The 243793-nt window shown below is 47.1% G+C and overlaps 2 protein-coding genes and 2 pseudogenes across 12 annotated transcripts; 2 read left to right on the top strand and 2 right to left on the bottom strand.

Annotated features, from left to right (window-relative positions):
* Window positions 1-3017: 3017 nt before the first annotated feature.
* Window positions 3018-85485, bottom strand: CLCN4 (chloride voltage-gated channel 4). Of its 5 annotated transcripts, XM_033420204.2 has the most exons (14): window positions 61844-61873; window positions 61284-61362; window positions 60925-61073; window positions 50133-50287; window positions 45985-46084; window positions 41388-41575; window positions 32717-32839; window positions 26112-26318; window positions 25925-26005; window positions 24407-24952; window positions 22397-22583; window positions 21477-21875; window positions 14592-14808; window positions 3018-7543 (listed from the first exon to the last, which is right to left on the bottom strand). In XM_033420204.2, the coding sequence occupies exons 3-14, from the start codon at window positions 60983-60985 to the stop codon at window positions 7453-7455; spliced, it is 2355 nt and encodes a 784-aa protein (XP_033276095.1). In that variant the 5' UTR covers window positions 60986-61073; window positions 61284-61362; window positions 61844-61873; the 3' UTR covers window positions 3018-7452. The 5 variants fall into 5 exon arrangements, with proteins under 5 accessions (XP_033276095.1, XP_033276099.1, XP_049560874.1 ...); XM_033420208.2 differs by lacking the exons at window positions 60925-61073; window positions 61284-61362; window positions 61844-61873 and adding an exon at window positions 81931-85485; XM_049704917.1 differs by lacking the exons at window positions 60925-61073; window positions 61284-61362; window positions 61844-61873 and adding an exon at window positions 80512-81924.
* On the top strand, window positions 47679-47801 carry LOC117199787 (uncharacterized; annotated as a pseudogene).
* A 2927-nt stretch (window positions 85486-88412) lies between the features above and the next one.
* Window positions 88413-210783, bottom strand: WWC3 (WWC family member 3). 7 transcript variants are annotated; one of them, XM_012531488.3, is made up of 23 exons: window positions 210483-210783; window positions 168245-168354; window positions 164455-164658; window positions 153492-153568; window positions 152262-152341; window positions 139297-139426; window positions 136095-136241; window positions 132369-132442; window positions 119941-120183; window positions 117001-117090; window positions 115613-116178; window positions 110280-110400; window positions 109337-109411; window positions 108546-108632; window positions 107256-107448; window positions 106145-106309; window positions 105570-105721; window positions 104245-104410; window positions 97045-97209; window positions 94883-94975; window positions 92860-93087; window positions 92586-92713; window positions 88413-91144 (listed from the first exon to the last, which is right to left on the bottom strand). In XM_012531488.3, the coding sequence occupies exons 1-23, from the start codon at window positions 210764-210766 to the stop codon at window positions 91078-91080; spliced, it is 3645 nt and encodes a 1214-aa protein (XP_012386942.2). In that variant the 5' UTR covers window positions 210767-210783; the 3' UTR covers window positions 88413-91077. The 7 variants fall into 7 exon arrangements, with proteins under 7 accessions (XP_012386942.2, XP_049560869.1, XP_033276105.2 ...); XM_049704912.1 differs by lacking the exon at window positions 210483-210783 and adding an exon at window positions 180664-180814; XM_033420214.2 differs by lacking the exon at window positions 92586-92713.
* LOC125963089 (V-type proton ATPase subunit G 1-like) lies at window positions 147576-149336 on the top strand (annotated as a pseudogene).
* Window positions 210784-243793: the final 33010 nt, after the last annotated feature.

Genomic DNA, 243793 nt, shown 5'->3' with positions numbered 1-243793 from the left:
AATCCTGTTAGTTCATCCTCCCCCTTTGGCTTTTAACTATTGTACATCATGTTGAAGGGAAATATCGAAGGCCTATGAAAGGCTGGTCTTCATGAGTTTGACTAATGAGACTTATTTCTACATTAACACCATGCCAGAGAGAGTTTTCTCTGTCTGCAAGTGCAGTGGGTATTGGGTTTTACATTGTCTGAAAACAAGCAAGTTACACACAGTCTTGTTTCAGGAATTCTTGCTCCAAAGATGAAGCTAATCAATAGCTTAGCATCATGTGTATTTATGCTTTTCTGCTCAAAAGTCAATATAAAAAAGAATATCTATGTATACGCGCGCGCGCGCGTGTGTGTGTATATATATATATACATATAAAACAATCACTTTGCTGTATGCCTGAAACTATTAAATCAACTATACTACAATTTTTTTTAAAGTCAATATAAAGCCACAGAGAAATGGAATTTCCTACCAAGTGGTTTCTTTCCTAAGAATTTCCCATGAATTTGGAGTCAGTGAGGTTTGTTTGTTTTTTGACATCCCTTAAGAGATCTGAGATTTTGTTTATTTTGTTTGCTTGGTTTCATTTTGTTTTGTGGGGGGGAATGACTGCAGGAAGAGTTGGAGAGAAAGGCAACTGGTTAGCTCAACCTCTGTTTACTTTTAGCAGTCTTATAATTAAAGTGTAATATGTCCTTTAACAACACAAAATTAATTAAAGTAACTTCCAGTTAAAGCTACTGGGAGGGCATCATAATGTGAGAAGGTGATAATATCTACCATTTGCATGGTCTATTCCATGCCAAGTGCTTTACAGTGAGTAACTCTCACAGCCATGCCTCTGGTCAAGGGCACTGGCATGCTATACAGTAATGGGGAAACCCAGGCTCTGAAAAGTGCGATCCTTTGACAATGTCACACAGCCAAGAGGCAATGAAGCTGGAATTCAAGGACAGTCCTACAGGCATCTAAGTCAGTGTGAATCCCTAGAAACTCAATGTTGAAATTCTGTCAGCATGTTGGTTCTTTCTGCTCCTCGGACACCACTAGGCCACAGAAATTTCCAGGTATGTCTTTAGTACCACGGATATGCCTATGGCTTGATCTCCATCGCCAACCCTAACAATTCCCCTGAACTCTGGACTTGAATGTCCAACAGATATCTCCAACGTAGTACTTCCACCTCAGTAAATGGCGACCTAGCTGTACCATTTCATATCCATCCCATGACAAATCTATTGGTTCTGCCTTGGAAATACACCCAGAATTCAAGAACTTCTCTGGGCAAGCCTCCATCAGAGCTCACCTATTTGCAATAGCCTCCCAGCCAGACTCCTGGTCTTGCTATACAACAGCCAAAATGGTTCGTGTACCATGCAAATCAAATCATGTCCTTCCTATGAATTCTGTATCTGTACCTGGCCCTCCATGACCCAAAGCGCCTCCTTGTGTCTCCCCTTCCCGAACAGGAAAAAGGAAACCAACTTCAAAACCCCCACTCCTTCCCCAGACACCACACAGCCTGCAGGCACTCACCCCTGGTGGCCTCCAGCTTCACCCCAAGCCTGCTTCCCCACAGGACAGTTGCTCTTGCGGGTCCCGGGGCTGGCTCCCTCCCCTGTCGGAGGGGACTCCCCTCACTGCCTCTTCTAGGTCAAAGATACGTGAGCATTCTTTGTGCTGTTTTTTTTTTTCAAATTTTCTGTAAAGTTGACAATTTCAAAATACAAAACTGGTGAGGAAGGACATAATTCAAACCCACCAGGCTAAGAACAAGGGATTTAAAAGCTGAGCCAGGGCTTCCCTGGTGGTGCAGTGGTTAAGAATCCGCCTGCCAATGCAGGGGACACGGGTTCGAGCCCTGGTTCGGGAGGATCCCACATGTCGCGGAGCAACTAAGCCCGTGCCCCACAACTACTGAGCCTGCACTCCAGAGCCCACAAGCCACAACTCCTGAAGCCTGGGCACCTAGAGCCCGTGCTCTGCAACGGGAGAAGCCGCTGCAATGAGAAGCCCGTGCACCGCAATGAAGAGTAGCCCCTGCTCGCCGCAACTAGAGAAAGCCCGCGTGCAGCAACGAAGACCCAACGTGGCCAAAAAATAAATTAATTAAATTAAAAAAAAAAAAAAAAAGGTGAGCCAAACAGAAGCCCCAATCTCACATGACAAGTACCTCCCAGTCACAAGAATCAGGTTTCAAAGGTTCCACGGGGTAGCAACAGGCTGGGAAATCGATCTCTCTTCCAATTTACAACATGCTTCTTAAGGACTCTGTGCTTGTTTCATTTTTAAAAATAGAGTTCTGGGACTTCCCTGGTGGCGCAGTGTTTAAGAATCCACCTGCCAATGCCGGGGACATGGGTTCGAGTCCTGGTCCGGAAAGATCCCACATGCTGCAGAGCAACTAAGCCCGTGTGCCACAACTACTGAGCCTGTGCTCTAGAGCCCGCGAGCCACGACTACTGAAGCCCACGCACCTAGAGCCTGTGCTCTGCAACAAGAGAAGCCACCGCAATGAGAAGCCCGCACACCGCAACAAAGAGTAGCCCCCGCTCACCGCAACTAGAGAAAAGCCCGCATGCAGCAACGAAGACCCAATGCAGCCAAAGATAAAAAATAAATAAAATAAATTTATAAAAGAAAAATAGAGTTCAAACCCTCCTACACTGTTAGTGGGAATGTAAATTGGTACAACCGCTATGGAGAACAGTATGGAGGTTCCTTAAAAAACGAAAAATAGAGCTACCATATGATCCAGCAATCCCACTCCTGGGCATATACCCTGAGAACACCATACTTTGAAAATATACATGCACCCCAATGTTCACTGAAGCACTATTTACAATAGCCAGGGCGTGGAAGCAACCTAAATGTCCATTGACAGAGGAACGGATAAAGAAGATGTGGCACATATATACAATGGAATATTAGCCATAAAAAAGAAGAAAATAATGCCATTTGCAGCAACATGGACGGACCTAGAAACGATCATACTAAGTGAAGTAAGTCAGACAAAGACAAATATGTGATATCATGCATACGTGGAATCTAATTTTAAAAAATGATACAAACGAACATATCTACAAAACAGAAACAGACTCACAGATTTCGAAAACAAACTTACAGTTACCAAAGGGGAACGGTGGGGGGAGGGATAAATTAGGAGTTTGGGATTAACATACACACACTACTATATATAAAACAGATAACCAACAAGCACCTACTGTATAGCACAGGGAACTCTTCTACTCAGTATTCTGTAATAACCTATATGGGTAAAGAATCTGAAAAAGTGAATATATGTATTACTGAATCACTTTGCTGTACACCTGAAACTAACACATTATAAATCAATTATGCTCCAATAAAATAAATAGTTCCTTTAAAAAAAACAGAGTTCGAACATGTAATGTTTAGAAAGGTGCCAACGTTTACACAGAGTGTTACAATAAATTAAAAAAAAAACCCGCATTGGGCTTCCCTGGTGGCGCAGTGGTTGAGAGTCCGCCTGCCGATGCGGAGGACACGGGTTTGTGCCCCGGTCCGGGAGGATCCCACATGCCACGGAGCCGCTGGGCCCGTGAGCCATGGCCGCTGAGCCTGCGCGTCCGGAGCCTGTGCTCCGCAACGGGAGAGGCCACAGAAGTGAGAGGCCCGCGTACCGCCAAAAAAACAAAACAAAAACAAACCGCATTGCTATGTCATCATTCCAACACCAAAAGCGAATATATCTTTTTCCCAGCACAACTAGGATGGCAAATAAATAGTTAGGACTGCGCCGGTGAAAATGGAGTCTGGTTCATGCTTCCCAACTTAGATAGACAGGCTCCCCGCTCAGGTCAACCATATTTCAAAGGTTAGAAGCTGAGTCTGATAAAACACTGCCCACGCGAAATGAAAATGAAGACATAATATAATTACTTGAAATTCAATAGTTCTCCTCCTTGGGTTTCTCACCTGTTCCAGCTCAGCATCTGAATAATAAATACAATGAATACTGAACAGATTTCGCATGTGTTGATAATTTAAAGGAACCAATTCTCACCTAAGTGAAACAAACTGCTGGAAATTTTTCAGTTTCTGTGACTTATTAGGGCCAAAAAAATATGTATTGACATGTCTTCTCCTTTATCAAGTCGTCAGGAAATGTCAAATAGAGAACTTTAAGATTGACTGGTTCTAAGGAACAGCAAACACTGAATACAGATTTGCTCCTAGCACACTTGCTTTTCCGTAAAAGCCACATGCACATCTGCATTCCCAGGGGATGCGCTGAAAAACACAAGAAATCCACATGTCACATTCGGGATGCTTTTTATTTGCCATCTGTCCTTCTGTAACACATTCCCTTAGTGATAGAAAAAGAGCAAGAAGTAGGTTGATGTACCTCATTACAGAACTCCTTTTCCATTATGTACTTATATTTATTTACATTAAAAAAACAATTCAGAAAGAATCCAGAAAGTTCAACGAATGTCTACAGCCTTTGGTTCTGGAAAATGAAACAAAAACAGTATTCTAAGAAATGTTGGTTTCACGTCCACATTCCAGATCTACTTATCTCGTTCAACAGATCACCAGGTAAAGTGGATGAAGTTCTACATTTGAATACAGCCAACACCTTCAGAATCCCCATCCACGTACTTCTATGAGAAAGTGTCACAAAGGGCCCAGCAGTGCTTTCCCCGTGAGTGTGTCTGAGGCCCGGGCCGGTGGCTACAGGTCAGGGCTCCAGGGAAGGCAGGCAATTGGCTCTGGCAGTGACGCCGCAAGCCCCCGATCCCGGCCTCAACCTGCCTGTCTGATGCTGGCCCTCTGAATCCCACGGACGTCTCCATGCTAAGCAATGGGGAGAGGACACAAGCCCCATCGGTGACCTCGGCCCAGAGTCAACTCTCCCCTCCCCTTCCCAGGCCTCAGCTGGAGGAGGGGGAATTCTGTGGTTTTACTGACCTTTGGCTGTCTGTTCACTGTTGCGTGTTCCCTTCTGAAGCTCCTTGTTTCGGCTAACAGGGTGTCCTGGATTATAAAAATCGAGGCTACGACTAAGACTCTTTCGAGAGCCTACATGGGAGTTAAGAAGGGAAGTACATTAAGACTTTTTAGGATTGAAAGTCCAGGAGAATCCAGCTTCACTCGCACTGTTCCGTGGAAACCTCAATAGCAACAAAATGTTAGGATCCGTTACTCAGTACTTAGGTGCTGTGAGTGAGACAACAAATTTCATTCTCTTATAGGACCAAAGATTACATTCTCTAGTATAGACTGACCTTTCCACACCGAAGTGCCTATCTGATATTATTTGGGAGGAGGCCAGTTAATTACAGAAACATATTTTCCATAATTTGTCAGCGTGATCTGACTTAAAACTCCTTTAAGTTTTCAGTCAGGTTAAACATATCCGTATATTTTCTTGTATCCACTAGAAGTTTCACGGAAGCCCTCTTATAGATAGGTTTTTATCCAGAATGAACATTTTTATTAGGGCTAAGAAACGATGGCATCTGACTGGGAGTTCTACGTCAAAGCCAAGAGGAGGGGTGGGGGACTATAAGGTCACAGGAGAGTGTTTGGAGGGGGTCAGTGAGAAAGAGAAGGACAATGACAGGGACACGATGACAGCGTCCAACAGAGCAGACAACACCCCCTCCCAAGGAGCAATCCCCCTTCCTTACTCAGAGAGTCTCAATCTCATTCAGCGTAATATGCCTACGTAGCTAAATATTTTCCTTCCCAGACTCACACACAGCTGGGGGCGCCATGCGACAGAAGGCTAGCCAGTGGAGGAAAGCCGAGCATCTCGGGGAAAGCTTTGCCTTCCCGACGCGGACACTGCGCCTTGTCATTTGCCTCTTCCTCCCTCTTTCTGCTTAGAAAGCAGATACCGGACCTGGCGGTTCAGTGAGCATCTTGTGACTACAAGGCAGTGACCCAAAGGAGAAAGGGTAAGGATGGTAGGAAAAAACTACCAAAGACTGTGAGTCGTCGACGATACTACGGAGACAGACAGTCCTGAGTGCCCACCTCCAGGTTTCTTATGCAGCTCTTCGTTGTGTGTTCCGTTTTCTATTACTTGCAGCCAAATGCACACCTGACACATCAATATCCAATGATGAGAATGAAAAGGATGAGGTTGACTCGGTGAAAAGGGAAGAACAAAGACGAAAGTGAACGGGCAAGGGGGATCAGTCTTACAGAGATCACCCAGTGGACCTAAGAAACACAACTTCCTTCCCACGGACAAGACAGAAGTCCTGACTAAAAGAATAAATGTATTATAACGTTCAGTTCAAAGACACCCAGTGCTCAAATTGGCTGTCTCGAATTTTACTCTGTCCTTCTGCGCTTTGATTGTTAATATGAAAGTACATGCTTACACTTTAAAGCTGAATGTTTTGCACTCTACAGAGAAGAGAATGGAACAGATTTAGAATCAACTTAGCATTTCTCTTGCAACCCATTTGGAGGAGTTCCCACAGAGAACTCGTCTGCCTCACCCTCTCGGCAGCCACATTTAATAGGATCTGAGAGGAAAAAAAAGTAGTAACACTGGGTAGCCTGTTTTGACTCTTGTATATGCTATTTGGAAATTCAGCCACTACGGCAAGCTGGCAGAATATAGGACATGGCCCTTGGAAAGCGCTAGACTGATCAATATTTAAGAATGCACAGGCAACAGCAACAAATAAATGAAGCAAATGCGATGGGGATGCAAATCAATGAGGGGTATGTATACCCTCAAAATAAGCACGAATCCCTTTTCGTGGCAGGAAACAGTGCAGCACTAAATGCTCGACAGTTCATCGCGCAGTCCCAAGATGCTGGTCTTGCATAGAGAAATGATTTCTTCATACTCAACATGGCAGGTGACCCAATGTTGGTTCAGAAAGCAATGGATAAGCAAAATAACAGGCTGAATACAGGAGCCAGCAACGGCTGGTCACGAGTGAACCCACTAGCATACTTGCAGCTTTCACTACGTTCACATTTAATTTTTCTTTTCCAACAAAGTAAGTGCAAATATCTTTAATCTGATTCAGTAACATAACAGCCAAACCTCAGGAACCAATAAATAAGGACGCTGACACGCCAATACCCCTTGGCCTTTCAGACTCAAAGCTTCACCAACACCAGCCTTCAACAGGAGGGGCAAATGTTTCTTGACTCAGCAATTGTGTTCCATGTCCTTGTACAAACCGTATCATTTACACCCACCCACGGGCCCCCACAGTAGTTACTAAACTCATAACACAGCTTGAAACTCATAAGGGGTTAAAGCTATAAAATGCCTACTCGCCAATGTATTTTTTCTAAGTTTCATTCTTCTTCCCTTCCTTTTAAACAAAGCTTTTGTTTCCGCTGCCCCCAGTGCATGACCGTTCATTAGGATGACATATCATTTGTTTATTTCTTTTCAAATGACACAGTTGTATTTTTCTCAAAGAAACTGCCATCTTGTTTCTAATTAAACATGATGGATTCAGGGTCCTGGTTTGCCATCTGGGCCATATGTCTCAGAACATCCTTTTTCGTGATGATGCCAAGAAGTCTCCTGGAGAAGAAACAAAATAGAGAAAAGAGGTCAGCCTCGCAATACCGGCTCATGCCTGTCCCTAATCCCCAGCGCCCTTTCCACCCGGGCACACGGAGAGACATTTCCCAGCCTCCCTTGCGGATGGGTGGGTCTAACTGAGTGAGCTCTGGCCAATGGCGTGTGGGTGGAGGTGAGAGATACCCCTCCCGAGTCTCCTGCACATTTCCTCTCTCCTCATCTGCCAGCCCAAGACAGAGGAGCCAGTGAAGGACTCTGAGGTCACAGAGGACTGAATCAGGAGTCACCAGATTCAAAGACCTGGGTTCTGGAATGGCTGTGTGGTGCAAAGCCCACATCTGCTGCAACTCACACTGGATGTGAGTGACGTGGGAGAAAAATTAACCTTTATTGTGTTCGGCCACTGAGATTGCAGGCTTGTTCATTACAGCAGTAAGCCTATGATGACTAATATGCTCCCCTAAATTCCAAGACTATAATCAATTAAAAAGGGCTTACAGAAGCCATTGTCAAAACGTGACCACACCGCAGAAATTCCAAGCGTGGGGCATTTTAAGCATAAGGAATTTTAAGTATAAGATAACAATTGGTTCTATTTTTATTTATTTATTTAATTTTTTGCAGTACGCGGGCCTCACACTGCTGTGGCCTCTCCCGCTGTGGAGCACAGGCTCCACACGCGCAGGCTCAGCGGCCATGGCTCACGGGCCCAGCCGCTCCGCAGCACGCGGGATCCTCCCGGACCGGGGCACGAACCCGCGTCCCCTGCATCGGCAGGCGGACTCTCAACCACTGCACCACCAGGGAAGCCCGGTTCTATTTTTAAATCTATCTTACTGGAAGGGTAAAGTTTCATCTCTGCCCATATATGTAAATTACCTGCTCTTTCATAATTCCATGGTTTTCAACTTATAAAAACGATGCCACTTCTCAGGGATCCTGGTATAGAGACACCTATACTGTATACTGCCCAACTCCAGGGAGCACCACTGACAAACTCGACAACGTAAACAGTGCCCCTGGATCATGCCTCACTCTCGATTTTATTAAATACTTAAATAACCACCTGCTGGGGTCAAATCATGCCCCCTGGGGAAAGTGAAAGGTTTGAAAGAAGGGGATGTTTGCAAGTTCTTCAGAGAAAAGAAGTTCCATTGCCAAATTAGTTTGCAAAACGCTGCTCACCATGTCTCCATCATCCCCAGGAAGAGGAGAATAGAGAAGTAAAGGACGGCAGTCTCACCCTGGAATACTGTACGGCTATTGAAATGACAGGTTTCTACTCTGTATCTGGGTAAAATGATGATACACCAAAAAAATCAGAAAACACAACTGTAATACACTGTCATTTATTTAATTGAAGCCAAACTATGAAACTCATCTCTTACTAACAGGAAGTGAACATGAAGAGGGGCCGCAAGTACCTGGAGCAGTACTCCAGTCAGTGACAGCTGGTGAAAGGGACACTGGTTAGTGAAACTGTCAGCTAGAATTCTCACTTCCTTGTCCCTGACCACACTGGACCTTAACCTTGAAAAAGCGATCGATTTCTTGTGTTAGTTTCCCCATCTATCACACCGGGGGAGACAGCAGATACTACCTCTGCCCCTCCATCTTATAGGAACATCTTCAGGTGATAGGAAAATAGCAAAAAGGGCCTTTAAAAGCATGCTAAACAAAAAGAATAATGACAATACAGATGACAAAACACTGAAAGAAAGCACCATGACTAACATGATAATCAAAAAAAAAAAAAAAAAAAGATGGGGAAAAAATGTAGCAAGCACAAAAGAATTAGAAAATCAACATTTTGCAACCCCCAATGTAATCATTAGTTTAGCCAATAATTATCGATGGATTCCAAAACCATCAGGTAAATGGTTGCTGGAAAACAGAAAATTCACATGGTCTCAAAGTATCCCTCCACAGATTACGTACAAAGAGAAAAATGTCCCCTTACTACAGAGGGCTCTGGCCATCCCCACCTCATCCCAGTGATGGAGCTTATCACCAACAAAGTCAGAAAAGCTGACATTATGACATCATCTACACTGGAACACTGCCCGAAACTCGAAACTACTTAAACCAAATCAAACCATGAGGAAGCAATCAATCAAATTCAGAATGTGGGACTACTGGTCTGGATTCTTAAAAAAAAAAAAAAAATCTATGTCATAAATATCAAACAAAAAAGGCAGGGAGCCGTTCTAGATAAAAAACAAAAGAGAAAAAACAACCAAATGCGATGTCTGAACCTTGAAGGAACTCTGGATTGAAATTTGATATGAACTAGGTATTGAGTGACATATTGAGTTACCATTAATTTTGTGTAATTATGGCTCAGTGGTTATGTAAAAGAATGTCCTTAGTCTTAGAAGATGTATGTGTCATACATAATTGGCAAAACTTGGAAGCAACCAAGATGTCCTTCAGTAGGTGAGTGAATATACAAACTGGTCCATCCAGACAATGGAATATTACTCGGCTCTAAAAAGAAATGAGCCATCAGGCCAGGAAAAGGTGTGGAGGAGCCATCTGAGAAGGCTACACACTGTGTGATTCCAACTCTAAGACATTCTGGAAAAGGCAAAATGATGGAGACAGTAAGAGGATCAGTGGTTGCCAGGAGGTGACGGGAGGGAGGGATGAAAAGGCAGAGCACAGAGGACTCTAAGGGCTGTGAAACTATTCCTGATGATACTACAATGGTGGATACATGTCATTATACATTTGTCCAAACCCACAGGACGTACAACACCAAGAGCGAATCCTAATGTAAACAATGGATCGTAGTTAATAATAACATCTCAATACTGGCTCATCAACGGCAACAAATATAACACACAAATGCAAGACTTGACAGTAAGGGCAACAGAGAGAGGACCAGAGAGGGAACTCTGTACATTCTGCTCAATTATGCTGTAAGCCTTAAACTGCTTGAAAAATAAAGTCTATTAATTCAAGAACACAAAATTCTTAGGGGGAAGAAAGCGGTTGCCTGAAAGGGGGTGGGTGGCGAAGGAGGACAGAGCCAGGAATTGTTCCTTCCAGCTGTTTAGAGCTACTTGACTTTAACAGTGCTCATAGATCACTTCAAACACATTTCTAAAATTTATAAAAATACAGTAAAATCGAAGATGCCCCATAAAACAAGATGCTATTATACTAAACCTGCCAAGCTGAGTCTGTGTCCTGACAGAGTTAGCTTGGTCTGCTGTAACAAGGCACCATACACTAGGTAGGTGGCTTAACAACAGAAATGTATGTTCTCCCAGTTCTGGAGGCTGGAAGGCCAAGATCAAGGTGCTGGCAGGTTTGGTTTCTCCAGAGTCCTCTCTCCTGGGCTTGCAGACACCACCCTTTTGCTGTGTCCTCACATGGCCTTTTTCTCTGTGCAAGCATCCCTGGTGTCTCCTCTTTTTCTTCCTTTTTTTTTTTGCGGTACGCGGGCCTCTCGCTGTTGCGGCCTCTCCCGCTGCGGAGCACAGGCTCCGGACACGCAGGCTCAGTGGCCATGGCTCACGGGCCCAGCCACTCCGCGGCATGTGGGACCTTCCCAGACCGGGGCATGAACCCGTGTCCCCTGCATCGGCAGGCGGACTCTCAACCACTGCACCACCAGGGAAGCCCCTCCTCTTCATTTAAGGACACCAGTCCTATCAGATTAGGGCCCCACTTTTATGACCTCATTTAACCTTAACTATCTCCTTAAAGACCCCATCTCCAAAGACAGTCATATTGGAGGCTGGAGCTTCAACATATGAATTCGGGGATGGGGCGGGGGGCACACAGTTCAGTCCATAACGGTCCTTCAACTCCCTTTAAAATCAAAAAGGAATAGTTAGAAGGCAAGCAGCTTACGCTTGTAATACACCACTAAGAAAGCTGCGATCATCAGAGAAGTGGCAGCACGTGAAAAGGTGAAGCACCTTCTCATCCGCGGTGGGAGGAGTTCCGTGGCTGGCGGCCACCAACTGGCAGACACTCCCTCAGCGTAAAAGGCTCTTTTGTTCTTGCGGACATTTCTTTTCTACTTGAAAGCCTGGCTGAGGACACTGCCCTCCAGAACACCTGGGGAACACCACTCAAATTGGATGACGTCCATGTTCCTTGGTAGATGACAAGCTCCTTGATTTTTTTTTGAAAGCCTTTTTGAGCTTCCTCCAGTTCTCCCCTCACATAGACGCTCAGTAAGATGCTGATGAAACCAATGCCGCTTTGAGAAAAAACGACTTGTTAACACACACAGACACCCTCCCATATCTATAAAGCCTGGGTTTTGTTCCCTTACAGTCATCCTGGACATAATAGCAAAAGGTCAGGCACATGCAGTCCTGACAACCCCGTCTTAAAGCTTGGTAACTATGTCTGAAAGTCAAGCTGGTTATAATGGCTCTGGGGAAACATGAATTCAGGAGCTGCCTTGGGTTCTGGCATAAATTGTGCCTGGCCTGCGACAATAAGTATCAGAAAAGAAGAAAGTTGAACATCCTCCCAAAAGGAGGCAGCATTAAATCCAGCGGGGTTTGTTAGTGGTATGAGATGTCCTACTTGATATAAATCAAGTGTTTAAACTTCCAGCCCCTTTGGGTAGCAGTTCAAGTGAACCTGTGGAATGATAAACAGTCCACCTATGACCATGAACATAATTCACATTAGAGCAGCTGGGCTCCTGTGAGAAGGCCACGCCCCAAGGCCCACCTAGCAGGGCTTGGTGGAAGCTGACACCATCTCCCCTGCTCGCCTTTTCTGTCTAGATCCTCTGTGGAGAAAATCCCAAATTCACTCTTGGCCACTGGAGGCTTCCTAGACTCTGGCCTTAGGGAGACAAAGACTTCCCTGGCTCCTGGTCTGCTTTTAGGATCACCTGGGAGCCCAGGCCCTGAGAAATCCTGCAGACAACGCGAGTCAAGGGTACGAGCTCAAGTGCTCGGCCTAGAGCAGGGAAGGCACATGGCGACGGAATACATCAAAAACGCGAGCTGGCTTGAGCCGTGCCTGCCCTGGCTCAAAGCCCGAGAAGATGAAAGGCCCCGCAAACAAGGATCTCTTGCCAGCACTAATGTATCAGCATCTGTGTTTGTTTAAAATACGTAGAGCGAGAGAGAGGGTGCGATTGTTTTCTCGCAGAACATTCGGAGCCAATTTCGACACCCAGATCTTCACAGGAAAACCTCACGGGGCTCCGTGAGGTGTGAGCGGGCGTTGAGGGCAGCATTTCCTGCCAGAACTGGAGATTCCAATGATAACTGACATTGGATTATTATTTTAAAGGAAAAGAGAAACTGCTATACACTTGAGACGACACGGCTGATCACGGTGGTATTTCTGCCGAGCGCTGGAAATTCAGGTTCATCGGTGGGCTTCAGCAGTTTGCAAAGTGGGGACCCCAACCAGCAGCAACCTCCGGGAGCTGGTTAGAAATACACATTCTCGGGCCCCCTCCCAGGTCGGAGGGGTCAGTAGCTGCAGGGGGGCCCGGCACTCTGGGTTTAACCTAGAGGTTTACTCCTCCGGGGGATTCTGACGCCTGCTCAAGTTTGAGAACCACTGACTTCCTTTAAAAACCACCAGCAGAGGGCTTCCCTGGTGGCGCAGTGGTTGAGAGTCCGCCTGCCGATGCAGGGGACACGGGTTCGTGCCCCGGTCCGGGAAGATCCCACCTGCCGTGGAGTGGCTGGGCCCATGAGCCATGGCCGCTGAGCCTGTGCGTCCAGAGCCTGTGCTCCGCAACGGGAGAGGTCACAGCAGTGAGAGGCCTGTATACCGCAAAAAAAAAAAAAAAAAAACCACCAGCAGAAATGACCTCTAGCCTCAAACACTTATTTATTTGTTCCTTATTGATTGCCCCTCTCCATGTGCAAGACACACCCCAGCTGCAGTCAGAGCTAAGAAGGACACTCGTCCCATCGGCCGAGATTTCTCTGGGTCAAATGCAAATTCAGCTCCTTGCAGAGCCATGAGCAGGGCGGCAGGAGGAAAGCCTGGCACCGATGTCTCCACAGCCCATACCCCACCTCCCAGCCCCCAGCCCATAAAGGAATCAACTGGGCAGAGAATCCTAGGTTCCGCGCTACCTGGACCCAGCCAATCTCTCGCTCCACCCAAGCTTCTGAGGCCCTGGAATTTAGGGAGAGCCCCTGAGCCCAAGCACAGCCCACGGAGCACTGCACCTCTTACATCATCACGAACCTTTGCTCTCTGCAGTGCTGGTTTCCTGGTTCGTGATAACACAGAGCGAAAGCAATATGGCTGCGGCGGAGACGATGCCATGGGCCACCAAATCTCTCGGCTCTGCGATAACGTTTGAACACGTGAAGTTGTTTCGAACCGACCGATGTATTAGGGAGTAATTTGAGCATACTGTGAACCTCACGTTTGCTTATGGGTGATTTCATCCACAGGAAAGTCCAGGAGGACAGAGAAAGATGCCCCGGCCGGGAGCACCCAGGGGCATGGGAATACTCAGCCGCAGCCCTCGCGATGCCCGCTTCCACAAGCCAACTGCGGGGCCTTCTCAAGGTGAAGGGACAATAAACGGCCTTTCTGATACACTTCTCAACCATTTAATGTGTGTAAATGTCTGACCGCTTTTATGAGATTGCCATCTCTGTTTTTTTTGATCTGTCACTGACGAAGTGTTCGAGCGTCGTGCGCCTAACCCTATTTTTCTCATCAGCCCTGAGATCCTTGTTGCTCGTTTCTGCAGAGCACCGTGATGTGGAGGAAAGTGTCGTCACATCGCAACGTCACAGCAGGACAGACCGAACCTTCTCCCAGAGCCAGGACCACTGCGGGTGGCGGGGGAGCCACAGCCCCTCCCCGTGGGCTTCTCCCCTCGGACTCCACCTTCAACCTCAGGGCAGAGACAGGAGCCCCACCTGGAAGCCTGAGTCCCAAGCTCGCTGGCAACTCCTCCTCCTGGGCTCACCTACGGACATCTCTTCCGAGCACTGCCACCCACCCCCCTGCCCCGGTCCCCGCCACTCCCCCAAGGGCTGAGCCCGCGTCCCCTTCATCTTGTTCCCCCCAGGGTCCCGCCACTCACCCGCTCCGCGTCACCAGGCACTGGCGGAGCCCCAGCTTCCGGAAGATGTCCACCACCGTCTCCATGGGGGTGTGGTCCGTGACGGTGAAAGGGCTGAGGTTCAGGACGCGCCGCAGCTTCAGGGGCTGCGGGCTGTTGGCTGGCAGCTCAGGGGGCTCCTCGGTGAAGTACATGACCGAGTCGCTCACGATGCCCTCCTGCCTCTGTCTGGCGTTCTCTGCAATGGGCGAGCAGGACGGTGAGCCTCACGAGACTCCCTTGCGGAGTCCCTTCCCCCACCCCATCCCACCCCATCCCACCCCATCCCACAGCAACACGCGACTTCCCTCCCCCAGCAGCCTAGAATCCCACAGAGGAGGGGCGCGGAAGGCAGACTCTACATTCTTAACGAGGAGCTTCAGCCAAACATCTGTGAAACTGGCATCTCTCTCTCTCAAGCTAATGCTGCGCGAGACCCCCCTGCTGTGACCTGATCATTCACTGCCAAAGTCTTGCAACGCGGGCCTGACCAGGCTACTTCCTTTAGCGAATGCACTGCTTCTGCCTGGAGGCCAGGGCGCCCAGCTGGCCCAGGGCCTGCCACCCTTGCTTTCCTGACACACCTTCACCTCATCAGGGGCTGAGGTTTGACGTGAAAAGAAACCTCACTTAGCTGCCCAATGACCTTAATACATGGTTTGCTTTTTTTTTTTTAAACAAACTAACGTATAACTGGCCCAGATGGCATTATAAATCCTGAAAGGAACAAGAAACCAAGAGGACCATCCTAGGCTCACAGCCCAGAAACGCAGTTCAGTCTAACTATGACCCTTGGGACCAAAGAAATAACCCTAGAAAAGCTGCATTCCCCCCACCCCTTGGATCGCCTCTCTTAAATATGGGCCATTTGGTGGATTTCTCAAAGAAAGATAGTAAAACTGTTATGGTAACAATTAGCCTATTTCTATCTGTAGGCGGGCCCACGTGAAAGAAAGCTGAAGAAAAGTAGGGTAACAGGAACTCATTAGAAATACAGCTTTATGCGGTACTAGAAACCTAGGCTATTTTAAGTCACACATGAAATAAATCCATCGGTCTCAAGATATTTCTCCAAGGCGATTTTCCTTCTGTTGGAATTTTAATCTTTCTTTTGCTTCATGGGAAAAGGTTAGGGAAAATGTACAGCAAGGCTTGCCTTAAAATGGATCCTGCTTTCTATAATACTTTTTTTTTTTTTTGCCTTCTCAAAGACTACTATTCACCTATATTGTTCTTTGAAAAATAAAATTCTAACTGCTGGCTCTAAAGCTATTTATTACAACAGAGTACTCTAATGGAAAACTGGCAGCATTCGGGGTCAGACTGAGTTTGAAAAAGGGTCTCTGTTTAAAAGGGGAACAGAGGGCCCGCTGGGCAAATGCCTGCACAGTATGTGGGTCAGGTTCAATCGAGTTACATCAGATGGAGTACAATTCAACCACAAATACCAGATGACACTGATGCACAACATGCTTTCAGCCGTAGGTGCCACACAGTACACACTGTGCATTTCTCTCCTAAATCGAGATGGCTCTGTCCTGAAATGCTAAGGTGGGCGGCAAACAGTCAACACACACTTATCGCCCATTTTCATAGACCGACTGATTCTCTAAAAGTCCCATGTAACAGGAATCCCATCTATTTCAACAATCCAGTTGAACATCAGGATTGGATCAAGCCACAAAACCCAATCAAGAACTGATGACATGGATTTGCTGAGCCCCCTCATAAAACCAACTACAACCTAGCCAACTGTCAATTCACTTGGTGAAATGAATAACAAGCTTCTATTGCCTCTGAATCTACCGATTGAGTTAGAAGCCCTGATGCGAACAGCACCTAGCTCCGTGAATTCTTGATCAGCACTGCAATCCCAGTGCCTGCACAATGCCGAGAATACAGCAGGCACAAAACAGGTATTTGCCAAGTGCACACATGCGTCAGTCACAACAAGTGGATGAACGAGTGGGTAGGTCTACTGAACGTCGGTGTCCTTGGCTCTGCCTGTCATGTAGAACAGAACCTATCTCACAAAGGAGGCATTAGGAAGGAAAGCCCTGAGCTATCCACTGCCAAACAAGAATCAAAGGCAACAGCTGGGGTCAGAGCCGGAGACCTGAGCAGCGCTCCTTGGTACTCCAAGAGTAGCAGCTGTGGGTCTCTCCAGAAGGGCTCTCTGTGAGGCCACTTTGGAGCTCTATTATAAAGACCTATCTTAAAGCCTTGATTGAACTTTGGGCATGGAGGTACGACGCACAGCCAAAAGCTGGTGAATGGAAGAATCAGCAAGAAAGCTCTCCTCATCTCTCTACTGGGGGAACCATCTACTCCCACTTTGGACAAGAAATCATCTGTCACCAAAATGTCTGCAACAAACTCCAGCATGAAAGTTCACAGAGGGCAGAGCCTGGCTGCTGTCATCGCTGTGCTCCCAGCTCCCGGGACAGCACCAGCACATGGTGGATGCTACACGAAATATTTCCTGTACGAAAGGGTAAACCAAGCCCTCACCCAGCACATGATCCAGTGCTATGAGAGTATAGGCTCCCAGACCCCAGGGACTCATGGGAACCTGTGTTAGAAAAGAAGCCAAAAAAAAAAAAAAAAAAAAAGATAGCCCAACATTACATGTGTAAAAGGCCTAAAAGATAAGAAAAGCGCTAAATATTAACCAGAGCCTTCTACGGTGTTGAAAATGTGGGCACCTTGTTAATTTTCCCTTTGCTTCTGATTTCCCCAACATTCTGAGTATTACTTTTACTTTAAAAAATGTAATAAACTTCATTTTTGTTGTAAAGATCGTTTTTGTTACGTCTAAACTTTTGTTAGCCCCTAGACTTTTTAAAATTGTTGTTAGTATTGGTGGTCTGCTGTTCTATTCTACCACAACTACTATCAGTGGCTGCGGCTCCTGAAAAATGATGCATCTTTTACGAGCGCCTGTTAAGGTCATTCAACCTGACATTCCACTTGCTAGCAGCAGTAAGATCATAATGCCAGGTGCAGGGAGGGTAATGAGGAAAGTGTTGATAAAGTGAATTCCACAAACTATGATAGGCCAAGAAATTTTAAAAGACTGGAAATAATCGCATATCCAGTAAGTGATTACAATGGCTTTAGAGCAATGGTTCTCAACTGGGAGTAATTCTGCCTCCACCCTCAGGGGACATTTGGCAATATCCGGAGACATTTTGGGGTCTCATAACTGGGGGGATGGGGTTGCTACTGGCCTCTAGTGGGTAGAGACCAGAGATGATCCCACAGTGCACACGACAGCCTCTATCAACAAAGAATGATCCAGCCCCAATGTTAATGGCTTTAAGGTTGAGAAACTCTAATCATGTTTTTAGGGAGGTAATACGCTATCATCCTGTTCGTTAAAAATGCTTCCATAGGGACTTCCCTGGTGGCGCAGTGGTTAAGAATCTACCTGCCAATGCAGGGTACACGGGTTCGAGCCCTGGTCCGGGAACATCCCACATGCCGTGGAGCAACTGAGCCCGTGCACCACACAGCTGAGCCTGCGCTCTAGAGCCCGCGAGCCACAACTACTGAGCCCACGTGCCACAACTACTGAGCCTGCGTGCCTAGAGCCCGTGCTCCACAACGAGAGAAACCACCTCAATGAGAAGCCAGCGCACCGCAACAAAGAGTAGCCCCCTCTCATTGCAACCAGAGAAAGCCCGTGTGCAGCAACGAAGACCCAACACAGCCAAAAATAAATTAATTCAAAAAAAAAAATAAGAAAAAAATGTTTCCATAGATAAACAACACGGTCCTACTGTATAGCACAGGGAACTATATTCAATATCCTGTGATAAACCATAACGGAAAAGAATATAAAAAAGTATGAATATATCTATAGGCATAACTGAATCACTTTGCTGTACAGCAGAAATTAACACAACATTGTAAATCCACTCTACTTCAGTAAAAAAGTCAAAATAAAAAAAATCTTTTTTAATTTTAAAAAAGTTTAGGCAGATGCCAGACATCAAAGGTGAAAAACATGCTTCCATAAAACAGACATAATTGACAAGAAAGGTTAAAATGGAAAATTAGAAGCAACTATAGTGGTGGTCAGTACAAAGGTGATGTGGTAAAAAAGTAAAAACTATTTAGAAGAAAAGGCAGATGATTTTCTGACAAGTTATAGTTTATAAGGCATGCAGAAGTCCCTCTGCATGTATTTTTTCATCCCCAGCAGAAAGAAGCAGATGCCACCACTGTTCTCCACGGCCTATCCCCATCATTAACAAACAGCTCTCCCAGGAAGAAACCTTTTTATCCCTAAAGAACCCGTCCAACAGATCTGACACGCATCTTGTTGTTCAGTTCTGGACATGGATCCCTTTCTGCAAGTGGGCCTCTTCCACATGCTGGAGAATCACCATCAAATCATCCACCAGGCGAAAAAAATGAGAGTTCCCTTAACTCTGGCCCATGACTCTAACTTTCCATCCCTTTAATCATCTTTGCGGCTTCCCACGGAGTCCTTTCTGGATCCAGCCTCACTTAACTGTGGAACTCAAGACTAGAGGAGCCTGAGCCTGCTGAGCACAGAAAGAGCCTCGTGTTTGCAGAGAGCACCAAGAGGTAAAGTCCCATCTACCAGGAACTTGAACAAGGGCCACATATGGCCCTACGTGTGAGTACGTGACGGTGAAAGGGCCACGTTTCCAAGGTGCTGTGACTAATGGCTCTCCAGCAAAGACAACAGCTATGGTTTGGCATTCCAGAGATAGACTGAAAATAAGACATTTTCAGCTTCACGGGAGCAACTGATACCTTTTTAAACATGACACGTGAGAAAAAAATCTTTGCCTCATTTACTACTTTTTTCTTATCTTGGATCTATGTAAAATCTCTGCTCCTCAGTCCCCTGAAAGGGAAATTGGCATGGGATCGTTACTAGCTAAATGCTTACGTCCTATTTCTATATTCGCAAAAGGGCGTCTAAGTCTGCAAATACAGGTAATGAATTTCTCCACCGGAGTACAGGACTTTTCTATATCCACGGAGCAGGAAAACAGCTTTTCAAACTGCTCACAGCCAAACACTCCTTGCTTTCCTGCAAACCATGTAAATGGCAGCTTCCACACTCTTATCGGTCTGATGGAAAGCATAAAGGTATTATTTACACCCCGTGTTGCCTCTTCAGACATTCCAAACATAGCTTCTAGGAGGGCACTGGGTTGGCAAGCTTAAATTTCTTCTCTAACCGGCTGATGACAATTACTGTTTCCCACTTGATTACAGTAATGGGTTTCAGCAAAATTAGTAAGCTCTCTCTTAGCAGGTGTGCCTGGAGCTACACAATAGGTAATGGATTCCGTGACATTTATTACTAGAGTGTTTAAATTTCAACCTTTGCTTAAAAGATTTTAAGGATTGAATAAATTTTTAAAGCCTGCTGATTACATTAATTTAAAACAAACCCAACCGTACTATACAGCTTTTTTAAAAAAAAATCTCATTATTTATAAGGCAATGGTCATGCCTAAAGGCACCTACCTGTTAAGCAACAGGACGTATAATAAAGAGAAGCATCATGGAGCACTTGAAGCACAAATGTACTTTCATGTCTAAAACATAAAATCAACTGTTGCTTTGGGGGAGGGAAATATGTTTGAGCAACAAGCTAAAATTAGAGGCTATATAGCTCATTTAAACTTATTTTTATAAAGCCTTTGATGAAGATACTTTAAAAACATTTTACAAGCTACTTAACATAGCGAAGAGGTTTTAGAAATTCAAAGGGAGAGCCTAAGAAATAGTTAACAAAGGGCAGGGATAAGCTAAGGTGTGTTCCCGGTGGGGCGTTCTACCATCATACCTGAAAAAGTCCCCCTGGCAAACTTCACAAATGTCGTGGAAGTACAGTCATCAAGGGCACACGTGAGCCACGTCGTGGGCCCCGGTGTACCGTGAGATGCAGGGGTGCTGAGCCGGCGCGCATTAGTGTTTACCATGCGCCGCGGATGCGCTCTGAGGCTCCCTGCCCCCGCTGCATCAGGAAGTCCGGAGGGAACACCCTGGGGGAGCCCCGCTAAGGCCTGCTGCCCCTCCCTCCTGGGCCTCCAAAGACTCACACCGGGCCTCTGCCTGTGGAATCCTCCTACGTCCCGCTCCCCTTCCAAGGCGCTCATCCCTGGGCCACCGGGAGCCCCGGGCTTCTCTGAGCCGCCCGTGTCGGGAACATCCAGCTGGGCATCATCCCCTCTCTGCTCTCCCAACTCAACAGCCTGCCCCTCAGCCCAGCTGATCCAGTTAGCGCACGAGGAGGAAAAGCATCCCACGGAACTGACTGCACCCACGTGGGTCTCTAACTGATGGCACCGGACATCGTGGCGAAGTGACGGGCTTGAGCGGCGCCGAGGGAGGCGTCTGAGGCAAAGGGCTCAGCATCTGAGCCGGTTAGCCTGCCTGGAAGTCTGTCTCTGCGAGCAGCTGGCCCGGCCAGCCCAAGCTCTCCCACCGCTTCCTGCTGAGCTTCGCCCAGCAAGTCCCTAAAAGGCGGAGCGCGTGTGTCCTAGCGGGAGCGGCCCAGGGGGCTGCTTGCAAATGTGGTGCTCGGTGTCCAGCCAAGAATGCCTCCGACAAAACACTGTCCCTCACGGTGTGACTTGGGGGCAGCAGCAGCAGCATTGAGAGGGAGCTCGGGAGAAATGCAGAGTCTCGGGTCCCACCCCAGACCTACGGCATTCTGGCCAGACGCCCAGGTGAAACGGAATAAGCATTAAAGCGTGAGAGACCCTGGGCTGAAGCCCTCCGACCCTCGTGCACTCTGTCGAACCTCTTTGAGAATGTCGGGGCACAGAGCTGCTATTCGTCTCCGTGAAACGTGAGCCTCCCTGCTTTACTCACTTATGGCAGGAATCAGCTCCCTCCTCTGGGCGAACCCGATGAGGCGCTCCGAGTCCCTGGAGACGACCACGGGGAAGCCGTTGTAGTCGGTCTCCTTGATGAGCGTCTCCACGTCCTCGACGGTCATGCTGCCCTGGGTGAGCACGGACAGCGGCGGCTCCCCCCGCCTTGGCCGCATGACGTCAGTGGCCAGCGTGCGGTGGGTGAACTCGTCCTTCACGTCCAGGAACGGGTACCCATTTAAGTGGATGTGGGCCTCGTAGATGCCTTCCTTCCCAAAGGCATCAGCCACCCACTTGCTGGTCACGGCTGCTGCCATCAGGGGCACGATGTACTCGAGACCACCCGTCAATTCAAACATGATAACCACCAATGACACCGTCATCCTGGTAACTCCACCTGCAACCAAAGGGAGGAATGAAATTGCAGGACTCGACTCCACACCCACAAGAAGACATGAACTGTGGAAACCGAGAAGCCGGCTCTACCCTCCCGGCACCTGTTCTACTGAGACAGTCCAACACGGCGCCCAGGCTCGGACCTCTGGGCCAGAGGCCAGACTCGGTAAACACAGCCTTGCATCAGGAGCCGTAAGTCACATCTCCCTGAGGGGCTCTTCTCCCATGAGGGACAGCAAGTTGTCTATTCACCCAGGACCACACGCCTTGCTTTTTGGTGAGTGGAGCCTACTTGGGCTTTGCAGGTTTCTGACTCAGCAAGCATCGCTCTCTACCAGAACCCCTCGAGCTGGAAAATTGCAGAGACTATCCACTATTGTAGATGGTACAGCTGCAAGATGGTGGAGACCCCATCAGCCTGGGTCCCTGGATGACTGAGCAGAGAAAAGCCCTCTGCTACTCACATTACACACACACACACACACACACACACACACACACACACACACACACACACGGTACCTAGGCAGGCGGCAGCTCCCACCATGGCATAGAGCCCTGGGGTGACGCAGTCTGCTCCGGGCCTGCACCAATTCCTAAAGATGATCCAGTCGTGGTGATGGTAAGCCAGTTGCTCCACGCCAATTCCCACCATCCTGCCTGCCATGGCCCCCACAGCCATGCTGGGGATGAAGAGACCGGACGGGATCTGCGGGGAGCGCAGGGGAAAGAAGCATGAGGGAAGGGGGCCCCGTTCCCGCCGCCCCGCCGCCGGGAAACTCAGGCCCCCCTCGACGAGCTTGCATTTTGCTTCGGTCTTCAAAGGAGGGGCAACGCTTCAAAACATGGGTCACCTGGGAAACCATGGGACCAGTGATTTCACCTGCTTGGTCGTATCTACTGTGACCTGGAGAAAATGCAATTTTACACTTTCATTTCCTCGCCTTCAAAAGCTGGCCTAGTTTGTCTGCTGTGGATAAAAGAATGATAAGCCCCACTGCAAATAACATTCAAACTGCACATCTGTCACTTGAGATACTCACCACTTTCTCTCTCCCCTCACGTGCCATTCAGATTAGCTTTTAAAATTAAACGTCAAGCCACAGCATGAAAATGGAAAAGCAAGGCCTCAACTGTTCACAGGTCAAAGAAAGAAGCTAAAAGCATCAGTGTAGCTGCCCTGCATCTTCCAAAAACCTTGGCACGGGCTTACTGCCCTCTTGTATGTACAGTGGCCAAACACCTGTCAGAGAGAGATGGGGGGCAGGTCCGTCTTCCTAACAAAGTCCATTTTCCGAAAAGTATTCTGAATATTTTCAAGCCAGGCTAAATGCAGCAAAGAAACAGACCATGGAAACTGAAAGGCCTTGGTAATAGTGTATTTTATATTTTGCTGTATGAAAAACATGTTCATTTCTCTAGTGATCAGACATGTGCTACGGAACAGACTTGACTCTGTTTGTGGAGACTGCATGTGACTGCCGATCCTGACCGGGAGCTGCATTTATGTCACCCCTACCCCACCCCCGCCCCCCAGCTGTCATCAACCTGAGGATGCAAGTGGATCTTTACCCAAATTCAAGTTAAGTTTGGATTCTCGGGTGTGATTTCCAGAGTGTGAGACATTCCTGAGGAAAGTGTTCCTTTCTCAGCACCACTTATCCCCCCATCATTTAATCCCCTGTACCTTCAAAGCAGGCTTCTCCCAGCAGGCACCAGAAGAAAATAAATCCCTTTGCATCAGAGACAGTCACCTGTTTAATAACGTTCATCCTTCCTTGTTCTTAAGGCAAAAATTCAGGTTTGTGTTTGACCACTGCACCCAAGTGCACAGCTTCTCAGACTTTTTTTAATATTTATTTTTATTTACTTATTTATTTATTTTGGCTGTGTCGGGTCTCAGTTGCGGTACGCAGGATCTTTCGTTGCTGCGCGCAGGCTTCTCTCTAGTTGTGGCATGGGGGCTCCAGATCGCGTGGGCTCTGTAGTCTGTGGCAGGCGGGCTTAGTTGCCCCTCGGCATGTGGAATCTTAGTTACCACTAGAGATTGAACCCATGTCGCCTGCATTGGAAGGCGGATTCTCAACCACTGGACCACCAGGGAAGTCCCTAGACTTTTGTTTTTTTTAATTCGTAAGAATACCACAAAAAGCAACAGTCATGGAATACAAGGGGGTTCTGGGGGGTTCCCAGCGTTCTGCTCCTGGCCCTGGGTGCTGGTCACACAAGTGTGTACGTTTTGTGAGAATTCACCAAGCTGTACATGTCTCCATATGAATGATATACTCCAAGCCTTAGCTTCTTCACTTGTAAAATGGGGTTATAAATCTCTATTCCATAGGCCTGCTGTTTATCATAAGCGTTGTTTCTTGTTGATTAAAAGAATGTCAAGTGCCCTGCGCATGAGAACGTTCAGTAAAGGTCACCTCCCCTTTTCCCCTCGTCACAATCTTATTCTGGGGACTAGGGTGCTATCCCCAGAAGGATAGAGGTTGCCTCCCTCCCCTGACACCTTCCCTCCCCTTCACTTACCTTCATGCCAAAGGTAAATATGGTAATGACGATTTTGAAGATCAGCGCCAGGGCCAGCTGCCACATGGCCGTGTAAACCCCGACCCCGGCCGGGCGGTCGGGGATGTCGTCCACGGGTCGCGTCATGTTGGGGTCATTGATGTAGTCACAGAGCTGGGAGGACTCGAGGGCCCCGCAGTCATTGAAGAGCTCGGATATGAGCTCGCTCGTGCTGCGGCGCGTGTAGGGGTTGGGGTAGGCGACGATGGCGGTGATGGCGGTCACCGCAATGACCTCCAGCACCGGGTACTTCCCCAGCTTGGTGGTTTTGCGCCTCCTGCACCAGGCGATGTTGCAGCGGATGAAGAGGGTTCCCCACAAGCCCCCGAAGACCCCAAGCAGGATGAAGGGGAAGAGCTCGGCCATGTACCAGGGCGTGTGATACTCCACGTAGAAGAGGACGAGGCGGCTGTTCCCAAAGGGATTGATGGATCGCAGCGTGAAGGCTGCCACCAGGGCCGCAAAAAAGGACCGCCACAAGGTCTTTAAGGGAAAGTAGTAGCTGACCTGCGACCAACGAACAGGTGGAAAATCAGAGACTGGCGGAAGAAAGAGCTGCCCAGAGCCCCAGCCCCTGATCAGCAGCCACCTGCTGGCATAGGCCACAAAGTCACACTCAAGACCAAAGATGGGCACTTCCTCAACCTAGGTGTGAGTATGGCCCAAATGCACTAACAAAGATATTTAAAGGACTCTATGTCTAAAATTGGAACGGATACTAGTCAAGGTGTGTTTGAGCTATTTTTTAAGAGAAATGAGAACACTTCATCATAATTCTGTTTATGGCACAGAGACCCTCCTAAAAGAAAAGAAACCTCTGATTTCATTCTCCAGACAACAGATCATGGGTTGAAACCCCTGGCCCAGCAAACGTATCTGGAGGGCACATGAGTTAAGAACGGTTGGTACATTTTTAAATGGGTGGGGGAAGAGAGAATTATTTTGTGACATGTGAAATATTCAAAAGAACAAGACTTACTGACAAGTGGTAATGATATAAAATCCAAACTTCAGCATCCATAGGGAAGGTCTTGTTGGAAGGCAGCCATGCCACGCACGCGCGTGTTGTCTGCGGCGCCTTCCACGCTACAAGGGCAGAGCCCAGTGGTTGCGACCGAGCCCTGAGACCCGCAAAGCCTAAAATATTTGCTACCTGGCCCTTTACAGACAACGTGGGCCAACTGCTGGACTAGACCCATTTGCGTTGCAAAACATAAAAATGCTTCATTGTGTTGTTTATGAAAACGGGAGAGGAGACTGCAAATCTCCCCCAGAAATCACACTGGCAAGTTTTCAACAGGACTCGAAAACACGTATTTCATGGCGAACACTGCGGCTCCTTAATGAGCTGCAGGAATCTCTCAATCCTCCTTCGCATCTAGTCCTCAGAGGGCTAGAGAGGGAAGCCTCCTGCCGCCCCGACCCCCCATGTGTTCCTCGGCGCTCAGAACCACGGGGCCCTCCAGAGCCCACGCTCACCTCTTCCAGACTGAAAAGCACACCCCCGATCGGAGCACCAAAGGCGACAGAGACCCCAGCAGCGGCCGCAGCTGACAGCACCTGCGAAGCAAAGAGCTCCCCGTCAGCCCGAGGCCTTTCCGGCAAATCAGCGGGTACTGGTGAGCCCGGAGAGGGTGGGAGGGCGCTTCATCCTGCACCTGCTCACCTCGCGCCTCTTGCCCTCGTTCTTGCTGTACTTGGAGAAGAGGCTGCTGAAGAAGTTGCCACAGCAGCATGCCACGTGCACCAGCGGCCCTTCCTTGCCAAGGCTCAGGCCCGAGGACACCACCAGCACCAGGGTGACAGTCTTGATCAGCAGGGTCCACTTGCCCAAGTAGCCCCTGATGATGAAGCCACTCAAGATGGTCTTTATCTGAAACACAGGATGGAGAACGATAGGGAGTGAGCCGCTTCAGCGCCACGGCTAGGAAAGTAACCTCTCCCTCCTCTGAGAAGCAGCTTTCAAACTGAGATTCACTAAATCATATGGAGGACAGGCTGCTTTAGTTGTTAATTTAGCTATAATTTTATATTGAGAATTTATATTAACGCCTAATTTTATATATTAATGGAACCCTGAAACAATTTCAATGCATAGTAAATCTTAATAATTCCGAGAGTAATGAGAGATCATAACGAGGACTGAGTAAGTAATTATCAGTCTCATTTTATTTATGGCATTTATCCTGTGCATTTTACCCTCTGTTGTGTTGAAAATTGATTTTAACTGTTCTGTATCTATTGATTTTAACTGTTAATTTTTCACTACTGAAAGATGGCCAAGATAAAGGGACATCTGGCTGGCTATGTGACAAAGCAAATACAACAAAATATCAATTGAACTTTAGATCAGGGCCGGCAAACTATGGCCCATGGGCCAAATCCAGCCCACGGCCTGTTGTGTATGACACACGAGCTAAGAGGGCTTTTAATGCTTTTAAATGTAATATGTAAACAAGACTACCAGTCTTTTAGTGAGAATAGTTCCTCAATTTTGCCTCTTGACTCACAAAGCCCAAAATATTGACTCTCTGCCCTTTATCGGAAAAGTCTGCCAACCCCTGATGCAGGCCAGGGGTATATGGGTGCTCAATTATTTCGACTTTCCTGTATGTTTGAAAATATTCTTAATACAATATTGGAAAAAGAAGATGCTCAACATTCTAATAACGCACCTCTGGGGGATGTAAGGGTATCTGAATCCACGGCAACCCCTTCCCTTCCGTTGAATCTTGCCCCCTTGTACTGAAAAGTACTTTGACTACAGGTGGAGCTGCCTCGTGCTCCACTTTCAGACCTGCAACTGTTTTGTAAATGCCAAATAATGGCTTTCTCCCTAAATGTGCACGTGAATTTGCATAACGCTTTTAGAATTCAACGGGGTGCCAATCTCAGTGATTAACTTCATCTACTGGAGTCCTCTTCCCCCAAAACAGGGTTCTTCTGGATACGGAAGCATCACCAATGGGTAAGAAACATTTTACCTTCAACCTCTCCTGCGACTGGCTGAAATGGAGTGAATGTTTACTGCCCAGCTAGCAATTTACAAGCCTGTAATCAGACATTTATTAGACAGTGAGTGAGTCAGCTAATGAAATTCTTGGTCAGTATCCGTTTTCCCATTGTATAATACATAATGGGACAGTCTCAGCTCTTGTCACCGTCAGGATGTTTACATAACGTCAAAGAGCCTCCTAGTGGGTGCCAAGAAATCGGTTTCTCAAATAGCTATTACTGTCCTCCACCGGCGCTCTGTGGCATCACCTGGAGAATTAGGCACCAGTGAGGACGAGTTATCCCCCCACCCCGAGATCTGATGTAACTCGTCTGAGGTGTATCCTGGGCATAGGAGGTTTACAGCCTCCCCAGGTGATTCTAAAATGCAGTCCAGTAGAGAAGCACTGCTCTCGTCCTGAGAAGAGCAGTACAGGTATTCCTAATTACTCAATATTTAAGGGAGGTCCTGAAACACTCTTTGGCATCATGTCACCTGTGATGATTTGGAGAGGGTCGTGAAGTGAACTAATCCTAGCAATTTTACAGGGGTGTGACTGGACCATTTCCATCTCAGGAATTCTTGATAGAGATCTGTTTCTTAATTCAAGGAGGAAGACCAACAGTGAGTGAGCGTGTGGGCATCCGTTCTAAAGAACTCACTAAGATCCTTCCTAGAGAACACGAGTGAGGTCTTCCAGCTCTACAATCAGATGGTATTTCTTGAACTAGCCTTTACCTAAAGGCAGACAAACTAGCGGTGGTTAAACTGGTCTTTAACTAGTGCTAGTGGGCCTATTTGAGCCTGTGCTCTGGGGATCTCAGATCCCTTTATTTAAGGGACGTTTTAGTATGCCTGCCACAATCCTGCCCTTTTGTGTTGCCTAGAATAAAATTATCTATAATTTTTTGTCAGTTAGTTAATGTGGATTTGGACCCCAGGGTACAGTTGAAGAGCGTAATACCATTTAGAAAATTACAAGCATCTAAATTACCTGAGCCTTTGCCAGCCATGACATGTGGTGAATTGAACAATGTAAGAGGTATTTTGTAATTCTCTAAAATGACTTTATAAAATTGTCATGATCAAATTAGGGACTAAAGAAGGCAAATTCATTCCCAGTAGATGCCAAAATCCAATCGCTTGCTTTAATTTGGATCAACAGAGCCTGAGTCAAGCAGGGCTTTAGGGCGATGTATTGCAGCACATTTGTGACTTGATGGTGGTAACTTTAAAACCTCTCTGGCAAATAAATATTTGTGAGAGAGTTCACATTGTATGGAACTGAAACATCAACTCAAAGTAAGTTCTAGGGGGGCATGATTACTTTTTTTTTTCTTTATTTTATTTATTTGGCTGCGTTGGGTCTTCGTTGCTGCGTGCGGGCTTTCTCTAGTTGCGGCAAGCGGGGGTTACTCTTTGTTGCGGTGCGCGGGCTTCTCATTGCTGTGGCTTCTCTTGTTGCGGAGCATGGGTTCTAGGCGCATGGGCTTCAGTAGTTGTGGCACGCGGGCTCAGTAGTTGTGGCTCGCGGGCTCTAGAGCACAGGCTCAGTAGTTGTGGTGCACGGGCTTAGCTGCTCCGCGGCATGTGGGATCTTCCCGGACCAGGGCTCGAACCCGTGTACCCTGCATTGGCAGGTAGATTCTTAACCACTGCACCAGCAGGCAAGTCCCTAGGAGGACATGATTTCTTATACGGTCCACAGTGGTTCTATGAATGAAGCAGATAGTAGTAGAGTCATCCTTGCCCAGTTCGCTCTAAGTTCTGAAGCCCAAGAACTAGTGTGCACTTTTAAATGTGCTTTGTAGAGCTAATACAAGAGCATTTATTACACAGAAAAGAAATGGTCTCTAAATTTGTATTTTTTTTAATGTTTCAAAGGAGTTTTTGACACTGGCTGGGACCTGGGACCCTTTGCTGCAGTGCTGCAATGCTTGCACCTGGACAAACACCTAGCAACAAAATACAAAGAAAGTATAAGGGACTAAAAGTAACTGCATGCATGCCCAGTTGGGGCAAATTCTGGACAACAAGGTACAAAGAGACCAAAAAGCCCCACTGCCACTTCTGAAGAGCCGGGAGCAAAAGCAGGGCACTGAGCATGCCCCCTGCACTCAACACCACCAAAGGGGTGGGCAGACCCCCTAAGCCTCCCCTCCGGCCGGACCCCTGGACACACCCCTCCCCTCACCGCATATCAGGAACCAGCTCGCCCTGCCCCCCAGCAAGTAGGCCAGCAAGGGCACCTGTACTTGTTCTCCCTCCCCGCCTGCTGCAGCTTGGGCCCCAATAAAGCCTTGCCTGAATTTCTTGCCTGGCCTCTGATCACTTTCTATTGATTAAGGAGGTCAAGAACCCTGGTCAGTAACACTGTCATCCAAAGTAATCTAAATGTTTCAGAAGCAAACATTATAAAGGATGAGTGATTTTTTTTTTTTTTTTTGCAGTACACAGGCCTCTCACTGCTGTGGCCTCTCCCATTGTGGAGCACAGGCTCCGGATGCGCAGGCTCAGCGGCCATGGCTCACGGGCCCAGCTGCTCCCCGGCATGTGGGATCTTCCCGGACCGGGACACGAACCCGCGTCCCCTGCATCGGCAGGCGGACTCTCAACCACTGCGCCACCAGGGAAGCCCAGATGAGTGATTTTTAAACTGTTCAGAAGTGCACTGCATTCAAAGTTTGTTCCGACACTGCCGATCACCTCCTACGATGGGAAGTTTATTTTCTAAAGATCTCATTTAGTATCTTTCCTGAAGTGAAGAATAGCCCTGTATCTCAAACTGAGTAGAGCTGTTTGCATGGTCCGTTGGGTTTTAACTGGAAGGACATCCTTTATATCCAGGAACTACTTATTTGCACTTACTTTTCACTCTGCCCCTCTCCTCCAAGAACTGGGGTAGGTATTGCACCCTTAGGTTAGGAATTTCAAGCTCTACTATAATAATAGGGAAAATTTTCTACTACTGAGTCATAATAACCAAAGCTTAATTATGAAATCTCCATTGGGCTCCTGGTACTTGAAAAGATTATTGTGAACTCTTTTATAAATAGAGACATGAACCTGTTACATATTATATGCGGCTGAAAGCATGTTCATGTACCCACTACCAAGTTTAGGACAGAAGAGCAGGTACCTTTGAAAGCCCTGTTTGCTTCCTCAGTGGAACCTTCCTCCTCCCGCCTCCAATCATTCCCTTGCCTTTCTTTATAGCTTGAGCCCATATGTATATCACTATACAGTATGCTTGTTTCATTTTGGCTGTTTTAGGGACTCTACATAAATAGATTCATACTTTATTTAGATATTCTTCTGCAACTTACTGTTTTCACTTGATACCGCTTTTATGAGTTTTATCCACGTCAGTGTGTTCCTTGTGCTTTGTCACACGGGAAACAATGCTCAACTCAGTAGTTTATTCCTTTTGAGTTCAGCTGTCACAAATAAAGATGCCCGCTTTGGACGAAGACCAGGTCCAGCCAGCCCCTCCCAGATAGAGTTCCCTGTCTGTCTAAGAGCTGAGCCACGCACCTCTGGTTCTTGGAAGGGGAAGATGGGATTGCCCCCACATCTTTTATTGCTGCTTTAAATTCCCCACCAGTTCCCCACTGGCCATCTCCTTATTTTGATAGGCGGCTGGAGTCCAAAAGCGCGTGCTGTTGGGCATTGCGATCAGAAACCGAGATGCCAACAGTAATCTGTTCTTTTTAGTGTCCCGGGTGCCTTCGGTCTTCGATATCCAATAAAACGCAGTCAGTTCTGCCTGAACACTTGTTTGGAAAACCCAAATTTGTTCCAGTGTGATTCATGCAGTCAGGGCAGAACTTGAGCATAATGCCAATTTCGCATCTGTTTCTGCACAATTTCATCTGGGAGAAACACAAGGCGGAAAACTGCAGCTGCGAATCGAGCCGTGCAGGGCTACACAAAATGCACACAGGCACACGTCTCAGACGACTCCCAGCTCACGCATGCACTAGGGGAGTATTCACACATTTCTTAACCATTTAACGTGTGTCTAACTCTGCTACTGCTTTTATGAGGTTCCCGTCTTTTTCATGTGTCACCAGTGAAGTTTCTGAGTGCTGTGCCCCTTGCCCCATCTTCCCCACAAGCTCTGTGGTTTTGATGATGCAGTTTTGTGATTTTTAGGAATGCATATGGTGCCTTAGAGCAGCAGTGGCTGTACCGAGGAAACAGGATGGTATTGCAGCTTATTTTTCAGGCTCCTGCAGCAACACGCTCATATAAACCATCCAAAGTTCAGCATGAAATAGTCTTTTTTTTTTTTAATCTTTTCCTGGATCAAGACAATGTTGAGCTTTCCTTTCGATGATCCTTTAATTACCCCAGCCCTTTGCATGAACTGCCCAGACCAGCGGCGGTGCTGGCGACACCACCAAAGAGTGTGGGTGCACTGCCATGACCGCTCACATCTTTATCAACTCGGCATCTCCACCGTCTATGGGCGCTGCTGAAGCACCGACTTGAAGGAGAATGGAACAGCAATGATTAGAATGATCATCTAAGTGCTTTTAAAATGATTTCTGGCTAAAAGTTTTACTATGTGGGCTTTTTGGGAATTTGCTCAAGCATCGTTATTCTAACCCAGCAGATCTCCTTGGTTTGAAGTTTGGTCTTGGGCATTCCTCCTGGTCGATGAGGTCACTTCCCTCATACTCTGGTTACAAGAAAGTGCTGAAAAATATTTATAAGAACTCTAAACTCACAAGGGTGCATTCACGGCGCATGTACTGAACGTGGAATTCATTTTTTAAAGATTGCTATTACCCTGTCACCAGAAGAGCAAAACGTGGCGAGGGAGTTTACTCATCAGTAAGCTTTCTGAGCAGTAAACCTCCACCGTTGTCCTCTTTCACGTTCCATCATAGACACACTTATGAGTTACTAGAGTGCCACGTTTGTGTGTGTGGTTGATGGACTCTGACTCCACAGGCTTTAAGAGTTATGCCTGGTTTGTAAAGACAAGAATTTAAGCAGCTGAGAAGCAACAGAGCATAAAGCCAGACAGCTGGATTCGACTCCCAGCTCACCGGCTTAGTGACCTTGGGCAAGTTACTTAACCTCTCTGTGCTTCAGTTTCCCCAACCGTCAAATGAAGAATAACAGTACCTACCTCATAGGCTCCCTGTGAGGACTAAATGAGTGAACAGATGTCCAATGCTTGGAACCGTGCTTAGCACAGAAGTACCACGTAAACATTTGCTATTCTTATTATTGGCACAAAAGAAATTCATTCAGCCCCCACTCACCTCGGGTATACCAGAGCCACAGGCGTATGGTGCAAATACTCGTACCAGGGAGACGGCCAAAAACGCAAACAGCAACGCCCACAGGATGTACATTAGGTAATTCAAAATGTAAGCGCTGGCACCCTAAACAAGACACAGAACAAGAAAGAACACGTGAGCCACCGCAGAACCGAGCGACGCACCTGCCCCTCCGCCAGGCAGCTTCTCTCCGGGTCCTGTGTCAGCGAAGAGGCAGGGTTGGCTTTATCAGCTGCTGCTATTGCTACAGTCGGTTCACACACACAGCGCTGGCTGCTTCTCTGGGAGCTGTGTACACACACCTTCTACCAGGTGAGATCTCAGCAGTCATAGAAACTGTGAATGAGGCTTGGTTTTAATGGCTCCGGGCCCTCAAGTTAATGAAAGGTGTAAGAGAAAATTCTGCCTTCGAGCCCCGGGAAGGTTTGTTTGGTCTCGTGTATGGTGGATCAGCCTCTTTGCTTTCATGAAGGCCACATCCGTGCCGCAGCACGCAGCTGCCCTGCCAATGAGGAAGTGTGGGAACTGCATTTCAGAATACTGCTACCCAGATGTGGTCCCTGGACCTGGGCGTGGGCTGGAAATGCAGAGTCTCAGGCCCCGCCCCAATAGTTCAAATTATCTGATGTGTGGGGAACGTTTTCTGAACCAAACACACAGTCTGAGGTCTCTGAGGCTGAGGACCTGGTCTGTGGGCAGAGACCACAATTCTCCAGGCCTCAGCTTCTTGCCACCATCTGGATGCCGCACGTGATGGAGAGGGAAAGTGAGGGCACCTACAAGCCAGGCTGTGGGCACGGCTACACGTGTGCCTGTAAAATGCAAAAACATGCTCCACGAGATGGCTCTAGCCTTAACAATCACAGATATTCACACCCTATGTGGTGAGAAATCAGACAGAGAAATACATTTCACCTAGTGAAAAATGGACTTTTTTGAGACTAAAAATAACGTCTCACCCTTACTAACAGTAATTCTTTGAATCAAAGTATAAATCTTAGAAATGGCTGAAAAGCTAGACGGCCATATTTCCCCCCAAAATAGGAGAGAAGAAATCAAACATGGCGCCCAGCCAATTCTGCCTGCCCACCTCCATCAACTCAAGTAGAGAATTTATTTTTGTATTTTTGGAAGTAATGGAGAACACTGAGAATGTGTGAGATTTCAAGATCCCGGTCTACTTCTGAGATTTGAAGGAATTAATTTTCAACTCCACTGAGAAAGAGGTTTAGCAAATGGCAAAGTGCATTCCAAATGTCTTCAGCTGCATTAAGTCAATCGGGCAAGAGAGCAGGAGAGGGAAGAGGAGAATAAAGGGATCACATCTATCTTCCAAGAACACTTCTAGCTTGAATGGTCCTCACATTGACCCTAATGTGAATCGTTCCAACCTAACTCCCCCTCACCTGGGCTTCTGATCTGTCGATGACCCACAGTCATTGTGGTAACCACTGAATTCGGTTAGAAACTAACCCTTTTCCCCAGCTAAGATGTGTATGTGGATCTGAAGCTTGGAGTGCCATGAAGGCAAGCAACAGGTCTGTGCTTCACTGCTACATCCCCTGGGCCTGGGATATTCCCATCACAGAAGGCCCACAAACATCCTCTGTAACGTGCTCCTAAGATGCACTGGAAGATGGTAACTTAATCCACAATGAGACAGCACTTCACACCTGTTAGGAGGGCTATAATCCAAACCAGATAACAACTGGGGTCGGTGAGGATGTGGGGAAACTGGAACCCACATACACTGCTGCTGGAGTCTCAAGTGGTGCAGCCACTCTGGAAGAGAGTCTGGCAGCTCCTCAAAAGGTTAAATATAGAGTTGCCATGTGACCCAGCAATTCCCCTCCTAGGTATCTACCCAAAAGAAATGAAAACATATGTCCACACAAAAACCTGTAGACAAACGTTCAAAGCAAAATCATTCATAATAGCCCAAAAGTGGAAGCAACCCATGTTACTCAGCTGATGAGTGGAGAAATGAAATGTGCTCTACCCAGACAATGGAATGTTATTTGGCCATGAAAAGGAATAAAGTACCAATCTATGGTATGACACGAACGAATCTGGAAGACATTACGCTAAGTGAATGAAGCCAGACACAAAAGTCCACAGGGGCTTCCCTGGTGGCGCAGTGGTTGAGAGTCCACCTGCCGATATAGGGGATGCGGGTTTGTGCCCCGGTCCAGGAAGATCCCACATGCCGCGGAGCAGCTGGGCCCGTGAGCCCTGGCCGCTGAGCCTGCGCGTCCGGAGCCTGTACTCCCCAACGGGAGAGGCCACAACAGTGAGAGGCCCACGTACAGCAAAAAAAAAAAAAGTCCACGGACTGTATGATTCCATTTACATGAAATGTCCAGAACAGGGAAATCTGCAGACACAAGAAAGTAGATTCGTGGTTGCCTAGGACTGGCAGACTTGGGGGGAAATGGGGAGTGACTGCCGTTCCGTACAAGGATTCTTTGGGGGCGATGAAAATGTTCTAGACATTCACAGAAAGACAGACAAGATGAAAAGGCAGAGGGCTATGTACCAGATGAAGGAACAAAATAAAACCCCAGAAAAACAACTAAATGAAGTGGAGATAGGCAACCTTCCAGAAAAATAATTCAGAATAATGATAGTGAAGATGATCCAGGACTTTGGAAAAAGAATGGAGGCAAAGATCGAGAAGATGCAAGAAATGTTTAACAAAGACTTAGAAGCATTAAAGAACAAACACAGATGAACAATACAATAACTGAAATGAAAAATACACTAGAGGGAATCAATAGCAGAATAACTGAGGCCGGAGAACAGATAAGTGACCTGGAAGACAGAATGGTGGAATTCACTGCTGCAGAACAGAATAAAGAAAAAAGAATGAAAAGAAATGAAGACAGCCTAAGAAACATCTGGGACAACATTAAAGGCAACAACATTCGCATTATAGGGGACCTAGAAGGAGAAGAGAGAGAGAAAGGACCAGAGAAAATATTTGAAGAGATTATAGTTGAAACTTCCCTAACATGGTAAAGGAAATAGCCACCCAAGTCCAGGAAGCGCACCGAGTCCCATATAGGATAAACCCAAGCAGAAACACGCCAAGACACATAGTAATCAAATTGGCAAAAATTAAACACAAAGAAAAATTATTGAAAGCAGTAAGGGAAAAAGGAAAAAATAACATACAAGGGAACTCCCATAAGGTTAACAGCTGATTTCTCAGCAGAAACTCTACAAGCCAGAAGGAAGTGGCATGATAAAGTGACGAAAGGGAAGAACCTACAACCAAGATTACTCTACCCAGCAAGGATCTCATTCAAATTCAACAGAGAAATTAAAAGCCTTACAGACAAGCAAAAGCTAACAGGATTCAGCACCACCAAACCATCTACAAAAAATGCTAAAGAAACTTCTCTAAGTCGGAAACAGAAGAGAAGAAAAGGACCTATGAAAACAAACCAAAACAGTTAAGAAAATGGTAATAGGAACATATATATCAATAATTACCTTAAATTTGAATGGATTAAATGCTTCAACCAAAAGACACAGGCTCGCAGAATGGATACAAAAACAAGACCCATATATTTGCTGTCTACAAGAGACCCACTTCAGACCTAGACTGAAAGTGAGGGGATGGAAAAAGATATTCCATGCCAATGGAAATCAAAAGAAAGCTGGAGTAGGAATACTCATATCAGATAAAATAGACTTTAAAATAAAGAAGGTTACAAGAGACAAGGAAGGACACTACATAATGATCAAGGGATCAATCCAAGAAGAAGATATAACAATTATAAATACATATGCACCCAACATAGGAGCACCTCAATACATAAGGCAACTGCTAACAGCTATAAAAGAGGAAATCGACAGGAACACAATAATAGTGGGGGACTTTAACACCTCACTCACACCAATGGAGATCATCCAGACAGAAAATTAATAAGGAAACAGAAGCTTTAAATGACACAATAGACCAGATAGATTTAATTGATATTTATAGGACAGCAGATTACATCCAAAAACAGCAGATTACACTTTCTTCTCAAGTGCGCACGGAACATTCTCCAGGATAGGTCACATCTTGGGTCACAAATCAAGCTTCAGTAAATTTAAGAAAACTGAAATCATATCAAGCATCTTTTCTGACCACAAGGCTATGAGATTAGAAATGAATTACAGGGAAAAAAACGTAAAAAACACAAACACATGGAGGCTAAACAAGACGTTACTAAATAACCAAGAGATCACTGAAGAAATCAAAGCGGAAATAAAAAAATACCTAGAGACAAATGACAATGAAAACACGATGATCCAAAACCTATGGGATGCAGCAAAAGAAGTTCTAAGAGGGAAGTTTATAGCTATACAAGCCTACCTCAAGAAACAAGAAAAATCTCAAATAAACAATTTAACCTCAGCTAAAGGAACCAGAGAAAGAAGAACAAACAAAACCCAAAGTTAGAAGAAGGAAAGAAATCATAAAGATCAGAGCAGAAATAAATGAAATAGAAACAAAGAAAACAACAGCAAAGATCAATAAAACTAAAAGCTGGTTCTTTGAGAAGATAAACAAAATTGATAAACCATTAGCCAGACTCATCAAGAAAAAGAGGGAGAGGACTCAAATCAATAAATTTAGAAATGAAAAAGGAGAAGTTACAACAGACACCGCAGAAATACAAAGCATCCTAAGAGACTACTAAAAGCAACTCTATGCCAAAAAAATGGAAAACCTGAAAGAAATGGACAAATTCTTAGAAAGGTATAACCTTCCAAGACTGAACCAGGAAGAAACAGAAAATACGAACAGACCAATCACAAGTAATGACATTGAAACTGTGATTAAAAATCTTCCAACAAGACCTTCCCTGGTGGCGCAATGGTTGAGAGTCCGCCTGCCGATGCAGGGGACATGGGTTCGTGCCCCGGTCCGGGAAGATCCCACATGCCGCCGAGTGGCTGGGCCCGTGAGCCATGGCTGCTGAGCCTGCGCGTCCGGAGCCTGTGCTCCGCAACGGGAGAGGCCGCGACAGTGAGAGGCCCGCGTACCGCAAAAAAAAAAAAGAAAAAAAATCTTCCAACAAACAAAAGTCCAGGACCAGATGGCTTCACAGGTGAATTCTGTCAAACACTTAGAGAAGAGCTAACACCCATCCTTCTCAAACTCTTCCAAAAAATTGCAGAGGAAGGAACACTCCCAAACTCATTCTATGAGGCCACCATCACCCTGATACCAAAACCAGACAAAGATACTACAAAAAAAGAAAATTAGAGGCCAATATCACTGATGAATATAGATACAAAAATCGTCAACAAAATACTAGCAAACAGAATCCAACAACACATTAAAAGGATCATACACCATGATCAAGTGGGAGTTATCCCAGGGATGCAAGGATTCTTCAACATATGCAAATCAATCAATGTGATACACCACATTAACAAATTGAAGAATAAAAACCATATGATCATCTCAATAGATGCAGAAAAAGCTTTTGACAAAATTCAACGCCCATTTATGATAAAACTCTCCAGAAAGTGGGCATAGAGGGAACCTACCTCAACATAATAAAGGCCATACACAACAAACCCACAGCAAACATCATTCTCAATGGTGAAACACTGAAAGCATTTCCTCTAAGATCAGGAACGAGACAAGGATGTCCACTCTCACCACTATTATTCAACATAGTTTTGGAAGTCCTAGCCACGGCAATCAGAGAAGAAAAAGAAATAAAAGGAATACAAATTGGAAAAGAAGAAGTAAAACTGTCACTGTTTGCAGATGACACGATACTATACATAGAGAATCCTAAAAATGCCACCAGAAAACTACTAGAGCTAATCAATGAATTTGGTAAAGTTGCAGGATACAAAATTAATGCACAGAAATCTCTTGCATTCCTATACACTAATGATGAAAAATCTGAAAGATAAATTAAGGAAACACTCCCATTTACCACTGCAACAAAAAGAATAAAATACCTAGGAATAAACCTTCCTAGGGAGACAAAAGACCTGTATGCAGGAAACTATAAGACACTGATGAAAGAAATTAAAGATACCAACAGATGGAGAGATATACCATGTTCTTGGATTGGAAGAATCAATACTGTGAACATGACTGTACTATCCAAAGCAATCTACAGATTCAATGCAATCCCTATCAAACTACCAATGGCATTTTTTATGGAACTAGAACAAATCATCTTAAAATTTGTATGGAGACACAAAAGACCCCGAATAGCCAAAGCAGTCTTGAGGGAAAAAAACGGAGCTGGAGGAATCAGACTCCCTGACTTCAGACTATGCTACAGTAATCAAGACAATATGGTACTGGCACAAAAACAGAAACATAGATCAATGGAACAAGATAGAAAGCCCAGAGGTAAACCCGTGCACCTATGGTCAACTAATCTATGACAAAGGAGGCAAGGATATGCAATGGAGAAAAGACAATCTCTTCAATAAGTGGTGCTGGGAAAACTGGACAGCTACATGTAGAAGAATGAAATTAGAACACTCCCTAACACCATACACAAAAATAAACTCAAAATGGATTACAGACCTAAATGTAAGAGTGGACACTATAAAACTCTTAGAGGAAAACATAGGAAGAACACTCTTTGACATAAATCACAGTAAGATCTTTTTTGATCCACCTCCTAGAGTAATGGAAATAAAAACAAAAATAAACAAATGGGACCTAATGAAACTTAAAAGCTTTTGCACAGCAAAGGAAACAAGACAAAAAGACAACCCTCAGAATGGGAGAAAATATTTGCAAACGAATCAATGGACACAGGATTAATCTCCAAAATATATAAACAGCTCATGCAGCTCAATATTAAAGAAACAAACAACCCAATCCAAAAATGGGCAGAAGACCTAAATAGACATTTCTCCAAAGAAGACATACAGGTGGCCAAGAAACACATGAAAAGCTGCTCAACATCACTAATTATTAGAGAAATGCAAATCAAAACTACAATGAGGTATCACATCACACCAGTTAGAATGGGCATCATCAGAAAATCTACAAACAACAAATGCTGGAGAGGGTGTGGAGAAAAGGGAACCCTCTTGCACTGTTGGTGGGAATGTAAATTGATACAGCCAGTATGGAGAACAGTATGGAGGTTCCTTAAAAAACTAAAAATAGAATTACCATATGATCCAGCAATCCAACTACTAGGCATATACCCAGAGAAAACAATAATGCAAAAAGACACATGCACCCCAATGTTCATTGCAGCACTATTTACAACAGCCAGGTCATGGAAGCAACCTAAATGCCCACTGACAGAGGAATAGATAAAGAAGTTGTGGTACATATATACAATGCAATATTACTCAGCCATAAAAAGGAACGAAATTGAATCATTTGTTGAGACGTGGATGGATCTAGAGACTGTCATACAGAGTGAAGTAAGTCAGAAAGAGAAATACAAATATCGTATATTAACGCATGTATGCGGAACCTAGAACAATGGTACAGATGAACCGGTTTGCAGGGCAGAAGTTGAGACACAGATGTAGAGGACAAACGTATGGACATCAGGGGGTAAAACCGCAGTGGGGTGGGGATGGTGGTGTGCTGAATTGGGCGATTGGGATTGACATGTATACACTGATGTCTATAAAACTGATGACTAATAGGAACCTGTTGTATAAAAAGAAAAAAAACAACTAATACTAAACTTTCCTTGGGTTATTTGTATGGAAATATGTTAATATAAATGTTTCAGACATTACATGAAATTCCTAAAAATCTTATATGTTCTGGTATAATGTTATAAGTCATAATTCTAGTTATTACTTTAAAATGTATATCTCAGAAATAACTAAGTTTCCTTGTCAATTGCATTATTATGAACTTTCATCAAATCTTTAACTGTGGTCATTTTTAAGTCTTTTGTCATTTACAGACAGTTCTGGGTGTACTCTGACGCTTTTGCAAAAATGTTCCTATAAAAGGGTTTCAGCTTCAAGGAATTCATGGAAAAGACTCTGACAAGTACAGGTTTCTGGTAACTGACTATACTGCTGAACTGAATGAATAAGCATTTTCAGAACTCTAATGGAAAACTGATGCATTCATAAAAGTGCTAACAAAAGATCAAGATGAAAATAATTACATGGGACTGAGTGAACTGATGAGGATGATTATAATTTTTGCGACTTTCTGTTTGAATGAAAAATAAATGTTAAAAAAAAAAGTTCTAAAATTCGATCGGGGTGATGCGGCACAACTCTGTGAATATCCTAAAAGCCACCGCATTGTACCCGTTAATGGGTACGCCCCACGGAGTATGGATCATGTCTCACTAAAGCTGTTATTAAAAAACAGTAACATCTTTTCTTCTCAATCAGAAGGGATAAAAATCAACCCTATTTCTTCAGCATGATCAAGAGATCACTCTCAGTAAGAAAAATAAAGCCAAACAAAAGGCTTTAAAGAAAATACATACATCGTGCACATGAAATAGTGGGAAAGGATTTTCCAAGTGAAGTTTGAACCCTAGAGCTAGAAAAAGCCAAGTGGCAAGTGGCACTCGTAGTAGCCACGACGACGGTCAGGACAGACCCTGCAAGGTGAGAGCTCGGACATCCCCCAACACCAGCCACGGGGCTCCCAGCCAGGACCCGCCCCTGCACCCACCTCCGACTGTTTCACCAGCAGCTCCGACCACTTCTGCCACAGGGGACACTTGTCCCTGTCCTCAAACGTGGTCTCATTGGAAGTCCAGCAGCACTGCTCGTGGCTGTACCAGAAGGCGGACAGGCAGATGCCCTCCTTCAGGTCTGTCATCCAGTCGACGGCGAGATCGATGACCCCGGCCAGGGTGCCTGGAAGAAGCAGCGAGAGCCACTCAGAAGGACGGCCGGCATGGGCCAGGGTAGCACGTGCGCCCGGAGGGCCAGGCGGAGATGCCTGTGCCCCGGGCTGCCACGCACCCAGGAACCCTCTTTCTTCAGTCTTGAGGTCACCTGAGCGAGTGGCAGGGCACCAGGTGTGGCAAAAGTGGTGCCCAGCCCAGTGAGACACAAAGGCCAATGATACGCTGTCCTCGGGGGGCTTCGATAGGGTGGGAGGGAGAGACCCGCAGCACTGAGCCCACCGCAAGCCCCTGGGGCCGAGCGGCTTTCAGAACCCAGCCCTTCCGAATCTTAGAAACAGGGTACCTACACCCTATAAATCACGTAACCCCCTCAGCGGCTTCTGGGGCAGGATGCTGGGATCACACACATGAATATCCTCCAGGAAACCTGACAATTCAGACAAAATGGAGACAAAACTATTTATAACAGCCTCGTCATTGAAATAAAGTTTTCCCATCAAATGGAATCCAGCTTGAAAAATCTCACTTGTTAGAACTTTCTGGATTTTTAAAAAATTATGGATAAAGGACTGAGGAGCTACGTAAGTAAATACTTGAAAGGCCGATAGGAGTGGGATAAAATCGAGTGTGCAGTGGGTCAGAGAAGGCCATTTTAGGTCTCTTTCTAGAATAACCCATTCCAGTCTTTCACGAAGGCAGGGAATACTTTTGCGCTACCAAACTTTTCACACTTTTACTAGATCCTTATTACAACATCAATTCCCCGAAGGCAGCCATATGCCAGCCTCAGGCGACCTGGCCTTGCCACTCTCCTGGTTCCATCAGCAGTCGCCCACTGTTCTAGCCAGAACACCCGAATCCTCAGCAGCGCACAGGCTCTGACCACCGTTCCCACATTTCTCTCCAGGCTCCTCTCTCTCCATCACGAATCCCACACCCTGCCCACACTGTGTTCCTTGGCACACCAGGCCCTCCTCTCTGCACCACCTCAGATAGCACTGTCCTCCCCCAACCCGCCAAGCTCCTATTTATCTTCCAGATGCTGGCATTTATATCACCTCCTTCAGGAAGCCTTCCCTGATTTCCTAAGTCTGGGCTAAGTATACTTCCCAGGCACTCCCCATCACCATACCTATCACATCCTGATATGATCAGTATTTATATATATGTGTATACACACACACACACACACACCCCTCACATGCACACACACACACTCCAACTAGTCTACAAGGGTGGGGGGAGTCTCTTGTCTGGTTTGTGTGCCACGGTGGGGATCAAGCCAGGTGTCTAGACCCTGTGTCCCCTTTAAGTGGGCAAGGGCCATTGTATTCACGTCAGGTACATAGCTGGAACTATATATCCATGATGAATGAATGAGAGCAACAAACGAATGAAAATCAGGAAACTCAGGTCCATCCATTCACTCAAGGGCTATTTATTGAGCACCTACGTACTACGTGCCACGTACTGTTCCACACCCTGGGGTACAGCAGTGAACAAAGCAAACTCAGGTCCCTGCCTTCGTGGAATCTCAGCTTGTACGAGAAGACACTAGATTGAATAAGTAAGTAAATGAGGGGCTCCAACAGAAGGTGGTAGGTGCTAGAGAGGAGAATACAGCACGTTCCAATGGCAGCCATTTCCTACAATGGTGCAGGAGAACAGTCGGACACGTCCTCAAAAAGTTAAACAAGGGGGTTTCCCTGGTGGCGCAGTGGTTGAGAGTCCGCCTGCCGACACAGGGGACACGGGTTCGCGCCCCGGTCCGGGAAGATCCCACATGCCGCAGAGCGGCTGGGCCCGTGAGCCATGGCCGCTGAGCCTGCGCGTCCGGAGCCTGTTCTCCACAATGGGAGAGGCCACAACAGTGAGAGGCCCGCGTATTACCAAAAAAAAAAAAAAAAAAGTTAAACAAGGAGTCACCACCTGACCAAACACTTCCATTCCTAGGCATCTGCCCACGAGAAATGAAAACATACACCCAACACAAGACATGTACACAAATGTTCACAACTGCATATTCACAGAAGCCAAAGAGTGGAAACAACCCATATGCCCATCAATTGCTGAATGGAGAAACAAAATGTGGTCCACCTACAATGGCAACCAAAAGGAATGAAGCGCTGACACATGCGACAGCATGGATGAACCCTGGAAACGTTATGCTATAAAAGAAGCCAGTCACAAAAGACCATATATTGTATGCTTCCATTTTATGAAATGTCCAGAGTAGGCAAATTTACAGAGACAGCAAGTAGATTAGCGGTTGCCCAGGACTGAGCGGAGGCTAGGGACACTGGGGCTGATAGCTAAAGGGTAGGAAGGTTCTTTGGGAGCTGATGAAAATGTTCTAAAATTGGCCTTGGTGATGTTGCAAAACTCTGTGAATACACTAAAAACCACCAAGTTGTACACTTTAACTAGGTGAACTGTATGGTATGTGAGTTATCTCTCAATAAAGCTGTTACGTACACACACACATACATACATATAGTGGGCGAGGGCGACGAGGCTCAGAGAGGGAGACGTGCTTTTAGAAAAGGTGGTCAGAGAACACCTCAAGCAGATGACATTGGAACAAAAACTGCCTTGTGTGGAACAACAGCGACACCCAGTGGTGGCTCCTGGTTAACGCCCTGCAGAGGAGCCGCAGTTTGGGCGTCGGAATATAATGTCTGGGCTGCCAATACGGAGGTGACTGGCAAGATAGTGGGACCCCTGGGGCTCGCCACTGGGGAACGGGAAGGTGAATGGGGCAGTTTTCTGGCTTTTCCTTCATCCAGATCAAAAGAACACTTTCGCCACCTTCACTGCCAAGATCATCTTTTTCTTGCCTCCCTCCTATATTCATCTGCTGATGTGACCATGGGATCGCCCTTCTCCAGCAGTCCTCACCCCTGGCTGCATATTAAAATCACAGGGGAAAGGGGGCTTTACTCAATGCTAGGGTGTCATCTCCAGGGAGCTACTATTTAATTGAAGCCTGGGCAGCAGCATTTTTTTTTAATTCCCCAGGTGATTCTTCCTGAAAGAACTGATGGAAATCGGATTAACAGTGAAGCCCGATGGTCGGTATCTGACTTGTTAAAAACAGCCCGACAGGGCTCTGAGATCAGTTGATAAATCTATACTGTGTGACTCCAGCAGGAAGCCAAGACATCTACTCTGATTCCTTCATTTCCCGTATTCATCCCTCCTTCCCAGGAGCCAAGAATAACACAGGGTACAGTTTTATAAATCTATTCTAAAGAAAGACATCAAAGTTCGCAGCAAACTACCCTCTCCGCCCTCTCCCCCCCACCTACCTTTAAAGGACTTCATAGAGCCTAATGAATGGGTGGCAAAACGCCGTATGTCCATGAACTCGAATTCCCTCCCAGCACTGCTGCCAATATATACCGGGAGCGCCACTGGGAGGGGAAGGACAGGATGGGCGGAATGGGTGGGTAGCTGCTGTGGCCGGAAGGAGAGGACTGCCCCTTCAGCACTCTCCTGGGCCCTTTAGGACATGCCAGGCAGAGGGAGCCCCTCCCCGGCAACCAGGCCCCTCTTACCATTGTAGATGTAACGAGTGACAGGGCAGCCAGAAATCAAAGTCCTCTAATCACAAAATTTTACCCTATGCCCCGCAGGTGCTCTGCGAGTACGTACTATATTCAACCTGTATCACACAGCCATTCTCTGATCAGTCCTATAAGCAGAACTAGCGTGCTACTACAGGCAGGGGGAGTTTCTTAAGGGAATCTCTTCAGCATGATCAAATTTTTTTCTCCTTAGACATTAACCTTCACAGCCTCCTAAAAGGAAGTAAGTTTCAGGAAACAATTTCCATGGAGGGCTGTGCATTTGCTATTAAAATGGGAGGTGTCCCCTCCAGATACTCATTCATTCATTCTGGAAACAGCAACTGCTCACAAACATGGTGTTGGGATTATAAAAATGAAGGACACGGAGTCGCTGAGGGTCAGAACAACCCATGGGCTGGAGGTACCTCCCCCGGGCCTTCCTCAGACCCTGTGGTGTCTCACGTTACTGTGAGCGTCTCTCGACGTTTACAATTCATCTCAGGGCCTGCCGGTGTTAGTAAAGGCCAGTCTCATATGATGTTTTATTTTTAGAGATCAACATGTTCCCGTCCTTTCTCACCTTCTACGTGGCCAAGTACTATAGAATGTGAAATGTGTGTTTTCAATAAAATCCAGCATGGCGGTAAACCTTTCTACAGTGTGGAAAGGGCCAACCCGCCTTCTCGGTACCGCGCTCCAATGACCATACCTGGGCCTGTCTGTGCCTTGGGGTCTTTTTGCTTTACTGATGATAGATTTATGTTAAGTGTATCGTCATGTATTGTGCCCTTAGGTATTTCAAGTAACAGCCCCTTTGCCTGAAGTACAAGAGAAACACTCCACGTACCTGCCAGCAGGCCGATGAGCAGCATCACCGCCCATCCCGACCAGGCGTCCAGCAAGCTCTTGATGAACTCCCATATGGACTCCTTGCTTTTGCTGGTTATCTAGAAGCAGAAAGACATCGGAGCTGATGTGGATACACTTTCCAATTCAGGCTTCCTTCTCTGAAACTGTTTCCTCAGGAAACACGGTGATTGAGAAAACGAATATAATGAAGCAACTAGACTGCCGCTAACGTGACTCTTTCAGTTACCTAGCACAGTGGTTAAATGGGCTTTCTAGTTCACAGAGCTAGAAAGATGCCACAGTAGTCTCCAAAGAATCCAAAAAAGTTCACTTACTTAAAAAAACCTCACTAAGTGTGATGTGATCTTTGATTATTTCAAAGCCATTCTGAAGGAAGACATCACTTCGGTGTCACCGTTTTGAATACAAATCATTATTTTAGCCTAAATCGTAAGGTCTGTTCACAAAAGACCCTCTTCGACAAAGACTTCAATTCCTTCTTTCATTTTCCAGGCTACATGTTAACAACAAGAACGAACTTAATTTCTTTCTCTTCCTTCCTTCCTCCCTCCCTCCCTCCCTCCCTCCTTTCTTTCCTTCCTTCCTTCCTTTATGGCTGCGTTGGGTCTTCATTGCTGTGCGCAGGCTTTCTCTAGATGTGGCGAGCAGGGGCTACTCTTCGTTGCGGTGCGCGGGCTTCTCATTGCGGTGGCTTCTCTTGTTGCGGAGCACAGGCTCTAGGCGTGCGGGCTTCAGTAGTTGTGGCTCACGGGCTCTAGAGCGCAGGCTCAGTAGCTGTGGCACACGGGCTTAGTTGCTCCGTGGCATGTGGGATCTTCCCAGACCAGGGCTCAAACCCATGTCCCCTGCATTGGCAGGTGGATTCTTAACCACTGCGCCACCAGGGAAGTCCCAAGAACTTACTTTTTTTTTTTTTTTTTGCGGTACGTGGGCCTCTCACTGCTGTGGCCTCTCCCGTTGCAGAGCACAGGCTCTGGACACGCAGGCTCAGCGGCCATGGCTCACGGGCCCAGCCGTTCTGCGGCATGTGCAATCCTCCCGGACCGGGGCACGAACCCGCATCCCCTGCATCGGCAGGCGGACCCCCAACCACTGCGCCACCAGGGAAGCCCCGAACTTTCTTTTTTTAATTGAAGTATAGTTGATTTACAATGTTAATTTCAGGTGTACAGCAAAGTGATTTAGTTATACCTATATATATATATCCTTTTTTAGGTTCTTTTCCATTATAGGTTATTACAAAATATTAAATATAGTTCCCTGTGCTATACAGTAGGACCTTGTTGTTTATCTACTTTATATATAATAGTGTGTATCTGTTAGTCCGAACTCCTAATTTATCCCTCCCCCACCCTCTTTCCCCTTTGGTAACCGTAAATTGGTTTTCTATGTCTGTGAGTGTATTTCTGTTTTGTAAATAAGTCCACTTGTACCACTTTTTTAGATTCCACATATAAGCAATATCATATGATATTTGTCTTTCTCTGACTTACTTCACTCAGTATGATAATCTCTAGGCCCATCCATGTTGCTGCAAATGGCATTATTTCATTCTTTTTTATGGCTGAGTAATATTCCATTGTATATATGTACCACACCTTCTTTATCCATTCATCTGTCGATGGACACTTAGGTTGCTTCCATGTCTTGGCTATTGTGAATGGTGCTGTTAGCTTTGTGCAGTGACAGTATCATAGCCAATGAGGTTTATCTGAGGCGTGATTACTGCTAATTGTAAATAGTGCTGCTATGAACATTGGGGTGCATGTATCTTTTTGAGTTAGAGTTTTCTCTGGATACATACCCAGGAGTGGGATTGCTGGATCACATGAGAACTCTAATTTCAGTTTTTTAAGGAACCACCATACTGGTCTCCATAGTGGCTGTATCAATTTACATTCCCACCAACAGTGTAGGAGGGTTCCCTTTTCTCCACACCCTCTCCAGCATTGCTGTTTGTAGCTTTTTTGATGACAGCCATTCTGACCGGTGTGCGGTGATACCTCATTGTAGTTTTGATTAATAGCAAGAAGGCTGAAGGAGCCAGCCTGGATCACGCTTTCCAGGCAGATGGTTACATCTAAACACATCGTAAGAGCACCCCTTTGCCTCCCTGTGTTAACAGAATCCTACATTCCTGAGACCATCATTCCCCTCATAACCCTTTAGAGCAAGGGTTGGCAAACATTTTCCATAAAGAGACAGAAAGTAAATATTTTCGGTTCGGCAGGTCAGTTGGTCTCCGTGGCAACTACCGGACTCTGCTGTTGTAGCACAGAAGGAGCCATATAGAGCATGGCAGTGCACCTCTCTTGTATCCTGTGGCCATGAAAAGGAAATCCAGGGCTTTCTCAGTGGCGCAGTGGTTGAGAATCCACCTGCCACTGCAGGGGACACGGGTTTGATCCCAGTCCAGGAAGATCCCACATGCTGCAGAGCAGCTAAGCCCGTGTGCCACAACTACTGAGCCTGTGCTCTAGAGCCCGCACGCCACAACTACTGAAGCCCGCACGCCTGGAGCCCGTGCTCTGTAACAAGAGAAGCCACCGCAATGAGAAGCCAGCGCACCACAACAAAGAGTAGCCCCCACCCTCCGCAACTAGAGAAAGCCCACACGCAGCAGTGAAGAACCAACACAGCCAAAACCAAACAAATAAATAAATAAATAAGTAAATAGGAAATCCAGGGACTTCCCTGGTGGTCCAGCAGTGGAGAGTCCACCTTACAGTGCAGGGGCCACAGGTTCGATCCCTGGTCAGGAAACTAAGATACCAAATGCCGCAGGGCAACTAAGCCCACGCACCACAACTACTGAGCTCGTGCGCCTCAACTAGAGAGCCCACGTGCCATAAACTACAGAGCCCACACGCCCTGGAGCCCGTGTGCCACAACTACAGACCACAACTACAGAGCCCACGCACCCTGGAGCCCGTGCGCCACAACTACAGACCACAACTACAGAGCCCACGCGCCCTGGAGCCCGTGCGCCACAACTACAGACCACAACTACAGAGCCCACGCGCCCTGGAGCCTGTGCGCCACAACTACAGACCACAACTACAGAGCCCACGCGCCCTGGAGCCTGTGCGCCACAACTACAGATCACAAGCGCCCTGGAGCCTGTGCGCCACAACTACAGACCACAACTACAGAGCCCACGCACCCTGGAGCCTGTGAGCCACAAGTAGAGAGAGAAAACCCGCCCACCACAACTAGAGAGAAGCCCACGCGCCACAACGAAAAGATCCCGCATGTCTCAACAAAGATCCCGTGTGCTGCTGCTAAGACCCACCGCAGCCAAAAATAAATAAATAAATAAAATTTTAAAATAATAAAATAAATCTTAAAAAAAAAAAAGGAAATCTAAACTCCTCTTCATGGTCTACTCAGTGGTTCCCAATGTGGCCCCATCGCCCACGTGGCCAGACTCATCTCTAGTCCTCCCCTTCCGTGAATCTGCCACCAAACCTTAGAGCTCCTTGAACTGCCTAAATGTGCCACGGTCTTTCATGCCTCTGTGACCTAAAAAAGCCACTCCTGATGAGAATCCTTTCCCCTTCCTCTGCCTGGCAAATTCTTAGTCATCCTTCAAGACCCCGCTGAAATCGCACCCCCTCTAAAAACTCCCTCCCTAACCATCCCTCCTAAATGATCCCACAGCACTTGATACATAACCTTACTGCAGCCCATAAAAATATATATTGACTGCCTACGAGAGGCCAGGCACTGTAATATGTGCTTTCATACACATAGAGCCCCATTTAATCTTCTGGTATAATTAACTCCATCCTTACAGATGAGAAGATGGGGTCCAGAAATGGCACCCCAAAAGTCAGCCAGCCTAAAGATGTCAAAGTCAGGATGTACCCAATCTGTCTGGTTCCAGAGCCCCACTCCTTGCCCTCCACACCACAACTCTGTATGACATAGCCTTCCACCCAAAGCACCTGGTATTAGAATTATCTGTCCACATCTCTGCCTCTCCCACTAGCCCTTCTCTTCTCTAGAACCTAGCTCAGCACATGACACATGAACCCAAGCTCTAGCTCAGTGACTGTCCGATAGAAGCATGGCCCAGCCCTCCGAAGGGATTCCCCTCACAGTGTCCTTATGAACAGCATGTACCTTTCTGTGTCTGTCGGTGTCCCGTGACTTCTCCCTCAGCCAGTCGATGGTGTGGAAGTCCTCATACGTCCCCACATCAGGGAACGGCTCGTCAAGGAAATCCATCAGGTTTCCAGAGCCACTCATCGCTCCTGCATTGACCATGCTACTTACACCTGGGAGAGAAAACCTGTCGTTAAAAACGTGAGCAGAACATCTGCACAGACCTGGCAGAACAATCCACGTGTGCTATTTTTTTGCACAGGAAAGACATTTCAGCATAGGCACCTCTGCTGTGATGAAAGATACATATAGTCTGTCTTAGTGAGCACAGGCTGCTGTAACAAAAATACCACAGACTGGGTGGCTTATCAACAACACACATTTATTTCTCACAGTTCCGGAGGCTTTGAAGTCCAAGATCAAGGCACTTACTTAGAGATTCAGTGTCTGGTGAGAGCCCACTTCCTGTTCACAGATGGCCATCTACTCACTGTGTCCTCATCTGGTGGAGCTCTCTGGGGTCTCTTTTATAAGGTCACTAATCCCATCCATGAGGACTCAGCTTTCATGACCTCATCACCTCCCAAAGGCCCCTCCTCCCAACACCATCACATTGGGGATTAGGTTTCAACATATGAATTTTGGGGAGACACAAACGTTAATTTCTTTTTTTTTTACTTTTTATTTTATATTGGAGTATAGTTGATTAACAATGTTGTGATAGTTTCAGGTGTACGGCAAAATGATTCAGTTATACATATACATGTACCTTTTTCCAATTCTTTTCCCATTTAGGTTGTTACAGAATATTGAGTAGAGTTCCCTGTGCTACACAGTAGGTCCTTGTTGGTTACCTATTTTAAATTCAGCAGGTGTACATGTCAATCCCCAACTCCCTAACTATCCCCTTCTTCCACCCTTCCCCTCAGTAACCGTAAGTTCATTCTCTAAATCTGTGAGTCTGTTTCTGACAAATGTTACTTTCTTATTATTTGTGGTAGTTTTGTGCTATAAAGTCACCATGGCCACCGAATTAGTGAGTACTAAATCACTGTCCCCAAGAGAAATACAGGGTTAGGTTCCTTCGAGCCTCTGGTCACAACATCTTCAGCAACCAATCAATATACAACCTTGTTTTGTGTGTTTCTGTTTAAAGACACCTTATCAAATATATATCGTTGGTTCATCCACTGAACTCACAGCCAACAGCACTGTCACTCACGTTGCAGGAAGTTTGTCTAACAAACATATTTTCTCCATGAGGCCCAGCACAGCCTTCTCGTGCTTAGAAACACTACAGACACTCCTGCCCTGCATTTCAAGGCCACTGGAAACAGCAAAATTACCAATAAAAAAAACACAAAAATGCGAAAAATATGGCACTAAAGAGACTGTGAAAAGAACACTTGTTTCGGGTCTGGGCACTGAAACAAGACGGCAGAGCACCAATTTCTCCAACCTCAGCTGGGATCATGCATTCCTGGCAACTCAAACTTTTTGAGGCTCTGCACGTGCACTGACCAGGCAAGTGCCCCATGTATTGCCCTGGATGTTACAAATACATTTTAGTGAGCAGGCAAATTCACAAATACGGAACCGCTCATAATGAGGGTCAACTATAACCATTTCTAGAAAACCTCACGTTCTGCAAAAGCAGGGCATCAACATGAGAGGCCTGGGGGAAACAGGGTTGAGGCATACCACTCAAAACCAAATCACTGTAGTCAATCCAGTAACCGGTTCTCCTGGGAGATAAAGTGGACCACTGAGGTAGACAACCTCTGCGGATACTCGAGACGTACAGCAACAGCAGAGTGAAAATGCTAAGACTTAACTCACTGGTGGGAGCCAAGGTGATCCACAGAGGGAGTGGTCCTCTGCACTGGGGGCGGGGGGGATGCCATGGGGATGACAAGGAGGCAGGACAACCTGCCACGTGAGCCATGCTATGGTCTGAACGTGTGTGTCTCCCCACCCAAATTCATACATTGAAAGCCTAACCCCCAAAGGATGGTATTAGAAGGTGGGGTCTTTGGGAGGTGATTGGGTCATAAGGGCAGTACCTTCAAGAATGGGACTAGTGCCCTTATAAAAGAGGCCCCAGGGAGCTCCTCTGCCCCTTCCACCATGTAAGGACACAATAGGAAATCTGTGACTGGAAAAAGAACCATCACCTGACCATGCTGGCACCCTGATCTCAGACTGCCAGCCTCTGTTGTTTCTAAGCCACCCAGTCTGTGGTATTTCGTTATAGCAGCCCGAACAGACGAAGACAAACCATACCAGGCTGGCAGCACACTGCCCCGGGCAAGCAGCCCTGAGTGCAGGCCCTCACTTCTAATTTTCCTTAAAATACAGTCAAAAGGGTGCCTGCTACCAGGGCAGTAGCATAGTGGAGGATTTCTTCCTTTCCTGCCTAAGATAACAATTCCACTCCTATTATTCTGCCTCCCCTTGTCTGGAAAACAATCTCAAATAAACCAAGACATCTTCCATGTTGCACCACCATCAGAACCTGATTTACAGATCACACAGGAAATAATCAGACACAGAGACAACGCTTTGCAGCAGGACCAGTGCTCACCACCAGTTAGCAAGAAAAATAATACACTCTTACAAAGACAAGAGGTTGGAATAGGCACTAAATCAAAATTTCTTTGGCAAAGAGCATGGAAATTTGAATTATACGACGGGAACCACAAAAGTGCCGGAATAAGATGGTTAAAGAAGTGCAGGGTAGTTATTAAAATATTTGAGCACAGGCTTCTCTCAATTGCTTTATGTATTTTTGTATCTGGAGGACTCAACCACGACCTGACAAAACTGCATTTTGATCAAATTGAAAAGTCGCTACAGGCAAAGTGGAGTAATCACCTTACAAGCAATAAAATGGCGATAGTTATTGATTTATTGACTGTCTGTGCAACTTTGCTACTTTAAAACTTAAAAAGTTTGAAGTCTGAGCCATGCCAAGCTGAAAACTATACCCACTGATGAATGCCCAAGGAAGAATCATATTGCAGAAGTCAGTAGCAACCAATTAATAAAAGGGAAGGAATAAAATTAGAAAGCAAAGATTTCATTTTCATTTCTAGAAACACAAGACGGTAATAGCCTTGTATTATATGTGGTAAAGAAAATCTCTGATGGGAAAAAGAAGATGGCAGGCTGCTGACCCACAATGGGTAGCCCGTGTAAGAAACACCAAGCCAGCAGATCGCAGAATTGCAGACACTTGGACATTCTATTAAAAAGAAGTTCATGTTACCTGAAATTTAACCAAATCTCTAGTCAAGCAACAACTCCAGGCAATAATGACTGAAACAAAAAGTCACTCTGGAGAACAAATGTATCTTTAAACTTTGGTGGAGCATGTCATGGTCCTGATGATCAGACGCATAATTGGTAAAGGAAAATAAACATGATTTAATCCGTAGATCTAATTGGAGGCTTTCCCTGGGGGCCCAGAAGGAGGTGGTGACTTCGCTTCTGAAGCTCGGGTTAAGAAAGACAGGAGGACCAGAAGTGTAAGAAGAGGACATCCAGGTCAGAAATAATGGAAAGAGGGAATTCCCTGGTGGTCCAGTGGCTAGGACTCTGCACTTTCACTGCTGAGGGCAGGGGTTCGAACCCTGGTCAAGGAAGTAGGATCCCGCAAGCTGTGCAGCATGGCCAAAAAATTTAAGAAAAGAAAATAAAAATGGAAAGAATTCTATCTGGGATCCCCTGGGAGATATAGATGGATAGGAAATGAGAATCCAGCCAAACACAGGAACAAAAAGGAATGAACTCCAGGGACTTGATGAGAAATAAACTTAACCTGTGTAAGTTCAATATGGCACCCAAAGGGATGCAAAGACTGCTGAGCCCTGAACAACACAGGTTTGAACTGGGTGGGTCCACTTATACGTGGATTTAGTTCGATAAATATCATACCTGTATTTTCGTTTTACAGATCTTTACCTACGTGAGGGGAAAAGTTTGTGCTCGATTAGAGAGCCCAATATGTAGAATCACAAGAACTAGGGTTTGAGTCCTGATTCTATCCAGACTGTTTCAGCTTCCTGCCCTTGGGTGAGTCATTCATCAATTCCTTTGGTTTTGAGGCAGTGAGAGCAGGATGCGGCTTTTCGACTGCGCTGGGGGTCAGTGTCCCTAACTCCCACGTTGTTCAAGGGTCAACTATAGTCATCTGCACCTTAGAGGGGAGCCCTTGCTCCTCTCACCTGGTTTTATTTCTTCTCGCCAATAAGAGCACTTCTGCTGGCAGATGACACCTCTGCTTATGATTTCAGGAAGGACAGCATCCTAGATCCTGCATCTGAGATTCCTACTTGGTCTGGATCGTCGAGGTCAGAGCACAGTAAACTGCAGGCTGTGGGCTAAATCCGGCGTGCTGCCTGGCTTTGTAAATAAGTTCTAGAGGAACACAGCCATGCCCACTCCACATATTGTCTATGGCTGCTTTCACATCGCAACGGCACAGTTGAGTAGTTATAACAAAGGCCAAATGGCCCCCAAAGCCTCAAATGTTTACTATTCGGCCATTTACAGAAAACGTTTGCTGACTCCCGATCTACACGGTGGACTGAACACAGAACCAGCTCAGATTCTCTACCTGTCCCTGCATCTACAGCATTTTCAGTGGGACCTTGCGGCTCCTCTTCATTAAGAGGTAGAGTCTATTTCTCCAGCTCTTGAATCAGGGCTGGCCTTGGGACATGCAGTGGAAGTGACAGCATGCATGTACTGAGTCTAGACCCCAAAGGCGACGCGGCCTCTGCTTTCTTCCTTGGCCTTCTGCCATGAGCAGAAACCTAGGCTACATGCTGGAAGATGAGCGACCACATGGAGTCAAGGTGGGTCATCTCAACTGAGGCCATCCTAGATCATCCAGGCTCACCAAGCACAGATTCATGAGTGAGCCCAGCCAAGAGCAGCTGGCTTTGACCCAATCAAACCACCCAGCTGACCTGCAGACCGTGAGAAAAATGAATGGTTATTGTTTTAAGCCACCAGGTGTTTTTGAAAGGGTTGTCATGTAGCAGCATCATAACAATGTTTAACAGGTATGATTTACGTGGGCTCCAAGGGAGAGGAGAAATGAAGATGGCTAAGTTAGTTACAAGGGAGGACAACTAACTAAGTTAGTTGCAGCAACAGATAACACAGCTGGCAACAGAGACAGGATGGAATCGAACTTCACACTGGAGGTGTCCATCCTGAAGAAAGAGCATCTCTCTTACACAACCGTATTTACCTACACAGGGACTTCGGAAGACACAAAGGACACCTAGGTCTTTTATCCAATCCTTAAAGGCAAGAAAGGATCTACAGAGCATGAGGGTAGCTGTGGGCTTTTCATATTCAACAAGCTTTCCTAGCTTGTTGAATGTTTTTAATGACGAAAGGGTGTTGAATTTTGTCAAATGTTTTTTCTGCATCTATTGAGATGATTATGTAATTTTTATTCTTCATTCTGTTAATGTAGTGTATCACATGGGTTGAATTTCAGATGTTGAACCATCATGGCACCTAGTGATAAATCCCATTTGGTCATGGTGTAAGATCCTTTTAGTATGCAAACCAGAAACAGGACAAAAAGACAACCCTCCGAATGGCAGAAAATATTTGCAAATGAAGCAACCGACAACAGATTAATCTCCAAAATATACAAACAGCTCATGCAGCTCAATATCAAAAAAACAAACAACCCAATCAAAAAATGGGCAGAAGAAAAAATTAAAAAAATAATTAAAAAAAGAAGGTATTCCCTGGTGGCGCAGTGGCTGAGAGTCCGCCTGCCGATGCAGGGGATGTGGGTTCGTGCCCCGGTCCAGGAAGATCCCACATGCTGCAGAGTGGCTGTGCCCGTGAGCCATGGCCGCTAAGCCAGCACGTCCGGAGCCTGTGCTCCGCAATGGGGGAAGCCGTGGCAGTGAGAGGCCCGCGTACCGCAAAAAAAAAAAAAAAAAAAAAAAAAAAAAAAAGGGCAGAAGACCTAAATAGACATTTCACCAAAGAAGACATACAGATAGCCAAGAGGTACTTGAAAAGATGCTCAACATCACTATTAGAGAAATGCAAATCAAAACTACAATGAGGTATCACCTCACACCAGTTAGAATGCCATCATCAAAAAACCTACCAACAATAAATGCTGGAGAGGGTGGAGAAAAGGGAACCCTCTTGCACTGTTGGTGGGAATGTAAATTGATACAGCCACTATGGAGAACAGTATGGAGGTTCCTTAAAAAACTAAAAATAGAATTACCATATGATCCAGCAATCCCACTACTGGGCATATACCCAGAGAAAACCATAATTCAAAAAGAGACATGTAGGGCTTCCCTGGTGGTGCAGTGGTTGAGAGTCCGCCTGCCGATGCAGGGGACACAGGTTCGTGCCCCGGTCCGGGAAGATCCCACGTGCCGCGGAGCGGCTGGGCCCGTGAGCCATGGCCGCTGAGCCTGCGCGTCTGGAGCCTGTGCTCCGCAACGGGAGAGGCCACAACAGTGAGAGGCCCGTGTACCGCAAAAAAAAAAAAAAAAAAGAGACATGTACCCCAATGTTTATTGCAGCACTATTTACAATAGCCAGGACATGGAAGGAACCTAAGTGTCCATCGACAGATGAATGGATGAAGAAGATGTGGCACATATATACAATGGAATATTACTCAGTCATAAAAAGAAATGAAATTGAGTTATTTGTAGTGAGGTGGATGGACCTAGAGTCTGTCATACAGAGTGAAGTAAGTCAGAAAGAGAAAAACAAATACCGTATGCTAACACATATATATGGAACCTAAAAAAAAAAAAAGTCAGAAGAACCTAGGGGCAAGACGGGAATAAAGATGCAGACCTACTAGAGAATGGACTTGAGGATATGGGGAGGGGGAAGGGTAAGCTGGGACAAAGTGAGAGAGTGGCAAGGACATATATACACTACCAAATGTAAAATAGATAGCTAGTGGGAAGCAGCCGCATAACACAGGGATATCAGCTTGGTGCTTTGTGACCACCTACACGGGTGGGATAGGGAGGGTGGGAGGCAGACACAAGAGGGAGGAGATATGGGGATATATGTATATGTATAGCTGATTCACTTTGTTATACAGCAGAAACTAACATACCATTGTAAAGCAATTATACTCCAATAAAGATGTTAAAAAAAACCAGATGAATGGATAAAGATGTGGTACATGTATACAATGGGATATTACTCAGCCATAACAAAGAATGAAACTGGGTCATTTGCAGAGATGTGGATGGACCTAGAGCCTGTCATACAGAGTGAAGTAAGTCAGAAAGAGAAAAACAAATATCGTATATTAATGCATACATGTGGAATCTAGAAAAATGGTACAGATGAACCTATTTGCAGGGCAGGAATAGAGACACAGACATAGAGAATGGACATGTGGACAAGTGGGGTGGAAGAGGAGGGTGGGACGAATTGGGAGATTAGGTTTGACATGAATACACTACCACGTGTAAAACAGATAGCTAGTGGGAACCTGCTGTGCAGCACAGGGAGCTCAGCTCGGTGCTCTGTGATGACCTAGATGGGCGAGACTGGGGGGGTGGGGGCGGGGAGGGAGGTCCAAGAGGGAGGGGGTATATGTATACGTATAGCTGATTCACTTTGTTGTACAGCAGAAACTAACACACCATTGTAAAGCAACTATACTGCAATAAAAAAAAATAATAATAATGTTTAAAAAAAAAAACCTTAAGTGTTTCATGAAAACACATTTTCCTTACCACCCTGCATGTTCCCTCATTCCCAAAGTTTGTCTAATCAGTCCTTTGATGTCTGTAGCTCACAGAAGGGACCTGATGGATTCCAGTTCTGCTCAGGGAGATTAAGCAAGTCAAACTGAACTTTTGGGGGACCTGCTGCGATTTCTGTTCACCAAGAACTCGTGAGGCCATTAAAACATGAATCTATGCCTGGCATTTTAAATATCTTCTCCTGAAAACTCCTCAAAGTGTTTACATTAATGAGAGACTATTTTCTTTCAAACGAAATACATCTACTCAAAGTGAAAAGACCACTAACCGAGAAATTTGCGTGAATCCCATCTGGCTGTGTGACCTCCGCTGACCCCCACTGACCTTCACCGCCCTCCTCCCAAAAACTACAGTCCTGGGCTGGACTGTTTCTCAGGTGCTTTCCACCCAGAGCAGATGACACAGAGACTGAAACTTAGTACCAGCCCCTTCCACACGCTCGGGGACAAGCAAACAATCTTCAATTCATCAAAACTTTTTTTTTTTTTTTTTTTTGCAGCACGCGGGCCTCCCACTGTTGTGGCCTCTCCCGTTGCGGAGCACAGGCTCCGGACGCACAGGCTCAGCGGCCATGGCTCACGGGAGCAGCAGCTCCACGGCATGTGGGATCTTCCCGGACTGGGCCACGAACCCGTGTCCCCTGCATCGGCAGGCGGACTCTCAACCACTGCACCACCAGGGAAGCCCCATCAAAACTTTTTGTCTCTGCACAGATATTGGTTAAGCCTAGGGAACTTTCCAGAAATTTCAGAGCTGTCTTCACTGCCAGCTGTTTCTATCAGTCATTACAGAGCAGAAAATCATTTGAAAAAAGAACATACTCTTCACTGTTGGCAAAATTGAGATCATCTGAGTGATAATCTCACATCCTCAAAAGCTATAGTGATATCTGTGAGCATTATTGCCCTTAACAGTTAGAAATGGGAACCCAAAAGTGCAACTCAGAAAAGATTATTAAAAACATAGAAAAAGCAAGCCCCAGGTAAGCAGGGGGATCTTGTAACCAGCAAGAAGCCAAGAGTCCACGCTCCTGTCCTTGATGGAAACGCACGTGCACCAGTAGGTGCTAGGAAGATGCTTGTTCCTCTCCAATCAAGCCAGAGGGAAACAGAGACCAGGAAGGCCGGGGCTGGCCTGGGCATAATCACAGGGCAAGTCCAGGAAGTGAGTTATCTACAATCTTCCAACTTGCCCTGCTTTTCGTGCAACTGCTATTTTAGTAAACAGAAGTAGCAAATCTAACGTCCTCATTTTACTTACATTCTGGAAACTGCTCTGCATTACTCATCTGGCCTGGATCTGGGGGCAGGTCTGGATTACCTGGTGGAAAAGTCAGGCCTTCCCCCTGTCAACCTTCGAGTCACCTGTGCTTGGAAGGGCAGCACGAAAGAGCAGGCGAGGTGGCTGTCATCTTGGGACCTTCTCCTTCTGGCTACAGAGGTGCACTATCTAATTCCAGAAGTTTTCATCCTCTACAAGTAACCCCATGCCCACAGCAGTCCCTCTCCTGGCCCAGCCCCTCGTAACCACTCATCTGCTTTCCTTCTCTACAGATTTGCCTCTTCTGGACACGTCACAGAAATGGCATCATATCATATGCGGCCTTTTGTGTCTGGCCTCTTTCTGTTATTATAATGTTTTCAAGGTTTGTCCATGTTGGAGCATCAGTGCTTCACTCCTTTTTATGGGTGAATAATACTCCGTTGTATTTGATATACACACGTTGTGTTTGTCTACTCATCAGCTGATGGACATCTGGGCTGTTTCCACTTTGGAGCTATGGTGACTAATGCTGCTATGGTCATTCCAGCCTTCATGTAGACATGTATTTTCAGTTCTCTTGGGTAGATACCTAGGAACAGAATTACTGGGTCATATGGTAAGCCTACGTTTAACCTTTTGAGGAGCTGCCAGACTGAAATCACTTTTCTTAAGTAAGTTTTTTATTGAAATAAACATCTATCCATAAAAAGGCAAAAGTCCTAAGTGTACACCTCCTCAAATTTTCACAAAGTGAGCTCACGCACATAACCAGCTCCCAGATCAAGGACAGAACGTGACCAGCGCCCAGAAGCTCCCTCACGGCCCCTTCCAGGCCCCTACCCCACCTGTAAAGGTAATCACTATCCTCACACCACAGATGAATTTTGCCCGTTTTTGAACTTTATATAAACGGGATATTTTGTTTCCAGCTTCTTCTGTTCTACACTGTGTTGTAAGATCTACCCATGGTGTTGAGTTTATCTATCGTTCGTTCATTCTCTATGCTCTACAACAGTGAACTTTTTCTATTAAGGGCCAGAGAGTAAATATCTGTAGCTTCGTGGGCCACGTGGCCTCTGTCGGGACTACTCAACTCTGCCACTGTCACGTAAAAGCAGCCAGAGACAATACACAAATTAATGGCTGGGGCTATGTGGCAATGAAACTCGACTTATCGACAATGAAGTCTGAATTTCATATAATCTTCACCTGTCACCAAGTATTATTCTTCCTTCAGTTTCTTTCCATCATTAAAAAATATAAAAATCAATTCTTAGCTCATTTTGGCTCAGGCAGTGAGCTGGATTTGGCCCACGGGATGACGTTCTTTGCCGCTTCCTGTCCTATAGTATTCAATGGTGCAAACAGACCCCAGTGAGTTTATCCATTCTATTGTGGGCTGGCCTTGCCGTCCTTCTCCTCCCTGTGCCCTCACAGTACCTCAACTGCCATTCAGGGCTTGGCAAATGTTTCCTACAAAGGGTCAGATGGGAAATATTTTCAGCTCAGGGGCCATGCAGCCTCGGTCACAATTCGTCTACTCAGCCCTTCGGTCGTTGAAACACAGAGCAGCCCAGACAGAGCAGAAAGAAGACATGTGCCTGTGTGCCCTGACGTGCGACCTACAGAAACAGGCCGCGCTCGGGGGCTGCTGGGCGCTACTTGACACAAGCAGTCACGGGCCATCTGCCACCTGCCAGGCCCTTGTCCACAGTGCCAGAGCCACCGGCAGGCCGTCAAGCCTCACCTACCAACAGAAGCAGCAGAGCAAGCACCACCATCCACTGGGAATGTACAAAGATGAAGAGACATGGCCTTCCTGCACAGGATTCTGGAAGGGAAGGATGGGACCCTGCAAATGCAAGCACAGGACCTCCCGAGCGACGTTTCAACCTGGAAGCTGCAAGGGAATAAAAGGTAGTTCTTAACACACACACATACACATCAAGGTTTCTAGGATATCCTACCACCGGAAAAGTTTCTCCAACAAATTAGCTATCCAAATGCTTCAAGACACCAGATGCCCCTGGCTTGTGAATACGAATATGGTCATAGCATCACTTTGACAAAGTGGTCAAGGCCATCAGAGCTAGAGGTCACACATACTCACAAGAGACTGTGAAAGGAGTAGGACACAAGGAGGAGAGGATCCCAGAACACTGAGTTCAGAGCCAGGCCTTAGATGACAACTAAAAAAAAATATATGGAAAAAAGCTTCATGTCTTACAGATTTTCCAGAAGCTCCAACAACCAATCACAAATCACTTTTCTTCCAACCTGCATGGATTACAGCAGGCACTAATAAACTCAGGGCTGACGTCTGCTGGCCGCCAGCTCCTTGGTGCTGGCCGCTCCTCTGAAGGCCACCAGCCTGGGCTCCCTGGGGCTCAGAGGGGGTGTCACTGCACCACAGGGCCACCAGAAGGTGCTGTGTGAGCAGCCCTGCTGCCTGGGGCAGCTGAGTCCACTGGGCGGGGCCTGCCTCCTCTCCATCTGCTCCAACCAGTACCCCGACCTGCCTCACCTGCCATCCTTCCCTCAGCCTCCTTTAGCCCCAGCTCCTGCCTCAGGTCACAGGAACTCCTGTCTCCACAGCCCATGGCTTCTGCTCTGTGCCCTGAGCAACTCAAGGCCAATTCCCGCTCCGACCCGTGGCCACTCCTCTGTCACCTTCAGTGGCTTCTCGGCTTCTACACACCCTCTGACTCCAGTGCTTCCCAAGGTGTGCTTGCAGTGGGTGTGTCTCACACAGCCTGCTGACCGAAGAGTCGAGTCGCGTCAGAATCCACACTGTGTGATTCCATCTGCGTGGCATCCTATAAATTATACGTTAGGTGGTGACATGGAGACTTCGTGTTCGATCCATTAAGCCATACAGTCAGGTGTTATGCACTTTGGGGCGTGTTTGCTATACTTTGCAATTTGAAGAAGTGTTTGAAAATGTGGGCTGCCCATCAGGAAATGCAGCTTCTTAGGCACGATTCTCATTTGTGGCTTTTGCCCAGCACATCTGTTCCTTCTTCCAGCGATAGTAGTGTCATTTTTCTTTGGAGCACAAGCCCTTCTCCACTCTCCACGGTCCTGGAGGTTTGGGTAGAAGGGGACTATGGAGGGAAGGAAAGCTCCAGTTCGATGGGCAGGGACTTCGGGGCTGTCTAAAAACGCTCACTTTCTTTTGAGATGCAGAAGTGTTTGGAGAAGAAGAGGATGCTCTGAAAGAGCCCTCTGACAGGCCCGTGGAGGGAGGCCTGGAGGAAGAAGCTGAAGGGGGCATGGGGGCTTAGGACACCTGGGCCCTGCAGGCCAATGTGGGTGCCTCGCCAGCCCCGCCGAGCCTGGGCTGCTCACCTGTAAAAGGGCTGAGCGCCCTCCGAGGTGGCCTGGAAACAGGCAGAGAAACGCCGGCACCTGGCATTCGCTAGACGAGCTGGTTACTGACTAGACGGCAGTGCAGCCGAGCATATAGCTCCGCACAGGGATGCAAGAGCAGGTCATTCTCGCCCCCCAGAACTGTCCCTCCCCTCCATTTGGTACCAAAGCTTCCCCTCCCCACCGTGGGCACGTGACCCAGGCTGGCCAATGACAGTCTCCAACCGCCAGGCACAGCGACTGGCTGTGGGGCGAGCAGAGGACCCATGCAGTGCCACATGCGGACGACAGAGAAAAGGAGGACCCTCTTTCCAGGGGAGTGGCTACCCTGGGAGCCACCACCTCTACGGCGGGTCTACAGCGGGGGGATGAGACCGGGCGACACAGACCAAAGATGGATGGACCAGTGGCACCCAACAGGCAATTCTGCCCCCAGGGGTCACTGGGCACATTTTGTCACATCTGACAGGGGTGCTGCTGGCATCTAGTGGGTGGAGGCCAGGGATACTGCTCAGCACCCTACAGTGACCAGGACGGCCCCAAGTGCCGACAGCGCTGAGGCGGAGAAATTCTGCCTTAATTCAAAACTGGACCAAACGAGCCTTTTGGGCACTTCCCTTCAGGGGTTATATTTGGGGGCCCCAGAGTCAACTGGTGACCTTTGAACCATGTGGATTCACAGGTCATTTCTCCCCAAAGTGGCCTTCCAGGGCCAACTGTGTCCCTAAGCAGCCACTTGGCAGTGCCTGGAGACATTCTCAGATGTCACAATTGCGGGGGAGGTCGGGGAGTGGCATCAAGTGGGTACAGGCCAGGGATGCTGATAAACATCCTAAATGCGCAGGACGACCGAACAGCAAAGAACGGCCCGCGCCAATGTCAACAGCGACAGCCGAGAAACTGAATAAGTAAAGGCCTTCCAGTTCCTGAGGCCGGGTTCCCTGGCTCCTGCCAACGCCACCAGTTCTCCCCGCCGTGACAGCGAGAGCTGCGCCCCTCCCACCAGTTCTCCCCGCCCTGGCAGGCAAAGCGGCGCCCCTCCCACCAGTTCTCACGGCCCTGACGGCCAGAGCGGCGCCCCTCCCACCAGTTCTCCCCGCCCTGACGGCCAGAGCGGCGCCCCTCCCACCAGTTCTTCCGGCCCTGACGGCCAGAGCGGCGCCCCTCCCACCAGTTCTCCCCGCCCTGACGGCCAGAGCGGCGCCCCTCCCACCAGTCCTCCCCACCCTGACGGCCAGAGCGGCGCCCCTCCCACCAGTTCTCCCCGCCCTGACGGCCAGAGCGGCGCCCCTCCCACCAGTCCTCCCCGCCCTGACAGCGAGAGCGGCGCCCCTCCCTCCAGTTCTCCCCGCCCTGACGGCCAGAGCGGCGCCCCTCCCACCAGTTCTCCCCGCTCTGACAGCGAGAGCAGCGCCTCTCCTACCTTCCCACACATTTGGAGCACTGGGCAGCTGGCTAAAATGCGGATTCTGATCCAGCATGGCCAGGGTAGAGCCTGAGACTCTGCATTTCTCACAAGATGGTGCTGCCGGTCTGCGGACCACACTTTGAATATAGAAAAGGGACCGGGCTGAAGTCAGAAACCCAGGGAAGAGGGAGGGGTGAAGTGGGAGATCGGCACTGACATATACACACTACCAGACAGTTAAGAACCTGCTGTACAGCACAGGGAACTCTACTCAGTGCTCTCTAATGGCCTATATGGGAAAAGAATCTCAAAAGAAGAAACGCGGGGAGCCAGGCGGGACTGGGGGCCAGAGACAGAATCACGGCCCAAGCAGATTAAGAAGCCGTGGTCAGGGGCTTCCCTGGGGGCTCAGTGGTTGAGAATCTGCCTGCCAATGCAGGGGACACAGGTTCGAGCCCTGGTCCGGGAAAATCCCACATGCCGCGAGGCAACTAAGCCCGTGCGCCACAACTACTGAGCCTATGCTCTAGAGCCCGTGAGCCACAACTACTGAGCCCACGTGCCACAACTACTGAAGCCCGCGCACCTAGAGCCCGTGCTCCGCAACAAGAGAAGCCACCGCAATGAGATGCCTGTGCACCGCAACTGAGAGTAGCCCCCGCTCGCCACAACTGGAGAAAGCCCGCGCACAGCAATGAAGACCCAACACAGCCAAATTAATTAATTAATTAATTAATTAAATTTTTAAAAAAAGAATCCATGGTCAGAGGCAGGCAGGAGGGCAGGTATCTTGGGGGCTGAGAAAGGAGAGCTCTGCGGAGGCGCGGTGAGCAGGTTCCAGGCTGGTCCCAGCCCTGGCTGCACAGCCCAATCACCTGGGGCCTTTCACAAAGGCCCCCAACCCCAGGTCCAGCCCGGAGTAGTTAAATCCGGGTCTGGGGGGCCCAGGTATCAGCATTTCTAAAGCTCCCCAGGTGCTTCCAAAGTGCAGCCTCTCAGGTGAGACCCTGAACCAGGCTGGGATGAGCCCATGAATCCCCTGGGGTCTTATTAAAATGCAGACTGTGATCCTGGAGGGGGGTTGGGGAAGAGGGCAGTCTTGGAGCTCCTGCCTTTGAAGAGTGTCACACCTCTACTCAAGGGCTGCATTACCACGATCATCATCATGAACTTGTGATCCAGTGTAAACCCTTTCCCCCCAGCCCCTCCTCCTAGGGCAGCCAGGCCAGCTCCCCATCCACTCAGTTCTCTGACGCGGGAGGAAATCAGGACCTTAAAATGAATGCGGGGACGCCGGCCTGCCTTTTTTCATGCCCTGGATCTCTGTGCACACAACACCATGACACTCTTCAAAAATGCAATCCAGGGCTTCCCTGGTGGCGCAGTGGTTGAGAGTCCGCCTGCCGATGCAGGGGACACAGGTTCGTGCCCCGGTCCGGGAGGATCCCACATGCCGCGGAGCGGCTGGGCCCGTGAGCCATGGCCGCTGAGCCTGGGCGTCCGGAGCCTGTGCTCCGCAACGGGAGAGGCCACAACAGTGAGAGGCCCGTGTACCGCAAAAAAAAAAAAAAAAAAAAAAAAATGCAATCCAATACAAATTCACAGCTAACTTCAAATTACACAGCAGACATGGGTCTCCCAATGTGCTCCTGTGGATAAAGAAAAAAAATTTCTTTTGCCATGCACGTTTCAGGCTATAGCAAACATTTGTTAAACATACCAGTATCTTCTGCCCCCACAATGCTCGCTCACACACACACACACACACACACACACACACACTCACACACACACAAAGGGACTTATGGGACTCCATCAAGTAAACAAATATATGCATATGGGAGGCTCAGAAGAGAAAGAAACAGGCAGACACAGGGAGGAGGTGCCCATCCATGGCTCTCCCGGTGCCTCCTACCCAGCATTCCTGCCACAGCCCAAGGAAGTTAGAGGGAAGCCTTGACCTTGGTCGTTTCAGCCACAGTTGTAATACTGCCGCATGACTACACGCATGTGAACTGCCCTGGACACACGGCTCTGTCGTCCCCACCCAATTTCTAGAATAACTACTGTACCTGATGCTCCCAGTGCCCCACCCATATCCCTCAAGACCTTCCAGTGAGCTCCAGCTGATTCCCAGCTGTATGTGTGTGCCTGAGGTCACTGCCTCCGGCCCCGTGGAAGGTGGCTCTGCTGGCGTGGCACGCCTGAAGAGCATTACTGGGAGCAGGTATTAACCGATGTCTCGGGAACTGGTGCATAAATACTCCCACTCCCTCGCCCCCTGAATGGGGTCATTTCAAGGCATGTGTTTCATACCTGTGCAGAAAAGACTTAGCACTGCAGGCCAGAGACTGCTCTCTTCAGGAAGGCCTGCTGGCAAGGCTGGCCCTCGGCTGGCACCTGGGAACGTGGATTTCAGGAGGGTTGACACCATCCCCAGAACTGATAAGAATGGCTCGCGGTACCTAAACTGGCTGTCCAAATACTGTGACTGATACTGAACCCCTGCTCTCCTTCTGGGAGTCTGGAATTTTGATACAAGCTGGACAGAGAGTGCCTACAGGACCAGCCCCCCAACAGAAATCTGGGCACTGAGACTAACAGGCTTCCTGGGTAGAGAGCACTTCACCCGTGTTGCCTCAGCTCACTGTGGGAAAAGGAAGGGCATCCCTGTGGGACTCCACGGGAAGAGGACTCTGGCAGCCGGAGCCTGGTTTCCTCCAGACTTTGCCCCATCGCCTTTTCCCTTTGCTGATTTTGCTTTATATCCTACCATCACAGGAAGTCACAGCAGCGAAGACAACTATACACCGAGTCCCCTAGTGAACCCACCCTAGGTCCTCCTAGTGAACGCACAGGTGACTTGGGGAGCTCGTGACACTGCAAGCATCATTTCCTAGAGTTTCCAAAGCATGCAGTTAAGCTCCGGCTGCCCACACGGGGAGCTGCATTAACAGCCCAGGCTCTAACGGGTGCCTTCTTCTCCCAGTCGCCCCTCCCAGGGTCCCTGCAGCACCCAAGAAACGCCCTGCACCAGAATCCTTGTCTCAGGGTCCGCTTCTGAGAGAACCCAAATGAAGGCAGCATCGCAGGCCATTTTCTCTTTCTTCAACCAGGGATGCCTTTGCCTGCGTAAATCCCTGAGTGATGTTTACCGCCCGGTACAAATGGGCAAAATCTTCGTGACCTAGGGCTAGGCAGAGGTTTTAGGGATGACACCAAAGCACGACCCTTAAAAGAAACCAAATGGGTAAGTTGTACTAATGGGCAAAGTAAAACCTGCCATCCATGCAAGAACGCAGGAAAACTCGCTGACACACTTTATTGATTGCAACGGGTGACCTGGCAAATCGGGAGGGCTGGGTCCCTGTCCCGCCCACAGACATTCAGCTTCAGCAGCTCTGGGGCAAGGCCCGAGAATCTGCATTTCTTACAAGCTCCCAGGAAGACTGCTGCTGCTGCTGGCCTGCAGACCGGGCTTTAACAACCAGGGGCCCTTATAACCCTTCATTCCACTCCTGTTCCCCACTCCATTTCCTTCCCTGCATCCTTCCCGTCGTGTTTTAATTACTACTATTTTGATTATAGATCTTACTTATAAACTGGAATCATTGTTTCAAAGCTTGCTGCCTCTGAGCTCCTGAGGGCAGAGGCCTGCGTTACTCACCCCCATCTACCATCTGCACCTTTGAGGCAGTGTTTGCTGAGCCTGCTGTACAGTTACAATATCCGTTAACCCTAAAAAGCTCCACCCACCGCATACACGATCTCTCCTCCACAAGGAGCGTTATTAAAACTACATCCATCTAGACCTAGACATGATCACACTCAGTGAAGTAAGTCAGACAGACAGAGACAAATACCATATGACATCACCTATATGTGCAGTCTTAAAAAATGATACACGTGGGGCTTCCCTGGTGGCGCAGTGGTTGAGAGTCCGCCTGCCGATGCAGGGGACGCGGGTTCGTGCCCCGGTCTGGGAAGATCCCACATGCCGCGGAGCGGCTGGGCCCATGAGCCATGGCCGCTGAGCCTGCGCGTCCAGAGCCTGTGCTCCGCAACGGGAGAGGCCACAACAGTGAGAGGCCCGCGTACCGCAAAAAAAAAAAAAAAAAAAAAAAAAAAAAAAAAAAAAAAAAAATGATACACACGTGAACTTCCTTACAAAACAGAAACAGACCCACAGACACAGAACACAAACTTACGGTTACCAAAGGGGAAAGGGGGAGGGAGGGATAAATTAAGAGTCTGGGATTAAAATATGAAATAGATAACCCACGAGGACCTACTGTATAGCACAGGGAACTCTACTCAATATCTTGTAATAACCTGTAATGGAAGAGAATGTAAAAAAAGAATACATATATTTACGTATATACGTATAACTGAATCACTTTGCTGTACACCTGAAACTAACACAACATTGTAAATCAACTACATTTAAATAAACATTTTTTTAAAAAACAAACAAAATTACATCCATCTAGAGATAGAAAACGTTATCAAGCAGTCAGCTCAATGCTTGAGACATCACCGCACAGGCACACTCAAAAATACATACAAGAAAGATAGCTTACCTGTGAGTATACACAGGACAAAAAGAATACGAAAACCATACTCAAGTCACTAGACGTGAAAATGAGAGGTTGGGACACGTCTCTTTGACTGCATCGCCTTTCATATGCACCATGGTCTGCAGTTTTATCCTCTGTAGCAGCGCGAGTCTGAAGGGCATGCCTTGCTTTCCCCTCCTAGGTTCGGGGGGTTTCTTTAACTGCTCGATTCATCCTGATTATTCCCTTATTACTTTTCACCCAGGAAAAAAGCAGGGCTGACAAATATAGACAGATCTCTTCCTCGGTGCCGCCGGCCAACATCTTGGCTGACACCCAACCACAGGCATCTGACCCAGAATCTTGGGAGCCCAAAGAAGTGGACTTTGGACCCATCACAGCGGGAAGCAGGGTAGCAGCACCAAGAGTTGGCAGCCCCTTTAGCAGCCCGATGAGCCAAACCCTACTTCACATTTCTTATCCAAGTGGAGGAGGTCACAGGGAAATTGGTTTAAAACTCCCTTTAAATTCTCTCAAGAAATTTCTCTGAAATACGTTTTCATTTGTGGCCCAGAACTTTTACTCTAGGAAATCCTGTTCTACAGGATTTAAACTACGAGACTACAAGCCCACAGATACAAGAAGCTCAGCGAATCAGCACACCCCAAGCACCCAAATAAATAATAGAATAAAACCACACTAAGGAGTGGCATAATCAAATTGCTAAACCCAGTGAAAAGGCGGATATCTTAAAAGCAGAAAAAAAGACACCTATATACAGAGAAAACTATGTGACTAGACACAACCACAAGGATGAACAACCTACCACTACATACACTCACTGACAAGGATGAAATTCACAAACCCAATGTCAAGGGAAGGCCAGACACAGGAACACGAGTCCATTAAAACAAAGTTCCAAATAAGCAAACCGAATGTGTGGAGTTAATCAGGACAGCAGTTACCCTTGGGCTGAGGAGTGACCAGAACGGACATGGGGGTGGCTTCTGGTGGCTGGTCACGTTTTTTCTTTTTCTTTTTTTTTTTAATATTTATTTATTTAGTTAGTTAGTTAGTTGTGCTGGGTCTTAGTTGCAGCTCGCCAGCTCCTTAGTTGCAGCACGTGGGCTCCTTAGTTGCGGCGTGCGAACTCTTAGTTGCGGCATGCATGTGGGATCTAGTTCCCTGACCAGGGATCGAAGCCGGGCCCCCTGCATTGGGAGCAAGGAGTCTTAACCACTGTGCCACCAGGGAAGTCCCACTTCCTGTTTCTTGATCTGGGCACTGGTTACCCAGGTGTGATCACTTTGTGAAAATTCATCAAGCTGTACACTTACACTTTACACACTTTTCTGCACGTATATTTCAATAAAAGATTTATTACTCAAGGCAACCCAGAAGACCCATCAACTAGAATTAAATCTCACCGCCATACTGTACAAAAGTTAGATTTTTTAGTTGGCATGCTGCAACACTTCTCTCAAGCACCTGTGAACTACTTTCTTTCTGTTTTAAAATACCTACCTAGAAAAACTGATCTCCCACTGAAATAATTCATGTCCAAAGTCTAAACCCTCTGACCGAGCAAAGGCACTGGGGTTGGCAAACACACCATGACATGGGCTCCAAGCTGCATTACAGGCCGGAGCACGTTTCACTGGTGCAGGGAGAAAAGGGGAGATGCTCCCAAAGCAAGTGACATCCCAGATTTGCAATGCTGGGTGCTTGAAGTGACAGCAGACATCCAGACCCCACTGGCATTTGCGGGCTAGTGGAGATTGAAGTCTCCAGGCTATGAAAATCCACAGGGAAGTAGACATTTTCCTGAAATATACACAGTTGTCCATTTACTTAAATCAGTACACTGGAGCTCATCATCAATATGCCCTAACTTACACTCAATAACCTAAATCGTGCATGGAGCTCCTCTCCTCCCCAGGTGTTATTATCTAGAATGCTACATAACAAACTACCTCAGAACTCAGCAGCTTAAAATCATACACATATAATCTTACACAGTATCTATGGGCTGGGGATTCAGGAGCAGCTTGGCTGGATCTTTCTGGTTCGAGGTCTCTCAGGAGGTTGTCGCCCAGGGCCGCAGGCATCTGAAGGCAAGTCAGTGCTGGCTGTTGGCGCAAGGGCTTGGTTCCACTGCACCCTGCGCCTCCACGGGACTGCTTGAGCGTCCTCGGGACATGGCAGTCAGCTTCCTCTAGAACAAGTGCTCCATGGGAGCGAGGTGGAAGCAGCCGTCTCTTATGACCTAGCCTGGCGAGTCACACGCCGTCCCTTCCAGCGCACCCCGCCGGTGGCAGTCAGCCCTGAGGGACTCAGTGTGGGAGAGGCTGCACCTGGCCATGAACACAGGAGGCAGTCATCGGGCCCGTCCTGAAGGCCAGTTCCCCCACTAGTCAAAGCTCCTCCCCTCCCCTCGCCATCTCACCTGAAACCCCAGCAACTTCAAATTCATTTGAGATGATGGAGTCTCGCTTTCAAGATGCAGACACCTTTAGGTGGGTGACAGGCCACGCTTCATCCACCCCCTCTAGCCAATGCTCCAGCCACCGCACGGCGCTCCCCAGGGGGGTTAGGCCCAGCGGCGCTGACACTGAGATGAGCCCCCTGGTGGCCACGTGGCGAGAGGCCGAGGGCCACGGCACCCTCGGGCGTCCCCAAGAGAAGAAAGCTCAGACCGCAGGATGCGCAGAAAGAGACGTGAGAATTAAAGTTTGTCAGCTTCAAAATGGTGCCTGGAGAGGGCACAGAGGCGGAGGGTCACTTCTACCTCCCCCTCCTGCTTCCCCCTTGGCCCCTGCCCAGCACCCAGCCCTCCCGCACCCCTTCTGCCCCCCGAGGCTGGCGAGCTGGTGCAGGGCGCGGCCGCCCTCCGTGGCACGGTTCCTGGGGCCCCAGGGCTGCGCGGCTATGTGGCCCCTTTCGGAACATGGCCTGCGTGCTGGGAAGCGGCCGAGGCCAACTGCACACGGCCTCCGGTGACGCAATGGACTCTGTTCTCACATCCCCCCCACCAGAGGGCAGGGAGATGGCCATGAGTTCTCCGCGTTCCCGGCACCCAGGGCCAAGGATGGAGACCGTCCCCAGAGCCCCCTCCTCACAGTAATAAGAACAACAACGACTCTGTACAGGGCTCCCGTCCTAAGCGCTTCACACGCATCCGCCACCAGGGCTCCTGACACTCTCTGAAGTAAATGCCGTCACCCTCAGGCCCACGTTACAGATCAGCAAACTGAGGCAGAGGGGAGGTTAGGTCTCAAGCCCAAGTCCCACAGACAGTGAGCGGGGAGCCAGATTCCCACCGGGGCCCTGAGGGCCCTTCCTCTTGGGTCGTGAGAGGACTGAACACGCCTCGTTCCTCTCGGGACCCAAGAGCTACCTGCTTCCACGGAGAGGGCACTGCTCGCCAAGCCTCTCCTAAACTGCGCGGAAAGCGCTCAAGTAAAGGCTGCTGGGTTACCGTCCAACCTCCCGGGTGGGCGATGGCTCGTGTGCCCCGGAAAACACCGCTGGATTAGTTCACCTGGGTTGCCCTGACCAGCCCCACAGGCCAGGTGGCTCAAATGGCAGAAACTTCTTGTCTCCCAATGCTGGAGGCCAGAAGCCTGAGATCCAGGCGACAGTACGCCTGGATTGGTTCCTTGGGGGCTGTGAGGGCAGGATCCGTCCAGGCCTCTCTCCCTGGCTGGTAGACGGCCGTCTTCTCCACGCGCCCCTTCACACCCTCTTCGCTCTGCGCCTGTCTGTGCAGAAACCTCCTCTTCTTATAAAGACCCCAGTCACACTGGACTGCGGCCAACCTCATGGCCTCGTTCTAAGTTGATTACCTCTATAAAGATCTCGTCTCCAAGTAAGGTCGTATTCTGAGGTACTACGGATTAGGACTTCACCCATGTGAGCTCTGAGAGACACAGTATCGGCCCATAACAGCGGCTGAAGACGATGCCCGTGAGAAACGCCGTGGCGTCCCTCCCTCTCCTGGGACCTCTGCAGACCATCTTCCTCCGCAACAATCTACTTCCTGCTCATGTGGGCTACTCCCCCTCGTGGATGAAAACAGTGTCACAGACACTCACAACTAGCATCTCCGTGAAGGTTAAATGCACGGAGTCCTCCAATGCAGCCTCGAGGCGTCCTTCGCAGTGTCCTCAGAGCAAGGCCACAGCGGGAACACGGCCACGGGGTGGCTTCACCGTATTCCAGCGGGGCTACCAAGGTGAGGGCTGAAATGTCAGTCAACTCCTATGTTTTGGGCAAAAGGCAGGCTGGTGGGAGGCCTGACGGAGCTAAGAGGAAAATAATGTGTCTGGGATCGCTGCGGTGGCCCCTCTCGTCCTAACCCAACCAGCACCTCCAAGGGCTCCGATGGATGGAAACAATAAATTTTACACTGACCATCGCGACCCAGAAGGGAGGCTAAGATCCCGGCAGGAGGTAAGCTCCGGCCACCCCCAGAGACGTGGTAAAAAGTGCGGGGCGAGCCCAGGAGAAGCAACAGCAGCCACGAGAAATGAGTCAGCAGGTCCCCGGGCACCAGGGCAAGGAACAGACCTCCCGAGGGGATTAACAGAACTCTGCGTGTCTGTGTCACGCTCCCTCCAGCCAAACCCCACCCCCACCCCCGGATCAGCGCTGCCGCTGGTGGGAGCGGGCCCCGCAGCATCCTCGGGGGGTCGAGGGCCCGGCCTAGCCCGCGGGGCTCTCCCCGCACGGGACCCCAGGAGGGGGACAGTCACCTCCAACGGGGAAGGCTCTGGTCTCAAACTTCCATCAGTCCAACCGACGGCCAGCTCCCTGCTCTCAGGACCGGCACAAGGACCTGCACGGGAGGGCTCGGCGACAGTGGACCGTGGGTGACCCAGGCTGGCCAGCACGGGGGGTGGCGTAGCCCTCCAGACAGAGAACAGCCAGTTCACAGGGAAAGAGGCAGGCGGCGGGCTCAAGGGCCTGCGAGAAAGCTCGAGCGACTTCATCCACACCAGGAGGCCGGAAGGGGAGCCTTTCCAGTGTCGTATGTGGAATACAAGAGCTGTCGCCTCTGCTGTCCCTGCGAACTGCCGCCCGTCACTGGTGACACTGTCCTGACAGGTGCGGCAGGTGGCCTCCAGCTCGAGGCGCTGTACTCACACACTCACAGTGTGACCTGACCACACGTGCTCCTCTGATGTCCAAGGCCCACCTGGCTCCGAGCATGACATGGCTGCTAAATTAGTTAAGGGCACGGTCCTCTAAGCTACAGCTCACCTGGCCACCCAGGTCACCGCTCACGTGGCCACCGTCCCCACCTCCTCGCTGGCCACCCTGCTTTCTCTCTCTCACCCACCTCTGACTTTTCTCCTTACAGCAGCCACAGCCATCCTTTCAAACACAAGTCCAGAAGTGTCACTCTCCCACCCAAGAGCACCCAGTGGCTTGCCATCACACCTAGAGTCACCAGGGTTGGTGCCACTCCTTCTGAGTCCCCATAGGGTCCGCCCAGCCACCCTTCCAAGCACCTCTCCCACCACGCTTCTCTGGGTGGTTCTTCTCTGGACACGCCCACCTCCTTGCTGCCTCGCCGCAGGGCCTTTGCACTGGCTGTTCCCTCAGCCCAAGCTCTCTGCCCCCTCGATGTTCACGTGGCTCCCCCTCAGTCCCTGGTCACATGTGAGCCGTCAGACGGGCCTCCGTGACCGCCCTGTCTAACCAGGGTTCTGAATCCACCACTGCCCACCCTCCGCCTCCCGCTATATTTCATGCGACGGCACAACCTATCAGTTATCTTCTCTTTCCTCGACTTGAATGTCACTTCCACCGAGGCACGAACCTTGGCCATTTGGTTCCATGGTAAACCTCAGTACCTAGACTGGTAGGTCTCAACCGGGGGCAATTTTGCCCACCAGGGAACACTTGGCAATGTCTGGAGTTCTGCTGTCACAAGTGGGGAACGGGGCAGTGGTTGCAACCCACATCGAGTGGGTGGAGGCCAGGGACGCTGCTAAACATCCTACAGGATAGCCCTCACCACAGAGAATCATCCAGCCCGAGAGCCCACAGTGTCCAGGGTGAGAAACCCTGGCCTAGACACACAGCAGGGACCCAACAGATACTGGTTGAACAAAGAAGTAAATGAGGGAGTGAATGAATGAATAAATGAATGAATATCGAGGCTCACGTCTCATGGAAACGCCTTTGTAGTCCTCAGGATATCGGTGGTCTTTTCTCAGGGTACTAACATTTCACTTAATTTTTCATCCAACGAATATTTAATGAGCACTTACTCTGCCACGTGCTATGTGCTGGGTTTACAGTGGTGAACAAAGCACACACAGTTCCTTCCCTCACAGAGCCTACAGTGCAAAAAAGAACATTCTGTACAAGGCATCTGGGGACCTGGGTGGTTCCCCAACTGTCGCCACTGGTCACGTGACCTTGGGCAAGTCACCTGACTTCTCGGGACATCTCTTGGTCATATGTAAAGTATAAGGGTTGCTTTGATTTTTGAAGCTAGCTAGCTTCCAACATCTAAATTCTATGCATTTAGTTAATCCCAGAGGTCTTTTCCTGTTTGGCATTTTTACATTGGCATAATACCACAAGCATTGATTCCAAAAGCTTGAGGAATCCACACACCCATCAAGAGGGGACTGGTTAAGTAAACTTGCACACCGTCCACACTCTGGAACATGCTGTGAGCGAGCTGATGTACAACAGCTTCCAAACACCAGGACTGAGAGAAACGAGGTCTATCAAGTATATTGCTCTCCCAAGTACTTTCACAAGAAAATGGAATGAATGAATGAATCAGTGCTACATGATACAACACAGCTGAATCTCACAATCACGCTCAGTGCAGAAGCCAGACATAAGCGTGTACAGATCACAGGACTCCAGGTATATGAAGTTCAAGAACAGGCGAAAGTAAACTGTGCTGACAGACATCAGCATGGTGGTACCCTCCAGCCAGAGGATTTGACTAAAGGAGGGCAAGATGAGGCCCTGTGGGAGTACCAAGAATGTTCTCTTCAGTTGGTCAAAACCAACTGAATTAAGATCCATGCATTTCATTCCATGTAAATTACATCCTAGTGAAGAAAAAAGAAAAAGGAAAGTGCTACGTACATTCTACAGACGGATGTATTTGCATAGACATTTTCTGAAACAGTATATAAGACAGTTATCAGTGGTTGCCTTTGGAAGTGGGATGGGGGACCGGGAATGGGAAAGAGATGTTGTTTTCTTTCCATAACCTTTATCCTGCGTGAAATCCTCCCAGAAAGCATCTATTACTATTTCGATGGAAAACAAGTCATTCAAAAACTATTTATCACTCTCTAGAAAGGAAACCACCCCTGCCCTTAGAAAGAACAACTTATCTCTGGCCAGCCCCTGACAATACAGTCAAGCAAAGGTTTGATGATAAGGCCACCACACGTCAGAATTTGCAGAGGGCTCATACACCCACCCTCCTCACCACTAACTAATCCCCCTGGGTCTGGTTTGGGAGGGTGCAGGGCTGGAGGGCCGTTGGGCAAGCTGGGAACCTCCGGGCCAGCAGGTCTCACCTGGGGCCTCAGGTTCGTGCGGTCAAGGGCACCTGGAGCTCAGGTTAAGAATGCTCCCCTTGGGGCTTCCCTGGTGGCGCAGTGGTTGAGTCCGCCTGCCGATGCAGGGGACACGGGTTCGTGCCCCGGTCCGGGAGGATCCCACGTGCCGCGGAGCGGCTGGGCCCGTGAGCCGCTGAGCCTGCGCGTCCGAAGCCTGTGCTCCGCAACGGGAGAGGCCACAACAGTGAGAGGCCCGCGTACCGCAAAAAAACAAAAAACAAAAAGAATGCTCCCCTTGGGCTTCACCCTCAGATCTCAATCAGAATCCCTCACATGTCCAAGAGTCTATATTTCTTTTCTACCTTCTTTTGAATTTTCTATTGTGCACATTTTCAAATACACAGCACATTATGGAGAAGAGTCCAATTAATAACACCAGATTCAACCAGTGTTCCTATTTGACTGTATTTGCCTCTTCTCGCTCTCTCTCCATTCAATTGAACCGTTTAAAAGTAAATTATTGTGGTTCTCAAAGTGTAGTCTGGGAACACCATGAGGTCCCCAAGGCCTTTTAAGGGGGTCCATGCTGCCAAAAACATTCTTATAATAATTGTACATTTTTATTTGCCTTTTTCCATTCTCATTCGAGGGTACAGTGGAATTTTCCAGAGGCTACATGACACGTGATACTGCAACAGACTGAATGCAGAAGCAGGTTTGAGAATTCATCTGTCTTCTATTCAGCCATACATTAAAAAGATCTCCAAAAATGTTAAAAAAAAAAAACCTTTAAAAGTAACTTATTGCTCTCATTGACACTTCACCCCTAACTACTTCAGCATGCATCACTGAAAAATAAGAGTCCTGTACATATACACGTGTTAGTTATCTAGTGCTGTGTAACAAATTACCCTGAAACATGGCAGCAGGAAACAACCATGTCTCATCTCACTGTTTCTGTGTCAGGAATGAGGAGTGGCTGAGCTGGGTGCCTACCACACCACAAGCTTATGGCATCTAATCAAATTGACAACAGTCTCCTCGCATGATCTAGGAGGCAGGCACATAAAAATAACCCAGGTGTCCCCAAAGCCTATTACTGATGTTTGTTCAAGCCAGGATCCAATCAAGGGCACAAGTTACAGCTGGTTATTGTCATGGACTGAATGTATCCCCCAGAATTCATATATTGAAATCCCAATCCCCAATGTGATGGTATTAGGAGGTGGGGCCTTTGGCAGGTGATTAAGTAATGAAGATGGAGCACTCAGGATGCAACTAGTGCCCTTATAAGAAGAGGCCAGAGAGCTCTCTTCCCACCATGCGAGGACACAAGAAGGCAGCCATTTGCAATGCAGAAGAGAGCCCTCACCAGAACCCAGCTATGCGGGCACCCTGAGCTCAGACTTCCAGCCTCCAGAACTGTGAGAAATAAATGTCTGTCATTGATGAGCCACCCGGTGTGTGGTATTCTGTCACAGCAGCAGGGCTGCCTAGGATAGTGATTCCATCGCTTAAGTCTCATTTGATGGAGGATCCGCCTCCATTTTCTTTTTTTTCTTTTTTAACTTATTTATTTTATTTATTTATTTTTGGCTGCATTAGGCCTTCCTTGCTGTGCAGGGCCTTTCTCTAGTTGCGGCGAGCGGGGGCTACTCTTCCTTGCGGTGTGCAGGCTTCTCACTCCAGTGGCTTCTCCTGTTGCGGAGCACGGGCTCTAGGCGTGCGGGCTTCAGTAGTTGTGGCACATGGGCTCAGTAGTTGTGGCTCATGGGCTCTAGAGCGCAGGCTCAGTAGTTGTGGCGCACGGGCTTAGTTGCTCCGCGGCACGTGGGATCTTCCAGGACCAGGGCTCAAACCCGTGTCCCCTGCATTGGCAGGCGGATTCTTAACCACTGCGCCACCAGGGAAGCCCTCCTCCTTTTTCATTTTCTTTCACATCATTGACTGGGTGCAGAGACAGCGCCCAATGACCCACATAGCATGCCAAGCCATTCTGGGGACAAGCTACCTGGCCGGCTGTGGGCGCCACCTGTAAAGAAAATGGCTGGAAGTGGACAAAGGAGGCTGCCTGTGCCCCGGCCTCTGCACACTGGCTCCTTCTCGCTAAAGAACCAACCCTCCCACAGGCGAGCAATTTTTATGGGGCCAGGAAGAGGCAGAGAGAGTGAGCTGAGGGCAAGGGTACTGGGGGAGGGGCACACCACAGTCCCAGGCCCGTGGGAGGGACAAGGATAATTGTTTGATTATAAGCTCCCTCCCCCAAACCCACTACACATAGCCCATGCCTCGCAATGCCACTGCCAAGACTGCTTCCTGTCTCCTGGGAGTTTCCAGCTTGCTGACCCTCTTACATCTATCTGATCCCCCCAAGAGCCAAAGAAGCAGGACCAGCAAGTACAGTAGCCCCATTTACATTTTCGGCAACGGTTCCAAGAGGTGAAGTGGTGCAGCAAAAGCCGCTCTCTGAAGTGTCAGAGCCAGACCTTTAGCGGCCAGTCCTACACTGGAGCGTAAAGCGCGTGACTGTGACGGCCACAACGGGCACCAGCACCCGCGTTACCTCACTCCCTCCCCTCGACACCTCCACACAGGTCCTATTCCCACTTTTGCAGATAAGGATGGGGACCCTGGTCTGTCCCAGTTCCCGACACGCTGGTGTACTGCTTGTGCTCTTCCCTCTTTCCCTGACACTCTGGCAAGCTAGCTTCCCAGCTACGACTGGCACACAAAACAGGCCTCCCCTTTTTGACTGAAGCTACTTCTGGAACCCCAGAGCATAAAAAAGTCTCTGCATTGACAACATCATGAAAGGGAATCGGATCTCTGACCAAGGGCTCAGCATGAAACAAATCATAGGAAAATGAATTCTAGAATACCAGAGCCAGAACATCTAAGATCGTCCAAATCAGTGGTTCTCAACCAGGGGCAATGGAGCCCCACGAGGGAACAAGTGGCAGGGTCTGGAGACATTTTTCATTGTCACAACTTGGGGGGCGGGGGCCACTGGCATCTAGTGGGTGGAGGCCAGTGATGCAGCTAAACAAACATCCTCCAGAGCACAGGACGGTGCCCACAACAAACAGATTTATCCAGCCCCAAACGTCAGTAGTGCCAAGGCTGAGAAACCCTGATATAAATTCCTTGGTCACTCTGGGGACAAGAAAACTGACTCCCAAAGACACAAAGTGACTTGTCCCAGGTTCCACAGTCCCAAAGCCAGAAGTGGAATCAGGTCTCTACTACATCTGTCTCTCATCTGCTCTGTCTAGGGTTGGGCTGGGGGACAAGGGAAGGTAGGGGCCTGAGGACCTTGACTCTAATAGCCAACCTGAACCAAATGAAGAAAACTGCAGTAAATTAATTACTGAATTACTGCAGCAACACATCAGGGTGTCCAAACGCTGAAAGAAATGCCTTATTTAATTATCAACTAAAATACCATTGCCTTACAGGTCCTCCCACAGTTGCTGGATGGGTCAAATGATCCATGGTGTGAGTTCCAATACAATTCAGTGATACCACGGCTTCCAGAGGGGTCACGTTTTACAGGAAAGAACGCCACATTCTCCTCCTAAGGGTACCCACACATGTCCTGGCCTCGGGTCGTATGCGAACCAGAGAAAGGAATGTAAACACAGGCCTGAACTCTCAAAAGAGTCCATTAAAATCCCACCTCCTGTCCTGCTAAAATTGAAGTCAGCTGATCCCTCCTCCATCTGCCACTGCGTCATCAAGCCCCTTCTTTCAGCAAGCAAATTACTTAGCAATGGAATTAAAAAGAACACTGGAAATTCATGGATTTTGGTGTTCATTTCCAGCTCCACCCCCTTCTAAAGACCTTTTTGTTCTTAACAGATGTAGCTGGTTTGCACTCTCCTACACGCACATTGGAAGCTTTATTTTATTTTATTGGATACTGTTATTTTTTAATCTATTTAAAACACCCGGAGAAAGCAAACACATTTCTGACATATCCCCTTTAAATGCCGGAACCTTGCAAAATAATGCCAAACAATTTAGACCGCACATCTAGCTCTTCAAATGCTAACCAAGAAGTTTCCATTCCATTTCAAGCAAAGCAGCTTGGCTTTGAAAGAAATCAGGCTGACCACTGAGGACAAACCCCTGTAAGGAGAATCAGTAAATGTGTCATTATTTAAGAAGCACAATGACCGTCGGTAGACAGTTATCTTTGACGAGCAGCCCCTGTCTCTCCTTACAATGCCTGTACTGTGATCATTCCTGATTTTTTTCCCCTCCTGTGAAAGAGGCCCGGGTCTTTCAGTCTGGCCCGTGCCCACTTTCCCAGGGTGCGCCTGCCAAGACCCAAGTCACGCGTGAGCCTGCAGCAACCGCCCTCCGCGCCCCCCTGCTGCCTGGTGCCTGCAGCAGCCGCAGCAGCCAGAAACCCCACTTTCGCCGACGGTCTGCAGGGGCTCCTCCTGCAGAGTCCCTTACCTGCAGTGCCGCATGGCGCAGGCCGGTCGCCCACCTGCACCGCATCCTAGAGCATCCTTTCTTCGGCTCAACGGCTGCGAGCGCGCTGACGTCACCGGGAGGCGGGCCCACGCCGCCACGTGACGCCCTCGGGGCGAGGAGGGGAGGGGGGCGGGGGAAGACCCTGGAAGTCCCTGTAGGCGAGGAGCGAGTGGCCGGGAAGCCTCGCTCTGGCCTCCTTTCAGGGCGGTGTGTTTGGTGTGGGCAGCTGGCCTAGCCTTCCACCAACTGTGGGAAACAAACGGCACACAGAAGGGGAGACCCAAATGACTCCAGGCTCCACGCAGGTAATAGGATTTCAATAAGGGGATTAGTAATGAAAGGAAATAATTTAGTCTTTTATTTTTAAGAAGTCTTTATCAAATGCAATGGAGAACTAAATAAATAAATCTATTTTGTGCAAATCAAAATGACAGTTAAAATACAGAATGCATATACATATTTTGCATAGAGGGTCCATGTTTCAAACCGTATATCAAATACATTAATTTGAAGCATATTCACTGTGGAATGTAATACTAATTGCACTGATGAATAATGCTTGTAATTACTCTCAATACCTGCATTCCAATATCAACGTGTTTTTGCCGAAGAAAACAACAGTGACACCACGTAGTTATACTTCTTACTTGAACATTTGACTGTTTAAAGTAAAGCGCTAGTGCATGAGCACGGTTGTACTTGTGTCTTTTCCTAAATCTTCTGGCAAAGAATTTGATCTCTCAGACATGAAAGTTAATTCGCAATAACTCATTATTATACGTTTTCTAATTTTTATCACATTCTGCGAAAGTGAGTCATCTATTAAAGAAAATATGTACAATGTCAATATTTCTCATTCACAACTGAAACAGCCTTGCCTAGACGGACTTAGAAAATTCCAACTGTGATCATTTCATAAATTTGAAATGGCATATTTCAGACTTAAACTGTGAAGATATCAAGTTTCTTGCCAAACCACATAAACGTTTTTGAAATGTGAAAGAGCAAAAGCAGGAACTGTTTTTATTTGTATTCCAGTTTCATATAGATTAGTTTCCTTTCGTTTGAGTTCAAATTGCAATTTTAACATTCCCTTCGCTGGCGCCCCTGAAAGAGATGTGAAATGGGTTGTTTCACAAGCAGGCCAGGGTTACTTGCTATTTATTGCGGCAGCTTTCATGTGCTTCTATATTTAACCCCGGGCCCTTTTACCACCATCCCCTCCTGATTAACCACATTTCTGTTCAGAAGGTCAGTCTCTAATTTGGGGCTAAATAATGGCCCTTGTCTCGCACAGCGATCGATTATTTTCAACTCGATTTGAAAAATCAACAAAGTGGCCGTACAGTATTCCAGGTCCTTCCTCTCATTTGTTTTTCTGAGTGATAAGCAACTTACCTTTTGCTTTCAGATTCCTGAGACATAAAATTTAAATGCTACCGAAATCCCCTGCTCCAGTGGGTTGAGGGTCCGCTAGAGAAAGAAACTGACAAGCTCATTTTCCTGCCGGAGGCAAAAGCCGATTTCAGCCTTCGGCGCGCGGGGCGGGCCCCCACTACCCCGAGCCAAGAGCCAGGCTGCGAGCGTCACGTGCTCCGTCCAGCCACTCAGCCCTGCCCGGCAGGCTGGGTCACCTCGGCTCTGGAGGCCGGCCCTTCCAAACCTCATACAGTCGGTTCCTCCGGGTGCACAGAGAACCCCCGCGTCCCCGACACGGGACGCGCTGCCCGCTGGGGTTGGGCTGCCGGGACTACGGTGGTGGGAGTTCCAAGAATCGACGGGAGCTGGGACGCGGGGCGGTCTATAAAATGCCCTCCGAGGTCCGAAGTGACTTGCTCTGTGTTCCGGCTCGGCGGAAATGACTCAAGCAGAGGCACCTTCCTCGTCGTGGGGCGATTTTTTTGCCAGTAGGTTTCACCTTTTCTTCTCCAGGTGATTGTTCAAGTGTGAAGAACATTATAGCAAACAGGCAATTAAGGAAAAGCCTATAAAACTGGGGCGCACAGTTTTCAACAGAATGAGATCACTTCCGACATCCTCCACCTCCGCCCATGAAACTGTCCTTTTGGCAAGGACTTAAAAAAAAAGAAAAGATTACCCCCCCATAAGAATGTAAATTGAACAGTCTTCCTGGTGGGCTGTTTAGCAATTCCTACCAAAAACCTTGCAAATATGCACGGGTTGAAACATAGTGGCCCCGACAGCTATTGCTGTCATTTGCTCCAGGAACTAGCCTCATTAGGAAAAAAGGAAAGGAACGGAAAGAATCGTGAAAGGAAGAATTGCTGCAGTATTATTTATGACCTCAAAGCACCAGCAGCAAGTTAAGTGGCCAGAAACAGAGGATTGGTTAAGTTTATAAGACATCGGTACAACACAAGAATTAAAACAGATATGGTAACAGATACTTTTCGACATGGAAGGACATTCACGGTGTCTTATATGAGAAAAAGCAAGCTGCAAAGCATTATGTGCTGAATGATCCGACGAATGTATGTAGGTGTTGAAGGGAAGCAGAAGATGCCACCCCCAAAATAGGCCACTTGGCATACTGATTATTCTGAATTAAAGGTACTTAAGAAACAGCCTGTGCAAATAAAAGACACTCTGACCTTCCTTGGTCCCCCCAAAGGCATGTGAAGGTACCCTGCCCCCCACCAGGTGGATAAAAGGCATCCTTATTAGGGAGAAAGGGAATTCACCACCTGGAAGGCGGTATAAACAAACCTTGTTACTTGCACTAATTTGCTAGCCCAAGCCCAAACCCCTTTGTTTCTCCAATTTTTCACAAACTTATGGTTTCCTTGTCTAGAAGGTATAAAAGCTGCCTGCTTTGGTGACTTCTTGGAGTCTCAGAATTCTATGGGCTCCCCTACCGTAGGAAATTAAATTTGTTTCTCTCCTGTTCGTCCATTTTATGTCAATTTAATTATTAGACCAGTCAAAAAACCTAGAAGGGAAGAAGGGAAGAGTTTCTCCTACAGTTTAATATATTTATATCTTCGCAAGCATATACCTTTGAACAGAGAAAACAACTGGGAAGCAAATTTACTAAAGTATCGACCTTAGTATTTCACTCAATAGTGAGATTAAGGGTATTTCTCATTTTCTTCTTTTTAGCTTAGCTGCATTTTCTAATTTTTCTACGATTAACATGCATTGCTTCTGTAACAAGAAACAGCTATTGCTTTTTTTTTTTTAAAGCACTGTAGGAGACATGATCATGGATTATGTACATTTTGCTACTTTTTAACGCAGATTTCATTCCTTGAAGATTCTCAAATCTTAACCGCAAAGCCCGGAGAGAACAATTCCTAATCATCCTAGGTTATTCTGCTCATAAAAATCTTTAGGAAGGAAGATGGCAGCTCAGAACTGATGTTACCGTTTCATCGTCCGTAGGTCCAGCCTTAATTTCTCTTCCATTTAAATTCACTTCTTATTCTGCTATGTGCGAAGACTGAAAGATAGCCGTTAAGATCCTTCCTGAAAAGATTCTTCAAACACTTATGTAATAACCTTTGAGCTTTAATTTCTCCATACTGGCGCCTTCTGTTTTCTTCACAGACTTCTACTTGTTAATCCCTTTGAATCTTTTACATTTTTTTCCTCTTATCTGCTGCTGGTACATGGGACACTGTCTGGGGACAGTTTTGGCTGCCACACCTCGGGGCGGGGGGCCCCTGGCATCTGGTGGGTGGAGGCCCAGGGTGCTGCTCACCAACCTACAGTGCCCAGGACAGCCTTGCAACAGAGAAGGTTCCAGCCCAGAATATCACTAGTGCCGAAGCAGAGACACCCTGCTTATAAAGTATAATTTCATTCACTCAAATCTTCCATTTCCCAGGCTTTTTTTTTTCCTTTTTTTTTGGCCGAGTCCCACAGCATGAGGGATCTTAATCCCCCGGCCGACCAGGGATCAAACCGAGGCCCCCTGCAGTGGAAGCGCGGAGTCTTAACCACTGGACCTCCAGGGCAGGCCCTTCCCAGTCATTTTAAAGAGTTCACCATTGTATAACATGCTGGAAGCTCTGCTTCATTATAATCCCTTAAATGTGGTACTGCTGGCACGTGGGAAGTATGATTGCCTGTATCTTCATAGACTATTTCAGAACTGATGCACAGGAAGCTGCAAAGGGTGGTTATCTCTGGGGAGCGGAACCCAGTGACTGGGACACAGAGAGGGAAGGGAAGTTTTCGTAGACATGGAAGCACACTACATGGTAAAAAACAAAACAAAATTAAAAAAAACAACTGTCTCTGGGATACAGTGTTACACCAGAACCAACAATGTCTTCAAATGTTCTCAGACGCCATCTTGAAGTATTACATAACAACCACATTACAGTATTATTGTCTGCGCTATTTGTCAAGCTTCTGCAAGCCTCGATTTTCCCTTCTAGAAAGTGGGGAGCAGTAGAGGTAGTAAAAGGATCCACCACCTGGGGGCGTTTTGAGGCTTAAGTGAGGGCTCTGGAAAGAGTAAGCAGTGCTTTGCAGAGCCTTACTGCAGCCTGAGACGCAAGGAAAAATGTGTACCTCTATATATACTTATCAAAATACCTAGCATATTTTGAGCCGAGTGGAAAAAGTTATAAAGACTCACAATCTAACACACACACACCTATATATAAAGCCCCATGTGGCCCAGTTCATTTGCACACCATTGTCAACTCACATAAACCCACCCACAGGGACAAGCAGGGCATGTAACCCCTGGCCAGTTGGACATAATTATTCCCCTTACACAGTAATACAGGGTAAAATTGCACTGCTTCAATATGGTAGCCACTAGCCACAAGCTGCTATTCAAGTTTAAATTAATTTAAATTAATAAAATTTAAAATTCAGGGACTTCCCTGATGGTCCAAGGGGTAAGACTCCACACTCCCAATGCGGGGAGCCCAGGTTAAATCCCTGGTCGAGGAGCTGGGTCCCACATGCACGCCGCAACTAAGACCTGGCACAGCCTAAATAAATATTTTTTTTAATTAAAAATTTTTAAAATAAACTTCAGTTCCTTAGTCACACTAGCCACATGTCAAGTGCCTGATCGCCACATGTGGCTAGTGGCTACTATATTTTAGTGCAGATATAAAACAATTCCATCATTGCAGATAGTTCTATTGGGCAGTGCTGCGAAGCATTTCTTTTAAACTAATTCCATTGCAATAAAACAATTTGTGTTTATTACCCAGGGGATTCTGTCTGTAACTGCAGAGTAGGAAAAGCAATCTGGCCAGAGTGTCTGTTGGTGGGAAGGACGGAAAACCATAGATTCTAAAAGGCTGCGTGCCTCTCGCCACAGGTCCCAGACACGATGTTTCCAAACCAAAAGACGTGCAGCCTCTGCCTTTGGATGCAACCAAGGGCCTGCAAATCTTGCTCCAAAATGAGGTGGCAGTGTCTGATCACTTGTTTCAAAGCAAAAATTGAGATGCGTGACAAGAAAATATTGTGTCTACTTAACAGAGACAGACAATAAATCTAAAAACAATGACTAACCCAGCAGTAATGAGTACTCCTGGCACCAAGAAACCAAGTCTCCCTGGAGAAATGACCATTTCCAGGTCACAAACATCTGGTCAAGCAGGGTAGTGTTACCGAACCAAACTTGGTCCCCTCGCCCATGGAGCAGCAAAACCAATGTACTGACACCGGCTTGTGGTGAAGGAAAGCGCAGCGTTTGTTTCAAGGCCAAGGAAGAACTGGTGGCTTAGCTCAGAAGATCCGAGCTCCCCAGTGGCTTTCAGGGAAGGGTTTTTAAAGACAGTGTGAGGGAGAGGGTGACAGGGTGTGTGATCAGCTAGCTCGTGCACGATTCTCTCATTGGTTGATGGTGAGGTAACAGGGTGATTTAAAAAATCAGGAATCTCGATCATCAACCTTCTGGTTCCAACTGGTCTGGGGTCTATGTGACCAGCACGCAGTTAACTTCTTCCACCTGGTGGAGGTTTTAGTGCCTGCAGACAACTGAAGGGTACGGCCCAGGGTATTATCTATAGCCCCTGAGGAAGAACCAAAGGCCCTTGACCTTGTTTTATGGCTAAACTGTTATTAGTCTTACTTGAATATTTTCTTTTGTTTCTGGTTTTTTTTTCTTCTCTTATTAAATTTTTCTTTTTGGAACTCAGGGAAGGTCTAGGATGCTAAAGCTTTTTTACATACAAGAGGTGGGCAGGGGACACGGGGCCTGGGCAAGCGTCTGTCCCCGGGAAGGCTCTGTAGGGTCCCGCTCCGTTTCAGTAGCAAGGGAGCCATCTCAGACTCCTGGGGACATATAAAAAAGGACCCAGCAGTCAACCAGTAGAGGTTGCCCCAGCTACAGAGGAGGGAATGTGAGCGTTAATAAGGATAACAACTCCAGTGGATTAAAGCACACCAAACATATTTAAATTTGTGTTAATAATAACAATACAAAAAAAAAAATTTCCAAAAACCAAAAAAAAATTGGTCACCACTGTAACAGTGCTGGGGAAACAATTATTTTCAAAACTGGTCAATAAAGAAAAAAATCAAGCATTTATCTTGCTTTTCCCATACAAACTGTACCACTGGATAACCAAATAGACTAGTAAGTTTCTCTTTATAAAGGCATTTCAAAGTAAATAATAATGTTTTAAAAATTGAGAGAATATCATCACTTTTCAACCCTTAGTGAATTAATGGATCTATGTATTGATTATCAATAGTTGCAAACCCTATAAAAAGAAACATTGTAAGTCTCCTGATGGATGAAGGTATGTCTTGCCACCCATCCCAGCCCCCAAAAAAGAAAGGAATAAAACGAACTGGAATCCGATCAAGCTTTTAGGTTCAACAGCAGCTTTTTTTCAGCATTTATTTTTAGGAAATAAAGTTCAGAGGAACATGTTAAACTACACCCAGGGATACAATGAGCCAAGTCCAGGCTGTGGGAGATCAGAAAACACACAAATTACAAAGGTGTGTGTGTGGTAGGGGGCGTGGATCCTGTGAATTAAAACCCGACACAACTGCGCTGAGATGGCACTGTGCACCTATGAAGATGACAATGATCAAAATGACAAATGTTGGCCAGGAAGTGGAGAAACTGAAGCCCTTGTACACTGCCGGTAGGAATATAAAATGGGCAGCGGCTTTGGAAATAGTCTGGCAGTTCTTCAAATGGTTAAACACAGAATTACCATATGATCTAGAAATTCTACTTTTATGTATAGACCCAAGAGAAATAAAGACCTATGTCCACACAAAAACTTGTACACAAATGTACACAGCAACATTATCCCTATCAGCCAAAAAGTGGAAACAACCCAAATGGCCACGAACTGCCGAACACACACAATGTGGTCTATCTACACAAAGGAATATTACTCAGCAATAGAAAGGAGTGAAGTCCTGACACAGGCTACAATGTGGATGAGCCCAGAAGACATGATGCTGAGCGAACAAAGCCAGCACACATAGCATGTGATTCTATTTCCAGGAAACGTCCACGATAGGCAAATCCACAGAGAGAGAAAGATTAGCAGTTACCGGGGGCGGGGGGGGGGGGGCGGGGAGGCGGAGAAATGGGGGTGACGGTTAACCGGCACAGGGTTTTTTTTTTTTTTTTTTCGGTACGCGGGCCTCTCACTGTTGTGGCCTCTCGCGTTGCGGAGCACAGGCTCCGGACGCGCAGGCTCAGCGGCCATGGCTCACGGGCCCAGCCGCTCCGCGGCACGTGGCATCCTCCCGGACCGGGGCACGAACCCGCGTCCCCTGCATCGGCAGGCGGACTCCCAACCACTGCGCCACCAGGGAAGCCCCCATACCTCTATTTTTATGTTGAAAAAAATTATATACATTTTAATATATTTAAGTCTCTAATTACATTTTTTTTAAAAAATCACACATTTCCATTCTGTTCTTAAGGCAGGTTAGTTTAATTTTGTAGAAGAAATACTTTCAAACAATACAAATGACACAATTAGAACAGTGACAAAAATAGAGATGAATACTGATTATAACTTATTCCCACAACAGAAGGTTACTTATTTCGGTGGTGACAATTACGTGACCAGATGAAGTGAAGACCGAATTCCCTTTTACTCATCACACTGTTTCTAAAGGACCCTGGTGGCATACTTCGGATTGTCCAAGGCACGATTATGGGCAAACTTAAACATAAGAAAATACCCCTTAAGACGACAGGACTTCACTTTTCGGACATGTGGGATATTTTCCAGGGGGTGGCAGTCTTAACTAGTCGGAAGCTGCACAATCGATCACGAAAGAGAAGCCAATTAGGGTGCCTCCTGCCCTGCCTGCTGGCCTGGCCTCTGTCGCTGTCCACGTGCCACTTCCAGCACAGCCTGCGAGTAGCACGGACCCGTCACCTCCCCGTCCTTCATCAGCCTGGCTTTTCCTTCCTTTCTGACTATGGTCCCATTCAGGTGCAAAAGCAGACAGACGCAGGAGGGAGGCGGAGAAGCACAGGGGAAAGGCGCAAAACACAGCGCTCCTTGAACTGACACCAAAGCTGGGGCTGCATTTGTTTCTGGTGGGGCAAAGGAGGGATTTCCTTTTTTTTTTTTTTTTTTTTTTTAAACTCTGGGATGGGGAAGCATTCCAAACAGAAACTTGTGTCTAGTGGGCAGTGACATTTGAAAACCCTTGCGGGCTTTCTGTATTGGCACAGTGGGTTTCCCCACGTTGCTACTTTGTAGGGGTTAGCAGGAAAGCTACCTCAACCTTTCCACCCACTTAGAGCTTCAACTGGCAGTGCCTAAACACAGGCCCGGCAACGCGGCCGGGGCTCTCCCACGTCTGGGGAGCCATGTACCTCAGACGCATATGACTTGCTCTCCACACACCCCCCGAGTCCAGCGGCAGCCAACCCATCAATCTGAAGTTTCAACAGCTGGGGACAGAGAGGGCCTGCCACCAACCTGACCCGTGCAGCAACGCTGTCTCCTGGGGGGGCACTTCTGGCAAGCACTCATGTGTTTTGTGTCTCTACCTCTGTTGTGGGTATATATGCAGAGAAATCAGCAAAAGAAAAAAAACCGGGACTAGAGGCAGAAATACATAGCAAGAAGTGACAAGTGTGAAAAAGCACACAGTTTTCAGCCTTACCACCACAGACAACTTCACTGTCCGTGATAGGTCACATATCAATGAAATGCTTTTACAAAATGCATTTTTAATAAATGTGAAAAGGAAGGTGGGTTATACAAGGGAGTGCTTACAGACGAATGAGAAGAGAGATGCTGCTGATTAAGGGGGGAGGGGCACTTTCAAGGGAGGGGCACAAAGACCCAGGAGGAGGGTTCCGTTTTCTCTTACGTTTTGTGTGACTCACCTCGTTTACTTCTCCGAGGCCTCATGAAGGAGAGTGCATTTCATATATAATAAATACGTATTAGGCAAACTATACCACCTGGCATTTTTAAAGGATGGTATAGTTTTATTACGTAAAGAATTTTTTCCTCATGAGCTAGTTCTAAGATTTCTTAAGAAATATTGGGACGACTCCAGTATGGGGCGGGGGCCCTCCGATCGAAAGCACATGCTCTCCTGTGAGTGACTCGCCTGGTAGCTGTAGTTCCCACGGAAGCTGGCTTCCTCAAGAAAGCGCCTTCAAAGGTTATCGTGTCCATGTCGTGACTGCTCTATCCATCAGCGGATCCAGTGACTCAGTGAAAACACACCTTCCTTCTTCTCTTTTCACTTTCCTGCAGGGCAGAGCAGCAGAGCAGAAGCTCCACCACCGCCCTCCTTGTCGGTCAGGATCAGATGGGGCGGACTGGAAAGGCAGGCGGGGCTGCCGAGGCCGGGTGAGGGTGGGCTGTGTGCCTGCCGGGGGCTTCGTGACCAGCCTCAGACCCGGGGTGGGCACGGAAAGGTGCACAGAAACCAGGGGCTATGGGTGCCCAGCCCGCGCGGGAGACCAAGCTCCGCAACGCACACGCCGCACTGACTCAGGACTGAGCCCCTAAGGTGGCATCTTAACAGAACACAAAGGGTGCAAAAGTGTACAATATACATGATAAATGCACAGAGGAGAAACGGGACGAGTGACGAGTTCAGCACGTAGTGTTTGCATTTCGGATGTCAGACACAAAACCGGCCCCAATGTTCCATTCTACCGCATGACAAATACTGAAGAACAAAATTTCAGTCTTAAGATACATCTTAAAGTCAGTATTTTCCTTCAAGGAAAAAAAAAGTACTATAAATAAATTACAATACAGTGAATTTGCCTGAACTCACTTCGTTTCTGTCTTCCAGCCTTTAAGTCAAATAAAACAGCGTAAAAACTGTACACTCTTAACATGATAATTGATCTCTTATAAAATAACCTGTCTTCAGAGATGTCAATTTCCCAACAAGGAAAAAGCAAGCCCTGTTGCCGTCACTATTATAAAATACATATGTATAGATGTATGTGTTTTGTTTTTATTTTTTACAAAATGTGTATATTAATAGCTTTGCACAAATATTTTAAAGACAAATTTAGCTAGTCTAAGAACTTCATGAAAATAAAACAGGCAGATAAATACTTTATGTGTACAAAGCACTACATCAAACATCGTCGGCGGGCAGAGGAGGTACGTTAATCCTTGGTCTTGTAAAAAATGCTATCTTCTCCCTGCGATTGGAAAGAATTACAGGTTAGAGGCTGATAGAAATGCAGTGAAAGGTGGCAAGAGGCTCTGCCATCAATGACAGCTTTTCTGACTCAGAGAACACGCTGAATTTCAATCCCCAGGGGCACATCTGTATACAAACCCTCTAAAGTTTCTTGCCCCGGCCCCCTCTCTAAATTTTAATAGAAGTTACAAAGCCCCATGAGGGCAACGGTTTGTCTCCAGTGCCTAGAACAGTGCCTGGTATACGTAGATGCTCAGCAAATATTTTCTTTATGAATAAATGAAAAACTATACAAGGAGTTCTAAATCATAGTTGAAGGAAGATAGCTATAGTGTTTTATACTCTTTTATGATGGGGAGGTAAAAATTCAAGGTATAAAAAAATTAAGGCTAGACGTCAGGCACACATTATTTAGCCCTAAAAAGGAACACTGCACTGATTCATGCTACAACATTGAAGAACCTTAAAAATACTATCCTAAGTGAAAGAAGCCAAACACAAAAGACCACATACTGTATGACTCCTCTTATATGAAAGGTCCAGAAAAGGCAAACCCATAGAGACGGAAAGGAGAGTGGTGGCCGCCAAGAGCTGACGAGAGGTTGGCATGGGGAGTGACTGCTTACCGGGGGTACAGGGTTTCCTTTTGGGGTGACGGAAATGTTCTGGAACTGAATACAGATTGTGACTGTACTAAATGCCATGGAATTGTTCACTTTAAAATGGTTAATCTTATGCTTCGTGAATTTCACCTCAATTTTTTAAAAAGCCAGACACAAAAGAAAATAGATTGACTGGGTGATTTTCCTCATATAAAAGATAAAAACAGGGAAAGCTAATCTACACTATTCAAATTCAAGATGGTGGTTATTCTGGTGTGGGAAATCTGGGGGTGCTGATAACATTTAATTCTTGCCATGTAGGGTTTATGACAATTCACTGAAATATTTCATATATAGGACGATATGCATGCTTTCCTGTATGTCTATTATGCTTCAATCAAAAGTTAACTAAATTAAAAAAAAAAGTTAACTAAAAAGGCAAAGGTGATACACATATGTATCTATATGTAGATCACTGTGCTGTTTACAGGAGCAAACATTTGGAAAGAAGCAGGGTATAAAATAGGTAAATTATATCTGTTAGATGAGACATTACAGCCAAAAAAGATAACAGATGATGTGGCAACATGGGGTATTTTAATTTAAAAAGAGCTAAATGCAAACTCGAACCCACACTGTGATTACAAGCAGCATGAAAAAACAAGTGTTTAGAAAACAAGATCGGAAGAAACTCCGCACAATGCTAACAGCAGTGGGGATTCCAGCTTTGTCCTCGACTTCCTGTGGGTCCTTCTCAATACTTACTTTACTCTTCATAATGACAAAGGTATGACAGGAAAAAGCAAGCGGGAGAGTGAGGCCTGGGCTTCTCCCCACCTGAACGCCTGCACCTGGATGGGCTCTTTGATGTTCTGCCCGCGCAGCTGGCACACCCCTTTGGAGGCCTTCTTCAGCATCTTCTCAGCTGCCTGTTCTTGATGGAAGTCAAGTTTGGTCTGTCTCGTCTGGAACAGCAACGTGGGGTGAACCAGACGGGTTTGCTTCCAGTTTTAAGGAAGACCGATGGAAGCCCCTGCCAGCTCCGGGCACCGGGAGGCGAGAAAGGCCCGCCCGCCTGCCCCCTCCCCCCGTTGGCGGGCCGGGGCCTCACCTGCCTCTCGGCCTCCCGCAGCAGGCTCCGGAAGCGCTCGTCGCGCAGCAGCCAGGCCGGGGGCTCGGCGTGGCCGCGGAGCTGGGCGTCCTCCAGGCGCTGGCGCAGCTCGCGCAGGGCGCACAGCTCCTCGTTCAGCTGCCGCTGCCGCGTCCGCGACGCCTGGAGGTCCAGCTCCAGGTCCAAGGACGTGCGCGCCGCCAGCGCCGCCAGGGAGGACCTGCAGGGCTGCGAGACGGCGGCCGTGAGCGCGCCCACCCCGCCCGCGCCCTGCCTGCAGCTTCTTCCCCGAGTGACCGACCCCACTGGAGAGAGACAGCCGCAGCGTGGCCCGACGCCAACACAACACGGATGTGGGCCACACGGGTTCAAAGCTCCACTCCGGTAACGAGCCAGTGACAGCAAGCTGTCCGCTGTAATGACGACCTAGGCTTTGGCTAAAGCGCAGAGAAACAGACCCTGTCACACGGGGCAGGAGGGCGTCATCTTTCTCAAGTGCTACTTGACAATATAAGCAAGAGCCACAAAATGTTGTGTTTTCTTTGGTTCTGAAATTTCATGTGACTTGCACCTGAAAGGCACAGCTGATGATGTGCAAAAGGTTTATGACAGAAAAAATCCTAAATACCTGACAAGAGAAAAGTGATCAAATACATTATAAGGCCCGCAGAAAACGCAGCTATTGTAAAAAGATGAAAAATAGACCGACATGGCAAAATCTTAAAGGCCTACTGTATAACGGGAAAAAAGCACGTTATAAACCACGCTGAGGGCTTTCTGGTTAAACACACACAAGCTGTCAAAAACGTTCCTCCCCAGGGAACTCCCTGGTAGTCCAATGGTTAGGACTCCCCGCTTCCAATGCTGGGGTGCAAGTTCAATCCCTGGTCGGAGAACTACAACTGCAAGCCGCGCAGCGAGGCCAAACATCAACAACAACAACAAAAAACGCTCCTCCCCACACACGCCTGAAGTAAGCAAGTCTCTTGTTTTCAAGAAAGCTCTAAGACGAGAATAGAATTTTGTACATGGAGCTGAGAGCAGTACTTCCCACGCCACGGCTAACAACGCTGGGGAAGGCAGTTATCGCAACAAAATCACAAATCCACGAGCCTATCAGCGTTGTTGGGAGGACTGAATAACTGTATGCGTTTTACACACCCATAACACTATTTTGCACATATACAGAAGTTAAATGCAAATCTAAGTGACTTAATAAACACAAACTCATTTAAAAGCTCTGCTGAATTCATAGCAGAGCTCACTGGTTCCCAACCACGGGTGACTTGGGCCCTCAGGGGACATTTTTGGTCGTCACAACTGGGGGAGGGGGTGATACTGGCAACTAGTGGGTCAAGGCCAGGGATGCAGCTCAACGGCCCACAGTGCACAGGACAGCCCCCAACAAAGACAGACCTAGGCCAAAATGCCAACAGCATGGCTGCTGAGAAATACTTTTGTTGCTGAGTTATGTATTTTCTTATCATTCTCAGTCAGCGGCTACTCTAAATACAACCACCACAAGGAGATCTGGGAATTTCTTTTTCTTTCAAAGAATTCTTGCCCGGGAAAGTCAGGGAACCACTACCTTACAAATTAAAAGGAGCAAAACTGTGTAAACTGGCGTGACGTGGAGAAAAAATCCGGTGTATATAAAGGAAAACTGTAGAACAGTCCTATGTAGGAGAATGCGCCACGTTGAAAGACCCAAATTTTCTAAACTGTATATACTCCCTTGTCAAAAAAGAAAGAAGAATCTCTCATACAGAATGGCTGTTTATTAATGTATTATATTTTAAAATGTAAAGATCATGTACTATCTTAGATTATGACATTATCTTAGGAAATTAACAAATACTGGTAACACTGACATTATATACACTTTTAAAAATTATATCGAAGTAAACAAGGAAATAAACATATTACCTTTCAATTAATCTTACCTAAAATGTTACCCCTTCGGGTTTGTAGAAACAACTCCCAGCGTACATACAGACGGCAGATTAGTCTACGTGGCACATACCTGCTTATAGCGAAGGGTTCGTCTTTCCAAAGTGTTTCGGACAAAGGGGGACTTCCGGGGCAGCGTTGAACTGTCGCTGTCACTACGATAAAGCTACACCAAAAAGACGGCGGTTCAGAAACACTTCCTCAAGAATTCAACATTCATTCTCTGTGTACTCTGAACTGGATTATTTTGTTTCTCGTGCAGGTACTCAAACAGTTATGACGTTTAGAGCTTTTACCAAGACTTTGGGTTTCGCGTACAAGAAAACCCCACACAAGAGTTTCAGGCCAAACAAAGACAAACCAAATAAGCAGACCAACCCCCAGCCCCACCCCTGCTTCAGGTCCATCAACCGAACCAGCTGAGGTTTTCCAGGCTAATCAAGCAACACAATTTCGGTCCTATCAATGCCAACTGCCACTTGGTACGGTGTGACGCTCATGAAAACCCGCACTCTCCTCAGCGCTTTTCACTTTTTATCAGTCATTCTCATTTGCTGTGTTTCTAGCTTTGGCAAGAGCTGGGAAGAGTGGCGTTCCAGATAAGAGCCTCGTTCCCGGCAGGAGGACAAGCCCATACCACTAACACCCACCCTGCCCGTCAAGGGAAAAGGCCTGTCTTTAAAAAGAAAAATAAATAATGCCGACTTCACGGGAGCCGAGACGTTACGTATTTCATTTGGCGGCAGGTTTTCATTTCAGGATCAACATATATCTGTGTGAAAGCAAAGTCCTGGCCTTCACGGCCTTACTTTCCATGCCAATGAACCCCAGATAGCAGGAAATGTCACAGCACTGCACTTACGTGCCTCCCAATCATCACAAACATATATAAAAAGAGGCCTCTAGAAGCATCGCCGGTCAGTGCGTGCCTTTGTGCAGGGCGCAAAGCACAGTGCAGGGGCTGGAGGCCTGTCTCTGGGGCGGTGAAGGGCTTCCTCCTTCACCACCCCATCCTCCTCAGCAAGCAGGCGGGAGGCTGCTCCACAGGGGTTCGGCAAGAGTCTAGGATACGGAAGGATGGCCTTCGATCAGGCACCTCCAGCCGCGTGATGAAGCATCAGGCCCCACAGGGCTGCAGCCTGATGGGGCGGGAGTGCCCCGCCTGACCCTGGGCTGCCCGGGGCAGCGCGACCGGGACACCTCACTGAGTGGGGAGAGGAGCTGCAGGCCTCGCAAACGTGGCCACCCGGGGTCCAGCCCCTGTTGCTCCCTCCTGTGAGTAAAGGATTCCCTGCCCAAGAAAGGTGGGCTCCCTGCTCAGCTCCTGGGCAGTGACCTATAAGTCCCTAGAACGTTCTAAGCGTCTCTGTTTACCTGGGGACCTTGGCCCGGCCGCACAGTCTCTGCTGACAATGTGAGGGGGGCCCTGGGCCACCAGCTTGACCCTGGAGGGGCTGCAGACGAAGGTCAGCCACGCCGGCCACCAGCTGTGCCCCATGACCACCCCTACAAAACCCCTGGGCACCAAGCCTCGGGTGAGCGTCCCTGGTCGGCTGTGCTCCGGGCACGCTGCCACTGCTCCGGGAGGTGAGAACTGCCGCACAACTCCGCTGCGGGAGAAGGGTTGGAAGCTCCGCCACGTCTCCCCGGAGCGCTGCCCGACGCCTCTTCTCTCTGCGCGTCGGTCTGCACCCCTTCCCTGCGGCGCACCATCATCGTGGATACGACGGCTTTTCTGAGTTCCGTGAGTCCTAGCCAATTTCTGAGCCTGAGGGTGGGCCTGGGGACCCTTCAGTGTCCCCCACGTAGGCCTGAGGGTCTGCCTCTCTCATATGATCAAACTCTGGCTTTGCCCTAATGCAGCGGCCCCTTGGTAGCCCTTTCAAGGGAAGATGCTTTCTCCAACGAGCCCCGTCAGAGGAGCGGGAGGGTCAAAGCTCTGCTCGAGCCAAACGGCGCCCCAGTCTGCTGCGTCGTGAGCACTTACCCTCAACAGCGCCTCGTCTCTGCTAGTCTGTGCCGTCACTGTCACACGGCCACGGCCGGCCAACCTCCAACCTGCTGTCCTGTCTCCACAGACCACAGCAGGTGGGGTCTCCCCCTCCACCTGTCTCAGAGTTCTCAACCCTGCGTGCAGGTGAGGATGTGCTGGGAGCTCCAACCCTCTGCTGCCCAGCCCCGCCCGCGACCGATGAAGAATCCTTCCAGGCAGGTGGCAAAGGACTCCCGACTTACTCTGCAAACGTACTGGCTTCGCGCTCCGGGCGAGAAAGTCTGGGAACGGACAATGGTGCTGCTCCGCGTGAAGGGCGAGCCGCGGGCCCTGCGGCCGGGCCTCTCCTTCGGCAGACTCGCCACCTCTTCCGGGAAGAGATCTTCTGTGTTGGTTTCCTTATCAACCTAGATAGTAATTTATTGTTTACCACGACTCTTTCTAGAACACAAGCATTAAATTAGTGGAGTCACCAAACAACCTTGCCATTGCCACTGGAGCTCTAACTGGCATTTCACACTTAACACGTCCAAAATGGAATTTCTGATATTCCCTCTGCCAAGGATCTCTACTTTCCCATTTGTTCCAGCAAAAAAAGGGTTCATGTCATTCTGGACCCAGCTCTCTTTCATACACCCTATATCTGGTCCAAGATTAAATCCTGTTCGCTCTGTGTTCGAGATTAAGCACGTTTTGACCTCCTATCACCAACCCTCCATCGGGGTCACCATCGTCTTGAGCCTGATTAGCGCAGGAGGCTTCTCACCCGTCTCCTGGATTCCACGCTTCCCTCCTCCCTTCAAACCCTTCTCAACACAGCACCAGGGACATCCTGGTAAAAACTGAAGTCAGACCCAGCAATTCCACTCCTAGGTGTATACCAAAAAGACCTGAAAACAGATGTTCAGACAAATACTTGCACACAAATGTTCATAGCAGCCTTACTCAAACAGCCAAAAGGTGGAAGTAGTCCAAACATCCACGGGCGGATGAGAAGATAAACAAAACGTGGCATACTCATGCAAGCGATGAGAAGGAGGGAAGTGCTGGCAGATACTACAGTCTGATGTACCTTGAAGACATTAGGCTGAGTGAAAGGCCAGTCACAAGAGGCCACATGCTGTATGAGCCATTCATTCATTAATTTTTACTGAAGCATAATTGACTTACTATGTTGTATTAGCTTCAGGTGTTCAACATACTGATTACATATTTTAATACATTGCAAAACGATCACCATGATAACTCTAGTTACCGACTGTCACCCTACAGAGTTTACACAATATTATTGACCTTATACCCTATGCTGTACAGGACATCCCCGTGACTTACTTATTTTATAACTGGAAGTTTGTACCTCTTAATCTCCATCACTTATTTCCCTCATCCCCACCCCCTCAACCCCCCTGGCAACCACCAGTTTGTTCTCTGTAGCTATGAGTCTGTTTCTGTTTTGTTATGGTTGTTCATTTGTTTTGTTTTGTTTTTAATTCTACATATAAGCGAAATCATGCAGTATTTCTCTTTCTCCAACTTATTTAGCATAACACCCTCTAGGTCCATCTGTGCTACTGTAAATGGCAAGATTTCCTTCTTCTTTATGGCCAGTATTTCACTGCATATTATGTATATACATATGTATGTGTATATATGTGTGTCTGTGTGTATCCATATATACACACATATATACCCCATCTTCTTTACCCATTCATCTATTGACAATGGACACTTAGGTTGTTTCCACACCTCGGCTATTGTAAATAATGCTGTAATAAGTATAGGGGTTCATATATCTTTTCTAACTAGCGTTTCTGCTTTCTTCAGAAAAATACCCAGAAGTGGAACTGCAAGATGGTGTGGCAGTTCAACTTTTAACTTTTTGAAGAACCTGCTTACTGTTTTCCACAGTGGTGACACCAATTTACATTCCCACCAACAGTGCACAAGGGTTCCCTTTTCTCTACATCCTCTCCAATGTTTGTTATTTGTTGTCTTTTTGATGATAGCCATTCTAACAAGTATGAGGTGATACCTCATTGCGGTTCTGATTTGCATTTCCCTAATGATTAGTGACACTGAGCATCTTTTCATGTGTCTGTTGGCCATCTGAATGTCTTCTTTGGAAAAATGTCTATTCATGTCCTCTGCCTAGTTTTTAATCAGGTTGGTTGTTTTTTTGATGTTGAGTTGTCTGAGTTTTCTGTATAGTCTGGATATTAACCCCTCGTCGGATATAACGTTGGCAACTATCTTCTCCCATTCAGCAGGCTGCATTTCTGTTTTATTGATAGTTTCCTTCACTGTGCAATAGCGTTTTAATTTGATAAAGTCTCATTTGTTTTTTGTTTGTTTGTTTCCCTTGCCTGAGGAGAGATATCCTAAAATACATTGCTAAGATTGATGTCCAAGAGCATACCTACCTATGCTTTCTTGTAGGAGTTTTATGGTTTCAGATCTTACATTTAAGTCTTTAAACATTTTAAAATTGAATGGGAAAGTAGTCCAGTTTGATTCTTTTGTATGTAGCTGTCCAGTTTTCCCAACACCATTTATTGAAGAGGCTGTCTTTTCCCCTCTGTGTTTTCTTGCATCCTTCATCATAGATTAGTTGATTATATAAGTGTGGGTTTATTTCTGGGCTCTCCGCTCTGTTCCATTGACCCACGTGTCTTTTTTTGTGTGTGTGCCAGTAGCATGCTGCTTTGATTACTGTAGCTTTGTAGTACAGTTTGAAATCAGGGAGCATGATACCGCCAGCTCTATTCTTCTTCCTCAAGGTTGTTTTGGCTATTCGGGGTCTTTTGTGTTTCCATACAGTTTTTGGATTATTTTTTCTAGTTCTGTGAAAAATGCCTTTGGCATTTTGATAGGTATTGCATTGAATCTGTGGATTGGCTTGGGTAGTATGGTCATTTTAACATTAATTCTTCCAATCCATGAGCATGGTGTATCTTTCCATTTGTTTGTGTTGTCTTCAATTTCTGTCATCAATGACTTAACAATTTTCTGAGTACAGGTCTTTTACCTCCTTGGTTAGATTTCTTCCTGGGTATTTTATTCTTTTTGATACAGCTGTAAACTGAATTTTTTTTTTTAATTTCTCTTTCTGATAGTTCATTGTTAGTGTATAGAACTGCAGACAATTTCCGTATATTAATTTTATATCCCTTAACTTTAAATGTTGCCACTTTACTGAATTCACTGATGAGGTCTAGTAGATTTTTGGTCGCATCTTTAGGATTCTCTGTGTATAGTATCATGTCATCTGCAAACAGTGACAGTTTTACTTCTTCCTTTCCAATTTGGATTCCTTTTCTCTTGTCTGGATTGCTGTGGCTAGGGCTTCCAATACTATGTTGAATAAAAGTGGTGAGAGTGGGCCTTGCTCCTGATCTTAGAGGAAATGCTTTCAGCTTTTCACCATTGAATATGATGATAGCTGTGAGCTTATCACATATGGCCATATATGGTCAAGTTATGTTCCCTCTCTACCCACTTTCTGGAGATCTTTGATCATAAATGGATGCTGAATTTTGTCAAAAGCTTTTTCTGCATCTACTGACATGATCTTGATTTTTATTCTTCAATTTGCTAACATGGTGTATATCTCTTAGATTGATTTGTGGATACTGAACAATCCTTGCATCCCTGGGATAAATCCCACTTGAACATGGTTTGCTAGTATTCTGTTGAGCATTTCTGCATCTATGTTCGTGAGTGATATTGGCCTGTAGCTTTATTTTTTTGTGGTGTCTTTGGTTTTGGTCGGGGTGATGATGGCCTCATAGAATGAGTTCAGAAGCACTCCTTCCTTTTCAATTTTTGGAAATAGTTTGAGAAGAATGAGTGTTAACTCTTCTTTAAATGTTGGTAGAATTCACCTGTGAAGCTATCTGATCCTGAACTTTTGTTTGTTGGGAGTTTTTAAATTACTGATTCAGTTTAATTACTAATAATCAGTCTGTTCATATTTTCTATTTCTTTCTGATTCAGTTTTGGGAAATTGTATGTTTCTAGGAATTCATCCATTTCTTCTAGGTTGTCCAGTTTACTGGCATACAACTGTTCATAGTAGTCTCTTATGATCCTTTGTATTTCTGTGGTGTCAGTTGTAACTTCTTTTTTTCGTTTCCTTTTTTTCTTTTTTTTTGCTATGCCATGCAGTCTGTGAGTCTTAACCACTGGACCACCAGGGAAGTCCCCTCTTTTTTTCATTTCTGATTTTATTTATCTAGGCTCTCTTTTTTTCTTGATGAGTCTAAAGGTTCACCAATTTTGTTTATCTTTTCAAAGAACCACTTCTTAGTTTCACTGATATTTTCTATTGTTCTTTTTAGTCTCTTTCATTAATTTCTGCTCTGATCTTTCTTTCTTTCCTTCTACTAACTTTGGATCTTATTTGTTCTTCTTTTTCTAGTTCCTTTAGGTGTCAAAAAAAAAAAAAACCTCCCAAATGCAGATTTTCAACTGTGAGGTGGGTCAGCACCCTGAACCCCTGTGTTTTTCAAGGGTCAACTGCAGTCGTACTTTTGGTACACCTGTGGGTGGAGATGAGCTCTTCCTTACTCTGTCATCTTGGCTACGATCCCCTGGAGTCTGATCTTTTAAACCCTGGATGATTCCATTTACACAAAACAAGCAGAATTGGCAAATCCATAGAAACAAAGCAGATTGGTGGTTGCCAGGGGCTGGGGAGAGATAAGGGAGAGTGAATGCTAATGGTTATGGGGTTTCACTTTGGGGTGAAAGAAACGTCTTGGTACCAGAGAGAAGTGGTGGTTGCACAACATTGTAAATGTATTCAAACTCACTGAAATGTTCACTTTGAAAGGGTTCATTTTATGAGAATTTCATATCAATAAATTATTCTAGGAAAAAATTTAAAAAGTGAGTCAGATCACATCACCCCTGGGTTGAAAACTATCCACCAGTTTTCCAATGCTCTCAGAGAAAAAGCAAGAGTCCTGAGTAGGCCCTATGTGATGCGGCCCCTTGACTCCCTCTGTCCTCAGCTCTGATGCCTCCTTACCCCGACCCCACCCGCACTTGCAGCTCCCTGCACCTGAATGCCCATACCCAGTCCCACACAAGGCTCCCAGACTCCTTCCTTAAGGACTTTGCTCAAAAACTGCCTTCTCAGTGAGACTTCTATGACCTTTCATTTCTATTATAAAAAATACATAAAATTAACCATCATGGACTTCCCTGGTGGCGCAGTGGTTAAGAACCCACCCGCCAATGCAGGGGACACGGGTTTGAGCCCTGGTCTGGGAAGATTCCACATGCCGCGGAGCAACTAAGCCCGTGCGCCACAACTACTGAGCCTGCACACCACAACTACTGAAGCCTGCGCGCCTAGAGCCCACAGTCCACCATAAGAGAAGCCACCACAATGAGAAGCCTGCACATCACAACAGAGAGCCCCTGCTCTCCGCAACTAAAGAAAGCCCGCATGCAGCAATTAAGACCCAATGCAGCCAACAATAAGTAAAATTTACCACTGTAACCATTTTTCATTGTGCAGTTCAGTAGTATTAAATATACTTACATTGTTGTGGAAGAGATCTCTAGAATTTTTTCACCTTCCTAAACTGAACTCTGTCCCCATTCAACAACGCCCCATTTCCCCATCTCTAGCCCCTGGTAACCACCATTCTACTTTCTATCTCTATGAATTTAATTACTTTAGGAATCTCATATAAGTGGAATCGTATAGGATTCTCTCTTTTGTGACTGGCTTATTTCACTTTGCACAATGTCTTCAAGCTTCATCCATGTTGTAGCCTGTGACGTGACTTCCTTCCTTTTCAAGGCTAATATTCCATAGTACATATATAACACTTTTTCCTTACCCATTCAGCTGTCAATGGACACATGGGCTGCTTCCACCTCTTGGCTACTGTGAATAATGCTGCTATGAACGTGGATGTGCGAGTATCTCTTGGAGACCTGCTTTCAGCTCTTTTGGATGTACACCCAGAAGTGGAATTGCTGGATCATATGGTAATTCTATTTTTAATTTTTTTAAAATAGATTTATTTATTTTTGGCTGTGTTGGGTCTTCACTGCTGCGCACAGGCTTTCTCTAGTTGCAGCGAGCAGGGGCTACTCTTCGTTGCGATGTGCGGGCTTCTCATCGCTGTGGCTTGTTTTTGTTGCCGAGCATGGGCGCGCGGGCCGTGTGGCTCACGGGCTTAGTTGCTCCGCGGCATGTGGGATCTTCCCGGACCAGGGCTTGAACCCGTGTCCCCTGCATTGATAGGTGGATTCTTAACCACTGCACCACCAGGGAAGTCCCTAGTTTTAATTTTTTGAGGAAACTCCATACTGTTTTCTATAGCGGCTGCACCATTTTACAGTCCTGATGTTTGTAGATACCAATTTACATTTCTAAATGTAACCCTTTCTAAAATGGTAAATCTTTCTAAAAATGCAAACCCTGCTTCCCTACCATCTCATTCTTCAGTAGCCCCTTTGACTATCTCAAGTGCTGCTGTATTTTACTGGTTTACCCTGTCTGTTACCCACAGGGCAGGACTTTCCATTTGTTACTTTGCTGTTGCATCTGCAATGCCTGGCAGCTACCACATGCACATGGAAAGAGATAATGCAAATGTGGTGAAGAACTAACAACTGGGGAGTCTAGCTGAAGGGGATACGAGTATGTGTTGTACTATTCTAGCAACTTCTCTGTGGATCTGAAGTGCTTCAAAATTAAAAGCTGAGGGAGGAGGACACACCAAGCTAGCCTCCCACAGCTACTGCCCCTGACATGGACCAACGCTTGTCAAACTCTTAGAAAGAGGAATAATGGCCATGACCGGCAGCCGCGCCCAGAACATCTCTCCGCCCGAGGCACTGCATGGGCTGCAGTGCGGGAGGCTGCAAGCAGGCAGCTCTCACTTCTCTTAGGACCTGTGTTTTGGACTGAGATCAGGGGCTGTGGTGGTAGACGTTCTGATGAGTTGAACAGTTGGGAAACGAAGTTGCAATCGAGCACTGATACAGTGTCTCCCAACCCCACTGCGTTCCTTAGACATTTGTCACCACAAACCTGAAAGATTTCCCCAGTGGAGATACAGTGATGGGCACAACTAGGATCGGGTGAACAGAAGGGGCAAAAGGATGCTTCACTGCTCTTAATGTCAGAAACGGAGAAAAACGACAAGCGTCCAAAACGTTAGGAACGCACAAAACACCCTGAGCCACACGCGGCCCTGAAGATGGCACCTGAAGGAGTAAAAATCCACCCCATTTAGTTGTCCTTTCCTTTTAATTTAAAGTAGACAGACGTTTCCATGGTACCTGCTGTTTACAGATCTGAGGCCACTCACTTCAGTTCCCTCGCGTAGGGCACACAGGCCCTCCTTCCAGGGCAGCACCTGGTGCTGTGAGGCAAAACATCAGGGGCTCCGCGAAATCCTTTGTCCTTTTCTGCTTACCTTCAGAGGTGGGGGCTGAAGTTTCTCCGGGCCGTAAGGGTCTGCCTGGCCAGCAAACGTGTGTCCGTGGATGGAGCTGACACCAACGCAGCAGGGCTCTGGGTGCGGGGGGCTGGTCTGGGCGCAGCTGCTACAGCCACTGTCCACCGAGTCGGCTTGCCAACTCCTGAAGGCGGGCATGGCAACAGCCCCCAAAACGTTCATCAGGGCACTGACTTTACTGCTGCACTCAGAGCACAGCAGCAGACACACCCAATATTTGCTTCCAGTGACTGAAGACGGTTGCTTTTCTTATAAAATGAAAGGCAGTTCTGTTTCGTAGGGAAGACAGAGCTACAAGGCCTTTCATTAAGAGGGTCTGTCTGTGTGTATCGCCCAATTGCAGCCGCTGAAGACGCCAGCATCCCGGAACCCCCTCTCCCCGAGCCCGCCCAGCCTCCTGCCCATCCCTCAACACATACCCTTCCCCCTCTGCCGTGCACTTTCCCTTTCGGAAATAAATTCCTCTTGAAAATAAATCCAGAGAAAGCTATTAGGAAGAAGTAGCAAGCTTTGGAAACATGATGCTCTTTATGGAAAACCGTGGAAATAAAGCAACACGAAAGCGCTGCTGGAAAGGACCCGCCGGGAAGCGATTCCCTCGCGGTGCCTGCCCATCTGAGCTATTCCTCTACTGCGGTGCCTGCCCATCTGAGCTATTCCTCTACTGCAGACACGTCTGCCCCGAGTCCAGCGTTCACCCACGGGCTGCTCCGGGGAAGACATAAAGGGGCATCGCATGATTCCATTTACAAGAAAGGCCCAGGACAGGCAAATCCCTGGAGATGGCACGCAGATGGGCAGTTGCCAGGGGCTGGGAGGACTGGGCGGACTGGTAATGGGTATGGGGTTTCCTTTCGGCACGATGAAAACGCCCTCAACTTGAGTGTGATGTTGGGGGCACAGCTCTGTGCCTGTACTAAAAACCACCAAATTGTCCACTTAATGGGTGAACTGTATGGTAGGGAGATTATATCCCAATAAAGCAGTTAATAAAGAAAAAAACAAAACTTAAAGGGCCCTATTGTATTCAATCTGGGCAGAGGGAGTCCCTCAACAGTGCCCCCCTTTAAGAGAAATTCGGGGAACAGAGGGAAAGGTGAAAAGCCTATGCGTAGAGCTGGGGTCAATGTACTGCCCTCGTGCAGACTGGCATACGATCCCCTGTGAGAATCCCGACTTCTAGGCAAAGGTACCGAAGAGCCCGCCGCACACATTCTACGCAGCGTGGCGCCTGACGAACACCCCGGCGGCCTCTCCCCCGAGGGGCTGCTGGCCGCGCTCACCTCTCGGACACAGCCTCGGCCTGCTCCGCCCTGCGCTCCATCTCCACGACCTCCTCCTCCGTGTACTCCAGCTTCACCCGCTCCTCGGCCAGCTCCCTCTCCACCGCCTGCAGCTGGGCCGTGGTTCTCGCCAGCAGCACCGTCACCGCGTCCTACAGGACCAAAGGGACGTTGCTAAGAGGCAGCCGAGGCCAGCGGCGTGCGGGCGGCAAAGCGGAAAGCGGCGCGTGCACAGCCCATGGGGAGCATCCCTGCTGCCGGGCTGGTGGCCGTCCCCGGCTGCTCTCCAGCGGGGAAGCAGCTCACCCCCGGCTGGCAGCAAGACAGTCACCTGGCCTTTCCACGTGGCTCTGAGGACTCAAATTTTAAAGCAACCAATGCATCACTCATGATCATGAACAAGTTGCATTAAAGAATATTACCATGAATGGCCACATACATCACTATAGTCCGTTTTTATTACTTCCCTTGAAACCCTGCTTCTTCGTCGCCACTGTGCTCTAAGACTAAGTCTACACGCGTTTCTTAGAAACAATGTCCCCAGGAAAAGCCCGTCTCAAAGCCAGGCCACCTACTGTCTTTCCAGACGTGGCGGCCACAGGGTCCCGGGAGTCGCTGTGTCCCAGCCGCTCGTCCTCCCGCCGCGGGGGCTCAGGGCCGGTGAACACCTGCACCGAGTACCAGCGCAGCTGCATCTCGCTCGAACCATCGTAATCAGCCAAGTTAATCTGAGCAATGCCCTGCGTGGTGTTTAAAAAAAAAAAAAAAAAAGCAGAACAGGCCCTGAATGACTACACCTTAACAACCAATGGGCATCAAAGTCACCCTTTAATCTTAAGCAGAAAGGCCATACAATGTGTCACTGCTATTCAAAGGACTGCAGTAAAATGAAAGTCATCAAAAAGGATCGTAATGGGGGTGGCTCCTCGCTTGCTTGTTCAGCCCAATCAGAAAGTGCTAGAAGGGGAACAGGGGCAGAGAATGGACGACATGGAATGGTGGGTCAGGCTCAGGATCTGCCACTCAAAGAGCCGCTGATTCTAGCAGGAATTTTTGAAAAAACAGAGGACTGGTGTACAATAATATAAATAAATAAATAAATAACCCCGCCCCCCCCCCCCCCCCCCCAGAAAAAAGAGAGAGAGAGAGGATTGGTGGAACTCTCCAATCTCTAATTCTGCCGCTGAAGGGGTGGGACCAAGGGGGAAAATTCCAACCTTGGGAAGAAAGCACCCTGGCTTCCAAGCCCTGGCCCTGCACTGGCTGGCCGGGGTGAAGACGGACTGCTGACCTGCCCAGTTATAAGGTTGCCAGATAAAATAGAGGGCATCTGGGTGAACTGCAATTTCAAATGAACAGATTTTTTTAAAATAGAGGTACGTCCCAGATATTACGTGGGACATACTTACACTAAAAGGCATCCACAGTTTATTTGAAATTCAAATTTAAGTGACCATCCTATACTTCTATCTACCAAATTTCTCAACTGCAAGACAGGGATAATGCAGAAGCCGTTGCACAGGAGTTTTGCAAGTATTAGCTGAGATAATATATTTAAATCACAGAACACTTGACAAGATAAGGGGTCTTATCATCCCTTTCTGTCCTCCCAGCTACAGAGATCACTTGACATCAGGACACCGGAAGGAGGGGAGGGAGGGGGAGAGGGTGAGGAGGGCGCCGTACCAGCAGTTCTTCCTGCAGCTGCGGATTCACTGAGCACACGTATAACTGAAGGGACTTCAACGTCACCATGCTTGAATGCACAGGGATTCTGAAAACTTCATTAAATATCAGGGGGGCTTGCAATTCCAGAGCCTTAGAGCAGTAAGTGTTTGGCGTGCCGGAGTCAAGCGGGGGCAAATAGACGCGGATGTGTCTGGAACCAAGAGAGGAAGGAAAAAGCAGACAGAGGCAGCCTGACACATCTGCACGTGACACGCATGGACCACATACGTGTGCACATACGCCGCCCTGTTCCACTGCCCATGTGCAGAATTTTAATGTCTTTTGGAAAAGATCCTTTTCTCAACTAAGAGTAAGCCCAAAGGACTTACGTGCCCCTGGAGATCAGGGGGAAAAACCCGATCACAAAGAGAAGACTTCCAAGTCAGTGGTTAGGACTTCAGGCGGACTCAAACGGAGCTTCTGCTTTTACCATCTTTGTGGGAAAACACCTGCACTGATCTCTCCACGGCCCCCTGGCTCCCTCTCCAAGCCCTACCTGCCTTGCCTCTCAGAGTGCTTGCCCACCCAGGCACCCGCCGGGCTGGGCTCCCGGCCCTATCCACCCCCAGCGTGGAAGCCAGCACCCAGGAGAAGCTCCAGCATCAGTGGAGTGAAGTACACGTCAGGGCGAGCAGAATCCCAGGGCGAACCCTCAGCTGCTGAAAACCAGGCTGCTTCCAAGGCCTTCGGGAGGCCAGTTTACAAAGATGACTCACGGAAGGGGAGGGCACCGTCGGGTGTGAACACCCATCACCGGTGGGTTCACCCGCCAGGGTAAGTGGGACCTCACACCCCCATCGGGCACCCATCTCCCCACTGGGGACAACACAGATTTCCTTCTCCCTGCTCTGACAAGGATGCCTGAGCCCAGCCTGAGGCCTCTTCAGGCACCTCATCAGATCGCAAGAGCCGAGTGTGGCTGTGTCGCCACCAGCCTTGTGACCAGAATGGACGTTTTAAGCCCCAACGCTGCCGATGATGGGCACCCGGCACTTTGTCAGCATGGCCACGGCACATAACCAGCCGGGCTCCAGTAACACCACCTGCCTCAAATAATAAACCAGCCTCTTCTTAAAACTTACAATCCTTTAGATTTCAGACAGACACCCCCTAGCGTTTTATTGTAAATTCAGGTTCCAAGACAGTCTTTTCCCTCCCCAAACTGCCACGTGCAGCAGGTCAGCCAGTGGTGCCATGTGGAGAAGGGCCCGGGGGGAGGACACGGCCCCCACTGGCGCGGGAGCTTACATTTTGCAGTCTTCCTTCACCACCAGCCCAGCAAAGTTCTTCAGCTGGAGCACGTTCACGAGGAGACACTCGCTGGCACTGTCGTGCCTAGAAAATAAAATGCACGTTCACAGACTGCAAATGCCCCACGGTGCAGAAATCCTGCTTGAACTACTGCAGTGGTCCTCACCCCACCCCCAGGGGACCTGTGCAAAGTCTAGAGGCGTTTCTTACTGTCACACTGAGTGGAGGAGGGCTACTGCGTGTAGTGGGTGGAGGCCAGGGCTGCTGCTCAACACGCCAGAGGGCACAGCACGGCCCCCCACCAAGAGTGACCCAGCCCGAACGTCACGAGTGCCGAGAAACACTAGGATGACAAGAGTGAGCAAAAGAAAGCTGCTGGGATGTGAACATCCTGCCTCGTTCATCTGAACACTGCTGGTAACTGCCTTTCTAGACACTGTAGCTAGAAACCAGAACGCTTAGTGTTGCACAGCACCTGGCTACCCCAGCTGCGGCGGGAACTTCCCCGAGGGCCGGACTGTGCCCATGGGGTGAGAGTCCCTGGCTGTGACTCGCTGTTGGAGGACGGCAATGGAGCCGCTCTGGCCCATCTCTCCTTCCCGCCACCTCTGTCCCTTCACCTGAGACCGCTGAGATGGGCCCGGGGGCACCCAGGCCAGGGAGCAGCAGCCGGATCACGCGGGTCCCTCCATCCCTCCTGGCCTGTGTGTGGAGGTGTGAGTCGCCGGGCGGGCCCCAATCTACCCATCGTCTTTACGAGCAACAGGGAAGGAGTCTTCTGTACTCACAAAAATCCAACATGGATCTGGGGCCCCTCGTTACCGCAAGCGTCTCCACGCGCAGGGTCGTCAGCATCCTCACTCCTGAACACAGTCGGAAAGGCACCGCGTTATTCCGAGGGGGCCTGGTTACCTCGGGCTCGGCAGAAGCTCTCTCACACTAGGGGTGCTTCTTACTGAGAAGGGCTTTACTAAGTTGCGACATAAATAAATGCTTTAAGTGACTGGCAGGGCACGGCAGGTCCCCAGGATCCATGACGTCACCTCCCAGGGTACCTGCTGACGAAGTGGCCTTTTTGAGAAAATACCTCTCAAAACCACATGTGATATTTACGACAAAGATCAAAAACATATACTCTTAAAAGCTTTGCAGGAGGGACTTCCCTGGCGGTCCAGTGGTTAAGACTCCGCGCTTCCACTGCAGCGGGCGCGGATGCAATCCCTGGTCAGGGAACTAAGATCCCGCAAGCTGAGCAGCGCAGCCAAAAAAAAAGTTGGCGATAAGTGAAATGTATACAGATATCTGAGCTGAAAAAATGACATCAAAGGTCTCAAACAAAATAAAGCCCACAAGGGGTTTTGTCCTTGCAAAGTTGATTCCTCCAGCTAAGGAAAGGGGACGGGGGAAACATCCATTTCTAGTGAACGTCCTTTCTAGAAAAGCAGGTCTCCCTCGCACACTGGTTCTCCTTTTCCGGCTCTACTGAGCTCATGCCTTCCAACCCCCGGGGCCAGAGAGAAAGCAGTCATCCTAGATGCCCGAAGCCAGGCCAGTCCCCAGACGCCACCTGGGAGCAGAGGGGGTCTGTGGGGATGCTCAGGGCCCCTCCCGCATGGAGAAAAGCCAGGAGAGCTGCACCCCGGAGACACACAGAGTGTCAAGCCAAACAGGTCTCGGCAGGGGTGCCTTTTGGGAAGTCAGCCCAGGCAGGGGAGAAGGTCAGCTTCTAACCTTTTGGTGGGAGGTTCAAACACGCCGCTGTCGCTGGCCAGAGAGTAATCGGACAGGCAGGCGGACACGCAGCGCGCTCTCCGCTCCAGCCTCTGGGCGCTGTCTTCTCGGGGGGTCGCTGCTGCAGGCGAGAGACACGGCCGGGCTCAGGAGGCGACAGTGCGGGAGCCCAGGGCAGAGCAGAGACAAAGGCACGAAGTGGCAGAGACAGGCCAGCACGTGTGCAGATGTGTGTTTACATGCACTCTGCTCGAGTCTTTTCTTATATTGGAAAATGGAAGAAACAGGCTTCTGGCTACTTCTTTAAAAGCTCTTTAAATGATCATCAATCTCCCTTCACCTCCTTAATGAGCGCACAGGTCAGAAGGTGGCGGGAAGGCCCTTGGCGTGGCCCTTTGAGAGAGTGTCACACGGGAAAGCCTGGAGAGAGATTTCGCCTGCACGTGGACGGCAGCGCGCTCTCCGAGAAGCAGGTGGGGGATGTTTCCTCCTTGACGCTGCTTGGTATTCTCCATACTTTATACAAGGAACACAGGCTACACTGCTTTATAATCAGAAAACAGAGTTTTTAAAAATCATCAAATAACCCCCAACAAAATGGAGTGACTTTCGAGTCAGAGGACACAGATGCACCCAGACTGGGCCTTTGCCAAAGTCTCCGTGACCCCTCTGCCGCTCTAACTGCAGCGTCCTCCTCAGCAGCCCTGGGGCCACACTGGCTTCCAGAACTGTCTCCTGGGATTAGGAAGGACCATGACTGGGCAGCTTATTTTTGTCTCATATCTATTGTAACCAAGAGCCAAAGACAACTACTGACATTTTCCCTTTTATCATTTCATCAACTCTTTCTACTCCTTCCCTCACAGCAACAAGTTTCTTTTAACAAAAGCAACAGAAACAGGCATGCCGTCTCCCGCTGCTAAATGTGACGACGGACACAGGAACCTCAACGCTTCTGAGAGAGGCACACATGGTTAGAACACAGGCTTAAAGCATGAAGCCCCAAACTGAGCCTCACTCTGGCATCACAATGCCTCTTGTTAATAATGCAGGTCCCTCTTGTCTCTCTATGTTCTCCGGCCATCTAAGCTCTAGAAATTGAAAATCTAGACACCTGTGCACCCCTGAGTTGAGGGAAATAGCGAGTCCACCAATGACCGTCTCTCTGTTCAACCAATTTATTATTCACAGAACAATTAAACCCAAATATATTCATCGGGGTACAAAACAGACAGGGCTGTGGCCTTTGGTCTCACGATGTTAACTGCAGACAAAAGCCGACCTTTCAAAGGCCTGCAGCGCCCAGCGTGGGGGCCACCGGCCCTGCCTCGGTCAGCGGCAGAAGCTGGCTCCGTCCTGGGGTGGCCGGAGGCACCGACTCTCAGATCGTAGATGACGACTCCCAAGTACAGCTCTGCTCGTCACCCCGGCCCCATGGAAGGACCCAGAGCCTCCAGCTCTAAACTGCAGATAGAACCCCTCAGTTTGCTCCATGGAACCCCAGCAAACACAATGGCTCACTACTTCCATTCCCAGCCCTGACACTCGGCCCTACATGCCTTTAAGGAAGTAACACCACACAATGATCCAGTTAACTTCCAGGCAACCCAATGGTGTGACTGCCAAAATTTCTCTCTCATTGCAATGAAAGTGGATGAAGAGAGAAAGGAAATGGGGGAATCAATCCTCAGTGATCCTGGGCTTAGCACATTCAAGGAGCAACTGGATGCAGGAGTTGACAGAAGGAGGTACGGTCAGCACTTGCCCTGGGTGAGAAAGAAAGCACACGGCACACCCCACAGTACACACCGCAACCATCTGCTCTTGGGCTTCAAGGCAACGAGACGGAGAGTGGGGAGCAACGCCAGTGAAGTAAGGAATAAACAAGCTTCCACACGTTCATTTTATAAACCTCAGACCTTTCCATCATTAAACACAGACAAATAGACCCTGAGACTTAAGGACAGCAACGCTGCTTGACAAAAGGGAAGAAAGTATAAGGAAAATCACATCGTGGGCAAAGCTGCCAGCTGGCATATTAAAATAATGAAAGTGTTAAAGTCTGGGAAAAAAACCCAAGAAGGAAAAAATACGTCAAGCTCTTAGAAAAGTTCTTACACAACTTTCATAGCCAGGATGAATACCGTTCAAATGACAACAACAATAATAAGAGCAACTGTTGAGCTACATTAAAGCACAGCTATGAGCTATGCCCTTCCTGACCACACCCCGACCATCCTAAATACATTGATTCACTGCACAAAGATGTGGCACAGTCTGACCAGCAAGGCGAAGGAGAAATCCAAGGTCACTTACAGTGAACGTTTCTGTCGAGCCGCATGAGAAAAGAGATAAAAAAAAAAAAGCACAAAGTGAAAAAACTGTAGAATTTAAGACAACAATTTTAAACAGGGTATGAATGTAATAAAAATCATCAATAAACAAATGAACAAGGTTAAAATATTTACCGACTTATATTAGCAAATACCAGTGGGAAATGAAAATAGGAACAGATTTCAAAATCATGACACATTTGACTTTCAAAATGTGGGGAAGATAAAATTGTAGTAAACATGTAAAAACTGTTAAAGATGACAGTTTGTTTCTCCACTCCCCTGCCCCACCTTCTGTCCCCTCAGGTTGATTTAAAACACAATGGGCAATTCTGAATTTTATGTTACTAAAAATTTTTCTCGCTAAAGCTTCCTTGAGTCAAACTTAGACTGTATTGTTCTTAGTCAGACTGGAGAGTGGAGGGAACTACGTGACCTCGGGCGTCATAAATGAGGGGTGGGGTTAATACAATGAGTATTGAGATCCTCGCTAACTTTATGAAGCTGCGATGACTCTAGGCTTCATAAGCATCACGGGAGGCAAGGAGTCACCCTGTGTCCATGCCTGAAGCTGCTCACCCAACCCAGCCCTGCGAGAGCACCTACCAAGACCCATTCACTAAGTCAAGTACCTCTAGTTTGTATTCTACCCAGAGTGTCATATATGAACGCACCACGGGGTGGAAGTATCTGACCACACCATAAGCAAAGACCTCCCAGTCTAAGCTTGAAGCACTATAACATCCACCACAAAGTAGAAAAGAAAAATAAAGAAATCAGGATCAGAAATTAAGTCAGCTCTTCCCCTTCCCACCCAGTCTTTCCCCTGGACCAAAAGCGGTGCTGGACCTTGTGTGGATTTCCTGCATAAGTAGACAGACACTCTTGTATCTCAGCCTTTAAAGAAAAGTTGGTACGGGGGGCTGGACACTGAGAAGAGGAAGCTCAAGCAACAGATGCACGATTCAGTCCTTATTTTGTATTTTCTTTTTTGAATAAACATGGAGCACTGAACCTGTGATTGCAACAAAGAACAAAGCGAATAAAGTTCCCCTGTACATGTGAATTACAGAAATAACGTATCTGGGGATATGAAAGGTGTGTTTGCAAACGCAGAGGGGGAGACACCAAAATAACAGAGATGCCAAAAAGGCTCGGGGCTGCCGCAGAACATAATGGATCTCTGGTTAAACACGTAAAGGCTACAAGAGACTATTATCTTACATATATATAATAACCCGCGTGGGTATACATAAAAAAACCCGACAGGTAACAGAATGGTGGTGAATGGAAGAGCCCATAAAGATCACCTCATTCAAGGGCACAGAAGCCGAGACTCAGCTCCATCTAAGGTTGCGCTCAAGGTCGCACAGCTAGTGAGTCAACAGGGCAGGGAACAGAATCTGGGTATAAGCTGCTAGTTCGAAGCCATTTCTGCTACATCACCCTGGTTTTGTATTCAGGTTTTATTTCCACCTTTTGCTGCTGACTGCTTAACAGTACATGACCAGGGTTTCTCAGCCTCGGCACTCTTGACATCTTGGCTGGATCATTCCAGCCAAGATGGGGACCATGTTGTGCGCTGTAGAATGTTGAGCACTGCCCCTGGTCTCCACCTACCAGATGCCAGTAGCACCTCACCAGCCCCACAGTGTGACAATGTCTGAAAATGTCTGAAAATGTCTGCCAAGTATCTCCAGGGGTCAAAAACACCCCTCGTTGAGATCCACTATGCTATACAAATTATCTAGTGTTAGCCTAAATGGAATGTCTAAAAACAGTTTTGCTGTGCAAATAAAAATTAAGTGGGCTGAACTTCAGGAATGAGAGGCCTGTTCTGATCTTCTCTTAAAATTCAGGAAGTTAAAGTCGCTAGAGGTTGGCTCACAAAAGCACTCGGGGTGAAGATAAGGAGGGTGGAGCCCAGACTCTGCTTTGTGCACCAGCCATCAGCCAGAATACCCCCCACAACAGCAGTCTGGCTTTCCATGTGGGCTACAAGCTGACAGACGCTGGCACCCAGCAGAAGCTGAATTAACACCAACTGGACAGACGAAATTCTCATGGCTACATGTTTCTGGATTTCAAGAGCAGCGGAGAAATCGATTCGGTAGAAAGGACTGATATTTTCACTCCCTCCGTGACAGAATTATGTCCTTGAAAAGTACAAGGACAGGGCTTCCCTGGTGGCACAGTAGTTAAGAATCCGCCTGCCAATGCAGGGGACACGGGTTCGAGCCCTGGTCCCGGAAGATCCCACATGCCGCGGAGCAACTAAGCCCGTGTGCCACAACTACTGAGCCTGCGCTCTAGAGCCCGCGAGCCACAGCTACTGAGCCCGTGTGCTACAACTACTGAAGCCCGCACACCTAGAGCCCGTGCTCTGCAACAAGAGAAGCCACCGCAATGAGAAGCCCGCACGCCGCAATGAAGAGTAGCCCCTGCTCGCCGCAACTAGAGAAAACCCGCGCGCAGCAACGAAGACCCAACGCAGCCAAAAATAAATTAAAAAAAAAAAAGTACAAGGACAAAGGATGAAGAGATGAAGTCACAGGGCCAACGGAAGTAGAGATTTCTGCCGGGCCACGGCCAGACAGCACTCCCAAGGCTGGTCTGAGGCGGGCACACACACAACGTTGTATCTGGGCACACGCCCTGGAGAGTTAAGGCCCGCGTACTTCTTTATCAGCCTCCGAATGTGGAGGAACTGTCTCATTTTCGACAATTAAGTATATTCTGAAAACAAGCCAAATGCCTGGGAAAGACTACTTTGCCAGTTTCCATGACATTTCAAGGACCCAGGGCCAAAGCACGCAAAACGAGCGAGCGAGCAAGCGAGCGGGCGCACGGGCCTCCTCTTGCCCTGGAGGGTCCTAAGCTGAGGGCTCACTAGGCCACAGCAGAGCCAGCTGGCTTCTATGCGGATGCACGGCTTCCTCCCTGAACTCGAGACCTTTCCTCCCCCGCCCCGGGGCACCCACCGGACCCATCAGTACGTACTTGCAGCCGTGGGAGCGGCAGCCGCTTGGGGTCCTCGCTCACGAGGTCCTTCCCCGTCCCCGGGACACCCATGCGGCGGCAAGGACGCCGCGCCCGGCGTGTCTTCGTCCCCCACTGCGGAGGCCTGAGCTCGCAGCCTGTCCAGGGCACCCACGCCCGCCACCTCGAAGGCGTCCCCGAGCTGCGCCAGGGGCGAGTCTCGCGAGGCCGGGAGGAAGGGCGTGTCCAAGGGCGAGCTGGGCGGGGACAGCGAGGACAGCGAGGAGCGCGAGGACAGGGACGCCAGGGACTGCGGCGTGTCCAGGGAGCGCCTCTGTTTGTGGAGGCCCGCGGGGCCCGGGGCGTCCGCCAAGGGGGCGTCCCGGCCCAGGGAGTCGAATGGGACGAGGTCGAAGCGCAGGAGCGGGCCGCCCTCGGCGTCGGGCTTCTCGTACTGCGGGAGGCCGTAGATGTCGGTGAAGCTGACGGAGCTCAGGGAGCCCCGGCTGGAGGCCAGCGAGCCCCGGCTGGAGGCCAGGGAGCCGCGGCTGCTCCCCGAGGAGATGGTCAGGGTGCTGGCGGACAGGCTGAAACGAGAAGAGCAGCCTGGAGCCCGCGGCTGGAGCCTGCCCGTCCCCACCGGGAGCCACGCCTCCGGTCTGCTCCAGAGGAGCAAAACTCTGCCTCGGGCCCATTCACCCCGGCGCCTCTTCAACACCTCTGAGCACCTGTGAGCGTTTTAAGACACCCCCCCCCCACCCCCGCCCCTTCGTAAATATTTCCTTTGTTTCTTTGAATGTCAGTCGAGAGCAGTAGTTAACGTCAAGGGCTCTTGCTCGAGTTCAAGTTCCAGCTCACACTCAAGACTAGCTGAATGCATTTGATTTGGTCAAGGGCTTTGCCCTTTCCCAGCCTCCCACCTTCTCACCCTGCGCTGGGATGATAGCGGTTCCTGCCTCAAGGCGCTGTGAGGGGGAGAACTGAGAAAGTAATACACAGAAAGCCCTTAACACTACACTTCACGATACGGTAAGTGCTTGAAAACTGGAGCTCTTACTGAGCATCCAAATCGGATTGTAAAGATATTCATGCCTAATTAAAATGAATATCTTAAAAGGAAATAATTAAACGCGTATGTGTGCATCTATGTAGATGGACATATACAGTCCTGATGCTGTGAGTGACAAAATCCTTCGATAAATGATTCATTATTCTCAAGTCACTCTTGGTTCTCCTCGTATTCCTTGGATCATATATGAGTAGCTCCTCTTAAAAATATCGTGTATCCACACTTTCCTGTCCAGTGTTTACAACCACTGCAGGTTCCAAGTTCTAGGAGAGAAAACCAAGCCAAAGGGAACTGTGAAGTTCACGGCCACGTCGTTATAAGATGATAACAAGTTACCCACCTTTGTAACTGGGACTGGAGATAGGACGTTAGACGGGTAGCTTCTTCCAGCTGCATCAGGAGACAGTTTCTTTTTTCCTGAAGTAGAATCCTGTAGGTACGAAAAGAGTCCACTGGTGAATTTCAAAGACGCCAAGTATATTTTCCTAACAAGAAATTCAACTGTAAATTCCCCCAAACTGATTGAGGTGTCAATGACTAAATTCTAAAAAAGCACATCCAAGATCATAAACACCAAGATAACAGACTGTTTTTGTCTTGCTTAAAAATGTCCCACTGGCTGCCTGAACAGTGCCTGATACACTGTAGAAGTTCAGCACATGGGTGGATAGGCGGATGAATGCATGGGTGGGTGGATGGATGGATGCATGCATGCGTGGATGGATGGGTGGAAAGACGGATGGATAAATCAATGGGTGGGTGGCTGGATGGACTGACGGATGCAGGGGTGGGAGGAGGGACGGGCAGACGGATAGGTGAACAGGTGGATTGGATGGACAGATAGCAGACAGGCAGATGGGCATACGGATGGGTGGCTGAGGTGTGTGGGAGGATGGGTGTGGGTGGATGAACAGATGGATGGGAGACTAGACTAGAATATGGATACAAATGTACAGCATGCAGTAATCTACTGGAATTCCTTGGAACAAATCAGGTTCCCTCATGCTAAGCCCCCTTCCAGGCAAAACTACGTGCAGTTCTCAAATCTACAGAATTAAAAGATTAAACACAAATAAAATAAAAAAACAACTGCCACAGTGTTGGAGGTAGTTTTCTAACTACTTTTTTCAACTTTATTATTTTCTAAAATGAAATTTTTTCCCACAGCGCTACGCCCACTGCCTAGAATAGAGCCCAACATGGATAGGCACTCGACAAATAGTTATTAAGTGAATGTACAAATGAATATGTTCACTCCTAGAACAAAACAGTTCTCGCTTACAATTCAAAATGATGGCAGTTCACCATATGGCCAAGTAGGCGCCCTACAAAACAACTGCTCTTTCCTTTGAAAGAGGAAAAAACTTACATCCCCCCAATCCCCAGCAATACTCACTAATCTGGCTCAAACTTTCCATCTGACAATGATGCCACTGAAACCAAGACGGGCAAAGACTGGGCCTGGCCAAACAGCTGGCACACGTCAGCCCTGAGACGCGTACCTCCATACCTTTCTGCCTGGCTCCCTCCTCCCAGACCGGGTCTCTTCTAACGCCCTCAGCCTGATCCCAGGGAAAGCCCCCTGCCTCTGGGCCCCAGGCGGCAGGGAGAAACGGGCCCGCATCCGCTAGGCCCAGAACGTCACCGCCAAGGGAACACTCACGGGGCACTTGGCCCCATCACCTGGCCGGAAAGGTGCTTATTAGCACCTGTGCACGGCCCTCCTTGCCCAAGGCTGTGTAGTGCCAGATTCAGGAGACACCTGGGGCCAATTCAGTCCCAGCTGAGGGCCCTGCGCCCCAGGATGCAGCTCCCAGGCTGGTTCCACAAGAGACCCCGTCAGGTGAACGAGCTTGGGTGACCCAGGCCCTGAACCCAGGCATCAGGGTAAAACCAGTTCTGTGGGGTTCCATGGATTTGTGCCCTGGGACCACAGCACTCCTGCACTCTGGATTTCCACATGGTGAGGGCAGAAACACTCAAGGGTACATGGGTGTGGGGTCCTGGTACATGTGGTGGACATGTGGTGTTCGTGGGACTGAATCCTCGCCCCTTAAGAGAAAACCAACCAGAACTCCCAGGCCCTCTGACCTGAAACATACACAAGAGAACAGCATGGGGAGAACGGAAGGTGATGTTAAGCTGAAACGATACAAAAGCACAAGAGCACAGATGAAACTTCCATTTCATAGTCCCGTTGCTCTGGGTTTATTTTGAGCGAGGTGACAAGGGCACGCCACCACGTCAGGCAAACTAACATGCTCTCTGCCCATTCCTATGCACTGGACTCCCCAATCACCATTGCTTCCCTCCAGCGCTGACATTAGCCCCTCAGGACACAACGCAGACCTGTCTATCAATTAACAACGAATATCCAAGCAGAGACAACCCCCAGCAAAAACAGAGGACAGTCCTAACATTCGATGAAATAATCGTTATAAGGGCATCTGTACTGACCAAATAATTCAGGTGACTATTAAACTCTACCTAGAGAATGCTCACAGAGATACAGCTTATGATCCTGGTAATACAGTGAATTTTAAGGAGCCAGTATGTTATCAAATGGGCGGTGGGCTCTCCAAAGCTCAGCAAATATCCCCAAACTTCTGACAGCTGTGCAACGTGGAAAGCAGACCCAGCCTTCCACGCAATCCGTGATCACACACAGCAAACGCAAACCAGGAGACAGGGCACACAATGAAAGGGCGAGCAACAGAGGACAAAGGACTCTGTGCTGGCTTCACGTGTCCCACTCTGGGAAAGAGCCCCAAGACCAACTGAAGAGATGCACGTTCAGAAAGACACGCGAGAGAGCGGAGACTTCCTGCTGCCAAAAGGGCAGGCTTTGCTGGCGAGAAATCAAAGTGGGAGATTAAGAGGTAGACTGCGGAAACGGAGATGCTGCTGATGTCAGGAACGAGGTTCCTCCGTGGTCACGGAGCCGACCACCACCTGCCTCCGGCCCCCTGTTGGCTGGAGACCCGACACCTGTCCTGGGCGCTGTCCTGGAAACACAGGGGCCGGGTGCACCCGGTACCTGCAGCGGGAGTGGGCGGGGTCTAAGTGGTGGGTTCCCCGGTCTTCCTTACTCTATCCGGTTCTCGACCACCTCCCACTTGTAATAGGGACCAGGAGCCTCCGAGCCCTGGGCACCCCCTGCGGACGGCAGGCACCGGCTCCCTCCACCTTCCGCCAGGCCGTAGCTGCCTGAGTAACAAGGCTTCGGCTTTGCCAGCTGCCCCTCCGCCGGAAGCCAGCCCCGCCAGCCCAGCCAGCCCACCTTTCCGTGGCACCCTGCACGGATGTGGCCCGGGAGCACTGGATCTCCTCCTCCAGGCGCCGCCGCTCCTCCTCCAGCCGGGCCACGTCCTCTGCCGGCCTCCTCTGCTGGATGATGAGCTGCAGCTCCTGAAGCAGGGCCTCCTTCTCCTTGATGAGCTGCAGCCGGTCCCTGTCGGCCTCGGCCATGCCCGGCCAGGACTCGCTCTCAAACTGGGCCAGCTGCCTCTGGATACTTGAGACTCTGCGAGACAGGGACACAGAAAAATCCATGAGCTTCATGAAAAAACATCGTCTTCACACATCCTCAGCACCATCACACGGATTCTAGAAACTCAGTCCGATAAATATGGGAATGATTGCACTGAGTAAAACCTCACACGACAAAAATAAAGGATCTGGAAATGAGGTGTAACAAAAATGATGTGTAAGTCCTTTGCGACATATGCCCCAGCCTATGAGATTCAGGATGACAGTAACCATATCATGTTTGTTTCAAAGAACTGACCAAAAGGCTGGCAGACCCCAACTCGCCCACGTGCACGGTGCTGTTTCCTCTGTGTACTGTTCTGGAGCGGGATGGAGCCGGCTCATTTCTCTCTGTGCCCCTCCCTCTGCAGTAGCTAAACACCGTGCTGCACACATGAGAGATGCTTCTGGCCTCCTGCCTTCTCTGCCATGCCTAACTGCTGAGCCCGCCTTAAGAAAATCCCAGGAGAGAAATGCGCCCATCACAGGATTCTGTATCGTGCCAGAGGCCTTGACCACGCATGAAATTCAAAACGCCTGGCAGAGGGCAGATACTCAACAAAAGCTACATGCATGAAACGGAGAATAAACACGCCAGCAAGGATATGAAAGAATGGGACTCAGCCCTGGTGAGAGTGGATGTGGTGTGGGGTAATCTGGGTGGATACAAACCGGTCAGCTGCACTGTGTCAGCACGACCATCCTCAAGGTGTAAAACTATGGCTCTCGTCACTCCCCATGTGCCTAAGTGTCCGCGTGCCCGCTTGGCAGACAGACTGGTGTCCTGAGGTGGTGCTGAATGCAGAGTAAGTGAAAGAGATGTGACTTGTGTTTTCAGAGCATCCTTTCATACCAGGAGTAGAATGTTTTAAGCCCTTTAAGTTTACATATGGCTAAGGATGAGGGCTATTTCCGGGCAGAAACAAGGAACTCCAGACCTGACCAGAACCCAGCGCTGTGGAGGACAGAGATTGGCACACGGGCCCAAAACCAAAATCCAAAGACTTCTCTGAGGTGACAGAGAGCTGTGAGGACAGCTAAGTGGCAGGTGCACATAGCCCTCTAGCCTCTAAGGCAGCGGTTCTCAAAGTGGGGTCCCTGACTGGCAGCCTCAGCATCACCTAGGAGCTTGTTACAAATGCAAACCTCAGGCCCCACCCCAGACCTGCTGAATGCCACACTCTGTGGATTGGGGTTGGGCAACCTGGGTTTTGACAAGCCCTCTAGGAGTTTTTGATGCTTGTTTGACACCCTCTGCTTTCAGGCAGCCCAGCCTGGTCTGGAGGATGCTAATTGGCCTTGGAGCTCTTAGAGGCTTGCATTAGGCACGGATGGGACTATCCTCACTAAAACAGGAATGGCAAGAGTGCTTCTGAGACTGCACTGTCCCGTGCCCAGGGCACATGTCACTGATCAAAGCTGGCATCCTTCCTGCTGGGTCCAGACTTCAGAATCCTCCTCAACACTGTGCTTCCTGCAGATAATGCCAGTCAGCTGGCATTGGTCCACGTGTTAAGGGCTGTCGGCCATCCCTGCACCAATCCACGCTCTTCCTGAACTAGACATAAGCACGGGACTAGTCAGCCTGGCTGCAGGACTGGGCAAGACTCCTTCTTCAAGTACCAAACCAATCGGATAACCCACAGGCATGAAGAGGAAAGAATATACAAGTTATAGTTTAAATGCACACATTTTACTCAAGCCCAGCTCCCCAAGAAGGTAAAGAAAATAGCTGAATGTCAGTAGCTTTATTAGGCAAGTTCTTTTCTAACTTAAAACTAATTTTCTGAAAATGTGTTGGAAAATGGTGCCAAATCATGTCACTGAAAAAACTAATGACAGATGCAGCTGAACAGGGTTAGGAATCCAACTGGGCTTAGGCATCCACCTCTGTCTAATTAGTGTAATTAAAATTTATGGCAGGCATATAACTGAAGCCCAAGGAAACACTCCAAGCAGACTCATAAATTAGCGCCAAATCAGACATCAGACCCAATGAAATTTCTGGAACATTCTACAGTAGATCAAGCCAAGTCAAAGGTAAGGAATAAATATAAAAGAGATGTACAGTGAGCAAATGCACTGGGTCCTCATAATTTTTCATTTCAATGTATCTGATCCGCAGGAAAGCCTATCTGAGCACAAGTAAAGTTAGCAGCATTACCTGGTAATATATACTAATAATTCTCGTACTACAGGCAGACATATTTTTCAAAGCACTCCTTTTGAGTTTTCTGAAGTTTACATGTAAGGAAATCAAGATTCCATTTGAGTTGGCCAGCTCCAGGTTAGCTGCCATTTCACAGGGATTCAAGTTGCTGAGGGTGGCTGGAGATCCAGTCCTAGATAATCCTATTCTTTCCAGTAATCTCAAGTAATATCAGAAAAAAGAATAAGGAAAAAACTGAATTATGAGAGGGAGGAGAAGCAAAGGGCAAATTTCAAAAGGTCTGCCCACTGTGCGCATAAAAGAAATAGTACAGTGGCCAGAATTAAACAGTGTACTGTAACTTTCCAGAGCTCACAAGAAAAGTATGTCAGGACACATGGTGAGGGATGACTTCTACAGCAGAGACAACCTGGATGAAGCTGACTTCATGTAACCCATCTGGAAAAGTTGTTTGGGCTGTACTGAGTACTAGGCAAGCACACTGTGCTTAAGAACAGTGCTCTTTTAATAATTAAATTTTACAACAACGTGAATGACTGCATACTCATCTCAGAGGTACCTAAGAATCTAGAAGGATACTGGCATATATTGGAAAGTGCAGTTTCTTTCTCTAGATCCACACTCCGGAGGCAGACATTTGGGTCATGCTCTCAGCCAGGTTGAGAGAAGCACGTGTCTGTCTGTCTGTCTATCTGTACTGGGAGCCAAAAGCTCTAAAAGGATTCCTTCAGCGGTTCCTAGTACGGTTGCCAAGGAACAGATGGGATGGCTTTACCTTTGAAACAATAAGCCCTGTCTACCGTGCTGCTGGCTGGGAAACGAGCCACCTGCAAGGCGGACCCTTCGTGTGTTAGGGTTACTGGAGGGAACAGACCTTCCGTCTCAGACCACATACAGATGTACAGTTACGATGTCCCTTCCTTCTACACCCACGCCCAACAGCTGATGCATAGTACAAGTTGGAACCCCACTCCTGCAAGCGCCATCAGTCCAATTCTGGGTAATACAGGAAAAACCATTTCCAGAAAGGCTGTCTTCTGAAATACCTTTTCAGGAAAATTAAATACATGGAAACAAAGCAAGGTCACGATTACAGTTTGTAAAAATAAAATAATCTTTTCCAAGTTCTTTTTTTTTTGGCCATGCTGCACGGCTTGCGGGATCTTAGTTCCCTGACCACGGACCGAGCCCAGGGCCACGGCAGTGAGAGCGGCAAGTCATAACCACTGGATGCTTAAGAGATGGACCGCCAGGGAACTCCCCAAGTTCATTTATAAAGAGAACCGAGATCAATTACTCAGCCATTAAAAGGAATGAAATTGGGTCATTTGTAGAGATGTGGATGGATCTAGAGTCTGTCATACAGAGTGAAGTAAGCCAAAAAGAGAAAAAGAAATATTGTATATTAACACATATATGTGGAATCTAGAAAAATGGTACAGATGTAACTATCTGTAGGGCAGAAATAGAGACGTAGACGTAGAGAATAGACATGTGCACACAGTGGGAGAAGGGGAGGGTGGCACGAATTGGGAGATTAGGTTTGGCATAAATACACTACCATGTGTAAAATATAGCTAGTGGGAACCTGCTGTATAGCGCAGGGAGCTCAGCTCGGTGCTCTGTGACGACCTAGATGGGTGGGATTGGTGGGAGTGGGAGGGAGGTCCAAGAGGGAGGGGATATAGGTATCCATATAGCTGATTCACTTCACTGTACAGCAGAAACTAACACAACATTGTAAAGCAATTTTACTCCAATTAAAAGAAAAAAAAAGTAAATAAATTTTAAAAAATAATAAAGAGAACCGAGATCAATTTAAAACTGGCAAGGGTTTTTTTTTTTCCCTGCGAGTCAGCTGTATTCTTTACTGATTCTTATTTTTGATAGGTAATCCCTTTTATGGCCTATATACATACATACATATATATATATATATATATATATATATATATATATATATATATATATATATCCTCTCACAAATGTCTTTAAAGGCTTTAAAACACCTGTCCCTGTGCTCAGGATAGTGAAGAAATGAAAGCAAGTCCTCAATCAAGCATTTTGGTCTCATATTTATTGTGTGATTTCTAAATTCCATCCCCCTGAACAGGCCTAATGTAGACAGAAGCCAAATATGAATCATTTTTCCCTTACTATTTTTGCCCAAACACCTTTTCTTTTGCAACCCAGGCACCATTAAACCACGAATGGAAACCTGCATTTATGCCACAGAAACTGCTTGGACCCTTACAGTTCACATGGAAATCTTAGATATGACTTCTTTTTCGAAGAAGAAAATGCACTTTTAATATTACACAGTTTTGAGGCATATTTTACATATCCAGAGTAACCCCCAGGTATTTGAATTTATACCTAAATTCTGTGACCTACAATATAAATTCGCATGTTCCTAAAATACTGCTGCTTTCTGGAATAGAAATGGAACTCCAGGCAAGCCATGGCCCTGACTGGTCGTGATGGGACGTGGTGGATCCCAATGCCATGTTCCAGGACATGGTCCCAGCTTGGAACCTCGTGCCTTCAGATGTCAATTACAGCTACAGATTTGATACCTTTATGTTTCCTCTCCTTAGTTTTCTTTTTTGCAAATATCCATTCAAATGAAAAGCAAAAGTTCAACAAAGTCTCAGCTGAGGTCTGAGTCAGATGGATGGTGAAATCACTTCAGCTCACCGAACTAAATATCAATAAACCAGTGTCCATTCGGCTCAACTCTTTATCCTACACTGGAGATTCACGGAGTCTGAATCTAGAAGTGTGGCATAAGAAGGGCCTACGAATACCCCAACATCCCTCCCTGCCCTCACATCTTGTCCCCTCTGAACGAACAGATCTTCAGAGAGTGAGTTCTTTAAGTGAAAAGCAGATCGTCTCCAGGCTTCTTTCTCTTGGCCTGAATGGAGAAGGTGCGTTCATTTGTTTCTCACAGCCGTGCCCCAAACCCAAACACACAGTCATTAGAGAAATGAAGGGAAAATCCAACGGACTGATCAAATTCAGCTGGAACCCTAATACTACACCAGCGACAACTGAGGAACAGCAGGGCCCGTCCTGGCAACAAACACTGAGACACGGAGAAACCGGACGGGCCTAATGTTTTGTTCCTATCAGGACCGCGAGTGTTTCTATGGAAACAGCTAGTTTGTGCACTGTACAGTTCCACTTTCTGGAACAAGTGCTCTTAGGTTAAAAATAAGGAGCCAGGCTTCCCTGGTGGCGCAGTGGTTGACAGTCCGCCTACCGATGCAGGGGACACGGGTTCGTGCCCCGGTCCGGGAGGATCCCACATGCCGCAGAGCGGCTGGGCCCGTGAGCCATGGCCGCTGAGCCTGCGCGTCCGGAGCCTGTGCTCCACAGCGGGAGAGGCCACAACAGTGAGAGGCCCGCGTACCGCAAAATAAATAAATAAATAAACTAAAAATAAGGAGCCATCTGAGTCATCAGGATTGCTTCAAGAACACTAGCTCCTCCAAACTGGCTTTGAAAAATTCTCAAATTTTTAACCAATAATGTGAAAATATTCCTATCATAAGGTCTGCCTTGGGAATCCAAAGCCATGTTCCTAAAGGGAAAGGAATAAGCAGTTGTTTGGGTACATTTCACATGACCTAGAGTTGAAAACACAAAACTAGTCACCATGATAGTGGCGGTCTGGTCTAGAGAATTCTCTAGAAATCACACCACTGCTTGGAATTGTAAGTTCCACTTCCATAAACTTCCTTTAAATCTGAATGTACGTGAAACCCTCATTGTCCAGAACATTTACTGCATTTTGACGATTTCCCAACTCTGAGAAACAATCTCGAATCTAGATATACAAGGAAATACATAAGTGCGTCAACTTCTCTCCACTTAGAAGTGGCAAAGCCCAGGAGCTTTTGCAGAGGGTAGGAAAGCTAAACTTCGCAGGATGGAATGATTTCAGAAATGGGAGCTGGGAGATTGACATCTAAGGGTGGGGCAGCAGAAGGAAAAGACAGAACACTGAACGTGGCACTAAAATAATGAAAGCCTTGGAGTGGGAGAGAAGGGAAGGATGCGTTTTTCTGCGCTAACACTGCCATTAGAAGTGATGCCTTCTCTTCCACGCACTGGTGGGTGAACGGGGGGGGCCTGATGCCTTCCTGTATGTGGGACACCCTTCTCCAATGATGCTTGTCATGGAGGTGGCCACGTGGAGAGTCCCTGGACAGAAACTCAAAGCCACTGTGCTCTGACTGTGGTCCTCATTACTCAGGTTTTGGAACATTAACGTTGGTTCTAGATTTAGTTCTTGGCAAAGACCTGCTTGCTGTTGCTCCCTTCCCAAGTCTACGCTGTTCTAATCATGCGTCTCATTTAGAGGCAATCTGAAAAAACACACAGAAAAGGCAACTGGAATAAAATCCCTGACCTGGTGCTGGGTGGCTATGTTCCTGACACCTGATGACCATGACCCTCCCTAACTGTCACATGTATACCAGGAGCGGGGATCATAGGGTTGTCCTGACCACACTACAAGGGGTATTGAGTCTAGCGTCTTGCAAGATGTGGCTGGCACTTGTAGGACCACAGCTGAGTAGGTTACAAGTCGGGAACTCACTCACCTTCCAGTCAAGCCTTAACTGTAAGCAATTTCAGTGACTGGAGGCCAAATATGATTACCCCACGGGGACTGGAGCCAGGCACTGCCACCACATCAGGGGACCAGATCCAGACTGCCAAACACAGGGTGCTGTAATCAACGACTTGGCAACAACAAGAACGCTTCAAGGATGTTTGTTGTTGTTGTTGTTGTTGTTGTTGTTTGGGTTTTTTTGCGGTACATGGGGCTCTCACTGTTGTGGCCTCTCCCGTTGCGGAGCACAGGCTCTGGACGCGCAGGCTCAGCGGCCATGGCTCACGGGCCTAGCCGCTCCGCGGCATGTGGGATCCTCCCGGACTGGGGCACGAACCCGTGTCCCCTGCATCGGCAGGCGGACTCTCAACCACTGCGCCACCAGGGAAGCCCCTTCAAGGATGTTTTTAAGCAGGAGAAGGTACAATGAAAGCACCGAACTGATTATCAAAAATTGAGATCCATCTTCTAAGTGGTCGACCATAAAGCGAGCCCCAGAGAACTCTCTCAGGGGCCGTTCTTCCCTGACCCCTAAGAAATTTGCCATTATACAACTTTTCGCCCTGATCCCTGCTCCCCCTGGACTGAGAAAGCCCTTCCTCAACGTATGGGCAGCCGGAATTCCAGCATCCCTCAGGGCCCAGCTCCAATGCCATTTTCTCCAACACCTAAGAACAGGACGCATCACAGGGGGTTCCAAGACCACAAGCCCTTTCCAATGACCATGAAGGCCCAGGAAGTGTAAGTCGAGCTTGGAATGATGATGTATGAGGTGACTGTGCCCTGCCTCCGTCAGATCCCTAAAGACATGCATGTCTAGATGCCCTTTCTCCTCTTAAGTTAAGGGGAAATATCCCATGGCTCACACCAGGACAAGGGCCTTGGGGAAGGGAGCCAGGAACACAGCAGTTGGCCCGGAGCTGACTGGGCCCCAGGACTCTGTCCACTCGCCCACTCGCAGGGGTGAAGGCCAAAGAGCAAGCGTGACCAAAGCAGACCCCGTTTACTCATTCAATAAATATTCACCAGGTACTCAGCTGCTGGAATTATAGCAATGACCTAAATAGACAAAAACCCCTGCCCCTCACGGGCTTCCCATTCTCGCAGGGAAAGACAGACGATAAAAAAGCAAACACATAAGTACAGAACAGGTTGGGTGATTACATTTGCTGGGAGAATCAGGGCGATGGGGGTGGGGATGGGAGTGCAGCTTTATTCAGGATCATCAGAGAAGTGTCTCTGACACAGTGACCAGAAGGAGAGCAGAGGCCACGTGACCATTTGAGGCCAAGCATTCCATTGCAGGCAGAGGAAACAGCGAGGGAGGGCAGAGGGCACTGTATTAGTTTCCTCTTGTTTCTGTAACAAATTACCACAAACGTGGTGGCTTAAAACAACACACACGTGATTACCTTGCAGTTCCAGATGTCAGAAGTCAAAACTGGGCAAGCAGGGCTGGGATCCTCTGGAGGCTTCGGGAAGAAGCCATTTAGCAGCTGTTTCCAAGGGCTGCCCACCTTGGCTCGAGGCCCTGCCACCCTCACATCTCCTTCTCTGCTTCTCCCTCTTATAGGGACCCTTGTGATTACACTGAGCCTCTCTAGATAATCCAGGGTCATCTCCCCATCTCGAGATCTCTAGCTTGAGGCCATGTGCAAAGTTCCTTCTGCCATGGAAGGCACAGAGTCACAGGTTTGGGGATTAGGCCATCTGGGGCAGCATTATTCTGCCAACTCCAAGCACTAAATCAGGAACGCGCCTGGACGGTGTGAGGCCTGGCATGCAGGGGGGCCAACGTGGCTGGACGAGGCTAACGCCCTGAGTCCGTGGAAGACCTGAGCCCTTGATGTCCACACACAGTAGGGATTTCGGAGCAAGATAAGAAGCTCAAGAGTAAGGTTTCTCGAAGGCAAAAAGAAACTCTGGGCCACCACATCTTTGCTGTGGGGACCGTCCGGCGCATTGTGGGTTGTTTAGCAGCGTCCTTGGGCTCCCGCCCGGGATGCCAGCAATACCCTCTCTCCAGTCATGAGAACCAAAAACATCCCCCCGGGGTGGGGGGGGCGGGTGCAAAACCCACCCCCACCCCTTAGTGGATGATGGGATCTAACATGTTTTGAAAGGAGCACTTGTCTGAAAAAAAATTCAGACCTGGCAATTTAACTAACCAAAAGTCACACAAAATTATGCTCAACTGTACCATGAGTGCAAAAGTGCACCATTCTCAACAGGGAAAAAGCACGTGACAAGCGACAGAACATCTATGCCCATCACTCCAGAAAAATTTACAAAGAATCGTGGTATTTAACGATGAGGAGGAGATACAGAAATCAGGGCTCTCAACTGCCATTGGTGGCAGTGTAAAGTGTGTAAGTTACTTTGGAAGACGATTCACTGGTATCTATCCGAACTTTGAATGGACATGTCTTTAGACCCATACGTTTCCTTGCTATGTATCTGTCGAAGGAAACAGCCATCTCTGCAAGGCTGGGGACTATAAACAGATGTGCACCATTTGTGAAAAGGAAAAACTGGAATCATCTAGATGTCCATCCGTAGAGGATGGCTCTAACCATTGTGAAAGCTATGCATCATATACTGTATTTAACTATATTGAGCTTCATTTATTTCAATGTTTAGGTAAAAACTGGAAGGTTTCATAGCAAATCATTAACGGTGAGAGGTAGGATTAGAGAGGAGGATAAGATGGGAGGTCTCCAGTGATTGCATCTTTGACAAAAACAATGTATTCATGTATTATTTATGTGTACACAGATGTACAAGCATATATGTGCATGTTTCTGAACCCTGTGTGTCTAACATATATGTACTGTGTGTGCTCACACACACACACACACCCCAGATACCGCCTGGGGTATCCCCAGGCAGAACCACTGGCACCCTCACATATTTCTGTTAGCTGTGGGGGAGTTTATCTCCCAAACAGGTTAAAGACTATATATATATATATATATATATATATATATTTTTTTTTTTTTTTTTTTTTGGTCGAGCTGCACGGCATGTGGGATGTTAGTTCCCTGACTAGGGACTGAACCCGGGCCCCCTGCATTGGAAGCATGGAGTCTTAACCACTGGACCGCCAGGGAAGTCCCAAAGACCATATGTCTTTATGACATCACATAAACCACAGAATTTCTTTGCAATACCTGGAACAGGGCAGGTGCTGGGCAGAAGTATAATCTCCCAGCCTTGCAGCAGCTTCTGTGCCCACTGCTGCGGGATGTGTGTGAAGCTCCTGGGGTCACCCATACAGATCTGCCCGACTAAGACGGCACAATCCTCCAGCACAGGGCAGGGGCCCTCGGCCTCAGCACCAGTGACGTCTGGACGACTCTCTTTTGGGGGCCGTCCTGTGCGCTGCAGTATGCTGAGCAGCATCCCTGGTCTCTACCCACTAGGTGCCAGGAGCACCCACCCCAGAGCTGTGACAACTAACAACGTCTCTAGACATGGCCAGAAGTCCACCGGGGGCCGGGTGTGAAGTTGGGCCGTCGCACCCCTCCCCCATTCCCCGCCCCACAATTGGGAACCATTGTGCTAGTGGGAAAAGAACAAGGCAGTGCTTGTGTCAGCCAACCCAGGACCCCAGGACGTCTTTACAACGCATCTCTGATTTCTAAATGCGGCCAACGCAGCCCAGAAAGGCGTTTCTGAGAAGCCCCTACTGTCCCACAAAGGTTGAAGCGCTGGGGACAGGACTCTCCTCTGCAGCTGCATCGCATTTCCTAACAAGGTTCTGGTGACCTTGAAATACTCCTTCCATTTAGAAGATACTGATGAAGTGCAGTGTCCTCCCCTGCATAATTTTCTTAAATAATGGACTTTCAGCCCAAATGTATTATTTCGATATTTAAAAAGTTACTCACTCTGTACCGACATCATCTCTGGAAAACAAAGAAATCACTTGCTGTGGTTGGTAAATGTCACAGCAGAACAGTAACGATTATGTCAAGTGTAGCAACCGTCAATTTTCTGTAGTTTAATACAACACAGCAAATTCCGATACCCACACAGTGCAGCAGAAACATGCAGGAAGGAGCCGAGGAATATTGAGGAGAGACAAGAGCGGCTGACAAACGCCAGCCAGCGAGCTCCTGAGAAGGGATGCGTGAGGCCGGGGAAGCAGGCGCCGAGGGAAGCGGTCTGCGTGGAAGTGCAGTGCCCGCCTTGAGCGCATCAAGGACATCATGAAGAGCAAGAGCCGGGAGGACCGGGCAGAGGTGCTTTGGGCAGAGGCCGCAGCACCTCAAGCCGGCCCTTCAGCAGGCAGTCAGATGATCTGCTTCTGTTGCTATTTTTACATTTGCTAAAAAGGTAACAAAGCGGATTTCCAGACATCCCTGAATGATACACCATACTGGGCGGCCCGCCTATTTCGCTTCCAGAACCACGCCCTCCCCCTGCCCGCCCCCTGCGTGACATTCGCTCCTCCTCCCCGCGCCCCCAGACAGCAGTTCATATGTGACTAAAGAAAGGTTTTCGTGAAGCGTTCCATATTTTTTAAGAAGAATAAAAAAAAACAAAACTTTTTGAAAAAGATAGGCTTCACAGCTTTCCGAAGCACATATTTTGAAATAATTTGGTTTTAAGACTCTTTCCAGAAGGCACAAAAGAGAGAAAGTCCCTAAAAAAAGAACATGAAAGCTAGGGCAGGGTCAGAATACTGAACACGGTGCACATGGGGAGAAAGGTGACAGGCTAAAGACACTGTGCCTGCGAGGCCGGCAGCCCACCTGGCAGTGCTGCCCATGAACCCTGGCTGAGACCGGGAGGGAGGGAGGGAGGGAGGGAGGGAAAGACACATTTTGAAAATGCACACACAAGGTCAAGTCCCAATTTTCAGAAGGCGGGTGATGGACAACACAGGTCAACAGAAGCGACTGAGCTTCAATTCTCTCCATCAAAATGATGCAGATTAGGTACCGCTATCACCCGTTGACCTAATCCTTTCTAAACTGTCAACCCAAGATACGTGGCTTTTTCTGTTAACCTATGGAATAAGCAGCCACATATTCAAAAACCAGGTTTGCTTAAGCTGGTCTGAGGGACTGATGCTCAGTCGGAAGGCAGGGAGGGGGTTCTGAACTACCTGAGAGGATAAGGAGAGCCGGAAAAGTCTCTGTTTTTATTAAATCCCGTCTTCATAACTGATTGCAATATTGAGAGTTTCACATTTTAATGCACATGAAATTTTGTCACATGTATTCAGAAGCTACGCATAAATGAAGAACCTTAATTCTGTACTCTATCAGACACTGCTTTCTGATAAGAAGTGGATAAATCACACGCTGGAACTCCGCGAAACCACTTTCCACAGGAGAAAGGAAGTAAGCAGGAGGCAGGATTTGAAAAAGGAGCTTCTTACCTCTTTCTGGCTTCCTCATACTGCCAGTTAAGCCTGACTCGGTCCACGAGCCTTGTTTTATCATCAAAGACGAACTTTGTGGAACAGAAGAAAGAAAGAAAATGGGGGAGACACATTAAAAACATATTTTCAAAATAGAAAATTCACTTAAACTTCCAGCAACAATGAAGAATATTTTAATTCGCCTTCCAATTTCCATTTTGCAAAGGTCTGGAAGGAAACACACCAAATTACAGCCGCCACCTCTGGTCAGTGGAGGTTGCGAGTGGGGCTGGGAACACTTTTGCTGTCCCAACACTGGTGGGTTTTTTTTTTTTAAACCAGTGGAAGTATATTCATCTATTGTGTGATTCCAAGCAACAACAACAAATTAAGTTTTAAAAGAAATAGGGAATTCCTCAAAGTTGATAGAAAAGCAAAAAAAAATCATCCCGCCTAGTGTAGTCTATGCTCTCACTCCTCAATCAACACAAAACAATGGTGTTCTCCTAAAAAGTCACAAGATCCGAAGAAGACGGACTAGCTGTGTGAGGTGTTGGCTACGGGACTCCTTCGACTGCCATGCAGCCCGTTAAAGAATCAAAGGTGAAAGGACGGAAGGAAGGCACGGAAAAGCCTGGGACTGGCCGCCTCGCCTCAGGAGTCAAGAGTTGAAATGAGGAGCTCTGATGCGATCACTAGTTGCACCTAAATATTTTCATACCAATTACACTGAAGCCAACAAATTCCCAAACAAAACAAACAAGACCTGCATGAGAGGCACCTGCAGCTCACCTTGGTTACTTCTTCCTTCATTCCTGGAAATACACGACTCTAGTTTCAATAAATCGGCTCCATCTGTAGATCTGACCTTACTCGGCCATACCTTACGTCCACTACTAAGTCTTTATTTTTTTAAATGACCTTGTGTCGACAAATATTTGGAAATATTCTACTTGTATGACTGGCAATGAATTCACTGATACGAGTTTTGAGACAGGTCAATGGGGAATTTCCTTATATCTTTATCGCCTTGAATGGCAAGAAGAAATGCCTTATACGAGACTATAAGCATTCGCCAATGAGATGTGTCACGATTTTACACATTTCAGAAGCCTCACCCAAGGCCTCTCTCCACAGTGTCCTCAATGTAAATGCATTTAGGCTGCAGCACCGCATCTGCAGAAACTCTCTACACTGGATATGAGCTACTTGTCACCTTGTCACCTTGTTCATTAGAGACCCCTAAAGCCGACTCATCATCAAGACAAATAAATGTCATTTCTTAAACATCTTCTCAATGCTATTTATGAACCTCTAAGCTCTGATTTTGCACTCTTCTGTGAGAATGAAATGGACATTTTAATTAAAAAAAAAAAAGCCTACAGCCAAACGGATCCAACAGGTTCCTGCTTCATGGATCCTACATAGCCCTACAACATGTACCCCAACTGCTAAATTCCAACATTAGGCTTGTACTGCTTACAAATCTGTGCTTGCAAAGCCGTGGGCTCCAAAAGCATGTTTGATTACATTAATGCCCATCCCACAAAACTAACTCAAAGTGATAACTACATGAGGTAGGCAGACGTCTAAAACGGCCCCCAATGGCCTTCACCTCCTGGGATTCATCCCATGTGAAATCCCTCCCCTTTGAGAGTGGGCTAGACCCATGACTTGATTCTAACCAAAAGAATACAACAAAGATGATGGGAAGTCATTTCTGTGATTAGATTACAAAAGACTGTGACTTCCTTCCTGCTGGAGACTCTCTTGGCTTCCACACTGTGACAAAGCAAGCTGCCGTGCTAGAGAGGTCTATATGGTAAGGAACAGAAGCCCTCAGTCCAATAACCTGTGAGAAACTGAATCCTGCCAACAATCATGTAAGCCTGAAAGTGGACCCTTCCCAGTCAAGCCTTCCCATGAGGCTGCAACCCTGGCTGACACCTTGACTGCAGTTTCTTGAGTGCCCCTGAAGCAGAGGACACAGACCAGTTTCCTGATCCACAGTATAAATGTGAGATAATAAAAGTGTGCTGTTTTAAAATGCTAGGTTGGGGATGTTTTGTTATGCAGCAATAGCTAACTAATGCAGTTATAGCCTTTTGATATATTTTTCTATAACATGATGTAGTAGAAAACACAGAGGTTTAGGGATCAGAGACATTGATTCAAACCCAGACCTGCCTCTCCCTGGCTACATGACCTTAGGTAACCTGGCACCTTGACCCCCTCATTTGTCAAAAGAAGATGGAAACCACTACGTAAATTGAGGTAACAGCCATGAAGCTGCCAGGGCCAGCCCCAGTAAACTCATAAACAATGATAATTTACTGCTGAAGTTATTATAGCTGTATAACCAGCCACTCTCCACCTGACATTTTTAGAAAGTCTTAGCTAAATCATTACAGAACCTTCGATCTTACCTGTTGCTCTCAAACTAGTTAAGAGTCTCTAAAAATTCTAATTCTAACCTTATGTTGAGCAGCAATGAATTATTCATGGAATTCAATAAGTATCATACTTTTTTCCTTCTCTCATGCCAAAATCTTTAGGCAAAAATGCCAGACATTTTTGACTTACAGATTCTTCTCTGTTTTAAACCAAGATACCTAGTCAAAAAATGTCCAAGTGTACTTTTGAGAACAATGAGGGGAACACAGCAAATAGGGCAGTTCAGGACATCCAAGACACAGAGGCATTATTTCCTATATTATACTCCCCTGAAAGAGGCACTATTTGTCGACATTTTAAAATATCAGCTAATTATTTAAAATCCAGAGTTTTTTAGTCAATGGTTTTCCTTTCTTTTTGTTTCTTTTTATTTATTTAATTTTAGGAAGGCATTCTGCATTCCATTGATATTTCATCTTTACTTAGTAAGCCCTAAGAAAAAGAAGCCATCCAAACTGTTTTTCCATTTCTAACAAATAAATGTAAACGTCACTCAATGCCATTACAACAGTAGTGTCTTTAAGTATTCACCACCCTGCTTCAAATAATGGTTGCCAATTTTGTTTTTGTGGCTAACTCCAGGCTTTACTAATTATCAAAAGGGGCATTATGAAATTCTTCCAAGTCCCAAACAAAATTAATTTCAATTCAATTCAATTTCCTGACATTCTCTTAGAAGAATAAGAAATAGCATCAAAGTATAAGCCAAGAGTGACACAGCCACAAAGCCTCTGAAAAATCACTGGCCTAAGCCAGAGCTCAGCAAACTATGGCCCGAAGGCCAAATCCGGCCCACCACCTCTTTCTGTAAATAAAGTTTTATTGGAATTTTACTGGAACAAGTCCCATCCACCCATTCACATATGGCCAACGGCTGCTTCTGTACTATGACAACACAGCTGAGCAGCTATGGCAGAGACTGCATGGCCAGCAAAGCCTAAAACACTTATTATCTGGACCTTGGCAGAAAAAGTTAGCTGATCCATGCTCTAAAAAGTCATAGGTCTGCCAAGAAACATCTAGACTCAACTCTCAAAAGGATTCTGCCTTTTCTAAGAATGCGAATCACAAGGATAGAGGTAATAAGCCATTCAATTGCCTCCCAGGCCCCTGAACCTTCAAGATGGCTAGAAGTGGAAAACAATATTCTTTCTTCAAACTTAATGGCACAAAAGCCAAAACGTTTTTGAAGGGAAAGTGGAAAATTTAAAGAAATGGGTGACGGCCACACGAAAGCAGTCCTTTTCTCTCTGGGCACACTCAGTTCCTCCCCCTGCCCAGTGAGCGTACCTCGCCGATGACCTCAGTCTGAGACCCAGCATCGCAGAACTGGTGAGGTAAAGACTCGCCCAGCCTGCCTGCACTGGGAGGGAACTCTTGCAGAGGGTCGGTAAGAGAACAGCTATTCCTGAAGCCATCGGTCAGCTTGGCCAGGCTCTGAAACAGAATGAAACAAGAGACTTGAGCAGCGATGGCGATGCTTCTCTTCCCTTTCACAGCGGTCATTTCCTTCCTGTTCCAGGTCGGCAGCTTCATTACTGGAGAGCAGGCCGGCCCCAACTCCATTCTCACGAGATTCAAAAGAAATGTCGATCAGCACATGCACCTTTCATGAAACTCGTAGTAATTTAAATCAGACGGCAACTGAGTCCTCCTGGCAGCATGTGAATAATATAGAGAACAACTGTGGTACCACTTCTACGGTTTTTTAAACCTTTGTGTTTCCTAAAGAAAAAATAAGCATTCCCTCCAAAAAAGCCAAATTCAAAATAGAGAGTAGAAAGGCAGTTGCCAGGGGCTGGAGGGCTGGGGAAAATGGGGAGATGCTGGTCAAAGGGTACCAAGTCCCAGCTGTAAGGGGAATAAGTCCCCGGATCTCATGAACCTCATGTCCATAGCATGGTGAGTATAGTTAGCAATACTGTAGCGCATGTTTGCAAGTTGCTAAGAGAGTAGATCTTAAAAGTCCTCACCATGTAAAAAGAAAGGTAACCGTGTGACGTGATGGATGTGTTAACTAATTGTGTTAGTTATGTGTTAACTTATTGTGGTAATCATTGTGGTAATCATTTCACAATAGATGTGTATATCAAACCATCACGTACACCTTAAATTTATACAATTTTATTTGTCAAGTGTACCTCAACAGAGCAAAGGGGAGGGGGGAAAGTATTTCCATCCAAAATAGTCTATCAATAAATAAGTCCAACAGAGACGAATGCCGCCTTGAGGTCTTCAGTACCACACAGAAGGTGAAAACAGCTCCCAGACAATATTTACATATTCTTATAACCTGGCTTTTCAGTCACAATGCTACAGGGTCAAAAGTCATCTTATATGGATGTCAGTTTACCAAAAATTAGAGTAAGCATAAATTCTGGTACAGGGAACCCTTTTGGGTAAAAGTTAAAGAGAAATCAGATTTTCTAAGATTTTTAAAAGACCTGTGAAAAGCAACTATACCCCCATAAAAAGAAATCTAAAAAAATAAGAGAAAAACATGAAAAAAAATTTTTTAAATAAAAGACTTGTGAATGCATTCACATTCAGCAGATATTCCTGCAGACACTAGATGCCCACGCGCAGTGTACCCCAGGTAGCTGCCTCGGGATCTAGACAAAGGCGTCTTGGAATGGGCCAAGATTGCTACAGTCATATAACAAAGATGAAACAACTTATTTGATTTTACTAGATGAAGATATTGCCTGTGCGTCTCCCTGGAGCATCTCAGAGAAGATGCTGGGGTCTGAAACTTCTTCCAGAAATTCTATCTCCAGCCTCCGTGGTGGGGAACCCACTCGAGGCAACTGGGTGGCTTGGCCAGCTCTGCACTCTCAGAAAGAACGGGGCAGGGACACCAGCTCCACGTCCCGGGCGAGGCCTCCGTGTCCCTGGGGTGAAGTATCACCTGCTTCACGCCAGGGTTTGGGCTTGGATCACATGGGTGATGTCCGCAGAGCACCTCGCCCAGTGCGGCACACAGAGGCCTCGGCAGACGGCCGCTGTTCTCCTTGCTACCAGGCCTCGGAGAAAATCTAACAACTGACTGTTTACCTCTCATGACCTGGAAATACAGGGCATCTGAAAATACAGATTTCTGGGTCCCAACCCCAGACAGTCTAATCCAGGAGACCTGGGGTAGGGTCTGGTAATCTGCAATTGAACGAGCAGCCTAGGGACACTCCAGCCTCACGCCCTTGACGTTAGGAAGCACTGCCGGGCAAGGCAGTCATGTGCGCACCTGTTGCACTCGGCCTACGAGTCTGAGCTTTGCTCCCATGTCCTTCTGTGTCTTACATGCTACAGAATCGAGACAAATGCCTCCCAGCACCAGGTGCTCACTCGGTGTGCTGAGCCGAAAAGAAAAGCCACAACAGAGAGCATCAGATGCATTCTGGCACCGAGCAGGAGCCCGGCATGGGTATCTGAAAAAACTCAGCTGTTTCTAAAAATAACAGAAACTGCAGGAGTTCAAGGGGCAAAAAAATAACGCAATATAAAGCTACAATGAAAAAAAGTCTGTCCTCAGAATGGAATACTATGCAGCCATATCCAGGAAGGAGGGAACTCTGAGTCCAGAGACGGGAAAAGGTACAGGGCATAACGGTTAGGTGCGGAAGCTACCGCGGGGCAGCAGGCACAGGCCCAGCTTTCTGCGAGGGCAGCTGGCCACGTGTTCACACTTTCAAGTGTCTGGAAGGGTGTACAAGAAGCTAATGAAAGCAGCTACAGGAGGTGAGAGAATGGGGTGACAGCAACTCTTACAACAGACGTTGAATTATTTTGATTATTTAACAATACAAATGTATCACCCATTGTTGTGGCCTTAATTGTGTCCCCCAACAAGATATGTTGAAGTCCTAACCCCCAGAACCTGGAATGTGTGCTTATTTGGAAGGAAGGCCTGCAGATGGAATCAAGTTAACATGAGGTCATGCTGGATTAGAGCAGGTTCTAATCCAATGATCGGTGTCCTTATAAGAAGAAAAAATTCATACACAGAGACACGGGAAACCACGTGATGACAAAGGCAGAGACTGGAGTGATACGTCTACAAGCCGAGGAACACCAAGGACTGCCAGCAGCCCCCAGGAGCTGGAAGAGGCAAGGAAGGAGCTTCCCCTGGAGCCTTCAGACAGAGCGTGGCCCTGCCGCACCTTGATATCAGACTTCTGTCCTCCAGACTCGGAGAGAATAAACTTGTGTTGTTCTAAGCCACCTGGTTTGTGGTTCTTTGTCATGGCAGCCCTAGGAAACTAATACGTATATTTTTAAATATTTATAAATATGTACACACACATATACAGAAGATATCATATATACATATATATCATACATACATGTATGTCTTTAAAATATGTGTGATTATACAATATATAATATATATAGTAAATATATATATATATTTTTTTTAATTATTAAATAAAGTTAAGAGATAAGCAGGTGGGCAGACAGACGGATGTGGGCTCTGAAGAGCACCCGGGCCTCTTACTTGCATCAGATCCCGCCTCTCCTTCTCGCCCGTACAAATGGCTTTCTTGATGGTCCTGAGCTCGCTCATTATAGCCTGAGCCTCATCCAGTTTGTAATTGGTGTGAGCACTTGACATCTTACGATCAATCCTGGTTCGAAAAGAAACATGAGTCATTCTATGCGAGATTACAACATTCTATTAAACAGTAACAACCCAAAACTTAAAAGCTTCAGAGAAAGGTGGGAAACAGTTAAAAACAATGTTTTGACAAAGAAAAACAAAGATCCCATAAGACCTTCCTTGTTCGTGGTGAACACCAGATGAGACTGCTGGTGGACGGCTCCCTTTACTCTAAGAGCATCCTCTGCAGGTGAGGACGTTCCAGGCAGGGTTCCCGTGTTCTCTACTAATGCTCAGGCAACGAGTTCACTGGCTTAAAAATTTCCTGAAATTTTAAATTTCCCTCTCTGAGAGCAGGATCATGTCTTATTCGTTTATCCCCAGCATCTGGCTTAGTGGTCAAAAATGTCTATTAAATAAACATACAAATGAAATCTGTGTACAAGAAGAATATATGGGAAACAGCAAAAAGTAGTGAACTTTCAACAGGGACACCCTGTACAAAAGTTGGAAACTCTTATGGCTCCTCTATCTTCCTTTTATTCTGGTTCTAATTTATCACTCTCTCAATCTACTACTCCCCTTCTACTCAAACATCCATTCATCCTTCCTTCATGCTTCGCATTCAAGCTAACTTCCATCCATCCTTCCTTCCAGCCAGCCCACCCCGGGGCGCACAAGGCCTGGTTCTGGGTGGTGGAAGCAGAGCGCTGGCCGATACTAGGCTTGGCTCCGGCCTACAAAGAGCAGGCAGCCTCCTGTAGCTCGTCCTTGGTCACATCTTCCATACCTAAGTCTTAAGCCTTGGAAGCCCGCGGGGCTGAAGAAGAGACTTTGGTCCAGAAACAGAATGAACTCCTTCTCTGGAAAGTCACCAGATCCACCATGACACAGATTCTAGCTCTAAACTGCTTCCCCCATGTAACCCGAAAATCCAGATGCTTAACGGCCAGCCCAAACGCCCTTGTGTTCCACTCACAAGAGCATCCTGGCATGCTGGTGAGTACAGGTGACACTCCAGCTCTACAGTGGGACCCTGGGCGAGACACTTCACCTCTTTAAACCTCAGTTTCCTCATGCCTCAGATGAGGACACTAAAACTGTCCCTCCCACTTAATGAGAAATGTAAGGAAAGGGCTTACTTAGCAGAGACCTGGCGTATAATGTCTGCACTGATTATTATTACCAGGATAATGCTCAGTCTACTTACTCATGGGAGAAAAAGTAAAAAATGCACCAACTCCGGTACTTTATTATCCTTAACAAATTCCTGGCCACAAATGTCACAACTCACAGCAAAACTCAGCACCAGAGCTGATCTGAGCTATCAGCACCACTGGAATGAGAGAACAAGCAGGAAATCATTCCCTCCCTTTGGAATAGGGCTTCAGGGCTCAACAGCACCGCTATGATTGCCATCTGCAACAAACAATATTTATGAAACCTGGTCCCGAGTCCTCTTCCTTGGAGAGCGGATACAGATGCACTGGGGGACCCCACACATTGAATGGTGACACCCCTACATCCCAGCATGACCTGGCCATGTGTTTTTCCATTTCAGCTGTTCTATGGAGAACCAGGAGTCTCTAATGCAAGGCAGGAACAAAGGCCATCCATCTCCCAGCACTGCATCTGTCTAGGAAGTGGCCCAACTTTTCTTGCAGAGAGAATCTAGACTCATTTATGTAATAATATCTCCTGATATCCATCTTCTGATAAAAGGCTTTCCAATACATCTCATTTAATGTCACAAACCACAACCCACATAGGTTGACGAAGTCTGTAGAAAAGGGTTACATCATTTCCATACAAAAAACCCAAGGCCAAAAAAGTGTGATTTCTCTGTAACAGTTAATGACCAATGCCTTTGCTAACCAGGCCTACTGGCTCCTCCAGAATGAGAAATACAGCAAATGGATCGTCACCTGACACTGACACCCACATAGAGAAATGAAACTCTACTGCACTGAACTAAATGTTTTCAATTCCTTAATCATCAGTGCTAATCAAATGGTCAGAGAGTATAGACACACAACCACTGCTAAGGCCGCGACGTAAGATGCTAACCACATCAGCTCCAGCTTCGTACTTAGGTGTTGTGAATTCCTTACAGCTTTTAGCAGCTACGGAGCCTAAGTGCAGCCATCAGTAAAGCCAGGCGCTGCGCCAGCTGCCTGTCAAGGCACCAGCATCTACAATGGGAATGGCCGCTACCTGGAGGAAAACAGGCCCCGATTCCCATCAGGGAGAGGGATCCGCAACCCTGTAATGCCTCGCATCGGCAGACACTGCAAAGCGCGTCGGAGAACGAAAGTTCAACTTTAAGGCCACGGACCCGGGCCCTGACCTCAGCTCCACCCAGGTGGCTCTGAGACCTCGAAAAGGAATGAAGATTGACCAAGAGCAGCTGTTTTCACTCTGTCCCGAGGGTGTCCTGGAGTGGTGAGCTGGAGTAAAGGGAGAACCCACACAGGGCTCGGGGACCCTCACCCCTGCTTCGGCAAGCCCGTCCCTTTGCTCCGTCTCAGACAGTCTGCTTCCACAGAAGGTGTCATTTGAGGGGAAGGAAAGGGGAAAAGATTCCACTGTTAAAAGGTGTGAAAGCTATTAGAGAAGATGATCTCAAAGTTCTAGGAATCTCTGAAACACTATTGTTTAAAAATAGTTACATATTATTGTAGAATATATAATTATGTAAAAAGTTATATTATATAAATATAACCTTATATAGCCATATTTGATACAGTACATATTATTTGACTAAATCATATAATTATATCAATAGCATATTAAAAGAGTTCAGTGTATCAAGCACCTACTACTAGGTGACAGAGTCTTGTTGCATGCTTTATGTCTGTCATCTCATTTAATCCCCTCAACAGTTTTTTTTTTTTTTTTTTTTTTTCCCCTCAACAGTTTTATGAGATGAGCACAATCTTCTCAGACTTTATAATGGAAAAATTGAGGCTCAGAGAGATTAAGTAGCCCAAGAGGACAAGCTGAGATCTGGCAGAGCCAGGGTTCAAACCTACACCTCCCAGGTGTCAAGCCCGAACTGGACCACCAGGTGCAGCGATGGCCCTTGCTACCCCTGGGTGCCCTCCTGCTCACACTGGCCAAGATAGGGCCCACCTGCTTTATCATCTAGCAAAAACTTCAAAGGACAGGCACCCTCTTCCATCGCATCTGCAAAATTCACTTATTTGGGAGTTTTCTCCCTTTTTCCAAATTCCCTCTAAAACTTCGGTCAAATTCGGAGGATATACTCAATGATTTGGTACTTTCTAAAATATCAATATATTCCATTTCGTGAAGAAAATCATAACATCTGTGACTGCCAAAGAGCTTTTTCCTTTTTTAATTTTAATTAAGAGCTCAAAACAGTGCTTATACATCTCAAATAAGATGACGGAAAGTTGACAAGGGCTCAACAAAAGACGGCATTAGTAAGAATACAAGTTATTACGCAGTGCGACGTGATGTGCATGCTTCTGTCCCCCCAGCACCCACGCGCTGGAATCCTAATGCCCAGGGTGACAGGATCAGGAGGCGGGGCCCTTGGGAGGTGATCAGGTCATGAGGGAGAAGCCCTCATGAATGGGATCAGTGCCTTTATGAAAGAGGCCCCAGGGAGCTCCCCTGCCCCTTCCGCCATGTGAGGACACGGCGAGAAGATGGCCATTCGTGAAGTGGGAAGCTGGCTCTCACCAGACACAGAACCTGACTGTGCTGGCGCCCTGATCTTGGACTTCCAGTCTCCAGAACTACGAGAAATGAATTTCTGTTGTTTATAAGCCGGCCGGTCTATGGCACTTTGTTACGCAGCCTGAATGGACTAAGACCCGGTGTAAAAAAAAAAAACCCAGGACACAGACCACACAGCCTTTACTTTTCACCCCTCAATACTTTGCAGCAGCTTCGGGAAGGTTAAGTGACTTGCTCAAGGTCACACAGCCAATAAGAGGCACAGTGAGCTTCACACTGAGGCCCCTCACACCACACTCATCCTCTTCTGTTGCCGGGCTAGCAATACATTCAGGGTCAAGGCCTCCAAACTCACATTGTGTCAAATCTGAGGGCCACCCACATAGCCAGTCAGATGTTGTCCCAAAGTAAACTGGTGCTCTTTACTGGCTGCCTTTGAAAGAAACGGTTAGAGAGAAAAGAAGGCACAGCTTCAAATGCTGACCACACACCGCTAAGAAAGCATCTTCAAGATGATTCTCATCAACCTCCCCCTCACACTGCCCTCAAGTGTCCATATTTGTTGTTCAACTTAAGATGTCAAGAGAAGGGCTTCCCTGGTGGCGCAGTGGTTAAGAATTCGCCTGCCAATGCAGGAGACACGGGTTCAAGCCCTGGTCCAGGAAGATCCCACATGCCGCCGAGCAACTAAGCCCGTGCGCCACAACTACTGAGCCTGCGCTCTAGAGCCCGCGAGCCACAACTACTGAGCCCGCACACCTACAGGCCGTGCTCCGCAACAAGAGAAGCCACTGCAATGAGAAGTCCACGCACTGCAACCAAGAGTAGCCCCTGCTCGCCGCAACTAGAGAAAGACTGCACGCAGCAACGAAGACCCAACGCAGCCAAAAATAAATATTAATTAATTAATTTAAAAAAAAAAAGATGTCAAGAGAACTGGTCTGACAAAAGTAAAACCAAATGGACTCTTAAACCCACATCTTGAAGAAAAGGGCTGCCAGGCCTCGAAAGATATTCCACATTAATACCACACATTACAAGCCCCAAGAATGAGAAGTGTTGTTACAACTCTACCTTTTACATCACCAGCCCTGGCAGGGGGCCTTGAACGACCCTCACAAAGCTTCCGGCAGCTTTCTATCAGCAGCCGGTCCTGCGTGGAACGCCAGACCCGTCTCACGACGGGAACAACGCTCTTTTTGTTTCCGCCCCCATTTCTGTATGTTTTACTGTTATCTGAGGAGCGCTGGCCTTTTAGCATGGGCTGTAGCTTCTGTGCTACGGTAATGGGATACTGCTGGTCTAAGCCTGCGCTACCTGTGAACAATCCCGTTCTCTTCTGAAACCACTAAATCCCCTCGGACAGAAAATGCTAATTCCGAGGTCTAATGCTGCCTCGTTGTGGTATCAAATGGTCCGCAGAGTGCAGTCACTCTCTCTTATTGCAGGAGACACACGGGCTTAACTTCATCACAGCCTCCCAAAGTGGAAGAATGTCATCAAGCAATTAAAAGGCTCAAAGCAAAGAGGCTGACCCAGGGGCTAAGAACACACCTCACGGAAAGTGGGTACTGGCGCATTTAACGAGCACCCCTTTCTGTGATCTGAACAGCAGTGATAGAAATAGGATTTCTTAAAACACAATATAACACAGTAAGAAGCAGAGAAGGAAACGCAAGAGGGCAGTTAATAAGAAGGCACCTGGGCCGATGCAGTGACCTCCCCGATGCTCGCAGCCCAGGCCCTGGCCCAGGGGGTCCCGGTGTCCCAGGAGCAGTGCCGCACGGCCCCCGGGCTGGTCCCCTCACCCCACCAAGCCCTGCCCTGCACCCGGAGCTGGCTGCATCCCGAGGACCGAGTATGGAACCAGGCCAAGTCCGCATCCTCGCACAGCGTGACACTAGGCGAGGACACAGATGACAAGAAAGAAACCACCGGGTCAGGCAGCAACTGGTGGTTCAAGGAAAACGAAGCCAGGTATGGGGATAGAGGGTGGGAAGAGGGCTGCTTTTTAGATACAGGGGTGAGCAGGGACCTTGGCGAGATGTCATTTGTCCAGAGAACTATGGAAGGGAGGGGACAGGCACGAGAGACTTGGGGAGAGAGTTCCAGGCACAAGGAGCTGCGAGTTGCACTGCGGGCTGACGCAGGTGAGTGAGGGGGAGACTGGGGGAACGAGGTGAGGATAGGGGCCAACTCATCTGCAGTCTGGATCATATTCTAAGTGAGAGAGCCACCAGGGGCCACGCAGCAGAGACACTTTACAAGAACCCCATGGCTGGTGTGAGGACGAGCAGCCACCACGTCAGCACTTGGGGACGTTACAGGTGGCACGGCGGGAAAAAGCTCCGGTGGCACAGAAGCGTGGGAAACTCAGGGAGAAGTGATGTTAAACGAGCTTCCCGGTTGCAGGACACCTCACAGTCGAACAGGAGGAACATTCCAGATGCCCAGGAGGTCTAGCGTCACTAAAGAGGGAGCTCTCCCCCACCCATTGGCACATCCAGCACGTTCTTGGGCATCACCCATTTGGGAAGCTGTGGACATCCTCATTCTAGCTCCTCCCCCCTTGCCCCCGGGTGCTAGCCATGAGTTACATGAAGACAATTTTTCAAAACAAGCTTCAGAAACTTTGGGGCAGCGATACCCAGTAGCTCTCTCACTGGAAAAGTTTGATTTTTCTGAAGACTTTCATGACTTGTAAACGTTGCTCCTGTTTTCTGAAGACGTTTATAAAGGGCTTCAAGAGAAATGCAAATTACAACGACACTGAGACACTATCTCTCACCGATAAGACTGGTAGAAATGCAAAAGCGTGAGTGACAACACACTGTGCTGGCCACGTGGTTGGAACAGGAAGACGCATCTACTAGTGGTGGGAATGCAAAATGGCGCCACCCTCCCGAGGAGAATACGGCCAATGCCTTTACCCCGTGACCCAGCAAACCCACCTTCGGGAACTTATTCTGAAACCTCGTGTCTACACGTGCACAGCATTACCTGAAAAGCTGATGGGAAACATTACAAATGGATGTATCAGGCTGACAATGCCAGACCCCACTAATAATCTTCACACCACACAAAAAAAGAGACAACCAGAGAGTGTGCACCTCCTGACCAAAAGGAAAAGAAAATGAAACTGAACTTGAGTCAGATCAAGCCTCTCGGATTAATGACACCCGTTTACGTAAATAGCAGGGGACAGTGGAGCGTGTTAAGTGACGCCGTGCACGTTCAAGCAGCAAAATCCAGTATCAGGGCAATTCTTTGGGACAAGCAAAGTAGCTTCTTCAACAAATAAGATGTCAGCAGGAAGAAAGGAAGGAAAAAAGAAAAAAGGAGAGGAGGGTAGAGATTAAGAGACACACTAATCAAACGTACGGTGTGGACCTTGTCGGAACCCGGACCCAAACAAACCAGGGAGATGGGAACACTTGCTGGAGAAAGGACAACATTAAGAGATTGCTACTAAGTGGCACAGGTATTATAGTTATGTTTTCAAAAGGAGTCCGTTACTTTAGGAGAGACATTTATGGATGAAATATGACTCTGGGATTTGCTTCAATAATGCGGTAAGAGCTTGGGCGATGAGGCTGTGTGACAGACAAAACAAGACTGGCCATTGTGTGGTTAGTTGTTGAAGCAGGGTGAGGGGTACAGAAAGGTTCCCTTACACCATTCTCTCTACTTTTGTGTATATTTGACATTTTCCATCATTAAAAGTTTATATACACTATATACACACACACACGTTCTATCATTAACCCAGAGAATGTGTTCACGGCCAGCTCCCATCTACAAAAATTAACATACATAGACTTAAAAGAAAATACAAAAGGTTCTTTTTTCCTCACTTGGACCCAAGCATAATGATGGATTTCCTTGCTAGCCAGTCGAGTTTAAAATGTTATAAGTAGCCAAACTCTCGGTGAGGTGCTCTGGAAAAAAATACAAGGGCTATTCTGGGAAGCAAGAACAGCAGAAAATTTTCTGGAGGAAAATCTAGGGTCTCTGCCTTAAATTGATGTTGGAAATAATATCTGAGAAGCCCATTTACATGTAACAGCTCACGTATTATCTGTGCTCAGACTTAGGATTTCACAGTAGGGGTGGGGTAATCACATTATCGATGCTTACCAGAGGTTTTCCAAATTTCTCAATAGATAATACCTGTCTGCATGATTTGATCCAAACACAAGAGCCAATCTGCAATACCAGATAAATAAAGAGGCTGTTTTCATCTCACACATGGCCTGTGTAACTCAGAGGAAGGTATCAGTCTACTTTTCACTGGCAAAGCGTTTTAAGCACGGCACAAGCACCCTTGTTTCCTCTCCTTCCCGTGAGCTCATGTCACAGCATAGAGTGACCGACCATTTGCAGTGACAACACAGCAACCAACTAGAAGCTGCCTCGAGAGGCAGCTCCATCTGGAAAGCTGGGCTGGGTCCCCCAGGACCAAGGCCAGGTCCAGAACTTTCCCTCAGGCCACCCCTCAGCCTCCACTGGGGAGGGTGGGTATCCAGCAGTGAGGACTGTCCCCTTGGCAGGGGGCATGTTTCCCATCGCTAAGGATTCTTGCTAAGGAAAGCAGAAAGAAGATCAAACAGCACTGGCCCTTCTCTCTGCAAGTGCACAACTCATACTCCGCTCCGGCTGCAGGTGTAAAGTTATAACTCTTCCCAGGCCAGCTTCTGCTTCCCGTCCAATAAACCCGGAGCAACTGAGGCCGTCTTTTCCTAGTCTTAAAATTACCTTGACTACAAGAGATGAATTTACTTCCTAGCAATGCTAAGGGGAAGGGGTTTTCTCTGTCACCTGAGCCCTGACATCTTTTATTTCTGAGAGTGTTCAGTCTTAAGCTGACATTGCAATATAACCATTGTCTTCACATAAAGAAATGGAGGTGGCCAGAGTGATGGAGGCCAAGCAGAGGAAAAGGCGCTGGGCCCAGCAATCCTGCTACAGAAGCCAGGGCCAGTGGGGAAAGGTGCCGGCCGGGGCTCCCCTCTGAGGCTCGGGGATCCCATGTGACCTCAGTGTTCCTGAACCACCCTGAAACTCGATCACCTGCACCAGAGCTTCAGCAAGTGAGAGCTAAATTAACTGCATGAGGCCCAGCATGAAAAGTCACTATTATCTAGAGACGCTGGGAAGTCTTGATTCGCCCTGGTGAAGAGAGAAAGCTACAGTGTGGCCAAATGACAGAAGGAAATCAACCTCCAATTCAACTGGACAGTCCAAGCAACTTGTGAAGACCTGCCAAATTAAATGATTTGCTTCTGCTTTTTTCTGATCCAGCCCTTTAGCAGAAGTGACACAGGAAGGCACGGCCACGGTGCACAGAGTAGCACCCAGCAGGCATGGGAGCATCTGGAGGCAGGCAGGGCTGCATGGCGTAAAATCACAGAACAGGTATTGCTGCGCCGGGAAGCACCACGGCAGATGGACAAAATGAGTAACAAAACCAGTAGCCGATATTGAAAATGCAGCTTGATTTGTTTAAGCAAAACTTTTTTAAAAAGCTGTACTGCTTGGGCGGCTGGGTCAACTGACCCGAGGGGACGGTCGAGCCGATTTAGGCCGCTCTCTGCTGCCTTGGAATCGCCGCCACCATGGCCAGTCGGTCGCAGGGCACCCAGCAGCTGCTCCAGGCCGAGAAGCGGGCCGCCAAGGAGGTGGCCGAGGACCACGAGAAAAGAACTGGAGGCTGAAGCAGGCCAAAGCAGCAGCCCAGGCTGGAATTGAACAGTACCGCCTGCAGAGGGAGAAGGAGTTCAAGGCCAAGGAGGCCGCGCCTCTGGGATCCCATGGCAGTTGCAGCGCTGAAGTGGAGGACCTCCAGGAGAAGATGACCATCCTCCAGACCTACTTCCGGCAGAACAGGGATGAACTCCTGGATAACCTCTTGGCCTTTGACTGCGACATCCAGCCAGAAATCCATAAAAACTACCACAAAAACAGATAAAGGAAGAAAAAAACCACCTGTTGTTGCATGGATTGGCATTTTCGATCCCTTCATGGAATATGAAGCTTTAGCAAGGCTTGAGTCATAGTCTTGCGAAAAGTCATTAAATTATTTCTGTATGTTATATAGTAGGTCCCCTCACTTTCTGCAGAACAGCAAATCTAGCTTCTTTGTACAAACTTAGGGCTTATCCAAAGATTTTTATCTTTTTAAAATTTATTTATTTATTTTTGTCTGTGTTCAGTCTTCATTGCTGTGTGCAGGCTTTCTCTAGTTGTCGTGAGCGGGGACTACTCTTCATTGCGGTGCGCAGGCTTCTCATTGCGGTGGCTTCTCTTGCTGCGGAGCACAGGCTCTAGGCACGCAGGCTTCAGTAGTTGCGGCGCACGGGCTTCAGTAGTTGTGGCTCGCGGGCTCTAGAGCGCAGGCTCAGTAGCTGTGGCACGTGGGTTTAGTTGCTCCGCGGCATGTGGGATCTTCCCAGACCAGGGTTCGAACTCGTGTCCCCTGCACTGGCAGGTGGATTCTTAACCAGTGTGCCACCAGGGAAGTCCCAAGATTTTATCTTTTTACCTCATATTTCTTGGAAATTTAATGGGTATACACTGTCTTTTTTCCTATGCCTTTTCGCTCAAGCAGCATATATATCAATACTGACTTTTTCTTTCTTAGATGTAGTTAAAAAAAAATTTCTTAAGAGAGAAAGAGATGATTTTTTTTTCCCTAAATCTTTCTTGAAGGTCAGGGGCTTTATCTATGAAAAAGTAGTAAATAGTTATTTGTAATCTATGTGATGCAGCAGCCAGCCTTAAAATAGTCCTTTCCGGCTAAGAGTTAGAATAATGGATACTAGTATCATTGTTTGGGCTGCTTTTAGTTTCCCTTAATCAAAATTACTAGATGACAGTCCTACCATATAGCACAGGGAACTATATTCAATATCCTGTGATAAACCATAATGGAAAAGAATATGAAAAAGAATGTACATATGTGTATAACTGAGTCACTTTGCTGCACAGCAGTCATTAACACAACACTGTAAATCAATTTCAATAAAAAATAAATTTAAAAAATTACTAGATGATGGAATTCAAGAACTTGCTACATGTTACTACTTGGTGTACTGAAAATCATTTAAAAGTAAAGACTCTCTGGCATGCAAAAAAAAAAAAAAGAAATAAAAAGCTGTACTGACTAGGGATAATTAAAGGAACTCCCATTGTAGATCCAAATCACCAGAGAATGTGCACACACACACACACACACACACACACACACACACACACACACAGCTACAGGTAGTGGTAGAGAAAGCAAAAAGCTGACTGTAAGGTTAAAAGCCTGCAGCTCATGCTAAGCACGTGGATAGCTTACCAAACCCTGCCACATGGGGGACCTGCAGGGGGCATGGCAGTGTCTCAGGGCCAGAAAAGCCAAGCCCCTCCAGGCAAGACCCAGCTCACCTTTCTATTGTGTCTCCCTTGGTGTCTATAATATGTCCTTAATAAAAAGCGGACAAACGAATCATCAACCAAACTAATCCTGGGTGATTAACAAAGTGAATGTCAACCTCATGTTAAACAACAGGGTTTGACGTGCCCGTTAATTACCCTTTATGTGAGGTGGGATCATTATCTTTGTCAAACACATTCTGTGTAACCTCCCTATAAAGAGTAATACTGCAATCACATTTGACACACTGTCATTGTGTCTACACACAGGATGCAAGAGAGTGGCACGCTGCCCACATTTACCAAGAAATCGTAGCCACGTGGATTCCTGCCATTTGCTGAAGGCTGACTATGTAGCAGGCACTGGTGCTGCACTTGGACAATTTAGCCCAATGATCACTGCTATGGACTGAATGTTCATGCCCCCCAAACTTCATATGGTTAGCCCTAACCCCCAATAGGATGGTATTTGGAAATGGGGCCTTTGGGGGTGATTAGATTTAGATGAGGTCATGAAGGTGGGGCCCCATGAAGGGATTAGTGTCCTTAAAGAAACAGAAGAGACACCAGAGACCAGAGCCCCCCACCCAAAAACAGCCATGTCAAGACACAGCAAAAAGGCAGTCATCTGATAAGGAATTTGCCAGCGCCGTGACCTTAGACTTCCAGCCTCCAGAACTGTGAGAAGTAAATGTCTGCTCTTTAAGTCATTCAGTCTACAGTATTTTGTCAGAGCAACTGAGCTACGACAGTCCCCATTGACACATGAGAAGAGTCAACACAGAAGGTATGAAGCACAAGCCCAAGTTCAGCAAGTGAAACCAGGCTCTGAATCAAAAGGGAATATACTTTGGACCAACAAGCATACAATGCCCTTTCTTAGGAAAATTAATTCTTTCAGACCACCAATATCACCATTTATAAAATAACTCCTGTTCATTGAATTTGCTCACTTCATATAACTCACAAATGATAAGAACTTCATCCCCAAACTCTTAGTAGGGATAAAGTTCTAATTGTAAAGATGTCAATTTTATAGGAGGAAGACCTATAGATCAGGCTGCCCAACTGAAAGTACTGTGAGGATGGAAATGTTACCTGTGCTGCCCAATGCAGTGGCCACTAGCCCAGTGGTCCTCAACTTGGGACAAACATGCCCTCCAGGAAACACTTGGCAATATCTGGAGACATTTTTGGCTGTCACAACTGGGTAAGAGGGTGCTACTGGCATCTAGGGGGTCAAGGCCAGGGGTGCTGCTAAACATCCTCTGGTGCATAGGACAGCTCCACCACAAACAGTTATCTGGTCCAAAATGTCATGAGCACTGAGGTGGAGAAAACCTGCACTAGTCACATGTGACTGAGCATTTCAGATGTGGCTACTGAGGTTGGGAACTAAAATTTTAATTTTATTTAACTTCAATTAATTTAAACTTTAGAATTAAAAACTTTAAGAGATTAAAACTAACAAAACAGGAATTCAAATGTAAATAGCCATGTGTGTTTCAGACAGCACAGCTATCAAGAATGTGCGTAAATATAAAATAAAGGTCTTATTTCCCAAGGAAACAAGAACAAACTATCTTCAGGGAAAAGAGAGATCTGATCCTTAGGATTGGCAAATAATAAGCATAAATAAAAGCATAAAAGTGAACACCCATGAAGCTTTAGGACACATGTCCCGGCACCAAACAGGAAATCGCAGGGAAACTCTCCCTCTGTCACTGCAGGCCACTCACTCTTGCAGGGTCTCCACCCCCTTTTCTTTGTACTGCAGTTCTTGCTTCATCTGGGTCAGCTCTCGTTTTAATCTGGAAAGCTAAAGACAAATTACATTTTTTTTTCCACAAAAAGAAGCTGTGAAAAATGATTTCTACAGTTGTTAGCATTGTCATCTAAGTTTCTGACTACCTTGCAATTCACAGGGTCACCCATTCTCTCCATGGCCTTCCATCCCTGGCATATCAAACAGCCCTGGCATATCAAACAGCCCTGGCAGAGGGGCCGGCTCGCTTAGACACAAAAGGCCCGGGTCACGAACAGCTTTCTACTACGTGGAGCCCTGGAACCAGCAATGATTTTCTTTTTCAAGGTATTGATTTACACATTGCAATGAGCAAACTTTGTCATACTTTTTTCATCCCCTCTTCTGCTTACTACCCACAGATCCCACCTAGGAAACCCTGTTGCTCAAAGCATGGCTTCCCACTACCTGGAAGTCAGTCGCCTGCAGTGCTTATTTAAAGAGATGATAGGACCCACTCCAGGCCTTGTTAAAACTCGGTGGGGGCGAGGCAGGGGGTGTCTGGAGCTCACACTTTGAACTGATGCTCCAGGTGTTTTTCGTTGGTGTACTAGAATGTGAGAACCACGGCACTAAAAGAGACACTCTGGTTTAGGGACTGAGACACCAGGACAGGAGGCTTGGCCTCTAAGATGTCTCCCGTCCCCGCTTCCAGACACCCAAGACAAGGGGCTGAAGGGATGGAACACGGTGGCACACCAAGAACCCGGCACCACTGGCAGGGAGCACCGGTACCTTCTGGTCAAACGCCATCGTAGGCAAGATTTCTCTGGGAATACAGCCACCAGGGAAGAACAGCAGATGCTAAAGCTGCTGAGGGACAGGCCTGGCAGCCCACTAATACAGGGAGGCAGCCCTCTGAGGTTGGGCCCCAATGTCACCAAATCTTTCCAAACAGGGGGTGAATCTAGCCCCATGAAACACACTGAGGGATACAGGTGATTTTTTGTTAGATGGGCTGAGGCTTTAAAATGAAACTTTTCCCTTCCTATCGGAAAAAAAAAGTGGAAAGTAAAACCAAATGTGGTAATAATTCATGAAATGGAAAATCTTACTAAAATATGGGTGTTATACACACTGGCCACCATAAAATGAACCATGATAAGTGATGTTACATAAAAAGACATACGGGGCTTCTAGTTGTGAAAATATTCGTTTTACTCACCCTATCCCGACGACTTGCTATTTCTGCTTTAATTTGGTATGGGTCGTACTTTGTATTTGTTGAATATCCAAAGAAGGCTAAACAGAAAGAAAATATTTTATTTTATAATGGATCCTTTAAAGTAAATAAATACACATAGATAGGAACTTCTGATTCACCATATTAAGTAGTTAATTCTCAGTCTCAGACTTCCAAGTTGGCGCTGGCTCCTGAAGAATTAACATCTTTCAACCTTGAATCTTGATGTTTGATTTTTGCATGAGGCCCTTCTACGTGATTCCACATAATAAAATATATGGCTATAGGTAAATCAAAACTCTGTTTACTTCAACTGCAAAACTACTAGGGTTAAAAACCATATATACACGGGGGGAGGGGTACAGTTATGGTATAGAAAACTATTCTAACTATGTAAACAGTACATACAGTATGAACCCATTTTTACTTCCTTTTAAAATGCATGCACCCATGGAAGTCACTGGAAGAAAAGAACCCAAAAGTTGACTGCTATTCTCAATGGTTTCATTGCAAAAGATTTTGTATTCACTCTCTTCACATCTATAGTCTCCACATGAACGATTTTTGACATAAGAAAGAAAAAAAAAACCCAAAGATTTGTAAAATGAAAAAGACAACTTTCTAGTCACGTATCAGTATCTGGCAGGCTTGAGGAAAAGCTATTCTTCCATGTTTTTGGTTCCGCGAAAGCTGTTATTCTAAGCAGCTTGTTTTTGAGGGATGTTTAGCTAAATCACATTGCATAGATAAATGCTTTCTTCAGCGGTGCAGCACACATGACTTAAAGCCTTTTAACAGACACAGCATCGTGACTGCAGACGGCTACTACCTGGGGGTGAATGGGGCGCGCTCAGCCGCCCAGCTGTGTGCTAAGCACAGGCAGCCAAGCCCTCTCTGCTGTCTCAGCAACTGGAGCAGCTTGCAGCTGTTCCTTTCTCTTTTTTTTCTTTCTTTTTCTTTCTTTTTTTAAATTAATTTTTATTGGAGTATAGTTGCTTTACAATGTTGTGTTAGTTTCTACTGTACAGCAAAACGAATCAGCTATACATATACATATATCCACGTTTTTTTGGATTTCCTTCCCATTTCCGCCATTTCTAATTTCTATCACCCCATCCACCTCTCTGCATCCCTTTTTCTTGATGCTTCTGTCTCCTTTCTCTTAGGCCTTGGAGCTGCAGTGACTTGGTTCCTGTCCCTTCCTGAGTTGTGGAGGCTCCTCTTTCTTCATCTGAGAGTCACCCCACACTGGTGTAATCTGCCTCCGGGTCATTTTCATTAGTTTCACCTGCTCAGAAGACCCATCAGCAGGGCCAGCATCCATTCTTTTACTCCTTTGATCTGGGTACCAAAGGCTGTCATTCAGGTAACTTACATGTCAACATCTAGAAACTAGTTTATAATCATCTCCTGATTTCATATTGGAGAAGCTGACTCAAAGCCATCAAGTGGGGCTTCCCTGGTGCCGCAGTGGTTAAGAATCCGCCTGCCAAGGCAGGGGACACGAGTTCGAGCCCTGGTCCGGGAAGATCCCACATGCTTCAGAGCAACTAAGCCCTTTCACCACAACTACTGAAGCCCGCGCGCCTAGAGCCTGTGCTCCGCAGCAAGAGAAGCCACCGCAATGAGAAGCCCGCACACCGCAATGAAGAGTAGTCCCTGCTCGCCGCAACTAGAGAAAGCCCGCGTGCAGCAACGAAGACTCAACGCAGCCAAAAATAAATAAATAAATTTATTTTAGAAAGCCATCAAGTGGTTTAAACAGCAAGAGTATTTAATATCCTCAAATAGAACCACATCAGCAAACAGAACCACATCCTAACTTAATTTGAGCTGTTCAGATATCTCCTGTTTTTTAAAAAATACAGTTCTATGGAAAATCTACTATTCTAAGCCCCAGTCAGAATTTCAAATTACTAGAATCTACTGGAAATAAATATCTGGAGGAGCTGTTTGCCAAATTTATCTCAAATGTTCTTATATTTAGAATTCTAATCTCTCAAAAACACAGAGTAAAATGTTTCTTAAATAGAATTCTTTCTAAGACGAAGAATGTTTATTTCCAAATCCTAGAACCTCCATCTTGCCTGACTCTTTGGTCTCATTTAAGACCAGTAATGAAAGCAACACCTCAGACAATGCCCTTAAGAGGCAGAAGTTATTTCTATAAAATCTCCACATTAAACTCCTGGGACTTAAGGTTCCCAAGCCTGAGCTTAAGGGGCTTCCACTGGGGCCCAGACAACATGCAAATAAACCTACGGCTTGCTGACTCCTTCCACGTGGGGCCACTTGTCACCTTGCAGCTGAGGAAGACAATGCCAACAGTTACCACCTGGGATCTTTCCCATTCCGGGTAGAAAGTAACCCCACCACCAAAGTCCAGGGAAGTTAACCGCAACGTTAAACATCAGTAACAATGATCTGAAATCGTTGCCAAAACTCTTTCTGTCTGTGCAGTTTCATAGGGAAAATTAGCAAAGAGCCTTGAAGCGCACGCTGGAGGTGTAGTGGGTACAGATGGACAGATACATGGCAACCTGCCCCCGGTTCTCCTGCATAACTAACAGAGCCCTGAGGCACTTGGGCATCCGCCTCTCCCCCAGGACACTCAGCCTGGACCAGTCCTGGAGGGGGGTCCTGATAAACCACGACATCACTGAGCTGCCCAGTCCACCGATGGGGAGGCCCACCACCCCCTGGAGGACGCTGCTAAGTGACAATGACAGCCTTATTGTCCAGGCCGAGGGGAGTTAGTCTTTTCTGCTACTTACAGCTGAAAACATCCTAAATGGTAAAAGGTTTTACTTATTGATACCACTCATGTTCCCTTTGCCATGGTCTCTAAAGCTATAAAATTCCAGGACTGGAATGAGGTAAAAGGCAACTCAAGTACCTAAGACAGTGAGTACGTTTTATCTTCAAATGCTAAGGAGAGTGATAAACACTGGCAGATCTTCTAATGATATAATTCAGTTTATAAAGACAGATTCTCAGTTCCTGATGTCTGCCAGTAAGTCTAATGGAACCCATTTGTGGAGTCCAAGGAAAAAGCTCAAGACTCTGGACCGCATTATTTTTTTATTTTTTTGCGGTACGCGGGCCTCTCACTGCTGTGGCCTCTCCTGTTGTGGAGCGCAGGCTCCGGACGCGCAGGCTCAGCGCCCATGGCTCACGGGCCCAGCCGCTCCGCGGCACGTGGGATCTTCCCAGACCGGGGCACGAACCCGTGTCCCCTGCATCGGCAGGCGGACTCTCAACCACTGTGCCACCAGGGAAGCCCTGGACCTCATTTTTAATGGCACATACACCACAACACTTAGAAAAAGAAACATCTTCCTCTGTTAAGACACATCTCCAATCTCAAGGTTTAGGATAAATAGGAGACTTTCACCTCTGAAGCTTTCTTCTCACTTGAAGAGTTTGAGTGGGCAGAGCTATTAAACAGCTTAAGGAGGCCGCTCAGGCATAGAGCATTGCTTTGGATGATATAATAGGAAGGTTATAGTTTAACTGGACCTCACCAATGTAAATTACTATACCTTGCTATTATAGGGTAGCTGTCGCATTTATTTCATCTATCCTCATAAAATCTTTGTGAGAGATGGCGATTACGTTTCCCCACTTTAGAAATGAAGGCTGAGTGTGTAGTGACTTGACCTACATTCTGCCATCAGTCAAAGAGGGACTTCTGTCTAGAACCTGGGCTCCTGTGGCTCACATTAGCTTTTCCAAATTAAAAAGAAATGGCCCTCTGGCTCCCCGGTGCGCAACAGGAGAACTCAATCTGTGTTATTTAGCACTCAAAATGCTGCAGACCCCAGTAATTACTTTGGATTTCGATTTTATGGGTTATTAAAAGGGGGAAATGTGTCCATGTCTGCCTCTGTGTCCATCTCCTCTTACACACAGGGCTCCTCTGGACCGTGAGAACCCAAGATCGCCCTAGGCGGATGACATGCTTTAAAAGAGGGTAGTCCTTCTCCAAAGACCTCCTCTGGGCAGGCGGACGGCTCCTTAGGACCAGGTGTACGCCTTCCAGGCATCAGTGCTGCAGCGAGCTGCTGGAGGGAGCCCAGTAGGACTCCGGCACAGAGGACGGCAAGCCTGGACAGTTTCTGTGCTGACAGGTACTAATTACCAGAGCCGACCAAGGCATGCCTGTAAACAACCGAGGCCAACTAAAGAGGGCATGACCTCTTTTTTAAAGGCACCAGAAGCAAAGGAACAAAAAAATCAAACTAGCCCGCTGAGAGGTAACCTACAGAAGTAACACAAGGGCCCACCAAATCCAAACCAAGAAGTCCCTCTCTAGGGCAGACGAGGAGATCTGGTAAACATGTGTGCTCTGCGACAACCTTCGAGATTGCGTCCTGCCAACTAATACCTGGGAAGATGCTGCGTGAGCCATTTTTTTCCTGCCTGCTCCAACAGGCCTGCGTGCAGGAAAACGAAGGGCTGAATGGATGGACTGTGGCCCTTATCCTCAGCTAGGCAGGAGATGAGAAACCTTTACCAGGGAAACAAGGGAAGACAGTCTTTGTGGGATGGGCCTGGAGCCTCAGAAAGAATGCGGGGCCGGACAGAGGACTGATAAGGTCAAGCTTCCCCACCGCCCGAGCCAGCCCCCCCGAGCCAGGAATGCAGGGCGGGTCAGCGCTTTCTCACCGGAGATAAGGCTGACTCTTTCCCAGGCACCCGAAGAGACTTTGGCTGTAGGCTTCTGGGAGCTCCCAGGAGCCAGGGTAACAAACAAAGTCATACTCCTGCTGCTGGAAGAAAGGATCACAATCAGTAGATCTCAACTCTGGGAATCCCCTGGGGAGCTTTAAAAAAAAAGTGTCTGGCCCCAGCCAAGGGCAATTAAACCCAAATCTCTAGGGGTGGCACTGGGGCCCAGACAGAAGAGTTTTTAAAAGCCCTTCGGGAGATTCCTCCAGTGCAGCCAGGGTTGAGAACCACTGGTGCAGATTCTTCTGCAAAGGGCCAAATAGTAAATATTTCTGGCTCTGTAGGCCATACACTCTCTGTCACAGTTCCTCGACTCTGCCACTGTAGCTGCTACAGACCATGGGTAAGTGAATGGACCTTGCTAGGTCCCAATAAAAGTTTATTTACAAAACACCCAGAGTGGACAGGATTCAGCCTGCGGGCCAAAATTCGCTGACCTGTGGTTCAGACTATAATTTACCCCAAGCAAGAATTCCTTCTAAAAGGTCCTGCAACTGGTCATATACTTCATCTGAACGCATCTGGAGGCCAGAGTTTCTCAGGAACAATGAAAAAAAAGTTTCTGAAATAACGAATGTATTCAGTGTTTAAAAAGAAGGCAAACAGAAGAAAATATTGCAGCGAAGAAAGTAGGAGAAAACTCTACAAAATGGAGCTGCAGAGAAAGTACTGGGTGCGTCTTAGAGACTGAGTCCTTTGTAGTGAAGAGTTCCATGCCAGGGTTCTACAGAGCATTGGACAGGACTGGGCCCAAGGCAGCTAGCTCATAAGCGAACAGAACTAAAGCAGAGTTGGGGTCTTAGTCTCATGGGGATGTGTGCTCAAATCCAGCAAAGCATGACTTTGTTTTGGTCAGAGACAAAAAAGTTAAGGCTTGGATATTCTCAGGCACCAGATGGCCCAACACTGACACAAAATCTTTCCTCTCCAATGAACAGAGTTTTATTCTGACGACTTCCATAACTCAGGGGGAAATCTGTGAAAGGTGTGGAACAGAGCACTTCCCCTCCCCTTGCCCTCCCCCATGACCTTCTGCTCCAATACTGGAAATGACTTTCTAGTGAATTCCGCTGTTTACAATTATTGCCTCATTTTCCCCTACAATCAGCCATTCAGGATAAATCGTGTCCCCAACACCAGGCGCTAAGGAAATATCTGTTGAAAACTAAATGACTAGTTTAGTGGGCCACAAGAAAATCAAGAAGCAGAAGGCGTTCTGCCTTCCACGTGCCCCTTCAAGTGTTGTGAAATTGCCGGACTTGTCAATTTATAATGGGTCCTTATTTCCAGGTAACTTGAACAATGGGAGGGCAGCCTGTTCCAAAGCCACGATCAGTTCTTCTGAGCTGACTCTTCCATGTCTCGGAAATACTACACAGCACTGAAGGCTACCTACACAAAAAGATCTGGGTTCAAATCCAAGGTCTACCGTTTACTAGGGATGTAACCTTCAAGAAGTAACTTAGCCTACCCAATATTGTTTCTGTGTGTACACCGAAAATAACATTACCATGTTACAGTGCTTCACGATGTTGCAATCACAACAATGCAGGAAAACACTAGCCCATTAGATGTTGCTTCCTTTCACTTGGAGTCACTGTCAATGAAGGAAGTAATGAGAAATAAGTCCAAATCTCCCTCTGTTGTTCCCAGTACCCGAGCAAGGAGCCCTGCTTTAGATGACTAACAAGGTGAGCGACCTGGGTTGTGCCAGACCCAGGTGGCCAACTGGAGCCCAGGTGTGCCATGGATCCTGCCACCAGCAGCTCCTGATGTGGGCCCGGACCTCTGTAGGAGACATCTGTTAGAGCACAAGCCACCAGGATCATTGTCTTGAACTTTAGCCTGTGGCCAGAAATAGTTCATTTGAGTCATAGCTAACAGAATTATCCTCAATGAAGTTCAGGTTAAATGGCAAATTGAAAGAGCCTGATCGGGCTTCCCTGGTGGCGCAGTGGTTGAGAGTCCTCCTGCCGATGCAGGGGACACGGGTTCGTGCCCCGGTCCGGGAAGATCCCACATGCCGCGGAGCGGCTGGGCCCGTGAGCCATGGCCGCTGAGCCTGCGCGTCCGGAGCCTGTGCTCCACAACGGGAGAGGCCGCAACAGTGAGAGGCCCGCATACCGCAAAAAAAAAAAAAAGAAAGAGCTTGATCAAAAACTGCAGGGATAGCAGCAACTTGATAAAATGCTTGAATTAGTTCCTAGCTTCCATTCGTAGTCTTTTTCCCTGAGGAGACAGGCTCCAGCAAGAGCCACTGGCATCTCCAGCCCTTCATGAAAATGGCCTAAGCTGGCCTCCAATGCCACCTGCACGAGTAGAAGCAGAGATCGTGTCTACGCAGGGACCTCTCATGGGTTGGGGAGTGGAGTCTCATGGTAGGATCTCAAGTCAACACCCCAGAGTCATCACCTTCCTTGACTCAAGGTTTCCTCATATATGATTTCAAAGACAGCATCTCAAGTGTTTCTTTTTTACTGGGCATTAATAAAATTCTACGGAGCACAGGAAGAATGAAATTGAGTGCAATTCCCTACTTGCCCAAATGTCAACGGAGTGAAAAGCCCGTGGAAATACAAAAACTAATGCTGAGGGAAGTCCCAGCTCCAGAGGACTATAAGTTCTGGATGCCCTCACCCTCTAGGCTCCACATTGCTATGCGACTCCTCCCCTCGGGCTGGGCATAGAACCCGATAGGCTGCAACTAGGTCCTCCTATATTTGCATCCTCAAGGGCTCCAGTCCCGAGTCCCCACACTCACTGCAACTGAAGTCCTGGCTGCACCAGTACAGTAACCAGTACATAAGACACACCTTCTCTTGATGAAGTTTGTCCTTTCAATGACTGGCAAGAAACTTCCTGCCAGGTTTTTCTGATATGTGCTTCTCCCATCTTAGAAAGACTGACTGGAAAGCCTCTTTGGAGACCTAACCAAACCTGACCATGGAACAGATGAGGTGCCTACAGGCTACTGGGAAGAAATACTCTATTAGGTTGAATCATACGAAATTGCCAATATTTGGGCCTTTTTAAGCTACAAAAATGACACTTGTATATGGTTCAATCTACTTCTACCAAGTAACTTTTGGAAAGGTTTAGAATCGCTAACTATATGCTTTCAGAAACAGTTATAAGCCAATGCTTCAGCCAAGTGTGACCTCGAGGCACCAAGTCCATGAGATCACTTAAAAGAGACCATATGCCGAGCCCCGAAAGTCATCTGAATAGATATCAAAAGATCGAAATCTTATACGTCTAGTCTCTGACCACAATGGAATTAAATTAGAAATCAACAACATGATACCTTTAAAAAGTTCCAACAACTTACTTTTTTTTCGGCCATGCCACTCGGCTTGCAGGATCTTAGTTCCCCGACCAGAGACTGAACCCGGGCCCTCAGCAGTGAAATCGAGGAATCCTAACTACTGGACCACCAGGGAATTCCCCCAACAACTTACCTTTTTTTTTTTTTTTTTTTTTTTGTGGTATGCGGGCGTCTCACTGTTGTGGCCTCTCCCATTGCAGAGCACAGACTAGGGATACACAGGCTCAGCGGCCATGGCTCACGGGCCCAGCCGCTCCGTGGCATGTGAGATCCTCCCGGACCGGGACACGAACCCGTGTCCCCTGCATTGGCAGGCGGACTCTCAACCACTGCGCCACCAGGGAAGCCAACAATTTACTTTTAAAAAAACCCATGGGTCAAGAGAGAAATCTCAAAGAAAATGAGAAAATATTATGAACTGACTGAAAATGAAAATACCAAAATTTGTGGGATGCAGTTAAAGTAGTACTTAGAGGAGAATTTATACCTTTAGAGGCTATGTGAGAAAAAAGAGAGGTCTGAAATCAATGGTGTAAGCTCCCAATTTAGGAAGGTAGAAAAAGAACAAATTAAAGCCAAACTAAGTAGAAAGAAGGAAATAATAAAGAGGACAAACCAATAAAATAGAAAACAGACAAGAAATTGGGGGAAAAAAAAAGAAAACCAAAAGCCAGTTCGCTGTAATGCTACACACAATCAATAAACATTGAGCTGTGCTGATTAAGACACAAATTATTAATATCACAAATACGAGAAAGGACACCAGCTCAGCGTCCAGACATTGAAAGAATCATGCAGGAATTCTACAAAAAACTTCATAAACTTGACAGCTTGGATCAGCGTTCAGCAGATTCCCCGTGGGCCAAATCCAGCTTGTTACTGTTTTTATACTTTTATCAGAACAAGCCACACACATCATTTAGGTATCATCTCTGGCTGCTTTTGCAGTCTAACAACAGGGTTGAGTAGCTGCGTCTAAGATCATATGACCTACAGAGCCTAAAACACTATCTGATCCTTTACAGAAAAGCTTACTGATTTTTGGATTAGATGAAAGAGACGAATTCCTTGAAGCACACAAATACCAAAACTGATTCAAGAAGAAACAGGAAAATCTGACTAGTCCTGTATCTATTAGAGGTATTGAATTTGTAGTTACAAACATTCCCACAAAGACCTCCAGGTCCAGATGGCTTTTCTGGTGAATTCTATCAAACTGTTAAGAAAGCATTAATACCAATCCCACATGAACTTTCCAAAGCCTGGGGAGAAGGGAACACGTCCCAATTCATTCTGTAAGGCCAGTATTATCCTGATACCAAAATCAGAGAAAGACATTACAAGTAAAGAAAACTAGGAAGAGACCAGACTTTTCTAAAAACTAGCACTGAGCTGACCCATCACATTCTGATGGACAGTTAAAAAGAAACAAACGAGGGCTTCCCTGGTGGTGCAGTGGTTGAGAGTCCGCCTGCCGATGCAGGGGACACGGGTTCGTGCCCCGGTCCGGGAAGATCCCACATGCCGCGGACCGGCTAGGCCCGTGAGCCATGGCCGCTGAGCCTGCGCGTCCGGAGCCTGTGCTCCGCAACGGGAGAGGCCGCAACAGTGAGAGGCCCACGTACTGCAAAAAAAAAAAAAAAAAAAGGAACAAACAAGAAAAAAACCTAGTACATATCAATAGCTGAAGAACAAGAGATGAAGCAGCCTGGAAACAACGTACCATCATACCTGAGCCTGCATTCTCTCATGGCACATGGAGACACAGCCATCTCAATTCCTGCTACAGGAGGCAAAGCCCACCCCCACTGCTCTCTTCTTCACAGCTTGTATGCTGCAGTGAAAAAGATGTTTGGCCCCTTGGCCTCAATTCCATTCTGACCTGCAAAACGGGATAAAGCTTTGACCACGTCCTTAACGTTCAAAGCTGTGTCACCAGAGCCAAATACCTGGCAACGTGGCAGTCACGTCACAGTAAGTCCCTCATGTCTCAACCAGACTTAGGTTTTCATACAATAAAACCTAGCAGTACCGACTTCATACACTCTCCCCAAGCTCACCGGCACACGGGACAGGCATGGCCACAAGCACCTGCAGTGGGCGGTTAAGCGTGACAACTCTGTCGGGAAGGGACCGGCTCAGGAAGTGACTGACTGGGTCAGTAACCAGAGGCTTTGGCTTCTGCGACTGGACCTGATTCCTTCAATTCCTGAGCATCTGCTGAGTCCTCCTGAAACAGGAGGCCACATCCAGCAGGCTCCAAAACTCGGAGGGGTCCCCTTTGGAAGACATCAGTGTGCACCCATCTCACTTGAGGGGCAGACAGAGTTCCCCTGATTCCCCGCGTTATACTGAGTTCCCCCACCTTCAGTGTCTTGCCCAAGAAAGTATGCTACAAAGAGACAGGGGCTTGACATGTGTGGAGGCTCCTGAATCTTTCCATCCAGGACCAACAAAACCATCGTATGGCCTTCCCAGGGACCACCCCAGACAAGCAGGAATAACGGCAGAGATCTCTGGGTGAAGCCCTTTTCCACGCTGACAAACAGAAGCCAGGAGGCTGTTTCGTGTCACTACCTGAAACATGCTTGTTTATTTTCTCCCTTCCCCACCCGCATGGAAGCTCCAGGAGGGCAGGGGCTTCTCTTTTCTTGGGCTCCCCCGTGTTGCAGTGCCTGGGCACAAGGCGGACACTTGATCAACATTTGCTGAAGGAGCGGTAGTGAATGACCGTCGGATTCCAGTGTGGAAGGCTGACTACCTAACAATCTGCGATTAGAAAATTTAGGAAGCTGTCTTGCCTGACTCAAGCTCAGTGTCTGCAAAAAGCCTAGCAGACAGACAGCTTTGGAAGTCACGCGTGTTAACCGCGGGGGACGGTGAACTCACAGCTGGCATACGAGCGGCCGTCATCCTCGCACATCTTGTGCAGCTGCTGGTATTCCTCCTGGGCCAGCTCGAAACGCTGCTGCTTAATCTGGTAGATTTCTTTCTTGGCGTTGAGGGCCTCCTGGGCTACAATTAAATACTCCTTCAGCATCCGTTCCTGCTCCCGCCTCCACTGTTCTCTGGGATCCTCAATCTGGGTAAGCTCTGAAATTGAAAGGGTAAGAACATAAGGGACTTCAAAGTAAAATCTTTACATTGACCAATAATCATGCAGTTATATGACTAGTCAATGAGAAAATTAATTAACTACCAGGAGGTACATTATGGAAGCGTCTATATAACGAACCTCCCAGAGTGCGGATCACCTCCTATTTACATATCCACGCTTGGGACGAGAAGAAAGCTCTGTAGACATGCAATAGCTCCATGGAGGGGAAGACGGTACCAGGCAACTTTTCACACTCTAAGTAAATGTTGGTGGACATGAACCCAAAGGAGGTCATCCCTGTCAAACTAAGACACACGTCCAAGCTTCCTCTCCCTGCCTTCTTCAAGCCAGGCTGCTGTGGGCTCTGCTGTCCCCGTGACTGGCTCGCTCCCCTTCTCCCACCTCCCACGCCAGACGACGTCCTTCTGCATTCTTCCTGGACTTCCCATAAATCCCCCGTTTTCCGCTCTGGCTCTCTCACTCTAGCAGCTCCCCTAAGGGCTCACGCCCACCTCCGGCTCCAACCTCTCCCCTGAGCGCCCATCCTTTCCTTCCTCCTCCCTCCTAGAGGCATCTCCACCTGGACGAACGCAAAGTAATTCTGAGTCATTCGTCCAAAGCAGAACTCATTCTCACACAGCGCCCTTTCACTACGCAAACCAAAGCAAAGCAGAGGAAGCCACGCTGACGAGCGCCTGCGTCTCCCGCCTGCCCCTCTGAGTAGCGCCTTCCTCTGGATCTACCCACTGAGCCAGCCTGGGACTCGCCTTCAGAGGACTTGTGCGCTCCTTTCCCCACACAGAGTATTCCATGGGTCATCCACAACTGGCAATTCCTGCCCCTGCGTATCACAGTGGCCGACGTACGCCTTCTCTCCTTCTCCCCTTACTTCAATCAGACCCTCACGATCTCTCTCCAAAAACACGCAGGCTGCCTGCCTCATCCCGCCAAAAGCCATCCTCCGTGCGCTCACCAAAGTGACCTTCCCAACTCTGCCTCCGGTTCTCTAACACATGGCCTTTTTTAAAGCACAAGGTTGTACCTTGGCGTGACGAAATGTTCTGGAACTAGATAAAAGTGGAAGCTGGACAACACTGTGAATGCACCAATTGCCACTGAACTGCAGACTTTTAAACAGTGAACTTTACGTTCTGTGCAACTCACATCAAAATGGTTAAAAATGTAAATTTTAGGTTATCTTTGCCCCATACACACACAGCACCTGCTAGGATGTTTCAAGTAAGTCCTTCCATTTTAAACCCCCTCCCAGCAACATCCCCTACCCCGCTTCACACTGCTACCCCAGGGCCCCTCCTAGAAAGCCTCCCTGGGCCTTAAAAGCTCCCATGGGGAAATAAAAAACAAAGACAACAAAAATCGGGGTCCTGACCTAGCCCCGGAGTCCAGATTCAGTGGGCCGAGGGGGTGCGGGCAGAGTCACAGCTGTTATAAGTGCCCGGATGTCTCTGACGTTGATTCAGCCATGAGACTCACCCCGGCCGACAGGCATCGTTCGCACTCTGTCCAGTGCACCCGAGAGTCTTGGGAACCTTGCAGGTGATCCACGCAGGGCCCCTCTGGTCCCTCACGTCACCATCAATCTGCACAGTTCCAACTTAATATTTGACTCCCCAGGTCCTGTGTCTTTAGAGAGCTATAAAGCTGTGCTATCAAGAGTTAGATTCTCAGGAGCAAGTTTTCTGGAATGGGTTCTCTGGCCCATGTACTAATTGTTACAATAATAATCTTTTATGTTCCTGGGGAAAAAAAAAAGAGTTGGGTTCCCTGAAGGCCTCAGAGGGAGGAGGTGGTATGACCCTGGAGCTGATGTCTTCAGCCACATTCCCCATGGTGCTGGGTCACCCGTTATACTCAAGGGGGCCGGAAGAAAGTCCGTGGTGATTCTTCGGTTTTCGGGTTCATGGCCAAGTCCAGCATGTCATGTTGAATCCTCATGGTGGAGCCTGGGTCTCACTTTCCTGTGTCCTCAGGGCCTCAAGAGTGGCCAGCATACAGAGGTGCTCTGTGACACTCGCTGTGACTCAGCCAGCAGGACAGCAAGGCACACCAGCGGCAAAGAAGGGGACACAGAGGGAGGAGCAATTGGGGTTTACGAGAGACGAGCTAGAGGCCTCGGCGGCAGGTAGGCGGCTTCCAAAAACGTTGTGTAAGGCGGATGCCTGTGCCGTTCAGCACTGCCGCCCGGGCCCAGAGAGGCCCACAGCACGGGGAAGGTGGCCCAGAAGAGCCAGACAGCCTGGCCGCACGCAGCCCAGGGGCACCGGGCCAGCCGGGCCAGAGGGAGGGTGGCGGACCCACCCGGAAGCCCTCCTCCACTGGCATAACCGCCGGGGAGGGCAGCAGGGCCAGGGCGGCACTCACCCCCCTGCCCAATCCCTGGGTGAGAGCCGCAGTCACGTGAAGGCTGAGGGTACGGATTGGAAACTCCCCTGCCCCAGGAGCCAGCCAGGACGCCTCGCCATTCAGAGTTCCAAATGCTGAATTCAGAGGCCGGCCGGCAGGCGACAATGCAGGAATCAGCCCTAAAGGTACCAGCTCGGGTCGATCACACTAAGGCGACAGGAGGAGCCGTGGGACTGAGCGTGGAAGGAGCTTCGTCACTCACATGCTGGGCACCCCGCCCCCGGCCTCCCCCGCACTCAACAAACTGAAGGACAGAAAGCACACCAAGGGGAACTTCGGATCCCCGGTAGTAATGACGATGACAGAAACACGAGGCAGCTAGAACGAAAAGGGGGGAGTGAAGAAATGTGAATCTGAGAGAGAAATGGGTCCCCAGCTGGTCCCAGACGGAGGAAGGCTGAGGAGGCGGCAGAGAGCAAGGAGGGCGGGAAGCAGCGCGTCAGCTCGGCACAACGGACACTCCAGGCGGCTCAGCCTCTTCGGGGGGCCGTCCTGGGCACTGCACGAGGGGGAGCAGCATCCCTGGCCTCCACCCACCAGATGCCGGGAGCACCTCTCCCAGGCATGACCATGAAAAATGCCCCAGACACTACCATGTGTCCCTGGGAGGCAAAACCAGCCCCAGGTGAGAACCACCGCTCCCGACAATTCTACCAAGAAGGCTGGCATGGTCAAGGACCCATTATTTTAGCTGTGGTCTTTACATCATTTTCTCCCTTCACAAAGCTCCAAAATGTTTGGTATATTAAAGCTAAAATCAAAGGGATAAGACAAAATGAAGTTAAGGTAACCACTTGGGCATTTATTGTTCCAAGAACTTGTAAACTTCACTCTGCTAGAAACACCCTTCTCATTTTGAGAGAGATTTCTATTACTAAACTGCCTGGGAAATTTATTCCTTCTTTTAGGTATTCAAATTCTGCATTCCACATATTCCATGCAGTCCTGAGCAACACACAAGCCAGGTAGCTACACAACTGCTTCACTTTTTGAAGAACTCAGCTAATCAACACTTCTGATGACACTGATAAAAATCCAGTTTAATGCTGCATTGGAGAGTAACAATTGTTTCACTCTACAAAAAGAGTTCCTAGCTACCGGGGGATCAATATGGAAAGTCATTCATATGTAACAACTCAAGTGTGGCACTGTACTTACTATTTATGTGGTCCATGTAATAAATTCCAATTTGTTTATCATATACAGTTTCCCATCCTAACGGAAGTTCATCCCCAACACAGTCGGCAAAGGTCAATGGCTTTGTTATCCTGCAAAATAAAATTATGAAAGCAAATTTGAAAGTGAGGTCAATTTCATGTAAGTTTGCTGAATTGACTGTAGAATTCGGTTTCAATACAAAATTATTATCTAATTGACTGCTTTTGCTCCAACTATTTGGTTGGAAAATTAACTCACTGGCTTTGCCTCAATAATCATCAGTAACAGTATCAGTACACTCACAGTTAAAAGCATTACTATCCCACAGTGCAACTTTAAATACCAGCAAAAACAGATATTGACAGTTACAGAACAGGTAAAACAAGCATCTTCTTCCAAGCTGTATGTTTAATAAGGTGATGACAATGGAATGTCGCTCTGCCACAACAACAGGAGAGCACCTATGTTCTCATTCCCTGACAAATGTTCCCCCCTCACAACTTTCAGTTTCTGTACATTACAGCTTAAATGTATCTAAAATGTATTTGTAAGTTTCATCTACCAGTGGTCATAAGTGAAGGAGTTAAATGTTAACCACTGACCAAAGGCAAAAAGCCAAACAAGCATGGTAACAATACAAGGAGATGCCTACTAAATACTGCCTGTATTCTTTACACAGAAGGAATCAGAAACTGCAAAGTATCCTCCTTGAAGTAAATCTGATCAAGGAAAGCTTGGCTTGACACAGATAGATAAAGGAAAGGTTTTCCAGATGGGTTTAAGTAGAACCTCCCCCGCCCCTACACCCCACGATCACACTGATTGACAAGACAGCTGTGGCATAAAACAAGCCGCCCCTATAATCGTCTGAGTCCAGGCAGCTATCTATTCAGTTGTGTCTACAAATGCACATTGACTGGTATGCATGGGAATCTGATAACCTAAATTTCACTAACTCAGTCTTCCCACATCTCTGTTCCAGTCTCTGGCCCCAGGAAAGTGAGACACCACAACCAATGCCAAGCCCCACAAGACAAGTATGAATTTTGAACATGTTATTTCCCCAAACTGGTTCGACAACAAAGCTCTGTCTCTCCCAGGAGCTTTTAGAAATTGATAAACACTATCAGAATGGCACTGATTGAACTCATCTTCGTTTTAAACACAATGGTTTTAAGTTAGAGTCAATATCAAAACAGAAATACATATACAGAAGGTAAAACACACCATGGAAATCCTCTCAAATACGATGCGCTCAAAACCCCACAACATCACAAGATGAGCCTACTGCATAGTGTCGGTCCCAGCCCCAAACACCAGTGTCCGCAGCACAGTTCCTTTACGGGTCAGGAATGGTGTGGTGGTGGCGTGGTTCCAAGTCAAACAGGTAACAGCAGGCTGTTGTGCGTGACTCAAGTCCTGAATGGGGCCAAGCCACAACAAATGCTACCTGAAGATAAACTGAGTCCTGAGCACAACTCTGCTATTCTAGATTCACGTATAAGCCTAGAGAAAGATGCCCAAGCGCGGGCACATTCTAAGCATCCTGACATACATGATCTCATTTAGTAGACAAATATAGGTGGGAATGGCTTCCCTGGTGGCACGGTGGTTAAGAATCCGCCTGCCAGTGCAGGGGACACGGGTTCGAGCCCTGGTCCGGGAAGATCCCACATGCCGCGGAGCCACTAAGCCCACGCGCCACAACTGCTGAGCCTGCGCTCTAGAGCCCGTGAGCCACAACTACTGAAGACTGCGCACCACAACTACTGAAGCCCGTGCGCCTAGAGCCTGTGCTCTGCAACAAGAGAAGCCACGGCGATGAGAAGCCCGCGCACCGCAACAAAGAGTGGACCCCGCTCACCACAACTAGAGAAAAGCCCTATGCAGCAACAAAGACCCGACGCAGCTAAAGGTAAAATAAATTAATTAAAAATATATATAGGGCTTCCCTGGTGGCGCGGTGGTTGAGAGTCCGCCTGCCAATGCAGGGGACACGGGTTCGTGCCCCGGTCCGGGAAGATCCCACATGCCGCGGAGCGACTGGGCCCGTGAGCCATGGCCGCTGAGCCTGCGCGTCCGGAGCCTGTGCTCCACAACAGGAAAGGCCACAACAGTGAGTGGCCCGCATACCGCAAAAAAAAAAAAAAAAAAAAAAGTATATATACATATGTGGGAAGCCTGACCTTCTAGCGCTGCTGAGCCCAATTCATTTACTTTACAACTCACAACTGTTATAAAACTATTTCAAGTTCATAGTTTTCAATTTTCTATCCAATAAACAACGCAAGTAAGTAAAATAACACTTCCATACTCTTTCTTCTAAAAATAAACTGACCCATCTACCATTTTGGCAAATTTTATTTTGGCCTGATATAGAATTCGTATGTCTCTGATTCCACTTCTCTAAACAGAGCATGGGCTTTGCATGATCATCCACAGAATCAGTACTTTGAAGCAAGCAGATGACGAGTCACGCCTCTCGGAGTCCAGCTCGCACCACGAGCAAGGAGAAGAAGTTATCAAGTCCTTGCTGTTCATCTCCTCTGTCCACAGGGCTCACACTTGGAGACCTTTTACTCACTTGACAGCAGTTCGAACAGGCTCAATGAAGAAGTTTTCCAGCTCCCAAAAGACAGAAGTGGTAAACTAGAAGGCAAGGACAGGGGGCCCTTGGGCAGGAAGAAGGCAGCAAAGGAAGCAGCTGACAGCAGGGAGAAACACCCACTCCCTGGCTTCATCCATCACACCGTGAAACATCTATGCTGCGCTTCTGCTTCATCCACCTATTTATCAGGATGACACACGCTCCAGACTTCCAGACAGCTGTAACTTCATTGTATGCAGACAAATTTGGGCATGATTTTCAATCAGAGCATCGAGGATATCTAAATTTATTGTCCTGTCACCCACAGGTATGCCAGTCCAGGCTCTTGAGTTCTCATCTCCCCAAAAACTTGATGCTAGATTTTCCCCACCAACTCCTTCCTACGATCACCACACACAGACACCAGGGTATTTTTGTTTCTATTACACAAAGTTTAGGAAATACACCTAAATAGGAGAGAAGTGTCCATGCACACCACCACTCAAAAACAACCATTATTCCTATTTTGATGTGTCTTCCTCCATCTTTTTTCTATATGTTCTCTTTATTCGTCTTTTTCTGACATAGTCATGATCATACAGTATACACAATTTTCTCCCCTGCCTTTTCCACTTAAGTTTGTAACATGTTTACTTAATAATTCATACCTTGAGTCTCTCCAAAAATTACTCAAGATGGCCTAACACTATAGCCTAAGTATTCTGTCCCCGCTTGTTATAAATTATTTGTAAACATCACCTGGAACAACTGAATAGATTAAGCTCCTTGAGAACAATTACCCTGTCTCAGCTGCCTTTGAACCCCCAGCACCCGGTCTAAGAATAAATAACTTGCATTTTTACAAACAGTTCATTAAGGGGATTAATATGTTTTACCTAAGCACTTTCCTACTATTGATAGCTACACTATTTCCTAATTTCCACTAGTGTAAATATTCATGAGAGCTGCTTTGGAAAGCAGTTCAGCAATTTCTCAAATATATAGTTAAACACAGTTTCCATGTGGGTCAGTAATTCTACACCTAGGTGTATACCTAAGAGAAACGAAAACATATGTCCACAGCAGCATTATTCACCATAGCCAAAAGGTGAAAACAACTAAGGGCCATCAACTGATGAACGGACAAATAAAACATGGTCTATCCATACAATGGAATATTACTCAGCCACAAAAAAAGAATGAAGTACTGGCACATGCTACAGTATGGCTGGACCTTGAAGTCACTGTGCTGGGTGACAGAAGCCAGACATAGTGGCTACATGTTGTATGCATCCATCTACAAGAAATGTCCAGACCGGGCAAATTCATAGAGACAGAGGGTAGATCAGTGGTTGTCAGGGGTTGGAGATAAAGAGAGAATGGGGAGTGATTGCTAAAGGGTTAGCCTTCCTTTAGGGGGTGATAAAAATGTTCTGGAATTAGATAGTGGATGATGGTTGCACAACTTTGTGATTATACTAAAAACTAGTAAACAGCATGCTTTAAATGGTGATTTTTATAGTATATGTGAATTACATCTCAATTTAAAAAACTATGACGAAAGGAACATCTCTGTGCATATAGCTCGTAATCTGTATTTACAATTATTTTCTTTGGAAGATTCCCAGAAGTAAATTTATGGGGTTGAAGGATATGAAGGTCTTTTCTCCTTACTGTGAAGTCAACGTAAAAAAATTCATACAGTAAAGTATAAAGCATAGGAAATAAAATCACCTAAAATCCAGAAGCCCTGGATTCATGGTTTAGCTTATTTTCCTACATTTTTCCACAGCTGACATCATACTAGATACAATTTCACACACTAATTTTTTTCATTTGTGTATTTCCTCATGTCCTTTAAGTCTCTGTCACCATCGCTTTCTATCATTTTAGAACCTTCCGTCATGTGCAGTAAACCGTAACTTTTTTACCAGGCACACCTCCAGTCATCTATTTAGGTATGTTCCAATTTTCTGCTCCTTCTTGTAAATCATGGACATGAGCTCACAGCAAACACCTGATGTATACTGCCAAGGTGCTCTAGCATCAGCATACACTCCTACCAGTGAAGTGAGATGGCCTTTCTCATCACCCTCTGGGGATATCTTGAATGCATTTGTTCAAGGGCTCGGGACAAATCTGGATGGCACGAGCATGCTTCACTTTCAAAGAACAAGCAGGTAGGGAGTGCAGCGTAAGCTCCCCGGCATTTTCAGGCTGTGGGGGAAGTGTGCAATGAGCTGAGAAGCCGGGCACCAGTGTCCTCCCACAGCAAAGTCCGCTCTGCAGTGGGACATGAAGGCCCCCACGCGGCCAGTTCTCACTGGTCTCCTCCTATCTGAGCGACATCAACCTGGAGCTGCCAGCTCTCCCTGCCCTCAACCGCCCCGCACAGATCTTCCCACCGTAGATTCCCCGCTTCACAAACGGCTCTTCTTGGCCTCAGCAGATGACATGAATATGGTTTGCTGGCCGTTCTTACCAGAATTGGTCCACAAGAAGGGAGAGAATGCTGGAGGACACAGACACGGGCTTCTTTTTGTTCCCTTTTGCCTGCTGCATCCTGCGGGGCTCTTTAAGAAGTGGCACTGGGCCATCTCAGCCAGCAACAGTTCCCAGAGAGCCATTTACTTCCATGAAACCTTGCATGAGTCATTCCTTCTCTCTCTGGGCCTGCCTCAGTTTCCTAATCTTTAAAATGGGGGTGGGGACTTCCCTGGTGGTCCAGGGGCTAAGACTCCGCGCTCCCAATGCAGGGCGTCCAGGTTCAATCCCTGGTCAGGGAACTAGATCCCATATGCAGGCCACAACTAAAGATCCTGCACGCCGCAACTAAGACCCGGTGCAGCCAAATAAATAAATAAACATTAAAAAAAAAATGGGGGTGATCCGACCAACCTCACGGGGTCATGCTGGCTGCTACAGCGTGGAGACCAGCTCCATCCACTCCCCTTCCTGCTTCCCCCTCAACCTCCAACAGACTTGCTTCAGACACTATTAGTTTCCTCATGCTGCTGTGACAAATTGCCACAAACTTGGTGGCGTTAAACAACACATTTGTCATCTTACAGCTCCGGAGATCAGAAGTCCGATTGATTTCAGTGAACTAAAACCAGTGTCTGTAATAGACTACTGGCATCCGCGGCAGCTTCTTGCATCTTCAAAGCCAGCCACGGCTGGTAGAGTCTTTCTCAGGATGCCATCTCTCTGGTTCTCCCTCTTCCACTCAGAAAGACCCTTGAGATTACACTGGGCCCACCCAGATCATCCAGGATCACCTCCCTGTTGCAAGATCCTTTATTTAGACTGCAGGGCTGACAGCGGGTGGAGCCGGCGGCGGTGGCCCAGTGCCTCAAAAGCCATGTCCTCCCTCCCGGCCACGCTCAGGGGGCTGGAATATCTGACGCTGACTGCCCTGAATTGCAGAAAAGTAAACGTGGGCAGCAGAAGGTGAGAGCAGAGAGAAGAGAGCAAAGCATGAGCACCGATTCTTTTTGTTCAATCCATGAAGGCAAATGAATTTATTTGGATGATACACAATCTTTCTAACGGTGAGACTTCTTTTTTAATTGAGGTAACACTGGTTTATAACAATGTTTCCTGTGTACAACATATTTCGGCTTCTGCATACACTACAGCGTGCTCACCACCAAAAATTTAGTTTCCATCCATCACCATACAGTTGACATGCGTTGATTTAGCCCTTCCCCCCACCCCCTCCCCCTCTGGTGACCAGTACTCTGTTCTCTGTGTCTATGTGTAAACGCTGGTTCTGAACACATTTTCTTTACCAAAAGGAGGCCAGGGTAATCCTATGGTGCCTGTACTACATTTTCCAGTCTCCTAGAACAAGATAATCTCTATATTTCCCTTAGGAATACGCTTAGGATACTATTCATCTCAATTTCATTCCAAACCAATCCTCAAGAAATTATGAGTCCCTCACGTTTTCTGGCACGCATGGCTCACAGCGAGTCTCAGAGCCCACCAGGACAGGCCCGGCTGTTTGTGGTTATTTACGTGGTGAATTACACCCTGTTTGCTGTGCCAGTGCTTCTCCAGCTCCAGTGGTGGCACACTGACACCCAAGAGCCGGGTTCTCACTTAGCAGGGAGTGGGTCCCTAAACTCCCTGAAATTACACAAAAACAGCAAAGTTAAAACAGCAATGAATACACCACAAGCCTGCCACGTTAGTCCTGAAAAGTCACTCAAATAATCACATTTATTATTTATAGAACACGCATATACTTGATTTGGCAATTGTCATCTAGTCTCAATTCTAGAATTTAGGGTAAAGAGTAACCACACCTAGAGCTCAGTCTAAACGTTGCAATTGACATTTCAGTGTATTACTGTAGCATGAGTGACCCGATTTCAGTGTTGAGTCTTAGAATTGTTCTTGAATTACATTTGTGGTTTCCATGTGAAAAGACTGTCTTCTTAGAAATTTTTTTTTTAAATTACATATTATCAGTCTGGGTGCTTCCCTGGTGACGCAGTGGTTAAGAATCCGCCTGCCAATGCAGGGGACACGGGTTCGAGCCCTGGTCCGGGGAGATCCCACATGCCGCGGAGCAACTAAGCCCGTGCGCCACAACTACTGAGCCTGCGCTCGAGAGCCCGCGAGCCACAACTACTGAAGCCCATGCGCCTAGAACCCATGCTCCGCAACAAGAGAAGTCACCGCAATGAGAAGCCTGCGCACTTAACACTTTGTAATAAGTGACAGCTCTTATCACTCTGTAATCATTTGATATGGCTGCCTCCCCTATTGGTCTGTGAGTTCCTTGAGAAAAAGGATTCTGTTTCTCTAATTCGTCTTTTTAGAGAGCCAGAGCCCTCACATACAACAGGTCTTCATTAACCTGTTTGATAAACTAATCAGGCCAATTTCAGAAACTTATATCATATAAAAACCACAATGGAGCCAATTACTAGTCAAGGAACAACTGGAAGAGGGCAAACTAGAATTTGACTGAGCTTGCAAAGCCTAAATTGTAAGAAAAACAGGGCTTAGGAGGCCAAGGTGCTACGGGATCATTCCTCCCTCGAACAGCTCTCCTTAGGCAGATACACCCTAGTAAGGGAGAAAGGTGGTTCAGCAGGCCACAGAGCGTGATGAAATGTCTCTGAAGACCTCCCACATCCTCTGTTCTGATTCTCTACCGACAAAGTCCACTTCTCATCTACACTATGGTTTCCTGAGTGTGGGCCTTTCCACCAGGAAGGGAGAGTCCAGGGTGGACAGGGGCGGGATTCTGGCAAGATGCTCTTTCCTCCAGCAAAGAATAAAGTGTCCAAAGGCAAACCAATCTAGTAGGTATTTCAGACGACCAGCAAACTTCCTGGGGGCTCCACCTCACCAGCGATCCTACCAGTTCTCACACGGGTTCAGACACTGGTGAACCGAAGTCACAACGCCTGAAAAAGACCACGAGCTAGTGACTGAGTAAGTGTAAAGTCGTACAGTGTATGTTTTGTTGAGTCACGCTGACAATGGACAGACACTGCAACAACTTGTAAAAACATCATGGGAGGAAAAACTTCCAACTGAGGCAACTATAAGCACTTACTAGTGAGGATGAGCCTGGGCAAATGACTGTCTGGCTGTGCCTCAGTTTTCTCATCTTTACTATGGGGTGGTAGGGCTAAAAGGCTGTAACCAATATCAAGGTTTTGGGGACTTATTACATACTCCATAAACATGCATTTTCCTTCCATGCTGTTTTTTCCTCTAAAAACTGGGGGAATGTCAGTATTATTCTGATGTAGCAGAATAATACTGTACGAGTGGAACACAGTTTAAAAGCCTGGGATTGAGATGCTAGGATGCAGGGCTGAGCAAGCTGCCCACAGGCCAAGATGCAAGTCTACCACCCAAAGGAAATCACAGCCAGAGGGGCAGCCAATCGCAGTCACCTGCCTGAGCACCTCACCCAGGACGGTCATCCACCTTGAAAATGACAGAAAAAGAATTTCTCATCAAGCCCATCAAGTGCACAATCCTGAGATAAGTGAAAACACTTTGTTCACCTCAAATATAGGCTCTAATGATACAACTTAGACTAAAATAAAGACAAACTTCAGCCCAGTTAGTAAAAAGAATTCTCTAGGGCAGTGCTGTCCAATAGAAATATTTACAGTGAGGACCACATACTTAACTAAAAAATTTCTAGGGCTTCCCTGGTGGCGCAGTGGTTGAGAATCCGCCTGCCCATGCAGGGGACACGGGTTCGAGCCCTGGTCCAGGAAGATCCCACATGGCGCAGAGCAACTAAGCCCATGTGCCACAACTACTGAGCCTGCGCTCTAGAGCCTGCGAGCTACAACTACTGAGCCCACGTGCCACAACTACTGAAGCCTACGCCCTAGAGCCCGTGCTCTGCAACAAGAGAAGCCACCAGAATGTGAGAAGCCCGCGCACCGCAATGAAGAGTAGCCCCCGCTCGTGGCAACTAAAAAAAGCCGGCGTGCAGCAACGAAGACCCAACGCAGCCAAAAATTAATTAATTAATTTAAAAAATTTTTCTAGTAGCCACATTTAAAAGGGTAAAAATAAACAGGTGAGATTATTTTAATAATATTTTCTATTTAACACAGTACATCCAAAATACTATCAACTTGACATGTAATGATTATAAAAATTATAAATGAGATATTTGACATCCTTTTTTGGTATGAAGTCTCTGAAAGCCGGTGTGTGTCTTACGCTGTGAGCTCACTTCCTGCTGGGCTCGCATATCTCAAGCGCCCAGTTGCCCATCTGGCTGTGGCTACCGCGCTGGACAGCACAGCTCCGGGACCTCAACTCGTTCTCTGACAGTCTGATTCTACGAAGGACCACGGCAAAGTCCACGGGCTGAGACTGAGACCACTTAAGAAACATCCAGCCTGAGACACCGTCTTCTACAAGTCCCTGGTGGGGATCTGGAAAGAGTCAGGTTTCTAAGACCACAAAACATCCTGCAGGGAACTGTTTCCCTTCCCTCCGCCCCTGGCTGCCCATCCGCCTTCCCAGCAAGCCCCGCGGGAACAGCTATTCCCAAACTTGGAGCGTTCTCTCCCTTTCCCATGCTTCCCTCCCGCCCCCTTCCTGTTCAAATCTTGATGCGTCTTCCAAGATTTGGCCCAGATTCCTCCTGTCCAGACCCAGCCCACCCCAGCAGGAAGTAAGCTGTCCTTTCTTGGGCCAGCCTCAGCACTTTCTCTCTCCTCCTGGGACAGTTATTAAAACTCTAAGTAGAAGGTGGTTATTTGTTCACATCGCATCTCCCGTAGCATTTGTTCCTTCTGGGCAAGAATGGCATCTCGTCCCGCTCTGACCTGCCCCCACAGAGCTCCAGGGCGCACCCCAGTAGGTGCTCAGCTGCACACACAGGGTGAGTCACAGACAAGACCCGATTAAGGGCGAATGGAGCCTGCCACCAAATACATGTCCACGGCAGTTCTAGAGCTGTTCTCACACGTCTCTGCCTCGACAGAATACGCTCATGAGCAGGTGTGCAGATCTGAGGCTTGAGAGACTGGATCCAAGAAAGTGGGCTGCTGTGTGACGGATGCATCGCTTCCTCTTCGGGGACCGGAGGAACAGGTGCTCGAGATCTGTTTACCAGCGCCATAGGAAAGGCAGGCTTGTCGCATTACGAATGGCATCCTGGATGCACAGCGCTAAGGAAGGAGAGCCAGTGCAGGCTGGAGGGCCCTCGCAAGGAGACCCAGAGTCGGCTCTGGGCCTTCCAATACTCCGCAGCTGCCCTCCAAGTCCCCGCGCCCACCCAAGCATGCACAGAGCAGCCCTCAGAACCTAGCCCCTCCCGATGGACCCCAATGGCTCCTCCTCCCTGGGCTCCCGACCAGGCCGACTAGCCACCAGGGAGAACCCCAGCCAATGCGGTTCTCAGCACGGGTGGGTGGAGAAACAACAACTCCCAGGACAGTGTGACTTCCGGAACCCGCCTTTTACAAAGAGGAACCAGAAAAGCAGGCATTCCAAAATACACAGGCAGAAAGCAGACCAGCAGATCAGTGGCTATCAGGGACCAGAGTGGGAAAGTGGGGGACGGCAGATGGAAATGTTCTAAAACCGAACATCCTGGTGATGGTGGTCCAGCTGCATACAGTTACTAAAACTCATTTAACTACACTAAAATGGTGAGTTTTGTGGGATGTAAATTACACCTTACTAAAATCTGTGTTAAAAAAATACACACACATTGCGATTCCTAATAAGTACTTCATTTACAGTAGGAAGAAACAATGTCAGGACTCCAAGTCATATGAAAAACTGGGGAGAAGAAAAAAAAATCCAAGGACGTAGGTGACTGTCATCTCACTCACGTCAAACTGTTACACACATCTGGCGATGTTGATCCACAAATTCTAAGTCATGGCTGATCAATGTCCTGGACGTCTTCCAAATAGCTGGACACATTGAAACATTCTCTAAACCATCATTCCCAATCCTCTGTATTCATCTGTCACATTACTCTACGTCACGCTCTCATGCTACAGCCACAGCCCATTAGTGAGCAGTGAAATTGATGGAGTAGGTCCCAATCAGTGTTTTGGTTTAAAAAGAAAATACTGGAGCACATCATACCTCACAAGGGTAGAACGTACATACTATGTCATGACACTTTTCTTTCCATTGCACATGTGATACAGAATGGTCTCCTACTTTCCGGAGCAGTAATTGGCAAGGCAACGCTCCAGGCAGGATATACCTGTAGGTGGCTGCATCCAGTCACACAGGAACCACCGTGTTTAATGCACAGGGCTGCCGCCTACCACCTGTAGGTTTTGCAGACCCTGCTGAAAGTGTGCAGTCACAGCCGCCAGACCCCCCAGGCAAAGCCCGCATTGTGCTCAGAGGGACGGGAGAAACTTCTTTAATCAGCACGACAATTTTAAAAAGGTGGGTCCCTCATAACCACCCCCACTTTACCTAAGGAGGAAACTGAGCTCAGGGACAGGCACCTAAGAAGTGGCAAGACCAGGGGGGAGAAGCCTGCTCGGGTCACCAGTGGCTCTCTGCACTCCCATCGAGCTCGGAGGAGGGATTCCAGGCAAAAATGAAAGGGTTCCTGCCAGTGAGGCAGGATCACCATCCCTGAGGAAAAGAGCGGAAATAAAGATGCTGTATTACTGTTATAAGGATACTCATATACGCACCACATTCCGCTTTTAAATAATTTTTATCCTCCTTACTCTCCTGACAAATTGCTAATGATGATTACTCAGAGAAGAGTACAGTTTGGGAAGTTAATGGCCATCTTCTTATTTTTAGTATGGCCAAAACAATAGAAGAGAGACTTAAAATACTCCTTTAAGAATAAAATACAGTGTTATAAAAATTTGGTTCTTAATTTACTACTGAATATCACAGACAGGAAGGGATATTTAAAAATTAAAAGAGGAGGTTTTAAGGAAGGATTCGGAAAAGAAAAAAAAGAAAAAGTAACAATTGACGGAAGAAGAAAGTTCAACTGAAATACGAGAGGAAAACACCACTGGCCAAGGAGAGCAAAGAGGCCCAACAATAACATTCTTTGGAAATGGCATCACAGGGGGAGGCGACCCGGAACGGTCCGGCCATCCTTTCAGCCAAGCGGCACACAGGCATACAGCGGCAGAGACGGCACAGAACTCGGCTCTGTGATCTCAATTTCAGCTTCGCAAATACTGCCGAGATCGAGCTCGCTCCTGCGTACTGCTCCCAGTTGCAGAAGTCCTGTGCCAGGCTTCTAAGAGTAAGAGCTAAAGGATTTTATCACCCGCCCTTTTTTGTATTAATTACCTCCCCCCACCAAAAAAAACCCAGACATACACACCACTTTTTAGCAGTCACTTAATCTGTTTTCTTTTGGGCATGAGAATTCCATTCTTTACAGACGCCTCTTTGCATATATCGCCATCTGAATCCATGAACAAAAGCAGAGGGGAAAATGCCTGAACATCTAAGACATTCAGACACCAATCAAGCTCTGATGAAGAAACGTGCCAGGAAAGGATGCAGGGAATGGCAAGTGCTCGCGGTTCTTTTAGGTCTTGGATCTCTCTGGGAATCTGAGATAAGCCATCGATCTCCTCCCTAGAAAAACATGTTTACACATATACCCAAAATGCTGCCCTCATATATACACGAAATGCTGCCTGTCCGGGAAGTCCAGTTTCGGGAACCCTGTTCCCAAAGCTCCCTGCCCAGGGGAAGAGGCACCAGGGAGAGAGCACACACAGCTCCTGGAGGAAGGGCCGGTTTCACTGGCGGTGGGTTCAAGGCCCAAGAGAGAGGAGCACCAAGGCCGCTTCTGACCTGCCCAGGGAGGACGGGGGACCTGCCCAGGCCTCACGCAGGGGGGGTGAGAACAGGTGAGGCGAAAGGAAGCCTCTCCCCCCGCCCCACCCCCTGAAGGCACGGCCGGCCTGACAAAGAGCAAGGCTGCAGTTTGCAACCGGCAGGGAGGCCTGAGGAATGGAGGCGGGCGCGCGGGCATCAGATCTGTTTCGGAGGAAGGTCCCTCGGGCTACAGAGAAAGTGGACAGCAGGAAGGGGGAGCAGAGGCTGGGCGGGAAAGGTCAAGGCCCGAGGAGCGCTGGGCCTCAGTGATGGGGGCAGGTCCTTGAGTCGCGGTGAAGCCACTCACCAGGCCGGTGCTGATGGCGAGGGGACACCTGAGCTGAACACTCTGGGAAGGGTAACAGGAGTAACCACTTCTGCTATTTCCGGGACCCTGCTGCCTTCCCTTCTATGTGACATCAGGAAGGCGATGAGCTTAAGGTCTTGGGAGGCACCTCTGCACTAACATGGGTCCGCCCAACGGGAAACTCATTCTCACTGTAAAGGTTCTACAACGCAGGGCTCCCCTGAGACTCTCCAAGGAGGCAGGACGGGTCATCGCTGCCTCTGCGGCAGCCTCCCTGCCGGGCCAGCTCGGGCGGGGACCACAGGCACGAGCGAGGCAGGCTGGGTGTTACTGGCTCGAGTGAGGATGTCCCGTAACGTAGGAAGCTGCCCCCCAAACTGCAGGCACTGGCGCAGGGACTCCGTCACTTTGCTCAATATCAAGTCATAAAAATTGTTTAAAACATCCTCAGAGCAGGACTGTGGGTAACAATACTTGGGCAGCCCCCTGAAGTGGCTTAAGAGTGAGCCCCAAACTCTCCTTCAGAACTGAAAAGAGGCCAGGTTCCCACCTGGAGGAGCTGAGTAAGTACACTGCGTGACAACAGCGACTCAAAATTCCCCACCGCGTGGCCACAAGCCGGAGCGGTCAGCATCTGCACGCCAACGCCAGGGCTCCTTCCTCGCATGCCCCCGCCACTCTGGCTGAACTTTCTGCACCCTAAAGCCTCTAGAAGGCCATTAACATCCACACCGAGCCTCTCAAGTGCCCTCACTGAAACGCGCGTGCAGGCCCCCAGAACGGCCGCGGGCTGGGCTCCAGCTCATTCCCTCAGAACCCACGCTCCAGCCCTCTCCCGAGGTCCCTCCCACCACCAGGAGGCCCGTGGGACCGTCCCCTCAGCCCTGCTGACAGGGACACCAACAGCTGCTGCACGCGCCCCCCGGAGCCCTGGCCGGGGGAGCAGGGGTCGTTGGGCTGGGCAGGACCGCTGGCTGCTGTGTCCAAAACGGAAAGCAACACCTAGAACAAGTAACCTGCGATTTTTCTGAAATACATCTGTTCTGTCAAACTTGTCGGTGCACATCCCCAAGACCAAGCCACCAGCGCTCAGCGCCTGAGCCCACCTGGGCAGAGCTCAGAACTGTCACCAAAGAGCACCGTTACGGTAAATGGGACTGGCCCCTCGATCGCTGGAACACTGCTCCCCTCATGTGCCTGGGGTCTGCTTCATGATGGCACAGGGGACACAAGTGAAGGAAGGAGTTCTTTCCAGGACCAGAAACCAAGGAAGACTAAAGGGCTCTGCCTGTCCGGCTTTGGGACACCATGGCCCAGCAACCCAATCGCAGAGAATGAGACCGCAATGACGCAGGCCTTCTGTCTTTGTTATCCTCCCCCAAACCAGCCCAGTGCTCTCAACCCTGAAGTGACCTTGACTCATCTTCTCACTCTAAGCGTCCACAGCCCCCTTTCCCTGCAGAGGCTACCTCACCGCGAGCCCAGGCAATCCTGCTCCCAAGACTCTGCTCTGAATCTTCATCGAAGGGCAAGTGCCTTCAGACGCCCCAACTAGTCTGTGCACATCACGAAGTCAAGGATCCTAGAGGTCTTGCCTCCCCAGTACCTGGCACAGACCCTGACCCTACAGCAGGAGTGCACTGAGATCAGATGGATGGAAGGAGGGATGGAGTGACAGGGACAGCTGGAAGGATGGAGGGAAGAATGACAGAGAGAAGGATGGATGGAGGAAGGGATGCATGGACTGAAGGATGGACAAAGGGATTGATGAAGGGATGGATAGATGGATAAACAGTTGGATCAGTAGATGGGTCAATGGAAGGAAGAAAGGAAGGAAGGAAGGAAGGAAGGGAGGGAGGGACGGAGGGAGGAAGGGAGGGACGGAGGGAGGAAGGGAGGGACGGAGGGACGGAGGGAGGAAGGGACAGAGGGAGGGAGGGAGGGAGAGGGGAGGGAGGGAGGAGGAAGGGAGGAGGGAGGGAGGAGGGAAGATATACAGAGGGATGGATGAAGGATGGACAGAAGGATGGAGGGCGAAAGGGAGGGATAAAGAGGTGAAGAATTCATCTATATAGGCCAGTGGGGAAGAAACTTCTAGAAAAGTAGGAAGCAAACGGATTGAGTTAAGGGAAAACTCCATCCTCCTATTGGGTCTCTCCTGCAAGTCAGAATTCCCAAATCAGGCCCCTTAGGATTTATAGGCAAACACATTCCAGGCAGGCTTAGAGGGCCAGAGGGCAGCCCAGTTCCTTCATATCTCAATTAGGCTTTATTTCCTTAGGTTGCTTTCCTCACTAACTGGGATGCTGGAAGGTAACAAAAGAAGGAGCTGAACTCAACAGTAACCAAACTCCAACCAAGGAGAAGTCACTTCAAAACTTGCTATTGAGCTGATTCTCATCAGGGCCACTTTGAGAAAGGGTGGGTGATTTGGGGGTGCCACACAGAGGGGCTTTCCTGCACTGTCCACTGAGGAAGCCACTAGTCACATGTGGCTATTTAAAGTTAAATTAATTAAAATTAAACGTTCATTCTTCAGCTGCACTAGCCACATTTCAAGTACTCAAGAAATGTATGTGGCTAGTGGCTGCCATACTGGACAGGGCAGACATGGACCATGTCCATCATCACGGAATGTTCTACTGGACGGCACTGCTCCAGAGTCACAGGGAAGTGGGAGGATGCTGATCTCCCAGGGGAAGGAGGCTGGGTGAAATGGGGTAGAGAGATGCAGCGGACAGCAGCTCACTGAAATATTTTCTCCGAGCAGCATGTATTTTAAGGTTTAAAATCTTAAAATACATTGACACTTTGGTTCACTAATCCCACTAGTACAGTGGTTCTCAACCAAGGGCCACTGTGCCTCCCGGGGACACCTAACAGTGTCTGGAGCCATTTTTGGTTGTCACAAGGGTGGAGGGGAGGTGCTACTGAGTCTGGTAAGTGGAGGCCAGGGATGCTGCTAAACACCCTACAGTGCACAGGACAGCCCACCATGAAGAATCACCCAAGCCCAAATGCCAACAGCAACACCTATGAAAAATGATCTAAAACAGGTGAAGAGCTTAATGTATAAAGAGGGGCATCACAGTACTAGGTACAATAACAGGAAAAAGGGAACAAGCCAAATGGCCAACAATAAGGATGGGACCCAATAAATTACTGCCCACCAACAATCATGTAATAGTTAGTCCCTGAGGACCTACCACACGCCAGGCTCTGCTCAGGCACTGCGGGCAAGGGAGCAAACAGCAAAACAGAACTCTCCTCCTTGTGAGGTCTACCTGGGATAATGTTTAAAGTGTGTTTAATAAGACACTGGAATAACTTGGAAGGGCTTTGGTTACTGGTCAGGGAGAAAGGGTGGCTATAAAATTACTTGATATATCACCGCATTTTGGTTTCTTTACTTACAAAAAGAAAAAAGACCAGATACAGAAAACACTCAAACACAACAGTAACTGTAGGTAGAGAGCTGGAGGGGACTGTGGGATGTCTATACAAAGAAAATAAGCCATTTTGTATGAGAGAGCGTTTACCCAGAACCCAAAGCGGCCTCCTCTCCTCTCCTCTCCCCATGATCCCATCGCACAAGTGCGGCCATCACTGAATTCTCCCCGGATTCCTGCTTCTCTCTGTCTAGAAGAAGGGCAAACCAGACAGTGAGAGCTGGAAGCACGTGACTCCAAGGCCGTCCCAGGGCCAACTCAGCCTGCAGCTGTGTTCTATCCGGTTTGCAGTGTCGGCCCTCAGATATTCTACCAAAACCCCAGTGGATTTCCAACATTTAACCTCAGCAGATTTCATTTCAAATACCTGAATTTCCAACTCCCTTAGAAATAGGAAGAGCTGGCACATGGGGATAAGAGTCCCCAAAGACAAAAACGGCTAAAGCTGATGAGGGCCATCCCCTTAGGAAGGGCCACTCACTAGCATGCCCCAGTCCCCACCACTCCCTGTGACCTCTGACATCTGGCAGTTTGGTTGGGGGCCCAGCGCCGGTGGGTGTTTGAGGCTGTAGTCACCACGCCAAGGTGAGGTGCAGAGGTGGGCAAACCCTTCCTGGAGCATGGCCCAGCCAACAGACGGAACGCACAGGGAGCTCCTGCCACGCAGGGCTAGGCACGAGGCTTGGTATAAACGATGCTCGTGGTTGCAGGCAGGTAATCTTGGCTAAGGATAAGAGAGCTTGGGGACCCCACCCTAGGAGAAGCTCTAAGAAATTTGTAAAGGGCTATTCATTTGTTTCAATACTCACTACAGGAAAGCTATTTGAGATGCCAAGTGCCAGGAGTTAACCTCCAGGAATTCAGCTCAGCCAGGGAGCAAATAAATAACAAACAGCCACTACCTGACAAACTCCCTCAATGGGAGGGGCACACAGAGAGCGATGGAAGCTCAGAGTAGGAAGCGATGCAACATAAACATATGTGATTTTTAGGTTCAGCAGAACATCAAACCCTGAGGCCCCGTCACTGCTCCAAAGCAATAACACAACGGCATTTAGAGCTAGCTATTCGACCTTTCGTTCCCCTTTACAAACCTCAGTGTTTCTGGTTTCTCACGTCAAGGCTCATGTGCCCGAGTTTTATGATGAGATTGAAATCATCAACAAATATTCATTCATTACCGTGAACAAGATGGGGTGCGTATGACAGTGGGTTTCCACACTGGCTGCAAGGAGAATCAGCAGGGACGTGTGGGTTCACCCCGGAAGCTGGACCTCATTGATTTGTGGGGGAGCACGAGCAGTAGTAGATTTAAATGCTCTTTAGGTAATTATAACTTGAAGTCTGGCTTGAGCCAACTCGTATAAGTGAAGCTCTCACAGGTAAATAGTCATCCGGCTCCTGGGGGGCGGGGGCACCTCCACAGAGAGGGAAGATGGGAGGTGAGAGGAGTCAGGAACTATATACGGGAAGCACAGGATCAGTTACTTTAAGCAGCATCTGCTTTTCAAACTGAGAATTCCACCTAGAATATTTAAAATACCTTTAGAACTCTAATCAAATAATTATTTATTCAGCCCAGGGGTGGGTGATGGCATTGCCACTCGGCAAGTGCAAGAAAAGATCTGGGAAACACGAGGGATGAGGGCAGGCCCCAGACAGTGTACAGTCTGGGAAAGAGGAGAGAACGGAAAACTGCCAGCCAAATACATGCACTAAAAACATTTCACGACGATATGCTTCTGCATGTGGTAAAGAGCAAAATGCCACGCTCATCCCACGGTCAGTTTCTCCTCTTTCAGAGGGAGACGGTGGTTCTAAAACAGTCATCAATTTTTAAAACTGGTACACAGAGCACGTGCTAAGCATGAGACATACAGCTGACCAGGAGATTATTCGAAACAGACTTTCCTTTGCCTTTTTCTAAGGGTGAATGTGATGCGGCACTTAAGTAAAATGATCCTATAAATACTGCGCAGCAAAATATACCACGTGCCCTAACTTGGAATTTAATAAAACATGCGCACTTCTATGGAACTGAATCCCTCTGAGGTGACCTTTTTCTTCTGCTTTTCTGCCCATCAAAACCCGTTCTTAGGAGTCCCTACGCTGTTGCCAAAGTGTGTATGGAAGTAAGTCACTTTCGACCAGCTGGAGACATGGGCGGGGGAGGCCAGGGGGCGGAATGCAGCAGAAGGTGCAGGAAGGAAGAACACGGCAGGGCCTCGGCCCCTGGGAAGCCAGGGTCGAGAAGGGACCCACCAGGGTGATGCAGGATGCTGTGGGAAACAATGCCAGGTCAGCGGAAGAAGAGACTCCTATGACACAGAGAGCCCTAGGGAGCACGCCCTGCCCTGCCCCCATGCCCAGCCTCCTATCAGATGAGAACTTCGACTAGAAAGCTCCACCAACCATCCCACGACCATCCCACCTTCTCAGTTTTGAGCCAAGCCCTCAGCCTCCTTTGGAATTAGGGTCATGAGGTAGGGGGACAACAGACTGACGATACTTTCTTCAGAGTGGAAAACCGCAACATTCCACATTACCGTGATTAAAGCGGAAACACCGCACGCAAGCACCAATCGTGCTCTCTCCATCAGAAGAAACCAAAACGAAACAGTAAGCGCACGGCTCAGCATTTTACACACGAATGCTGAGGTGCCCTTACCATGGGCACAGGAGAAACAGGCAGATGACATGTCACCTCCTGAGAGGCCTGACGACATGGCAAGTCTTGGTGGTACTCCAGGGAGGCCAGGCCATCCTGTGAGTGAGCGTGATGCTCTGCACAGAACATCCTGGAGAAAGGGGAGCAGGGAGCTGATGCCGGCTGATCCTTTATGGAGCTGCTGGATTCTCTGTTTTGATGACACCTAACCATTCAGTCAGGTCGTCAGTCACCTTAGCTAAACTACTGCTTCACCAGGTAGTTGTTTGTTTGTGGGGGAAAGGGGGCTTACCAGAACCCCATGGTTAGGGGCCAAGGGGCTGCGTTTGTTTGTTTTCAGAAAGCTTCCCAGGTGTTTTGCAGGAAGCCCCAAGAATCACTGGTCCAGATCAGTGGTTCCTGAGCTTGGTTGCTAATTGAACTCACCAGGAGAACTTCTCAAAAACGGACACCAGTTGCAAATCATATACCTGACAAGGGTCCAGTATTCGTTATATATAAATAACTCCTAAAATTCAACAACAAAAAGGCAAACAACCCAATGAAAAAATGGGCAAAGGAATTGAACAGATATCTCTCCAATATATACAGACAGCCAAAAAGCACATGGAAAGGGGCTTAACATCATCAGCCATTAGGGAAATGCACACCAAAACCACAATGATACCACTTCACACCCACGAGGATGGTCGTTTTTTCAAAAAAGCAAACAGACAAACAACAACAGAAAATAACAAGTGTTGGTAAGGATGTGGAGAAACTAACCCTCATGCATTGCTAGTGAGGATGTAAAATGGTACAGCTGCTGTGGAAAAAAACAGTTTGATGGTTCCTCAAAAAGTGAAACATCAAATTACCATATAACCCAACAATTCCACTCCTAGGTATATACCCAAGAATACTGAAAGCAGATACTCAAACAGACACTTGTACATGCGTGTCACAGCAGCCCTACTCACAAGAGTCAAAAGTTGGAAACAACCCAAATGCCCATCAACAAAGGAAGGGATAAACACAATGTGCTCTATCCGTACAATGAAATGGGATTCAGCCCTGAAAAGGAATGAAGTCCTGATACGTGCCACCACATGGGTGAGCCTTAAAACATTACGCTATACACAAAAGACCATACATTCTATGATTCTATTTACGAGAAATGTCCAGAATCAGCAAACCAGAGAGACAGAAAGCAGATCAGTGGTTGCCTGGGGCTGGAAAGAGGGAGGAATGGGGAGTGACTGCTTAATGGGTATAAGGTTTTCTTTTTGCTGATGGAAATATCTTGGAACTAGACAGAGGCAGTGGTTGCACAACACTGTGAATGTACTAAATGCCACTGAATTAACCATTTTAAATGGTTAGTGGTTAATTTCATGTTATGTGAATTTCACCTCAATCTTTAAAAATGGGAAGAAAATGGATATCAGGGGGCTTCCTGGGCCCTGCTGATCAGAATCTCCTTGGGGGGGAGATATACATATATATACCACCTTAAATTAGTATAAAACCGAGAGCATTTCTGTGGCTAAGACCTCAGGGTTTTACCTGATGCTATATTCATCATGGGTAAAGAGTATGACATGCTGCCCTCCCTCTCTCTGAAAAAAACTATGCATTTTAGAAATTTTTTTTTTTAATTTATTTTTGGCTGCGTTGGGTCTTCGTCGCTGCGCGCGGCCTTTCTCTAGTTGCAGCGAGCGGGGGCTACTCTCCGTTGCGGTGCGCGGGCTTCTCATTGCGGTGGCTTTTCTTGTTGTGGAACACGGGTTCTAGGCGTGCGGGCTTCAGTAGTTGTGGCGCACGGACTTAGTTGCTCTGTGGCATGTGGGGTCTTCCCAGACCAGGGCTCAAACCTTTGTCCCCTGCATTGGCAGGTGGATTCTTAACCACTGCGCCACCAGGGAAGTTCCAAAACTACGCCTTTTAAAACAGCATAAATAGATGTGTAACATTCAGAAAAACGAAAATAATGACAAAATCATGGCAACGAGGCACTCAAGAACAACGGAACCAGGACAGTGTGTGGATTCAAAATCACGCCCCCAAAATGATGGACGGACCCAGAGTGTAGTCCGCAGAGATGAACACAAAACAAACTGGAGAGGTGACCTCAACATCACTGGACTGTGGTGTGCTCATTATGGACACCCAAATAAGGGCAAATGTTAATGGACCCTAATGAGAGCTGACAAGGACCAGAGGGAAAGGTGAAACTGAAGCTGCCCCCCCAGGCCAGCTCAACAAAAGAAAGAACGATGTAACTCTGAGCTGGCTGGCACTCCGTGGTCAGAGATGTCATCAGGCAGAAGGGACCCGGCCGCCTGACTGCTGACGGCCCACGTTCAGGCTGCAATGTTTGCGGGAGCGTGTGAGGTGCAAGACCCCCCTCGGAACAGACATGGTGCCTGTGGCTTCAAGCCTCTGATGTTCCAATGTTGTTCACTGTGACGGTTCCTGGAGGTGTTTCAGAAATCTGGCTTCAGGGACCTCCCTGGTGGTCCAGTGGCTAAGACTCCATGCTCCCAGTGCAGGGGGCCCGGGTTTGATCCCTGGTCAGGGAACTAGATCCCACATGCCACAACTAAGGAGTCTGCAGGCCACAACTAAAAGATCCCGCAGCTAAGATCCAATGCAGCCAAAATAAATAAATAAATATTTTTAAAAAGAAAGAAATCTGGCTTCAGTAATCCTGACTGGAGATGGTGACGTTTTGTGTCATTGCACAATTCCACCGGAGTGGAGGAGTTACCATGGAGGGACCACCGTACGTAGTATTCATTTGCTCCCTTATAAACAAACTGCACTACAATTAACACTCGCCAGCACCTTCCTTTCCCTGCTTCTGGAAAGTTCTGACTTTGATCCATCTTTCCAGTAAGTCTAAGGCCTGATTATCAAAAGAACAATGGCCTAAAGGTCACACTTCTGTTTCACCTTTACTTTCAAGGGGGGGAAAAAAGAACTTAATACGGGAACAATTAACTTTACGTAGGGCTACCTTTTTGGTGAGAAAAAAACCCAGCTTTGCAAACAGTACCAGCCAACTGTTTCACAAAACCAATTCCAGTAACTCGTATGCCTGCGGTACCGTTATGTCATTGGTTTGCTTCTCGGAAAACTTCCCAATTTTTGTTTATTTTAGTAATTTGGAATAGGTCAAGGCACCTCTTTTAACTCCAGGTGGAGAGGTAAAGCAACCAAACACCAGTGAAACATAAAAAGATCACGGGAAAGAGAGGAAAGACGCAAAGGCCTGCTTGCGTTTTCTGGTCCACAATCAGTGAGGAGCTCCCGTGCAATCCAAGTTGACTTTAACTACCCACAAGTCTGGAGAGCAGGCCACACACCAACCTCGCAGCTCAGGACGGCAGAAAAACCAGGAAGAACTTAGTTCCTCCTCCTGCCCCACAACCTGCTTGGGATTAATCCACATGGTTTTACTGAAAATGGGAAAGGTAGCACTCCTCCCCGAAATGACATGCTAGGGTGTTATTTCCACTGGTGCAAAAAAAGGGATGCCACCCACTCCAACCAATGAAAGAGTGGCTACGAAGCACCCCAAACAGACGGAAAGAAAGTCTACGTTTCTCTACTTTACATAACAAAATAAAAGTGAGCCCGGCTGAAGGAAATGCAGACTTTGGATTCCAAATATTTACTGAGTTGGCACTGGATTTAGAACTGAGATGCTGACAATGACTCAGGAAAAAGGAGGATTTTATCAGTTACATGTTTACATAAAACTTTATAGTGATCCATATTTTTAAAGGAGCCAGGTGATAAATGGCATAAGAAAAAGAATTCTATTAATAATTTTCAAGGTAAAGTAAGTACATGAGTTCTTATTTCGAAATGGAAAGAATGTCTAAAGCCCCAAGATAGAGCTGAGAGTTGCTCAAACGGGAATTATTGGTTCTGGCCACCAAGGTGGCACTTGAAATGCAAATGGTGCTCTGTCCTTCTCCCTTAAGTACGTGGAAATGCAAGAAGCTATTCTTGGTAATCCTTGACATTTTCGTCAAATGCCATCTACATGGTGACATCCTGGAGGTTTATGCTATTGGAGGGGAGACGGTTTGGCTTCCGGTGTCTTGCTGAGGTGAATGAGATGGCAATCGCGGGTTGACCTGGGCCGGACCAATTACAGAATGATTTATGTGAGATGCTTCCTGAAGCAGTCCGTCTATCCACGGCCAGCAGAGCACTGCCAGGTCGGCTACGTGCCTTTCCTGAGGAAAAGTCACAATGTGAAAGAGCTCTGCAGAGCTGGCCACTGTGGGCTCCAGCCTCATCATTTTAGACCCCAAACCACCCAACCATTAGGAAGTAACTACTCACTTTTTTTTTTTTAGTCATAATAATAATTAAAAATTCATTTCTAAAACAAGACTTTACAACATTGTATGGGCATTCCAAAAGTATATGTAAATCTTCTCTAAAGATATACTCTTTAAACACACCGCTCAACTGCTAAAATAACAAAAACGAAACACATCTGCTGCACAGCGGTTCCCGTTCATGACATTCCTCGCAGCCCCGTCAGCAAAGCTGAGGACAGTCCAGGGAAAAGGCCCGGCTTCCTTGTGCCGATACTGGCAGAACCCTGCACTCCCCCAGCCCGCAAGGATCCAGAGGCAGGATGACGCTGACAGGCCACTACATGCCAGTACCAAGCCCTCCCCACAAGCTGTGAAAAACAAAAGTCTCCAGATGTCGCCCCTAGCTGAGAATCACTGTTGGAGTGGAATCCGAGAGCCTGGGGTGGGAATCTCTCTTACAGCTTTGGGCACTGGCTGCTAGGAAAATCTTTAAGTTAACTGTTGAAGTGACTTAACGTCTTTCACCACCTTCCTAACCCCGTTTTAGCAACTTTCCCATATCCCACCACTGGCATGCGAGCCCCGCAAGAGCGAGGACTTTCCAGGGGCATCAGTATAGACATGCGTTCTGACAGCTCCCTTTCAAGACCAAACAGCACAATGATTTGGGTAAACTTAACTTCAACCCAAAAGTAAGTTCACCTGTGCCTTTAAATGTACATCCAAAAGCTGTTAATACACATATGAAAACTGTCTTGTAGGTATTGCACAAGGTAGCCAAGACGATACAGCTGAAGATCTTGACCCTGAATCAACTTCTCTTATTCTTAATATCTGTCCAGTATTAAGTGCCTATTAATTATGGAACAAGGTCTAATCACGTGACGTGAATTTGTAAAACCTCTAACATCACCAAGTACTACAAATACCAAATTCCGGAACACGATGACATCCATACCTGGAAATCAATAATTCTGTACATGTTTGGGTTTTTTTCAGATTTTCATCCTAGCTAATACAAACTACAATGAAAGCTGAAGATGCAAACGCTTTGGTGGTGTTAACACAGCACACAAACAAGCATGACATCGATCACAAGTCAGCAAACTAAGTCCCAAAGGCCAAATCCAGCCTGCCTCCAGTCTCTGTAAATAGGTTTTTATTGAACACAGGCAGGCACATCCACATTTAGATACTGCCTATGGCTGCTTCTGAGCTACAACAGCAGAGTTCAGCAGTTGCAACAGACACCCTATGGCCCGCCAAACCTAAAATATTTACTATCTAGTCCTTTACCCAAAAAGCATGATGGCTCTGCTCTAATCTGTTCATAACATTTCATTTCCAGCAACTTCATGTACCCAGCCACAAAACCAAGGGAATGCAAAGAACAGCTCTAAGCAGAGAGGAAAAACAGTCACCACGCACTCTGACTGCTTCTTTACACTAGTGAGTCTCCAGTGCTACACAAGTAGGAGGAAACTAAGGAAGCAATTCAGAAGCAGAAGTGACATAAAGGAGGGAGGAAAATTTGACAGGTAGAAGAGAAAAGACCTTGAAGAATCACTAAGCTGAATGACTATTTATTCTGTACAACCACAAGAACAATGAAAATATGAGTGTCTACTACACTAGACATTGACCTTAGTGTCCCCGTTTTCTGAAAAGAGGAAACCAAGGCTCAGAGAGTCCAAATGCTGCCTTAGGGCACAGGTGAAACAGCAGAGCCTCGAGTCAGACTCAAGACCATCCATGCCTAAAATCAAGGCTAACCACATCCGGGTGGCCCCTGTGGTTACTGGTACATTCCAAGAACATACCAATGCCCGTGTTCACTCATACAAACCTTAACTATCAAGAAAATGTTACATTTTTTAAAAATTAATTAATTAATTATTTTTGGCTGTGTTGGGTCTTCGTTGCTGTGCACAGGCTTACTCTAGTTGCGGCAAGCAAGGGCTACTCTTCGTTGTGGGGCACGGGCTTCTCACTGCTGTGGCTTCTCTTGTTGTGGAGCACGGGCTCTAGGCACGCGGGCTCAGTAGTTGAGGCACACAGGCTTAGTTGCTCCGTGGCATGTGGGATCTTCCCGGACCAGGGCTCGAACCTGTGTCCCCTATATTGGCAGGCAGATTCTTAACCACTGCGCCACCAGGGAAGTCCCAAAAATGTTACATTTTAGTATATCCAAAAAGAAATAAAAAGCATATAATACAATTTTAAGAGGTTCTTTCAAAAACGTGTGAAAGATAAAAATGCTGATATTGAAAGTCCCAGGTATCAATTGGTCCTTTATCCACAAACTTCATTTTACCCCAAAGGCTGCCACGTAATCAGATATCACATCAACTTTTCTAAACAAACAGCAGTGCTAGTAAGTCGTTCTATAAGATAAATTCCTCTGAATGAGAGGCAGTTTCCTTCATGAAACCAACTATATTTTTAACCTAGTAATGATTACCAGGTTGTAACATGGTAGTACTCTCCCCTTACAGTTGGCCAAACTCCTGGGCAATGTTAACGTGTGGCTTCTTGGTAAGTCCCTGGCAATTGTATGAACGTTTTAAGAAGCCCAGAAGCCTTTTGCACGGTTAGAGGCTGCCAAGTCTAATTTACATAGCCTGGTCTGTCCAATTATCAAGACAAGGCAACCACCTGAATTTAAAAACAGAGTCACTTTAAAAGACTTTTAAAAACAACTTTATTGTGGTATAATCTACAAACCATAAAATCTTCCCATTTTATGTGTAATTTCAATGATTTTTAGTAAATTTACTTAGTTGTGCAACACATAATCCAGTTTTAGAACATTTCCATCATCCCAATCACACCCCTGGTACCCATTAGCAGTCACTCCCCTTTCCTACCCGCAGCCCTAGGCAACCACTAATCCACTTTCTACCTCTATGGATTTGGCTTTTCTGGGCACCGTGTATCAGTCGAATCATACAACGTGTTGTCTTTTGCTTCTTTCACTTCGCACAGTGTCTCTGAGGTTCATCCATCACCTCCCTTTTCCTGTGAAACCCATCCAGTACTTGGGGCTCATATCTAGTGACTGCACACCACAGTTTAAGGCCGGGTTGGGTATGAGGCTGGGAAGAGTTAGAGAAAGCATGTGGAAGGTTCTCCACAAATCACTGTACAATGGCTGCTGTATGATGTACCTGGGCTAGTGATAGCAAACACATGAGCATGCATCCCTTATGTCAATGACACGCACAGTGTGCATGGCAGGCACCTCTGGGGGCGTCTGCCCTTCTCAAACGAAGCCTCTGTTATTCCAGGAAGCAGAGATGGGCTTCGAGAGGTCTGCAATCCTCCTGAAAGCATATGCAAGCTTCTGTGTGCTTGCGCGTGTTTCCAAAGTCAGAACCTCTACCTTGGGTCCAATTTCCTGGGGCCAGTGATCCCAGTGCTTTAGAGTCCCTGCACTCGACCCAGCCTCAGAGCACGTCTACCAAGTCTGTCAAATGCATGAAGGACACACGAATACTCACAAAAGAGAGATGAAGGAAAAACAAATATTAGAATTCAACCATATAAACATCAACAATTTAACAGTTCCAAAAACCACTGTAGTAGTAAAAAAGACATTAGTAGAAAAACTGGTGAAATCCAAATAACGTCTGGAGTTTGGTTAATAGTAACGTATCAAGGTAGGCTTCTTAGTTCTGACAAGTGTACTATGCTAATATAAAATAGTAATAGTGAGGAAAACTATCCTATCTTTGCAACCTTTCTGTAATTCTAAAACACTCCAAAATAGCAGTGTATTCCAGCAAATCAACAACCACTGGATTGCATTTATCCCATGCCTAGATCTCTTAAGGCAAATATGGAAAAAAAACAAAACACTACAGAGAAAATAACTGCACATTAGCAGCATAATAATTACAGTACTTACATAATCATACAGATCAGGGATAATCTAAATGGTCGAAAACAGAGGGATATTTAATAAACGACAGCACAGCTGCTCAGTGGCAGCTTATGCCTCCAAGAAGAACGCCAGTGGCGAGAACACAGGGCAACAGGGGATAGAGACACAGAAGTGAGGATGCCTTTGCCGGCTGCAAGTAACAGAAACCCCAATTCAACTGGCTTTAAAAGATAAGGAGACTTTGCTATTTTACATTTCACATATGAAAAGCTGCTGCAGGCAGGCAGCTCCAGAACCTTATGTCTACCCACCCACCTTAACAAAGATGCAGCCCTTCCACTCCACCACCTTCGGTTTCTCAGCAGCTCCCTGCTGGTTTTCACAGCAGCAACTTGGCTGCCCAGCTCCAGGTTTAGGTGGAGACACGACATTAACTGGCGGGAGTTACTTCTATGTAGGTCTATGGGAACAAGGAGCCTTCTGCTCAACCATGCCTGTCTCAGACCTCCCCTCACAGCTCGCTGGACAGCTCTGGGTCATGTGCTCCTGCCTCCGCCAACCGCAGGCCTAGCTGCTCTATGACTGGCTTAGGGCCACCTGAGGCACTACTGACATTCGGGGCTGGATTATTCTTTGTTGTGGTAGGGGCCATCCTGTGCTTTGCAGAATATCTGGCAGCGTTCCTGGACTCTACCCGCTAGATGCAAGTAGCACCCCATACCCACCTCCAGTTGTGACAATCAAAAATGTCTCCAGACATTGCCAAGTGCCCCCTGGGGCGGGGGGGGGGGCAATTACCCCTAGTTGAGAACCACTGGCTTAGAGCCATCAAGACTTTACCAGGAGCTGCTGAGAGGGTCACATTCCCTGAGTCAAGACAAGGGTGGCCACTCCAACAAGACAGGGGCTCTGACAGTTGGCAAGAAGGCACTGCTCTTGAGAACTCTAGAATATATAAGAAAGTGAAATACAGAAATACAAGGTTATCATTATGAATAAATAAAACCTGTTTCTACAGGCACAATTACATGAAACAAACGTTTATTGAGAACCTGCTATGTGCTAGGTACTGTACAGAAAAAGCAGAATAAAATGTAAATAAGTGAGTTAAAGGAAAGGAGGTAGTTAAAATTTAAAAAAAATCCTATGAATAACTAGATCTCTGCTTGATTCCTTCATTTTCCAATTTCCTTTTTAACATTTTAAAATAATTATAGATTCACAGAAAGTTGCAAAGAAATGTACAGGGAGGTTCCATGCACCCTTCACCCAGTTTCCCCCAAGGTCCTATCCTGCATAAATACAGTAAACCCCAAACCAGGTAACCAACACTGGAACAATCCACACAGCTTATTCAGAGTTCACGTGCTTCCGTGTGTGTGTGTGTGTGTGTGTGTAGTTCCATGCCATTTTATCACGTGTGTAGCTTCTAGATACAGAAACGGTCCACCACTACAAGCCTCCCTCATGCCACTCTTTTACAGCCATACCCACCCCTGTCCCCCATCCGTAATCCTTGGCAACCACTGATCCATCCTCTACCTATAGTTTTCTTATTTCAGGAATGCTACATAAACGGAGTCCTACCAATTTCATTCTGTGCACTGTGTTGCCTGGAATGGTACAGTGGAATGGGGTTTGAGCACCTCTCCGTTTCCTCTGAAGGGGAGCAGGTTAATGAAGGGCTTTCCCTGTGACACCAGTCCCATGGGGTCTTTCTGTGTCTCCAAGTCTGTAGGGAGAGGTAGAGAGCAGCTCTGAGCAGGTACATATGTGCACATGCACAACTCCTGTAACTGGCCTTTAAAAAACACACAAGTGGGCTTCCCTGGTGGCGCAGTGGTGGAGAGTCCGCCTGCCGATGCAGGGGACACGGGTTCGTGCCCCAGTCCGGGAAGATCCCACATGCCGCGGAGCGGCTGGGCCCGTGAGCCATGGCCGCTGAGCCTGCGCGTCCGGAGCCTGTGCTCCGCAACGGGAGAGGCCACAACAGTGAGAGGCCCGCGTACCGCAAAAAAAAAACCAAAAAACAAAAAAAACCCACACAAGTTCATAAAGCACAGATGGGGGGAGGGGAGCCTCATTTACCTAGGAGCACAAAAGAATGAGAGTCCCATACCCGAATTCTTCAGGAACTAAAACGTTTTGTACCTTTGAACCTTAGCTTCTTAATTGTGTATTTTTTTCCAGTATTATTCAGATATAACTGACATATAACACTGTGTAAATTTAAGGTGCACAAACATGCTAATTTTGATACACTTATATATTGCAATAATCTGATTACCACAGTAGGGTTAGCTGACACCTCCGTGACATCATATAATTACCATTTCTTTTTTGTGGTGAGAACATTTAAGATCTACTCTCTTAGCAATTTTCAAGTATACAATACAGTGCTATTAGCTATAATCATAATGCTGTACATTAGATCCCCAGAATTAACTGTGTATTTTTAATGAAAATCGTTCTAAAAGTGCTTATTTTCCTGTCTTCTTATTATAAAGTACAGTTGACCCTTGAACAACACAGGGGTTAGGGGTGCCCACCCACCAGAAAGTCAAAAATCTGCATATAACTTATAGTCAGCCCTCTGTACCCACAGTTCTTCCGTATCCACAGTTCTGTGCTGTGGTATTTACTACTGAAATAAATCCAGCGGACCCATGCAGTTCAAACCCAAGTTGCCCAAGGGTCGACTGTAGTCTTTTTTTTTTTTAAGATTTATTCATTATTTATTTATTTAATTTATTTTTGGCTGCGTCGGGTCTTCGTTCTGGCACGCGGGATCTCTGTTGAGGCGTGAGGGATCTTTCACTGCAGTGCGCGGGCTTCTCTCTAGTTGTGGCACGTGGGTTTTCTCTCTCTAGCTGTGGCGCGCAGGCTCAGGGCACACGGGCTCTAGTTGAGGCGCGACGGCTCAGTATTTGTGGCGTGCAGGCTTAGTTGCCCCGCGGCATGTGGGATCGTAGTTCCCCGACCAGGGATCGAACCCACGTCCCCTGCATTATAAGGCGGATTCTTTACCACTGGACCACCAGGGAAATCCCTCAACTGTAGTCTTAATTGGCATGTTGTTTAAATAATCTAATCTAACTTTCCCTGCTTGTCTTATGACAGTTAGATGCAGCAGCCTTTCAGGGGGAGGAGAGAAGTCTCTATTTAGGTTTCCTTGACTAAAGGGTCCCCCGCTGGGTTTTATCTTTCTGAGCCCCTTCTCTCTAGTTGGTTAAACTTCCCGCTGCGGTCTTCTTATCCTGTGTCCCCCATCCCAGCCCCCAGCTACCCCACCCCCAGTGACTAATAGTTACCTTGAATAGACCCTGTATTCTCCTAAGATCAGAGGTCAGCAAACGTTTTCTGTAAAGAGCCAGACAGTAAATATTTCCAGTTTTGCGGGCCACATGGCCTCTGTCCAGAGACTCAACTTTGTCCTTATAGCGCAAAAGCAGCCAAAGACAATAACTAATTGCACGATTGTGGCCGTGCTCCAATAAAACTTTATCTATGGACACTGAGACTTGAAATCCATATAACTTTCATGAAATACTACTCTTCTTTTGATTCTTTTTCAACCATTTAAAAATGAAAATCCCATTCTTATCTTGCAGGCTGTATAAAAACAGGTGGCCAGCGGGATTCAGCTTGTAGGCCGCTGTTTGCCAACCCCTGTCCTAAGATCTCCCAGGGGCAGTCATCACATGTGGGAAACAGTTTACACTCAACAAGCATCAGTTCGTCAACTGACAACAAGTATTGTTTTCTCGTACATGTAAGAAAATCCAGCCACAAGGAAATTTGGGGACTTGCGCAGTGGCATGCTGCAGGTGCAGGTGCAGGAGCGGACCTGGACCCTCTGTATCTTCTGACTTCAGGGCTGACCATCTCCCCCCATCAGTCATCCCTGCTCCCCCGGCAGCTGGCTGGTAACCGCTGCGCTGTTGGCCTATTATTTCATGTAGGTTTTTTTTGTTTTCCCAGCTGCATTTTCATCCCCTTGAGGAAAAGGCCTAGGCGATATTAATTATGTGTTACCCTCCATGGCACCTGGCACAGACTTAGCATCTAGATTAATAAAAATCCTACCATATATTCGCTTTTGGCTACCTGTTCCTAATTTTAGAAAGAAGTGTGAAATATTTTATACTTCTCTCTTAAAGTGACAAACTGAAAGCTAAATTAAGTTGATCTCTTTTCTTTGATCCTCAATTGATTTTTCTTAAAGGGTGACAGCTGCTTCCGTGGGCAAAGTTCGCACGGCTGCCCTCAGTTAGGATCACATGATGGTGTGTCCTCTGCATTAAACCAAGAAGCAAAAGCACAAAACCAGATCCCTACAACACATGTGAACCTCAATAACACTAGGCTAGGTGAATGAAGCCTGACAGAAAAGGCCACCTGTATACAGTTACAGAGATATGAAACATGGAATACAGAATTCCACCTATATGAAATGCCTGCAACAGGCAAATCCATAGAGACACAAAGTAGACTGGTGGTTTGGCAACTGCCAGGGCTGGGGGTGGAGAGGGGAGCAGGGAGACTGCTTAATGGCCACAGGGTTTCCTTCTGGGGTGATGGAAATGTTTTGGAGCTGGACAGAGCGGTGGTTGCACAACACTGGTAATGTACCAAATGCCACTGAGTTGTTTACTTTAAAATGAGTTATTTTGTTATGTGACTTTTACCCCAATAAAAACAACGTTTTTTAGAGAATGGTGGTAGATCTGTACATTCTGACGGTGGAAAGAGTGCCTAGACATAGTGTTAAATGAAAATGGCAAGTCACAGAAAAAAAAATTGATAGCAAGATCCCATTCGTGTAAACTTCCAAAACAAGTATTCGGGCTTCTGCGCATATACTTAGGCAGAGGTGTAGAGAAGGGACGAGCAGGCCACACAGCAAGCTATTATAATGCTGGTTAGCCGGGGAAGAGGCAGGGAGGGATTTTCTTGTGTTCTGCATACTTCCACATTGTGTCATTCTAGCTTCAATGGGTTCCCGTATAATAGAAAAACACCCCAGGTCCCTGTGGGTCTGAACATTTTAAAGGGCATCCACCGTCAGGACCACGCACATCTGTGCATCAGAGCACAGCGCCAACAGAGACTGGAAAGTGGGGTCTTCAGGAGAGAAGCACAGCTGCTTGCAAAGAAAAACTCAATCAGGCAGCTTTTTGGGCACCAGGATGTCGAACAATTAATTTTTATTAAGTTTCTCGCTCCTCTGGCTGCATCAATCAGTTGATTAATCACATGAAGTGCGTTAAGCTTCATAAATGAGTACAACAGGCCTCAGAAGGGCCTACTGTCAGGACAGCATCACCCCCTCTTTACAATCTTTAAGTTTCTCTCAGAGAAAGGCCAGTGTGTGCGAGGGGCATTTCCAGACAGAAGAAGAAAGGAGGGGAGGGTGCGAACATGGGTGGCTGCAGTCAGACCATCCCTGAACTGCTCTCTGAATGCCAGGCCCCCTCCTGGAGACTGGAGCCCGGCGAGCTGGCTGGGTGTGACCCTGGCCTTGTCCCTGACCTGCCAGGCAAGGTCTGCCAGTCGTGCTAGCAATGAGCCACAGGACGAGGGCACCTTCTCCTCCTTCAAAATCAGACAGATGACCGTCTTTGTCCAATTTGCAGAGAAAAGTTAATAAAGGCACCAAGTCTCGCAATGTTAAGACTGCCGTCTCCACTTCTGTTAAACATCAGCACCTCCTATATCTCACTCCTCCACCAGCCCTGGCACAAAACTGTGACTCTTGGCTACACACTGTAATCTCCAGGGGAGCTTAAAACTCGGGGCTACCTGGCCCACGTGGGGAGGCGCCAGCATTCCTGAACTTCCCGGCCACTGTGCACAGCCCCAGTGGGGAAGCCCACTCCAAGTTCTCAAGGAGCCAAAACAAGCATCAGACAGACGAGGACAGACAACAGCTGATCACAGCAAGCCTGAAACCTCGTATTTTTCACGGAGTACACAAGGTCATGTTTATATCTTGACACTTTAAACCTATGAATGGTCAGTTTTCTCTGAGTAAAACGGTTGGGAGTTGACATCATGGAATTAAAGACATAGCTATTTCCTAGATTCTGCAAGGACACCTGGACAGGGAGAGCGCTTCAGGGCGGCTTCCAAAACGCGGTGCAGCCTCACCAGGGAACAGTATTTGGCAACGAAAGGGAATGGAGCCCTGATCCACTCTGTGACTCGGACAAATCTCGAAAACATGATGCTGAGTGAGATAAGCCAGACGCAGAAGGCCACAGATTGCACGACTCCATGTACATGAAATGTCTAGAACAGACAAATCTATAGAGACAGAGAACAGATTCGTGGTTGCCAGGAGCTGAGGGAGATGGGAGTTATTGCTAAAGGGCACAGGGCTTCTTTTTGAGGCAATGAAAATGTTCTGGAATTAGACAGTGGTGATGGTTGCACAACCTTGTGAGTGCACGAAAAACCACTAAGTAGGGCACTTTAAAATGGCACATTTTATGGTATGTGAAGCATATCTCAATTTTTAAAAACCGGGGTAATTTTCAGGACAAACCCAGTTGACCCATACACTAGAGGGCTGTCCCGCACTGCAGACAGGCACCTTTGCACAGGACGGAGCTCACCTCCTGCAGTGGTTCTCTGGTGTCCTGCCCGAGATCCAGGTGGCCTGGAAATGTCACACTCACCGGGGCAGTGCCCGATCTCCTGACAGCACTGAGGCTGGCACACAGGAGCCCTCTGCCTGGCTCGATGTCCCACCCACTGAACTGTGGGGCTTGTCCCCCAGGGGTTGGCCCAGCCAGCTCCCTTCTTCTTTCCCTCTCCCTCCCTGAACCCCTTGAGCTTTAAGGAAATAAAAAGAGGGCCCTCCAGATGGAAAATGTTGAGGATTCCACAGCTCCACAAGCAACCTTTCAGGATGCCCTTGCCCTGTCTTTCTAGAGCTTCTGAGCAAAGGCAGAGGCCATCCTCTCACCGGTGGCTCCTTTGTCCACAGAGGGATGGGGATGTCTGTTGGGGGCATCCCAGGCAACCTGATCCCCGCCTGTCTCTCTCTCTCTCTCTCTCTCTCTCTCTCTCTCTCTCTCTCTCTCTCTCTCTCTCTCACACACACACACACACACACACACACACACGCACGCGCAGAAGGCCAGGCCAGCTCTCTCTGGGTTACTGCAGAACACTGAAGTGTTAACAGATTCATTTTCTCTTTTCGGCTGTGTTGGGTCTTTGTTGCTGTGCGCGGGCTTTCTCTAGTTGCGGCAAGCAGGGGTTACTCTTTGCTGTGGTGCACGGGCTTCTCATTGTGGTGGCTTGTCTTGTTGCGGAGTATGGGCTCTAGGCATGCGGGCTTCAGTAGTTGCACCACGTGGGCTCAGTAGTTGTGGCTCGCAAGCCCTAGAGTACAGGCTCAGTAGTTGTGGTGCACGGGCTTAGCTGCTCCACAGCATGTGGGATCTTCCCGGACCAAGCTCAAACCCGTGTCCCCTGCATTGGCAGGCGGATTCTTAACCACTGCGCCACCAAGGAAGTCCCAAGATTCATTTTCTTCTGTTCCACTGCATATACACTTGTATACACTTGACATTCAGTATCTACCCATTGATTGAGAATATTCTACAAATTGAAGAATACATTCATACTACTTTTCCAAAGTTTCATGTACTCGTATCACCATTTGCATGGTTAGTAAATTCAGGGTTTTTCACACAAATATGTTTAACATTCGTTCTTCATGGAAAAAACACACAGCAGGTCTCTGTGGTCTTACCCCCTGTTATGGAACATCTTAGTAACCACCAATCTGCTCGAAACAAATTCAGCTCCTAAATGTGAATCATTGCAACCAGGTAGATAGAAGGAGTTCAGCAAGTCTCCATCAGACCATCTGGCCCCCAGAGGACACTTGGCAATGTCGGAAGACACTTTTGGTTGTCATGACTTGGAGGGGTGTGCTACTGGCAGGCACTAGGTAGAGACCAGGGATGCTGCGAAATATGCTACACTACACAGGACAGCGTGACAAAGAATTACCCACCCCCAAATATTAATAGTACCAGGGCAGAGAAACCCTGCTCTAAAGTAACACCTGCCCAGTTTGGATACCTCTTAGGACACTGCCTGTCAGCAATACAGTAAGTTGAATGACTCCACATGTTTCTCTATGTAACCAACTCACTGAACATACACCATCAACAACAACGGTGGCAAAAACAGTGAAGGCTTATGAGTGGGGTTAATAGGAGGCCTCAGCTTGGCCCCTGGTGAGTCCCAGCTACTCCTAAGGTGTTGGAAACATTCCTTTGACACCCTCCCCCCACCCCGCTCCTGATTTCACCTGCCTTAATTCAAGCATCAGCTAAGTCCTGTGCACTACTTGTCGCCTTCACAATTTCTCTGATATAATCCCTGACTTTTGTAGTCCTAGTGCCCCAGATATCTCTAACTTAGGCCCGTCAGTATCTGTTGAAACCTCCGACAATTTCCAAGTGGCCTCTTCTCTCAGAATTCCACCCTGTCCATCACTCATATTTGGCTAGCTCAACAAATAAGACGTGGTGCCTAACGTGAGTGAAACTCCAAGCTCAATCCACAAGGTGCAGGCCTCCCAGGAGTGCATAAGGAGGCAACAAGAGAACGAATATAAAACACCCGGCGCAGTCCCCCTGAGCGCCCGACAAATACCAGCTAGCGTGGCTGTTATCAACGGACACCAAGCTGACCACATGCTTCCACTGTCTCTGGGAGAACAACACATGGGGCGAATCGGTTTCCTACTGCTGCTGTAACAAACTGCCACAAACCAGGTGGCCTAAAACAACACACATTTATTACCTCACAGTTCTGGAGATCAGAAGTCAAAAATCAGTTTCATTCTGCCAAAATCAAGGTGTCAACAGGGCCGTGTTCCATCTGCAAGCTCTGGAAAAATACACCTCCTTGGCTCTCGCAGCTTCCAGAAACTGCCTGCATTCCTCAGCTCGTGGCCACATGACTCCAACATCTGACTCTGCTGGCACATCTTCTTCTCTGACTCTGACCCTCCTGCTGCCCTCTTGTAAGGATTCTTCTGATGACACTGAGCCCACCCAGATAATCCAGGATGATCACCTCATTTCAAGATTCTTAACTTAATCCCACCTACAAATGCCATTTGTGTTGGAAGGTAACTTATTAACAGGTTTAGGAGACTAGGACATGGCCATCTTTGGAGGGCCATTATTCTATCGGGGCGGCGGGGGGGGGGGGGGGGGGGGAGGTGTCTGTTACATATCAAACAACAGTGAATATAAGATAAAAGTAACCAGTGGGTATAACACAGTACAAGGGGCACACAGTTACCTAGCCAAGGGAAGGAAGGTCAGGTTAGGTAGTGGATTTGGGCTCAACTCCGGAGTCAGACAGACGCCTCCTCGTTGGCTCTGGGAAGCGAGGTTACTAAGTCAACCCCCTTGGCCTCAGCTCCATCACCTGTCCACCTACAACTCATGCAGCCCCCGTGGGCTTTCAGGGAGAGCATCCACCAAGTGCCTAGAGTGCATGGCACACGATAAGCACTCCACGTGGTCCTAAGACCCAAGGGATCCCAGCGGGGAGAACAGGAGGCAGGAACAGCACGGTGAGGCCTCAGGGAAGAGGACAAGGGCACGTGTGAGCGCCATGGAGGCAGGGACCTGTCTGCTGGTGGTCACCACTGGAGTCCTGAACCCGGAAGCGTGCCTGAGATGGAGAGGCTGTGCAACAGTTACTGAACGAATGAATGGGTGATCGAATGAACAAATGAACAGAGGCGGTATGCTTAAACTGAGTAGGGACTGGGCAGTGGGGTGGCGTACGTGACAGAGCACTGCATCAGGGTGAGAAGACTCAGCTCAAGTCCCTGTCCTTCCCACAGCCGGTGGGGCGCACGCCTTGGCTACAGCCCTCAGATACAAGATGAGGGGTTTGAAGGAAGCGGCCCTAGCTCTTCCAAGAACAAAGCTGGAGGATTCAAGCCACGCGTGGTCTTGCCCGAGCCTGACCTGCCGTACACGAAGACTCGGGGTCAGTCAAACTGAATGGTTCGCTCTCTTATTCCAAATGCACCCAGCACTTCCTCTTCCGCAGCACTTCCCTCACATTCCCCCTTCTCAGCCCCAGCACTGAGAAAGCACGAGAAACACTCAACCTAGGAGATGATGGACAAGGATAAAGAACCCCCAGGCTCCAATGAGCCCTGCTCCTTTCTCTGAAGCCATCACCACCTGATAATGGTGCCTGGCGACCATCACTGTCTCCATTTTATGTGTCTCCCATCTCCCAGACAAACTTGGTCTCCATCCACCATCCCAGCACACAGGAGGCCAACAATCTATAACTATTACTTCATTTTACTGGATTTGAATGGGAATAACTGAACTCAGGAAATTTTAGCTCTGCTTATATGCCATCAGATTAATTTTACTGAATTTACTGTAAAGGCAGCCAATTAGCAAAAGGACCCAGGCTAGAAGCAGCTCACCGGGCTCACCCAGTGACCTTTAACATGTCACTTGACCCAACAGTTTATGCACTAGAACCTACCAGAGGTGAAACACAGTTTCCACTTCCAAAATCAGAGTGAAAGGGAAGAAAAGGAAACTTAGAGATTTCCAAACATCCGGGAGCTATTTATGGAAATGAATGACTTTTCCATTCACTCCTCTTAAAAAAAAAAAAAAAAGAAAAGAAAAGAAAGATATTAGATGGAGAACAAACCAAGAAGTGGTTGTTGATCATCTAAATGGAAGAAGATTCTTACAGAAGCCCACTCGTTATAGCCTGAAAAGCAAGACACTCCCCCATGTATACAGAGACTACCTATAATCTCAAAGAATGAAAAATGGAAAAATCATTATTTGCTTATCAGAAAGTCTATATAATCCCAAAATAGACTCTGCGGGGTAAATATAGTAAACCTCCTATTAATTAACACTGAACAAAGGTTCCAAGAAGGTAGCAATGATGCCATCTGGCCCCGTTATGTGGGGCTCCAACCTGGCAAATTCCGGAACCGTGGATTGTTTTCTCCTTAAAGCAACAGCCTGTTCAAAAGACTTTTAATAGATCACAGAATTTCTCCATGTGGCACAGGTCAAACCCCGTCTCGTGAACAAATGGATCCCTAAAAGCTTTTGTCATGATATAATCTGGGCCTTCCACCATCATCCTGATCATTTAATACTCTGCTTTGATCTCAAATGTGACATGGTCCACCACTCAAACTGCTCGAGGTTGGCATTTCCAGTAACGTACAACCCCAACTGAGCTATCGGAAACAGAACACTAAGTTTCAACAGATCAGTCCACCTATAGGTTAGTATCAATACAACCCTGCAAGAAGCAGACATATACATGTCAAAGGCACTGAATTTTTCCAAAAGAGGCAAAAAAGTTCTTCCCATATTATCCACCTAAATGGTAAATACCTTTTTATAAAGTGGCCATTGAACTCTGAGTTGATGTATGTGGAACACATAAGTGTCACTAATGTAAACCACATACAACTCACACACAGAAACTACCAGTCACAAAAATGGTGAATTAACTTTATTTTTAATCTTATTTATTTATTTGGCCACGCCATGCAGCACGTGGGATTCTTAGTTCCCTGACGAGGGATCAAACCCGGCCCCCTACATTGGGAGCGAGGAGTCTTAATCACTGGACCGCCAGGGAAGTTCCAACTTTATATTTTTTAATGAAGTTTTTGGGTATGATTCCCAGAAAACTAACCACTAAAATTATATGCACAGTACTGATCTGCAGACATAGTGAATTTAAACCTAAGGTGGGTTCATACTCCAACTAAAGAAATTCTGTTTTGAAAATATTGAGATTTTTTTTTTACACATCTGTAGCCACATCTGTAAAGATGTCTCCTCACGTTTGCAACCTCTTTGTTGTAACTTGAAAAAGAAAGTACAGCTACAATAATTCACCAACACACCCTGAGCTGGCAAGACCCAATGTTGTTAAATACAACATTGAATGGAATTACTATAAAACTCTAGAAGAGTTTGTTTACAAACCTTGGCCCTCGGTGACCTTGCTTACGGCAGCATATTTTATGCTATTAGGTTTAATAAATTATATAGGAAATGATGTTTTCAGTCGGCAACAATTTTCGCCTAACTGACTACATTCATCTATTCCTCCATAATTTCATTTTCCTTAAAAACCTATTTCTTTGCCTCTCCTGACAGTTCTCCATTTGGAAGCTGTTTGGGGAAAGTCCTCTTTTTTTTTTTTTTTGCGGTACGCCGGTCTCTCACTGTTGTGGCCTCTCCCGTTGTGGAGCACAGGCTCCGGACGCGCAGGCTCAGCGGCCATGGCTCACGGGCCTAGCCTCCCGGCGGCATGTGGGATCCTCCCGGACCAGGGCATGAACCCGTGTCCCCTGCATCGGCAGGCGGACTCCCAACCACTGCGCCACCAGGGAAGCCCGAAAGTCCTCATTTTTTGAATACAGTTTTCCAGTCGTGTGAATCAAACGCAACTCAAAAAGGGTTTAACTGTCAGATGCACATGGAGAAAATGCTGTGCTCTGACACACGGATTTTTCCATATCATAAAAATCATAAAAATCAATTACAACTTTAAAGGATAACCGGTCACCTATAAAAATCAGCAGGGTTCTGTTGTGAAAGAAGAAGAATGACTATTACAGCATTTACACCCCTCTGTAGACTCCACTTAAATGTCTGTGGCTCGCTGAGCATTCCATACATATTTCGGGCAAGGTATTATGGGAGCTGAAGTGCAAGCTGTCCCCTGCTGAATTTTCACTCACTATAAAAACAGTGTCTCATAAACGTGTACACGTTTTTACTTTACACAAAAATGTAAAATGTCCACTTTTGTTCACTCCACCGACAATTTTAGCATTAGAAACAGGGTTTTTTAAAAACCTGTAACATAAGTGATGTATAAAATGTCATTCAATAACACAGATTTCTGGAAAGAGGAACATAGGAAATGTGTATGAAATACATGGAAAGGAAGATTCTACAAGCTGTCTTCTGTGGGGTCTGCTCACCTATGGCCTGGGTTGTACCATTAAAATGGAAACTCTTACATTTACACTTTTCATCATGAATCCACACTCCAATGTAACTACAACTGTTTTATATTACCCTCAAAAAATGAGTCTTTGCCTTTTCTAAGCAAAACAGTATTTTTTAATTGGTTCATTTTCCAGTTGTTTGGATTTTTAACAGACATACAGCATAAAAGGGCACCACATTCCAAGCAGTTCTACCAACTCCAGAACCATCCAAGGCTTGATCAGACAGCTGTGGCTCTAGCCTTTGGTTAAAATTATAATATGATCTCACCTGATTTTCAAAATAACTATGCATCTTTTTAAGCCAATAAACTGTGCTATAATCTCTCTAAGTTTCTGAGTCCAGAAGCTTGCCATGTTCAAAGAGAATGTTAGGGAACCATGATCCTTTTGCCTTTCTTTGTTTTTCCCTATCTGAACCCAGAGAAATCTTCAAACAATAATTTAGCAGCTTCCCTCCCCAAAGGTTTATTTTCAAACGCCAGTGCCATGCAGCGCTGCCTTTCCAGTGCAGGTAGGAGGAAGCAGGAGCCTCTCACCACGCTGGGCCTTTTCAACTCTCAAAATCACTGGGAAGCTTGCAGTGTTTCCTTTCTGGCACTCAGGCCCAGTGTGGAAAGAAGTTGCTCCAGATAGGACAAGATACCAGATCATCACTGTAATCCCTTGGTTTCAACAGAATTCCAACTCCACAAAAAAATGCCTCTCCCCAAAAGCAGCTGAACCACTGAAACCAACAGACGATCGAACAAAAAGTTAAGGAAGAAGTCATTACATGAACTTAATTAATCGTAATCTGGTGGTGCTTTTAGAAGCATCCGTTTTCCACTCCGTAGGATTTATGTACGTGAATAATAAGACAATTTAATGCTCTACTCGGATCTTGCACAAAAGGAAACCTAAAATTCAACTCTTGTGTTCCCGTTATTCCAAAAGCATATGGGTCTAATCATAGCCCATTCTGACCGCAGTACACAGGCTTTTTCAATCAGATTTTTAACTCCATTTTTAAGGCGCTAAAGAGTAACCGTCACAAGTTTGATGGTTACTCCAAAGAATCGGGAATCCCTGAAGTGTCCCATCTGGCACAGTCTTCGAATGGAAACTAGGTTCAGCCCGCCAGACAAGGAGCCCACACCACGAGGCTGGGGCGCACGTTTGTGCTCCAAGATGACAGCTCATCTGGCCACCGCGAGGTCGGGGGCGCCTGTAGGGCCATAGCCGGGTGGCGGTGGGCCGCGGAGGCCCGACAGGGATGGGCGAGACCGCGGAGGAAAAAGGAAGAGAGGGCCATCCGTCAGCCCCTGGAGAGGAAATTCCAGGCGCCCAGCTCCCAGGCGTCGGTCAGCGGGTGCCGTGAGGGAACCAAGTCAGGGTGTCCGCCCCGCGGTGGAGGCCGGGGATTCCGCACTCCTGGGGCTCGAGGCCGGGAGAGGGGGAGCCTCGATCCTCGGCCAGGGGTCCGGGGATGGGGGCGCCCGGATCCTCGCCGGGCGCGGAGGACTCAAGATCTTCGTCCACACCCGGACGCCTCCCGGGTCCTCGATCCTCTCCCTGGGCCCAAGGTATGGGGCGCCCTAATCCTGGCCGAGGCCCGCGCCCCCCTTACCGGTCGCGGGGGTCGATCCACGACGTCTGGCGCGTGTTGTGGTCGATGTAGAAGACGCGGCCGTCGTAGTCGCGCGCCTCCTCCCAGCCGGCGGGGAGCGGCAGCTCGGCGCTCTCCCGGGCCCGTGGGGGTGCCGGCGCGGAGGGCGCGGGGGGCGCGGGGGCCGCGGCGGGGGGCGCGGGCGGCGGCGGCTCCCGCGGGGGCTGCGCGGGCTGAGGCGGCTCCCGCGGGGCCTCGCGCGGCTGTCCCCGCCGCCGCCGCCGGCCGCCGCTCAGCCACGGCATGACGGCGCGGGCCCCGCCGCCGCCCGGCCGCCCCACGCGCGCCGCCTCCTCCGCCAGCACTAAGGCCCGGCGTCCGGGGCGCGGGGGCGGCCGCGGGGAGCCGCCCGCCGCGCCCGGTGCATCCTCCGCCCGGTGCCCGCGCACCGGCGCCCGCCTGCCGCCCGCCTGCCGCCTGGCCCTGCGCGCCGCCGCCCGCGCCGCCTGGGTCACTCGAGTCGCCGCCGCTCGTGGAGTCACAGCCCCAGAGCTGCCGCAGCCGCTACCGGCGGCCCCTCAGTTCCCGCGGCGCGCCCGGCCATCTTCGTTCCTCGGCGCGGCCCGGTAGGGGCGGGGCTACGCAGGCCCCGCCCCGCGTGTGGCCCGCCCCTCCCCATCCCCTTCTCCCTCGGCGGCTCCTCCCCCGCTTGCTGCAAGCCCTTCAATCTCCCTTGGCTGCTCCGCCTCCAGTCTCTCCTGGGGGCTCCTCGTCTCTTGGCTCCTGTGCCCCCCAGCCCCCACCTCCGCCCGCTGCTCTACTCCTCCTCCCCAGCCGGCTGCTCCCACCCCCCCAACCCCGCTCAGTGTTCTTCCGTCTTCCCCTCCTGCTCCGCGCGCTCCTCCCTCTTCTCTCCCGCTCCACCACCTCCTTGGGCCTCGCCGGGAAACCGCACGGGAGCCAGGATGGGCGCCGCCGCGTCCGTCCGCCCCCGGGCCACCGCGGAGAGGAAGGAGGGCCGGGAGGACGGCGCCCCACCCGGGCTGCAGGCGCGGCCTGCCGGGGGCTGACTCTTGGGGCCCAAACAATTCCCGGGGGAGAGGGCGGTCACCTCACTGCACCCATTCTCAGGCCTTGGATGTCTGGGGTCCTCCTCTCTGCCCAGCTGGTGGGGGAGGGGAACTGCGCCCTGGGTCTCCCGAATACCCAGGATGGTCCAGCGAGGGTGGGTAAGTCCCCGGAAGGGAGGCCGAGGGGGCTCCGTAGCTGGAGGAGGAACCCGAGGCCGGTCCTCTTGGGTGGGACCTGGAGGACACACCTGGAAGTGAGGAGCTGGGCAGGTGGGCACTTCTCATCCCTGCCAGGAGAGCCCCAGCAGGGCTGATCCGAAGTCCCCACTCTGGGCCACGCCCCCTGACCTGCCCTGAGCTCTTGCATCTTCCAGTCTGGAGGATCCAGTAGTGTGAGTGGAGACCCAAATAGGCCACTGCTCGGGCGGAAGCCAGGTCAGCTCCTAAAACATGAAACCTCTATGGTAATTGGTAATTATGTTCCACTCACATCTCATAGCTGGAGAAACTGAAGTCCAAAGATGGGGCTCTGTCTTCCTCCAAATCTGCCAGCTACTACTTCAGGCTCCAGATCCCTGGCCACAAGACTTAATGCCGGGAAGTGCAGGAACATATCAGGGAGGTTTTAAAACAGTTACCGTGATACAAAAAGATATGATAAAAACCCTAACAGCAATCCATATCTAGCTACATAGGGGAAGAGACTAGAGGAAAACCTCCCCAAATGCTCACAGCAGTTTGCATTCCTTCAGTGGGATGATTTTTTTTTTAATTATCGTATTTACTGTCTAAATTGTTTGTAAAAGGGTTATATTACTTTTATAAGGGGAAAAGTTGTTTTAAAAAGAATGTGAAGGCATGGAGACTGTAATTGGGACATATCCGAGGGAGGCCTTTCCTCCTCTTCTCCCACCACAACACAGAAACATCCTTGCTCCCCAAGAATCTGCCCCCACCCGAACATCATATGCCGGAAATTCCACCACTGGAGTCCTTTTAGTCACACATGCACAGTTATTAAATGTCCAAGGGAAAGGGATGGAGCGTATCAAAAAAGCAAATACTTTGTGATCTTGCATGTTCCAGAGAATGCCCAAGTGCTGAGTGTCCCTACCCTGACATCTTCCCTTCTGATCGGCATGCTTTATTACCAAGGAGGTTGCCACTGCCTTGTCCCTCCCTCCCTGCCCACGCTGCAGTCACTTTACCACCCAACATGGCTGGACTGAAGCTGCAATCCCGCCCTCCCTGCCAGGCATCGTGTCATTTCAGAATTTCACAAATTTGGGCGCTATCACTAAAAATTATCCTGAATGGGGCTGGAGTGCATTGGAGTGATGCCAACCTCAACAGAGAGAGAGAACAGCCACACACATCAAAGGACTCACAGAAGGAAAGGCAAGATGAAAAAGTATCAGATAAAGAATAAGGGGTAGGGGAAGCTACACCCCATGAGGAGCTAAGAGGCAAGTGCTGATGGGCCTTTCCCTGAGGATGAGATCTTCTTCTGGACTCCTCAGACTGGCTGCAGACCTACCATATGCAGGCACTGTGCTGGGCGTTGGGATGCTGCAGAGAACAGGAAAGAGTCTGTGCACCCCCAGCCCGCAAGTCGGGGACTAAACCAAGAATAGGCATTTAGGACTGTGGCCTGTCTACAGACCAAGCCAGGCTGCCAGTTCAGACTGGGAACTCAGGGGAGGCCTTGTGAGACCGAAAGGAAGATGGCTTGGATGAGGAAGCTGAGGCTCCGGTCCTTAGATTCTCGAGTCCTGAGCCCTTGCCCCTTGGCACGTGTAGCCGCAGTCACCAAATACTTGCTGATTTACTAGCAGATACGGCGCCTCACCCAGATCTCCCTGGCTGGGGTGCACACCCTTCTCAGAGGATTACCCTTGGCTGACAGATGTCTGAGAGGTGATACTCCCCACCCCCGCCCCAGGACTGCTCCTGCAGTATGACATACCAGGCCCCGTGCCTTGGTGGGACAAAGTGTAGTGCACCTCACCCTCCAGAGCCCCCCATGGGCTACCATGGCTTTGCTAGCTCCTTTCCTCTCTAGCCTGCCTCCCCTACCCCCATCCATCACTTGCATGAGAACTACCCCTCCTTGGGCACTGCTTCTAGGGAGCCTGACCCCAGAGAGTCTGCTGTGCTTATTCTTCCAAGCACTTAGCGAATATAAACCGTTTGACCATCGTGACAACATCTACTCATAGTCCTAACTTCATTTGCACATTAACAGAGGAGAATTGGGAAGAAATGTCACAGGGCATGCCAGTGGAGACAGGTGGAAGCCCCTCACTGAAAAGGCTTTATCCACAGGCCCACCCACGGCCCCTGGACCTCTCTGAGTCAGAGAAGTGAAGCAGGCCAGCCGCATTTGTCTTCCTAAAATGAGCCAACAAAAGGAAGAGACCAGAACTTGGGATGACCAAGGCCTCCATCTTCCCTTGTAATGTTTGCCCCAGGCAGAAACGGATGGTCCCTAAAGACCTGTGCGGGGCATTGGGATGGTAGAGAAGTTGGTAGGGGGGGGCGGGTGAGGGGAATCTTGCCTCCCCAGCTTTGCCATATATTGGGAAGTCTTGTGTGCGTGTGTTAATTGTTAGGGAGAATAAGGCCTGTCTTTCTCACAGTCAAGCGGGGCTTTCCATGTTGGACTGAAAAACACAAGCATACACAAAGCACTGCAGGGAAAGGAGGCTTTCGTCTGAGCCGAAGGCACAATTATGCATTCTTCATTGCCTCCATGTTCATACCACAACCTTGCCAACAACGAAAAGTACAAACGTTGTAGCGACCTCTCCTCCCACCAAGATTTCTGATGGAAAAACAGCTCAGGAAAAATCCACTGAGGCCCTGGGTACTGGAGATGCAAATATTGATACTTGTTCTCCTTGCAGACCCTTTGGGGAATCCCCTTGCGCAAACTGTTAAAATGCCCTCAAGTGGAGCTTGCAGAATATTTTCTTTAAAATGCTTCTTAAGGAGTAAATCCAACACACTCCTTGCACGCCAGGCAAGCATGCCCAGAGTTTGAAGATTTTTACTCGGATTCCACCTTCTCTTCCCAAAGGATAACCTTGAGTTCTCAAGGAAGGTACAAAATTGCCTCTATGCACATTCAATACTTGGGAAGCTTCTGGAAAAGAGAGCACCGGGAGGGCTGCAATCGTCATGTCGAAAATGAGAGAAATAAATACTGCTGGAGAAGTCTTGCCTGCTTGTATAAACAATCGCGTGTTCCAGGAAGTGACACAGTGGGTAATTCTACACAATGTGCTGAGAGGAAAACGGAAATGGGCCAGAGTGGGTCTGAAGAAGAAATGGCTCATTGTTTGGCATTCTTTAAATGCTGGAATAGTTACTCAATTATGGGCGCTTCCCATATATTTGAATAATGCAAATCCACAAGCTGCAGAGAAGATCAGCTGGCGCTCTGGCTAATTCCTGTCTTGCCGATTTAGGGTCTGCAAAGGCACAGAGCAATGCCGAGATCCCTAACCCGAGACCTCTCCCCAGGCTCAGGAACGAAAAGTGGGCGGGTGGGGCTATTCCCTGAGGGTTTTTTTTCCTGACTTTAAGTCTTCAACTTTAGACACTTATTTGACTTGTGATCGGAAACGCCCTTGTTTGGATTTTGAGTGTGGACGGGGAGGCTGGGAGCATTTTTCTCAAATGGGACTTCCTTGACTTGGGTAGATTTGTGCAGTTTTGAGATGAGGTTTTTCTCATGTCCTGATCTTCCATTCCAAAGAGATGCAGAGTATTCTGAAAGAGTCAGCTGTGTGAATAAACCAGGCCGTCTGTTTGGTCATTTTAGTGCTTTATTCTGCTGCGTGTTGGCTTCTTCGCGTACAGCAATGCCCTTGGCGTTGGTTCATGGCTGTCATGTTGTAGGCGGACTCGGCATTTGTACCTGGGTTATTAAACTTCAGTTTTAAGAAAAAAAAAAAGTAAGACCAATTTCTCTCCCAAACTTAGAATATTTGCTGTCACCCACTTGCTTCCTCTCCAGGTGTCCCCTCCCAAAGCTATATTTTTACTTCTTCTTCCCAACCCTTGGGTTGTGTTGCACAAAATGGTAACGAGCCAAATGGAAATGTATTCCAGGCAAACAGTAATTTTCAGAAGACACAGCTGCCATGAGCCGGCATACTACACGATGCTTCCTCCTGGCTGGGTTCTCTCCTGTTTAGGATTATGACTCTGGTCCCCTGTGGATTTGGAAAAACAGATTCTTCAACTGCAGACCTCTGCTTTAAGAGCCAAGCAGACCAGCTTGGAAGCCTCAGGCTTACAGAAACAGGAAGGCGGATTTATCCGACACAGAAATGAGCAGTCTCTGGGTTATTAACATTTGATGACACCAGCATTATAAATTAGTCCCTTTTGTAGCATGAATGGAACAGTTTTGGAACACAGGCAACGTCGGTAGATCCTGAAACAACAACCCCAAGATGTTTGTTATATATCAGTGCTTTTCAACCAGGGGCGATTGTGGTCCCCAGGGGACATTTGGCAACATCTTGGAGATGTTTGCTATGGGCATCCAGTGAGTAGAAGCCAGGGCTGCCGCTCAACATCCTACAGGGCCCAGGACAACCCCACAACAGAGAATTATCCAGCCCAAATGTCAGTGCTGATGTAGAGAAGCCCTGTAATACACGTGTAATTGATGGTAACATTTGTTCTACCTAGGCTTTTAGTGGGGAAATCAAGGCCCAGACAATGTAAGTAACTAGGCCAATGTGATCTGGCCACTGCTAAAAAGCATCAGCCCTGAGATCAAAGCTCAGCTATCCCATCTGACCTCTGTATTAGTCAGGGTTCTCCAGAGAAACAGAACCAATAGGATACTTATACCAAGATTCATTATGGAGGTTGAGTAAGGAAAAGTTGAGTTAGCAAACTGGAAACCCAGGAGAGTTAGCAAACTGGAAACCCAGGAGAGCCAATGATATGATTTCAGTCCAAGGCCAGCAGGCTGGAGACCCCAGAAGAGCTGATGTTTCACTTCAGGTCCAAAGGCAGGAAAAAGCGGATGACCCAGCGCAATCAGGCAGGCAGGAGGAGTTCCCCCTTACTTACTGACTCACAGGAGAGACAATCTTTTTGTTTTACTCCGGCGTTTGACGGATTGGATGAGACCCACCCACATCTGCTTTCCTTAGTCTCCTGATTCAAGTTTTCCTCTCATCCAGAAGCACCCACACCAACACACCCAGAATGTTTGACCCAATATCTGGGCACCCTGTGGTCCAGTCAGGTGGACAGGTAAACTCCCCATTACACCTCCTGACTTGATATCCAGTTGCTCTGTGTTTCTACAACCCTTCATGTCCACAGAGTGATTCATGGACGGCAGCATCAGCAGCGCGGGGGATCTCATCCAAAGGGCCAGCCCGGACCCATTGGTTTGTGAAGCGCTGTGTTACACACATGGAAGGGGGTGGCGCGGGGCATCTAAAACAACGATTTTACTATATTGATTCAGAGAGCCATCTGGTTAGTGTTTCCGTTACTCAACTTCATAATCGTTAGGGCTTTATTTATCATTTAAGAGGTGCCAAGCGCTACTCAGCTTTGCATGAGAAGCATATTTAACAGTCTGGATTTGTGTGTCATTCAACCGTAGGCCAAGCCTCTGCGAACTTCAGCCTGGCTTACCTGGCACAGAAGTAGAAATGGGCAAAAGCCAGCCCCCAGCCAACCATGCTGTCAGCAATGTTTGATTTTTGCCTGTCTCCCTGCCTCTCCCCTGCCTGGTATCCCCACCCAGGCCTGGCTGCACAGTTTGCTGTCTACATTTTGCAGTGCCAAATGAAAAGGCGGGACCCTTTTCAGACTGCTTCCACAAAACACCCTAAACAGGGCGGCTTATAAACAACAGACATTCCTTTCTCACAGGTGGAGGCCGGGAAGTCCATGATCAGGGTGCCAGCGTGATCCGGTGCGTCTTCATATGGTGGACGGGTTTAGGGAGCTCTGTGAGGTCTCTCTGAAAAGAACATTGATCACATTCGTGAAGCTCCACCATCATGACCTAAGCACCTCCCAAAGGCCCCACCTCCAATACCATCACATGGGGGCTAGGACTTCAATACATGAACTTGGGGGGCACACCAACATTCAGACCACGGCAGACACCTTGTTTAAAAAAATATTAATAATTTCAAGATGGTGATGGTAGACAATTAAAACAAGCACAAGCCCTTCAGAGCACAGGGCCCTGTCCATACCTTTGACTTCTAGTCATTGTGTCCTTTGAACATTCCAAAGGGACAGCAATTTTCAGCAATAGCACAGAAGATCATTTTGGGGAAAGAGGCCCTGTCCCAGCAAATCAAACCACTTGTTCCCCAGGAGTTCTTTGCCAGCCCAGCTACCTCTCCAAGGTCAGCATGATACTGCTGGCAGGAAGAACGTCCCCTGCTCCTACGCCCTGGGCTCCTTGGTGTTGAGGGTTGAATTATGTCCCCCCCAAAATATGTTCAAGTACCTATCCCTAGTACCTGTGAATGCGACCTTATTTGGAAATAGGGTCATTGCAGATATAATTAGCTAAATTACGATGAAGTCATACTGACGTAGGGTGGACCCTTAACCCAATATGACTGGTGTCCTTAGAAGAAGAGAGAAGACAGACACACAGGAAGAAGGCCATGGAGGCAGACACTGGAGTGATATGTCTACAGGCCAACAAATGGCAGAGATTGGCAGCAACACCTGGTGTTTATGTGTATATATATATATATATTTTTTAATATATTTATTTATTTTTGGCTGTGTTGAGTCTTCGTTGCTGCCCGTGGGCTTTCTCTAGTTGTAGCGAGTGGGGGCTACTTTTTTTGCGGTGCGCAGGCTCTAGGCGCACGTTCTTCAGTAGTTGTGGCGCATGGGTTCAGTAGTTGTGGCTCGCGGGCTCTAGAGTGCAGGCTCAGTAGTTGTGGTGCACGGGCTTAGTTGCTCCATGGCCTGTGGGATCTTCCGGACAAGGGCTCGAACCCGTGTCCCCTGCATTGGTAGGCGTATTCCTAACCACTGTACCACCAGGGAAGTCCCATTCTCTAAAGCCTTTAAAGGGAGCATGGCCCTGCTGACACCTTGATTTCAGAATTCTAGCCTCCAGAACCATGAGACAATAACTTTCTATTGTTTCAAGCCACCCAGTCTGTGGTACTTGGCGTACCGCGGCCCTAGGAAACTAATACTCCTGGAAACTTGTCCCTAGGCTCTTGCTTTTGCTTCAGGCAAGACTGAAATCTATAGAAGTGTCCTGATCAGTGCCAAGAAATCCCAGAAAACAGAAGCCTTCCATGACCGCCTCCAGACATCCCACCAAACCCAGGAGCCCCAGGTATGACATGCTTGACTCCGTAAACAGTAATAGCTGACATCCAACGTAGACCAGAAGTATCCAGTTTTACCATGTGCTGCACAAAGTTCCGATTTACCTTGGACCACTGGGTATCCAACCTGTAGATGAGGGTAATGTCTCTTTATGGAAACATTTCAGCTAATCCCAAAGAAGCAGTGATGGAATCAGAATTAGAGTGAAGACCCCTCCCCCAGGGATTGCCTGGATCCTGGTGCTGAACTTCAACGGTTGCTAAGATCACAAAAAGATAGACGATCAGACTTGATGTGCTTCCTCAGAAAAACACACCACCTGTGACGTAGCCTTGTCAAAAAGTCAAACCTGTATCGAGGGATCAAAGCCTGTAGATCTGGTTACCTGCTTCTAGGAAATATAGACATCAGAGGAATAGTTAACATCTCGGGCATGCTATCAGCAAAATCCCAGCTGATACCCAACAAATGACCTTGTTTCTTTCAGAAATAAACTCTAAGGGGTGGGGGGGGGCAGAATGGAGAGATGGAAAGGGAGCCTGTAGATGAAAAAAAAGACTAAAGAGACATAGGAACTAGCAGCGCGGTGTGGGCCGTATTTGAATCCTGATTCATACAACTGGAGAAAAACATCTGTGATATTTATGAGGCAATTGGAAATGTAAACACTCCCTGGTAGTAGATGATATTAAGGAATTATTTCTTAAAATTTAGGTTGGATAATATTATTCCAGTTATTTTTTTAAAATAGGGCATATATTTTAGAAACACATTTGGAAATAATTATGGGAAATGTGATCTATATATAAGATTTGTTTAAAAATAACATGGGTGATGGAGAGTGGGAATGAGTAGATTTGAGACACGGGCATCATAAATTGATAATTGTTGAAGCTGGTGATGGGTCATGGGGGTCATCATAAAACCTCTACAATTCATATATGCTTAAAAATGTCCATAATAAAAAATTTTGAAAATTCCATTGGAATGCCATAAAAACAGCTGAGTGGATAGAATCTGAATTTTGGGTGTTATGTCTATAGGTTTTCTATAGCTGCTGTAACAAATTACCACAAACATGGTGACTTGAAAGTATAGAAATTCATTAGAAGTCCAAAATGAGTCTCATTACGATAAAATTAATGTGTTGGCAGCGCTGCATTCCTTCTGGAGGATCTAGTGGAGATTCTGCATCCTTACCTTTCCCACTATCTAGCGGCTGCCTGAATTCCTTGGCTCATGGCCTCTTCAAGCAATCATGTCCCTCCTCCACCTCGGCTTACATCTTACCTCTCCTTCCCTGACTCTGACCCACTGCTTCCCTCATATGAGGATCTTTTTGATTACATTGGGCTCACCTGGAAAATACAGAACAATCTTCCCATCCCAAGATCCTTAATTTAATCACATCTGCAAACTTCCATTTGCCATGTAAAGTAACATATGTCATGTAAGGAAACATAGCTTTTGGGGATTAGGACATGTCTGGACATCTTTGGCGGGGGGATTATTCTGCCTACCAGGTATCTCAGATCGACATTTACCAACATTTTTTTGTTCAAAACAGAGACATCCGGTTATGATTTCTGCATACTTCAACAGGGGTGATTTTGCCTCCCGGGGAGATTTGGCAGTATCTGGAGACATTTAAAAAAACTTTTACTTGGGCTTCCCTGGTGGCACAGTGGTTGGGAGTCCGCCTGCCGATGCAGGGGACATGGGTCCGTGCCCCGGTCCGGGAAGATCCCACATGCCGCGGAGAGGCTGGGCCCGTGAGCCATGGCCGCTGAGCCTGCGCGTCCGGAGCCTGTGCTCCGCAACGGGAGAGGCCGCAACAGTGAGAGGCCCGCGTACCACAAAAAAAAAAAAAAAAATTTTACTTTATTGAAGTACAGTTGATTTACAATGTTGTGTTAATTTCTGTCATACAGCAAAGTGATTAGAATATATATATAAACATTCTTTTTCAGGGAATACCTGGAGACATTTTTGATTGTCAAGACCGGAGGTAAGGTCGGGGAGGGTAGGTGGGGGAGGAGGCGGTGCTACTGGAATCTATCTAGTTTGTAGAGAGCATGTATTGTAGGCTGCTAAACCTCATACAAAGCAGAGGACGAGGGATCTACCAAGCCCCACATGTTACTAGTACTGAGGCTGAGCAACCCTGGGCAAGGAGCAACAGAAGGAAAAGCGCACGTTATATTCTCCACAATGTATCTGCAAAGAGCAAGAAATTAAGAAGCATTTTTTGAATGAATAAACAATTAGCTTGCTAATAAATACATTACACCTTCTCATCAATAAGACAACCTCAAATTCGGTGACCACAGCTGAGTCACCGAATTATATCCAAAAGTGAATATAATCCGGAATATCAAAAAAACTATGTGTTCCTGCTGAAATCACAAGAAGACAGACACCAAAGACCTGATGTGCCTCTAGGGAAGAAAACACCACCAACCTATGAGACAATTTTGCCCTAAAATCCAAACCCGATCTGATCAAAGCCTCTGGAAAGATTCCATGGATTCCAAAGATCTTATTTGCAGATAAAAGGGTATTTACATATCTTAGGATTCCTCTAGTGCAAAGGTCTTTAGAGCCAGAGAGAAAAGTACATATTTTGAGAACCATAGACCTGCAAAATCCAATCAAGGATAAAGCTGCCAGTCCTACAAATGTCCATGGGGTACATGGAAGACTCAGTAATGTGTACAGCTTAATTAAAATTAAGGGTCAGGGTTGTGAGCGCACCTCCCATGAAGTATAGCATCCTGGACATAACAATCATTTATAGACTTCAAGTGTCCCATTAGGGTCACTGACAAGAATCTAGCTAGGGGCCAGCCCAAATCGTGGGAATGTATGCAGGCTCAGTCATGGGATGGTAATTACTATCTGTAATGGAACGAATCTCTCAGCTCCAGGAGGATTTGGGAAAAGTACAGAAACTTTTAGGAGACTCAAAATATAGGATTCATATTTGGGGTAAAGAAGGAATCTCTGCGTATTTGGTATTTTATGCATTTGTAAAGTTTCAAAGAATATCTGAGTTTTGGAAACCACTATAAAATATATAATTGGGTAATTCATCTAAACGTGATTTTAGTTGAAAACTATATAGTATTGGAATATTTTAAAAGAGCTTAAATTTTACTATATTTATAAGTTTAATTTATTAGATTTTAAGGATATTTGCATACCTGGGAATGTATTTGTTAATGGAGACAATTGAAGTGATTAAAAAAGGGAACTGGGTGTAATGTGTTAAGGGTTTTAAATGTACTTTAAAATTCATGAAAGTGTTTAATTATCTGAGTTTGCAAGTGGGATCAAATGTTTTCCAAAGTCCTCTTAAAATTGGTTGCTATTATTTGCTAGACTTAAAAATGAATTTTAAAAAAGAATAATCAGTTTTCTAGGCTGAACTTAAAAGGTTAAGGAAAAGCTACAAGGAGATATCACCTCACACCTGTCAGAATGGTTATCACCAAAGAGAGCACAAATAACAAATGCTGGGGAGGGTATACAGAAAAGGGAATCCTCTCACACTGTTGGTAGGAATGTAAATCAGTGCAGTCACTGTGGAAAACAGTTTGGAGGTTTCTCAAAAAACTAAAAATAAAACTACCATATGACCCCGCAATTCTACTGCTAGGCATATATCCCCAAAAAACCATGAACACTAATTGTAAAAGATATATGTCCCCCAGTGCTATAGCAGCATTATTTACAATTGTCAAGATATGGAAGGGACTTCCCTGGTGGTCCAGTGGTAAAGAATTCACCTTCCGATGCAGGGGAAGTGGGTTCGATCCCTGGTCAGGGAACTAGGATACCACATGCCACAGGGCAACTAAGCCCACGTGCCACAACTACAGAGCCTCAACTAGAGAAGAGAAAACCCCCACACCACAACTAGAGAGAAGCCCGCACGGCGCAACGGAAGATCCCACATGACGCAACTAAGATCCAGCGCAGCCAAAAAAAAAAAAAAAAGATATAGAAGCAACCTAAGTGTCCATCAACAGATGAATGAATAAAGAAGATCAGGAGGCTTCCCTGATGGCGCAGTGGTTGAGAGTCCACCTGCCGATGCAGGGGACACGGGTTCGTGCCCCGGTCTGGGAAGATCCCACATGCTGTGGAGCGGCTGGGCCCGTGAGCCATGGATGAGGTATATATATACAATGGAATACTACTCAGTCATGAAAAGGAACAAAATAATGCCATTTGCAGCAGCATGGATGGACTGGGAAGTTATTATGCTAAGTGAAGTAAGTCAGAGAAAGACAAATACTGTATGATATCGCTTATATGTGGAATCTAAAACATACAACAAACTAGTGACTATAACAAAATAAAGCAGACTCACAGATACGGAGAGCAAACTACTAGTTGCCAAGGGGGGTGGGAAGGTGGGAAGGGCAATATAGGGGTAGCGGATTAAGAGCTACAAATATTATGTATACAGTAAGCTACAAGGGGGAGTTCCCTGGTGGCCTAGTGGTTAAGATGCAGGGCTTTCACTGCCGTGGCCCAAGTTCAATCCCTGGTCGGGGAACTGAGATCCCACAAGCTGTGGGATGCCGCCAAGAAAAATAAATAAGCTACAAGGATATATTGCACAGTGTGGGGAATATAGCCAAGATTTTATAATAACTATAAATGGAGTATAACCTTTAAAAACTGTGACTCACTGCATTGCACACCTGTAACTTATATAATATTGTACAGCAACTACACTTTCATAAAAAATGTTAGAAAAAAGTTAAGGGAAAAATAGGCATTTGAACTTATAACTTAAATAAGTTGACTATCAGATTTGTAAACTGAGTAGATCTTCTTTTGTGCACACACAAACACACACACACACACACACCCCATTTTTGAGGGCTATAATCACTTCTGAAGGGCTGTACAATGTCCACATTACTGTGCTTACATTAAAAAAAAAAATCACAAGTCCATCTTTGCAACCCTGTGCCAATAATATGATCAAATACCAATATTGTTTACCAAATAAATTCCACCCAAACTCAGAAACCTTGCTCAGCCCTCCAGAGCCTGCATAGAGCTGAGAAGGTCTCATATGATTCAAAATGCATTCCTCCTAAGATGCTTGTTTCCGTTTTTGGTTTTTTTTTTTACATATTCTGAATCTAATTTTCTGCCTTTGTCATGTTCTCATCCATTTATGGATTTGCATGAGTGTGTGTGATTGGTTGTCATCTGAATAAATTATTTCATTCCCAACCAACTAATTTATGTTCCTTATAAAGGGCCAGCTTAACTCTATGCCAGTTTAACTAGGGAGTGTTGATGGAGGGTCCAAATAACCCTGTTTGCAGCCAGGATGTGCTTTGGAAGGTACTGAGCTCTGATTGGTTGAATTCTACCGTGGTCTAATCGTGGCCCACCACAGTGAAAGTCACACTCTGTGGTCCACAGAGTAGCACCATCTGGCCTCACTCGGACCTCCGCACGTTCACGTTTATGAAGCATTGGTCTACACAAGAATTCAGGTAACAGTAATCACTGTTGCAGTGATATTGTGCTGTTTGAGTTTCCTGCTCAGCAGACGACATAGTTCCATTTATTTCTTTTAAATGAAAAGATGACAAGTTGCAATTCAGTTAACTCTGTAAATTGTCTCTACAAATTATTAAATTACATGTGTATATTGAGTTCTCACAAATGGCACTTGGATGACTGGAACATGAACATGTCACATTAATAGCAGGACAGAAGTCTCCCATGATATGGAAAGGGGTGGGGGGTATCATAATCCGTTGAGGCCCTAGCACCCCGGAAGCTCCAGGAAGTGTGGTGAGCTCCAGCCAACTCAGCTACTATCACCCTAGGTAAAGTTCTGGGTAGATTAATGAAGGTCACAAATGCATTTCTGTTCCTCACGTCAAGAAGGGAGTCCATTTCCCCTCTTCCTTTCAAAAAATTTTTAGCTTATTTATCTTGTTTTTTATTACGACATCGTCACATACATGCAATATTTCCCGTCTTCTAGAATGAGCACACCCATGGCTTTCTTTGACTGATATAATATGGTAGAAGTGAAGTTCTGGGACTTCCATCCCCAGGCTTAAGAGAACGGGTGCTTCAACTTTCTTGCTCTTAGGAGTCAGCCACCATGTAAGAAGTCTGATGACTTTGAGCCCGCCGTGCTATCAGGCAGCCCAGGAGAACCATGTGGAAAGGAGCATTGAGGGGCCAGACTCTGGGAGGTAAGGCTTCTTGCACCATCCATCCCAGACAGCTGCGCAGCCCCGTGCATGACTGTGGCCCATGCCACGTGCAGCCAAAGAATCCCCTCGCTGAGTCCTGCCTGACCCACAGAATCATGAGCAAACAATAAAATATTGTTGTTTAAGCCATTAATCTTGAAGGTGATTTGTTACATAGCAATAAATGTTTGTGACAAATGCACGGACCTGTCTCACAGCCGCTTACCTCCTATTCATCACAGAATAGGCCTGCCAACCTAAGAGGAGTTTCTCCCCCTAAAGCAGGGGGAGAAAGGTGATGAGGAAAGCAACGAAAACTGAACTATAGAAGAAGAGATAAGAAACAGAAAATGAGAAAATACCAAAGACAAGTTGGCCTGCTCTGATGTAACTCTATGTTCCCAGATGTGGCCAAGCAGTGCCCACCCCCATCACTCTTTTTTTCTTTCTAAAATTTGTGTTAAAGCATAACTTATTGACTGGTAAGTGCACAGATCGTTAAGTGTGAACCTCCAAGAATTTTTACAAACCAAACTCATGCATCTGACTGACAGCCAGATCAGCACTTCAGATGCCCCCTCCTGGCCTCTTCCAGTTACTACACTGACCCTCTTCGGGTTACCACTCTCCTGACTCCTGTTTCTCAACGTTCTATCAGGAACATGCATACTACATGTAATCTTTCGTTTCTGGCTTCTTTTTCTCAACTTTACGTTTGCGAGAGTCATTCACTCTGTTGTGTGTAGTTGTAGTTCATTTGGTGTGGGATGGTTAGTATCAGTGTACGATTACAGCACAATGTCTTTGTGTTTAGGCGGATTTTATCTAAAACACGGGTCAGCAAACCTTTTCCGTGCATATTTTAGGCACTGCAAGCCGTAGATCTGTCACAACTACTCTCTGCCGTTGCAACTTGAAAGCAACCATAGATAACATGTAAACGAATGGATCTAGTTGTGTACCAATAAAATACTGTCTTTATTGATACTGAAATTTGAATTTCATAGAATTCTCATATGTCACACTATTTTATTCTTCTTTGGATTTTTTCCTAACCTGTTAAAATTTTAAAAATACTGTTTTTACGCTATATGTTTAGTCCAAGCAGATGGTATATATATATATTTTTTTAAGTTTCCAAATGTTGATGCGGGTGCAGGAAAACAGGAATTCTCAGGGAATGTAAAGTGGTGCATTCTTTGAGGTTACCAGTGGGGCATTATATATCAAATACTTTAAAACCGTTCGTACTCTTTGACCATTACTAGGCATTTATCCAAAGAAAATAACCAGAGATGTGCATGAAGATTAATGGGCAAAGATATTCCTCATAGCATTATTTATAATATTGAAAAATTGGAAGCAGACTCCAACGTTGTTTTGGCAATTGGGCAGATTGACGTAATGCATCCCATGCTCCTCATATTTCTACAAATACACAGACTGCTGTATAAAATATGATACAAATATTAAATACACCAACTAGCTAGAGAGAAGCATCACTTTCCTGGGTCAGAATGGAAATGTATGCCCATATAGACCCTCGCCATTAGGAGCTGGGGTTTTGATACCAGCACAGAAATAAAAGACATGACATTGACCCACCAAGACAGGAAGCTGGAATTGAGACCCCCGCATAAAGCTGGAACAAGAACTTCCTGCCTCCTTTATGAAAGGGAGGACTAGGGAAATGTCTCATCCTCCCAAAAGAGGTAGTGAGGAACTTTGTCTCTTGTGGGCACTCCAAGGGAGGGGGTGGGACGTTTTAAAAATATTAAGTCTTCCAATCCATGAACGTGGGATGTGTTTTCATTTACCCATGTCTTCTTTAATTTCTTTCAGCTGTGTCACATAGTTTTTATTGCACGTGTTTCTCACCTCTTTAATCAATTCCTAAGTATTTTATTCTTTTTGATATCTTTGCAGATGGAATTGCTTTTGTAAATTTCCCTTTCAGTTCACTGATTACTAGTGTAGAGAAATACAACTGATTTTTGTGTCTTGATTATGTATCCTGCTACTTTGCTCAATTCATTTATTAGTTCTAACAGGTTTTTCCGGTGGAATCTTTAGGGTTTTCTACATACAGGTATACCTCATTTTATTGCACTTTGCCTTTTTTTGGTTTTTACAATAATGCAGTATTCGAAGGTTTGTGGCCACCTTGCATCAAGCATGTCTATGGGCGCCATTTTCCCAAAAGCATTTGCTCACTTTGTGTCTCTGTGTCACATTTTGGTCATTCTTGCAATATTTCTGTTAATATTTCTCGTAATATTTTCTATTGTTATAATATTTTCATGGTGATCTTTGATGTTACTACTATAACTTGCTGAAGACTCAGATGATAGCATTTTTTTTAGCAATAAAGTATTTTTTACTTCAGGTATGTAACACTGCTTTTCAGACATAATGCTGGTGCACACTTAAGAGACTACAGTATAGTGCAAACATAACTTAAAAAAATTTTTTTTTTATTTTTGGCTGTGCCGCATGGCATGTGGGATCCTATTTGCCCGACTAGGGACCGAACCGGGCCCCCTGCAGTGGAAGCGCGTACTCTTAACCACTAGACCTCCAGGAAAATCCCCAAACACAACTTTCATATGAACTGGGAAACCAGAAAATTCATGTGACTGGCTTTATTGCGATATTCATTTTTTTGTGGTGGTTTGGAACCAAACCTGCAATATCTCCAATGTATGCCCATATAAGGTCATATCATCTGCAAATACAGATCATCATTTTTTCTAATTTGGAAGGATGTTTCCTTGCCTAATTTCCCTGGCTAGAACTTCCAGTACTTTGTTGAATAGAAGTGGTGAAAGTAGGCAGCCATGCCTTGTTCCTGATGTGAGAGGAAAAGCGTTGGGTTTTTCACCATTGAGTATGACATTTGCTGTAGAATTTTCATATATGGCTTCTATTATGTTGAGGCAGATTTTTTCTATTCCTAGTTTGAGTGTTCTTATCATTGAAGGGTATTGAAGTTGGTGAATGCGTTTTCTGCACCCACTGAGATCATTATGTGCTTTTCCCCTTTATTTTCTTACTGTGGTGTATGTATCACATTGATTGATTTTTATATGATGAACCATTCTTTCATCCCAGTTATAAATCCCACTGGTCATGGTGTAGAATCCTTTTAATATGCTGCTGAATTCAATTTGCTAGTATTCTGATGAGAATTTTTGCATCAGTGTTCATAAGGGATATTGGTCTGCAGTTTTCCTGTCATGTCTTTTTTCTGGCTTTGCTATAAGGATAATTGTGGCCTCATAGAATGAGTAGGAAGTGTTTCCCTCCTTCAGTTTTCTTTGGAAAAGTTTAAGAAAGACAGTATCAGTTCTTTAACTGTTTGGTAGAATTCACTGGTGAAGCCATCATGTCCAGGGTTTTTTTTGTTGGTGGTGGTGGGAGATTTTTGATTGTTGATCCAACATCTTTACTGTTTATAGGTCTATTCAGATTTTTTGTTTCTTCATGATTTAGTCTTGGTAGGTTTTGTGTTTCTCAGAATATGTCCATTTCATCTAAGTTATCCATTTTGTTGGTGAACAATTGTTTGTAGTACTCTCTTATAGTCATTTTTATTTCTGTAGAGTCAGTAGTAATGTTCCCACTTTCACTTCATTTCTGATTTTCATAATTTGAATCTTCTCTCTTCTTTTCTTAGTTCATCCAACCAAAGGTTTGTCAATGTTGTTGATCTTTTCAAAGAACCAACATTTGGTTTGATTGATTTTCTCTGTTGTTTTTCTATTCTCTATTTTATCTCTGCTCTAATCTTTATTCCCTACCTTCTGCTGGCTTTGGATTTAGTTTGTTCGTTCTTGCTAGTTCCTTAAGTTGTAAAGTTCGGTTGTTGATTTGAGATTTTTCTTGTTGTTCAGTGTAAGCATTTGTAGCTATAAATTTCTCCCTTTTTCTCTGTCCCATAAGTTTTTGTTTTTTTTTTTTAAATCAGGGGTGATATTATTATTTATTTATTTATGGCTGTGTTGGGTCTTCGTTTCTGTGCGAGGGCTTTCTCTAGTTGTGGCAAGGTGGGGGCCACTCTTCATTGCGGTGCACAGGCCTTTCACTATCGCGGCCTCTATTGTTGCGGAGCATAGGCTCCAGACGCGCAGGCTCAGTAATTGTGGCTCACGGGCCCAGTTGCTCTGCAGCATGTGGGATCTTCCCAGACCAGGGCGCGAACCTGCGTCCCCTGCATTGGCAGGCAGACTCCCAACCACTGCGCCACCAGGGAAGCCCTGTCCCATAAGTTTTGATATGTTGTGTTTTCATTTTCACTTGTCTCCAAGTATTTTCCAATTCCCCCTGCGATTTCTTCTTTGATCCGTGGCTTGTTTAAAAGTGGTGTTTACTTTTCACAAGTTTGTGAAATTTCCAGTTTTCCTTCTCTTATTGATTTCTAACTTCATCTCGTTGTGGTCAGAGAAGATACTTTGTGTGACATCTGTCTTTTTAAGTCTACTGAGACTTAATTTGTGGACTAACATATGGTCTGTCCTGTAAAATATTCCATGTACATTTGAGAATGTGTACGCCATTGTTGTTGGGTGGAGTGTTCTGTTAGATGTAGTTGGCTTTTTGTGTTCTTTAAGTCCTCTATTTCCTTGCTATCTTCTGTCTGGTTGTTTTATTATTGCGAGTGGGGTATTGAAGTCTATGACTGTTATTGTAGAAAAGTCTATTTCTCTGTTCTGTTCTGTCCATTTTTGCTTCATCTATTTTGATGCCTGTCATTAGGTGCATAAATGTTTATAATTGGTGTATCTTCTTGCTCTGTTGGAACTTCTATTAATATATAATGTCCTTCTTTATCCCTTGTAAACTTTTTTTGGTTTAAAGTCTATTTGTCTGATATTAGTAGAACCACGCCTGGTCTCTTTTGTTTGTTATTTGCAGGGAATATCTTTTTACATCCTTTCACTTTCAATCTATTTGTGTCTTTGGATCTAGAGTGAGAGTCTTATAGACAGCATGTAGTTGGATAAAGTGTTTTTATCCATTCTGCTCCCACAAGCTCTGTGCAAGCTGCCCCAGGAACACTGCTCAGCTGCCTGCCTTAGGGCTCCGCGTTGAAAACCCTTAGCTGCTACTGCACTAAGAGCTGAAAGTGACTGAAATTAACCACAATTTACCCTCCAAGCCTTCCACTGCAAGTTGCAAGCCTTCCATGTACTAGAGTTCCAAATGGCTACATCAGACAGACTCTGCCAATGGAACTGTTGTTTAGGTAGGAAGACAGGTTCCTGGTGCTTCCTACTCTGCCACAGTCCCAGAAGCCCCCAATGGTTATATCTTATGTAATTACAAAACCAGGAGATTAACATTGGTACAGAGTGTGTATAGTTCTGTGCCATCACGTGTACAGATTTGTGTGATCACAGTCAAGATACAGAGCTATTCCGTTACTACAGAGATCTCTCTACTGCTACCCCTTTATAATCACAGTCCCCTCCCCCACACCATCCTTAACCCCTGGCAACCACTCATCTTTTCTCCATCGCAATAATTCTGTCATTTCAAGAATATTATATAAATGGGGTTACGTTATATGAAACTGTTCGGATTTTTTTTTCATGCAGCATATAGGTCCCTTGGGATCCATCCGGGGTATTTCATGGATCGATAGTTCATTTTTGCCGTTGTTTTTACTTTTAAGTTATATTCCATGGTGTAAATGTACTACACTTTAACTGTTCACGTGTCATAGAACATTTTTCGCTGTTTCTAGTTTTTAGCTATCACCCATAAAGCTGCTTTGAATAACTGTGTGCAGGTTTTCATTTCTCTGGGATTAGTGCCCATGAAACAGTGGGTAACCGTTAGTTCACTCCATTTCACCTGTAACCTGCCTTCAGTAACCAAGGTCGTTTTAATTGTTTAATTGAGGACTTGCCTGTCCTCCAAGCAGCAGGTAGCCTAAACAATAAGATGTTTGCCCGACTTGTTGTCCGGGAACTTGGAATCAGCTGTGTCTAGTTAGAGCGGAGCTGGTTAAGACTGGATAGGACCACCGACCCTCCAACTGGGCATGCGCGAGTGACCTTTTGACCCCGCAGAGCCCTGTAGCTTAGTTACGCCTGCCCCGAACAATTCCCGCACCTTTTTCTAATCACCTTCCCCCGTGCTCCCTGCGCTCTCCACGCCTCACACCCCCCTGCTTTTTTTTTTTTTTTTTGCGGTACGCCGGCCTCTCACTGCTGTGGCCTCTCCCGTTGCGTAGCACAGGCTCCGGACGCGCAGGCGCAGCGGCCATCACGGCTCACGGGCCCAACCGCTCCGCGGCACGTGGGATCCTCCCGAACCGGCGCAGGAACCCGCGTCCCCTGCATCGGCAGGCGGACCCCCAACCACTGCGCCACCAGGGAAGCCCCCCTCTGCTTTTTTTATTAGTTATCCCCTTGCCTTCAGGGAGGTGGATGTGACGCTAGTTTTCCCGTTTCCTCGCTTGGCTACCTTGCGAGTAAACCCTGTCTTTGCCGCAGACCTCGGCGGCTCAGCGTTTTGGCTTTCGCTGCGCCTCGGACAAACAAGCGTGGTTCGGGAACACCCTGGAGTGGGGCTGCTGGGGCGAATGGTAAGTGTATGTTTAGATTTTTAAGAAACTGCCACAACATGTTCTACAGCGGTTGTACCGTTCCGTGTCGCTACTACAGATGTCTAGGCGGGTTTCTCCGCATCCTCAGCAGCATTTGGTGGTGTCAGTATTTTTCTTAAATGTTAGCCTTTCTGGTAGGTGTGTAATGACATCTCATTGTGCTTTCAATTTGTAGTTCCCAAGTGGCTAATGATGTTGAAGATCTTTTCACGTGTTTGGCATCTGTATATCCTCTTCAGTGAAATGTCTCTTCACATCTTTTCCGATTTTCCAGTTGGATTGTTTGTTTTTTTCTGTTGAGGTGTGAGAGTTTGCTTTCGTTTGGCCCCGCCTGTAGTACTGAAGGCTTTGGGTTGCCTCCCCAGCTTCCCCTCACTCTCCAGTCTACCTAAAGGGAATCCAAATGTTGGTCAGGTATCCACCCCTGCACTGCGCGGCGTGTTTCTTGAAGGGAAAGCCTACTCCTTCTCTTGCCCTAAGAATCAACTCAATATGATTGACGTTCTTAACCTCTGCCTCGTTGGTGACGTCTTCAGGAAAACCAGTGTGACCCAGTGCCAGCTGCTGCTATGTGACGGGGGTGTGTGGTGGGGAGTCTGATAGGAAGACTTCTGGGAGAAATTTCCCCTCTTTTTAACCCAGAGTCATAGGACAATATTATTTATCTCTTCCTCTTGACATTGACAAGTTTGGATGAGGTACTGCTGCAAATGTCTTGCTTCAAACGTGTTGATTAAACTAGTACAAAGGATGGTAGAAAAGAGAAATGTGGAAGTCCAGGCATAATGACATCATGAAGATGATTCAGCCAGCCTTGAGGACAGCTACATCTCGACTTTCTATTAAAAGAGATCGAAGTTTCCACTTTGCTTATTGTTTGATCCACATGAGTCACGGTTTCTGACACTTGCAGCCCCAAATATTCTCATAGAAACGCCCGCCCTCTGGCCTGTTGTTATTGTCGAGGACTGTGGTTGCGTTTCTGTTTTCTTTTTAAACCAGCCCCACCCCCGACATTGCTCCAGTGACTCACTATTATTGTCACTGTTTCTCTTGACCTAATGGGCGTTCGTAGAAGCCGGCACACAACAACCAGTCAGTACACACGTGGAGCACTTTTTAATACAAATACGGCCCGGGTAAAAAGGACACAAAGCAAGTCTGAACACATAGCAAAAAATCAATATCAGACAGACCATGCTTATGGAGGGAAAGGCAAACCCCATTCCAAGAGAAGTTTGCAGAGCACAAAACCATCCACAATGGCGGACGCCTCACATCCCCGCTGCTTTCCCGGTGGGGGCTTCAGGGGGAGGGGAGAAGGCAGGCGGTGTGGACTGACCCCCTGGCTCCCGCCCTGCAGAGGGAGCTGGCCCCGTCCCTCCACCAGGGCTCAGCTCCTAGGCTTCCAGCTCAGTTCCTGGGCTCTGCTCGTCCCCGACAAGTCAGAAAGTGCGAAGGCGCTGTGATGTTACCCTCCTGCAAGCTCACGAGTCAGCCTGCCCGGCCTTCAGCCCTGGTCAGAGACACGGACTTCATTACAGCAAAAGGCGGCAGCCCCAGCAGTGTCTTGACGTGACACCCCGCTCGCCGGTTCCCACGGGGTGACGGAACAAGAGCGCCATCACCTGCCCGTGGTGGGGACGCGGCAGAGCACAGGAGCCCTGAGTTAGGAGCCGAGCTGTCAGCAGGGCTGCTGCTGGCCCGCCCTCCTCTCCCGCGGAGAGGTGACTCTCCCTGGGATGCAAACCAAACTCCCAGGGCCTGAGCCGGAGGCTCTGCAGCTTTGTTGCCCTGGAAGGCGAGCAGAGTTCTCCCGGTTGAGAAGGAGAAGGCGGAGGGACCCAGATGGCTCCGGGAGTGCCACGTGCTTCGTCTGTCCTAGCTGCTCTCTCCAGCTCTCTGGGCTGGCTACTGTCCTCCCATCCACACGGAAACGCCCAGAAAGCTAGGGAGAGTGGTCGCCCACACTGGCCCTGGCAATTGACGGTGCTTGTCCCCAACCCATCCGTGCGTTTGTCAACAGTCCCTGTATTAAGCCCTCCTTATTTAATGTTATTTATTTTTGACTGCGTTGGGTCTTCGTTACGGCAAGCGGGGGCTACTCTCCGTTGCGGTGCGCGGGCTTCTCATTGCGGTGGCTTCTCTTGTTGTGGAGCACGGGCTCTAGGCGCGTGGGCTTCAGTAGTTGTGGCACGTGGGCTCAGTAGTTGTGGCTCGCGGGCGCTAGAGCGCAGCCTCAGTAGTTGTGGCGCACGGGCTTAGTTGCTCCATGGCATGTGGGATCTTCCGGGACCAGGGCTCGAACCCGTGTCCCCTGCATTGCCAGGCGGATTCTTAACCACTGCACCACCAGGGAAGCCCAAGCTCTCCTTAAATTACCCGGTTTGTGCATGCCACGTGCTTCCTCTAGACACCCGGTCTCAATCAGACATAGATACACAATTTGTACAAATCGATAAGAAAAAGGTAAAGAACCCAAGCAGGTAATAAGCAAAGGCAATGGATTCGCAAAAGACAAAACCTTGTTGCCAGTGGCCGTGAAGAGGTGCTTAACGTCCGAGATGCTTAAAGCCATGCCTCCTACCACAAAGAGGAAGTGAGGAAACGGGACTAATTCACGACCCGCTGAATTGAAACTTGGTAATTCAGGAGTGTGATTCAGCAGTAGCCAGTAGAGCTGAAGGGGATGACCCTTTCGAATCCGCCATTCCTCTGCTGGAGTCCCAAACTTAATTCTTCTCTAGGGATAACAGCTAGAGAAGCTGTGCACACCTGCCCCATCAAAGGAGCAGTGATACTCAATGATTAGAAACCACCTAAATGCTTATCGATAGGGAATGTGTTAATAAATTCTATTTCTAAAGTATAATACCTTAAAGCAGTTAAAGTTAACTAGGTCTAAATCAACAGGGGGTAAATCATAACGTTAAGCAAATATGGGACATGCCGTGGTGATTACATTTACGTGTAGAATTTAAAAGCTCAGGACAATACTATATTGTTTACAGAACATAGTTTTGTAATGAAAGCCTGAGATCAAGGATAGGAAAAATAAGCAGCAGCTTCAGATCAGAGGTGACTCTGGGGAAAGAAGGAGAGAAGTCAGTTGGACATGGGGACCTCCAACCCTACCTGTAAACTTTTTCTTTCTTCAAAATATCTGAAGTAAAAGTGGCAACAATTAACATCTATCGAATTCGAGTAGTGATTAATTGGGTGGTATAGTTTTCTATGTATATTTTATACATGGGAAATCTTTAATACTTTAAAGACGGTTAAAACACCTAAATGACCAATTTAAATCAGGGAAGCAAGGTCCAACGAGTCCACAGACCGGAACACCAGGCGGCCTTTAGAAACCACCACGTCAGAGAACTTAGGGAAGCAGGGAAATGCTTAAGAGACATTTGATGTGAAGCGTAGATTAGAAAATTGTTGTATGGGGGACTTTTTGTCAGCAGACTTTTAAAAAGAGATGTACCTTCCTCTTTTCGTAATGCCACGTGGTCCCTGATTATAGGTGAGTTGTCTTTTCTCCAATATGTCAGTTTTTACAGTGAATATATAGTCAGTTATCAGAAAAATAAAGAACCTAATGATTAATTTGTACCAGCAGCCTGTCGAAATAAACAGCTGAAGAGCAGCGTTCAATTTCAGACCAAACGCCTTGAAATTATTTTTGCTATTTACTGTGCTTATGCTGCCCTCCGGTGGAGAAATAGAAGAATGCTTATGAACGCAGAGCAGTTTATAAAATGCAGATGTGTTCTTCACATGTTGATAAAGATGCTATATAACTTTATTAAAAATTAATACATGTGCAATGTAAAAAACTTAAAGTACCCGGAGAAATACAAAGAAAGGAAAACCTCACCCATAATCTCCCTTTATTATTAGCTCAGGATTCTGAGTTCCTGGGCAGGGGAGATAAACAAGATCAGGGTGTAGTAGTTCGTTCAGTATAAAGTCAGCTTTTCTGCTATTGGAGTGCTAACCTAGACATTTTCTTTTTAAATAAATTTATTTATTTGTTTATGTGGCCGTGTCGGGTCTTCGTTGCTGCGCGCGGGCTTTCTCTAGTTGCGGCGAGCGGGGGTGGGGGGCTACTCTTCGTTGAGGTGTGCAGGCTTCTCATTGCCGTGGCTTCTCTTGTTGCGGAGCACGGGCTCTAGGCGCGCGGGCTTCAGGAGTTGTGGTGCGCTGGCTCAGTAGTTGTGCTGCACGGCCTTAGTTGCTCCGCGGCATGTGGGATCTTCCCAGACCAGGGCTCGAACCCGTGTCCTCTGCATTGGCAGGTGGATTCTTAACGACTGTGCCGCCAGGAAAGCCCCGATCCACCTTATCCCTTGATGCATTTTGTGGTAAACTGCAGACATGAGTACATGTCTCCTTAAGTATCTCAGCAAGTGTGGCGTTAACTAGTGAGCCGTATTTGTTTACAGTGCTTTTCTTTGAACGTAAACTTTACACAGAGTAAAATACACCCATCATTGTGTTTTCTCTCGGTCATTTTATTTTATTTTTTATTGAAGTGTAGTTGATTTACAACGTTGTGTTAATTTCTGCTGTACAGCAAAGTGACTCAGTTATACATATATATACATTCTTTTTGAATATTCTTTTCCCTTATGGTTTATCATAGGATACTGAATATAGTTCCCTGTGCTACACGGTAGGGCCTTGTTTATTCCATGTATAATAGTTTACATCTGTTACCCCCAGCCTCCCATTCCATCCCTCCCCCAACCTCCTCCCCCTTGGCAACCACAGGTCTGTTCTCTATGTCCGTGAGTCTGTTGCTGTGTCATAGATATGTTCGTTTGTGTCATATTTTAGATTCCACATGTAAGTGACGTCGTATGGTATTTGTCTTTCTCTGTCTGACATATTTCACTTAGTATGGTAATCTCTAGTTGCGTCCGTGTTGCTGCAAATGGCATTATTTTGTTCTTTTTTATGGCTGGGTACTAGTCCATTGTATACATGTACCACATCTTCTTTATCCATTCATCTGTCAGTGGACACTTAGGTTGTGTCCATGTCTTGGCTATTGTGAATAGTGCTGCTGTGAACATAGGGGTGCATGTATCTCTTTGGATTAGAGTTTTGTCTGGGCGTATGCCCAGGAGTGGGATTGCTGGATCATATGGTAATTCAATTTTTAGTTTTTTAAGGAACCTCCACATCTGTTCTCCAAATTGGCTGTACCAATTTACATTCCCACCAACAGTGTAAGAGGGTTCCCTTTTCTCCACACCCTCTCCAGCATTTGTTATTTGTAGAGTTTTTCATGATGGCCATTCTGACCAGTGTGAGATGGTCCCTTATTGTAGTTTTGATTTTCATTTCTCTGATAATTAGTGATTTTGAGCATCTTTTCATGTGCCTATTAGCTATTTGTGTTTCTTCTTTGAAGAAATGTCGTTTTAGATCTTCTGCCCCTGTTTTGATTGGTTCATTTATTTTTTTGTTGTTGAGGTGTCTGAGCTGTTTATATATTTTGGAAATTAAGCCCTTCTCAGTTGCATCATTTGCAAATATTTTCTCCCGTTTTGTAGGTCATCTCTTCGTTTTGTTAATGGTTTCCTTTGCTGCGCAAAAGCTTGTATGTTTGATTCGGTCCCATTTGTTTATTTTTGCTTTTATTCCTATTGCCTTGGGAGACTGACCTAAGAAAACATTGGTGCAACTTATGTCAGAGAATGTTTTGCCTGTGTTCCTTTCTAGGAGTTTTATGGTGTCATGTCTTACGTTTAAGTCTTTAAGCCATTTTGAGTTTATTTTTGTGTACGGTGAGAGGGTGTGTTTTAAATTTATTGATTTACATGCAGCTGTCCAACTTTCCCAGCACCACTTGCCGAAGAGACTTTTTCCCATTGTATATTCTTGCCTTTTTCGTCAAAAATTAATAGACTATCGGTGTGTACCGTCCATACCAACACATACACTCACACACAGGCACCTCAGTGTAACTAAATTCACCGTGTGTACCAGCACAGACCCCACAAACACGCACTCACACATGGCTCACTGTGACTCAACGCACTGCCTATACCAGCACACACACACACGCACATAGGCACGGCTCAGTGTAGACTGAATGCACAGCTTATACCAGCATACACACACACACACACACACACACACACACACACACAACACCCCTCAGTGACTCCATGCAAAGCCCATACCAGCACACACACACACATACACACATCTAAGTATGACTCAATGCTCAACCTATACCAGCACACAGACACACCGACACACACACACAAACGGCTCACTGTGACTCAATCAGACATAGATACACAATTTGTACAAATCCATAAGAAAAAGGTAAAGAACCCAAGCAGGTAATAAGCAAAGGCAATGGATTCGCAAAAGACAAAACGTTGTTGCCAGTGGCCGTGAAGAGGTGCTTAACGTCCGAGATGCTTAAAGCCATGCCTCCTACCACAAAGAGGAAGTGAGGAAACGGGACTAATTCACGACCCGCTGAATTGAAACTTGGTAATTCAGGAGTGTGATTCAGCAGTAGCCAGTAGAGCTGAAGGGGATGACCCTTTCGAATCCGCCATTCCTCTGCTGGAGTCCCAAACTTAATTCTTCTCTAGGGATAACAGCTAGAGAAGCTGTGCACACCTGCCCCATCAAAGGAGCAGTGATACTCAATGATTAGAAACCACCTAAATGCTTATCGATAGGGAATGTGTTAATAAATTCTATTTCTAAAGTATAATACCTTAAAGCAGTTAAAGTTAACTAGGTCTAAATCAACAGGGGGTAAATCATAACGTTAAGCAAATATGGGACATGCCGTGGTGATTACATTTACGTGTAGAATTTAAAAGCTCAGGACAATACTATATTGTTTACGGAAATAGTTTTGTAATGAAAGCCTGAGATCAAGGATAGGAAAAATAAGCAGCAGCTTCAGATCAGAGGTGACTCTGGGGAAAGAAGGAGAGAAGTCAGTTGGACATGGGGACCTCCAACCCTACCTGTAAACTTTTTCTTTCTTCAAAATATCTGAAGTAAAAGTGGCAACAATTAACATCTATCGAATTCGAGTAGTGATTAATTGGGTGGTATAGTTTTCTATGTATATTTTATACATGGGAAATCTTTAATACTTTAAAGACGGTTAAAACACCTAAATGACCAATTTAAATCAGGGAAGCAAGGTCCAACGAGTCCACAGACCGGAACACCAGGCGGCCTTTAGAAACCACCACGTCAGAGAACTTAGGGAAGCAGGGAAATGCTTAAGAGACATTTGATGTGAAGCGTAGATTAGAAAATTGTTGTATGGGGGACTTTTTGTCAGCAGACTTTTAAAAAGAGATGTACCTTCCTCTTTTCGTAATGCCACGTGGTCCCTGATTATAGGTGAGTTGTCTTTTCTCCAATATGTCAGTTTTTACAGTGAATATATAGTCAGTTATCAGAAAAATAAAGAACCTAATGATTAATTTGTACCAGCAGCCTGTCGAAATAAACAGCTGAAGAGCAGCGTTCAATTTCAGACCAAACGCCTTGAAATTATTTTTGCTATTTACTGTGCTTATGCTGCCCTCCGGTGGAGAAATAGAAGAATGCTTATGAACGCAGAGCAGTTTATAAAATGCAGATGTGTTCTTCACATGTTGATAAAGATGCTATATAACTTTATTAAAAATTAATACATGTGCAATGTAAAAAACTTAAAGTACCCGGAGAAATACAAAGAAAGGAAAACCTCACCCATAATCTCCGTTTATTATTAGCTCAGGATTCTGAGTTCCTGGGCAGGGGAGATAAACAAGATGAGGGTGTAGTAGTTCGTTCAGTATAAAGTCAGCTTTTCTGCTATTGGAGTGCTAACCTAGACATTTTCTTTTTAAATAAATTTATTTATTTGTTTATGTGGCCGTGTCGGGTCTTCGTTGCTGCGCGCGGGCTTTCTCTAGTTGCGGCGAGCGGGGGTGGGGGGCTACTCTTCGTTGAGGTGTGCAGGCTTCTCATTGCCGTGGCTTCTCTTGTTGCGGAGCACGGGCTCTAGGCGCGCGGGCTTCAGGAGTTGTGGTGCGCTGGCTCAGTAGTTGTGCTGCACGGCCTTAGTTGCTCCGCGGCATGTGGGATCTTCCCAGACCAGGGCTCGAACCCGTGTCCTCTGCATTGGCAGGTGGATTCTTAACGACTGTGCCGCCAGGAAAGCCCCGATCCACCTTATCCCTTGATGCATTTTGTGGTAAACTGCAGACATGAGTACATGTCTCCTTAAGTATCTCAGCAAGTGTGGCGTTAACTAGTGAGCCGTATTTGTTTACAGTGCTTTTCTTTGAACGTAAACTTTACACAGAGTAAAATACACCCATCATTGTTTTTTCTCTCGGTCATTTTATTTTATTTTTTATTGAAGTGTAGTTGATTTACAACGTTGTGTTAATTTCTGCTGTACAGCAAAGTGACTCAGTTATACATATATATACATTCTTTTTGAATATTCTTTTCCCTTATGGTTTATCATAGGATACTGAATATAGTTCCCTGTGCTACACGGTAGGGCCTTGTTTATTCCATGTATAATAGTTTACATCTGTTACCCCCAGCCTCCCATTCCATCCCTCCCCCAACCTCCTCCCCCTTGGCAACCACAGGTCTGTTCTCTATGTCCGTGAGTCTGTTGCTGTGTCATAGATATGTTCGTTTGTGTCATATTTTAGATTCCACATGTAAGTGACGTCGTATGGTATTTGTCTTTCTCTGTCTGACATATTTCACTTAGTATGGTAATCTCTAGTTGCGTCCGTGTTGCTGCAAATGGCATTATTTTGTTCTTTTTTATGGCTGGGTACTAGTCCATTGTATACATGTACCACATCTTCTTTATCCATTCATCTGTCAGTGGACACTTAGGTTGTGTCCATGTCTTGGCTATTGTGAATAGTGCTGCTGTGAACATAGGGGTGCATGTATCTCTTTGGATTAGAGTTTTGTCTGGGCGTATGCCCAGGAGTGGGATTGCTGGATCATATGGTAATTCAATTTTTAGTTTTTTAAGGAACCTCCACATCTGTTCTCCAAATTGGCTGTACCAATTTACATTCCCACCAACAGTGTAAGAGGGTTCCCTTTTCTCCACACCCTCTCCAGCATTTGTTATTTGTAGAGTTTTTCATGATGGCCATTCTGACCAGTGTGAGATGGTCCCTTATTGTAGTTTTGATTTTCATTTCTCTGATAATTAGTGATTTTGAGCATCTTTTCATGTGCCTATTAGCTATTTGTGTTTCTTCTTTGAAGAAATGTCGTTTTAGATCTTCTGCCCCTGTTTTGATTGGTTCATTTATTTTTTTGTTGTTGAGGTGTCTGAGCTGTTTATATATTTTGGAAATTAAGCCCTTCTCAGTTGCATCATTTGCAAATATTTTCTCCCGTTTTGTAGGTCATCTCTTCGTTTTGTTAATGGTTTCCTTTGCTGCGCAAAAGCTTGTATGTTTGATTCGGTCCCATTTGTTTATTTTTGCTTTTATTCCTATTGCCTTGGGAGACTGACCTAAGAAAACATTGGTGCAACTTATGTCAGAGAATGTTTTGCCTGTGTTCCTTTCTAGGAGTTTTATGGTGTCATGTCTTACGTTTAAGTCTTTAAGCCATTTTGAGTTTATTTTTGTGTACGGTGAGAGGGTGTGTTTTAAATTTATTGATTTACATGCAGCTGTCCAACTTTCCCAGCACCACTTGCCGAAGAGACTTTTTCCCATTGTATATTCTTGCCTTTTTCGTCAAAAATTAATAGACTATCGGTGTGTACCGTCCATACCAACACATACACTCACACACAGGCACCTCAGTGTAACTAAATTCACCGTGTGTACCAGCACAGACCCCACAAACACGCACTCACACATGGCTCACTGTGACTCAACGCACTGCCTATACCAGCACACACACACACGCACATAGGCACGGCTCAGTGTAGACTGAATGCACAGCTTATACCAGCATACACACACACACACACACACACACACACACACACACACACCCCTCAGTGACTCCATGCAAAGCCCATACCAGCACACACACACACATACACACATCTAAGTATGACCCAATGCTCAACCTATACCAGCACACAGACACACCGACACACACACACAAACGGCTCACTGTGACTCAATCAGACATAGATACACAATTTGTACAAATCGATAAGAAAAAGGTAAAGAACCCAAGCAGGTAATAAGCAAAGGCAATGGATTCGCAAAAGACAAAACGTTGTTGCCAGTGGCCGTGAAGAGGTGCTTAACGTCCGAGATGCTTAAAGCCATGCCTCCTACCACAAAGAGGAAGTGAGGAAACGGGACTAATTCACGACCCGCTGAATTGAAACTTGGTAATTCAGGAGTGTGATTCAGCAGTAGCCAGTAGAGCTGAAGGGGATGACCCTTTCGAATCCGCCATTCCTCTGCTGGAGTCCCAAACTTAATTCTTCTCTAGGGATAACAGCTAGAGAAGCTGTGCACACCTGCCCCATCAAAGGAGCAGTGATACTCAATGATTAGAAACCACCTAAATGCTTATCGATAGGGAATGTGTTAATAAATTCTATTTCTAAAGTATAATACCTTAAAGCAGTTAAAGTTAACTAGGTCTAAATCAACAGGGGGTAAATCATAACGTTAAGCAAATATGGGACATGCCGTGGTGATTACATTTACGTGTAGAATTTAAAAGCTCAGGACAATACTATATTGTTTACGGAACATAGTTTTGTAATGAAAGCCTGAGATCAAGGATAGGAAAAATAAGCAGCAGCTTCAGATCAGAGGTGACTCTGGGGAAAGAAGGAGAGAAGTCAGTTGGACATGGGGACCTCCAACCCTACCTGTAAACTTTTTCTTTCTTCAAAATATCTGAAGTAAAAGTGGCAACAATTAACATCTATCGAATTCGAGTAGTGATTAATTGGGTGGTATAGTTTTCTATGTATATTTTATACATGGGAAATCTTTAATACTTTAAAGACGGTTAAAACACCTAAATGACCAATTTAAATCAGGGAAGCAAGGTCCAACGAGTCCACAGACCGGAACACCAGGCGGCCTTTAGAAACCACCACGTCAGAGAACTTAGGGAAGCAGGGAAATGCTTAAGAGACATTTGATGTGAAGCGTAGATTAGAAAATTGTTGTATGGGGGACTTTTTGTCAGCAGACTTTTAAAAAGAGATGTACCTTCCTCTTTTCGTAATGCCACGTGGTCCCTGATTATAGGTGAGTTGTCTTTTCTCCAATATGTCAGTTTTTACAGTGAATATATAGTCAGTTATCAGAAAAATAAAGAACCTAATGATTAATTTGTACCAGCAGCCTGTCGAAATAAACAGCTGAAGAGCAGCGTTCAATTTCAGACCAAACGCCTTGAAATTATTTTTGCTATTTACTGTGCTTATGCTGCCCTCCGGTGGAGAAATAGAAGAATGCTTATGAACGCAGAGCAGTTTATAAAATGCAGATGTGTTCTTCACATGTTGATAAAGATGCTATATAACTTTATTAAAAATTAATACATGTGCAATGTAAAAAACTTAAAGTACCCGGAGAAATACAAAGAAAGGAAAACCTCACCCATAATCTCCCTTTATTATTAGCTCAGGATTCTGAGTTCCTGGGCAGGGGAGATAAACAAGATGAGGGTGTAGTAGTTCGTTCAGTATAAAGTCAGCTTTTCTGCTATTGGAGTGCTAACCTAGACATTTTCTTTTTAAATAAATTTATTTATTTGTTTATGTGGCCGTGTCGGGTCTTCGTTGCTGCGCGCGGGCTTTCTCTAGTTGCGGCGAGCGGGGGTGGGGGGCTACTCTTCGTTGAGGTGTGCAGGCTTCTCATTGCCGTGGCTTCTCTTGTTGCGGAGCACGGGCTCTAGGCGCGCGGGCTTCAGGAGTTGTGGTGCGCTGGCTCAGTAGTTGTGCTGCACGGCCTTAGTTGCTCCGCGGCATGTGGGATCTTCCCAGACCAGGGCTCGAACCCGTGTCCTCTGCATTGGCAGGTGGATTCT

The sequence above is a fragment of the Orcinus orca genome, chromosome X (assembly GCF_937001465.1).
Source record: "Orcinus orca chromosome X, mOrcOrc1.1, whole genome shotgun sequence".
NCBI classification, from domain to species: domain Eukaryota; kingdom Metazoa; phylum Chordata; class Mammalia; order Artiodactyla; family Delphinidae; genus Orcinus; species Orcinus orca.
Note: the sequence above shows the minus strand (reverse complement) of the source record. Positions and strands in the feature narration are given on the sequence as shown.

Bases quoted from the DNA above. Each gene is read 5' to 3' on its own strand.
- CLCN4 (XM_049704916.1), bottom strand. From the start codon at position 61,988: ATGCCACGCAGATGGAATCACACAGTGTGGATTCTGACGCGACTCGAC. The intron at 32,840-41,387 runs GTGGGTGCAGGG...TGTCTTGTTTAG, and splicing joins TGCTGGTGAAACAGTCGGAG to GGTGCCAGCGCTTACATTTT. The intron at 24,953-25,924 runs GTGAGCGTGGGC...CGTTGGTCGCAG, and splicing joins TGCTTTTCAGTCTGGAAGAG to GTCAGCTACTACTTTCCCTT.
- WWC3 (XM_012531488.3), bottom strand. From the start codon at position 210,766: ATGCCGTGGCTGAGCGGCGGCCGGCGGCGGCGGCGGGGACAGCCGCGC. The intron at 164,659-168,244 runs GTAAGTACAGTG...TTTCAATTTCAG, and splicing joins TTACATGGACCACATAAATA to AGCTTACCCAGATTGAGGAT. The intron at 91,145-92,585 runs GTGGGGAGAAGC...TTCCAATCGCAG, and splicing joins ATCCAGGTGCAGGCGTTCAG to GGAGAAGATAGCATTTTTTA.